This window comes from Onthophagus taurus, chromosome 7, assembly GCF_036711975.1.
Source record: "Onthophagus taurus isolate NC chromosome 7, IU_Otau_3.0, whole genome shotgun sequence".
NCBI classification, from domain to species: Eukaryota; Metazoa; Arthropoda; class Insecta; order Coleoptera; family Scarabaeidae; genus Onthophagus; species Onthophagus taurus.
This window is the reverse complement of record NC_091972.1, coordinates 23,276,749-23,515,598: the sequence shown is the minus strand read 5'-3', so window position 1 is coordinate 23,515,598 and position 238,850 is coordinate 23,276,749. Positions and strand designations below refer to the sequence as shown.

Below are 238,850 nucleotides of genomic sequence, written 5' to 3'. Positions count from 1 at the left end.
TTTTTCCGGAATATAAGAAATGGTTAGGAAAATTTTCTTTTTGATTCTGAAGCAAGAAGCGACCAAGAATATAATACCGTTGAAATGGGATTGATTAGAAACCACGAACACGCCGACATTTGCTTATGTTTGAAGAAAATCGATTTTTCCGGAATATAAGAAATGGTTAGGAAAATTTTCTTTTTAATTCTGAAGCAAGAAGCGACCGGGAAAATAATGCTGTTGAAATGGGATCGATCAGAAACCCCGAACAGGCCGACATTTACTTATGTTTGAAGAAAATCGATTTTTCCGGAATATAAGAAATGGTTAAAAAAATTTTCTTTTTGATTCTGAAGCAAGAAGCGACCAAGAATATAATGCCGTTGAAATGGGATTGATTAGAAACCACGAACAGGCCGACATTTGCTTATGTTTGAAGAAAATCGATTTTTCCGGAATATAAGAAATGGTTAGGAAAATTTTCTTTTTAATTCTGAAGCAAGAAGCGACCGGGAAAATAATGCTGTTGAAATGGGATCGATCAGAAACCCCGAACAGGCCGACATTTACTTATGTTTGAAGAAAATCGATTTTTCCGGAATGTAAGAAATGGTTAGGAAAATTTTCTTTTTGATTCTGAAGCAAGAAGCGACTGACAATATAATGCCGTTGAAGTGGGATCGATTAGAAACCACGAACAGGCCGACATTTGCTTATGTTTGAAGAAAATCGATTGTTCCGGAATATAAGAAATGGTTAGGAAAATTTTCTTTTTAATTCTGAAGCAAGAAGCGACCGGGAAAATAATGCTGTTGAAATGGGATCGATCAGAAACCCCGAACAGGCCGACATTTGCTTATGTTTGAAGAAAATCGATTTTTCCGGAATATAAGAAATGGTTAGGAAAATTTTCTTTTTAATTCTGAAGCAAGAAGCGACCGGGAAAATAATGCTGTTGAAATGGGATCGATCAGAAACCCCGAACAGGCCGACATTTGCTTATGTTTGAAGAAAATCGATTTTTCCGGAATATAAGAAATGGTTAGGAAAATTTTCTTTTTGATTCTGAAGCAAGAAGCGACCAAGAATATAATGCCGTTGAAATGGGATTGATTAGAAACCACGAACAGGCCGACATTTACTTATGTTTGAAGAAAATCGATTTTTCCGGAATATAAGAAATGGTTAGGAAAATTTTCTTTTTAATTCTGAAGCAAGAAGCGACCGGGAAAATAATGCTGTTGAAATGGGATCGATCAGAAACCCCGAACAGGCCGACATTTACTTATGTTTGAAGAAAATCGATTTTTCCGGAATATAAGAAATGGTTAAAAAAATTTTCTTTTTGATTCTGAAGCAAGAAGCGACCAAGAATATAATGCCGTTGAAATGGGATTGATTAGAAACCACGAACAGGCCGACATTTGCTTATGTTTGAAGAAAATCGATTTTTCCGGAATATAAGAAATGGTTAGGAAAATTTTCTTTTTAATTCTGAAGCAAGAAGCGACCGGGAAAATAATGCTGTTGAAATGGGATCGATCAGAAACCCCGAACAGGCCGACATTTACTTATGTTTGAAGAAAATCGATTTTTCCGGAATGTAAGAAATGGTTAGGAAAATTTTCTTTTTGATTCTGAAGCAAGAAGCGACTGACAATATAATGCCGTTGAAGTGGGATCGATTAGAAACCACGAACAGGCCGACATTTGCTTATGTTTGAAGAAAATCGATTGTTCCGGAATATAAGAAATGGTTAGGAAAATTTTCTTTTTAATTCTGAAGCAAGAAGCGACCGGGAAAATAATGCTGTTGAAATGGGATCGATCAGAAACCCCGAACAGGCCGACATTTGCTTATGTTTGAAGAAAATCGATTTTTCCGGAATATAAGAAATGGTTAGGAAAATTTTCTTTTTAATTCTGAAGCAAGAAGCGACCGGGAAAATAATGCTGTTGAAATGGGATCGATCAGAAACCCCGAACAGGCCGACATTTGCTTATGTTTGAAGAAAATCGATTTTTCCGGAATATAAGAAATGGTTAGGAAAATTTTCTTTTTGATTCTGAAGCAAGAAGCGACCAAGAATATAATGCCGTTGAAATGGGATTGATTAGAAACCACGAACAGGCCGACATTTACTTATGTTTGAAGAAAATCGATTTTTCCGGAATGTAAGAAATGGTTAGGAAAATTTTCTTTTTGATTCTGAAGCAAGAAGCGACTGACAATATAATGCCGTTGAAATGGGATCGATCAGAAACCCCGAACAGGTCGACATTTGCTTATGTTTAAAGAAAATCGATTTTTCCGGAATATAAGAAATGGTTAGGAAAATTTCGTCGCCGGGCGTGCAATACCTCCAATGTGACATACCTTCCTAAATCTAGGTTTTGACACTAAAAGACGCATTGGAGATTGCCGCATCTTCTGGCGATATCTCTAATGTTCCGCAGTCCACTAACATGGTATTCAAAACAACTTTTTCAATCGCCAATGTGACGCATGCCCAAATACTATGACAGAAATATACCCAATGTGCAATTAAGCAACATTGGTGTTATTTACCAGGCGTTCAATACTTTCGATGTGTGTTCTTTAGTACATTGGATTTATATTTTCGCAAGACTGAATGCACATCGGTTGTATTTCCTAACCTCTAAATTCAATTCTACGGCGGTTAAACAGTTTATTTACAACGTTTGTTTGCCAATTTCCTTAAAATTCGAAAGCTAAATTAGTGCTTGAAGTGAATTTAGAATCGAAGAAGCCGTTATAAAGGTATGTATCATTTTTTATAATAAATAGTTTATTTTTGTGTTATAAGACGATTTGTGAAAATATAGACCCATTAGCAGAAGTAAACAAAAAGGGGTAAATACTTTTACTCTCAAGAATTCTCGCTGGTAGAATAAGGAGTGGTTTTTCATGCAGAGTATCCTGTGTATAAATATTTTTAGCCAAATTTTATGCTTGAATGTAGTATTTTATTTCCAGGAAAAATGTCTTCAAGGACACGAAAAATAATGAACCTGCTGCAGATGAATAACAGTGCCAAAAGGAACTGTTTATGTCGACCAGATCCACCAAAAATAGTTACTGGAAATTATGTAGTTAGCTCCGATGGGACGCTTGATAGAGTGAATGATGATATGTCGCAGAAAAGTGAAGATGCAGTTCCACAACCACAATCATTGGAATACACCAATCTGATAGAAGAAAAAAAGAAGAGAATTCAACTAGAAACGTGTAATGACAGTATTTACGTAGAGGAGCCAGGTAATAATGATAGATACCTGCACACGAATGACACGGTCCTGGAAAAATCGAATGAGGTAGAAACTGCAGATAGGCATTCAACTTTTGGTCTGGGTGAAAATCCAAAGTCCACATTTTGTGCTCATTCACGTTCCAGAGGAGATGGAGAACACAGGAAGAGACACTGATTTTGGATCTGTCGAAGATCCTTGTATCATAGAAAACAACGAAGAAACAGAGGATGAAGTCCGTGTAAAGTTCGAGAACGTCAAAGAGGCAGTAGAGGGCAAAGAAGAACAAAAACAATCGGAAGATCCTTATTCTGATTCTAGAGGAGGTACAGAGATGGGTAAAAAATATAAACAAATAAAAAATGCAGAAAACGATTCTGATTTTGAACCAGAAAATAGTGATGAGGAAGGCGAAATCATTTTAAAGAAAAGGACACATTTGAAGCGAGGAGACAAGCTAGAAACAAAATTAAAAAGAGTTCGAGGTAAAGGTTATGAAGGTTACAGAAGAAATAAAGAAAAACATATAACACGTACTCCAAGGGAAGCTAGACATCTAAAGGCAAGATGCAATCACAACACAATAGAAATGGAAAAAATAACAAAAAAATCTTTTTTGTGAGCTTCACTTACCGATGAGGACAGACAAGATATTTTTCGAAGACTATAGAAGCTAGATACTTGGAATGAAAAAAAACTATTTATCCGAAATCTCGTTGTCACCAGACCAATTCGCAGACGAAGAAAAGACATAAAAAATAAGGATGGTGATTTCAAGAAAAATGAAGGTCATGACTATTTTCTTACGAAGCGAAATGGGGAAAGACTCAAAGTTTGTCACAAGATGTTTTTACATACTTTAAGTTTGGGTGAAGACTGCTTGAAGAGATGGCTAAACGAAAGCAGGTCGGTCTCTGAGTCATCTACAGATGATACTATAAGTCACTCTGAAGTTTCGATGAATAATAACAAAAAAGAAACTCGTCAAGGTATACAGCAACAGAAATTAAGCCGCACTGTTGTTGAGTGGTTTAGTTTGATACCAAAAGTACCGTCACACTATTGTAGAGCATCTTCATCTAGACATTATGTTGACAATGCTTTTGTTTCAAAACAAAATATGTATAAAATATACAAGACTCGGTGTACAGAAAATGAAAAAGAAGTAACGCACCTTAAATCATTTAAATGTATTTTGAGGGATGAAAAAATTTCTATCCACAAACCTCGCAAAGATCAATGTGATACTTGTGTTGGTTATAAATGTGGAAATGTTTCTGAAGTCGAATATAATCTTCACCGTGGAAAAGAAAAAGCTGGTAGAGAAGAAAAAGCAGCTCTGAAGGCTAGTGCAAGTGATGAAAACTTTGTTGTCACCATGGACCTTCAGAGTGTTTTGACAAGCCCAAAACTCCTAGCTTCAGTAAGCTACTATAAGCTGAAGCTACAACTACACAATTTTACCATTTATTCGTTAAACGACAAAAGGGTTGCGCTATATGTATGGCACGAAGCCAATGGCGGAGTTTCATCGAATGAATTCACGTCCTGTGTAATTGATTACTTGCTGTCCAAGCTGGAGGACCAGAACAAAATTAGATCATTTGTTCTGATTTCGGACGGATGCAACTATCAAAACCGCAATAAGGTCTTGGCAAGTGCTCTTAATGACTTTGCCGTTGAAAAAAAAGTAACAATTCACCAGCTTTTCTTAGAAAAGGGACATACCATGATGGAAGCTGATTCTGTCCATTCAGCATTAGAACATTACTTCCATCCTCGTATCAACTCGCCGACTGACTACGTGGCAAGAATGCGGCTGGCTCGACCAAATCTTCCATACGAGATAAAAGTTCTAGATCACACTTTCTTTAAAAAATATGAAATGCCTTCTAATTTTCCGTCCATTAGGCCAGGAAAGCGTGTGGGAGATCCCGTTGTAGTCGATGTTCGTCAAATAAAATATTTACCTGATGGTAAAGTTTTATACACCTTGGACTACTCTAAAAATTGGCAAGAATTACCTCATCGAAGATGTCCTCAAGAAACTGCTTCTTACACTATGCCGCTTTATAAAAGACAACTGCCAATATCTGACGACAAATACAACCACTTGCAAGACTTAAAGGGAGTTATAGAAAAAGATCATCATCCATTTTACGATGCATTGCCGCACGAACATAAAAAGAAGAAAACTAAAAACTAAAGTTTTTCTTTCAGTTGAATAATTAAGTTGATTTTCTTTTGAAGCGTTTTGATAAATTTCTATGCATAAATAAATAATATAATAATAAATAAATTTTTGAGTAGACAGGGCTTTTATTTGTTTTGCACAAATATATTATTTCTAAATCCTAAAATAGGTACAATGAAACCGTAAAGTGGTAAATACCAACAATGTGATATTTTAAAATGTAGCAATACCCCCAATGTGACTTGCATAAGCGAATTTTTGGAGAAAAAAGGTGTTCCGATTGTTTTTGTGTGATCTGTTACATTCAAAATGTATATAAATCAGCGTCAATACAATTTTTTATGATATTTTTCCGAATCTCCTTCAATTATATAGTTTTTTCGTTCTCCTGTAAAATTTGTAATTATTCACATTAGAGGTATTGCACGCCCGGCGACGATTTTCTTTTTGATTCTGAAGCAAGAAGCGACTGAGAATATAATGCCGTTGAAATGGGATCGATTAGAAACCACGAACAGGCCGACATTTGCTTATGTTTGAAAGAAAATCGATTTATCCGGAATATAAGAAATGGTTAGGAAAATTTTCTTTTCCAATTTGAAACAAGAGGCGACCATTAATACGATGACGTTGAAATTAGATCGATTAAATACCCCAATCACGCATTATTTTCAGTTTAAAATCTATGGCTATCTTCACACGCGTTTAAATCTAATATTTATAACTAATAACAATTAAAATTCAAACCAAGTAAGTTTTAATAATATTTTACTAACACATATATCACACATTTGCTAAATAAATTCTTAATTATGATACGAAAAAATTAATTACAAATTCTAATATCTACTGAATATTAATCAACAGATCTTCTTATTTTATAATTTACATATTAAAACTTTGAATATTGATATAGAGTGTGTTGAAACAACAAAGACAAATGAATAATTGCATAAACAAATAAACAAGGATATTGTATGATATATTTTACTAATCACTCCACTCTTTGCTCTGATGTACTGCTTGTTGATTCTCGTCCGAGAGAATTACAAGATGCTTCGCAAGAATTCTCGCATATCAATCTTTGGCGCTCCCTATACATGGACACCCTCATATTTTCCATTTGATGATAACGGCATAATTTGAGGAGAGCAAATACGCTTAAACCAACCCACATTGCAAAAGAGCCCCAAACACCAAACTAAAAAAAAAAATGATAACAAATATTAATTTATCAGGATTAATTTTTTTACTTGAGCAGTTCCAAGTTGTACATAAAAACCATCTGTTACTATCCCATCTTTATCATCAATTTTTTGACCCGCAGCTGCTTCACAACTAAAGATAAGAAAACAAATAAATAACAAATAACACAGTTAAACTACTTTAATTAATACGCTTCATTTTACTTACGATGGAAATCTTTCAACCATAACATCGCACCATGACATAAATCCCAATGTAATCATTATAGCTGCTATTATTGTCATTGCTGCTAACCAAATGCTAACAACAACATCAATGAAAGCTGAAAAAAAGCTGCTATCGGTGCCTTTTATTAAAAACCAAGCCATTCTAAAATAAATTAAACATGAACATATTTATTCTTGGGTTTTTAGATTAGTTACCTATAAATTTGTGTTGCTGATATCAAAAATAACATAACACCAACAAATATTGTATAGTTACAATATCCTTGCGAAGCCCAATCTACACTTAATTGACCATCTGTTTCTTGCCAACAACCAGTGGAAAAAAGCAAGCAATGACCTCTAAAAATAAAAAAAAATATTTTAGATGTCTTAAAACTTATTGTTAATAATTATTTACCTAAATTGGTCTTGATGCAAACTCATAGGAATAACAATGCATAACGATACTATTAAAGCTATAATATAGCCTGTTAGTTGGCTTAAAAGGAGTACATTGTTTAACCCCATCCTGATAAACGCTATATATCCCTTAAAATCGTCGTAAAATATTTCAAAAACATAATAAACGATTCAGCTTATAGTTTTGACAGTTCTATGTCACTATTCGAGGTTAATTGTTAGTTTCTATTTGACAAAGATGTGTTTTAGCGACATCTCGTTGGTGATATAGCAACGTGACTTAGGTTGATAAAGTAGAAACTTGTAATTTTGTTTATTGCTACATAATTTTTAAGTTTAAAAAAGAAAAGTGTTTAAGTTTAAAAAGAAAGTCTACATTTTTCTTTACGTAGGATGAAAGGTAATAGTGCTTAGATATATTATTCTGGAGCAACTAAACATTAAAGAAGAAATGTTACATTTTCTACAAACATTTTTATTCCAGTTCCTGTAATTACTGAAGTACACTCAGTTCCAAAAAAAGTGACGCACTTGATTTTTGACCTAATTTTAATATCTTATATTTTTTAAACCAGTGGGCCGATTTTTATTATTTTTAAAATAATAAAAAAAAAAAATAATAAAAATCGGCCCACTGGTTTAAAAAATATAAGATATTAAAATTAGGTCAAAAATCAAGTGCGTCACTTCTTTTGGAACTGAGTGTAATATACACTCAGGTGCAAAACATGCTCCTTGATGCGGCACTCGACGTTGCGTCCAGTTTGGCCAACATAAACCTTTCCACAACTACACTATAGTCGGTAGACTCCCGCGCCTTTTAATGGAGTTAGTTTGTCCTTGGCTATCGGGAGTGTGTTCCGAATTTTGCTGACCGTGCCGTACCGCACTACGATGTCGTTCTTCTTGAGATGCTTAGCAATTCGTTCCGTTACACCTGAAACATAGGGAAGACAGATATATCCAAGTGGTTTTGTACTTACCGTGTCCTCTTTCCGCTTTCGCTGCTTGATGGCCTGGTTGATGTCCCTTGAAGTGTATCCATTCTTCTGCAGCACGCCTCGTAGAAAGTGTTGCTCCTTCTTCAAGTTCTCTCCTTCATATAGTCTCGCTGCTCGCTGAAATAATGTACGGATCACGGACCTCTTCCGTTGGGGATGATGATGTGAACATGCCTGTAAATACCTGTTGGTATGGGTCTTCTTTCGATATACACCAAGTTCTATATCTCCATTTGTCGTCCTGGTGACCAACACATCTAGGAAAGGTAGTTTTTTGGCAGTTTCTGTTTCCATGGTGAACTTAATCATAGCATGTTGAGAGTTCAAGTGATCCAAGAACTCTTGGAGCCGTTTTTGACCATGTTGCCATAGTTTTGGTTTCCATTGGCTCTTCTTCAAAGCGTCCTCTTCGATTAATTCCATGTAGAAATTAGCTATAACTGGCGATAGTGGAGATCCCATGGCTGCCCCTTCGAACTGCTCGTAAAATTCTCCTTTCCAGCTGAAATACGTCGACGATAAGCAATATTCTACCAGATCTGGCACGTATTCTGGTAAACCCTCCGGAATGAGTTTTCGGAGAAGACCCTCTACAGCATCCTTAACTGGTACCCTAGTAAAAAGAGTTCCACATCGAAACTTACCAACATATCCCCAGCATCCAGCTTTACACCTTTTACCGATTCCACAAAATGTGTAGAATCCCTGACATACGATTCCGTGTTACCTGTAAAGGGAGACAGAATCTATGCAAGATGTTTGGCCAGCTGGTATGTTGGAGAGTTGATGGCGCTGACGATAGGGTGGAGGCGGACGTCTGGTTTGTGAATCTTCGGTAGTCCGTAGATTCTTGGTGGTACCGGCGCCTGCACAAACAAACCTTTTTGCTGTTCTGCTGGAATTCCTGTGGATTTTATCAGTTCCTTCATTTTTCTTACGATTTTGTCTGTGGGGTCCTTCTTGATCTTCCTGTAGGTGGCTGGGTCCAGTAGGTTCATCATTTTGTCGTCGTATTCTTTCCTGTCCATAACAACGGTGGCATTCCCCTTGTCTGCTGGTAACACGACGATTTCTGACTTTTCTTTAATAGATCGGAATGCCTTTTTTTCACCAACTGTCAACTTGGATTTCGGTGGTTTAGCTGACTTCAATCTATTTGAGCTAATATTTGGTAAAGTTTGAAATGTGATAACTTTTTTATTTTTCGTTCAAAATGTCGAATTTTATGTTCAATATCCAGCCTTTTGTTAAATGCTGGTCATTTAGTCGGTATACAGGGTTAATTGAAACGTCGTTCTAGGACCCTAATTTCAAAACAGCTGTGGAATAATTTAGTGTATAAATTGTTTCAAAATATAATTTTTGTTAAGAACCATTCGTTCCCTACATTTTGTATTTTGGTTCATGTCTCTAAGTGCAATCGTTCATTTTTAAGAGCGAAATGAATTTCTCACTAACAATTTACTTAAGAGCCCACTTTACCAGGTCGGTCAGTTTCTGAGGGGCGCAGACGACGGACGTTCGGAAGCAACGAGGCGGAGTTTATTTTCTACTAGGCCCGACCCTTTATAGATAAAAAAAACATCGTGTTTATTTTATTACGATTCTTTTTCTCGTCGATGTTGTTAATGAAGAAATTAAACGACTTCTTCTAAATATTATTATTTATTAACACTTTTTCTTAATTACGAATCACAATCAATCTTTTTATTGACTTTCCAATTTATTTATTATTTTAGTTATTTAGCCCACTTTTTTACTACGTTTGTTTTTTTTAAGTATTTTGGTTCACAACAATTTACATTACGCAAATATCAGTTTTTTAATGCTTTTTTTCGATATGAATAGAATATTAATTTTTTAATAGAGAAATTAGAGAAAGAAGTTGAGAACATCTAAGATTATGGGTTTATAATTCAACTGAATGTAAGGCAAAAATCAATTTCAAATGCAATAAATAATTTTGCGACGCATAAAACATTTATATCATTTTGAAACGAAAATAACATTTATAACTTCATTTTATATTAAAATAGATATATTTGCAATACAGGAATGTGAAAAGTTCGGTACAACATTTATAAATTATATCTTTGTTGTATTATTATGCGTTCGTTTGATATACAGGTGTCTCAGAGTAACCGTGTAAGTAATTTTATTTGAAAACAGGTAGTTACAAAAATTAAACAAAAAATAGCTGAATAAATGTGGTTCCTTTATGAATATTATTACTTTTCATTCGAACTTTTTTAATATTTCTGTTTAAAAAAATGGACTGCATGGTCTGCATCACCTTGTATAAGTAAATGAAATAATATGTAATACCTAATTAATAATAATATTAAATAATGATTGAAGTATACAAAATATGGCTAATAGTGTAATAAATAAAACAGCCCTGACTAGAAAAATCTTTAGGAAATTTTAATTTGCCATCGTTGAATAGATGTAAGCTCTTGAAATTCGCTGAACACTTCACCTCGACGATGGCATTTTCGTTTTTTATTGTTTCATTTGGACTTGCAACTAAGAATCCATACATCCTACGGATGAATAGAACTCAAGAGTTTGCTGGCAAGTTATATTTACTTTCAAATTTTTTTAATGCAAGTCATTCATAGTCTTGGCCATGTTTAGTGTTATTATTTCTAGCAAATTTCGAGTACAAGATTGATTTAACTTTATTTAAGCAAGACGTGTCATTTCTCATCCTACATACATCACCAAATCTCGATGCAGTTAGGCACAGATACCTTTCTTGGATCCATATCTGATTGGTACTTTAGCTTCTGGTAAGAATTTGTATTTTATTTCTGTTAATGCATCCATCTTGCAAGTTTCCAATAAATTCTTCTTTCTTTTATATTCTTCGTGTGAAATGTCACTCATAAATTATAACCGAATTGCTATCATTACCCTGATCGGCTTTCGCTACCTACCTGAATTACCCTGTATACACGAGTATTTTATTTTATTGTATACAATTATTTTATAGCAGTACCACTCCGGATGATGCATCGTAATTGATGTTGTTCGAGCGTTTAGCGTTTACAGTCTTTATTCAGTCTTTATTTACTTCTCCTGAAGCTGTAACTAAATTAATTCTTCTTTACCTGCGTTCTTCATAGACTGCTATGCCATGTCACTTACGGGTTCTTGATATTTTTGGAATGTTTTTGTTAACATAAATAGTATATCCACACATAACAATAATTCTTCAGCCTGTGTATATCCGGTACCGACAGATAACAGAAACAACAGCAGAGTTTATCTCAATAGACTTTTTGCTTTCTTCAGTGTAAAGCTTCTTTTTTATCCCGCACATAAAACATAAAAGAAATGAGCTGCTAAGCCCTTCTTTTGACTCATTAATAAATTTAATGCGAGTTTTGTTGCAGTTGAATGGATTATTCTCCACCATCAGTATTTGGTTCTGCATCATTTGTATTATTTAACTTATGGTATCGCTTCAAATAATGTATCGTTTTAATTTTTACTGTGATGGTTTATTCTTTTTAAATAAGTCCTTTTTATGTGTATCACAGTTTATACAATAAAATTAATAAAATTTAACTTACCTTTCGGAATGAATACATTTTTCAATTGAATCTCGGACTATAAAATATGAAATTTTAGATTTTATAAAAATTTATATCGTAAATTATTACCGTCTATTACTCCTTTTTCGAGAACATCTTCAAATGCTAAGGGGTAGTTTTTTAGATGAACATACTTACCCATTGTTTATAAAAACTTTACACAAACTAAATTAAACTAACACTATAGTACACAATAAAATAACAACTATTGACTATAAATTCAAAAATTTTGTTAAATTACATAATCATTAGTAGAAAATCACGGAAAATAAAGTTCAAAACGTACTTTTGGAAATGATTATTTTCTCTACCACATTAAAAAGTAATAGATAAAACAAGGAGCTTCGATGAAGAGAGTCGATGTCAGCGCCGCTCAGTCGGCAGGAGGCGGGACTAACGCGGTGGTAATACTTCGTGGGAATCTTGACGGAAAATATTCATTTTTACGCTACCTTTTTGCAATTTTAGCAAATTACAAACTATTCCTTTATAACTAAAAATTTTGAAAAAATTTATTTGAAAAATATTACTATTTTCAAGTATACTATCATGCAAGCTAAAAAAGAACGACCAAATTGTATAATATTGAGGAAAAAAACCCCTTTTTTTGGAAAACTTTAAAAATTTTCACCATGCGTTATGTAGAATTGTTAGAAGAAGCTATGTACAAAATTTCATCCAAATATTTTCATAAATAATGTATGTTTTTTGTAATTTGCCGAGCTGTATGGTAAAGTAGCCTCTTAAGGTACGTTACTTTTTAATAAGGTGGCCTTGTTCATTGTTATTCTAATGACAGTTTGATAGCATCAGTTTGTGCTACAACTAATGAAAAGAAAAAAGGTAAGATCGTAATTCAATTCTAACCTAAAACGTAACCCTATGTACCACTTTTTTACAAGATATTTATCTTAATATTTTATGTTTCGACCTCTAACTCTTATCACAGCTTCCATACGTCGATTCATGCTGTCGATAACATTACAAATGGAGTGCTGCGTAATGTTTTGCCATTCTTCTTGAAGAACTATTCGCAGTTCATGTACAGAAGCTGGAGCTACTTTGCGGTCACTCATCCGCCTACCAAGCATATCCTACACATGCTCGATGGGATTTAGATTGGGCGAACACGCTGGCCAGTTCATTTTATTAATACCCACTTCATTGAGGTATTGTGTAACACACATGGCTGTATGAGGCCGTGCATCCTGCATTAGGATTATATAAAACTCACTAAAGGATTGCACGTAATTAACCAATATTTCCTCGATATATCGGTGGGCAGTTAATGATACATCGATGATGACCAAATCAGTGCAGGCTTCCCGTTTTATTCCTGCCCACACCTAGGGTTACCAACTCTCCTCTATTTCAGAGGAGTTTCCTCTGTTTAACAGGCTATCTCCTCCCTTCTCTAATATTCTTCAATCCTCTTCTATTTCTCTATTTAAAAAAATATATATGCAACACGTAAACCAAAAAAAAAACCTATGAGCTGAAGTCTATCATTAAGCGGTGGTTACCGAAACTCTCCATCAGAGGGCGTCTGGTGCTTTGAATGGGACTATCTGGTGTTAACTTCACTCTTTACTGTTTTTAACTACTTATTGTGGTTTGAATGCATTTGTGCATATATTAAATTTAATATAAAGTATAATAAGATCAAGATGAGTGACGAAGTAAAAGAAAATCATAAAAATATATACGAGAACCAGAAGATTAAAGCTCCACCCACTAAGAAGCTGAAGTATAAATCTACTTATCGAAAAGAGTGGTCTAATACATACAGATGGTTAAAACCTTCTAAAATTAATGATGAATATGCTCAGTGTACTTTATGTACTAAAGATTTTTCTATTAAAAATCAAGGATTAACTTCCGTAAGTAACTAAGCGTATAAGAAGTAAATTAACCTATACAAATATGTGTTGTATAACACAATACATTATACATACAATAATAATTAAATATTCATATGTTTAAGTAAAACAGCATGAATTGACGAAAATACATATCATACAATCAAAACTGCCACTTTTGATTGAAATAACAATTTAATAACAACTTCCTGCACACCAAACCATACACCAGAAGAAAACAATGTGGCTACAATAATAACATAAAATCATAACATAAAACACAATTTGTCATATAATAGTTTTGACTGTGGCATAAAAGTGCTCAAGCATATTTTTAGTAATTGTAATGAGAAAAGTTTAACAAATAAGCTGTATTTAGGTCGTACCAAGTCTGAAGCAATTATAGTTAAAGTTCTTGGCCCAAATGCTAAAAAAATAGTTCTTGATGATTTACAAAATAAATGTTATTGTGTGCAAATTGATGCCCTCAATGTAAAAAACAGGAAATTTTTTGTAATAGCTGTACAATATTTTAAAGATGGCTATGGGGTCGTTAATAAGATGCTTGACTTTATAGAAAATCCTGACGAAAGTGTATTAGTTATGCATCGCATATTTAATAATTGTTTAGAATCTAATAATTTATCAATCGCCTTTGTTAGTGCTTTCAGTGCAGATAATTGTAATGCCAATTTTGGGGAACATAATTCTCTGTTTTGACACAAAAAAAAAATATATAGGTAACCCTATTGCGGGTGCTTACGGCTAATTCAGTGAAGACGGGTGTGAGTTAATAAAACAGTGATGTAAAAAAAAATATAATACGAATTAAATTTATTAAATGTTGAGCGCCAGAAATTTTTGAGAGAAATTTCAAACTCCAAAACAATGCAAAATACCTTTTAAAATCAATAACAAAAAAAAATAACTCTGGTCCGCATAAGCTTATGTTTCCCCTCACAACAACATTAAGAAAATGCATAAAAAAAATTTAAATAATATCTCGAACAAAATAAAGAAAACAAAACAAAAAAATATTTACTAACTTGAATTATTGAAATCAAAATCAATTAATACACCTAATCAAATAAATGATATACTTCGAAGAAAGAGAAAAAAAATCATTAAACTATTCAACTCAGATGTTGAACTCAATAAACAAATAAGGTAAGTATAATCACGATAATACCGAAATAAAGAATTCAAGAAGAATCTTGGAAAAATTGAAGAATAGACATGTCGCTTAAAAATCGATGATTTTTTTTTACCGACGTAAAAATGCCTAAAAAACACGTTAAAAATAAAAAGAAAGTGCGGAAAAGTGAAGAACTTACCGAAAAATGAGTTTGAAATTTCGATGTGACGTCACAATTTGTGACGTCACGAACCATGCTTACGACGTATTTTTCACAACACAATGGTTAAAATTGGGCCGATAAATAATTTGTTCCATATCCACGTGCACAACACGAATAATGTAAGTAAAAATAAATCATTTTCTCAAATTTAATGAAAGAATTAACAACTTTTTAGTCTTATAACGCATATTTTCGGGTGAAACATCTTTGGTTCTTCACGCATAACAACTAAAACGTGCTAAAACGCGTTTATTAACCATCTGCCTGCTCGTGTGTTTACCCTGCCCCTACTCCGAACCCGACCCGACATTTCGGGATTTCGCAGTTGTTTAAATGTTAATTAACCTAACTCAAAATCAAATTTCTACACAAAATTCGGAAATAAATCAGTAATTTAGGTAGATCCGAATGTAACGCTTTTTTTTTCAACAAGACCATACCAATATTTGACCCACACCCTTCTCCATATCTAATCCGACATTTGGGAAATTCTCACTAATTTAAACGTAAATTAATCTAATTCAAAATCTAATTTCTACACAAAATTCGGAAATAAATCAGTAATTTAGGTAGATCCGAATGTAACGCTTTTTTTTCAACAAGACCATACCAATATTTGACCCACACCCTTCTCCATACCTAATCCTCACGAGCAGGTATATCACTCGAAAATACTATAATACTAACAAGTTGTTAATTCTATCATTAAATTTGAGAAAATGATTTATTTTTACTTACATTATTCGTGTTGTGCACGTGGATATGGAACAAATTATTTATCGGACCAATTTTAACCATTGTGTTGTGAAAAATACGTCGTAAGGAAGGTTCGTGACGTCACAAAACGTGACGTCACATCGAAATTTCAAACTTATTTTTCGGTAGGTTTTTCACTTTTCCGCACTTTTTTTTTATTTTTAACGGCTTATTTGAGCGATTTCGCACCGGTAAAAAAAAAATTGGCGATTTTTAAGCGACATGTCTATTCTTCAATTATACCCCTTTGGTTCAACTCTTCTTTTCAGAAAAATGCACCAATCGTCCACGCACAAACTGGTTTTCCGAGTTCGACGTCACGCCACATGTTTTCAAACAAAAATAAAATACAATTTTTCAATTTTACATCAAGCAATAAAATAAACGAATATAAACCATTGCGCTTTGAAAATCATTTAAAAACCCTCAAAAAAAAAATCAAAATCAACTCCAACCGTAACAACTCCCCTCCCCTTAGAAATTACGTAGTAATTTCAAATAGCTAATCTTTGTTATAATAGGGTTTCAAATCCTTCACATGCCAACAGCCTTTTGATATGCCGTCTTCCGTTTCTAGCTCATAAACATTTAATCCCTTCCTATTTTTGACAATATAAGGTCCACTGTATTTTTCAGACAATTTAGCACTAATATATCTTTGAGCATCTGATAACGGAAATTCTCTTTTCCAAATCTTCTCTCTAACAACAAAACTCATTGGCCTTCTCCGTAAATTGTAACGTTCTCTAGTTTTCTCCATACTTTTAATTAATCTCTCCTTTACCATACATTTCAAATCAGTCAATATCTTTCTTTTCTTATTTAGTTCATCTTTTCCTCTCTCAGATTCTTCCAAAATCACATGCTTTCTTCTTCTTTCTTTGTACTCGTCCCCCTCAATTACTATATCTCTTCCAAAAACTAATAAATTTGGAGTTGTTTGAATAACTTCATGTCAAGCCAAGATGGTGTACAAACCTTAGTTGTTGGTCGGTTTCCACAGATTCTTTTCGAAAGGTTATAACTTCCGCATAAGCGAATGGTGATGATGTTTACCAAAAATACTCAAAAACACACCACACTACACTGGGATAGAATAATCGCTCAATAAATTCCCTTTTTCTAAGGTAAGTAAGAACTTTTTACTCTAAACGAACGTCTTTCCCAAAACCTTTCGTTCAACTCTTCTTTTCAGAAAAATGCACCAATCGTCCACGCACAAACTGGTTTTCCGAGTTCGACGTCACGCCACATGTTTTCAAACAAAAATAAAATACAATTTTTCAATTTTACATCGAGCAATAAAATAAACGTATATAAACCATTGCGCTTTGAAAATCATTTAAAAACCCTCAAAAAAAAAAAAAATCAAAATCAACTCCAACCGTAACAGTTTTCTCATTTAAGGCAACAAAATAGCGATATATTTAAAGCTAACTGCTATGCTCACATTCTCCATAATTGTGTGAAGCATGCTTTAGATAAACTAGATTATGATGTTGAAAATTTAGTTCTTAAGATCTACGCTCGTTTCTCAGTATCTGCTAAAAGGAGAGAAACTTGAAAGAAATGTTTGAATTTTACAACGCTTCATATCAAGAAATACTACATTATGTCATCACCAGGTGGTTAAGTTTGTACCTTGCTGTACAAAGAATTTTAACATCGTGGCACCCTTTGCTCTTCTACTTCAGAAGCATGAGACATTGTCCCAATTAAATCAAAAAATTACTTTTTATAAAGGATGATACATATGAAGATACGCCACAAAATGAAATCCCAGAAATTTACTTGCTGTTTTGTGAAAATTTTCTTAAAATATTTTATGATGCTATTGTGACGTTAGAAAGTAATAAAATATCAGCTATCGATGTATACGATATTTTTAAGACATTAGACGATAAACTTTCTAATCGATTAGATCAAAATTACTTTGGATATCTTGTTACGCAAAAATTAAAACATTTAGACAGATGTCAGGCACAAAAATTTGAAAATAACTTTAAATTGGTCCTATACATTACATCAAGAAATGGTTCGACTTTAGTACTGATAATTTACTATATTTAATGTCACATTTAAAGCTAAATAGTCCAGTTAAATTTCAAGATATTGTTAATTTATTTGAAAAGCTACAAAACCCAAATCTCATTGTAAATATTGATCAAATCTTTGATGAAGTAGACATTTTAAACAAAATTTTAAATATACTTTTTCAAGATGATAATTTTAAAAATAGTAGTAGCTCGTGTAAATGGACTACTATTTTAAGTAAAATACAGGAACTGCCGAATATTTCATAAATTCTGTTATTTATTTTAAGTGTACCTGCAACTACTGCTTATGTGGAACGTATTTTTAGTATAATGGGACACAAATAGACTGAAACCAGAAATAAGTCTTGCATTGATTTAGTAAAATCGGAATTACTAATTACATTAAATTATGATTTGACATGTCAAGAGTTTTATGATTATATAAAATATGATAAATTATTATTAAAAAAAGTTCACTCTACGGACAAATATATAAATCTAACAGAATAATAATTAAATTTGAAAAATTTAATGCCCTCTATAATTTTTGAATTTTCTATATATTTTTTAAGAATCTCCTCTATAGTTACTTTTAAAAAATGGCAACCCTACCCACACCATTACTGAACCACCTCCATAGCTTAGAAGGGGGCTGAATGTGCATTCCGCAAACCTTTCCCCATTTCTTCTTCACACTCTTTTCCGCCCATTTGGAGAATGTAAGCAGAACCTGGATTCATCGGTAAAGAGAACATTGTTCCGTTGCCTCAAATCCGTAACTGTTCGGTGGTAAATTGTAGTCTAGCCACCCTGTGGCGCGGAAGCAATGGTCATACACACTTATTAAATTTAGAGAACATTTTTGCGTCAAACGATATATGCAAGTATATGCATGAACACAAAGTAAAAGAAATATTTTGATCAATTTTATATTTTGCGTAATTTGAAGTGAAAAATACCAAATATTCAAACGAAATAATTTCGCGGCTTTTCTGTGACGTAGGAACCACACTGCCTAAAACAAGTTAAATTGTCCGTTAGATAGCGCTTGCGGTGTGACATTGTCAAAACAAAACCATGGATGTAATAGAGTGTCTCTATTACATCCATGAACAAAACTTAATAAACATAACCTACAAACACTCTATCTCTTTTCAATACAACCTAAATGACGTTCGTCTCTTTCTCGCATTTGAGCGGGAGCAGGGGACGCAAAGGTGGATACGTACGTCATCAACGCGGGAATTTTAAAAGCCCAAATAGGTATATAAATTTTCAACAATTTTTTTAACAATGATTTTGTTCGAAAATATTCAAAAAAAAAATAACGGTAACTATATTTTTATACAAACTTTCAGAAAATATAATAAAAAAAAAATCGTGTATGACCCCATTTGGGTCCAACTGCTGGTCTGCAAGCTTTCAACGCAGATTCCTTTAGTCTTAGACGAATTGTCCACGCACTCACATTTGTACCTCGGACCTGTCGAAGCTCATTTTTCTTCTGTACTGACGTTAAATGACGAAAAACTATAACACGTATAAAACAGCAGTGGTTTTTCGTTTTCTACCGCTTCCTGCCCTTCTCCTATTTCTTCCAGTTTGTGTAAAACGTTCTACCACTCTTTTAATAGTGGAGCGATGAACATGAAGGATTCTTGCAACATATTCATAATTACGCCCATTTTCAACAAATCATGGTACTAATCTTCTGTACAAAAAATCACTGTCCAATTGTCAATAGAATAACAATGAGCAAAGCCACCTTATTAAAACGACTACTCTAGATCATGTTTCTTTACAGCGATGAACCACCTCGAGGTGGTTGATATAATAAATGGTATAAAATCGAAGAGAAGCGAAGACGTTTATGGTATGAACACAGCGTTAATCAAAATTGTAGCCGCAAGTGTATCAACACCTTTGGCTGAAATCTTTAATAAGTGTCTGGACGAAGGCATATTTCCCGACAAATTGAAGGTCGTAAAAGTAACACCAATATACAGGGTGTATCTGAATGACTGCAATAAACTTCAAAGGGTGATTCTTTAGTGAATTTTAAGGGTACTTTGATATATGAACCATGGGCGACTTCGGCTCCCCTAAGGAGCTACACCCTAAGGAATATGTTTAACTCATAATAGGGCACGTTTTGACCCTATTTGTACTTTCAACCTACCCTTCTAAACTACTAAACGTAACCACCCCCGTTCAATTTATGCATAGATTTTTTCTATGAAGATGATAAATACATTAAAAAAATTTGATTTAGATAGATGAAAATATTCTAAAACTTTTTTGCCCCTCTGATGTTCTTCGAAAATTTAATAATTTCTGAGAAAAAATTAATTAAGAAAACACTAACTGTTAAACATGCCAAGTTCGAAATGACTTCGAACCAGTTTCTGAAGACGGTTGCAACATGGCATCCGAAACGTCAAACCTTTTATCAAAAGACGCACGGCAAAATCCGAAAGTTTCTAGTGTTAGTTCTAGTTTTAGTTCTAATTTTAGTTTAATTCACACCGGCCGTGAAAGCCTTCGTACTTATGTGATTAGCTTTCTCAAAAAATATATCAAAAAATCAAATCCAAAGAAGAGGGATTCAAAATCTAAAATGGGGTTATTTTATATTGTGTGGGAGAAGTAAAACTAAAATAAATAAAATAAATGTAAAACGTGAAAAAACAGCAAAAAGTGACCACTTAAGTGATGAAGTAAAAAGATAAAAACACTTTAATAAACAGATGTTAACAGATTAAAAATGAAAACTTAAACCAAACGGACATGACATGATAACAAAACGATAAGACGATGACATATGAAGTTGGTGAAGAAAATACGGAAGACGGAGGACGAAGTATGCGCGATAAAATAAAACTGACATGCAAATCAGATAGCGGGAATATATAAAATTGCGTATAGAGTTGAATGTATAAAAATGTTGAAAATCAAAAGAATTTATAAATTTTGGAGAACGTTAGAAAGGGGTGTAAACTTTAAATCTAGTTGATCATTTAACAACGTATACTTATCATTTTTTGAATTTTTAGTTATTTCATATGCCTCCAAAAGGTCCATTTTGAAACCTTTATCAACCCTATGTAGTAATTTAATATTTTTAAAATCAATTTTATGCCCGGAACTGATTGAATGCTTATAAACATTGGATGTGGGTTTATATCCATGCTCACTTATTCTGTTACCCAACTTTCGTCCCGTTTGACCTATATACAGTGTGACCCGTTTGAAAGCGGAACACCCTCGTAAAATTTGTATTTATTATCCGATTTCGATAATTTTTTTTTTTAATTGTAGAGCGTAAAAAACAGTATCTTGGGACAAAGAGTGATATTTTTCTTAAAAAAAACAAGGCCTACTATTTCACTTTTTAAGTGCTAAAAATGAAGAAATCATATTAGGAAATTTTTTACAAAAAATCTGAGTACACCACTGCATTAAGCGCCTTTTGAAATGGGCATATACCAAATCTCATCAAAAATGGTTACAAATCAACACCGTTACAGATAATTGAAAAATACAATATTTTATGAATTTATTTGATCAGATGGAGTAAACCATGACAAAAAAGGAAATAAAATACAGAGAATAATACAAAACTATTTAACAATATTTAACAGAAATTCAAAAAATTTAAGAAAAAAACAACATTAAAGGTATTAATAGAAAATAAAAACTAGTTAAATGTCTGTTGCTTCCACCAATCCACCGTTAAGTTCGATACATTTATTGTACCTTCTTCGTGCATTCATTGTTACATTCCTCAGTTGCTCTGGGGTAATGTCTGCACATGCCTGAACTATTCTAGCACGCAGTTCATCTAGCGACTGTGTCCTTGACCTGTAAACTTTCTGTTTAAGGATTCCCCAAAGAAAAAAGTCGAGTGGTGTCAAATCAGTAGATCTTGGCGGCCATTCAATAAGATGACTATTTCTTCCTATCCATCGATTTTCAAAATTTTTATTTAACCAACGCTTTACCACTACTGCGTTATGCACGGGAGACCCATCTAATTGAAATTTTATATTCGCACATACCAGAGGTGGTAAATTGTTTAGCGCATTCGAAAACGCATTTCTTAAGAAATACAAAAATTTTGTTGAATTTAAATTGCCCTCAAAGAAAAATGGACCAATAATTCTGTTGTCAAGTATTCCGCACTACACATTTATTTTATGCGAATACTGTCGCCTTGCGTTGATGATCCACTCTGGATTTTCTGTGCACCAATACCTTGAATTTTGCGATGACACCACGCCATTTGTTGTAAACGTGGCCTCATCGCTAAACAAAATTTCCCTTAAAAAGTTTCTGTTTTCCAAGTATTCACCTTGAGCCCATAAACAGAATTCTAGTCTTCTCTCTTCGTCCCTTGGTTCAAGAGTGTGTAGAAATTTTGGTTTATAGGGTTTAATTTTATTTTTTGTAAGGCACCTTCTAATACATTCTCTTGGAATATTTAAATCTATGGCAGCCGTTCTCAAACTCGAATGAGGGTTATTATGAAAATATTCCACTATTTGATTATTATTTCTAATTTCCCGGCGTGGATTTTGAACTTTTAGAATTTGTTTTGATACACTGCCTGTATCGTTGAATATCTTATTTACCCGGTGAACGGTGCTAGCACTAACCGGAGGCATATCTGGATGCCTGTTATTAAATTCTATAGCCGCTTTTCTTTTCGAAAGAATATTATCGCCAACAAGGCGTACAATTTCAACTTTGTGTCTAACACTTAGTCGTTCCATAATTACACCACTAAATTGCACACTTTTTATAAAATTTTTATAAGCACAAAACTGACAGAAGTAATGCTTTAAATCACTTTCATAGAATTCAATTCTTTTTTTTTTATTTCCATGGTTTACTAGATAACTATTTTTTTATTTCCATGGTTACAAATGTAAATAGTTTTTGTATTATTGGCTGTATTTTATTTCCTTTTTTGTCATGGTTTACTCCATCTGATCAAATAAATTCATAAAATATTGTATTTTTCAATTATCTGTAACGGTGTTAATTTGTAACCATTTTTGATGAAATTTGGTATATGCCCATTTCAAAAGGTGCTTAATGCAGTGGTGTACTCAGATTTTTTGTAAAAAATTTCCTAATATGATTTCTTCATTTTTAGCACCTAAAAAGTGAAATAGTAGGCCTTGGTTTTTTAAAGAAAAATACCACTCTTTGTCGTAAGGTACAGTTTTTTACACCCTACAATTAAAAAAAAAATTATCGAAATCGGATAATAAATACCAATTTTACGAGGATGTTCCGCTTTCAAACGGGTCACACTGTATATGGCGTTACAATTAGAGCAACTGATGAAATAAATTCCACTCTCATTCTCAATGTTGTCATCATTAAAATGGTAATTAGACAATAATTTATCAATTGAACTATTATTGGAAAAAGAAAGGGCAATATTATAAGAAGCAAAGATTTTTTTAGTAGAAAAAGCTATGGGAGTGTAAGGTATGGTTTGAATATTTTAGAATTGGATGTTTTCGAAAATAGTGTGTTATATAAATTTTTCTTATTAAATTTTTAATGATATGAATTGGGAATTTATTGTACTTTGCTAACTCAAAAATATGGTTAAATTATTTTGTTCGGTTATAATCAGATAAAGGGTATTTAAAAGTTCTATTAACATAAAATCTAAAGCTTGCCCATTTTTGTGATAGAGGATGATTGGAGTCGAATGGAATAATGGTATCAATAGAAGTTGTTTTTCTATAGATGTCAAACTCAAATTTATTATTTAAATTGTTAACTTTAAGGTTCAAGAAATTTAAGGATTTATCTTTTTCGATTTCTAGGGTGAATTGAAGATTTTTATGCAATTTATTAAGGTATTGATGAAATTTATTTATTTACCTTCCATATCACCCTCCCATATACAAAAAATATCGTCAACGTACCTGAGCCATTTAATATATACTTATCAAAAGGATTAACATTATTGATAATGAATTTTGTTTCAAAATGATTAAGAAAAATATCTGAGATAATACCAGAAAGAGGCATTCCCATGGGTAGACCATCTGTAATTTTGTGTAACAATATGCTTCAGAATTTTATTAAAACCTTCTATGTGATTTAAATTATCGAAATGTAGGTTAAAATGTTCTGAAACAAGATCAAGAGTGAAATCTATAGGCACGTTGGAATATAAATTGATGATGTCAAAGGATATTAGAATTTTATTGTGGAGGTTTATATTTTCAATTTCGTTAAAGAATTGTAATGAGTTGGATATTGAAAAACTGAATCAAAGTTTAGACTTTTAAGACTATTAAGCATAAAATTGGCTATATTAGAAGTAGAGGAGTTATTGAACGATGTGATGGGCCTGATGGGCATATTATTTTAGAGTATAAAGTTTGGGAATGCTAGGGTTCATGTGGACGAATAAAGTACTAAAGAATTAAGAAGAAACAATTTTGCTGGAATAACAGATGTGGTATATAATCGACCAGTGTCCCTTTACATTTATTAATAATTTCTCGTGTTTTTCTGATGACATTGTCCAAGGGATTTTTATCCATTTTAATGTACTGATGTTCTTTCATAAAATGATTGTTTTTTTCTATGTAAAGTTCCTTATCTAATATAACATTACCTGCGCCTTTATCGGCTTTCACAAATATAGCATTATTAATATTTAATTTATTTTTGATAGATTTAATATTTTTCCAAAGGTGTTCATGTGGAAAAACATTATTGTTATAATGTTTTTCAGATTTATTAATAATAGGAATCAAATCGTTTTTTGTATTTTTTTATATTTTTCTTTTATTTATCTTGTAACACTTTTATCCATAAATTCAGATTTTGCAATTAAAAACATATTGTGCCATTTTAAAAAATTGGTCGTGACCTTCATATAACCTTGAAAATAAGGTCAAGGTCAAAACATGTTATCGTCATATGGTTTCACCCTTCGCACATAACAACTTTTATTTGGTTCATTTTTATGTAAAATGAACCGTTTTCGAGATAATCGCTTGTCTCATGTTAAATGGACCATTCTGTATATATTTTCTATATATTCTGGATTAAGTGGAAGAACAGTTGGTTAATAACAGAACTGAACTTCGTCCAAAAAATAAGTCTATTTTCTAAGAATGTATTATTTTTTTCTTCTTTTTGCGACTTATTAATAAAGTCATTACTATTATATTCCTAGTTTTCACAATGAAATCTAATAGGGTTATTGGTTCAATTACTGAAGATTTAATATATGAAGTTGCACATAAAAACTTAGGATATGAAAAAAAAGAAACAATTATTCAGTCCATATATTTTATTTATCCATTTTCAGACATTAATAAAATAGTAATACTAATAATAAAATACTAGCAGTGCTAAATGTGTCTCCATCGAAGTAAAAACTTAATTTTAACAAAGAAATTATCACAATACTCTCTGGGTCCACTATAACGAGTTCTCATTTAGATTGCAACGTTCACATGATGTTATGATAAAAGGATTCAGATCGGTTCAAAAACGCCAATATCATGCTCACTGTCATCATTATCATTTTTTTCCTATAAATTTCTAATGCACAACACCACTGCTTGTATACATATACAATATTTTAATAAATGGTTTCACGTTATACATATACATATAATAGAATTTATTTCGTGTATACATCCTTATTATAATTTCCTTCTTTCAATCTTAATTATTACAACTACAACTACTCGATTATAAAATAAATAATTTGCATTGATATCATGACTTAGGTAGTATAAATCTGTATTACAGTTAAACTGACTATTGTCAAAGATTTTTATATTTTATTCTTTTTACGGAAGGACCAAACCGTTTCCGTTAGAACACAGACAAATACCACGTGCGCGTACCTTAAGTATTTTACACAGTAAAAAGGTGAACAAATAAGTGTAACCTCAATATGAGATCGTTCTGAAAACTAAATTCTACTCTGACACTCACATTTCTTATCAGACAATACCTGTACTTGTACTTATCGACAAGAGAACTAATGCAACGTCCAATTATAATTATTATTTTCAAATTTTCAAACGATATGCAATTTTTTATCTTTTTTTTTTAATATTGTTATTATTAAAGCAGAGACGGCATTAATTCTCTATTGGGTATCACAAAAAAACTATTAGTTATGATAATAAAACTAAAATTTACTCCCATTCTAAGATTTCGTCGCAAAAATCTTTTCTTTTACTGTTGAAGGTCTGTTGGCAAGTATACTTTTTCGGATTGCTTTATGTCCGCACGACACAATGGGCACCTGTCACATTTCGAGGCACACAATGAACATGCGACGATGTGGGCACACGGAAAAAAAGCCGTGTTTATTTGATTATCCATGCAGATCTTGCAGGTCATTGCATCCAGTATTCTTGTTAAACGTTCATGGGAGTCCTAAATTAAAAAAAAAATCCCATTAGATTATTTTGAACGCATAAAGGATTATAAAACAGTTAAGCGCAACTATGAATTATAACTGCAAATATCGATTTCGCATTAAAGTGATAGACCGTGATTCAATTTTTTTTAGGTTTCATGCAAAATCGGTTCCATTTACAGAGTCATAGATACCTACCGAACAATGTTTCCCATCTAAATTTCCAACATCCTCTTCCTGCATCTGATTAGGTACTTGACTCTCCTGATAAAGAGCCCTACGGGCATTATCGTAAACCTCGCGACATGTCCTTCGTATATCAAATACATATTTTTTCCCCAACGAAGAATCTTCGTTAAAAATCGAAACAATAGTGCCCTTTAAATCACGTATGAACTGTTCAGTAACAGCGCTTCGTACGGTTTCACAACTGTAGAACGCGTGCTTCTCGGTGATCGCCCTGTACAAGCCGTTAGCCGCGTGACTCGATTCCAGTTTCACCTCGAAATGAGCCAGCACGTTGTCCATGTTCACGTATTCTAGCTTGAAGGTCCTGCGATGTGAAGAGGCGCTTTGGATGGCCGTGAATGGGATCAGAAGCTTTTCTGAACCTCCTCTGTCGTCGTATTTCGTTACACCGTGTGGACCTACACCCAAACGGACGTTATCCTAGAAGAAAATAAAAAGAGATTTATTTATAGTGTAAATGGAATTTCGGATCAATTTTTAATTAAAACGATTTAAATGATTCAATATTGAGAAACAATAATGTTGTGTGCCATTGATTAATTCAATCTACGTTTTGCTAATTCATAAACTTTAGTTCTGCCGGGACTTAAAGGCTTTACGAACTGATTATTTATTAATCAACGACGCTTATTGATTGAACGTTGAATTTTAGAGCTTACTGCTTTTCACGTAAATCGTGAAACTATTACATTAATTTTGAATGAGTGAAGGTAATACTATCCATGTCTGGTAGTACTCTAAATAGATTTACTCTAAATAAATCCGGGAAACCGGTTAATCGGTTAATCATTTGATTTTAATCAATTTTGAATGAGTGAAGGTAATACTATCCATGTCTGGTAGTACTTTAAATAGATTTACTCTAAATAAACCCGGGAAACCGGTTAATCGGTTAACCGCTTCACCAAAAAAATTGCGTAAAGTACAAAAAAGTGTTTATAGGATGACAAAATAATTATCATATTAAAACTATACAAAGCAGATATTATGTGTACCTATTGAAAATATAAAATATACAAAAGGTATAGTTTTCTACAAAAACAAAACTAAATTTAATTTATAAACTTGATGTTTTTATAAAATAATATTTTAAGAAAACTAACGCGTCTAATAGGTCGAATTTCATTCTTGACCTTAATTTTGTACAAAAGTTACCCGCAACGGAAAAAACTCTTTAACTTTCAGTAGATGTCGGTTGTATAGTTCCCAAAGCTTTGTATAAATTTTCAATTGTTGATGTCTTAATTTTTGTGGCTTCATACATCTTTTTTAAACAAATTCTTTTTTAACCCTTGGGTAGACGCGTCTCTATACGTAACGCCAATACACGCACTGGGACTATTAGTCCCATAGCAGAAAACAGCTCAATTTTTATATTATACATACTTTGAATTATAAATTAAATTGTGTTACAGCAAGTTGGTTTATTAAAGTATTTTAAACCTGAAAATAGGTTATAAAAAGGCAACTAATATCTAGCTTGAATCAAAGTTAACATTTAATAATTTGTAAAACACATGGGTACGAACACATTAAATGTGTTGCAAGACCTTGCTGCAAGAAAGAGGTAAGTCCACTTTTATGGTTTCTGAGATAATCGAAAAAACTGTGGTGTCTTTTCATGGGTTGCCCAAAATTTCTTGACAACATCCACTAAGGCAATATATACCAATTTTCACTTTATTAGTTAATTTTTTTCAAAAATTACAGAATATTTTTAAATAAATCTAGAGGACTTACCTCCTTCTTGCTCCCAAAATTTGTAATTCTATGAACATGTTAGTAAAACTATTAAAAAAAATTATTGTATTAAAAAAAGTTTTATTTATTTTAGAACGATCTAAACCTAATAATATTTCTAACATAAACTTAGAAATGTTAAAATATCTGAAATATTTAAAGTTATTCGTCATCAAAACCGCCTGTTTCTTCTGTATCTGTTAGCTCACTTTCGTCGCCAGGTTTTTCTACAGCGCATTTTAGACTTCTGTAGTACTCTTTACAGTTTTCGGGAACATATTTTCGAACAAGGGTCATAACATTATCATATTTGAGTTTCTTTAAACAAAATCTCGAGTCATATGCTCGATCTTCAACACTTGGTAGAAGAAACGGAAGCGTCTGATTCTTCTTTCTGATATCAAAATAGGAAAATGTGATCATGCCGGTTGATATGCTGCACTTAACATCAGTCGATTGAGAATCATACTCAAAAATTCTCTGTTTGGATATGGCAAATTTTTTCTGCTTGTTGTTATCCATTACAACTTTTTTGAAAGACAGAGCTAAAGTGTGGACGTAGTTAAGAATAATATCTTGAGTAACGGCAACGACATGGACATTTTTTGAAGATTTTTTTAACTGACTTATATGTTCTTCGGGTGTGTAGATCCGTTCAACTTTTCGAATGTATTTTTCAGTTCTCCCAAATGATCGGTCACATGGCAAAAAAACTGTGACCGGGTCCTGGGAAGCGGTGCACAATCTTTTCGAATCTACCATTTTGAACCAAACAATATAGATATTGCGTACGGCTATGATTCTTATTTTGAGCGGCACAGATATCAGAAAAAAGGTATAGCACCTTTACAGTCTTATCTAACACATTTTCAATGAAGTGTGCCAAAAAGCTGATAGTCTCATTTGGGGTTTTTCTACCAGTCACTTCATCATAGACATAGTACGTAGATTTTTGCAGCTTAGCAGAATGAATACAGAAGTTGTATATCCATAGTTGGCGAAGATAGAATGCGTCACCAGATGGCACCTCAGGAAGCGGAGCATTTTGCTGGAAGTCAAAGCAAAGAGTATCGACTTTTGGATCTTCAAGAGCACTCGACGTTTTTTGCGAGAGGTCATCAAAAAATGTCTTGGCCTTATTTTGGTGCAATGTTAGCTGTGCTTCTATCTCATTCAATTCTGCGTCTGTATGAACTGACTTTTTCTTGTTCGCCAAAGTATCGCAAAGCTGGCAGGCTTGGATGCCCAAAGTGATAGTTTGCAAAATTTGCTTTGAAATACCTATAATAGAAGTCATAGGTAACGGCTGGTTTAAAATCAGGGGATCGATCTTGATTTTCCTGTATTAACTTGTACATGTTTGGTTCAAATTTTGACAGATATAACGTATAAAGTGTGCGAATATTGAGTTCAGGCGAGAGGTAGTATTTTCCATTGTTTTTAGACCGACTGTAATGTGATTTACGTTTTGGAAATTCTGTTATATGCGTGTGAATAGATTCAACGATTTCTGGTGATATGGCATTGGGTCTATTGGAATGTCTACCTCTCATATCTCCAGGTAAAGTTAGAGTAGAAGGCTTTGCCAAATTTGCTCCAATATTTTCTACTCGTTTTGCAGACACACCGTGAAGTGCACAGAAAGCCTTCTTACAAACATCAAACACTTCTTGACCAAGACGAATCTGAATAATATTGCCCAAAGTTATTATAAAAATATTAGCATAAAACCGACTTTACCTTATATTTATTAGAAGCACACTTGGCTCTTCTGCTTCCAGTACGAGGTCGCGATCTTACAGGAACCGTAGACGTTACAAGTCCTGCTAAGTACTGATTCTGCACGGAGTATTCACCCAATTCATTAAATTTTTGCAAAATTTGTTGTTGTTTTTCTTGATTCACTTTTAAAAAACACTTTTTTCTACATTTGCAGTCTTTACCGATTGTTCTTGCAGCAACCAGCTTGTTAACTGAATTTATATGCTCTTCTCCGGATGCGAGTTCTTTTTTTCGTATGTTTCTTTTCCACATTTCTGGATGGCTCTTTTTTTGTCGTTTGCATCTTTGAACCGCAGCTGTTTCCTGATTTTCGTCACTGCTCGAATTTGAACTGTTATCCGGTTCGTAATTATCAGAAGAGCCAGAGCTAAAAGGTTCTCTTTCACTGTCACTGTGCTCATATTCCATTTTATAGATATAAACTTATTTTGAGGTTAGAAATGAAAGGCTTTAATTGGCGCAAGAAAGATGCAAGTCCGGACTTACATCATTATTGCACCAAATAAGTTTGGGCGCGTAAGTCCTACATAGCAATTAGGCAACCAACTATTACTGTGTGTGAATCTTTCTTGCACCAAACAATGGGGAATAGCTAAGTTGGTGTAATGGTGGACTTTACTCCATTTTGTTCAAAATGGACTTACCTCTTTCTTGCAGCAAATTTTGTTGTATATCTTTATTTTATTTCGAATACGTTATTCGAATTCATTATCCACGTCTCTTTCACTACTACCTTCAAGACAATTTTGAAAAATTGATTTAACGTGTTTTTTCAAACATATATAGCTATTACACTTTTCGCATGTAAAGGTTGTTCTGGCGTCCTTCTTCGATTCTATGTAACAAGCTTCGCATCGTTTCCTTTTGACAGATCTTCGACTTGTTCCAAGTTGATTGTTGTCGTCTGGTATTGCTGGTTTATGCTTTGCTAGCATGGTTTTCAGTTCATTTGGCAATGACTGAATAAGCGATCTCCTCGTCAATTGTTCTGAAACTAAACTTGGAGATAATTTTTTTAGATAGTCTCGTCTTGAAATATATTCGTTGTCATTGCCCAAAAAAATAATTCTAGCATTTATCGCTTTTATCATTCAATAAATGATAAATGATGACCATCGGCCATCGCCTTGTTGCTCTAGCAACGTTGTACGTAGCGCACAATTTGTACTATTATAGTATTTGATAATTTCCGGTTTCCGTTGTCTATTAGTTGCTACTTCATTGCTTGACGTATGCAAGCTGGATAGCAATACAACAGTCTTACCCTTCTTTGGCACGTAGGAGACAAGGGTTTCGTTTCTTGTGTAACCGAAAATGCTGTCATACTGTGCTCTACGTTTTGGCAAAGCAAAACTTGGTGGTAATTCTCTCTTGTTTTTTCGGACAGTTCCAACGTATGATATTTTCTTCTTTTCCAAATTTTGCTTAATTGGCTCTGAAATTCGCATGACAATATCTTCCGCAGAATTACTTCTTTTGTAAGGTCCGTCAGGTTGTTGGCCGCAATAGATCTCCATGTTGGCAGTATAAAAAAGCTTTGCGTCAGCAAGACAAAAGATTTTTATATCATATTTTGTTGGCTTTGACGGTATATATTGCCGGAAACCACAACGACCACGAAATGCTGGAAGCATCTCATCAATAGTAACGTTTCGCCTAAATTGTAATGTAATTTGCAGTTCTCAATAAATAAAACAAATATTTCACCATTCATGGGATTCCCATCGGATACGTGCATGAATGCAACACAAAAACGGATCAATATATTAATATTCTTATTTTTATATAAAATTGATACTTATTAGAAATACACAACTAAAAAATTTACAAACACGTAAATAAAAAGGAGATATCTAAACAATAAAACTACCGAATATGTGCGTGAACTACCGGATCAACGTTCGCCGCAAAAAGGAGACGTAAATACACGCGCTGGGATTTTCAGTCCCAAATCATGTATGCGCGGCATTGTTTGAGTGTTTTACAAAGTAATAAAACTGAGCCTTCGTTTGAAACTCATGTAAAGGGTTCCTAAAACATCATTTTGAGATCTCAAAAATCCACAGTGCCGTAGCTGTAATAGTTTTTACGTAATTACAGAAATGATAAGGCATGGGGCTGCCAGTCCCATTCAAGGGTTAAAGTTATTTCCAAACTCGATCTCTCTGTCTTTTTCTGTATCCTGCAACAATTCTGAGATCGTTTCTTGCATCTCCTGAAACAAAGATGTTCCTGTAATTGCAGGTTTTATTACTTTTTCAATTGCATCAACTTCCTTCTCGATACCTTCGTTATTTGGAACTTTAAATAATCTTTCCGCCAAAGAAGATGCTAACGCATATATCGAGCTTTTCGCGGAATATGACATTTCCAAAGATTTGTCCCCTTGTGGAAATGATCCGCTATGTAAAAATTTATATAACGTAGTTAAATGTATGTGTCTCCTTTCTAAAATTCTTTCTTTTATTGAGTGATACATTTTTTTTCCAAATTTACTATCGTTTTGCTTTAATTTATTACGTAAAAATATTATAACGCCCTCTGCCTTTAATAAACTTGAGGAAGATTTACTCAGTTCTATAACTGCCAATTCCACAGGTTTCAATATATCAATTAAATTAATTAAAATATTAAAATTCATTTCAATTTACAAATCACTTCGTTCGATTTCTTCTAATGCTTGCAGTCTTTTATTTGAATGAATCTTTCTATCATTGGTATAAGTGAATTCCATCTAGTTTTACAATCTAGTAACAGGGATAGTGTTTTGCCTTCTTTTTCAAAAACATATCGTTGCAGTATATCGTTCGAAGAAACGATAACCTGTTTCTTCATCCTCACTTTCTTCGTCCGAAAATTCTTGTGCTAGGCTGGTACTATCACATTTTTTATAAAAGGTATCCATTACAGCTAAATGAATTGCATGGTTTAGGCAAAATTGATTTTTAACGCCATTCAACTGTGAATATTTTTTCATAATATTGGCCCCATCTTGAGTTGACGCCAAAATATGAGTATTTAGCGTAATATCATATTCGTTTAATTTTCTTTCAACTAATACCTGCACTTGATAGGCATCGCAAGAACCCTTTATTGAAATAAGGCCTAACTTATAACTGTCTTCCATTGTGTGCAGTGTTATATTTAAATATCTTTGTGAATTGCAATTAGTCCACTCATCGATTGTAATGGAAAATCGTATGCCAGATTTAGTGAGTTTTTCCTCGCAACCTCGCTTTGTTATGAATTCCCGAATTGCAGCAGACCGCGTTAAGGCATTAATAGAAAAGCCATCATAAGCAGCACACTTGGCTAACAATTCTGCCATGGATTCTTTTTGAATGAAATTCACCATGCTAGAAGATTCAACAGCACTCTTATTTATTTTTTCAGGAGGTTCGTCATCATCAATATTCTGTTTAATATCGATTTTGTGTCTTGTTTTTAAATGACTTGCTAAAGCTGATTTGCTTCCACCCGCACATTTTATAATTACGTAATATTTCGAACATTTTGCTTCATTTTCATTTACTTTCTGAAATATTTTGAACACATCTGATTTTTTTCTGTCCATATTTCGGCTAAAATACAAATAAATTAAACACTTTCACACTTTTAGTATAAAACCACAACCTCGAAACGAAACACCGTGTGGCGAAATGCGCGCAACACGTACCATTCCATAAAAATTGGTGATTCCCCGATTGTTTTTGTCGAACAGTTAAAAAGTTTAAAACCGGGTAACCAGCTTCAATTAACCGGTTTTCGGTTAAATTAAAATTTGTTAAAAAAACCGATTTTGCGAACCCTAGACGTAATGCATACATGAAGTCAGGAAGCTTCAGGGTGTAATATTTGATGTAATATTAAAGAAGTTTTGATGCACTCGTTTTAAATGCAGACTTGATAGTAACTTTATTTTGTATTGATTCGACTTGCTAGAAACACACCGAGAACTTCATGCAAAAATGATATTTCAGATTTAAACTTGACGTAATGAAAGCTTCATGGAGATTTGATGCAGACTTCAAAGACATGATACAGATTTAATAATGATATAGGAGATTTTATGCAATCTTAAAGAAGTCTTGATGCACCCATTTTAGATAATAACTTGTTAGAAACTTTATTTTGTACTGATTTGACTTGCTAGAAACTCGATGAGAACTCGATACGAAGATGACATAAATTTTATAGATAGTTGTGTCCATGCAAACTTTATGAAGACTTGATCCAGGAATAATAAAGATTTAAAGTTAACGTAATAGAAACTTAATGCATGTGTCAAGTTAGGAAATTTCAGGGAGGCTTGGTGCAGACTTCAAAGACATGATACAAATTTAATAATGATATAAGGAGATTTTATGCAATCTTAGAGAAGTTTTGATGCACTCATTTTAGTTGCAGACTTGCTAGAAACACATGCGCATATGAACAAGTGATTCTTTTCAAAGGTTATTCAAGTGAAGCAGTATGCACTTGAAAAACTCAATCTCTTTATGGCCATAGCAGTCTACAATACGATGGTGTAATAACAAGGATTTGCAACAAAACTAAAATAAACACAAATATGGAGAGCAGCAAATCTCAACTAATGAAAAAACTCCATGGTAAAAGTAGTCAGTCCTTGAAATGATATTGTTTTGACAAAACGCTTTGCCAATAACAGCTCCTTTAGAATTCGCAACGTGATTTTTGTGAGATATGCAGCAAATATGTGTAATTAAAAATCGCACTAGGACAAATCATGGATTCCTTTTGGTTCAAAGCAAAGAAGACTGCTTTACGATTTGAAATTCCTATGATATGGAGATACTTTGTAGCAAACTGAATAACCAGTTATCGTTTCAAAATCTTCAGACTTCACCTCTGAAGATCTAGGGCTTTCGAAAGAGGGCCTAGTAATTATTGGGCTTCACATTGAAAGAACAAGACTTATTGGCGAAAGGAACCCGTTTTTCTTGACACGGAAATGGAAAAAAGGGATTTGTTAATTACTTTGAGGAAGAGGAGAATCTGATTTGTAGATCTAATTTTCTCGAATTGATGAGCAAATCAAATCATCTACGAAAAAGATGAATGGAGGCCGTTTATAGATTCTCTAAAAGAAGTCTTAAAGCTGTTCTTCTACATCACGGAAATATGCATCTGTTCCAGTTACCCATTCGGTGCATTTAACAGAACACTATGAATACCTGTTTTATTTGTGAGTAGGATTGCCACGCTAAGACTAAAAGTTTTATCGAAAATATCTCCAGGTTTATCCGAAGCCAAGTTGAAAAAGGGAATTTTTGTTGGTGCAAATATCCACAAGATCCTGATTGTAAATCAATTGTAATGTATATGTTGGACAAATTTTAAGCGTTTTGTTTATTTCGACAGGATTGATAATTTCTGCTACTAGAGTTTGACAACTTAACATTAATAGTGAATTCCGTGGATCAATTTTTAAATAAGGAATGCGATATTCAATAGTTTTGGTATCCAAATTCAACCTATTTATTATGTGTCAGCCTTTAACTATGGTGAAAAACTTTTTAGGTTTGTAAAAAAAAGTAATTTGAGGGGGTAAATATAGCAAATATGATACTTGAGGAATCATTGCTTTGAGAAAGGCGTTTAGATTCTACATCATCTTTGCATCAATACTGCATTTACGAGGTCATCCAATCCTTCAAAAATGCATAAAATCAAATTAGCACAAGTCTGCGTCGAAACTGATTCGTATGAAAGTGTCATAATAAGTTCTCAGCATACAAAACTATCAAGTCAAATCTAGCAGAGTCATGTTTCCATCAGAACTGCATCATATATACGTATAAGTACGGTCTGCATTTAGCAGTGCAATTTTGGCATAGTTTTTATTAAATTTGGATAATTCTCATATTTCATACTTTAAATTTTTATCATGCTTTCATCACATATCGTATAGTTTCGCATTAAGTCTTCATCATATAAAGCTATCAAGTCAAATCTGTGTGAGCCAAGTCTACATCATTCTTGTATCACATCTTTATACAGTCTGCATCCAACATTGCAACAAAACTCTTTCCAAGTCTTAACAATCTTTGACATCAGTGACATATGCCTTTAATAAACTAAGCCTTTATCATCACACTTTACTTTAATTCTCTAACATGAATGCATCAAATCTTTATTAAGTCACTAATATAATCAGATTTGTCTTCACTTAACCGAACTCTTTTATTGAACTAAAAATCAGAATCCGGGAAAATGTTTGGTGAATAAGTCCTAATATCACAGGAAATTATCTTTTAAGAATCTTCTAAATAATGTATACGTTTTGTATGCATTTTAATGCAAAATCCTTTCGTGTAATTACTACAGCGTGGCATTTACGAGGTCATCTAAATCCTTGAAAATTGAATAAAATTATATCTGCATCAAGTCTGCATCGAAACTGCTTCGTATAAAGTGTCATAAGAACTCCTCGCCATACAAAATTATCAAGTCAAATCTATACAGAGTCATTTTTCCATCATAACTGCATCATATACATATATGTAGGGTCTGCATTTAGCAGTTCATCAATATTTTTGTGAAGTTTCATAAATTTTGCATAGTTTTTATTAAATTTGGATCGTCCTCATACATCATACTTTAAATTTCTATTATGCTTACATCAAATATCCATCAAGTCTGCATCGATATTTGATGCAACTTCGTATTAAAGACATCGTGTAAAGGTATCAAGTCAAATCTGTGTGAGCCAAGTCTCCATCATACCTGTATCACATCTGTATACAGTCTGCATCCAGCATTGCAACCAGTGTTGTTAAATACCCGGGTATTTATTTTCAAGGGAAAATTCCCTGGATATATACCCTGGGGTATTTACCCAAGATGGGTATTTAGAGGTATTTATAAAATTTGATTTAAATTGAGTTGATGGCAGTTTTGCAAGTACTTCAAGAATACAGAGTCCATTATCGATACACCAAACTTATTTATAACATTATAAGAATGCTACAATGAGCGTGGGGTAAGACAAGGCGATATAATGTTGAACCCAAATTGTTTATCACAGTCCTGGAGAGTGCATTTAAATAACTGGATTGGACTCAAAAAGGTATAAAAATTGATGGCAATACCTAAGTAATTTGCGCTACGCGGACGATATAGTCCTTATTTCGGATATCCTTGGAGTGATGAAACTGATGCTGAACGTATACAGGAGGCGTGTGCAAGAGTTGGGCTAAATATTAACAAAATTTAGGACAAATCTTGTTCCAAGCTGTAACATCAATATTGGTGATGATGAATATTCCATCTAGAATACTTTCGATGGTATGTTATTAATCTCTGATGCCTTTCCATATTTTGCCGCAGAGATTGCGTTTTGAACCTCACTGATTGATATAGGTTGAATGACACTATCCTTTCTTTGGTGTGACGGACTGCTGTCTGTTTCCAAATTAGTTCCTCTATGCTTAATAGGTTTTGGAAATAATTTTTTCAAATGTCATTCATTTCACTATCACATATTATTTTTCCTGTTCATCTCAGCATAGAGCTGTGTGCGATTTGTGCCTTTGTCTTAACTATCTAACAAATTTATACACATTCCTGGTGTTATTAGCTTTAAAGTGTACATATATTTCGGGAAAGTTTATATTTTCACTACCGACCATTCTCGTTTACGTAATACTCTTCGAAAATATTTAACGATTTCTTTAATGCTTGAAAAACAACCTTGAATGTCCTGAATTGAGTATAAGTCTAATATTAATGACTAAATTCAGTTTTTATGCTTCATTAATTCTTGTAGTTTCATTCTTTTCTAGTCATATTGCACTTCCATCAAATCCAAGATTCCAAGATCCATGAGATTGTTGATTTCCAATTGAAAATTAAGTAGTTCGTTTAAGATCTTATTATTCTTCTTTTTTATTCAGGTTGTAACCTGTTTACGCATCATTCATGGTGTTTCATTAGAGCTGGAAATCCAACTTCCTGGTCTCCCGGTATCTCTTTCTAGCTAATCTTTGGTCTCTTTTGTCTTAATCAGCCAGGTTTCTTCCATTCTTTGGAAGTATTCATAAATTTTTTTATTTTTCCCCTAGCAGATCTCATGACATATCCGAGTCCACAAAATTCTCTTACAATTTTGTTAATAACTCTGTCTTTTCTTGTCTCTTCCACTATTGTTCTTAAAGTACTCATCTCAGTTGGTTCGCATTGCAGCCATATATCTTGGCCATGAGGTTCGTGTAATAATCAAAGGTAGCCTACAGGAAACTTAGGGACATCTTCATGGGCTATATTCCTGTATATTTGAAAAGAAAGGCTTTCAACCAATACGTGGTTCTTCTTTTGGTTATGACATACGGTTCCGAAACTTTAACATTAACGGTGGCCATTACCAGGAGGCTCAAAGTAACGCAAAGAAAGATGGAGAGGTCGATGCTGGGTATGACTCTGAAGGACCACATACGAAATGAAGACCTACGAAGAAGAACTGGTGCAAATGATGCGGTCAACATTGTGGCAAAGCTCAAGTGGAACTGGGCGGATCATCGTCGCAAGAATGAAGAATGAGCAGTGGTTACCTGATTATAATACGTTTTCGATCGATGACAATTCCTCGTCTTCAACGCCTATTTCATGTTCCTCTACATTTTTGTCACAATCTGTTATATTTTTACTTGTATCACTTTTGTATGTACTGTTTGGGTATTTACCCTAGGCCGGGGTAAATACCCAGATAAATACCCATTTTATAAATACCTACCCGCCGGGTATTTACCCAGCGCCCATCACTGATTGCAACAAAACTCTTTCCAAGTCTTAACAATCTTTGACATCAGTGACATATGCCTTTAATAAAGTAAGCCTTTATCATCAGACGTTACTTTAATTCTCTAACATGAATGCATCAAATCTTTATTAAGTCACCAATATAATCAGATTTCCCTCCACTTAACCAAACACTTTCATTGAACTAAAAGTCAGAATCCGGGAAAATGTTTGGTGAATAACTCCTAATATCACAGGAAATTATCTTTTAAGAATCTTCTAAATAATGTATACGTTTTTATGTAAAATCCCTTCGTGTAATTACTACAGCGTAGCCATCACCTCGCGAATTCGAACCCAAGGCCTCAGAAGATTTCTGCATATTTATAAATACATACAAGTTCGAACGTTGTCAAGTGTTGCATATATGTTACTCTAATATTAATTTTTATTTTGCATAATTGCACACAAAAAATTAATCGAAATTATTACAGTATTAGAAGTGTTATAATTAAAGTTTGAAATTGAGAACGTAAAGAGAGTCATGTTGGATGCATCGGATATTGTCAACTATTAAACGTTAGAACGCCACAATTAAATTCCCGTGATTTCACGTCGAATCTCGCCAACACAGTAATTTGTTTCAATTTACCCGATAATAAATTAATTCGACCTGATAATACAACCTAACCAGCGTTTAATTTTCGATTTGTTTTTCTGTTTAATTCTCCTCTTTATGTTATGTTACTTTAATTATCCCAATATTTGATTTAGTTATTATCAGTATCATATTAATAATGTGTTAACAAAAGTCATTTTTTTTTTCGAGATTTTATAATTTCAAAATAAACCAATCAACTATTGATCAACCATCACCCATTGTTTGATGAACGTAATTTTTATTAGGATCTGGTACATATTGACATAATAAACAATACGTCATCAAACATCACATATGGTCCCTTCATTCGAAAATACGATATTCAAAACGAACATGACATCCGCGATACAACTATCCATCATGTGCCGGCAATTCCATTGTTACGCGAAATCCGAGATTAGATGATTCGTGAATTAGTTGACTTTTGAATGATGAAATACAACAAAAAAAAGTTTCTCGTTTCGCTCCGTGATAAAATTCCGGTTGTTTTTCTAAAAAAATAGTTTCTGAAACTCGTTACATTTTTACATTAACACGAAAACCTTTTCTACCATAAAGAATGTAGTTCGGTGTGTTCTTCTTTGTTTGATAAAAAGGAACGTGCTTTGGATGCTTCCGGTCGCTCACTTTCGACCCGAAAACGAAATAGAGTAGGATATTTGGTAAACAGCAGGCGAGAAGAACGTCGCCCTCCCGTTTGGAAATCTGCATTAGCATTCACGACATGCCGCTAAAACATTTCCATTACAAAATCGGCGAGCAAAAGTAATACCAGCTAGTACACTTCTTGTTTCTCTGTTACATTTGGAAAATAAAGATAAAACCGCACGGTTCTCCTTGTATCTTGCGCCTTGTTAAGATATGTTAGATTTATTTGTTTACGTAAAATTGTGTATACAAATGCAACTGTTGATATGTTAATTGGAGCAAGTTCAATCCATTTAGAAAAGATTTAAGAGAAATGGTGGAGGCGCCGGATAACGATCCTCGTTTACATTTTTAAATCTTTAAAATAGCAGTCGCAGATGTTGTGGATTATTTACTACAAAATTTATAGCGACGCTATAACTCACTTGTGAAATTACAATCTGGAAAAGTTAAAAAAAGCTACGCAATATTTAACCGGATATACGTTACTGGAGGATTTAAAGGAGGCGTAACAAAGTATTACAAAAAAAGGTGCATATCACTGCAGCAGTAGCGGGGCCCTTTGAATAGAGTGCATTACATTTTGCGTCTGTCTGCAGGACACTCATTATTCTCGGCTTGAACACAAAGGGTTCAAAGCGTTGAGGCGGAACAAAAATATTTTTTTTTTAAACGCGCAATTAAATACAGTTTTCGAAATCAAAACAATGTTTACAATTAAAAAAAGCATTCACCAGTTTGCGCTTGCATTACTGCAAATGCATTGTTATATTTTTTTGTTTGTTTATCTGTCGAATTTATGAGTAACATAAAACACAAACGCAAAACCAACAAAAAGATAACCATTACTGAACGTATGTTAGTATTTGCTTTACTACCATCGGTTGCTAAATTTTAAAAGTTAACAATTCATTGTGTTTCGTTTTAATTTAGTACGATATTGTTGCGTTTAAGAGATTGATTTATTTTTAATTAATTCGAGTGTTAAATTCAATCGTATGTCTATTTATATAGTTAAATGACAGAATCTCGATCGTTAAACAAAAAGGAAACAAGTACAAAATTAGCTAAACTTAAAGAAACAACCATCAACCACATAGAAACAAATTTTATATAAAAAATGTAACAATGAACCTAAAACATTAGCACCAACCATTTCTAGTGTTCTAGATCAGCGTTTCTTAAACTTTTTGATGAGTGGAACCCTTTTTAATGACCACATTTATCGTGGAACCCCTGGCATCATTAAATTTTTTTTAATGGAAGGTTTTAATGCAATAAATGTACTAAATAAATGTGCAAATAAATAATTCGCAACAAAAATTAGAGTTATTTTAGATAATATTTATTTGCTTCAAAAAGTACTTTCAAAATTAATACAAAAATTATTAAAATAACGTTTAATGGGAGTAGTGGTACTGCTTTTTATTACCGCAGATATACTTAATATATTATAGCCTTATTATAGGCTATACATTAATATATTAAAGATATTCATCTTTCAAACTGCACCAAAATTGTGTTAACGGCATTGATTTAAATTTTTCTTGCAACGATGAATCAGATGTCATTTCAATCAAAGTTTCATATTCTTCTGACGACGTAGTTGCAGGTCGTGTATTGATAATAAATGGGTTTTTAATCCACAGTTCTTGTTGATATTTAATCTGCCTGAAAGCAAGAATTGTTTCGTTACCAGTAAATACATTCATCTATTTGTCTTGAGTGTTAAATTAAGATTATTGATCTTCGTAAAAATGTCGCTTAAATATGTAATTTTAAGCAGCCAATTTTTATCAAATAATCGATCTTTCAATTCGAAATTATGTTCTAAAAAAAAGCATGTACTTCGTCCCTTAGTTCAAACAAACGGGTAAGTAACTTTCCTCGTGACAACCATCTGACTTCAGTATATAACAGAAACGATTATTTAGAGGCAAAGATTTTATGGATTTAATGATTTTGATCACCTCATCGAGAGCTTTCTTATAACTGGGGAATAATTTCTTTGCAGCAAATGCCTGCCTATGTAGCATACAGTGACTGCTAGAAGAGCTTGTGGCGATATTTTTAATAAGCTGTACAGCCCAAATTGTGCCACTCATGGCTTTTGCTCCATCTATCTCGTACAGATATCAATACAGTTGTCCCATGGTATTTTATTATCTTCAAGAAAAGAATTTTGGAGACTAAATATTTCCAGTCCAGTAGTTCTTGTTGGTAGAGATTTACATAACAGAAGATCCTCTGATATTGCGTTTTCATACTGGTACTTAACGATGACAATTAATATTGCGAGTCCAGCTACATCGGTAGATTCGTCCATTTGTAATGCAAATTGGCATGATTTCAGGCGAAACGTAAGTTCATTCTTTATATTGGTTGCTAAATTTCTGATGCGCTGAGCTACCGTGTCATTCGATAGTGGGATCTTACCTATTTCTTTTGTTGATTTTTCATCTAACATACACTTTACCATCTCCATAGCGCAAGGTTTTATGAGATTTTCCGGAATTGAGTAGTCTTCACCGCGTTGAGCTATTTGATAACTAACCAAGTAAGAAGCCTCTTGTGATAAGAGTAATGAAGATAAGAATATATTTATCGAAAGCTTGGTCCAATTAAAGGAGGTTTTTTGATTCCTTCCCCGTTTTGGTTGAATTCCCAATAATTTAACTTACTTTTTAACGTTGTACAACCAGTACTTCCACCTGTCTTTATACTTCTAGATGGGTTTTTTAAACGACATCAAAACCAGACTGTCTCCGACATCAAGAGACTGATGAAGGCTAACAAAAAGCTAGCCAACTTTAACAATAGGAAGTATTTCCTCCTCAAGTGCCGGAGAACAGGCATCGTTCCAAAGCATATTAAAGACAACTCGAAACACCTTTACAACACCATCGATAGATGTTCCATACGGATGTCAGGAAGGATTGATGCGTCCATCTATAGGTTAGGACTTAAGTTTCTAAATTTAGAACTATCTAGTACTTTTATAGCTTTTAAAAATTTATCACAAGAGATCAATAGTTTATATCCCCCCCATAATGTATGGTGAATTAAAAAATCACCTTTATAGGAGTCACAAAAAATGACTTTAAAAAATGAAAAAAATCTTTAATTACATTAAGAACCGTAACATAAAGAAGTTCACTGACGTAACATCTGATTTTATGTTTGATAAGTTTTGATAAGTTTGATATGTTTTGATAAGTTTGATATAAGTTTTTCTACTTAAGGAGAAAAGACCTGATCCACTTGTGGTGGTTCCTGCAGATATGAGACAGCTTACTGTGTTTTTGAACCAATCCCAATATGTCAAATAAGTCCCTCTCATTATTATCTGACGCCTCCACTTATGAGGTGCTTAAGTCAGACCCTACCTCTTCTATCCAGAGGAAACAGAATAAGCTCTGCAAGGAATTGCTCGATAAAGAATACATCTCTAAGCAAATATATAGGTCTTTGGTGTGTTATAATGGTATTGCTCCGAAATTTTATAGCCTCCCAAAAATACACAAAGAAGGATCGCTATTGAGACCGATTATTTCCCTTGTCGGGTTTCCTACTTATCGGTTGTCCAGCTGCCTGGCTACTATCTTGTCAGCAGCCCTCTCTAATAGAACCACCTACAATATCAGTGACTCCTTTGCCTTTGCTGACGAGATGAGAAATTTTACCTTGCCTCCGGATTATGTGTTGGTGTCTTTGGATGTCGTTCCCTTTTTACTAACATCCCCCTACAACTGGTGATTGATAGGTTATCGGCAGAGTAGAACTTAACACAACCTCACACGGAGATCCCTCATGATTTATTTCTCAAGATCGTCAAGTTCCTATTCGATCTACAAATAAAAGTTCTTGACACCCATGGGCAGTCCTCTCAGTCCTATCTTAGCCACTATTGTCATGGATTGGATTTTGGATGGTTGCATACCCAAGTTTCCATTCCAACTACCCTTCATTTATAAATATGTCGACGACATTATCTGACAGATTATTGGTTGTGCAAAGGGAATTTAACTCTATCAACCACCACATCCAGTTCACCATCGAGACCGAATCTGATAATAGCGTTCCATTTTTGGACCCGCGTGTCATCAGAAAGAGTGACCAACATGTTGTCTTGGTTTGATATAGAAAGCCCACCTATTCTGGTCGCTTCATCAACTTCTTCTCACGCCACCCTATCCAAATCAAAATCAATACCCTTAGGGGTATGAAGAATAGGATTCTTCGCATTTCAGACCATGAGTTTAGAGATCGTAACCTTAAACTCTTAGAGGATATATTCTGTAACAACGTTTTTCCACGTTTTTTAGTTAAAAGAGTCCTTCATTCTCCTGATAGGCCATCCCGTAACATCCCCAGTCACAATACCACTTCACAGCTTGATTGGTCGATGACACACCCCCCCTGATGACGATTTGCCCGTAGCACTTCCCACTTTTGCTAAAGTCCCCTTCATTCCCGGACTCACTGGCAATTTAGTCAACATCTTCAGTAATTACCCGTTGAAGTTTGCAAAATACACCTGCAAACCTCTCAGAAGATTGTTCTCGAGGTTGAAAGACCCTACCCCCCTTCTCCTCTAATCGAACTTGGTCTACAAGATCGATTGCAAGGGTTGGGAGATGTGCTATGTAACATACGTCGTGTGTAACACTACGTCCCAATATCTTAAATCGAGGGTGTTCCAAAACACTAGAGATTGTGTTGCAAAAAAATCTGGTGGCACTGCGCTTGCTGAACGTCATGTCTCTACGGGCTACATGTTTGACTTCGATCAGACCAGTATTCTATGCAGGGCGAACTTATACAGTAGGAGACTCTTCCTAGAGATGCTTCACATTTCCTCCTTGTTCAAACACAGTCAACTTTAGAACTGACTCCCAGGGTCCTAGCGAGATTTATTGCCACCTGATTGAAATGTCCACCAATCCGTCTGTAGATTCCTTCAGGTCTGATTCCTCACTGCCTTTTTTGTTCAAAAATTCTCTACCGGGCATGTTTCGGCCATTTGTCTTACTCTTTTAATTTTGTTTAATAATCCCCCTTCCTTGGTTGTGTTTCCTAGAACCAACATTTAACTTTTGCGTCGGCCTTCTGCCGTTTGTTAATTTCGGCCTTAGGGTCTTTTATTTGAATAAATTTTTAATCAAATTTATTATTAGGGCTTAGTGCTAATTATCCTTGACTTGTTCCTTTCCTTTTCTTCCTTGCGTCTTAGATGTTTCCAACAACAACGCTATCTGCTCCCTCTGTCGAGAGTCAACCTGGTGACTTTTGTTTCCTTCAGTTTTTCCACCAGAGACAGTTGCCGTCCCTTGTTCGATCGATTTCGCGCCTTTTATTGACGGTTGATCGGATAACCACGTTGTCGTTAATTTAATTAGTGTTTTTCGTCTGGATATCACCATCTTTATTGTCTTTTTGGGGACTTCTTATTCAACATCAATGTATTAATGTAACAGTTTTTACATTTTAACCTCTAAATGTAAGTCTCACCATCTTGTTGGAATTACGTCGTAATTGACCCTGTATTCTTTTGTAGTGTACCCTGATGAAGATAGGAATATATTTATCGAAAGCTTGGTCCAATTAAAGGAGGTCTTTTGATTCCTTCCCCGTTTTGGTTGAATTTCCAATAATTACTTCTTAACGTTGTACAACCAGTACTTCCACCTCTCTTTAATTTTGCAAGTTCGTCACACTTTCGCTTGAAAAATTCAAAATGTCGACATATCTTAGCTGGAGCCATAGAGCTATTTGGAAGAACTTACATATAACGCACTGCGGTTTACCATTACTGTTCATAAATCCTAAGGATGTATAACTTTCATCATACCTCCTACGTTTTTTAGTAACTATTTTGGATTCAATACTTGTAGAAGCATTTATAACTGGCTTATTTTCTTTTGGGGCGATTTGATTTGTATCGATGTTATTGTTTTCATCACTATGTTTTTTAAAACAGGTAGACGTTGAAGCTGAAGCTGTTGCATCTACACTTCAACGTTTTAGGCTGCCGTTTTTAAGCCACCTGTCCATACTGCAAAACATTGGTAACAATGTTAGGAGAAAAAAAGCGTTTCGGAAAAGGTTGCCGATCAAAACTGTAACGCGAACTGTAAAACGATAACTGTTTTACAAACAGTTACATCCCCGGTGAAAGTTTCTGGGAATCCTTTGCTTGGACCAAAAGGATGCGGTGCCCAACCCTTAACTATTCTCCACGAAACTCCAGGGTTCCGCGGAACACAGTTTAAGAAACGCTGTTCTAAACTATCGCTAGATTTCTACTAGTAGTGTTCTTCGTAAAGTTAATTCTAGTTTTAGTTGTTATTTAGCATCAGGTTGTTGTATATTCTTATTGAACTAAAACTAGAAATAACACTAAACATACAATTAGACACATTCGGGTTCAACCGCACGTCTCTTAAAACGGCTAAACCCAAATGTATCTATTTCTAGAGGTAGTGTTGTTTCTAGTATTAGTTATTATTCAGCATAGTTGTTAACTAATAGCTTTTAGTAATAGTTGGAGTATTAATTTCAATTGTATGTCTATATTTACATGGTTAAATGACAAAATAACATGTAGGGAGTAATATACCTATACTATTCATGTTACTTTGCCTTTGACAGTTAACCTCCTGTGTGTTGTACAGTGGTGGGTTTGTGCATTTCGAAACAAACCGCTATTTGCGCGTCATTACAGAACAATGAGCATTGAAACAAAGCTGTAACAGCTTTCAACGGACTGTAAGACCTTAATAAAATAATAAATTTACTCTGAATTAACATGGTTCAAAATGTTAAATTTAAAAACACGCTTTAAGTAACTTTTAAAATTCACTTACCACTTTTTGCCACTGAACGGTCGCGTTACTTGGCTTGAGTTGAAACATTTCCTCTCCAAACGTCTCCAAAGTAGCTACCTCCTTCAAGAACCAGTACTCCGCGGTGCAAGGTTTCATGTCCGCACAGTTTTTATGTTCCGCGACGAGTTTCCAGAGAAGATCTTGATGTGAAACGGAAGCGTCTCGAGGGATTATGGTCCTGAGGACGGCATAAATGTTTTGCGGATGGTGCTGATGGCTGTAGTTACCGAATTCCGCTTGAGCTATCAACGCTACAAGTCGTACGGCTATGTCCGAATCGGGAACGATGAGCTTCTTTTCGCACAGATCGAGACGCGCGTGGAGATAAAATTGATGCCTGAAATACAGATAGAAAAGGCGGTGATAAGAATCTCTGCGTGGAATACAAAAGAGGTGATATAGAAAAATGATGCGATGGAGATACGGAAGAAATCTGGAATAGGGATAGTTTTCGCTGGTTAACGGAGTTATTTTATGCGGAGGATTGATGTCAGAGTTAAAGGATATAAAGTTCGTGGGTATTTTTTGGGGAAAACGACGGTTGAAACGAAAGGAGAAGGAGAGAGAATAAAAGAAAATAAGTCTTAAAAATGTCGAAGGGTGGATTTATCGCGGAAGTTATAGTTGGACGTATACAAAGAAAACTTGGTTAAAACTTTTTATTTTGGGGGAAAATAAAAAAGGAGCATATTTTTCGTAGATTATATTGGATTAAAGAGCTTTCTCTGATAAATTTTCACAATCAAACTTTGTTTCTCGTCGGAGATATTCTCGTTATTTTTTTTTATTGTAAAATTACCAATATAAGAAGAACCCTCGATAAAAAAACGGTACGGTTATGAGTTTTCCCACTTGTGTGTAAAGTTATGGGCATTAAAACAATATTTCTTAGGACCGGGTGTGTCGGAAACGAACTTATATTTTAGTTACTGTAACGGACGTGTTGTTGAGGTTTGCAAGCAGACGTTTAGACCAAACTTTAAGTTGAGTTTAATTTCAAGCGAAAGAAGTATTTTTAATTATATATTGTAAATATGTTTTGTTCCATATTTCTTAGCCACATAGTATAATAATAAATTTATCAAACAATATTATTGTAGCTAGATTTATGGCTGGAATATTTTGCAAATTATTATCAATGTACTTTTAAAAGTAGTTCTAGTTTTTATTGTCATATGAAGGCGCTTTACCAATTAATATACATTTTTTCCAGGTTTTGCCAAACCTGGTTAAACGAGTGCAGATTACAAATTTCAGTTATTATGGGTGCTGACCTGGCCATCAAACCCCAATCAAATTTATATAGACGAGAATAGGAATCTGATCAACCCAACATAACTGATTATTTAGGTTCCAACTTGATGGCTCGGGGAGAAAGCTACCCAACACACCTTGCAACTTCGACTGGTAACCAATAGTGGTACGATTTTAGGGATATTTATATTTAGTATATGACATTAAAACGTAGTAGATAGATTAGACAACTGAGATAACATATATGAAGTCAGAAACCCTGACTTTAACGACGACATCACCAAAAAGAGATAGCACAAATATTTATTTTGTATTTTTTAAGTTTTGCGATACTGCTACATCCCAGGAACAAGTACACAGCTCGACGGCCCGTATTAAGTATTTTGTAAGTATTCTTTTCATGGTGGCAGAATAAATGAAGAAGTCGCTAACATTCTTGGCAATAGTGTAAAATAAAATGTTATGCCAACGATATGCAGCGACACAATATGTAAATTCAGCAACCGCGTTGTGTATTGTAGTTAACGTAGTATTAATAGCAACGTTGTTCAGAAGCGAAATTCAGACTTTCCAGACCCTAAATGCAAATTATTGATTTAGATATTAGCTTGGGTTGGCTTCATTTATTCTGCCACCTTGAAAAGAATACTTAATACGGGCCTTCGAGCTGTGCATGCCACTACTGGGCTTACAGCTTTTTATTACAAATTTCAATGTAACAATGTGGTGGTTGAGATTTTCAAAACTTTGGTATTTGTTTTTGAAACAACAAGAACGCAAGTACGCCGATACAAGTGTAGACATTTTTCGCTTATCACTGCCTATATATCCCATCCAATGCACCAAAATCGAAATTCATTAAATTCGATAGCTCTCATATCGTTGTCTCCCTTTGTTAGTAATGGTAGATTAGATATCATTCTAAATCAAACTAACGGAGATTATATTTAACATTTGTCGGTTGGAATGACTTTGTCTTAAATATTCAGTTTAAATTAAATAAAATCCAAAAATGTTTTTACTACTGTTTTTATTTTTCAAATTCTTTTAATTTAACCTGACATGTTTTGATTTAAAGATGATCATCGGAGGTATTGTCAAACAAATAATCATACGAGGACAAGTAAAAACAGTTTTGGTTTTTATTTAATCGTTGTACTGGTTAAACTATGGATCTACATATTTTACATTTCAGTTTAAAGCCGAGATCGTTAATTAAGGTTTTGTCCCATTTCTATTCATGAAAATGATAGTATTGTTCTCTAGATGAAGCCAACTTCTGCGAGGAAGTATATACACTGCTTGTTTGAACATTCTATGAAGTATATATCATCACCTGAGAATTCCTGAGAAGTCCTTTACATCTACAACACAGTAACTTGGATTTAAAAGTTAGCATATCGTTTTTCTTTCGTTGTTATGACCAAAGGTTATGTCTAATTCATGTTAGGATATTATTATTAAACTGCATTTTGATGTTTATAGAATGAACATGGTTCAATGTACGTTATCAAAATACATTAACTACAAAACTGTGTGAACCATGTCCGTAAACGGAAATGATACTAATTTTATACAAAGTTTTTCTTTACTGTTACTAGGTACTTATTACATAGTAAGTTTTTGGTTAATTTATGGCAAGTATTTCAACATTGATTTGATTTCCTCTGCCTTTTTCTTAACATACAACGCTGGCTTTTTTGAAATGCATTTTACATTTTTAATAAAACAGTCTATATTAATATTACAATTGGGTCTATTACGTTGATTTTGGTTACATCCAGTTTCATTTAGTCTAACAGTTGTCAAAATACCATTGAAGGAGATTTTATATCTAAAATACAATTATGGAGTTATTTCAATAAATTTAATTTTTGAATCTTGGACGTTGCAATGTCCAGGTTCGGAGAATTTTGGTTGTATCCATTTTATTTGTGGTTGATTTGATGAAACGCTACACTCCAAGACACATAATACTATTCCTATTCTGCGAAATACAAGAATCAGCCCAAATGACCAGTGTTTTTAATTCCGGAAAATCTGAAACAAGTTGGTCCGAAATTTTCAATAGACTGCCGCAAATCTAATTTCCTGCTCTTGCAGATAGATATCATTTCGTGCCAAACAGCGCAACCGTTTCCACTAAATACCACTAAAACAAATCATTAACTCCTACTGACAGGAGAGATCAGTAACTAATTGAAACTATTATTTTGAACCAAGTCCTATGTCACGTAGTTGAATGCTCTGTTATCATTGCCAGGGGACATGGTACAATATTATTGCATTCAGTAAGGTTGTGCTCTTAATTAATTCATTCAATTCTCTTATTTTAATTGATTCAGGTAATCACAATCCGAAGTAAATATGATACAATCATAACTCAACTAATGCCGAAAGCCCTACTACTCACCAGTATTTGGTGTAGAAGCAATGGGCTCAGCATCAATCCAAATAAAATCGAAATAGTCCCTTTCACTCGGAGAAGGAAGCTACAAATAAAAGCACCCTCCATTGAAAGCATAACTATTAACCTCAAAACAGAAGTTAAATACCTAGGAGTAATAATTCCTGGAACTCACACTTAGATAAGGTGAGGAAAAAGGCCATCATGGCAAACCAGACCTGCCGCAGGCTCCTAGGAAGGAACTGGGGTCTCAAACCACGAATGGCAAATACTTTGAAAGTGACATTATTCTTTGTCACTCATTAGAATTAAAATAGTAGACTAATACTGATTTAAGATGGCTTTTACAATCTTTTATTTTATTTTTTTTGTTTTTCGGCCATATTTTAAAAACTAAAACGACTAAATTCAAAAACTTAGTTGAAAAATGATGAGGTCTAACATACGCAACCATTTCTGCATCTCTTATGATTTCTGAGATCCCAATGGTGGGGGTCGAACTTGAATTACCCTGTATATACAAAAGGAGGCAGTTTCAAGTGCCTTATCACTGAAAATAGTTTCTCCACTCAAGTTGATGCATGGCAACCTTAGAGGACACCTCGAAATCCTCAAGGACCCTTGTCTAAATAAGCCGTATAAGGTCATATATAGAAGCAGGGATGCTTCAAAGACAGTTTGATTCGGAGTAGGTATGGACACCAGTCGACCAAACGGCCACATTAAACTGCTCCTCAGCTCGGACATAACAATTTTCCAAGAAGAAGTTCTTGCTATAAACTTGCACCACTTTGAACCTACAGAAGGGACAGAAAGATGTATCCATAAACATTTTCACAGACAATCGGGCCGCCTTAAAGGCAATTCAGGCCTACACGTGTGACTCCGCACTGATCAGAGAGTGTACCAGCAACCTTAGAGAACTCGCTAAGGGCAATGATGTTACTCTATGGTGGGTTGCAGGTCACAGCTACTTTGTGGGCAATGAGAAGGCGGCCAAGGTGGCCAAGAAAGCACCGAACACTCCCTTCATTGGCCCCAACGTGGCTGTGGGCTACAAAAAAGACACCTAAAACAAATAATCAACAATTGGGAGGTCTCAAAGGTAGCCTTACGCTGGAAAGAACCTCCAGGTCTCAGCAAAGGGGATCTAACGACGTTCTCAGGCTACCTGACCGGCCATGCGCTCCTAAAATACCACCTCTTCCACATTGGACAAGCTGAGGATCAAACTTGTTGACTTTGCAACGATGAGTCAGAAACAGCTGAATTATATGATGAGGCCGTCTAAGACACAACATTTTCGGTAAAACTCTCTTGACACCTACCGACATAAAGGTTCAAAACCTCAGGGCAATACTAAGGTTCATCAAGGACCTACATTTACCCCAAACCTTTGGAGGGCTAAAGTTACAATAGATCTTATATGTTGCGGTAACGAGAGGGTGTAATAATAAGGTGCTGGACTTGGTATAAAGTAATTCCTAGAACCTTCCTACCTTCTCTACTGGCCGGATATGATACAATATAATGCAATAAAAATGGTGGCGGTTATAACTGTTTAAAATACAAGTGGACATGGTTCAAAATAATTCTTAGGTGACGATATGGTAAATCCGGTTGATAAATAGACGTTTTCAACATGAAAACTTTAAGTTTTGCTGACGTTTCAACTCGTTCATTTTTTAGCAAAAAAAAACACACTTTTTTATTATTAAAATTTAAAATGAAATACAAAACAGTGTGTATTGTTATGTGTAAAATTCAACATACAAATGAAATGTTATATTTTGAATTATACAATAGCCGTGAAAAAATAATAAAAAATAAAATAAATTTTTTGATAAAATAAAATCATTTTGTTTAGATTCTCGCATATACAAAGTATAACAATGTCATAGGAATTCTTTGTCATCCCTTTTGAACGTATTCTTTGAGATATTCACAATAACCCAAATCCCTTAGATATTTATAATGGTATAGGAAAACGTAATAATTCTTATTTATTTTGATCGGCAATAATATCAAGTGGATTAACAAAGTTGTATTACCAAAACCGGTAAAAGACTTCATACTTATAAATTAACAATATCTATATTTGCTGTTTTTAAACATATATTATGGTATTTTACTGATAAGTAGAAATCGCAGGAAATAATTAAAGTTCCAATTACGTGATACTTTTAACAAACACTTTAATAAACACTTTTAAATAAACGATAAAAATTCATGTTGTTTTTCAGTCCACAAATAGATATTTATTGTACTGCATTGAATGATCGACATATAGTAATTTTTCACTATTCGAGTTTCTGATCAAAGCGTCTGGGCTTGCGATTCGACAGAAAAGTTCCTGAACGTACAATTTCGTCCCCGAAACGGAGGTAAAAGGTCCCAGATAGATTCCTGGAGCGAAACGGTTCGAGTTCGACAAACAATTCCTTTCGATTGTTTCGAGATTCATGAGCTTTGCACGAAGTTTACGCCCGGCGAGTTTCGGTCCGGTATTTCTCAAACAATAACGCGATTTAACGACCGTAAACGTTGTGCATATATAAACTGAACCTTCATAGACGACGTAGCCGTGGCTGTCGTCGTCGACACAGTTTCTCTAAGTCTTTTCTCCACAGAGCGTTTCCGTTTCAACTGCGACGATAGCGGTCATTAATAAATAATTCTCGCACAGACTGAAAAGCGCAAGGAGACGGGAAAACCCACGGATTCGTTGCTGTTTACAGTAGGGGATATTTGCTGTTTGCCACGTTGAGCGCATATTTCATTCAAAAGCTCGGCCCAAAGCTCCAGCTGTAACGCGACGATGTATTACGATACACCACTTAAGGAAGCATAATTGAATACCTTGAAACGAGGTATATTCACTACTTTGTCGATTACTTTTTTTTTGTTAAAAGGTTTTTAAGAGAAATGAATTGAATATGGTTAATTGCATAGAAAAATTAGTTCGTATCGATTTTAAATTTGAATACACGAGTTAAATTATGCAACAGTGCGCATTTAAATAGTTATTAGAGCGATTCGGGGTTAATTGAGTGTTAATTCGGTTTTAGCACTCAAGCAAAAAATCGATTAATATTCATATTTGTGCAGTGTGGAATTTGGGAGCGTTTAGATTACATAGTGACCATCGAAGTCGCTCCTTAATCGATATTATGGGAAACTAAGCACTTGGCAACTGTACAAACAAGGGTTAGTGGGTGCCCAGGGATTTGTTATTGAGCAGTCGAGTGTGCTTGTGGTCAAAATATATTCCAATCAGGAAACGATAGATATGCGCGTCTCGTCTATTGACTCGCTGATTGTATTGGAAATGAATCGAGAGGTGTTTATATCTGAACGTTCAGCGATTTTTAAACAGATTTAAGGTTGAGAAGAAATGTGTTATGTTTTTTTTAATTCGTAAATATGTTGGGAATATTTTCAACTATTCTTGAACGAACCACTCATCCGCAAAATTCAATTCCATTTTAAAAAGTGCTGCTTTATGTTCCAATTTTTTATTGGTTGTTGGGAGGATTTCGAAATTTTATTAAGCTCTAAAAATTTTGCTGCTTGTTTTTTAATACCGTCTCTTCAATTTTCGGAAAAAATTGAATTGGGAAGCGTTTAATTGGATGCAGTTAACCGTTGATAAGTTAGCACAAATTACTACTAATTCAACAACAATTTTTAATTAAAAACTTTAATTAGAACTTGTTTAAAATCGAAATTAAACGATTTAATAACCACTCCTATTAAATAAACGATTGGTTAATAAACAAAATAGCTTTGTAATCGGATAAAAATAAACATTAGTTATTTAAAAAAGGCGAGTGCGTGTCCGTGTATGAGTTGGATTTAAATAATCAACAGTTGGGTGTTTCGTGTTGTGAGTTGGGGTCATCTGCGAAAGTGCGTTTTGTGTTTTACAATAGTGGTATTCACGGTTGTTTGGAGTTAATGTTTGTAAAAGGATTAAGGGTACTGGCCTGCCGAATGCGATTTGTATACAGACCCATTTGTTTGTTAGTAACTGGTGAAATCGGGTTCTCTTTGAAATATTGGCACTCCATAAAACGTTTTTAAAAAAAAAATCTCTGGTTGATATGATGTCCTCGCACCCTCATCGTGTGGGTAAAATATATAGACGTATGGCGAAAAGCTTTCCGGAAAAACCTTCATTGATTTCCTAGATTTATCGGGCGCGTTATAGAATAAGATGGCAGACTTGGGTTCAGATTAAACAGTTAAAGGTGGATTTATTACACCTAGTCTTTCCTGCCGCGTTCCTAGACAGGTTAGATGGGGCGCCAGCCAAAATCTCACCGTGTTAGATGAGTGGCACATAAATTTCCGCTTCGCAGGAAGTGCGACGACGTAAATTATACCCATGCGATAAAAATGGGGTGATCATAAGATGAAATAATTAAAGAGTTTGAATTAAAACTAGAATTAATACTTAGCACTTACACCATCACTACAACTGACACTAAACCTAGAACTAGAAAGTTTCGGGTTTAGCCCTGTCTCTCTTTCGACGACTAAAATCGAATGTTTCTAGTTCTGGTTTCAGGTCTAGTGTTTGTTCTGGTTTTAATTGTTATTCAGCGCTAGATTGTTACTAGGTTGTGTACATTTTTATTGAACTAAAACAAGAACTAAAAACATTTGGGTTGTTATCCTATTTTATGATACTTATACAGTAGAGCCTTATACAGTTGATTCGAACTAATTGGGACCAAAAGATTATCAAATTGTTCGGATTATCAAATCTTGCTGCTAAATAGTTGAAAACACAAGTATGGGATGCAAAAGAATTTACAAAAGAAATTACTTTTACAAAAGAAATTTAATTTTTGCTTTTTGGGCGTTCGCATTACTGCGGTTCGGATTATCGATTATGTATTCTATGAATTTGTGATGAAACTGATGAAACTAATGAATTTATATTATTGAAACGATAAAAAATAATAAAACTTAGGCCGTTCGTCCACCGAGAAAGTCAAAGAGCGAAGCTATCAATTAAAACCGAAATATTAAAGTTTAAATTTTGAAAAAAAGTGAATTGCATTGAGAATGTTTGGAATAACCAGCTAAAAGTAAAAATATGAATCATAAAAGTAATAAAATGTCTTTAGACAGGAATATAACTTAACACATGGTACATTAAAACATTTGCGTTGTTTTTCTGGTTCGAATGTTTCCAGTTCTGGATCTAGTGCTATTGTTAGCTCTAGTTTTAATTGTAATTCTAGTTATTTTTTAAAAAAGTCACCAGATCTAGTTACTTTTTCAATACCAACCTAATTTATTTCCCCCCAAGTTTAGGTTGGCACCGCTCCATATACTTATAACATTGGAGCGTGACGTCACAGGGGGATTTGGGAGATTAACTTAACCGGCATTTCTATACTACTATCGTTAGATTGTTGTATATTATTATTGAACTAACACCATACTTAGAATAATTCTAATTCTAGCTCTAGGTCTAGTGTTGGTTCTAGTTTTAATTGTTATTGAGCGCTAGATTGTTACTAGGTTGTGTACATTTTATTAGAAACTAGATCTAACATTAAACCTACAACCTTCACCTGTAACCTTCTTAAGACGGCTAATCCCGAATGTTTCTAGTTCTAGGTGTAGTGTTAGTTTTAGTGCTAGTGTTAGCTACAGTTTTAGTTGTTATTCAGCGTTACCTTGTTGTATATTTTTATAGAATAAAAACTAAAACTAACACTAGACCTAGAACTAGAAACATTCGGGTTTAGCCGTCTTAAGAGACGCACGGCTAAACTCGAAACTTTCTATACTTCGTTCACCGAACAGATACAGCCATTTGAAATTACAGCTCCTCCCACAAATAGAACCAAGAACAGCTTTCTTTCTTATTCTTTTCGTTTACGTTAAACATTTTTCAGTTGAGGATCAACAGCATGTATTAAACATATTTAATAGTTATGTGTGGTAACGAGAACCCGCACAAAAGAGCAAACGGTCCAGTTTACTGCAACGGCAGCAGGCAATTTTCAATTACATCTTTAATGTGGAAAAATAAATTGAAAATTACCTGCTATCTATTAATATTATAAGCATTTTATTGTTTTTGAAATATTTTCAATTTTCCCTTCTACTATACATTCTACTATATACAGGGTGAGGCACGTGAATCAAGCGGTTATGGAAGGGCTGTTATTCTATCGTTATAGAAGATTTGTTGGCCTATAGCATTTCTCATTCAGTTGGTAGTATGGAGTCGTGGACGTTAGAACATCGGATGCTTGCGTACGATTGTTTTGTTAAAAATAACAAGTCGGTGATCGCAGTTCAACGTGCGTTTCGATTTGGTGATGTGTTATGGTCTCCTCGGAGCCCTGACTTGTCCACATATGATTTTTTTCTATGGGGATACCTGAAACAACATGTTTACAAGGACAAGCCCTGTACATTGGTTGAGTTGAAAGAGGCTGTGGCGAACATCTGGACGCCAGAGAACTTTCTAAACCATTCAAAAAAATCTCTCTCCGGTCATTTGGGCAGGACACCCTTTTGGTCTAGGCAAAGGGTTCCCGGAAAGCTTTCACCGAAGATGTTACTGGACGCTCTCCGTGGCGAACATCTGGACGCCAGAAAGCGTTCGAAACTATTCAGAAGAACTCTCTCCGTACATCTGGACAGTAGATCCTTTTGGTCCAGACAAGGACTCGAAGAAAACTTTCACCGGGGATGTTACTGGACTCGGGGATAAAAGGAACCAGGATCGGTCCGGAGGGGGCAGTTTGCAGTTACCATAAGTTCATCAGTTACCGTCTTACCGTCGCGTTGTAGTTTTGATCGACAACCCTTTTCGCGTCTGCACTTTTATTATTGTTGTTTTTATTGTAAATAAAATTTTGTCGTTGAAGACATTGGTTTTCCTAAAACTTAAGCTCGCTACTATCAAAGCATTAGCCCCGCAGAGGCGATCCATCAGCAAATAACCCAAATCAATAGAGGCTTGTTGGAAAGATTGGAGACCAATTTTCTTCAACATCTTCAACAATGAAAATGGTCATCATATGCCAGATTTAATTTTCCGAAAGTGAATGTGATTATATACTTATAAAGATTTTTTTACAAATAAATTTCGTTTACAGCAAAATCAAAAAATTTTACAATTATTCCAAAACCACTTGGTTCCCGTGCCTCACCCTGTATATATATACACCTCCAGATCTTCTATATCCCTTAAATTCCCTCCAGCACTCTCCCAAGGTCTTGCAATGTGGTCTTGCTTCTATCATTTCCTTATACTTCACTGCTCTTCTCGCCGCCTCCACCCTTACTACCTCCACCTTAACCTCGACCACCAAATCGTCCGCGTACGCCAAGGCGTGCACCTTTGCTCCTCCTATCACCACCCCACCCATTTGCCCCTTCGCAAGTCTCTTTTCCAAGTCCGCCGTATATATTGCAAATAGTGTGGGACTAAGCGGGCACCCCTTTGTCGTCCAGAATACTTCATTTAACTCTTCCCCACTTTAACCTTGGCTAACCTTGGATTTAACCCTATCAGTTGTTCTGTTGTTCTCTTTATCCACGTTATCGAATGCAGCCTTCAGGTCAATAAACAATCCATACAGCTTGTCCCCATTAAGAAATTTCCAGAAAGATCTACACCCATTATTACAACAAGCTGTACGCAATGTTTCTGCAGATAATTGGAGGTATGCTATTCGTTATACCAAAGGCGAGGAAGAAAAATTGTGGCAGGTTGACAATTTAATGGAGGTCAAAATGGAGTAGCTAATAATTAACATGAGGAATGATTCTTCCTCGAAAGAGGAAACTTTCTCCGAAACTGATTCCAACTAAGTCAGATCACCCCAATTTACAAAATAAACTTTGAAATTTAGCAAATTTGAAATTATACATAGCTTGTGTCAGTGATGCATGCTTATATACCCAATGTTTTTTCTTTGTATGTATGTATGTATTTTTGTGTGTAATGATGGGGGAAATAGGCGTGGCTTCGCTTAGATTTACTGCATCTGTTCGGTGAACAGAGTATAGTAGTAGTATTAGGTTAACTTTTAGTTATTCAGCGCTAGGTTATTGTATATTTTTATGGATCTAAAAGTAGAAATAGTACTTCTTCTAGATTTAGTTTAATTAACACCGACCTTGAAAACCTTCGTAATTATATACTTATATTAAAGCGTTCACTGTTTAATCGGAAATTACCTCGTCGATTCCTGTAGTAGCAGGTGTGGTGGTACCCAAAATTTAACCCGTAGAGCAAATCGCACGGAGGTGTTGTGGCCGTGTACTCCGATCTGGCGGTCAATTGGGTTTCTGAGGTTCAACCAAAGCTCCTCACCTTTACTGCTCTCGTACTTGAGTCCGAAGTAATCACATTCTTTTGAGATGTTGAGATGTTCGCAAACCTGAAAAATAAAATAAATCAAAATTGTTATAAACGAGTAATAATTTATATTTAGATGACATTGGATGTGTTTGGTATTTGAATTAGTTGGCATAGTTAATAGCGGGGGTTGTCGCCAAGTTTCTTCAACATCCCGCCCTAAACCCGTCCGATTTTAATGAAATTGTCCCGACTTTATGATCTATTAGCGCCCCAATTCCGATGGTCAAAGTTCGGAGTAGGGATTGCGCCCTCAAGCGTTCGAATAGGAGAAGGCGTCCTCGGCTAATCCTTCTCGGAAAAAGCCGGTACAATTCGCAGCGTTTAGACGAGAACTTTTAATTTCAAAAGATTAAACTTGTTTTTCTCCTCTTTCAACGAGAACAGCTCGGTCCGGATTTGAAGAGGAGCTCTTTTGGTTTTGATGGGAATTATTGCAGCAAACATTGAAACTTAAAGGCAACGGGCTAAATTATAAAACAATCTAAAGGCCGAACTAATTTGCGAACTAAGTAATAAATTCCCGGGATTATAAATTAAGTTCAAAACTTCGGTTAACTCGCTGAAATTCCTTAATCAAAACTCTTTGGAAAAAAAGAATACAAAGCAGATTATGAAGTTTTTTTCACAGTGTTAGAAAGATAGGATTTAAAAAGTATATTAAGTCTAACACGGACTATTAGATAGAACTTCATCTTTATAAATATATTAACTTTCAAAGCAAAAATTTACATTTATTTGCAACGGTACACGATTATTTTTTATAAAAAAAGAGGAAATCTTCATACGAATTAAATTCTTTAAAATTTAAAACTATTCAATGCATATACTATTCATATTATCATACGTATTAACGAGATTTATGGGAAATCATAAATCATTCATATAGCATATTAAAAGTGCACATTTGGTATTTAGATCACTCAACAAAAATAATGATTAACAAATATCAAGGATTCTTTTGGAATGCCATAACAACTTTATATTTATTTACCGTATTTACTAAAAGATATATTATAAACACATATTAACTTAATTAATTTCAAAATCATTTTCGTTAGCTTAATTTGGCAATTGTATAATTTGATTAAGGAAGCACCTGTAGTTTAGATTTTTTATAGTTTATACTTTAAACTCGATCATGATTTAATTACTGTTAAAAATTAGACTTCTTTAATATAATAAACTGTACAGATAGATGAATTAACTCTTGCTTGTTATCTCTTAATGAAATTAATAGAATTTTTCCTGCAGGATTTATTTGTACAAAAGGTGTAACCATACACTAGAAATATTCGGGTTTCGGCGGTTTGAGAGACACAGGGCTAAACCCGAATGTTTCTAGTTCTAGATTTAGTGTTAGTTCTAGTTATTAGTCTGCGCCGAACCTCCAACTAGAAACATTGGGATTTCACCATCTTTAGAGACGCACGGCTAAACCCCAAACTTTTTAGTTCTAGGCCTAATGTTAGTACTACTTTTCTACAGTTCAATATAATTCATTAATTATAATAAAGGTAGTAATAATTGTATAAATATACATATTATATATTATTGTATATGTTGTAGTTGTGCTTCGGTAATAATAGCCAGAAAAAATCCGCGCATATCTTTGCTTATGATTGCAAATGGGTTAACCCATATAATACTGTAAATCAATAGTATTCTTTTTTTTTTTGGTCACGTGATATAATCACCATCATCCTTTCTTGCCTGTTTATCCAATTGGCTAAAGTGATAAATTGCACCATCAGCGTTACAGAACGCACATACAAGTATCTATTCTCGAAAAGAGCCTCCGGACTAAAAGCGAGGCATCCCCGTGTGACCCCCGGCGTCTCGACGCCGAATGATAGACGAGCTCCTTGGGCCAATCTCCAGACTCTTGAATTAAACTGCCATTTACAGCGGAGACCCCGTCGTCGGATAATTGCGATTACTCAAATTATCCACCTTGAGGATAATTTAATTTCGCCGCGCACTGTTATTCGTATGCAAATTACAGACCGGGCACAATCAAAGTAATCATTACCATAATCCCTTTCGCCCTTTCTCTATATAGACGTCGGCACGAATTCTATTTTCTTTCCATTTAAAGGACCAGAAGAGTTTTAGAGATTAAAGTTTTAAGCAACGATTATTTTGTCAGTGTTTATTGTTCATCTTCTTATCAGGGCATTGAAATACATTGGGATATCTTAAAGTTGCGACACGTTTACATTAAGATAAGATTTGAAATGACGGTGTTTTTGTGTTTATTTATTTTTTATAACAGACTGTATGGCTGGCTGCAACCTACAAATAGTGATTCATTTTAAAAGTTAACGTACAAATAATATTAGTAAATTTTAAAACTAAAATATTTGTATTTTGTAATTTTGATGCGAAGGAGTCATTTTCATGAATGAGTTCTAGTTCTGGAAATGAAGATCTACAAAGTTTCCTAAATCTATGTTGAAGTTTACGTCAAGACGTTTCATTTTGCAATGATGTTTATTGGCTGTATTTTTTCAGATTGTTAGATCTTGGAGATGGAGTTTGTAATGATATTCTTAATTTTATTGGAATTCCCAAAAAAGTAGGACACAAAATCATATCATGTCAACTTCGTGTAAACAAAAAGCAGTAATAAGTAAATGACATCGAAAGATACAACGATAGTAATTAGAGAACAATTAGAGAGGGTTTAACTTTGTTAGCGAACTTTAAAACAAGTCTCGAAATACAAACTGGGAACGTAGAACTCTAAATAGATATTACGATACTTATAAGAGGTGTTGTAAAGATTTTGGATGAATTAGCAAGTGATATAAGCACTTACATTGATATCGAAGTGAGGTTGAATCAGTTCTACTCTTTGGTTTTTGCTGTTTCTTTCGTATCTCTATAGCAATTATACAATGATATAATTATTGTGTTATGAAGCGAAATCAAATCCTCAAATAATGTTGTTAATTTTAAGTCTATCTTTATTAAAAGAACCGATTTGTTTATTCTTTCTTTATATTTTGTAATTCATATTCAGTTTTCTTGTATTGTGTTCCCTCTCTAGACGAGTTTCTTTTTTGTGTGCAAGTTCAAGAATTTTCGGGTTTTGTTAAAAAGAAAAAGATGAACATTGTATTGTAAAACTAAGCCGTGTTAAAACTTAATTCGTAATGTTCTTCTCTAGTATTATTTCTCAAATGTTATTAATCAACTCCAAATAGTAAAATAAAGTTCAGTTTAATTCAAGTAAGTGTTTATCATTCAGTTCGAAAAGTTCTTCATTCTCAAGTAAGTTTATTTCGGTATAAAACAAATGTGGAAAATTTAAAATTTATATCGAAACAAGAGAGGTTTTGCAACTTCCAATTAATAAAGTAAATGTTAAGTATAACAGAAATACTACCAGCAGAACACCAAATATTGGTAATAAAAGACTAGAGATTGGTAATAAAAACTAGACTTATTGCAGAAGACTGCATAATGCTGACATAAGACTAAATAATACTAGCAAAAAACAAGATATTACTAATGGAAGACTAGGCACAGCTAATAAAAGACTATATACTGCCTTCTGACAACAAGGTACTGCTTGTAGAAGACTAAATATAGCTGGCAAAAGACTATATATTACTAATGGAAGACTAGAGGTTGCTAATAGAAAACTAAAGTGCTTGCAGAATATTAGTTACTACTGGCAGAAGACAAAATATTACTAGCAAAAGATTAAATATTGGAAATGAAAGACTAGACACAGCTAATAGAAGACTAAAAACTGGTTTCAGATAACCAGATATTGTTGGTAGAAGAATAGATATTGCTGACATAGGACTAGATATTACTAGTGGAAGACTGGAGATTGCTAATATAAAACTAGACTGCTTGCAGAAGGCTAAATACTACTAGCAAAACACTAGATATTAGTCTCCAGACGCACAGCTAAACCAGAATGTTTGTAATGTATGTAATGTTTGTAGTGTTTCTAATTGTAGGAGTCAGTAAATTTTCGTGTTCTTAGTGAAGTTTCGCAAAAATCGTTTAAAGAACAAATTAAGTAATCAAACTCAATATTGACATTTCAAGCAATATTTGGTGAGTAGTTGTTACAAAGGCGAATACATTTTTAATTTTTTATTATACAGTGTAATGAAAGAACAGATAACGTTACTCAAATTCCATGTAGAAAAATTAGTTTTAACTCGAAATGAAAGAATACGTCTTTTTTTGGATGCAGTTTTGTTTGTAACTTCCTTTGTAAAACTTCCTGTCAAGAAGAAGGTCCGTCAATACAGCGCAGAATATTTATCCTTTGCTTTTATAGAATTTCTGTCCTCAGAATCTGGAAAAACACGACTGCAGTGCGTTATTTGCAGCCAGTTTCTAGTAAATGATTCTATGAAACCAGCTAAGTTAAGATACTATTTCGAAACAAAGCAAAAAACACGGATTTTTGCCATACCGCCAAACCATTGCCATACCAGCATCAAACAATTCAGCCATAATGGCCTCCTTTAAGGTATGTCAACTAATAGCTCAAAAAGGTAAAACTCATACTATTGCTGAAGATTTCATATTACCAGCAGCAAAAATTATGGTGTCTGCAATAATTGGTGATAAAGCTGCCAAAAAAATTACACAAATTCCGTTGACAAACAATACAGTGCAAAGAAGAAATAAAAGTATGGCAGAAAACATAAAAGATCAATTAATATAAAGAGTTCGTGTATCACCTTGGTTTGCTATACTGGTACAGTTGGATGAAACAACGGACGTAACTAGTTTTGTTATGCTGTATGAGATACAAGCATGAAGATGCCGTCCTCGAAGACCAGTTCTTTGTAGATTTGTTAATTAACACCACCGCAAAAGAAATTTTTGAAAAATTAAATACGTTTTTTAATAAAAATAAATTCGATTTGCGAAATGTGTTGATATAAGCACAGACTACAAAAAGCGGTCTTACATGAGTGTATCAGAATAATAAATATTATTAAAAGTAGAGCGCTGAATACGCGGTTTTTTTCACAATTATACAAAGAAATAGGAAGCGATCACTATGCACTCCTAATGCATACAAATGTAAGGTGGCTTTCGAAGGGAAAAGCACTAGTTCGACTTTGGGAATTACATAAAGAAGTCAATGTATTCTTAATGGAAGAACAACGTTTCCAAACCCATCGCTCTGATAAATCTTCCCCAGAAAATTTAAATAATTTTACATTTCTTATCAAACTGGCGTACTTATCCGACATGTTTACTCATCTCACTGATTTGAATGTAAAATTACAAGGTGTAAATGTAAATTGTTTCCAGGTAGAAGATAAGATTGAAGTAACTATTTTGAAATTATGGGAGAATCGACTCGAAGCGGAAATGTGAAATTATTTCAAAACTTGTAGACATTTTTAAACATGTCTGAAGATACACTTCTAAATGAGGAAGCACAACTAATCATGTATCATTTAGCAAATCTAAGAAGCATCTTCAGAGAATATTTTCTATTTCCTGATAGAAGTAAGGCATGGATTCGCAATTCGTTTATTATCAAAGATTATATGGATATGGATGTCAAGAAAGATTTTATTGACTGAGTTACCAAAGGAGAGCTTCAAATGGCTTTCAACAAAAAAAACCTGTCTGATTTCTGGGCTTACGTTTTCAATGAATCGCCGAATTTAGGAAACAAAGCTTTGCAAATTTTAATACCCTTTCCAACCACATCTCTTTGTGAACAATACTTTTCGCCGTTACTTCAAGTAAAAAGTAATTCAAGAAACAGATTAATTAATTTGGATGCCGAATTACGCATTAAGCTGTTGAAAAATATACTTCGCTTTAAATTTATTTATTTTTGTACCTTGTGATAATAGTTAAAATATAAAACAAAATATACCCTTTATGTATAAAACGATCGGTTTATTAATTTGCCCAGGGGTTTAATTTTTTTATTTAGTAGAGGGGTCCATGGCGAACACAAACGATTTTAGGAATAGTTAAACGTAATTGGGAATCGCTGGTCTAGTGTTAGTTCTAACTTTAATTGTTATTCTACGCTAGATTGCTGTACATTTTTATTGAACTAAAACTCGAACTAACTCTAAACCTCCAACTAGAATCATTCGGGTTTAGCCTTTTGTCCTTTTGCCACTTTGTAATTTTTCTGAATGATACAAATGGGTTATAAATACAATGTAAGAAAGCTTGGGTGAAAACCACTGAAGTCTTTCTTTTGGTTTAAAGAAAAACGTACAAGAAAGATACCCAGAAATGGCAAGATATTGTTTCAGAGCGACGTTAAACACAAATATTTATCTCGAGTAAATTCTGAAATTAAAATTTCCGGGGGAAACTTGAAGCGTTGTTGTTTTCCTTTTTTTTTCTGTTAGTTGCCATCAAGGGGCCTGTTAAAAATTTTAATAAAACTTCCGTAATTCTTTTTAACGAAATTATTAGCATATCAAAGCAGGCACTTCGACGACGTCGAAGTAGAGTACAACCACCGAAAATAAAAACCTTCGGAGGCGGTGTAATAAGAAAAACAGGGCTGTTTCCGAGGGCGCCGTAAATTCGGAGCGTCGTCGTACGGAGGCGCTTTAATTTGCATTTCTGGGTAAGGGGCGTCAACGTCGAAACCGCAGCCACAGATTTCAAAACACTTCCTGGACCTAACCTATACCAAAACGACATCATCAGAAATTCGACGTTTGCGCTGAGTGCAATTTCAATGCAATTCTGTGACAGGATGGTCGAATTAAGGATATTTAATTAGTCGGTTTGGCGGCGTCATTTCCTACTTCGACCGTTCGATTCCGATAGAGAGGGGACAAATTTAATTATTGCAAATGCTCGTGGATTTGATATCTAAACGAATCTGACGTCATTAGCCGAACCGCCGCCTCGTGGAACGTCCAATTTTCAAGATCGAAAATGAAAATTCGGTCTCACATTTTTATTTGTGAACGTCGTTATTAAGTTTGGCGAACTAATTCGTTTTAAAAATGGACGGTAAATGGAAGTTAAAATTACGCAAGCGAATTGAACACAATTGGAGTTTCCACAGTTTGAAAATTATCAAAAAAAAATGGAATTTCTGTTTGAACCAAGTTGTAATATAATTCATTTTAATAAAAGATCAGCCCCATTAAACAAAGAACAAACGATCGTTGGTACTCGTAATAACCCACATTATAACTTTGAAAGTTAATGATGCACGGTCGAATCGTTTGCAGAACGAATTATGTAAAGGAAGAGGTATAAAATCGGCAGATAGAACTTAAAGACTTCATATTATCTAAGCCTCTTTAAGTTTACAGTTGTAAGCGAAATTGACGAGTTGAAACAATTTTGACAAATACTTTCGTGGTAAACGTTTTAGTTCTTATCGTTCTTGTAAAGTTTTGACGAGTTTCTACTTGTTCATCCGACCGTTGAAATTGGTACTAACTTCAGAAACGACCCGTCTCTCTCGTTAACTACACAAAAAAGTAATGTAAGTAAAGTAATTGCAAAAATCCTCCTGTCACCATTTCAAGAAAATGTTCTTATACTTTCTGAAGATTTGTTAGCAATCCCCAACATTAGGTACATTTAATCACTCCGGACGGTTTCTTAGCAAGGATAAGTTTTTCTTGGTCCTCGCATAGTCACTTTCCCATTGTAGTAGGTCCGCACTTAGCCCCAATTAAATTCCTCCGTTCCCTCTCAAGAAATTATGCCGCGACTTGACGGGAACTCCGCAAATTTCAACATTTAAACCGGCGCCTGGGAGCATGAAGGACTTCCATTAATTTTAACACTGTCTCCTCGCAACTTTCGACTTGTGTTAGCAAGGCCTCCCTAGCCTTGCCGTCACTAATAAATAATTCGCCCGGTCTAAGTGCACCCGGGCGACAGTCGGGGCGTTCCACAAAACGCAAATTTAATTTATAATTACGTCTGGACGGCGGCAATAGCTTACATTAGCCCTGTGTAATTACACTTCTGGAAATAGTGACGAAGTAGTGTTATTACTCCATTAATAAGTATCAATTAAAATTTTATTTATTATTATTAATTGGATTTAATGTTGCGTACGTGCGATGTGGGAAGCTTTATTAAATCTCAACCCGGTCTTGATAGTAAAGCCGAAGATCCATCTACAGCAATCGCATCATCAGACCATTAATTCTAATAGCGGTAGTCATAGTAAAAGGATTCAGAATGTGCTCACCCTCCATGATGACAACCGACGACTTCAACATACATGCATAGCGTAATCAGGTACTGCGTGCGTGGTGCAAACAAATTTCTGTGAAATAACTGCACTACAGTTACCAGACAGATGCAAAATACAAGATCCAAAATATATTTGTACTATCTATGTGATGATTATGTTATAATATAGTGGACATATTATGCAGTTGCAATTAATTTTGGACGATGGGCGAGTTTTGTTCTTTGTTTTTCTATTCAAAAAGCTTTGAGTTTGCAGATTATATTGTATACAGCCCACTTAATCAAAAAGACAATTGAGGTTATTAGAAAAACCAAGAAAGTAGTCCTGCTACGTCTTCAAGTCCTGCTATATCAATTCTGCCAACTATCAACTACCTCGAGATTATCTTAAGTAGAAGGTTAGGTAGAAGTCTGACAAGAAAATTCAAAGATTAAATCATAAGCAGAAAGTTATCCGAAATTTCTTTCTGACATTCTCTTTTTTTGAACCACCATATCTGCAGCTTTTTACTTGTTTTGATAAAACATTAGAAATTTGTAGAGTGGTGTGGTGTAGTATTTGCCGTACTATGTTAGCTTTCGAAAATTAGTACTAGGAATCTAGGAATGATCGGCAAGACGCTTAATAAGACGCTTTTTCTTTATAAACGTTAAGCTTTCGGATTTATTATTTTATCCATCATCAATGTCTATAAATATCAAAATCTAATGAAACAATCATAAAATATTTTCAACAAATTATTAAAAGAGATTAACCTCTAAAACTTACGAAAAAGAGCGCGATCTTAATATAAACAAGTCCAACGCCATGGAAGCTCACTGCTGGCGGTAATTGAATAAGAAACGAACAGAATTCACAATTAACGTGAACAATAAAGGACGAACCAGGTTGTAAGTCAAATCAAAACGTGAACAAAATGGTGTGACATAACCAACAATTCGTGAAAAACCGCGGGAGTTTTCCACCCAATCCAGGAGTGCCAACCTAATGTTGACAAGGCAAAGAAGGGAACTGTAAAACCTGACAGTTGAAGAGGGAGAAGGAAAGAACGTTAAGAGAGCTCGATATAACCTCAAACTACATCAGGCACAAAAAATGTAAAACAGATACGAAACCCTAAAATAGGATCTCTGAGATCTCGCCACCACGCCCTTCGTCTTTAATCGAGAGGAGATGTTTATATATGATACCGAGGTTTTGGATGTCTGTTCTTGAGTTTACAGTCATCCTTTCTTGGTTAACAGAAACCATTTCAAAAAAGATGCGTTTTTTGAAGTTATTTTCCTGAAACAGGATTAAAATTGAATCTATGACCTGTGTCCAAGTGATGGTTAACCAACGCCGATTTGTAGGAGCGGAGGTTTTTACAATCACCTTCATGTTGTTGGACTTCTTTTAACATATTGTGAAGTGGTACCTACATAACACGCTGTGCAAACACCACACAGGATTGGGTGTTTACACAGCATGGGGGTGGGATCCCTAAGATTAGAAATTTGTGTGGGATGACAACCACGTAGAAGTAAGTCCAAATTGGAAATGAATCCTTCTCACTAAATCAAATTACCTGTCATATCATATCTGTCAAAGTAAAGTTATTGGAAGAAAAGTTGTGTTAGGTACAACACAGATATTAGCGAATTACTGATTTGATGCAGATGAAATTAAGTCAAGGTAGGAACGATCATACGTACCATTCGCCTTTAAACTATCAACGTTAAAGTCACACACCCTTATTGAAGCCTACGATCACAGTACAACCTCACTCAAACTAGTGTATAACTCAAAAACTCACATACTTAAGCAAACAATTATACACCAAGAAATATAGCAAGTATGAATGAGTTGGATACTATTACCAAGTTCAATCCACAAGTACTCCCAACATCGGACTGTACGTTATCAATGTTATCAAGTCTAAAGTTTGCAGTCTGGAGGGTGTAATTCCTGCCGTTTTTTAGAATACTCAGTGTAATCCCAAAATTTTTTTGAAAATATGGACCCTTTACTTATCTACTTATACTTCTTCTTATCTAGAATCCTGTCAAGTTAATTCAAAATTTGTCTTTCAGTTTGCAGAACCATTCCAAATCATTTCTTGTTTTGTACTGTTTGGCCATGCTAAGTCCAGACTTGTTTTAAAATGTAGTGCCTGGCCAGGATATTTTCAATCTGTACTAGTTTGGAATTCAAATAGCACAACTTCGAATAGTAGTTGATAACATTTCCTGAAAGTGTGGAGTATTCTCTTGTTAGTGTAGACTTTTTCCTACGACAGAATAATGCCAATGTTTTTTTGTTATATGGTTTCATAGAGTCTACAGTCTTACTCTCGCAATTTTAGACTCTTTCTTACAATCTAGAATTCTGTTAGTATAACCTCCTAACGCATTTTTAATTTTAAGATGGTCAAAAACAATTAATTTGTAAATATTGTGGTAGGTAATTAAAAAACTAGAAAAATGAGTGCAAACTCGACATATCTAGGTATTAAAACACGCAAGATACTATTGTTTTAAAAAAATCAAGATAGCCGAAAGCAAACCTTACTAAGAAATTGCGCCATCTATAATTTAAAAGTGTTTATTATCATATAGGGTGTGATACATCAAATTAGTCTACTTTTTGCTGATTAATACGAAAATCTTTGTTCTTTTTCATTATTTTTTACATTTTCGTTTATTAGTTTAATTATGATTGTTTCGTTTACCATAAAGCGCGTGAAACGAGTCCCAAATCGATGTAATAAAATACTATAAAACGCAGTTACCTTAATTTTTATAAAATCAGAATGACCGAATCAAAACCTTTTAATTAGCGCCATCTGTATCTGTAATTATGAAAAAGTGCAATGTAATGCTCGGTTTCGGGTTCATAGTCTTAATCTGATAAAATCATATATTTTCGATTTTAATTATATCCGAGGCCGCTTGTAGCCGAGGCGCTGCAATGTGATGACCAGTATTGGGCCAATATGATATAAATTGTGGAGCCTTAGCTGCAATCGTCCTCGGCTTAATCTGATAAAATTATATATTTTCCATTTGAAGTAAATATGTGTAATATTCAATGTAATTTCTAGTTTCGGATTGATATAATATTAATTGCAAAGCCTCGGCCGCAAGTGACCTTGGCTTAATCAGAGGAAATCATACATTTCCTATTTTAGTTATACCATAGAATAACTAGAAGTGATAGTATCCTGCCAAATCTGACACCATGTTATAGCGAGTTACCAAGGTATGTTGCTATTGGTGGTAAAGATTTGGCAGAATACCGCTAATGCCACTTCTGATTATTCTGTGCCAAGGTCCGTTGAGTATTGGTTATATGGAACTTATTATATTATGGAACTAGAAACATTCGGATTTAGCCGTACGTCTCTTAAGACGGCCAAACCTAAATGATTCTAGTTCTACAATATAATCTAATATACGTACTTTTCTAATACGTATATTTAACCTTTCAACTACTTCAATAAAAATATACAACAATTTTTTTTTAATTCGAATGTTTCTAGTTCTAGGTCTAGTGTTAGTTCTAGTTTTACACTAGCACTGTTACTATGTAGAATTAACACTATACCTAGAACTAGAATCATTTGGACTTAGCCGTCTTTAGAGACGTGCGGCTAAACCCAAATGATTCTAGTTCTAGTTATAGTGTTAGTTCTAGTTTTACGCTTGCATTGTCACTAGAACTAACATTAGACCTAGAACTAGAATCATTTGGGTTTAACCACACGTCTCTAAAGACGGCTAAACCGGAATGATTCTAGTTCTTTGTGTAACGTTGCATAATAAGAGGACACACGGCTAAACACGAAACTTTCTAGTTCTAGGTCTAGTTTTAGTTCTAGTTTTACACTATATCTAGAACTAGAATCATTTGGGTTTAGCCGCACGTCTCTAAAGACGGATAGGTTCATAATAATAACGTTCATAGGGAGTTAGATAACCTTATACAGTATGTTTACTCAACGGACCTTGATTCTGTAGTTTTGGTAACTCGCAGTAAGATGGCAGATTTTAAATCGAGGTCACAAAACGAGGTGCCGTCAACATAAAACGAATCGACGTCAGAGTCATTTCTGGTTATTCTGTGGTTATACCTTGCTGCCAAGGCGCAGAAATATGATAATCAGTTTCGGGCTATTGGTTATTCTTATTTATCAATATTATCAACACATACCAACAAACTGCATATCGTGCAATTTGGAAGCTATGTACGTCCACGTTCAAGTTCATACACAAAAAAGGTTCAATTAACATTTATGGTTTAATTAATTTACGATTTAACTAATCTGATTTAAGACAATTTCAATTTTATTGTTCTCGAACAATAAAGATTAACTTCCATATTGAAAAGTTGTTCCAAAAGTATATTTAATCATTTAAGTAGATTAGGTAGGTATACAGATGTCAATAAAGTTAAAATTAATTGAAAAAGTAAAATGTATAAATTCAAGACGGTCAGCTCATAATAACTAATCGCGCCCCGTTACCGACTCGTCGACTGTGAAAATTACATTTATAAATTGAAGTTTCACTAAAACGATATAAACACGACGTTGGCGAAACTTTTAAATAAACTATCTTCGCAAACTTTCCCTCGGCGAAATCGATTTTATATGAAGTCAGAACGGCATTAAATCAACAGGTTCGGAAAAGGGGGATAACTTTTTAGCACACGGGACACGCGTTTAGCGTTAAATAAACATCGCGACGGATGCCTCCAAGTTCGCGATGGTTGATGGGAACTTTGAATATGATATGGGCCCTCTTTCTCTACGAACTTGGCGCGAACTTCGACTTTTGCACACGCCTATTTCCCGCGGGAGATGAACTTTTCGATACGTCAGTGAATATAAAATTTTTCAAGTGGTCTTTTAGCTCGGGTTAAGTTGCCCGTCCTTCTGTTGGGGAAATTGTACAGAGGAAAGTTTTCGTCGAGAACGTTCGCAAAGATTAATACGGAAGCGAACGAGACCCAGTTCTTAGAAGTTACCCGAAAGTTACGAATGACTACAAGTCAGTCGTTATAAAGTTCGATTAATTATGCATTCATGTTTTTGTACAACAAAAGTAACAGTATTATACATTTATCTTTTACTTTAATTTGTCATCATATATACGATTATATGTACAGTGTGTTAAGGAATCATCGTACACGAGATCGTCATTGCAAGTATGCAACCAATATCACATTATTGGTATTGTAATACGCGATTTGCGTATCTCTGGAATGAGTTGGAATGGGTTAATCCATCATCCTGGATACCTGCGATTCAGGTACTGAGCCACTATTTGTGCACTATGTGGAGGTACACCATCTTGTTGAAACCACGTCGATCTTTTTAATGGGTCAAAACGTTCAGCAGTCCAGAATGGTTGTTCTATAATGACTCCATATCACGGTGGCTTGTTAATTGTAGGGTTATTTGATTATTGACGGTCCAATTAAGATTGTCTTAAGACCATTATCGATTGTTTTGCTTGCATACTATTCCGTTATGATGGAAACGATTTTCGTTGCACGACAGAATGTTATCGGGAAAGTTGTCTGTTTATGCCAAAACTGAAAATTCAGCCAAGAACTGAAGTCAACGGTTATCGTCGCCTGGTTGTAAATGTTGAACAAAATTGCATTTATACGGCAAAAATTTGTTTGTTTTTTGAATTCGATGACATGTAACAGTAATTTGCGTGTTCTCTTGGATGCTGCAACGATTTATGCGAGTTGTCATTTATTATTTGCAAGAATTGCAGTTTTCATCATCTCGAACTCGTTTTTCTGTCTGTCGTTTCTGTTTTTTAAATGTTCCAAAACTTGTAAGGTTTGTGGATAAATGTATGAACGTTTTCGGTTTGGAATTAGTCTATCGAGATATCGCAGACTGTATAATACCATAAATCAAAATCATATTTAACTTATCTTCTTAATACTCTCAGTATTAATACTAAATATCTTCGAAACTACTAAGTTTTTCAAATCAACGTTGATAATGAAAGTTACACAGTTTTCGATGTTCTATCACTTGCACATAATAAAAACTTTATGTTGAAGGGAAAGTTTTTTTGGCTGCAGCGTCATCTTTTTTTTTACAATAAAAAATAACAATACTTATGAACTGAAGTCATTTACAAACTCTAGCAACAACTTCTTACAAAACTACAATATCTCAACCCATTCCAGAGATACAGTGTGTTAATTAATTATCTTACCCGACGTCAACATTGCAAGTATGCAACCAATATCACAGTATTTTTATTGCAATACGCGATTTGCGTATGATGCGTATTGCACTGTGATGTTGGTTGCATACTTACAATGATGACGTCGGGTACGATAATTAATTAACACACTGTACATGAACTGGGAATTTTAAGTGAAACACTCTGTATATATATATATATATATATATATATATATATTTTGAGATGAGATTGATATGGGGACTATTATTTAGGGGAACATTTTAAATCCTAAAATAAATAGCAGATACTAAGTTGAGTAACGGCTCGATTTTTCTATAGAGTTCGAGTTTGAAAAACAACATGTATTAGCGATGGTGGTTATCCAAGATAACGGAAAGGCATTTGCCGAAATCGATATAAGAAGCTTGGTTGTATATCTTCTGCGGGGTAACGGACGGTTCGTGTCGTTACGTTGGCCGTTATTTTTGCTGGGAATGCAGTTTTGGGGCCAGCCGGGTCCTGCAGTAGGCGGCGTCGCGGCGCACCAGCAGGGCTATGCTAGCCAAGTGACTTATTACGGCGGCCGGCGCGGAATAAAAGCTGAGTCGCGGGAATTTACGGCCGGATTTCGCGAAATGACACAAGTTCGCACAAATCGTTACGGGGGCTGACTTTTATTAAATAAAACGCTGCGGGCGGCTTTACAGGCCGGAAAGACGTCGTGTCGCGTCGTTGACGGAAGTACGCCAGAAGAGGACCACCCCAGTTTCTTTTTAGGATTCAACGTGCGTACGCTCGTTTGCGGTTCCTTTTTCATGAGGTAGAGTCGTTCAAGGGCTGTTACGTTTGTGCCGAATATTCTGTATAAAGCTGTTGAAATGTAATAATATTTATAGGAAATCTTGATCAATAGGAATTTTTTCAAAATTTCAACTTAAGAAAATTTAAATTCAAAAGATAGCTATTTTACAATTTTCTCGGTAACTACACCGTTATTCAAACCGCGTTCTTTACGAAGCGGGGTTTTCCGATCTTAATAGAACTCGTTAAACTCCTAATCAGCCGCTGATACAGTTAGCCTCGAGTCATTCAGAATAATAAACTAGAAAATCGATGGTTAGAATGCAAAGAAAGTAATTACTTTGTATTGACGCTAAAATCGAGAAGGTTTTGTGAGAACCCGAAACTATTTAATTCGTAAACATTATATGGACTCTTATGAAGCCGAGTCAAACTTTGTACTTGCTAGTTTGTACTTATCTCATGGGCTACCATCCCGCCTTATTATATAGCCTCTTATTTCATTAGTGAACATAAAGAGGATCGAATCATGACGTCAGAAAGTCCAGCACGTACTAAACTTAAACGGTATTAGTTGGTACAAGGTATTTAAGATACGATTTTGCTGTTTATTAAATATTTAAGAGCTATTTACTTATTGATTATTACTTCGCTTTGAATTTTCTTAACTCAAAACGAGAGAACTGTGTGTATCCTCTTTGAAATACTAGTGAGAAGGTTGCCATTTTAAGCACAATACTTTGCTTTGAATAATTAATAAAAGTTGAACCACATACCAAGACATAAGACACAATTCATTAAAATATCGAACAAGATTACTTTCTCTGCTACAATAAAAATTATCTCTCTTGGAACGTTTCCAATGTTATTACCCGAATCGGCAGTTTGAAGGTCAAAAGGGTAATTGAAATTAGGACAGGCCCATTCTGAGCTCGATTCGAATCTCCGATTCTTCTGTAATAATAGAAGTTGAATGAATCAACCAGAAAACTATTTTTGCTCATGGTAGAAGCCAAGTATTTTTTGCCATCAGACCCACTGACCTCACAGAAGGTTTTTAGCTGTTCTTGGAACCGTTCAATAATTATGACGATGTCATCAAGGTAACGGTAGACTCTACATTCTAAATCAAAAGCCCGCACGGAACTTAGATGATCTGAAACAACTCACGATTTGGAATGGTAAAAGCTGTATGTTTCTTTTAATCATCGTTCATTACGATCTAGTAGTTAGATAAAACTATAGTGTGTCAGAATTGATGCAAAAACACATCCTTTTTCTTTCAGATGGAGGTGAGGCAACATTTTTGGGAGGCAAGGGTTCCATTAACTCCAGAGTTAATCTTCAACATTGATGAGATAGGTCTTTATTAGTAGAAGTTATAAGACGAACTTTTATTTCTGGCGAAGAGCGATCTGCTCCAGATTCTAAAGTTACGAAAAATAGTATAACACTTTTGCTGGGAGCGAATGTTTCAGGAACTTCGAAACTTAAACCAATGTTGGTGTACAATTCACAGACACCACGTGCTTTAAAGGGTCTCAATAAAGACATTTTACAAATTTACTGGAAATGGAACAAGATTTAACTAAGAATAGATTGATATAGAAATCATTTTTGCCCTACTTCTTTTCTTGGACAATGCTCCAGGACATCGTCAAAACCTGGAGGAAATCAAAACACCATTGGCTGTCAAAGTTGTTTACATGCATACTACTTTCTTGGAAATGATGAGAGTTTTGGACACTTCAAATAAAACAGTCAAAGACTATTGGCGGTCTTTCAATGCATTAATAATGTAAAGTCGGCTTGGAATGAAGTTTCGGCAAAATGTTTAAATGGAATTCTGCCAGCATTAATGCACAATTTTGAAGAAGAACCACAACAAGAAGCTAATTGAGGAGTTTACCAGGCTTGCAAGTGATTTAGGATTGGAAGATGTTACTACTCAAGATGTTACAGAACATTTAGAAGTCCAAGATCAACCACCCTCAAATACAGACTTAGAAGAATTATACAACGAATTAGATCTTGAACAGTCAGAAGAAGAATGAAGACAACGAAGAAGAAATTCCAAAATTGATGAAAAACGGCTGATCTAAAGCGTATCATTTCAACTATGGAAAGTTTGAGTGATGAACTTTGTTCGTTAAACAACGATTGGGAACGAAGTGCTAATGTAAAAAGGGGCATTTCGTATCCATTCGGCCATATACTGAAATTCTCAATGAAAGAAACCAAAAGTCCAAGCAACACTTTTACGACGAACAAAAACGCATTTTCACTGTCTTAAAATACAATACTTATATGCATAACAACATCGTAATGTTGTAACGTCAACAGTTGTGGAATGAAGCTTGCAGGTGAAGCACTACAATCGATACCGTTAAAGGTGTCAATAAAGTATAATGTTTCATTATTTGTTATATCATTTTATTCTTTATTGTGCTGTTGTATAACTTACATCTATGTATATAACAACATTTTGGCAACGTATTTCTAACAACGATTATACTCCAAGCATCCACCCGAACAATTTAACCCACTGAATTAATACATATAAATAGTACATTAATTTTAGTATCAAATAAAGTATTGTTGACAAAATAATTGGTTCAATACACAATGAGACTAATATTTTATCTGGATACACCTAAATATAAATAACAGCCTTTGTGTTCTATTTCGTACGTGCTTAGAACGTAGAGACCTGATCTTATCTATGTTTGATCTGCATGTGCACACATGCAACTAGAAACATTTGGGTGTAACCGTGCGTCTGAAGACTAATAGAAGTATTAGCTGTGTCTAGTCTTCAATTACTAATATCTAGTCTTTTCCTAGTAGTATTTAGTCTTCTGCAAACAGTTTAGTTTTATATTAGCAATTTCCAGTCTTCCACTAGTAATATCTAGTCCTAAGTCAGCAATATCTATTCTAATCTATTTTCAATACTTAAATCTTTTGCTAGTAATATTTTGTCTTCTGCCAGTAGTAAATAATATTGTGCAAGCGGTTTAGTTTTCCATTAGCTACCTCTAGTCTTCCATTAGTAATACAGTAAAACCTCGACTTACGCTACCCCGTCTTACGCGACCCCGTACTTACGCGGTTTTTCTAACGACACCGCGCCGCGTCGTCGGGGCGCGACAAGAAGGCGCGTTAGCCATCTCGTATTTTTTTTTAATTCTTCATCGTGTTTTTCGCTGGTTCACCAACACGAAATAAAACGTTTCGATAGAATATTTTAAAACTTTTACAAATGTCCTGTAAAAGAAGCAAAAGTGATTATTCGGCGCCGAATAAAAAAAGAAAAACAGGTCAGTTCTGATCCAGCCCAAGTGGAAAAACAAATGACAATTGCAAGTTTAACTCAAGGTTTGGACTCAATTGAAAAAGGTTTGAAAATTTTGGAAAATATAGACCCTAATGAAGAACGAGTTATTACTACAACGCAAGGTATTAAAAAATTATTAGCTTGTTATGAAGAAATTCTTCGAGAAAAAAAAGCATCCCTCATTCGTCAGTCTAGTCTTTTAGATTTTATAAAGCCGTCAGAACCGACGTAATAATATACGTTTTAATATTATTTATGTAACTTATATTTTCATATTGCTTTTATTTTTTCGGGAAAATAAATTTATTAAAATTAGTAGTAGTATTATTAGTATGTACATACATTTTTTTAACAAAATTATGTTTAATTATTAATGTTTATTAATCCTTGATTATATATATATATATATATATAATCTATATATATAATCTATATATATAATCTATATATATGTAGTCTATATACATATATACAGGGTGATTCATAAGTAATGGGCCAAATTGTAAATGTACGTTCAGGAGGCCAAAATAATAATATTTTCATTAACAATAATGGGTCTTAGTCTGCTCCTTACTGAGATACAGGATGTTAAAGCGAAAAAAATAAAATAGATTTTTGTTAATAGATCAGCTACTTTTCTACATAATGACTCATAGTTGACTTATAGTTTTTGTAAGGGTAAACAATAATGTGTGAGAGGATTTGAGTTAACTCGTAGATGTCGCCACATGCGCCATATGAATTAGATGAAATCAGCTACAAATTTTTTATCGCTCATTATTTTACAACATACTTGTTTAATTTGGATAGCCCCATCATTTCTGTAGAAAAAAGCTATACTTCTTTGATCTTGAAAATATTAAAATAATAATAATTTTATAATCGACGAGTGCTTATTTCAGAATTTTGCGCAATTCTTACCAAAATTTCATCTTCTTGCTGCGGAGTGATAATCTTAGGACGTCCTGTATGATATTTTGGACGAAATGAACCTGTTTCACCCAATCGATTATAAATATTTTGAAATATCTTCCGGTTTGGCTGCCTTCTGTAAGGGTACATTTCACGATATTTTCTGGATGCTGCTTGCCCAGAAAAACGTTCTTGTGCGTAAACGCATAACATGTCTCTCATTTCTTCGTTTGAAAAGTGATTATGTCTCGGCATTTTGATTTATGTTAGGACAAGAATGAATCAGTTTACTTAACAATAAAATGTTTTAAACTATTCATTAAACGTAAAAGCTCATTGACGTTTCATAATTCATATGGCGCATGTGGCGACATCTACGAGTTAACTCAAATCCTCTCACACATTATTGTTTACCCTTACAAAAACTATAAGTCAACTATGAGTCATTATGTAGAAAAGTAGCTGATCTATTAACAAAAATCTATTTTATTTTTTTCGCTTTAACATCCTGTATCTCAGTAAGGAGCAGACTAAGACCCATTATTGTTAATGAAAATATTATTATTTTGGCCTCCTGAACGTACATTTACAATTTGGCCCATTACTTATGAATCACCCTGTATATGTATTTATCGTATTTCGACTTACGCGATTTTCGACTTACGCGGCTACTGTCAGTCCCACCTATCGCGTAACTACGGGGTATTACTGTATATAGTCTTTTGCCAGCAATATCTAGTCTTCTGTAATATATAGTCTTTTATTAGCTGTGTCTAGTCTTCCATTACCAATATCTTGGTTTTTGCTATTATTATTTGTTTTTCTGTCAGCAATATGCAGTCTTCTGCAATAAGTCTAGTTTTCTATTACCAATCTCTAGTCTTTTATTACCAATATTTGGCCTTCTGCTGGTAGTATCTCTGTTATACTTAGCATTTACTTTATTAGTTTGAAGTTGCGAACCCTTTGTTGCCTGACATGAGTAAAAATTAAAAAATCTCTGCTTTTTAAAAAATAGCTGCTTTTCTTAAGGAATTGAAAGATTATGTAGAACAAGGCAACTATTCTTCAGAGTTAATCTTCAACGTTGATGAGATAGGTCTTTATTTTTAGTAGTTATCAGGACGAACTTTTATTTCTGGCGAAGAGCGATCTGCTCCAGATTCTAAAGTTGTAAAAAATAAAATAACACTTTGGCTGGGACCGAATGTTTCAAGAACTTTGAAACTTAAACCAATGTTGGTGTACTATTAATTATACAAAGAATTGGATTATCAATTGGATTGGCTGATCTAAAGCGTATCAGTTCAACTATGGAAAGTTTGAGTGATGAACTTTGTTCGTTAAACAACGATTGGGAACGAAGTGCTAATGTAAAAAGGGGCATTTCGTATCCATTTTCAATGAAAGAAATCAAAAGTCCAAGCAACACTTTTGCGACGAACAAAAACGCATTTTCACTGTCTTAAAATACAATAACATCGTAATGTTCTAACGTCAACAATTATGGAATGAAGCTTGCAGCTGAAGCACTACAATCGATACCGTTAAAGGTAAAACGCGATAGATCTCTTTTGCAAAATGATTCAATAAAGTATAATGTTTCATTATTTGTTACATCGTTTTATTCTTCATTGTGCTGTTGTATAACTTACATCTATGTATATAACAACATTTTGGCAACGTATTTCTAACAACGATTATACTTCAAGCATCCACCCAAACAATTCAAACCACTGAATTAATACATATAAATAGTACATTAATTTTAGTATCAAATAAAGTATTGTTGACAAAATGATTGGTTCAATACACAATGAGACTAATATTTTACTGGATACACCTAAATATAAACAACAGCCTTTGTGTTCTATTTCGTACGTGCTTAGAACGTAGAGACCTGATCTTATCTATGTTTGATCTGCATGTGCACACATGCAACGATAAAGTCCGGTCGTTGTTGATTTATTCATAGAAATGTCTGTGAAGTTCGCACGTTGCGGTCGAGGTAAACGTCAGATGGAGCGACGAACTGTGATGCTGCGAATAATCTGGCAAACACAATACATATACACGCATGCACACGGTTTCGAGGACGAGATTAGATTTATCTGCGGCCCATTGGTAATTACAAAAACGTGCCCCCGTTTAAGCCGCTCTCGAATGAAGGGGAGAAGGAAGCACGATATGCTCTCGCAGGTGCACTGAAAGCCTCGGCCATCGAATTACTAATTTCGACAGTAAATCCCTAGCGCGCTGTGCTATTTCAGCGTGTCCCTGCTGTTTGAAGTTGCATTAGTTGGGATTTTAGAACGGACCAAGCTAAACGATTTTCTGTTGAAAGTTGAAAGGAGAAAGCAACGCGTGTGTATGTGTTCAGAAGGATTAAGTTTTCATATAGTATATTTCATTTAGTGCGGATAAACCAAATATGTTACTTGCGCCATAAGAAAAGTAGATACATATGTTAAAAAGATAAACTTGTTTGTTTGTTAGATGCAATCACTATATGAGAAGGATTACGTTACATAATTGAATTTAATTCATAAAACTAAATTAACCCAATCTACATCTTTGGAACAAAACCTCTCAACGTAGATACGTATAGTAATCATTTGAAACTATTAAGCTCGCCTGTAATTCCAAACGCATCCCTTTGTAGGAATTACTCGAATTGTCTTCGCGGGACAGAACGCCATTCTCCGGTTCCCAATGCAGTCACGGCGCCGCCTCTTAAATAGAAACACTTCCAACGCCGGTCACGTGGCCGATGCACGAACGAATTCTTCGTCTTAACGCAAATAGATCTGACGACGCCGTCGACGAGGGATCGTCGCGACGCCCCCAAAGGCGGGATTTGCTTCTCTCCGGGGGCCTAGAAACCGACGGACATCCTCGGTGCGCTTTCCTCTTCCGTTTGAAATTTTCACGTCCCTGGGAAATGAACGGGAACGGTTTGCGTGAAACCACCCATCCTTGATTTTCGACGTACGAAGCCCAGGTATTTTCCATTGTCGTCGGATTATTTCCGCGGAGGAAATCTCGGTCGTCTTAAGAGAAATCATGACATGTCTTGAAAAATCCAAATACGGGGGAAACGTCAAGAGTTCTTCGCTTCATCTTAATATTATTTCCGATTTCTAGTTTTCTAAATGTCAAGTTTCAAGTCAATGAAGGAAATCGTTTTTATCGTTTTGTTAATCGGTTGATTTGAATTGAAAAATTTCATCTTTACCAGATTTTAAAATACTTTAGAGATTATTTTCCGAATTTTTCACATTTCCTGGGAATGACGAGGGGCGATTTGTGTGAAACCAACCCTCCGATTCCTCGCCAGTTGTAGACATTCCATTGTGAGCGACGAATACAACCCGAAGGGTGATTATTTAACCGTGGGAACGAGTAGGATGTCGGCGCAACCGATATTATCTAGTGATTTGTTTACCCGTAGGAAATGTCCAGGTGAAAATTAGGAAAATATCTTCCACTCTATTTCGCGATGCATTTTCAAGGAAGCGAAGTAAGTTCGCTTCAATTACGGAAAGGGCCGAGATGCAATTTAATTGCAGTTAAATTAAAAGTAATTTAATTACGAGTGGGTCTTAAATTCCCACCGTTTCGTCTTTTGCCTCTTGAAGATCGAAAGAAAACCTTACAAAGGTTAATCTGAGTTTAATCTTCGTTAGAGCTGTATGCAAATAACAATTAAATTTTACTTTTATTCGTAAATACGTTTTAATTAAGGTTTTTGTATTCAATATATGCTGGTATGCGCATTTGCAGAGGAAGTGTTTCCACTTTTGTTTGATGTATTATTACTGCTTTGTCTGTGATAATCGTCAAATAAAAAATACAGTGATATTTCAAGTTCGTTTTATGTTTGTTGACGGCGACGGTATAATAACCTTTCTATTTTTGGGTGCGCGCTTTTATTTGCTTAGGCGTCGACTGGACCGCGTACCGAAAATTTACGGTGATATTTCTTGGCTCGCGTTGTGGTCTGAATGAAAACAGAAGGTTACCGGAGACCTTATATACTTTTAGTGGCTCTTGCCGAGCTGAATTTCAAAGGCGCCGCACGTTCGTCTTCGTATAATGGAGTTAACACAAGGAATTGTTTTCAATTTTCAATATGACACCTTGAAATTTACCATTTCAATTTTGAAGATGCAGCCGTACGAATGTTGGATCGTTTACGCTTATTTACGTTTTTTGCGTGAGTGGATATCCATTATAATCCTCGATCAAAAGGGAGACACGGAAATTTATCCGTTTTATCTGATCCGGGAAAAACAATCAGTTGCGGCAAGGGTCGATCCCCGTAAATGCCTCGGCTCTGTTTGCATAAGGGGCTACTGTGGAGATATCAATCTTTTTGACCCGGGTCGGGCTTTTTATATTTGGCCCCTGGCCCAAGAAATGGAAATTTCGTAGTCGGAAGAAAGAAGGGAGATTACGATATACAAAGTAACGGTTTTCTTTAGTAATGGCGTGGAGATGAAAATCGTATAACATCAAATAAAAGAGGGGGAAACGTAAATACAAAGTAATTCAATTTCAAATTAGGCCTATTCAATCGAGTTAATAAATACAGTAAAACCTCGATGCTAGATTGTTATATATTTTTATTGAACTAGACCAAGAACCAGAAACATTCGGGTGTAGTCGTGCGTCTGAAAACTAATAGAAGTATCAGCTGTGTCTTATCTTCAATTACTAATATCTAGTCTTTTGCTAGTAGTATTTAGTCTTCTGCAAACAGTCTAGTTTTATATTAGCAATCTCCAGTCTTCCACTAGTAATATCTAGTCCTATGTCAGCAATATCTATTCTTCTACCAACAATATCTGGTTATCTAAAACCAGTTTTTAGTCTTCTATTAGCTGTGTCTAGTCTTTCATTTCCAATATTTAATCTTTTGCTAGTAATATTTTGTCTTCTGCCAGTAGTAAATAATATTCTGCAAGCACTTTAGGTTTCCATTAGCAACCTCTAGTCTTCCATTAGTTGTTGTCAGAAGGCAGTATATAGTCTTTTATTAGCTGTGTCTAGTCTTCCATTATCAATATCTTGTTTTTTCCTAGTATTATTTAGTCTTCTGTCAGCAATCTCTAGTCTTTTATTACCAATCTCTAGTCTTTCATTACCAATATTTGGCCTTCTGCTGGTAGTATCTCTGTTATACTTAGCATTTACTTTATTAGTTTGAAGTTGGGAACCCTTTGTTGCCTGACATGAGTAAAAATAAAAAATTCTCTACTTCTTTAAAAAATATTTTGCTTTTAGTGTTCAAAATAGGTTGTGCATTTATTTCAATTTTTTTTCAACATTAGATAAGTACCGTTTGTCATTAAGAGTAACAATTTTGCCTTTTTTTTTTAATAAAGCATGGTTTATTTTTGTTTTTTAACATTATTATAGTAACTAATATACTATAATAGTACTAGTACTATTAGTTACTATATAGTAACTAATAATATACATGTGTACTAATATACACATGGTATTCCGCCATACATTTTTTTTCTCGTTGCAATACAAGTATACATTGCAAAGTGAACACTTTGAACGTGGATGAGACTGAATTTTTTTTATGCTGCACATTGCACAACGTCCTCTGTTTGCAGTGATTGCCCAGTTAACTCAATCTGACATCGGTTATAGTGCCTTGGTCACCCCAATCCCTAAAATTTCTAATCCCCGAGAGTTGAGTAATTTACGCCCTATTAGTATCTTACCCCTACTCTCCAAAGTGTGTGAAAGTCATAGCGGCAAGACTCCGACATCATCTCGATTTGTTTGATATCTTACCAGATTGTCAGTCTGGTTTTCGTGCGGGTTTTAGTAGTTCTACTACGCTGTTGGCGGTGACGGATGAAATTTTAAAAGCTATTGATAATAAACAAGTTACAATCTTAATTCTTTTGGATTTTTCTAAGGCATTTGACCGAATTCATCATGAAACTTTACTGGCCGTGCTGCACTACATTGGTTTATCTGAAGAATCTATCCAATTTATCCAAAGTTACTTATCTAATCGAAAACAGTCAATGGTACTTAATGGTCAAACATCTGGGGCTGTGGATATTGTTTCTGGTGTCCCACAGGGGTCTATTTTGGGACCTCTTTTATACTTACTTTCCACCATTGGTTTTGCGGATGCTATTGATTATTGTACACTATATATATATGCTGATGATACACAGCTTCTTTATTCCTTTAATCCATACAATTATGAGACAGCGGAAAGAAATATAAATCATGATTTACATAAGATTGTGCAGTTTGCCGCTGAACTCTGTCTTCATATAAACGCTTCCAAGTCATCGGCCATGGTTTTTGGAGACAAATCTTCTGTAGAGTTTGTAAAATCCAATCTTCATTTGGTAATTGGCGATAATGAGCTGGTGTTCGGGGACAATGCTAAAAGCTTGGGTATTATTATTGATGAACGTCTCCATTTCTGTGAACATGTTCAGTCTCTTCTACGGAAAGCCTATGCTACTTTAAGGTTGCTTTATAATAATAGGTACATCTTAAACCAAAAATTGAAACTACAGCTTTGCGATGTTCTTGTTTTGTCTATATTTAATTATGGTGACGTTGTTTACCATTCATGTCTTGATAGTGTACACTCGGATAAGATTCAAAAACTTCAAAACTCTTGCTTGCGATTCATTTACGGTATCCGTAGAAGAGACCGCATATCACACGCACTAGTGTGGGCTGGATGGCTAAATATGTCACGACGTAGAACTCTTCACTGCCTTTGTCTCTACCATAAAATTATCTTGCATAAAAGACCTCCTTATTTGTACAATAAAATTAAATTTCGTACGGATGTTCACCACATTAACGTTAGGCATAGGCATGCCTTGACGATACCTCTTCACCGCCTAGAAATGTTTAAACGTAGTTTCTCTTATTGTGTGCCTAACATGTACAATCGGTTACCTGATTCAATTAAGAATCTTGGTCTGCTTTCCTTTAAGGGCATGGTTAAGGAGTTTTTGGGTGGGTGAGTGAGCAATGGAAGGATTTTAAAATTTTTTTTTTTTTTTTGTATACGATTACTGTCTTACTTTGCGCATTTAAAATTCATTTAAATATTATTATGACTTGAATCATATAATTATATTGTTTTGATTATTATTCCCTTTATTTCTCAAACTTAAAATTTGGTTACATAATTTAATTTATTTTAATTTTCATTATTATTATTATTATTTGTTGTATTTTTTTTTTTTTCGATGGGTCATTGAATAACAGGACGCTCTGACATGACTCTTTTTGATTGGAGTTGTATTTTCTTCATATATTGCTATGTACTTATGTATTTCGTTTATTACCTATCAATAAATATTATTATTATTATTATAGTGGAAACGTTCCATTTTCTTTGTTTGGCAGCAGATCCAGAAGCATAATGTTCAATGCAATTAGCCCAAGTTCAAGAAGTGATACATTTTCAAACAACTGACAAGATATGATGTATGTACCACAAAAGTGATATCAATTAGGCCGCAAAATAATTTGTGCCACCATTTCTTAGACCTACGGGATAGACCATAGCTTGCTCTCAGTTAGTCAGCAAGATCTACTCCGCCCATATTAATATTATAATCTTGGGCAATTTCAGGACATGGAATTAGTCTTCTTGTACCATCTTTTTGTCTTCATTTCACAACAATGGTCTCGATTCCATCAAAATTTGTATTACTAATGTGTTCACCTCGTTTCATATTTTTACTAACATTTGAATTTTTAGGGAGACCTCTACGATTTGCACGTATGGTGCCGCACGCCAAAGTTTTCCCATCGTTTAGTTTTTCTAATAATGGCACTGATGTGAAATAATTATCAAAGTAGATACTTCTGTTTTCCTCATTCTTTCTGTATCAATTTCGAGACAACTTTTTCGCCTAAACCAAACTCCTGGAACTCTGGTACTTCAACATCTTTGACCTGATAGATTTCAAATCTGATAATATATCCTCTTTGATCTGCAATACACCATAACTTGTAACCCCCCTATGATAGTTGATAATTCATCATTTGTCAAATTTCATGTTTTCTCTCTTTGTGTAGAATAAAAGTTGCTTTGAAATACTATATATTCTATTCAAGTAATACCAGCAATACATCCGTCGAGCTTATGCACTTCGAAAATTTATCTTCAAAAGAACCTTCATCGAAGTTATAGTCTGGAATTTGTTTTTCTACATTTCTTCCATGTGAATGAATGTGATTCCATGCGCTCTGCAATTGGGATGGAATTGAATCGTGTTGGAAAAGCATTATGGCCAGGAGACTGGAAGACTATAGCACGAACCGGTGAAAACAAACCGGTACTATTCCAGAAAATTGTTTGGTTTCAGTTTAGAAACGAAATTTAATTTGAATTTAAGGCATCATTTACAAAAGAGCAGTTTAGAAGAGTAGACTGTAAAAAGAACGTCTTGCGTAGACAAAGCACATATTTGCAGCAGTGCTATCCTCATTCGCACCCAGTCACTGAAAGAAAATACAAGGACCTCCAGCTCTGAATCAAGACTATCACGACTTTTATTCTAATTTACCACACGGAAGAACAGATAATGATGATGATTAAATGGTTTTCAGATTTATTAATGTTGTGTTTGACATAGAAAAGCATCCAAGAATTTATTTTAGTTGATTTTTTGTGTGCAAGAAATAGGTATCCTTCTATTTGTTTAAATTAAAACAATGCTATTTAAGTTTTTGTTTAGTATTCCTAGTATAACCTTGTTTGAGTTGTAATAAAACATTATCAGAAAACTGTTGTATATTATTTCTGTGAAATCATGAAGGAGTTCCCAGTTCTTACATTAAGGCGACGATATATTCTACGATATGAATAGAGTCTTGGGCATAAGCGACCTGGGTTAATTAGTCAAAACCATAAATTCTGTACACTAAGTTCAGCCCACTATGCTTTATCGTGGTAAAGCAAAAAAAATTGAAATTATTATTCTGTCGATTTCGGAGTCGTAAAATCACTTTCTTTTAAAAATTTTTCCTGATAATGGAGCTGGTAGAAAAACCAGTAAAATAATAAAATGAAAACGTCGATACGTAATACTTTTAATCGGCGCTTTATCACATCAATAGAAAATGTTCTTCTCGCTTCTTTATTATGAAAATTTGGTTAGGACAAGCACTTAAATGGGAGATGGGCGTGTTGTCTTACGGACACGAAATTTCGGTTGAGCCTTCGTATCCGGGTGGATCTAAGGGCACTTACTAATCTAACCGAGGTCCCGAACTTTAATTTAATATGCAGTGTCGAGCAGCGCACCGTCTGACAAAATAAACAATGCCGAAGGGGAGCGATAGTTCGTCTCTTGGCAGAGTGCACCCGAAACTTGGCCCAGAAACTCTTGTTTACTTTACGGCGCAAGAGGAGCTTGGGCTCTTGGAGAACTTCTACCGAACACGCAATTCAAGTCAATTTTTAATGAGTTCCTACGTAACGCGGGTTCGGTTCGTATTTGGTTACGGAGCGCTCGTTAGTACAGTACAAAGCAGTAACTACTCACTGGCTTCTTGTACCTTTGGTTGTTGCGGTTCCAAGTTTTACTTTAGGACTGATGTAGCTCTAAGTTTCTTTGATAGATTAATAATTTTTTTAACCCCACTTATAAAACCACTAAAACTAAGGTACTCCTATTATATTTTTATTCCAATATTTAACCCTGTTACAGTTGTAGCCGTGTAATTATCAGCTCATCTTGAGCATTACTTGTAACAATATTTATAGGGGAAGTTACGAACGAATTTAACGCGCCGAGTGGTAAGTTACGTTTCGGGAATTTAATTTGTTGAAGTATGACTTATGATACGCCCAAGCCTGGGTATTCTCGTTCTCTCAACGAGTTTTCCAGTACTCTTTTTATAACACCGGAAACGATAGAACCATTACCGCTTCAGGCATTATATGAAAACTATTGTTTCGAGAACGGCATATATCGTAAATCGACGGCCAAGTTTCCGAACAATTCCAACGTATAATTTTGCGCCGGGCAAATTGAACGTCCACACTGCGAGAACTTTAGATTTGAACAAACACGGCAGGTTATTATTCGATATATAAAATTAGTCCATCTGAGGAAACCACCGTGTATGCCCAACGCCTTGGTTTGTTTGATTTACCTACAGGGGAGACGGTTACCACGGTTTAGTTTATATTGGTTAAAATGGAAATTGCATATAATATCAGGAGTGTTGAGCGGCACAATGTAACTTTGTTATACAAAGCTGTGGCGGATTTAGTTTGATGAATAGAAACGATCTTGTTTCAAGTAGGAATTCCTGTCAAGTCAATTTATAAAGAAAATTGATTACGATAGAAATTAAATTTAGTTAGTGTGAGTTAATATTTAAAATAGCTAGTTAAGAGAGACGGCGTTAAAATGTGTTATATGAGGCACGAAGCCATTTATTTATTTTCGCGTTGAACCAACGCCTCTTTATAGTATCTTGGGAATTCTTGAATCGGTGCCAAGTTTCATGGAAGTATAAAGTCACAATGTGAAAAGTTTAATTATTAAAGTGTAATAAAACATCTTTCCTTAAAATTATGGATATATACAGAACTTAATGTATTTATTTATTTCAGTTGTATTATTTCGTTTTATATTCTGCAGATGCAGATAAAATCTTTAATTACAGCGAAATTTTAAAACGTCTATTCTATACGTATCAAATTAATCAACGCACGCAGTTTTACATCAACTCAACAAAGGAAAATAATTTATATTCAGCATAAGATTTTATTAGGTAATGTTTGCGATATTTTTAATTAAATTAGATTAATAAATTTTAATTAACTTAGCAGACAACAAAGTACATATTTGTTTCGACAAAAAAAAACTATTTGTCTATATTGACATTTTGATAGTAATATCAAATACGTTCAAGATATTTCTCTTATCATTTTATATTTGCTTTCAATAAAGTATTGAATTTAAAAGGTTTTACGTCGTAGAGAATTTCAATTATTTTTGGGTGTCATTATAATTATGTGTATTTTACCTACAAAGGGCTCGATTGTGGTTCCTTGGTTACGATTAGCAAAAATACATCTTCCCGTTAATGAAATGACGCGAAGGTTGCTTGTGGTTGAGGTTTTAGCTACATCACCTTTTACCTTCAAAGGACTCGATTGTAGAGCCTCGATTGCGATCTTCTACATCAGCAAAAATATATTTTTTCTGTAACTGTAATAAGCCGAGGTCGCAAGGGGCCCGTTGGGGCCTAGGTGCCGCGTATAGTATTACGCACTCTCCGTAACATTCATACATACAAGCCGAGGTCTCTTGCAGCCGAGGCGCTACATCTATCGCGTTTTACATTTAAAGGTCTCAATTCAAACGCCTCTACTGCAAGCGAGCTTTTAGCATTGGCTATGATGTTTTACAACCTACGAAAATGCATTCTCTTCACTTTAATACATAGGTAATAATTATTCGTCTATAACATTGTGAGGCGTCCTCGGCTATGGTCGAACCAAAATGCACCCTCTATGCTTTAATACATAATAATTATTCGTCTAACAACATTATGAAACATTTACTTCATCGCGTTCATACATTTTCGCGTTAATCTAATCATTTAGCTACTAAAAACTGAGTACGGAACAATTGGAATTCAGATCCAGATCAGATCGGTACACAACACCATTATGTAATGGTGCTAGTTCTACAACAAATCTTTGAAAAGATTTGGGTTGGATCAGTAAGTAGTACAGTAAATAGTAATACAAAGAATCTTTTTACGAAAATTTATTCTTATTAAATACAATCATAAATCCTCATCCGTCAGACCATCATGCTATTTTGGCAGTTCTGGAGGGAGGCGATAAAGAAGATAAGACAACAATACCTCTCACACGGTGTTACAACGCTACGAACAAAATGTAATTTGCTCAGAAAATAGTGCGTACTACGAGCATACATAATTTTGTCTAATAGAGTTAGACACCAATCAATGAATACTTATTCATTGAAATGGTGTCCGCTAAAACTGCGGTTTAACGGAACGACTTTATTACCATGGTGCAATAAAAATTTAAGAACTATGAGAAAAGAACTAGATGTACTAGACATAATTGCTAAAACAACAAAAACAACAGTATCATGTGAAATATATCAAAAGCACAAAAGAAAATATAGACATGAATTGAAAAAGGCAAAGCAAAATCTATAATTCTGAAAGCGAGGAATAGGTCAAAAGCTGTTTGGCAAGTAATTAACAACAACATAAAAATAAATTCTAAACACAGCATCAAAACTAACATAGACCATGAAGACCTCAACAACTTTTTTACAAATAAACCAACAGAAATTGCTTTCAGGATAAGAACTAGCCTCTGTAGCCCGAGCGATTACATGAATTATATTAAATGTAATGTTAGTTCCTTTGTACTGTTTGCTACAAATGACACAGAGATATTCAACACTATAATCCAACCATTAAACACAGTAATCAACAAATGTTTTGAACAATTTATTTTCCCCAACGACTTAAAGATTGCTAGAGTAACTCCTATCCATTAGAAAGGTAGTGCGGATAATCGGAACAATTTTTGACCAATAGCCATCTTGCCAATTATGTCAAAGATATTTGAGTATTTGCTAAATACGCGCCTTCTATCATATTTATATAAAGAACATGGTTTAGTAAAGACTAATATGGTTATGCGAGTTATACGAGTTTGATTGTACCTGACGATTTCAATGTTTAAATCTTACTTGACAAACCGAGGGCAACTGGTACAAAACAGTAATTGCAAGTCGACTATTAAGAAGGTTGGGATTGCTGTGCCGCAGGGATCTATCTTGGGGTCAATTCTTTTCTTGCTGTATGTTAATGATCTCCCTGAATTCTTGAAAATATGCAGTACTATAATGTTTGCAGACGATATAACTCTGGTTAACGAGGCGATTTCCAATGATAAGCTAAAAGAAGATGAAGTTTTTAGTTTGATGCTCGCTCCTGACTGGTTTAAAGCTAATGGACTGCAACTGAATGAGAAAAAGGCACAAAGAATTGAGTTTCTCTTCATGCCTTCGAGCAGAATTTGTGTTCAATTTTTGTTCATTGTTTCCAATTCTCGATATAGATCACTGTTTCTGAAAAACCACGGTGCAACCACCATACTTCTGAATATATTATTTTGGAATCGTTGTATAATTGTTTTATTGCTTTGTATGCAGTATAGGGCGGAGAGGAAAATGAAAGAATTGGTAAAATCTACACGAAATTAAAAAAAGTCTCGGTACAGATGCTGGACCTAACAAAGGCGTTTGGTTGTACCCGACGATTTCAATGTTTAAATCTTACTTGTCAAACCTAGGACAGCTGGTACAAAACGGTAATTGCAAGTCGACTATTAAAAAGATTGGTGTGCTGCAGGGATCCATCTTGGGACCAATTTTTTTTTTGCTGTATGTTAATGATTTCCCTGAATCCTTGAAAATATGTAGTACTATAATGTTTGCAGACGATATAACTCTGGTTAACGAGGCGCGATTTCTAATGATAAGCTAAAAGCAAATGAAGTTTTTTAGTCGGATGGTCGCTTCTGACTAGTTTAGAAGAAATGAGTTTTACACTAAATCCACTGATGCAACAGCTGCTAAACTACTGCGAGTACTCCTAGAGAGTTCTCTGAAATGAAATGCACAGATACATGAAGTTGAAGAGAAGCTCAGTTCAGCAGTTTTCCAGCTAAGAACAGTGATGAGATTGACTAATCGATATACACCAATGCTGGTGTATTACTTGAATTTCCAAAGCATTATGTCTTACAATGTGTTGCTTTAGGGGAAGCAGTTGATGAATGCAAATCAAATGGAGAGCTGTAAACCATTGTTGACATCTACAGATATCTTATTCATCAATATGAGGAACAACTCATCTCTACAAATTCCATACCATCGACTGTGACTACCTGTCACCATTTGATGACCAGGCGTAAAATTTTATAACAAACTTATAGATACAACTACATCAATGCTCCATTACAAAAAGAGATTAAGGGAGCACTTTGGTGAAAACCCATACTACGATATCACCGAGTTCATGGATTCGCCGGAGAAACTGTAGCTATAGAAATCTTGTGATATATTCTGCATTATTATATTTTCTATAATGTTGTGAATTACATAATGAAATACAAAAGCTGTATCTGACGACCTGTAACTTATAAGTTTTTTGGAAATAGATTATTATTATTATTATATTAATTTTATAAAAAGGACTTATCAACTTTTACGTGAATCTCCATAGTTCTTCTCGTGTAATGATGTCACAGAAGGTTATTTTATTTTACAAAATGTGTAACTGTAAGATAAAAGTCCTAAGTGATACTTAAAAATTTGCAAGAAACTTAACTAGAGACTAACCGAAGTAGCAACCGTCGAGAACCCTTGATTCTTTCAAGAAAAATCCAATATCGACGGGAAAAATTTGTCCTTGACATTTAAACATGGAATAAGCTAAACATCCAAGAAAAAAACAGTTTTTTTTAAATCGTGTTCCCCATATGACGTGAAAGCGAAATGATAACCTTTCGATTTTAATGATGTTGGGCTTTTCATTCAAATTGGGATCTTATTATGTTAAATATCTTTTTTTTTTGTCGTATACTGATTTTGCAAAAGTTATTTACTAAACGTGAATAATCCAAACAAAGGACGTGCAACGTGTTCTAAAACGCCGTAGCGGCCTTTTATGTACTTTACGCCCCAGATATTAATTATTAACCATAGCAGGTTGTTTGTCGTGTTAGCAATCAGCGAAAATCGATAAAGCCAATTACGTGTTTCATCATAATTGACATTTTTTTATTGTTATCACCAAATACGCACACTGACCTTTCCTCGTTCATTTGCATTTACTGTTTCAAAACTCGTTTATGTAAGACATTGTGTATTTAGCGTTAATCGATAAGATTAAAGAGTTAAAAACTTTTAAACGAAGTAATAATCTTACATAACTAATTTAATATTAACGATTTTTATTATATCAAAAAAATTACTCGTTAAAGTTTGTCCTTGGTTAGTGATGATCTGACATAGAAAGTTAATACTGACCATGACATTTGACCGAAACTACGATAGCCTGTTGTGAGGGTATCGTAAGTTGTATGCAAATGTATCCGATGAAACATGGTTTCAACTTCGCCTTGGGAAAGGCGGAGTTATTGCGAAAATATGCACCGGTTTAAAGGTTCGCAACAGACAAGATTCGTCGCGAGTTCAACGTCATTTCCTCCTTATCGTCCGAAAACGGCATTCGGAAATATCGGATCCGGAAAATTGCCACTGTGTTTCTAATATTTACGACGCCGGAAGGTTTTTGGTGTATCTCCTTGAAATATACTGCATTAACGTTTTAAATCGGGCGAATGAAAATATTTCATTTCGAACCATTTTCGCCACCGATTTCACCGGATATCTTGAAAAAGTATTATAGCGATAGTTTTACGATTAATGATCGAGCACCAAATATTTTAACTCTATCATTTATTTATTTAAAATTTAAAATTAGGTGCAATTAGATGCATAAAAATATGTATTGCTAATTTATGAAGATCTGAAGGCAACTTACCAAGTAGATGCTATCTTCATATAAGACAAATGATAGAAAAGATAATAGAGTACGACAAACAAAAAACGAGAATATCAGGTTGCCAAAGAGATATAATATAGTGCAATGAATACTTGGGTGTAAAAAGCAAAGTACGAATATGCAACACCTGTATTCCACTTGTAACTCACCTATACAGCCGAGACTAGAGCTGAAATATCCCACATAAATGTCATAATGAGGACTATAGAAACTAGAACCTTAAGAAAACTTCAGTAGCCTCAATTTCCAAATGATACGTAAGTTTCACTTCATGTCTTCGAGCAGAATTTGTGATAATTGCATTCACTGTTTCTAATTGCAGCCACCATACTTTTTAATGCATTATTTTGGAATCGTTGTATAATTGCTTTATTGCTTTGTTTGGTACAGCCCTACACTTGTACTCAGTAAGTCCAGACTGGTCCAAGTGTTTGTTTACACAGCAAAAATTTCCTATAAGAAAATAAAGCAGGACCCAACCGAGAAGACAGTAAGGAAAATGAAAGAATTGGTAAAATTTACAGGAACTCCAGTAAATCAACTAAGAATGGATTACCTAAAATCAGTAAACCGAATGTCTCGCTACGCCCTATTGTCAGTGCTATAAATTGTCCTACATATCAGCTAGCAAAACACCTTGCCAAGATTCTTTCTCCTTTTACACGTAAAACAGTATCAGATGTCAGAGCTTCTACGTATTTTGTGGAATCAATCAGTAAGTGAAGACGTTTGAAGAGAAAGCGTTAAGGAAGAGTCCGTGGAAATCAAAGCTATGGCTCCATTACGTGGATGACACTTTCGTGATTCGAGGAAAGAGAAAACGGAAAAAAGCGACTCCAGAAATTTCTAAACCAGATAAACTACAATAGTCCATCAAATTTATCATGGAGACGGAAGCTGCAAAACAGTTACCATTCCTGGATGTATTGGTCACTAGGAAGACTGATGGGAACATGAAACTGAGAGTGTATTGGAAGAAGACACATACGATCAGGTACCTGCAAGTTTCCTTGCCATCAACACCCACAACAGTACAGGTCGGTGATCCAAGCGTTGCTTCAGCGAACAGAAAGGATATGCGACAAAGAGAACTTAAAGAAAGAAGAGACACTTCTACAGGATGTACTACAGAAGAACGATTATACGATGAACGATATCCAACGTGCCACCAAACCACGCAAATGGAGGGAAAACTCGGTAAGTACTACACCAGCCGATTTTATCTGCCTTCCTTATGTTTCAGGTGTACGTGTTACGATCAGCAAAATATAGAACGTTTTTCCGATAACTAAAGACAAACTAAGCCCATTAAAGGGAGCGGGAATCTAGTTATCATGCAGTTGCGGGAAGCATTACGTTAGCCAAAGTAGACGTAACATCGAGTGCCGCATCAAGGAACATGAGAGGGATGTCCGACTTAATAAAATTCAACAGTCTGCAGTCGCAGAGCAATGCCACAAAGGAGGACATACCATAGAATTCGACAAAACCAAAGTATTGGCAAGAACCGGACATTATTTCCAAAGAATGACAAGAGAGGCGATAGAGATTCATCAACATGGGAAGATACAGGTTAACTCAACGAAGCCTTCTCCAACCGGTTTTGACAAAACAACTTAATTGAAATACATTTTTCTGTATTTCATGTTCAACTTTTCTTTTTCATCACAGCTTTGCGTTTGAAATCATGCCCAGATACATGGCTTGATTTGAATGGAATATTTAACTTTATTTTTTATATCTTTGTCCATCTCTGTATTTGTTGAATAGCAACTTGTAATTTTCCGGTTGATTCCTCATTATTATTTCCAACTGTCTATATGACCAAATCATCTGCAAATGTGGCAAAAAATTGTATTATTTTCTAATTGAAGAATATCACTGGTGTACAGCAAGTATAGAACTGGTCCTAACACGCTTCTCTGTGGTACTCCAGCCTTCATTTCTTTAAACTCAGAACAAACTTCTTTTTGCTATGATACTTAGTAGTCCTGGATATTTGGTCGATAGTGGAACGTTTATTTTTAAATCTAAATTGATATTATCATTTTCCTCTCAATAATAGGTTGAAGTCTCTTGAGTACTAATTTTTCGAATAACTTTGGTAATTCTGGTAATAAAGAGATGGGTCTGTATGATGTAACATCTTATGAAGCCTTGTTTCTTGAGAAATTTGAGATATTGGTCCCTTTTCAATGAATGTTTTGGCAGGCACTAAACTGCCCCCACTATAGTTTTATAATTTCTTGTTCTTACAAAGTGGACATTAGTATTTCTGGTGTATTATTCTCTTGTTCTTCAAAATATAAGATATTTTCTTTGACTATTATTGCATTTCCTCCTCTGGTTGAGTTATCTGGATGAGTGGTATGATAAATTTTGTAACTTTGAACATAACGTAAGATTCCTTTATGAAATGAGTTTTGCTTGTAGGACAAATATCTATTTTTTTCTATGTCAAGAATTCTTTGTTGGTGAATTTGTGGTTAGTGAAGCCTTAAAATAAAAGACCCCTTAAAATCCAGGACTTTAATTTCGGATCTTTGTCAGTTTCAATTCGTACTTCTGACTTGGAACAAAATAGAAGTAATAGTTTAGTTGTCTTGTTCACAAAACCCCAATTCTGTCAGGAAAAACGTCGTTCGAAATCCGCATTTACTAAATCAAAGGGTCGATACAAGCTTTCCACCGAGTGTTTTCCCGATGAACGTGGAATAATGGTGGAATGGGAAAAAAAGTTAGAAAAAAAGAGGGAATAGGAAAAAAGAAAACAGTAACAAACAACGAATATCGAGGCGAAACGCTGATAGAATCCTTCCGCAGTCCGAAAATATTTATGAGTTCGATGGTGGTAGTTCCGAATGAGCGACAATATCAAAAAATCGATTCTTTTTTTTTGTTTTCGAAAGGGCTTAACACATCCGCGGAACGACAAAGTGATTTATGAACATTGGAAAGCAAAAATTTTTAAAACTGAATCTCGGAGAATGAATGGACGCGTTTTCCTCAATTTTCAAGCTCGGAATATGCATAAACGTGGTACGATTAAAAAAAATTTTGGTCAACTAGAGAGATTCGTCTGTGGATTGACTGTTTGTTAAAGGTTCAAAATTTAGTCAGGTCCGGTTCGTTTAAAAAGCTGCCTGTTTTCCGTGCCACGTAAATGTTCGGCCTTTATTTTTGATGGTGGTACTCTTTCCAAATAAAAACGGTCCGTTCAAATTTCGTAATTTTTAATTAAATTTTCATAAAATTTTATATATTCGAAAAATGTTATTTCACGAGATGGATTAATATTTAATAACGGACGTGAATTTTTCAAACAGGTAACAGGCCTTTGTCAATTTTAATCGCAAACCAAATCGATGTCTGTTACAATTTCATTGACAACCTGACAACCCCTATAATATGTACATATAAAAACTAAATTTATTTAAATGTGTCATTTCCCATCAAAGCTCACCTAAAATTCGTGGAAAGCTTCATAATTTCTATTATGAATTATTTCAATCCACCAAATAACAACTTAATTATTTAATTATTCATCAGATCATCTATTATTTGTGTTTAATTGTAATGATTTATTGTAATTAAAATTTATGGATAAATAATCCAGTTTTAATTAATGAGATAATATATTATAATTAATAATAACAAACAGTAAATAGTGTATTAAAATTAATGAGAGATAATCAATGTAATAAAACTGTAATGTAATAAAAATAACCATCATAATTTTCAAAGTCATTTGAAGCAGGACAGATCATTTTTAGTCAATTAATATTGTTTGTAAATTTCTCGAAATTATATTAAATATCATTTGAAATTGTCCAAGATTGTCTAAATCTTTTTAAAGCATATTAAAAATTTTGGTCTAGTAGTGCAGGAGTGGAAATCACCAAAAAGGTTGATTTATTAACATTATTAACAATCTAATGAGTGGCATAATCTTGTAGCTTCAATGCTTGTATCTGTATTAGACATTGCAAACTGACCATTGGATTAAACGTAATTAAGACAGCGTTACATTAGGAATGGGGGGAAGAACAATGTCACCAATGAGATGGCCAAAAAATCTGTCTTCGAGATAATACAGATGTCAATTCCAATTTTTCGAAAGGCATTAATAGTTAAATGTGACAATTAACCCATTCAGCATTGCTTCGTAGCATAAAAACCATTACCAGCCGCATAAAACCATTGTCACAAAAGCAACATTATTGCATGCGTAGAAGCAAAAATAAAACACCTTCGGTTTTGCTGCTCAGGCGAAGGATATAAAATTACAATTTGGCACAAAGAGGTTTAAGGAAAATATTAGATGATATTGGAACATCTAACTTCACTAATAGATCGATGGTTGAACTGCATGAATTTGGATCATGGCAGAAAGATGATGACCGAAAACTTCAAAAGGGTACATGTCACAATAACCAAGCAAATGCCACACGCTTCCTGGTAAATGTGAGGATATAAACAGAGGTAACTGAGTGAATGAGTTTTTAGTGGGTTCTAGTCCCGTCATTTCACTCATGAAATGTTTATATCCGAAAAGTTGTTTATCAAGGAGAACGTTATAGGTTTTCAACAAACATTCTGCCATTCTACCAGGAACTGATAAAGTTGTAAAGTGAGTTTGGTAAAGTGAAATGCCAAATAGGACCTATATCACGCAAGAACAGAAGACATTACCAGAGTACAAGCCATTGAAAGACAAACTAGCTTTACGGTTTTGCGACAATGCTAGTGGGGATTGTAAAATGAAGCCTTTACCATTCTGAAAACATGAGGGCATTTAAAAAATATAAACTCCACAAGTCTCAGCTGCCTGTTATCTGGAGATCAAATAGCAAAGCTTGGGTAACGAGACAATATTTCGCTGAACGCTTTAACGTTGTGTTTGGACGAAGTGTTAACGTTTAACGTTGTGTCTTCTACTAATGGATAATGCACCTGCTCATCCACCAAGTTTGAAGGATTGTGTTTTGTCTGAGTTCGATTTCATTACTATAAAGTTTCTCCCACCTAATACCACTCCTCTCATTCAGCCTATGCATCAGCAGGTAATCGCAAAAAACTTTATACTAAAGCCTTATTCCAGAAGTGCTTTGAAGTAACCTCCGAGACAGAATTAACCCTGACAGAGTTCTGGAAAAATTATTTTAATATTGTATAGGCTATATCGCTCAACAATGAATTCCGCTTGGAGAAATTTGTGGCCACAAGCAGTAACCGAAAGAAATGTCGATTCTAGGAGGTTTATAGTGAAGGATATTGTTTCCCTGGCCAGATCCATGGAACTGGATGTATGTGATGATGATTTAGAAGAATTACTGGAAGAACATAATCAAGAACTGGCCACTGAGGAGTTACAGGAAATAGAAAACGATGACCACCAGACTAGAATAGATGGACTCTCTTCTGACTTAGATGAAGAAGAGGTAGAAGAGGCTTCTTCATCATTAATCAAAGAAATCCTTGTAAAATGAATGGACGTGAAAAATTTTGCAGAAAAATACCACCCTAACCAAGTTGAAACAAGTCGTAACAGCATCGCTTGGTAAAACCAGACAATGTCACATTTTAGAGACATTCTAAGAAAAAGACTAGCACAAAGTTCTTTGGATAGATTTTTACAGTGTCTTAATTAGATTAATCATTTTTATAATTTAAATAAAACAATACGATGAATGATTAAACTTCTTTCTTGCTATATTTTTATTAAATTCCTCGGTACCGGTTTCAACCTAATTTATAAGGTCATCATCAGCCGAATCTACATGATAAATAAATTTAACTATAACTAGCAAAAAATAACAATTTCTCTGAAAAAAGAATTAAAAATTTAATTAATAAAATTAGAATAAATCATGATCCTTTATTTTCCAAATATAATGAACCTAAAAACTATAAACCCATTCCTTTTAACTCTATAACAGCATCCAGTAAAAGAATTTTTCAGAAATATAACATTAATCTTGCCTTTTCTAATAATACAACCTTAACAAGGGTACTATCTAATTATCACTTTAATAATTATAACATTAATAAAGAGGGTGGTGTTTATCAGATTAACTGCTCTGAATGTAATAACATGTACATAGGGCAAACTGGCCGAAAATTGGAAAATAGAATAGTGGAACATAAAAATAAAACCAATTCTAATGTTTTTAAACATAAAATTGAAATTGATTTTGAAAATGTAAAATTGTTGCATAGATGTAACAAAGGTTTTAAATTAGATCTTTTGGAAGCTCTGGAAATTAACAAATATACTAAAAACAAAAAATATGAACTTCTCAATGACCAGTTGGATATTAAATTTACACCTTTGTTTAGTTACCTAAGTAAAATATAAAATTCATTTGGGTTTTTATGGCTTCTTTTTTTTATATATTTTGTTAAAAGGTTGTTTGTGTCTGTTAAAATTCTTTTGAAACCTGTTTATTTTACAACAGAGATCTTATTATAATGCAGTTTATATCTTGTTTCGTCCAATGTATGTCCGATTTTGCAGATTTTTAATTTTACAGTGTGTGGAAATATTAATATGTTATAACTTATATTTTTTTTAAATGTTTACATGTATATTTCGTGACTACATTTTGTAAAGACTTTTATTTGACCGTAAGTTAAAAGTGTAATTGTTTAAAGAATTTTTGTAATTGTGATTTCTTGGTCATATAGCTTCGGCTGATGATGACCCTATAAATTAGGTTGAAACCGGTACCGAGGAATTTAATAAAAATATAGCAAGAAAGAAGTTTAATCATATATGGTATTGTTTTATTTAAATTATTTCAATTTAATCTTGCAACATGGATTTTACCCATTTTTAATAATTTTTACATTACTTGATATGGGAAAGGTTGGTTCGGTATACGTCTTATTCGGTATAAGTTCAAATATAAAGAAACGGATTATGGTCGTATACCGAGGTTTCACTGTATCTAAAATTTTAAATCAATTAAAAAAAAAATTTATGGCGAACGGCTTCAAAACTGTTTACAAAATCCGATGGAACATTATCAGTTCCGGAATTTGACAATTAAATCCAAATAGTCGGTAATTGGGATATGATGTCCAACGATGCTCTACAACAAGTATTTTGCTATTTGAATAATTAAAGTTAAGGGGGTTGGTGATTAAGGGTAGAAAGATTTTACGTCAAATTTATATTAATTAGCCGTTCATTTCTCTACTTTACTCTTTCTCTGACATGGCGCCGCTTATAAAAAATTCCCTGTGTAGTCACAATTTAGGTTCACTAAATGGAGATAATACGCGAATGTAGCTAAGAAAATGTAATTTCTACAATTCCCTTTATATTTCAAAGAACCCTATTGTGATTGTAACAAAATGAAGAAAAAATGATGACTGCTTAAAAAACGGGATGCCATCTCGGAGTTATAATTGTTTAAATTGACAAATTTTGAAAAATTTAAATTGAGTAAAAGAATTTATATTGTTAAATTTGTGTATGGTGAATCAATATGGAAGTTCTAAAAGAGAATAATTGTAAATAACGAATTAACATGATACCAGCTTTCAAAATAGCTTTCGGAATTTGTATATCATCCCTATCTTCAGATGTCTTAACATAATTGTTTCATTCAAATGTCTCGACATCTTTATGTCAACTATCGTCAACTTAATATTATTACAAGTCCTAATCGCTACCCTTTGTTCAATATTCCCGAATCTCTATTTAGTTCGACCTTGACACCAAATTGCCGTTGGAGATGAAGCCATTGATGAAATACTCAATTACTTCTCTTTTCTAATTTACACGATTTACATTTTCCATTATCTTATTTTAATTAATAATTGTTTTAATAATTATTACATATCACTTAACAAGTTTTAAAAAGAAAAACACAAAATTTCACTTATGGGATTTCCACTTTTGGATGAATCCCAGAAGTGGAGTTTCGCGTTAACGTACAATCAGGGGCCAAAAATTTAATAGGCGTGAGCTTCTAATAAAAAACGGCATTTTCGCCATTTGGATAAGGTTTGGGTCGAGTCCAACGGCATGAAGTTTAATCCCACAAGAGCAGGAGAAAAACACTTTCAAGGATAAACTCTAGGAGATGAGGGCTGGAATTCTGCCAGCTAAAGCATAACAAGACATGGAAAACGTTGAAGAGGAAGAACTCGTCTCGTTCATTCCTACACGTGTACAGCCTTGCGTTGGATGAGCATGCCATCCACTAAACTAAACCGAAGGTAAGTTCTTTACGTAGATAACTCTCCGAAATCTGTTTTTAACTAAGGTAATCCTACTGTATGAATTCCGGGGTAAAGGGGACGACACGTTCTCTGATACCCCAGGGGTTGAAACGTTGTAATCCTGGCATTATGTTGCTGAAATTTTGGGTTGCCTGTACTGGTGGGATTACAATAACCGGCGGCGTTAGGAAGCGGCATGCGGTCGAGTATCACCTACAACGGCATTTCATCAATTTTCAGGAACGTGAACCCGTGATATCCCGTGATATTGTCTATTTCCGGGATTATTTTTACAAAAAATTTTTGATACATTTATAACACACATATTTCGCAAACCACTAAAAAGGTGTGTTTATTTTCATCTGTCTATTTGTTATTAATTGGTGCAGTCAATAATCCAAGTTTATAGCTTTTGTTAGGTGTAAACTGGTTGACCAACATTTGCCCAATACTCGAGAGGGTCATACCAATAGGAACTGCATCGAATAATGTTGCTCCGCTGAGGTGACAGGGTTTATCCATTGGGTTTACAACTTCAGCAATATTGCTAAGCTACTAAATTCCCAACGGCATTCGGTAATATCTATGCAATTACCAGCACGTTTGAAGCTTGTTCGAAACTTAGGGATTTGAGGTGGCCGAATCAACCGTTGGGTAGCGTAGTTCGATCATAAACAAACTCTCGAGTTCTTAATATTTTGTTCGAAAGTTAGCGAAAACGCTATGCAAACTTCGCCGAACAAACAACAACTTCTATAATGGCGTTACATTCGAGTTTATCAGTTGAAAGTTTCAATTCCCTTAAAAATACATAATTTAATGTCAACTTATTTGAGAACTAAATTGATTCTAAAACGTTAAATTTTTATTACATTGTCAATAGATATATATTCTGAAAAGGGAGCTTTAGAGATTTCTAACATTTCTCTTGGCTATCATCCTTACCCACAGATTGGTATTTGCGAGAAAAGATTCAGTAGTTCTCCGTCAAAAATCGCTCCCCATTTCAAGAGTAGATCTCCGGTCTGAAATTCCGACAGCGCAACCTGAAAATGTTCCATCCGCAACTGGCAGGGTCGTCTATTTATTTTTAGGTCTCCATTTTCTTCAGCTTATCTATCTATACGGTTGACGCATTTCTAAGGACAGTCCGGCGTCCAACAATGGCAATCACACTAATGGAAGTGCGGCTCCTTCTGCGGACGTTCTGTCAATTTCAGGAGGCTGCCCGTTTCTGCTGGGTTATTTATTGCTTAGTGAACGACGCCTCTGAAAATTTTATATTCAACTCAAGCCTCCGCAGATATTACCGCCACAATATGTAGATCGAACAGGCGTCCGTTTTATTGTCCCCTCTCTTGTCTGCCTTTTCTCGGGAAAGACGCGCGTCGAATTTATGGGTCCCGTATTAGCCGCGTATTTTGCGTCTCGCCGCCAGAGCTCTGTTTATTGATAACTCCCACTCTGCATCTGAACAGGATTTACGACCCTCGCCCCAATGACAAGCCGTAAATAACTGAATTGCCGAACTGTGTTCGGTGCATATATTTGCAGTGTCTCCGATAAATTCGGCAAATTGATTTAAGCGGCACACCACTGGTACCTTTGTCTCTTGGGGGTCGTTGTTCAGTTAATTAACTCCCCATTTTATATCAGTAAAAAGAGAGGGCTGGGCAAACTATTTGAAAAAAGTTAGTGGAGTATAACTACTTTCACCAAAAAACTACTTGGTAGCTATACAGAGTGGTCCGTTTAACGTGAGACAATCGATTATCTCGAAAACAAATGTAAGTTGTTCTGTGCGAAGGGGGAAACCATATTATTATGACGATAACATTTATATTTTATTGTAAAATCTGAATCTGTGGATAAAAGTAAAGTAATTCAAAAAAAAAAATATATATAATATATAATAAATATATTATATATATATATATATTATATATATATAAATAAACAATATTTAAAACTATTTAAATGAAAAAATTGTTTAGATGTTTCGCCGTCGTACTGGCAAATTTTTTTTGATTAATTTACTTTTATCCATAGATTCAGATCTTGTAATCAAAAACATAGGGTGCCATTTAAAAAATTGGTCGTGATCTTCGTATGACCTTGAAAATAAGGTCAAGGTCAAAAATGTTATCGTCATATGGTTTCCCCCTTCGCACAGAACTTTCATTTGGTTTATTTTTATGTAAAATGAACCGTTTTCGAGATAATCGCTTGTCTCACGTCAAATGGACCACCATGTAATAGCCTGCAAAATATGGTACTAGTGTGTTGAATGTGTACATAAGTACATACTAGATATTTGGAAGTACTTAAACTGTTAAACTGTTAAAAGTTGTTAAATTACTTAAAAGGAATAAAAATAAACAAAAATAGTTAGAATACCTAAAAATAGTAATTAACAATGAGGAGTTAACTACTTTCTGCTAATATCTTTGTATATACTACTATACTTTTGTAGTTAACTACTGCCCAGCCCGTATCAATAAATATTCTTCAATGTAAATTTAATTACAAACACGTAGAAACCTAGTTCACGAAACTATCGCCATTTTCTGGTGAATTTGTGCATCTTAATCCAAACTAGTCCAATTCCTATAAAGTAACCGACGTTATCTGAACCCGTTGTTTTCCAAGATAAAGCAGTTAACCGTCGTCGTCGTTGTTCCTTGAATGTGTATAACTGTTGCTGTGAAATTTGGATCTATTTGAGCATAAATTCACACAATAGAGTCTCTAAAGACCTTCCCTCCGGGTCGAGTTTAGATAGGTGCATAATTCAGCGTCGATCTTAAGATAAATATATACTAGAAACTGCCTACATCGTCGAAATCCTATTAAGGTAGTAAGCAAGGCGTAGGGTGGTGTTAATATTTAAGCTGATAATCAATAATTTAAGGGCGTATCATCAATTGCGATACCGGGCCAACTTCTGGCAACTGTAATCCACATTAGGACCGCGGTAACACGTGAGTTAGCACATCCGGTGTTTCGTCTAAGTTAAATCGAACTCAATACCCGCGCTTAATATCTCTGGATATTAGCGAGTCGTCAAATATCGTTTAAGTTCCAAATAATCCTACCACGTTCAGGGTGCCATTTCCATCATCGCCATAAAGCGAATCATTCATGAGAATTTTGTATAAATTTTTTAGAATTCATTCATAATCGTACAACATTCAACTCACGAAACCGGAAGTTTAATTATCCCCTCGGAAACTCTAATTGCTACGCGACGACTTTTAATCCACCTTATTAATAGCTGATTACGCTTGCTACCGAGGAGGGCTGATTAAACGTAATTAACCATAAAAACGTTATTTATATCCGCTCGTGTGGATCGCGTCTTGGCAGCATCGACGGCGATTTCCACGAGGACTTTGGACCGCGGCGACCTCCTTTAGATGTCTCATTGCTTCGAAATGTCTCTCTCTCTTTCTCATAATCGAACGGCGGTCGAGGCTTTCCCCAGCAATTAATAAACGATTTGCGGTTGTCTCGTAGCCTTTGTCCAAAGGTCTATTTAAAGGCCCCTGTGTGGTTCTAAAGAGATTCCAATTGACTACGTCAGGATGCAAAGGTCGCTTGGCACTAAATATAGGAATAAACGATGTTGTTGCTGCGATGTTTTAACATTGTGCAACGAATATTTTTATTTTATTAGAAGACAATGTTTTTATTGTTATTAATATCACCGTTGAGAATGATACTACTAATAAATATACTTTTATATTTAGAAGATAGAAGTAGGTCATTTATTCGAGGACGAAGATAATTGTTATATAAACTATTTATCAATTGACCAAACAATTTTTTTGTTATTAAGTAAAATGAAGAAAATTTTCTATTGTCACGTGTAATGCATAAAGATGTGTTTTTATCGTAATGAATTATTAAATTTATGTTAATATCCACGAGGACGATTTTAACTGCCAAGGCTGTTGATTTTATAATTGCGATTGTAGCTGATTTAGAAATGATACGGAAAAAAAAATAGAATAGTAGCAAAACTCGCTTGCAGATGAGGCAATGGACTTGAGACCACATATTCTTTTACAAATATCTACAGTGTGTTAATTAATTATCGTACCCGACGTCATCATTGCAAGTATGCAACCAATATCACAGTACTGGTATTAAAATACGCGATTTGCGTATTTGGTTGCATACCTGCAAAGATGACGATAATTAATTAACGCACTGATCGAGAGAAATACTCGTTGCATCTTTTTTAGTCATTCTGATCATAAATGTGGCGGTGTTGATACTAATTAAACGTGAATTTTCCTCCATCCCTCTTTATATCATTAATAAATTATCCGTGGAAAAACATTGTGAGATAACGGGTATAGTATGTTAAAAATTTGACGTAGCGATAATTTGTGCCTATAGATTTCCTTCTGGTGATATTCAGTCATTTTGCAACATTGTAAGCTCGGCATAGGCTATATTATGCCATCATTTGCATGTTGTCCTGGCGGGTGACTTCAATGTATGGTTTGGAACACGAATAATTTCAATACTACTGATTGAATCAAATTTATCAGATCGCAGGGCGCAATGTGTAAGTATACTGACACATCATGTTAAAGAAATTAAAACCTATAATACAAAACTGCACAGGCCTATGATACTAAACGGTAGAATGAACTATTTTAACATGTAATTCGATTGGAAAATTTTAAGTGAGGTTGCTATGTTTCATAATATCATTTTTCATGCGTCTTTTCCACTATGTAAAATAAATCTCAGGTCTTGTGATGACGACCTCAATTGGTTTAACAATGATTTGAAACACATAAGGGAAATATATAACTCTTCTTGTGAGCTTTATAGAAAATTTAAAACGCATGACTTACTTCAAGCTAGAAAGAAACTTAGAATTCGATATAGAAAGGCGATTTCTGATGCAAAAAAGAAGGGTTCGAGTGAAGTTATTAAGCAGTGCAAGAATAAACCAAAAGCAATGTGGAATTTTATTAATAATACTAGGCGTAGTGGTATGAATGATGACACTTCTCATTTAAACTCTAATGAATTATATAATTTTTTTATTGGCATTACTGACGAGGTGGTTCGAGGTTTGTAGGGTTTAACTGTTTACGTTTAACTATGGACGTTTGTCATACGCTGCCTGCAAAAGACGTGTACTTTTCGTGTTCTGAAGTGACGCCGATTGAAGTTCGTGATCTGCTTTGCAGTTTAACATCTAGTAACTCTAAAGACATTTATGGCATTTCTTATGGCAAACTTTGCGAGAAGTAACACCGGTCTGTATGTGACGCCTTTTACCAGATTGGTGAACCTTTCCGTTTCATCTGGTGTATTTCCTGATTTATTAAAAATAGCTAATGTAATTCCAATATTTAAAGGCAGTGATGACAACAACAATGGTAATGTTTGTCCTATGAGTATTCTGCCCACCTTTTCCAAAATATTTAAAAGGACCCTTCAACAGAATCATCGCATACTTGGACCAAAATAATTTATTGCACCCTCATCAGTTTGGCTTTCGAAGGGGTAGGTGCACCTCTGACGTGGTAGCTAAATTATGAATCTCTTGACAGCTTTGAAAAGCTTGAATACTGTATGTCATTATTTTTGGATTTGTCTCGTGCATTCGATACAGTATCAAATTCTTATTGATAAACTTCGCAATGTTTATAATTTTGGCGACAAAAATGTTGATCTAATCCAATCTTATTTGTCCGGCAGAACGCAACAGGTGACTTGTTTTCAAATAACATCAGAAAGAGTAGCTTTGACTCGGGGTGTTCCACAGGGTTCTATCCTTGGTCCTTTTTTATTTTTAATGTTTTTCAATGACTTTCCGTACTATTTTAGGGACATTCACTGTTTATTATATGCTGATGATGCCACTTTGATTATCCGAAGCAATGAAACTGAAGAAGTCATTCAAACGATGAGTTGTGTTTGAATAATAAGTAATTCGTCGTTTGGTAAATTTTTGGGAGTTCACATAACTACTCCAGTATTGAAGTTCGATCATCATGTTGACGCTATAAGTAAGAAAATTTCAAAAAACATCATTTTGCTACGAAACCTTATTGTGAAGGTGGAACTAGAAGTAGTAAAATGCTATTTTAACGTGGGGAAACACTCCGGCTAGCAAACGGGTCTTTAACTTACAGCATAGGGCTATAAGAGTTCTCAGAGGCTGGGATTTTAGGCGTTCTAACCCTGCCATCTATTTATATACTAAATTGTATATCGTATGCTCTGAACTTTTGATGAGCTTTTAAATCATGCTGATATTCACAAAAACCGCAACTCATGATCGTTGTAATGTGTATGTTGATATGTATAGATTGAGTGTAACGCAACAGGATCTAACATACATGTGTCAAAAGCTTTATAATAAGTTGCTGTTGAATGTCACAGGTCTTCCGTTTCTTACCATAAAACGTAAACTGACACATTTCTTAGCTTCGAATGCGTTTTATTCTGTCGATGAATTTTATTATGATAAAATTTTATTACGATATAATATTATTTGTAGAACCTCGGTCGCAAGACCTCATAAAATCATACATTTTCCACCTTAATTAAAGCAGAGACAATATCAATCAGATTTAAAGTGGGACGTGTTGGTAAGTTCGAAGAATCAGGAGCCTTGAAATCTAATTTTATGTAAATCCAATTCTATGTAATTTCAAAGTAAAGAATAAATCACGGTGTAAAAATAATGTTTGGAATTCGTTTGGGAGCGAGTCCTTTCAATTAAAGACATGGATCGTGCTCTATCAATGCAAATAGTTATGCAACAATTCCAAGACAAGTTCCTACAAGATAAATAAGTTGTTTTGAATATTTGTAACTGTTAAGTAATCAAAAAATAATGATGAAATTTATTCAACCATATATGAGCTAATTATAGTTCATATAATCGTAATAAATAAGAGATAAGATATTAGTATAAATATACAAACTGAACGGAGAGCGTTCATATTTAAATTTTTAGATTCTCAAAGGTGTAGCAAATATTTTTCTTCAACGAGCGAGAAGGGAATCCGTGTGTAAATGTTTTTACGTTTCTTAGAGAAATCATGTAAATTCTCCTGTTTTCATGACTACAAATGAGTATAAGGTTTTCAAACAGAAATAACATTCACAATTTAAATAAGAAATTTTTATCGATTGAACTTTTGAAGACAATTTATATAAATCAATCTGTTTTTGTTAAGTGTATAATGTTTAGTTAAGTATTTAGTTTAAATAATAGTTTCTTTTAAGTGTTTAAAGAAAATTTGATATGTTGTTGATTTATGTTAATTTTTGAAAAGAAAGATTTGACAATTCGGCTGATGATGAGCTAATGTAAAGGTCGAAACCGGTACCGAAGAAATTTATAAAATAAAGCAGGAAAGAAGTATTTTAAAGCGTTTTCTTATTATTAATTTAAACCTGCAACATGTTTGTAATCGTATGAAATAATCCATCTTAGTATTTAAATCGTAGAGGTCGGGATACTATAAATGCCAAGCACTAGTGAGACTATTTATTTACTTGCAGGAAAGTGGTAAGATGGATTACGAAATCCTCCCCAGTCGCTGCACCAACAACCGCAAAATAAGATATATAGGAGCCCTGCAGAAACCGTTGTTGGCATCGAGTATGCAAAGGGTTTGTAATTTTTTAAACGGCTTTAACATTTTTCTTTTTTTCTAAAAATTGAGTACATGTAATCTTGTGTAGTTTCGGATAAAAGCAACAGTGAACAGAACAAATTTAAACTGTACTTTCGAACTTTCCCATTAAACGGCGGTCATTCTTTACACCAAAGTACGTACTTGGTCTGGTGATGGTCGTAAGGCTCAGTGTAGCAGGTAACGGAATAATTCCCAATGTGTTTCTCAATGCCCACGTTGGTCAATCGACGCCAACAACGAGTGCAAGAGAGAAAATGAGGAGGGTCGCGCTCGCTTTGACCGTAGGCGGACTTTTTCCATGAATTAAGCGGAACGTGGACTTTGTACCTCGGAGGTACTGAGAGCGTGTGTTCACTCGCACGCGTTGCCCGGGCTAATTGCCAGGGAAACCACTCTCAGTCGGACTTTGGACCGTAATGAAAATAACGCCAAGCGAGAGAGCGCGATATAAAAAAGGAAAAGGTACGAGTCTTGCACCTGTTAGTTAACTTTGCGGATTTGCGGGGCCATTTTTCAGGTTTCTACCCCGTTCCTGCACGAGAGACGTAATGAATATAATTCCTTTTAATCAAACGTGTGCAGAAGCACGAACATGGAAATTCAACTTTTTGACAATTTTTTACTACTAACAGAAATTATTATTTCTTAAAATAACTTTTTATCAGTTATTTACATTATTTAAATGTTTTTACATTTATATGATTTATTTATTTGTTTTGTACCACTCAGTGTTTTGTAGTATGTTTCTCAAGGTCCATTTGAGTGTATCAATATCAAATGTTATATTTATCTTGTAAGTACAGTAAAGTTGATTACACAGCTCTACAACAAAAAATTTTTTTTTACCTGGATAAAGTAAACCCAAGTAAATCCATGTATTTGTGTCTCGGTAATGCCAGGGCTAGTAGCAGACCTGTGTTAAATATACAAATGAATGGTGAAATAATCAGTTTAGTTCAGGAATCCAAATGCTTAGGGTTAAGAACATGGCTATTACATCAAAAATGCTTATTCTTATTTATTTATTCTTATTATATTTGCGTGGACTTTATCCTCATCGAGCCTATCTTACGGTGGATCTGAAAAAGCAACTGTGTGAGTCTTTTGTTCTATCCCAGTTTAATTACATGGCGCCACTCTACAACTCGTCTGTTGATGTGGTGACTTCTAACCGCATACAGAGAGTGCAAATCAGTTATCTGAAGTATATTTATGGTATCAGAAAATTTGATAGAATTACTGATAAGCTGAAACATATAAAATGGCTGTCAATGAAACAAAGAAGAGATCTTCATAGCTTATGTCTTTTCCATAAAATTATAATCTTATGTAAGCCCATATGTTACGAGATTAAACAATCCTATATATCCACCAAAACATCGGACGTCTCTATTTGAAAGAAGCTTCAGCTATCACATTTACAAATCTTATAGTAAATTGCCAAATGACAACAAAAAATGCGAACTCTGAGCTTAGGTACATTCAGGAAGAGTTTGATGCGGCTGAGGTTTCAGCAGCAAGGAGAAGAATAATATCTGATGCAGGGATATTTACTGTTGGCATGTTGGGATTTGTGAAGGCAGTATGAATTTTTTTTTGCTTTAGTTGATTAAATTGAAAGAAATTATTTGTTGGATCCATTCCTACGAATGAATATTATTTTAATTTTTAATTATTTTTCGTTTCTTGTCTTTTGCTTTTCATTTCTGATCAGACATGTGTGACATTCTTTCGGAACACCCCATGATATTATTCTAAAAATACGCCGTTGTAGAAAAATTTTACTTTTTAAGAACTTGTTTTATTTCTTTCTTGAACCATTTGGCCAAGAGTTTTTAACTTGTATTCGTCGTAGTTTTAAAGTGTTTTCTGTACAAATAGCATAAGAAGAAAATTTTTTGAAACGTTAACTTTAAGTTAATAAATAGACTGCGTAAGTAATAATAATTACAAATTTTATATTTTTCAACACTTATTTGTATAACTTTTTCAATTTTCTTTGTTGTTTAACAACATGTTTTTGATGATTATTTTTAGAATTTTTGATTTTTTTATACTAATTTGAAATTGTACGGCTTCTTGTAGAGCTTTGAAGATGATCGAATAGATCGAAACATGTCAGCTACTAATGAATAAATAGTTTTTAACCAGTAAAAGTACAAAATTTATTACTTTCAAATTATTTAGTTGATTAAGTATTTTATAATTCATTTTATATGTTTTTTTTTCTTTTATTTTCTTTCTCGTGTTTTCTTTTTTGCTTAATTTTTTGTTCTTTTTTGCAACCAATTGGGTTGGTATGAGCAGACATTGTCTGGAACCCGCCCAATGTGATCCTTCTTTAATTTAATATTATGAAATGGAAATATGTAGAATGTTATTTGTAGTTGTGGAAGGCACAATAAAGAGATATTATTATTATTACTTTTATTATTATATCTTTGCAAATTTCTATGTTTTCAATTGCCCAGATTAAGAATATATTCATGAATGTACTGAATGTGCTCTTTTTTTTAAGATTTTTACATATCTTATATTTTGAACAATTATCGGTTTGTTAGTAATAAAATTTATTTACCCAGTCATGATTAGGCTTCTGCGCAACTTTTTCGCGCAATCAAACATCACGTGATCCCCACTTATAGACCCCTTGCTCCGCAGAACAGCTGAGATCACAGTTGTTTGACAATATTGAAGTGCTTACACGTGAGTCTGGATAAGTTGTAATGTGTTAATATTTTGTTTCACTTACTGAATGTCCATTCTAATATATTTGCCTTGTCTTTTAAAATATGAGTTTAGATCATCTTCAATTTCAAGCGTTTATTAACTTTTGTTTTTTGAATTGCTCCGTATATTTTTCTTCGCGTCATTGGATAGAGATTGGTTTTTTGAATCCATTGATGTACAATACATCTATTTTGAATGTAATTTTAGCAAAGAAAAGACAGCCTGTATATACAGGTTGTCACACAAGAACGTCACAAGCTGTAACTCTGTCATTTACGTTCTGATTTTCATGAGCGAGGTATCAAATTAAATGGTTTCATGAATACTATGATTCATGATACAAATAAAATTTTTCCAACGCCATCTTCAATTTCAAGCGATTATCAACTTTTGATTTTCAAATTACTGGGTATGTTTTCCTTCACGCTATTGGATAGAGATTTGTTTTCTGAACCCATTGATGTACAATATGTACATCAACATTAATTGTTTGGTTGGATAGTAGAGCAAAGCAACTTCATTGGGAACAAGATGTTTGGCCTGTAAGAAATTCTGTAACTGTCGCTAAAGGGAGCCAATGTAATAAGGGAGCCGTTGGTGAGCAGAGACAAAATCATACTTCCACCATTACATATTAAGTTAGGAATGATGAAGCAATTTGTAAAAGCATTGGACAAAGAAGGAGATTGTTTTAATTATATTTATAGAAAATTTCCGAAGCTTAGTATGGAAAAGTTGAAAGGTGGAATATTTGATGTTCCTCAAATACGGCAATTGATAAGACAGATTTTATTAAAGTTAGAACTGTTCCGAAAAGTAAAGCTTGGAAAAGTTTTGTGTTGGTAGTCGAAAATTTCCTAGGTAACCATAAAGCACCAAATTATGGAGAAATTGTAAAAAATATGCTGACAAACTTTCAGACTCTAGGAGCAAATATGAGTATCAAGTTACCCTATCTCCGCAATCATCTGGATAAATTTCCGGATAATTAGGAAATTATAGTGAGGAACAGAGAGAGCGGTTCCACCAGGATCTAAATGTGATGGAGAAAAGGTATCAGGGTCGATGGGATTGTCACATGATGGCAGATTACTGCTGGTCCTTAAAAAGAGATTGTCCCCTGAAAAATTATAAAAGAAAAGCTCATAAAAGGTGTTTTATGGAAATATAACATATGTTTTCGACATTTTCCTCTTTATTTACTTCGATGTATCCTAATTTTTCAAAACAAAACTAACATTATAAATATATCTGTTATTTTGTTTCTTGTTTTCCGATTTTTATAATGTAAAATGAAAATAAAGATTTAAAAAAAACGAGAGCAAATCTGACAAAATCATTGATAGTTTCATGAATTGTGAGCATAAATATATCCAAAATCAATCTTATATCTAGAGCAACAAAACCACTGTAGACCAGTGTTATCCGTGAACCATTTAACAGGGGTTCGTATTAACCGTGCTTGTCATTTATATATTTTTTACTTTAACAACAAATTCTTTACGTACTCCGCTACACCCAATTTTTTTTTTCGAAAAGAAAAGATCTATATTATGTATCCGACAAAGGGCCTTCGAAACTAAAACAAATCCGGGGAAACGCAGACGGATGATAACCCTATTTTCTCTACTGTAGTAATGGCTCCTAAGCGAAAACGGGTAGTTTTAACAATTGGATAAAAAAATTTGAAATTATTAAAAGACATGAACATAGTGAAAGTGTAACGTTGCGATTTAGTGAAACAGCAGCACAAATTGGAAACATTTGTTTCTAGCAACTGGAAAATGCAATGGTGAAGTATTTTTTCAGGAAAGAACACTAAAAGAGTCGCCGTCCCGTTCGTATGTGTTAGTTAAAGCACAATACTTTGCAGAAAAGTTACAAATCGCCGAAAGACACGCTTTCAACAGATTGGTTGCGACGTTTTAAAGAAAGGCATGGAATTTGAGAATACAAGTTCAAGTAGAACGTTATTAAAAAGAAGTGCTCTATTGGCGTGCAATGTTCACTTGTACATTAGCATCTGCTAAAGAAAAAACTGCTCCTGGTTATAATATTAGTAAAGATCGGATTACAGTGTTATGTTGGTCAAATGCTACTGGAGAAGATAAGCTAAAATTAGCTGTAATAGGGAAGTCAAAGTCGCCTAAGTAGAGCATTAAAAAACATAAAGAACGCCCAGTCGAATGCTATAACAACCGTTCTGCGTGGATGATGCGAGATATTTTTGAAATGTGGTTTAAAAATAAATTTGTTCCACACGTAAAAAAATATATGGACGACAAAAGTCTCCCTTAAAATTCAGTATTACTTCTTGATAATGCGTCATCTCATCCGCCAGTTGAAGCGTTGTGAGCTGAGAACGGGAATATCACAGTTTTGTATCTTCCGCCAAATTTGACGGCCCTAATTCAACCCATGGATCAGGGCGTAATTAAATCAATGAAGAGGTTGTACAGAAAAAATTTAATTATGGAACTGGCCAAAGACAATAATGCTCCTTTACAGTTTTGGAAATCAAAAGGGGCAATTTTTTTAATACACCAAAGTTTCAAATTTTATTCCAAATGTTATTTAAATGAAAAATTGCTGTGTGCATTTCAGTTATGAATCAGTGTTTTACCCCCCAAGTAGACTTTCTGGATACGCCACTATTCAGGGTTGTGAAGAATTGGATGACGAAAATATTCTGGAGTGGCTAAATATTAACTTGAATGTTTTGGACTGTAAGCACGTAACCGACGATGATCTAGTCCAGCGTTTCTTAAACTATGTTTCGCAGAACCCTTGGGTTCCGTGGAAAACACTTAAGGATTCCATGAATCGTACGTGATACTTTTTACATAAAATAGTGTGGCGAACACCTGGATGCCAGAAAACTAACGAAACTTTTCAAAAAAACTCTCCAAACTCTCTGGGCAGCGCATCCTTTTGGTCCAAGCAAAGGATTCCCAGAAACTTTCACCGGGGATGTTACTGGACTCGGGGATAAAAGAACCAGATCTTTTTCTCCTAACATTGTTACCAATGTTTTGCAGTATGGACAGGTGGCTTAAAAACGACAGCCTAAAACGTTCAAGTGCAGATGCAACAGCTTCAGCTTCAACGTCTACCTGTTTTAAAAAACATAGTGATAGAAACAATTACATACAAATCGATACAAATCGCCCCAAAAGATACAAATCAAATCGCCCCAAAAGAAAATAAGCCAGTTATAAATGCTTCTACAAGTGTTGAATCCAAAATAGTTACTAAAAAACGTAGGAGGTATGATGAAAGTTATATATCCTTAAGATTTATGAACAGTAAGCTTTATGGCTCCAGCTAAGATGTGCCGACATTTGGAATCTGTCCATGGGGACCTTAAAGAAAAAGATGTTGAATTTTTCAAGCAAAAGTGTGACGAACGTGTAAAAATTAAAAACATTTATGGTTCAAACCATAAATGAAAAAGCGACTGAGGCTTCTTACTTGATCAGTTATCAAATAGCTTAACGCGTTGAAGCCTACTCAATTGCGGAAAATCTCATAAAACCTTGCGCTATGGAGATTGTAAAATGTATGTTAGATGAAAAATCAGCAGAAGAAATAGGTAAGATCCCACTATCGAATGACACGGTAGCTCAGCGCATCAGAAATTTAGCAACCAATATAAAGAATGAACTTACGTTTCGCCTGAAATCACGCAAATTTGCATTACAAATGGACGAATCTACCAATGTAGCTGGACTCGGAATATTAATTGTCATCGTTAGGTACCAGCATGAAAACGTAATATCGGAGGATATTACGTTTCTTCTGTTCTGTAAATCTCTACCAACACGTACTACTGGACTGGAAATATTTAGTCTCCTAAATTCTTTTCTTGAAGACAATGAAATACCATGGGACAACTGCATCGATATCTGTACAGATGAAGCAAAAGCCATGAGTGGCACAATTAATGGGGCTGTGCAGCTTATTAAAAATGTCACCAAAAACTGTTCTAGCAGTCACTATATGCTACATGGGCAGGTACTTGCTGCAAAAAAATTATCCCTCAGTTATAAGAAGGCTCTCGATGAGGTGGTCAAAATCATTAACTTCATAAAATCTCGGCCTCTAAATAATCGTTTATTCAAAATACTATGTGAGGAAATGGGAAGTGTGCAGGGTGGTTCAAATTCGATGTCCGAATAGGCTAACTCGGAAACTATAAGAGTTAGACAAAATGTAGCTTACATGTCATGACCTCGTTTTTCGAGAAACTGCTAATGCCGAAAACCTCATAGCGCTATCGTCTTTTGTTTTTCCCCTAGAGGCCAAAATTGGAAATATCGTAAAACCAGCAAGTGCAATTATCTTCGTTATTATTATAGGTGGAGTATTATAACTAAGACATTATATGGACACTTTTTTACAGAGAATTGGATGACGTAGTCAAAAAAATTTTTTCGGTTTTAGATTTTGAGATATCATCACAATTTTCGTTTTTTTAAATGGAAACAACCACTGATTATTCGCTTATTAAATTCGTTATTTTTTTCTGATTACAAAAATATAGGGTTCGACAGGTCTATTTCTTATTGTTTTAGAATAAAGCCAAAAATAAACATTTTTTATAAAATTTCCATCTAGTATCATCGGCGAAATTAAATTTACAGTTTCCTGTAAATTACGGGGCGGTAGGTAAAATCTAAAAAGTTAACAATTAAATAAGAAGATAACTTCTGGTATTTAAAAACAAATAATTATGTTTATTACACCAACTGTTAATACGGAAATATTTAATGACTTGCATTGCTTCACACTATTTTATTAGCAACTTGATAAATTATTAAGTGGCTGATTTTAGAAATTGTAGGTTTACTACATACCTACATTTCTTAATACTTTATGAATAACTTTTAAAAATATTCACATCTATAAGATTGGCATTATTTAATATATTATTTGTTTTTGTTAGATCAAATAGTATTTATAAATATTTTATTAACGCAAAAAAATAGTAATTTAACAACAAATACTAATAATTTTATTTTCCAAACATTATTAAAACAATGCTACAAAAAATGCTCAAATTGACCTCCTCTTTTTTCGATGCAAATTTCACAACGCTTTCTAACACTGTTTATTGCGTTAAATGTACTTATATTTGGAATAGAATTGAGACAATGCTCAAAATTTATCTTTAATTCTCTTATATTTCCATTATCCATTAAATATAACTGGTTTTTGATGTAGCCCCAGAGAAAAAAATCCAGTGGCGTCAAATCCGGTGATCTTGGTGGCCACCGATGGTTTCCGCTGGAACCAATCCAGTTGTCTTCAAAATTAATATTTAAAAAATCAGTTATACGCCTAGCAGTATGCGCAGGAGCGCCATCATGTTGAAAATATAGTTTTTCCGCATCACGTAAAGGTAAACCATCAACATATCTTTCAATGTGGTTTGTTAATATGTTTAAATACCGTTCCGCATTTAAATTTTCTTGGTATATTTGATATGCCAAAACTTCATTATTTAGCAATGCTACCCATACGTTAAAACCAAAGCGACCTTGAGTACGCCTTTCAATGGTATTTTGGGGATTAACGTTCGACCATATATGTTGGTTATTTCTGTTAAATATCCCCGCACTGCTAATGTGTGCTTCATCGGTCCAGATAATTGCTCTACTGAAAACTGGGTTTTCATTAACCTGATCTACGTACCATCGGCAAAATTCAAGCCTTCTTTGGGTATCACCATCTCGTAAATGATGCATGATTCGAGGAACGTATGGCTTATACTTGTGTTTATGTAAAACACGAAGACAGCGATTTCTGGAAATACCAAGATCATTCTCCATTTCGCGGCTTGATATCGACGAATTTGCTGTAACTGCCGCTAAAACATTTATTTCTTCGTCTTCATTTTCTTTATAATACGATTTTGGTCTAGGCTTTTTAAAAGAACCGAATGTTTTTAAATTTTTTTCTAAACGACTAAATATTTTCGCATTTGGCTGCCTTCTTTCCGGGTATCTATTAAAATACAACTCTGCAGCCAATTCACTACTTTTATTTTGTAATATGTAACATTCTAACATGTCAAACTTTTCAAAGTTTTCGTAATTCATCTTTAAAACAGGATTTTTAAAGTGACACTTTTTGAATACAAACAAATGTTGCTATGTTTATTTGAATTCAAAAGAAAAATATATGAGCGCCATCTATCAATAATTTATTAAGTCATTTAATAATAATATTAAATATTAATAAAAAATGTGAAATAATGCAATCTATTCCAACTTTTGTGTAAAACATATATAAATTAAATAGTTCAACAAATTTATTTGTTTCAAACATCAGAAATTTGTTTTTTTAATTTTTAGTTATAGTACCATAATTTACAGGAAACTGTAAATTTAATTTCGTCGATGACACTAGATGGAAATTTTAAAAAAAAGTTTATTTTTGGCTTTATTCTAAAACAATAAGAAATAGACCTGTCGAACCCTATATTTTTGTAATCAGAAAAAAATAACGAATTTAATAAGCGAATAATCAGTGGTTGTTTCCATTTAAAAAAACGAAAATTGTGATGATATCTCAAAATCTAAAACCGAAAAAATTTTTTTGACTACGTCATCCAATTCTCTGTAAAAAAGTGTCCATATAATGTCTTAGTTATAATACTCCACCTATAATAATAACGAAGATAATTGCACTTGCTGGTTTTACGATATTTCCAATTTTGGCCTCTAGGGGAAAAACAAAAGACGATAGCGCTATGAGGTTTTCGGCATTAGCAGTTTCTCGAAAAACGAGATCATGACATGTAAGCTATTTTTTTTCTAACTCTTATAGTTTCCGAGTTAGCCTATTCGGACATCGAATTTGAGCCACCCTGTACATACATCTCTTCTGTTGCATACTGAAGTCAGATGGTTGTCTCGAGGAAAGATACTCACCATTTTGTTTGAACTAAGGGACGAAGTACGTGCTTCTTTTTTAGAACATAATTTCGAATTGAAAGATCGATTATTTGATAAAAATTGGCTGCTTAAAATTGCGTATTTAAGCGACATTTTTGCAAAGATTAATAATCTTAATTTAACACTTCAAGGAAAACAGGTAAATTTATTTAGTGCTAACGAAAAAATTCTTGCTTTCAAGAAAAAGATAGATTGTTGAGATTGCTTCCCAACTATAAAAGACATTTTGGAAGAGGAAAAGATTGAAATAGGGCAGACATTTATTGAAGAAGTTCTTCAACACCTGAAAGGCTTGAGTGAAGCTTTTAATAAATATTTTCCGAATGACAGGCAGATTAAATATCAACAAGAACTCTGGATTAAAAACCCATTTATTATCAATACACGACCTTCAACCATGTCGTCAGAAGAATATGAAACTTTAATTGAAATGACATCTGATTCATCGTTGCAAGAAAAATTTAAATCAATGTGGTCAGTACAATTTTGGTGCAGTTTGAAAGATGAATATCCTCAATTGTCGCAAAAGGGCGTGTTGGCACTTTTACCATTTGCTACTACATATATGTGTGAAATGGGATTCTCAGCTTATGTGTGGACTAAAAATAAATATCGCAACAATATTACGCCGAACCTGACGTGAGAATTCAACTTTCATCCATAAAGCCTAATATGAAATATATCTGCGGTATTAAAAAGCTATTATTAAGCGGTATTAATTTTGAAAGTACTTTTTGAAGCAAATAAATATTATCTAAAATAACTCTAATGTTTGTTACGAATTATTTATTTGTACATTTATTGCATTAAAAATTCTCCGAACCAAGTTCACTGCAAGAATGTAGTGACGATGACGTAGAAGATGACACCTTAATCGACTTTTTTAAAAAATAATTATTATAATAAGTATAATAAGTGTTTTGTTATTTTTATTATTTTATTGTGTTATTATTATTCAGTTTTATAGTAAAGAAGGTTTTTTCACACCAGTTTATTTCTGACATTATACGATTCTCTAACCTTCTTTTAGAACAAAAATTAAACATTCGTATTTCAATAATTTTAAAAACAGTATTTACATTATTTAAATGTTTTTACATTTATGTATATGATTTATTTGTTTTGTACCACTCAGTGCTTTGTAGTTTGTTTCTCAAGGTCCACTTGAGTGTATGAGTATAAACTATGTTATATTTATCTTGTAAGTACTTGTTTATAGTGTTAATAGCTTTTTGTTTTGTTTCCGTTAACATTTTCAATACGTTATTACGTAGCGGTATAAATTATCACTTACCCGGGGTTACATTAATAATGCAGCAAAACATTGAAGTTGATTTTTACGAACACTAACCTGAAACAAAAATAATATATTTTTGTAGATTTACGTAAACATTACAAATTTTACATGAATGGTGCAAATATTTATAAATTATGACCATCGTATATTTTATTAAATTAAATGATGCAATTTAAATAAATATCAGTAATAAATCGGAATAACAGCAACGAAATTGAAATCAAAACCTATATTTATTCAAAATACACTTCGATTTTTAGCGTTTCATCATTATTGAGTTATATTGGAAATTGTATAAAGTTGTTTGAATTCATTATGGTATTTGAATAATTTAATATTAAAATGGTGTATTTATAAAAGCCATTTCAAATTATCTCAATCCATATAAAAATTTATATTTTAATATAAACATAAAATTTTTGATCTTTGATAACACTAAAACTTTTACGATTTATTTTACGATATGTCAAGTTCGATTTCGAGAAACCCATCTCAACTATTACACTTTATAGGCATAACCTATATTTTAACTTTAACTCTCATCAAATTCACAACTCCGAATTAAATTGAATGATTGCAATTTCACAAAACCAATTTCAAGTAGTTGTTGAAACGACCATTGTCCACTAACTCGACTTTTGTACCGAAATCGTTAAAAATAAAAATAACCACGTTAATCATTCGAAATTGTTATCAGTTACGTTATCGACATCGGTAAATCAGGAATGAATTTAAAGTTCCAAAGTTCATACAGAAATGAATTGTAATTAAAATCCGTTTTAAATGAATTGTTAAGTAACTTGGTGATGAATATAATTCGATTACGCCAATCGTAACGTTTACCTTATTAAACGATCACGGTTCAAATGATTATTGAAATGCTGAATCCATATTTGAATTATGCCCAACGTCAATTAAAGCACGTTATAGAGATATTAACAAATAAGTGATCGGTGACAGTTTTGATGTAACACCCCCTCAGTGGTAAATGTTGACCCAGATCAAATTATGCTAAAATACAACCTCTCTATCATTATCATGAATATAAAGGAAAGTTGAGTAAAAATAAGGACTGTAACATACAGCTAAAAGGTCGTTATTCCGATCAATTGAACTCAACTACAGTTCGGCCTTTGGGAGTTCGTTTAATCCGGGGTTTTTAAGGGCATTGTTCTGGCAAACGTTGAAAATACGGTTGGTTTGAGTTAGGTTTACGATTAATTCGGGTGTATTAGTGAAATTACCGTCATAACTGATATAAATTGAACCTAATTGCTTCGACTGACAACGTGCCATTCACTCCAGACGACGCATCGATCGTTCCTAAGAAAACCTTAGATAGCAACAGGTACCTACTTCAAAGTTTTCAAGATTTCGGTTAACATGTAGATCGCTATCTGCTCCTCTAATTGTTTAAAGGTCAAAATGTTTCTTTTTATAAATCGATTAAGCCATAACACTCAACAAATAAAGGACATTATTCTTATTATTCAATAAAAAAGTATGAATCACGAATAAATTGTTACATATAACTTTATTTTTTAATACTTTTTTTATGATTACACTTACTCGACAATATTTATATAAAACGAGAACGTTATAACACAATTCGCGTGATGTATCTAACTTGTGTTTCATCCTCCCAGTTCCCACTACACATATTACTCATTTCGTGTTTTTGACACATACACTCAACGTTCTAAATTATAGAACCCTCTTCAATTTAAAGAGATACAAACTAGTTTCTACAAAAGAAGATTAATCGAATCGAAAACATCTGTGTTTGTAACTGATATATTGATTAAAAACAACTCAAGCTTCACCATGAAAATGATGCTAACTGATTTTTCGCTTTGAATGCGTATGAGTGATTTCGTATTGGTTGGAAATCGCTTCCAAATTTGATGGATTACGAATCCAATTTTAATAACTTTAAAAAATTTTGCTGTAATGGACATAGCCGAGATATCCTACAAATATATCCCCAATTCTCATTGTGCTGATCAAGCATACGTGCGGAGTAATAATATCGTATAGCAAAGCTAAAAGATTGGAAGAAAGTGATTAAACAAAAGCAGAGAGATTTCAATATGAATGAAGGAAAATAAAAATAAGTGAAGAGATTCTAATTTCTTGAAGGAAAATTGATACCAAAAAATTAATTGCGCAAAATGGTGAGTATGACCCTGGTGAAAAGAAAGAATAAGAATAATGAAAATAGAAATGTAATCAGGATGTGTACGTGGAATGATAGAACGATGTTGGATATGAGTAAGATGATGGAGGTAAATAAGGAATTAATAAAGCACGGAATTGACATAACGGATCACTATAAAAGCTAAAACGGAGAAGAGACGAAAGAAAGATTTTCTAAAAAGGCATCATATCCGGCCTATCTGGCCATTTTTTAAAATCCGGCCGTATACCGGATAGTTGCCGAATATCCGGATAGAATAGTTTTTCTTACACAAGTGTTCATTAAGTATGGAACCGACTTAGTATCTCCAAAACTACTTGTCTGATCAACATAAAAGTTGAAATGTTAATTTGACTAAACAAAATTCTTTAATCTTAACAACATTTTTAACTGTTTAGCTGTCAAACTTTTCAAGATACAGCACCAACTTGATTTTTTTTTCAATAGCACCACTAGTCTCAAAATGGACATCATTCGAAAGTTTATTTTATTCTGCATTCGAGAGTGTAATTACTAGTGGTGGAACGGATATCCGGCAACTATCTGGCTTTGCCCGGATATTAAAAACCTAATACTTAGTACTCTATCATTCAGAGGAATTAGTATCTCTTTTAGGTATTGGACACTGTAGATAATAATCAAGTTCAACCCCAATAGGACTTTTTTCATTGAATAAAACTTTATTTATGTCAGGTTTGTCATTAGCAACCTCATTGCAACAATCCCTATACGATATATAAAATCTCTTGTTGCAGTTTCATCTAGTTTTCTTCTCTTCGTTTATAATTCATCATCACATTCATTACTAACAAAACTGCCGCTGTTATCACTTTCGATTATTAATTAAAGTATCCTCTTTTTAATGCAAAAAACCGTTTTGAAAATTCACTTTCAGTTCTTGAGAAATAAATTTTTGAAATGATTGACAATTTTTTCGAATTTTTCTATTTTCGCCGTTTAAGCTTTAAAAATTCGTATAAAATCCAGTTCTTGGAATATGAGTATGAAAATTTCTCAAAGTGTTAATAAAAGTGTCCTCTTTCCAATGAACTAACCCGTTTTGAAAAATAACTTTTAGTTTTTGAGAAAACAATATTTGAAGTTTTGATAAAATTTTCGATGTTGCAATTTTCATCGATAACTTACAAAATTTGCTATAAAATTAATTTCTTGAAGGATCCTTGTGGAAATATCACCAATTATTAATTAAAGTATCCTTTTTTAGAGTTGCTTCGTTAGTTAATTCAGCATCCAAAAAGTTCTTATCAACTTTCTTATTAATTTCATTTTTATTCAAATATCGCAATAATGTTGCAATATAGGGTATCACATCAGAAATGCACCAGAAATTATAACCATAATGGCCGGATAGATATACCGGATAACCGGATACCCAGCCGAAGGGGATGCCGAATATCCGGTATCCGGTTTTTCGCAAAATCACTATCCGTTCTATCACTAATAATTACTTTCATCAAAACATTTTTTAAAATTATCGATTTTATAATTTCCCTGTGAACAATAAATAATAGAATAAAGAATAGAAATGGAATTCAATGTTATCTTCCCAATTACTGTTTGTATTAAACTATTTTTCAAATAAAACTTGTTAAGAATTTAAAAAGGAACAACTTTTTTTGGCATCGCTTTTTAAAATTATCAATTTTTTAATTTCTCTGTGAACAGTATAGAAATGGAATTCAAGATTGTCTTCCTAATTATTGCTTGTATCAAAATATTTTTCAAATAAAACTTGTTAAGAATTAAAAAAAGAACAACTTTTCCTAATGCCATTTAGTAGGAGTAAAACTTTTTAGGTAACTAGATTCAGTAGACATTTTCATTTTTACCATTTTTCCTTATTTACCGGTAATTAGACAGTATGTTGATTAAAGTAATTACAAACTCGAATGCAAAATAAAATAATCTTTCGAATGATGTCAATTTTGACTATAGTCTGTTTTTAAACCAGGAGGAGTGAATGCGAAAGTCAGATTTACACTAGGAAATATCACCAGAAAATATCACTAGATATTTTAGCTTTAAATTGAAATTAACAATTATTATTATTTTATTACTTATTAGTGTATTTATGTTCGTTTGTTAGCGTCAACACTAAACATGCAAATTAACATTGAAGTTATGAGTGTATTTGTTTTAAAATATAATTTTACAAAAGTAAATAAAATAAAATAAAATGAAACTGTCGAATGATCAGTAACCTAACCGTCAAATTCAAAATTCTAAATTGCCTGTGTGTGAACCTTCCTCGCATTCAACCAATCAAGGTCAATCTGGTGAGAAATTTAAAATGCTCCTTCTGGTTTAAAAACAGACTGTAGTAATGTTATTTAAAAAAATCTATTTGGCGCTGCATCAAACTTTTCAAGTTTGACAGCTAAACAGTTGAAAATTCTGTTAACAAAAGATTTTGTTTAGTCAAATAATTTGACTAAACAAATGAATTTATGATCAACATGAATTATTCATGTTGATCATGTTGAAGGTCGGTTCCATGCTTAATGACACATGTATATTTATGAACTTCATTATTCACGGGAAAGTTAAAGAAAAAAGTGTGAAATTTTATTTAGAAACATTATTTATTGTAGTGAAAATAAATCACAAAACAATCAAAACAAAAACACATTCTATGTTCAACATAAAAACAATATATAAAATGTTGTTAACTAATAATTAAAATTAATCAAACGTAAATTATTATGAAGAGAAACTATCTTTTCAGCGTTTTGTGGAAGTAATTTATTTCTTCTCGCTTCAGAAACAGTTCCGGCTTCGGAAAATAACCTTTCACTATAATCAGAGCTGCCTAAATAAATTCTAGCTAATTTTGATAAACGCGGATATTTTAACCTATTAGTAGTCCACCATTTACAGGGATTAGTATCTTTTTTAGGTGTTGGACACTACAGATAATAATCAAGTTCAACCGCAGTAGGACTTTTTTCATTTAATACAAGTTTATTTATTTCAGGTTTGTCATTAGCAACCTCATGGTAACAATCCCAAAACGATATGTAAATTGAATCTCTTGTTTCAGTTTCTTCTCTTTGCTTGTAATTCATCATCACATTCATCACTAACAGAACTGGCGCTATTATCACTTCCAATTTGTGATTCAAGTTCTTCCAATAAAAGCCATCTTCTTGCTTTGTTTGTTAAACCTGCATCAAAAAAGTTCGTTTTGTATCTTGGATCCAAAAAAGTTGGTAAACAATACTGTTTATTATCTTTTAACTCTTCCAAACGAGAAATTATTTGTGATTTGAGCACATCCTTTGCCAATAATATCTTATCCGATCTATTATTAATTTCATTTTTGTTCAAATATCGCAGCAATGTGACAAAGTAGGGTATCACTTCAGAAATGTACGAGAAATTACAATTCATTATTTTGGTTAGCTCTTCGAACGGTTTTAACAAGTATACGCTTTGCTCTGCAAGCTCCCATTGGTTGTTTGTTAAATTGGTGAGTATGGCATTTCTAGCAAGCGATCTAATAAATAATAGGTTGAATTCTATTGAATGGAAACATCCTGCACAAGTTTTTGTACAGGAATTTTTAATTCTGCTTGATTTTTTCTGGATGCAGTTATCAACTCGATTATTTCGGGCTGTGTTTTTAAAAAATTATTTACTGCTAAGTGCAGCTTTGATAATGTGAGAACTGTATGATTCAATAAAGCTGAAATCGCTTGCGGCTGCAGCTCTACAATTAACATCATATCAACAAGAAGCTAATCATTACATTATTACGTCTCGGTCGTAAACGACCTCTGCTATAACTAAAATAGAAAATGTATGATTTTATCTGATTAAGCCGAGACTCTACAATTAATATCATATCAATCATACAAAACTGATCATCTTATTGCTAAACCTCGGCCACGAGCTGCCTCGGCTTTGGTAACTATAAGATATGTATGATTTTATCTGATTAAGCCGAGGTCACTTGTGGTCGAGACTCTACAATTAATATCATATCAACGTGAGATTGATCAACATATTGCTGCGCCTCGGCCACGGCTTTGATTACAGTGGGAATTGTATGATTTAACCGATTGGGGAATGGAGTGATGGAGAGATTGTAAAAATGCACATAAGGTAGCTATAATCATTTAAATATATTTTTATCTTGTAAAGTAATACATTAACTTAAAATCACACATCCTCATGAGAACCTAGTTAGAGTATATTCAAAAGGGACAAAGCTCTATTTTGTGCTCACCACACAGATTTTTATGACAGTTTGCACAGAATGATTTCATCATTCGGCGATTAGAGGAAGGACAAATTGTTGGTTTTGCCGTCATTCATTTTCTTGATAGTGCTACTTTGGTGCACATTATATTTTCCAGTTATATAAAGTAAACATAAAACCAAAAAACAACAACACAATTACATCAGATAACGAATCTCGGAAATTCCAAAGTTACGCAAAAGCTCCACACACACCAACGACTTGGCAAAGATGATCGAGGCCAACCTCGAAGGAAAACTAGTCAAATTGACGGCTTCTTTTTTGAAGAATAGTTACTTTCAGGCAAAAATGGGAGATAAAGTGGCCAGCGTAAGAAAAATGAAGGAAGGCTTACCGCAAGGATCGCCGCTCTCCCCTCTGCTGTATAATATATTGGTACACGATTTCTCGGCTACGATGACGAAAACCAAGACAGAAGTCTTTCAATTTGCAGATGATACGGGGTTAGTGGCCGATCTAAAGGCTGTGCGAGCCAGAAGTTTAGCGGCACTTTATACGATGAACAGGTACTGCAAACAATGAAGGATTGAATTGAATACGAAGAAAAAGGAAATACTAGGCTTTAACAAGAAGAGAGACATCATATATCTTGGGGTAACGATTAACGGGAAATTGAATGCCGGAAAACAAGTAGCAACAAGGCTAAGCATTGCGAGAAGAACGACAAGCAAGCTATACTTCGTGATAAGAGGGCAGTCGCCGCTTCTAGCAACAACAAAGGTAAGTATAGTAGAAGCCATAATAACGCCGCAGTTGATATATGAAGTAGAAATCTTGAGAAGCCATAAGAATGTGAAGAAATTGGAATCATTCAGAAATAGAATTCTACGTTCAGCAACAAATACTCCATATTACGTTAGAAACGCAGACATGCTGGGAGCTATAGAGAAGAAGCTATTGTGCGAATTGATAGAAAATCCAGGACATGGCAAATAGGACGAAAAATAGAAGAAGTGTGGTCCTTAACAGAGGCTGGAGATGGAGACGTATAAAAAACGCACGATATTACAAAGAAGACGATTGAAAGGGAAAGGTTTAGTCGATCGAGGTTTAGCCCCAACCCGACACTACCTTGTCTATTACGGCAGGGTGTCTGTTAGCAGATTCCTAATCCTTATAGTTAGCTCAGTGTACAAATGGAGGTACACTGCAGATAAAGAAATGGCATAGTCAAGAGACTGATAAACGTTGTAGAGGCAAAAAAGAAAACCAACGACTTGACCACGACTAGAGCTATGCGGAAAACGAGCATAAAAAAACAAGAACAAGAATACTTTCCAAGTTTTAAATATGTGTCGTTGATTCGACGAAGCATAGCCGTCTAGTGTTAAAAAACCAATATCCTTCATTGTGGTCGTTATCGTTCTTATCAAAATGTGGATTAGTGTTGTCTTAGTAAATGAAAATAGAGTTCATCAAGTACACCAAGTCCATTTAACTTCAATTGTATGAAGAAGTTGTTGACTTTCATGTTTATGCATTTGCTTTCATTCACAAGTTTAATGATATTTATTTTTAAAGTCACAGTTGAGCTGGCTTAAAGACTTGCATCCATCAAAAGAAACAGCGGAATTATCGGACCGTAGATTACAGCAATGAAGGAAACTGAAGTGAATGTGATATTATATAGAAACCATTTTAAAAATTACTTTTGTGTGATGATAGTTTCTATTTAAACGCGTAGTATTCACTAAAATGTTTATTCAACAGGAAAATTATGCACGCATGAGTTACAGAATCCATATAACATCCCGATTAAACCCTTTCTCGTGTATTGAACATAGCTGCCATTACGTAGATTCTTAGGAGTGTATCAGCAGATGGCAGCCCGCAGGAAGCTGCACATCAATGTATTAAATGCAACAAGGCGAGCAATATTCCAATAGGCTGTGCGTATGTGTGTGTTATACCTACGTGAACCTCCATAAACCCCTTGCTTATATATGGGCAGACGTGCACGTGCAATGTGTTAAATGGGCTGGCCGTGTGAAGCACTTAAACCGAAGGGGTCGTAGTCGCGACAAAGCGTATAACACACGAAGTGCATACTCGGTGTTGTCCCTTGACAAGAACATGCCATCCTCTAGTCGGGAGACGACCCAAAAGTTATTTGCTCGTGTCAAATTTGCAATGTGCATTAAACCTTGTATCCAAAACAATGGACCGTGACGAAACTGACCCGTTGTCGGGTATTGAATCATCGAGGCGAGAGAGTACGACAAAAGCAATACGGGTGCATTATACAAATTTCAATACAATGGAATAAATGTTTATATAAAGCACCGGAGAAGCATGCAATTGAGTGAATTATTTGCGAATTATAAAAAATTATTATTTAATTTCTTTCTGTTTATCAAAATACACATATAGAAATAAGACCCAGACGAACATTTCAAGTAATTGTGTTGATTAAATGAGGTGTTGCCTCATAAAATTGGTTATAAAATTAGTTATAAAATTGATTATAAAATTGCTTGTAAACCAAGTATTAAACCTTGTTTTTGTATGGGAATTAAAAACAGTTATTTTTTAGACCTTGTTGTTTATTACTCATAGCTACAAAGTTCAACTTTAATAAAAGGTAAAGTTCATAATCCTACTTAAAATTCAATCGTTAAAGCTGACTTAAAAGAAAAATAACAACAACAAAAAAGTTAAAGCTACTTTAATACTTGAAATAATAATCAACATCTTTATAATAAATAAATAATTCTTTCGTTATAATTATATTTTTATTTTAATTCACATTCATGGAAAAATGATACAAAGAATAACGTAGACGTTCAACGAAATCCTATTTATTTTTCCCCAGACTCAAGTTTATAAAAAATGTATTACGAGTTGAGGAGGGTAACTCGCTGGGAATGACAAGTAATTTTCGAAATTTTCATCAAACCGTTTCCAACAAAATTCACAAGTAAATAAATCAAATATAGTAACGAGATAAATATTTGTAACGTGTCATGTATCTATATAAGCTTGGTTGGCGAGCAAAGCAGCGCCGTTGGTTAAAAATAACTAAAAATAACATTAAAGATTCTATGGAGGTAAACAGACCGGTCTAATTAAGTAATCCGGCGAAAATTTGTTGCATGCGGTGTGTGTATTTCAACTAAAAACACAAACTTTTTTAATAGAACCAGACGAGCCATGTTAGAGCGAAGCTATTACTGTACAGAATGTAAACCGTGTCTGGTTTCTCACACCGGTTCTGCTGTTTCGTTTTGAATGACTGACAGCTCGAAGTAGTTTACTATTGTTGTTTACATTCTCAACACGCTCGCTTCGTTCGCAAAGAGTATCCACGATAAGTTAATAGTAAACAATACGACACGACGCTGATTACTCAACGACTAATTACCACTTGTATACGCAACCCTTCATAGAACGCTTCAACATTTGCTTTGATCTGTTCGTTGCCGCGACGACGTAGACACCCCTTCTGCATTCATAAACATCTCATATACCTGAGGTATTTTCACCTCGTCCAAGAAGATCGAATTGCTATTAACAACAACAATATCAATTTGTTCATCAAGTTTTGACGCGATTTTAACATATATAATCACATCATTTAATTTATTTTTAAGAGTTTTACATTTAAGTAAAGGGAGTTTATTTGAGCGCAAAAAATTTCCGGAACATTAAACAAGAAAAATGTTTTGTTATATACCTCTTGGGTTTGCGTAAAGTTTCGAGAGAGGTAGCTTTAATGTAAAATATCTAACAGCATACGGCTTCACAGCGATACCTTAAAAATGCGCATATTTTTACCTACGAGGTACTTAAGAATACACGTAGCGTAAATTTTGCATACAAAATATGGTTACAAATCAAGGTTCTGCCATAACAACGCCTCAACCTTACGTTACTACGGTGTTAAGTACAGGTCATAACAGGGTTTCGTTTTAAAATTAACTTGTGTTGCGATTGAAAACAAAATTTCATGGATTCATTTGTTTGCATATATTTTACGTAAATGTGGCATGAAAATCCTCGTATTATATATAATAATTCCGTGAAACATTTGTACGGATTGAATAACAGCTTATTTGAGTTGAGAGTATTTGAAATTTAATGAAATTTTATTTTGAAAAACAACGGATTTTATTTCATACAGCTTTTATATTCATTTTCATATTTTCATAATATGTAACGGGGTTATTCATCAACGTTAGTTTGTAGTATAGTTTGTTGTAAAGTGAAAGATTTCCAGATGTTTTGCGCTTATTTAACACTTCTGGGAACTAGTAAATTCCCCTTTTGTTCACGATACATTCCTAATGAAATTGTATCTCTCCCCAGAGATACAAAGTTGGGGATGGCTCTGCAGCAGCATCCTCCCAATACTGATATAAATTACACCGGATATACGTTTCTCGTTGGTAACTATTTCAATTATATGTCTACTAACAACGGTCGTTGGGGTAAGTTTTATATTACTGGAATATCGGTGGATATTATCTCTTCATTCAAACAAGCATTAAAAATGAACCGTTTATGATGCAGCGTTTGCGTGTCGAAAACGTCCAAGTTCCTTTCTTTAATGTACGAGAATACACTCGTCACGCAAAGCCATTTTTCAAAAAAATGCTCGTTTTTACGTCATAATTTCACACGTCACAGAAACTAGCAATTACATAATAGAATGAATTATTAACTTGCCCGCACAATCACATGGGAATTCCTCTGTACATCATTGTTTCGTGTCGAAAGCGGACGTTTTTCATTTCCACTCAATTAATTAGCAGAGGTCACCATATCTGGATGTCACGCATTCGGCCCCGCAAGGTCAACGATTACGAATAATAACATTAATAACGGTCGATTTATCGGTGCGTGTAACAAAGTAATGAGGTTTAACTTTCGATGTCAATAATTTCTAACTACTTGAAAAAAAAAAAAGAAAGATTGCGTCTGTTATGGAGTGGAGCAAGGTTGTGTCAGAGGAGATAAGAGTGGCATTCAAAAATGATTCAAGGCGAAAATGTTTTAATTTAATTGCTTAAAATCAAAACAAACTAATTAATAATTTATGGTTTAACGAGGTTGTTAAATTTTAATGAGGGCATTTTTAGTACGAAGGTGTTAGGAGGATAATATATAAACAAGTTAATTTGACCTTCGCATTTAAAAATAAATAGTGGAAAGCAAAAAAAATTATAGTTATAATCTTAATTTTCTATAAATTGTTGATGCATTTAAAGCAAAATTCATTATATAATCATGTTCTTAATTACTTCGTTAATTTATTAATTTTTTCGCAACTAAATGTTCACTGTAAGTGTACGAAAATGTAGATAAGTACAGATATGTTTACTACAGGTTTTATAGTATTGTTGTTATTGCTCCGTTTCTAAATAGCTTTGAGATTTAACATCTAACAGCAAGGATTCGTTTCCTCACAAAATTGTTTTAGCAAATATAGTGCATGTCAAATAAAAAAAAAAATAATTGCAATACACGTCGCATGTTGATAGGATTTGAACCTCCTCATGTTCTGTACTAACTCAAAATTAAAATAAAAATCATTTTAGCTCATCTTGCGCTAACCTCTTCAATTAAAATATCTGCTATATCTGCTTGTAAGTTAGGGCATAAACAGAGATGATAATACTGGTGCACATAACTAATTTTTTGCAGAAAAACAAACAATAATATTTTTTATAAAAAGAAAGGTGGCAAGTGTTATATCATTTTGGAATTTAACTAATCAGGCCATCTTATAAAATTACTTGAGAAGGGTGCTGTACTACTCCTTTTTTTAGAAATCGTGTGTCAAACTTAATAGACATAAATTTTTTTCAACCTTAACTCAATCAAACTGATTTTTTTTCGCAAAACTAACGAGTTTCGTTAGTGTTGTTGAATACCCGGGTATTTATTTTCAAGGGAAAATTCCCTGGATATATACCCTGGGGTATTTACCCAAGATGGGTATTTAGAGGTATTTATAAAATTTGATTTAAATGGAGTTGATGGCAGTTTTGCAAGTACTTCAAAAATGCAGAGTCCATTATCGATACATCAAACTTATTTATAACATTTACAAGCATGCTACAATGACGGTAAAATTGCATAAAAGGACTGACCGAATACCCATTGGGCGTGGGGTAAGACAAGGCGATATAATGTTGAACCCAAATTGTTCATCACAGTCCTGGAGAGTGCATTTAAACATTTATGGCAATACCTAAGTAATTTGCGCTACGCGGACGATATAGTCCTTATTTCGGATATCCTTGGAGAGATGAAACTGATGCTGAACGTATACAGGAGGCGTGTGCAAGAGTCGGGCTAAATATTAACAAAATTTAGGACAAATCTTGTTCCAAGCTGTAACATCAATATTGGTGATAATGAATACTTCTATCTTGAATACTTTCGATGGTATGTTATTAATCTCTGATGCCTTTCCATGTTTTGACGCAGAGATTGCGTTTTGAACCTCACTGATTGATATAGGTTCCATGACACTATCCTTTCTTTGGTGTGACGGACTGCTGTCTGTTTAGAAAAAAATTTTCTCTATGCTTAATAGGTTTTGAAAATAATTTTTTCAAATGTCATTCATTTTACTATCACATATTATTTTTCCTGTTCCATCTCAGCATAGAGCTGTGTGCGATTTGTGCCTTTGTCTTAACTGTCTAATAAATTTATATACATTCCTGGTGTTAGCTTTAAAGTGTACAGGGTGTCCCAATTTCGATGTCCGCATAGGCTATCTCCGAAACTAAAGAGATAGAAAAAAAGTAGCTTACATGTCATGATCTCGTTTTTCGAGAAAATGCTAATGCCGAAAACTCCGAACAGCTATCGTCTTTTGTTTTCGCCCTATCGGCAAAAACTGAAAATTTTGCAAAAACGATATTCGCGAATATCTCACTTATTATCAAAGATGGAGTATTATAAATAAAACATTATATGGGCAACTTTTTACGAAGAATTCAGTGGCGTAGGTAGAATTTTTTTCCCATCATTTATTTTCGAGATTTTAGACGTAACTTTATTTTTTTAAATGGAAACCATAGTTGGCTATGACTTAAAATAATTTGTTATTTTCTTCTGATAACAAATATATATAGTTTGTGGGGTATATTTCTTATGGTTATTGAATAATTAACAAAAATTCATTTTGTTCTGTCTAAAACTAATGTATGTATTTAAAAGTTAATGTTGCTATGGTGATAACCATACATACTATGATGGAACATAATGTATCAAATAATTACCAAAGTTTGTATTTAAAAATTCGATAACAACTCTGGCATTATGTGCTGGTACGATGCACCAGCATGTTAAGTGTCAAAGTATAACAAAACTGAATAAAACTTTACAATGAATTTCGAAAATTATGAAAAATGTAACATAATGGAATGCTATAAGTTATCAGATAAGAATGCGACGTTAGCCGCGGAATTTTATTTCACAAGATATCCAGAAAGAAGACAACCGCACGAAAAAACATTCAGCCGATTAGCAGAAAATTTAATAGATATTTGGTCCATCCCCAAACCACGTGCAAAAACATACCAAAATGGCCTGCAAGAGGATGAAGTCAATGTGTTGGCTTCACTTGCGATAAATCCATCAACATCTTGCAGAGAAATTGAACAAGACGTCTGACCCAAAAACCGCTGCTCCCGAATATGAAAGAAAAATATGTATAAACCATACAAAGCGGGCCTAACTCATTATTTACGTGCCGGAGATGTCAATCTAAGATTAGAATTTTGTAGATGATATTTAGAAAAATTAAATAATCTGCTGTTTGTTCAAAATGTCATCTGGACCAATGAAGTCTCTGAGTGTTCAAAGAAGGTTGAGGTTCAATGTATGGTGTGCCCTTTTAGATAATAGAATGTTGGCATATAGTATCTACCATAAAAACTTAAACTCAGGTAATACCTCAATATATCAAGGCAGCACATTGTGCCTTTGGTCAACAATTTGCCATTAAATAAGTCTCAAATGATATATTTTCAATATGACGGAGCACCAGCACATAATGCCAGAGTTGTTAGTGAATTTTTAAATACTACTACAAACTTTGGCAATAATTGGAAACAATGGGCACGTTCAGCCGGTGTCAACTGTTAAGTTGCTATATTAGCAGTCGCGGCTGAACGATATGTTAAGTCAGCGCTGTTACGCAGCAGTTTAGTAAATATCTCAGCGTAAGTAATCTGCGCTTAGTTTGTCAGCGGTTGTGAAATTCTAGGTTAGGATTAATATTTTTTATTTCTCCCCTTTAATTTTGAAAACTGGCAGAACTGTATAAAATGAAATAAGCCTTAAAATCAACATCATCATCCATTATCTCTTGTAATAACACAAAATTTTCAAAAATATTATTGTTGGCCATAGTTTTAGGTTATGCTGAACTGCTAATTCTCAATTGCTTGTTCAGCCGATTTCGTTCCGCTGTATTAAACCTCATACAACTAGCTGACTGATTTAATTCAACTGTTGACACCTGCTGAACGTACCCAATGTTTTCCATCGTGGCATTGTTATCACCATAACAACATTAAGTTTTAAATACACACAATAGTTTTAGAAAGAACAAAAAAAATTGATACATTATATTCCATCATAGTATGTATGGTTATCACCATAGCAACATTAACTTTTAAATACATACATTAGTTTTAGATAGAACAAAATGAATTTATGTTAATTATTCAATAACCATAAGAAATATACCCCACAAACTATATATATTTGTTATCAGAAGAAAATAACAAATTATTTTAGGTCATAGCCAACTATGGTTTCCATTTAAAAAAATAAAGTTATGTCTCAAATCTCGAAAACCAAAGATGGGAAAAAAATTCTACCTACGCCACTGAATTCTTCGTAAAAAGTTGCCCATATAATGTTTTCTTTATAATACTCCATCTTTGATAATAAGTGAGATATTCGCGATTGTCGTTTTCGCAAAATTTTCAGTTTATACCGATAGGGCGAAAACAAAAGACGATAGCTGTTCGGAGTTTTCGGCATTAGCATTTTCTCTAAAAACGAGATCATGACATGTAAGCTTCTTTTTTTCTATCTCTTTTAGTTTTGGAAATAGCCTATGCGGACATCGAAATTGGGACACCCTGTACATATATTTCGAGAAAGTTTATATTTTCACTACCGACCATTCTCGTTTACGTAATACTCTTCTTTCGAAAATATTTAACGATTTCTTTAATGCTTGAAAAACAACTTTGAATGTCCTGAATTGAATATAAGTCTAATATTAATGACTAAATTCAGTTTTTATGCTTTATTAATTCTTGTTGTTTGATTCTTTTCTAGTCATATTGCACGTCCATCAAATCATTTAAGATCTTATTATTCTTCTTCTTGTATTCAGGTTGTAACCTGTTTTTTACGCATCATTCATGGTGTTTCATTACAGCTGGAAATCCAACTTCCTGGTCTCCCGGGATCTCTTTCTAGCTAATCTTTGGTCTCTTTTGTCTTAACCAGCCAGGTTTCTTCCATTCTTTGGAAGTATTCATTAAATTTTTTATTTTTCCCCTAGCAAATCTCATCACATATCCAAATCCACAAAATTCTCTTACAATTTTGTTCCTAACTCTATCTTTTCTTGTCTTTTCCACTATTATTCTTAAAGTACTCATCTCAGTTGGTTCGCATCGCAGCCATATATCTTGGCCATGAGGTTCGTGTATCGAGAGATAATAATCAAACAAGCGAACTAAACAGAAGGATAATACTCGCATGGGCAGCCTACAGAAAACTTAGAGACATCTTCATGAGCGATATTCCTGTATATTTGAAAGGAAAGGCTTTCAATTAATGCGTGGTTCCTCCTTTGGTTATGACATACGGTTCGGAAACTTTAACATTAACGGTGGCCATTACCAGGAGGCTCAAAGTAACGCAAAGAAAGATGGAGAGGTCGATACTGGGTGTAACCCTGAGGGACCACATACGAAATGAAGACCTACGAAGAAGAAGTGGCGTAAATGATGTGGTCAACATTGTGGCAAAGCTCAAGTGGAACTGGGCGGATCATCGTCGCAAGAATGAAGAATGAGCGGTGGGTACCTGATTATAATACGTCTTCGATCATTGACAATTCCTCGTCTTCAACGCCCATTTCATCATGTTTCTCTACATTTTTGTCCGAATCTGTTATATTTTTACTTGTATCACTTTTGTATGTACTGTTTGGGTATTTATCCTAGGCCGGGGTAAATACCCAGATAAATACCTACCCGCCGGGTATTTACCCAGCGCCCATCACTGAACATGGTTAATAAGGATTACATTATTAAAAAAAATCACTATTTAATAGCGAATATTTTTGACGATTTTTAACATTTTCAAAAATATGTCTATTACTACTTAATTAAGAGACACCAACCCAACCCAACCCAACCCAACCCAACCCCATTGCAAGTTATCAGTATACAACAAGCTTATTGTTAAGCCTAGTTTTAAATATTTCGACGACAATTATACGCGCAGTAGGAATCTCTAAGTAGAAGTTATAACTTAAATAACAAAAGTAGTTTTTATTTTATTGTTTGAAAACAAAAAAGGAGTACCACAGGGATCAGTGTTGGGTACTTTTTGTTATATACAGTATGCCGCAAAATTATGGAATAAATGCAATAAATAGCTTATAAACATTGTTGTGCAAAACCAACGATACAAGTCTAAATTGATTTTTCAAAACACACATTTTGAGCCCATATTCATTTCCCGATAGTCATTTGTTTTCAAGTTATGACACGTTATGATGAACGAATATAAGAGGTTTTTTGTTAATGATGTCATATCTCAAAAACAAATAACTATCGGGATGTGAATATGAGTTCAAAATGTGTGCTTTGAAAAACCAAAACTTGTTTCGCCTTACGTTAAATTATTACGATTTAACCTAACTTTTCTTATTAGTCCAATTGTTAATAATAACGAAGATACAGATGGTTAAAGTTAATAGTAAATAATAGTAATACTTTATTTTCGTTTTTTTTTTAATATTTTCGCTTTTTCTTAAATTATGAACATGACAGCTCATCATTTTTGACTTCTATTGTCTTCTGTTGTACGTTTTCCTTCCATCAAAGTATTCTTGATCGTATATGCACATCATATCATGCATTTCCGTGTTACAAAAAGATTGTGCCGGAGCATTATTTCATAGTAACAAGATGACTAATCAAACACTTTTCACCGACAAAAATTAATGTTTACTGAGCATAGTTAAATCATGTAATGTGCCCTTAAATTTAAACAGTGATTATCTTGAAAACGGAGATCTTTAGAGAAGATTGGTAGGTATATCAAATTTATGTAAAAATGTCTTAGAAACTGTATCAGGTTGCGTGAGTTGTAAAAATTCTAACGATAAAAAGATATGACTACTTTAAGAGAGTTTTTTAGGTTGGGCACCGCAGCCTGAAAGATAGATCAAAACTAATACCAAATTATAATTTATCGCCTTAAAAATGATAATGTACCAATTTTCATGTTCATAATTTAAAAATAAACCAAATTATTAAAGAAAACCGAAAATAAAGAATTAACTTTAACTATCTGTATCTTTGTTATTATTAACAATTGGACTAACATAAATTGGGTTAAATGGTAATAATTTAATGTAAGGAATTGGCTCTGTGTTCGATAAGTAACGGACCAACCTGTATAAGCGGGTTATTGAATTTATTCCATAATTTTGTCGCACACTGTATATGAATTCCTTGCCTGATGTGCTGTACTAGTTGTGCAATATGCAAATGTTCTAGGAATACAACCTTGAAGAACATTAAAACAATAAAATGTCTACAACAATGGTTTCATACAAATAATCTTAAATAACAAAAAAATAAAACCGAAGTTATCGAATATGATATAACTAGTACTAGAGATAGTATGACAGGTAAGGTATGGAGGTGATAGCCTCCATACCAGCGGGTAATTGCCCATAGTGTCAAATTTCTTGGTGAGGTGATTGATGAAAACTTTCAATGGAAGCAACACATTGAATACTTAGAATTTAAGTTAGCTAAATACATATATCTTATACAGCAGATTAGAGATAGAACATCTACTAAGACTGCGTTGCTAGCCTATTATGGAACAGTCCACCCAGCACTTAGATATAGCGTTATATTTTGTGTTTCCTCATCAGCGGCAAAGAAAACTTCCTACTACAAAAGAAATGTGGTAGAAATATTTATGAATCAAAGAATGCATATGTAAAGAATATTTTAAGCAGTCAGATACTTACCTTAACAGGAATCTACATTTAGATAATGTAAAGAAATGCAACAAACACATGAGTACCATACTTGAAATAAAAGTCTAATGACAAGATTTACCCGAATTCAAAAAAATATTGTTGTCCAATCGGCCAGAATATACAATAATCCTCATCCTGATGAAATAAAATCAATGCCAACTTGTCTATTAAAGGGGAAGCTCAAGAGGTACTTGGAACAAAACTTGCTCTTGTCGCTCTAGATGACTTGCTCCCACTGCTGTGAGGTCCAGTTGAGGTGAGCCTTTGCCCACTCCACGCATACCTTCCTATTTCTTTACTGGTCGTCGCCCAACGAGTCCAGCAGCATTCAGCCTTCTCTTGATCGTCGCCACAACGCACGTCCAATGTCCATTGCGCAATGTCCTTATTACATTGGCTTTACCGACAGTTAAAGAATTTCTTATAGGCCAAACATCTTGTTCCCAATGAAGTTGCTTTGCTCTACTGTCCCACATACAAATGAAACAACGGTATTTCGTGTATCCACTTTGTTAACCAAGTAAAAAATTAACCATTTTCAAATCCGCACAGATCGGCCATTAATGCTTCGATTAATTAATTTTTTCTAAAACTAATTTTACATTTTCATATTCTTCTTTGAGTTTTGTTGAATGGGCAATTGGAATTGATGCAAATTTATTTTCATTGTGCAGTAAGACGCATTTAAAACTTCTTTTACAACTGTTAATAAAAAGGCGCCACTCAGTAGGTTTGTATTCTTTCAAACCCATGTCTGGAAGCAGCTTCACGATATCATTACAGTACACCAGTCCTTCATTTTCACTAAAAATTTGTAATAACTCACTTTCTCGCGTTCTGTATGTTGTAATTGTTACTGTTGGAGCCAATAAATTTTTTTCTTTCAATCTTGCGGCTAACAGTTCTCATTCTTGTTTTGATAAATTGAGATCACGTATTAAATCACTGAGTTCATTTTGAGAAAATAACATCGGCGTAGATGTTTCACCCTCCCATTCGCTTCCACTGGTAGACTGTCCCGATTTCTGTGAATTTGGCAACATCATTGTTTCTGAGGGCATGCGAATTACTTTTTAAACGTAAATAGGCCGAGGGAGATTTTCTCTGTGTAGAACAGGACATTTTGTAGACTGTAAGTCTGAATATCTCCACGTTTGATTTCGATTAAAACCTTTAGCATCTACTACGCAAAAGTAACAATCATCGAAATGATTCTTAGGCTCCATCCAGATCATAAGACTAATCCAGAACGTTCTCCTTTTTTCCACAACCGTAAAGACTCAATACAGGACTTACAAACTTCAAGCTTCATCTGTGCATATCTTATTCGAAAAAATTGGGATTCTCTGCAAATTTATCAAGCAGCCATCGTGACCACTCTAGTCTTGGTGGGCAATCTTGAGGTAGTAAATGTTGAACACGTTGAAAGTGATAAGGATGCAATTGTTGTTCGATTGGGATATGTTTAAATTTCTTAACATATTATTAGATACTTAACATATTACTATTTTCTATTGCTCTCAGAACCATTTCCTCGGATTCCGGAATTCTAGCATAACGCCGTCGTCCAAAATTAATTTTGATTGGTTTTAATTTACCTGTTTCTCTTAATCTTCTATCAATATTATCAAACATTCGCCGATTTGGTGTTCTTCGTGCAGGAAACCTTTTCCTGTACTGCCTAACTGCATCACGTGAAACGAAATTCGCAAAGCCTATCGAGATGCATATCTGTCATTTCTTGAAATGAATATTCGTAATTCATACTGTTATCGAAAATAGCGAAATAGCAGAAGTAATTGCAAAATAATAGTAAAAATTACAGAAAAAAGTTTAAAAGCTCGTTTATTTAACTGACTTGCACACTTATTATAGACATTAATGACAGCTTATGTTTAATTTTATTTTAAATAGTACAAGCCTACTATGAGAAACTAAAATGAATTGTTTTTTTATTGCAGATAATGTTTAATTTTAAAGAAAGTTTGACACCCATTTATATAAGACTATTCATCTTAATTTTTCATGTATTACCTGTTCTAAAAGTCTGTCAGCGGTTTTTTGAATCACCTGTATAAGACTTCATACATATACAGTGGTTATTTAGCACTAACTGAGTTTCTCATACATGTTGTATATTTCCGTAGAGGAACAGTAATAAGATAGAGTTGAGGAAATTAGAAGTAATTCAAAAGTTGGTAATCAAAATTCCATAAAGGAAATGGTACAGTTACGGCACCAACCTGATATTAACAGAGTGAAACGTTAAGATCATTAGACTTTAATACAAAATTCATTCTTATTTATAATTCATTATTAGAAAACGTAATATTAATATTGTATCAAATTTTTATGTTATTAAAGAGGGAAAAGATCATCGACCCTACACTATAAAACGTTAACGCCACTTTATCCAAGAGTCGAGCGGTTAAACCTAACAGCATACGCTAGCTTTGCCACCCACACCGTTAGCCGTCCATCGTAACGTTTTCATATAATGGTCGAGAAAATTATGAAAAGTGGTTCCTATCGGCTTACCCTCTCAACTTGCCGACCGAGTTTCCGTTAATGCGATATAAAATCGCGGCCGCGTTTATAGCTTCGGTAGCAATTGTAATTTCATGTGTGAACGAGAAATTAATTAAATTTCCGCCAACTGCAGACCGTTGTTAAAACAACCCATCCACCGAATAGAGACGAATGTCACCTCTCCGAATCGTTAATCAAATTCGAAAATTCAAAACTCATTGTTTTCAGCAACAAACGCAAAAACGACATTGTTATCTATTGATATTTTTACTATTCAAAGCATTGTTGATCTTTGATCTTTGTTTTTTTTCTTATATTGTGTTGTCTTTACGAGAAATGAGATTTGCATGTTACTAGGAAAACGGGTTTCCCCCATTATTTACTTGTCGGGTTCAAAGGAGTCGACGCTTTAGTTGCTAATTAGCATCCTTCTCTTTCGCTAATAACGATAGTATTGAGGGTACGAGTTGCCTGTTGCGTTTGACGGCAGCTGAGGCATCGTTCTGAAATGGCCGAGGGTGCCTGAGCTTTGTTCTTCGTACGTGACGATTGCCTCGTGCTCTAGGTACCAGATGCACAATGTTGACTTTCTAGCAACGAGATTCGAATTGAAAAGAATAAATCACGAACGACGTTGATTTAAACAAAATTTAGTAATAAAAAATGAAATGGTGTGGTAGAGTAGGTATATTTTTTTAAGAAACGTTTATCTTCCGCTCACATACATCTGCGTGGGTTATAAAACGAGAAAGTATGATTATTTCGTCCTCTTACATCTTTTTATTATCTGCGATTTCCATTTCCTTTTTCCGGGGGCCCTTTTTAAGTGCTTATATTATACTCGTTTGAGTTGACAAAAGATACTATTAAAAATTTTCTATTCGATATCATTTTTTGTACAAATTTGAATTATATTTTTTTTTTGTTTTCAACGTTGCTTTTGATGTAAAGAATTTCTCGTAAAGCAAGAATCTTTCAATACTAATACAAGATTACTAAAAAAAGCTTGTATTTTTAAGTTCGTTTAAAGTGTCGGAATATTAATTAAGTTCGAATGTATTTTTAAGACTAATTGGTCTCCGCCAATCCTCTCTCAAAGTACAAAAATCTACTCCGAACGAGCTCGAAATTTATGGACCGTACTGAAAACATGCACGTGAAAATATTCTCAGTGAATTGATTAACAGGGTTCCATAAAAAATTAACTTTTAATTCAATAAAAAATTAAATTTTTTTGTAAAATCCTTTTAACACAATTTAGTTTTGGTACTAGTTAATTTTTGTGCTAAGTATTTCATAATCTTTAATTACAATCTTACATTAATATTTTTTTAAGTAAATCTAAATGAAGCATGACTCTATACAAAAATTTTTGTTCTTTGTCCTAAAGTTTATTTTATGATATTCTGGTTAATTATGAACAAAAACGAAAAGAAAATACCTTTTTTTGGTATAAAGTTTGCTTTTGTAATTGTTATAGTAATAATACTCATTTTTGAATTTTTAATCAATTTTAATTATTTTTTAATTAACGTTCATACAGTGCTGATAGGTGGCGCTCCAGTGATAAACAACGATCAGGTGTTTTGTACAAGTCTAGAATAACTTAAAATGTCGTCGCGAAAGTGTAAATATGATGCTGATGCATTTTGTTATATTATATGTGGGCAACTTATTAAAGTTCGTGTTGTAAATACATCTCACGTTCTCTGTGAAGCCTACGAAGCATATTTTGACTGTCCTGTTCGGAATCAAGACAAGACATGGGCTCCACATGTTGCTTCTAGTTATTGTAAAAGATGTTTGGAAGGTAAGCAAATTTTAATTAAATGGTGAATTAAATACAATAGACATATTAATTTCTATTTCTATATTTTAGGCTGGTATCGAGGTGAGAAAAGGTCTATGAAATTTGCATTAACAAGAATCTGGCGAGAACCAAAAGACCACGTAAACGACTGCTATTTTTGCATTGAGAATCCGAGTAAAAGACGTAGAGGTAAAAATGCAAAACCTATCGAATATCCTGACCTTGAATCTTCATCTGCTCCAATCGCACACGATCTGACACGACCAGTACCTGAGCCACCGCAAAAAAGTAGCTCATTTCTTAGTTCTCATAGAAGTAATTCCGATAACGAGTTTTTACGGACACCAGAACAACCAAAACATCATTTCATCACTACAGAAGATTTTAATGATTTGATTAGAGATATAAATTTGCCAAAAAGTAAAGCAGAGCTTTTAGGCTCTCGCTTATAGCAGTGGAATTTGCTTGATGATGTTAATATCACGGATCAACGGACTAGGCATGAAACATTCTCAACATTTTTCACAAAAGAAGATGGACTTTGTTTTTGCAATAACATAAAAGGTATGTTCGAAGAAATTGGCTAGTGTTCCTAGCGAATGGCGGTTATTCATTGACAGCTCTACAAGAAGCTTAAAAGCTGTTTTATTACACAACGGAAATAAATTCCCATCTCTTCCAATCGCTCACTCGGTACATCTTAAAGAAAATTATCAAAGTGTAAAAATTTTGCTTGAACATGTAAAGTATCGCGAGTATAACTGGTTGCTGATTGGAGATTTTAAAATGGTGGGGTTTTTGATGGGACTTCAAAGCGGATATACAAAGTATCCGTGTTATTTGTGCTTATGGGATAGCAGAGCGGATGCTAAGCATTATACTCAACGGTCATAGCCTGTAATAACAGGCCATGACCATGAAATAACAGAATAATGAATAATGTAATGAATAATGTAATAACAGGCCATGAACTTTGTGTCGGAAAAGAAAACGTAAAATTTGAGCCAATTGTTGAAGCGGAAAAAGTGTTAATGCCGCCTCTGCACATTAAGTTAGGGTTGATGAAACAATTTGTTAAAAAACTGGATCAAACCTCAGAAGCTTTTGAATACTTAAGAAATTTTTTTCCAAAGTTATCAGAAGCAAAGGTTAAAGCTGGGGTTTTTGTTGGTCCCCAAATCAGACAGATTTTTGCCGATGAAAAATTTCCAACGTTGTTGAATCGTACTCAAAAAGCTAGTTGGAGCAGTTTTAAAGCAGTTGTTTCTGGATTTTTAGGAAATAACAAAGCTGAAAACTACAAAAAAACTAGTTGAAAATATGCTAAAAAATTTTGAGGCCATGGGCTGCAGGATCATTAAAAGTACATGGGCTGCATGCTCATTTAGATAAATTCAAAAACAATATGGGAGCGTATTCAGAACAGCAAGGAGAACGTTTACACCAGGACATTATGAGCTTCGAACAACGTTATCAAGGCCAATACAATGAAAACACGATGGGAGACTATATTTGGGGTTTATTGAGAGATAGTATCTATGAACATAAAAGAAAAAGTAAAAGTGTGCACTTTTAAATTATTTTCTACTTTTTTTGTAAGTCATTTTGATAGTAAAACTTAATAAAAATGATGAAAATGTTTATTTAAATGGTTTCATTTTTAATTAAAAATTAGAACCACAGATTTTGAAAAATATCGTTCAAGCGGTTTTCTAAATAAAAAAGCAAACTTTTTCATTCCATATATTTTTTTTTGTCTAACTACGAGCTAAAGAATTGAAATTTAATGCTTTCGATGTACATATTTACTTCTAATAATGTCATACTTCACTAACAATAAATAAATGGTAATGAATGATGCTCGTATTTCTAAGAAAAGAGATAACATAAACAGCTGGGACGCGGAGAGTTGGGATTATCTGTGTACGTAAGGCAACATGATATTCCTAACATCACCTGCATTGGAGCTCATTGTAAAAGGTGTAAATTTTGATGCTTTGTTGGAGTATAATCTTGATCGAGTGGGAACTTAATACTTTCTCTCAAAACTAAAAACTTTAAGTAATAAATTTAAGAACCAAATATCGTCCATCCACCTTAGTGTAACCATCGAAAACCACCTCTGAAAAGGAGTGTATAAGTAACTATAGATTATATGAATTTCTTATAACTGAAATTCGAACGTAGTCATTCCAGAATAAAGCACTCTGCGTGTATGAAGAATTACTTAAACGGTATTGATTTGCCGTCTACGTTCGATGGAGGTAGACCGCTGGGGTTGGTCGTAGTGCATGTTTGAGGACTTTAATGGGCATGCTAATAACATGATTAACAGAGATGTGTCGAAACAAATTTTACCTAAACGACAAATAACCATGTTGATTAAGACTATGAAAAAGTTGGATGAAATCCACCTATTAAATGATTTAAATGATAGATTTCATTTTTTAAAACTAAAATAACAGATTTTAATGAAGAACATAAGTCGTTAACAATATTGATAAAAAAAGCTTTATTTTGATAACCTAATTTCTTTTGAAAATATTACACAAATCATCTGCTTGTTTGATCATAGTAACATAGAGCATGTACTTGGTAAAAATTTTATACAAACTGAAAATTGATAACTTATTTTCTGAAGATGTAAATGTCATGATTGCGAAATCTTTGTAATTTAACAGCTTATCTTCGGTATCGTCATGATTTAAACATTGCATTTCGATTTAAAGCGCTTATAATTTAATGCTAGAATTATATAAAGGAGTGAAGTCGGTCTTGACCTTGAATGGTCAAGAATTCACGACAATGGGTTCATCCTCGGAGAGATCTTAAGGTCAAGGTTATATCAGGATCAATACATACAAGTAGATCTTCACTTTTATTTGATTCGTGCTTCTACTCGATTAACAAACCTCAACGTAATACGATATGACGTTGAGGTTTTAGGAAGAAATTCGTCAATCGAAAAATACTACTTACATTAATATGATATAGCATACGCGATATTCGAACTCATTAACAATCGTTATATTGAAACTTCGTTTTTGCAAATTAAGTGGGAAGGAATATACAATGTCTTAGGAATTCAGATGTCACATGTTTAGATTGAGTGCCATTTTAAGTGGTGATCCGACAATGATCGCTTTCGAAATGCCGTGATTGTATGGTTCAAATAAGGCAGTATTTGGTCGTGCCAGGAAAGTCGCCAAACTTTTAAATTCTGCTACCTGTGGAGATGCAGAGTCTACAAACTAAAAATGGTGTATTAATTCCAGTAAATCTTGATGTCACGACTTCTTTAATTCTTCTTTGCATAATATTAATCGACTATATTAAACTTTAAAAGTTTATATCATATCCTTTAGTTAGTCTTGCATCTAGTATTACAACAGTTGTGGAAATACACAAAAGTGAGCTTTTTTGTACTTTTTAACGAGTTGATAAAATTGTAAGAGTTCAAGAAATAAACGTATTGTTTTCGAACTAATTACTTTGTGGTGTATTGCAGGAATGTTTTGATATGTTTCTTCATACTATATTGAAAGAAGTGTTTTAGCGTGGAATTAATAAAAAAGTTGCAACAGATACCGACTATGATGATGAGGAAGTGAAGGATTTAGTGAAAATATGGGTAACAGTGAAAGTAGGACCCATTTCTCTTCTACTTAGAAACATGCCCTTATTAGACTACTCGCTGCTCCGAGATGCGACTTATCAGTTTTTATCCTGCCAGTTTTGCAAGAGATGGCAGAGAAGCTTTTTGCAGATGAATAAATATATTTATCATAATAGTTAAATTATATATTCTGGATTTAAAGCAGATTACAGTTGCACCACTGCAATGTTGTTTATAATGAACGACATTATCCGGGCCAGGAATAAAAACTACAATGTGGCCTTCCCAAGGCTCGCGTAGACCATGATATTTGCTCAGCAATTAAATAGTTTTAGGGGAGGTATACTAATTGGACCGCATTATACATCACTTAACTAAGCGACATTTTGTCGATTTTAGAGATTTTCATGCTGTCTGGTAGGTAAACGTGTAACTTATCTTTAAAAAAACGCAGAATACCGAAACACCTACAATACTATTTGTTTCAAAGGATGAAGCTAAGCGCAAATCACGTTATACGATTTCAAGTCCGATTTGCATCATACGTCTAAGAACCAACATGGATACACCAAGAAATTCTGCAATAGAAAAAATAGATGAACCTACAATTTCGGGCCAGTGTCGTTTTCTAGATGATAGTATAAAATTAAAAGTTTGTTTTTTATTTTATATAGAATTTATGTCTAACTAGTTTCGGCCCTTGGCCATCTTCAGAGACTCTAAAAATAGATCAACATCTCTCATCTTATCCATTTTACAAACGACAACGGTAGGTAGCGTTAGTTAGCATAAGATATCACTATGTTGTCTATTTTTATTGCGCTAAAACTATAACTAACACTACACCTAGAACAAGAAAGTTTTTCAAGAAGATATTTCTAGTTCTAGGTCTAGTGTTAGTTCTAGTTTTACACTAGTACTATCGCTAGAACTAACACAAGACCTAGAACTAGAATCATTCGGGTTTAGCCGTCTCGAGAGACGTGAGACTAAATCCGAATGTTTCTAGTTCTCGGTCTAGTGTTAATTCTAGTGGCAGTGGTAGGTAGCGCTAGTTAGCATAAGATATTACTATGTTGTATATTTTTATTGAACTAAAACTAGAACGAGAACTAGAAACATTTGGGTTTAGTTGTGAAAGAAACATTCAGTTGTCAATGTCAACTTTAATTTTATTAAAATCCTTTCAAATGAGTTCAAACTCGACATATTTAACTTATAACATATATAACATATTTGTCATCTTCATTAAAAAACCTTTAAAATGAGTCCAAAGATGACGTACTTATCTCAAAAAACAAAAAAATTAGAATAAAAAACATTAAACACTAAGTTAGCAACAATAGCAATTTAATTTTTAAATATTAATACCAACCTTAATTTTTTATTTTTTTTTTATTATATTTTTGTTTTTGTAACAAATATTAAGACATTTTATAAAAATTAAGAATATGTCAAAATGACATTGACATTTCAAACCGAAAGTTCTTATATCTCGAGTAATATTGGAATTAAACGTATCTTGTTTGGACTCCTTTTAAAGGATTTTCCACGACGATTACAAATATGTCAAAATTGACGTTGACATTCTAACCGGAAGTTGACCATAACTTCATTAATATTGAAGACAAATATGTCGTGTTTATACTCATTTTAAAGGTTTTTTAATGAAGATTACAAATTTGTCAAAATTGAGGTTGACATTTTAAACCTGAAGTTAGTTATCATATAATAGATGTTTTATAACTGAAGTTAATCTAGTGTTAGTCACTTTTCTGCCCTTTCCTTTTATTTTTAACGTGTTTTTTGGGTCATTTCACATTGATTAAAAAAAAATAGTTGATTTTTAAACCACTTGATGATTCTTGAATTTTTCCCAAGTTTCTTAATATTTCTTTTGTTAAAAAAGAGCGTTTTTTAATTTTAACCTGTAAACTTGTAACACTTCGTCCTTAATTTCATTTTATAACTTTTTAAACTTTAATTTTGTAAATTAGTAACTAATAATTTGATTTCGACTTTGATACATTATCTTTTTTAACAAAACAAAAAGTTAGTATTAAGAAACTTGTTTTTACAAGGAATTTTTACACGAATCGTCATCATTTTGTTTCTAATTTTAGTGATTAATACATAAAACGTAACGAGTGACCAAGCGGATTCTGTGCTTGTGATAACTGTCATCAGTGTTCTGTGATAAAAATGGACAGGCACTAAACAATTTTCAATAGTTTGAGCTTGTCTATTCTGAGAAGTCTTATATTTTTAGACAGATGAAAACATTTGTCGCTTAATAAGGTGATGCAAAAACCTTGAAAACCTCAACTAGTAGATAAAGAATAATTTGTACTTCCCAACATTTGCTATATCACTCAATATGAAATCATATTTAAAATAATCATAACGTAGCAGACAAAAATTAATATGAAGGAGATGAGAGGATCGTATTACCTTTCCGTTGATGGAAATTACCATATGCAAATCACTTTGAGCGTATGTACGTTACAGAATAACTTCCATTTGTAATGGCGAAAATAGAATTTGATAGTATTGCTGAGGTTAATGGCAGATATAGATGGGTAAAAACAGAGTAATCAGTGAGGTGATTGTACATCAGTGTACGAATTCGATGCCAGTGCATGTAAACAAATCCGAACTGGTTTAGTAGAGCGCGGGGATGCGAATCTAGGGATAAAGAGGTTTGGAGGCGACGAGAGCAGTTCGCGACTAAATCCTATTTGCTTAAAAATCACTAAATTCGCCCCGCATCCGAGCTTTAAGCGGAATTTACTGGTAAAGCCGAGAACAAAGACGAGCCACTTTATAATTTCAGAAAAATCAAGTGGGTCGAAAGGTGAATAGACTGAAAAAAACACCATTCTTGTCGCAATAAAAAAATTTAAACATTTCTGTACCCGAAGAATAAACATGTGTAGGTGAAATATTTTCCAATAGAACGGTTCCGCCACGTATTCACGAGGATCGCCATCGGCAGATATATTTGGAAGGAAAATAAACTTGGTAAAGAGGAATGTGTACACATCTACGCTTTTAATAGATAAAAATATTTGTTTAGAGCACATCGTAGTTCTCAATTCTCTTTTCTCATTTACCTTTTCAGGTATACGAACCTGATATTCAACTACACATATTTATGGGACTTGTTATAACCCAGTTTCCGTAGGAAAAGTCTAGGAAACCCGTTAAAATAGATACCGCTGCCATCTCAGTGATGAAGCGTACGTTGCGGGTGGTGTCATGGATGTCCACGTTTTCCGCAGTTTCTCCGGTTTAATTAAAACTTTTACTACTAAAACTTCTCTTCGTCACAGTCATTTTTTTTATTATCTGTGATTTTAAACTAACAAAATTAAAATTGACGTCATAGTTGTTTTCGGATATAATTGAAGTGTCTATCAAATATTTATCGAGTTTAAAATGCTTCAAGAATTGAGTATCGTTTATAAACATATAGATTTTATCTATAATAAACAAATATGATTTATTGATTTCTAGTACCAACATTTTTTTTGGATCAAAATCAATATTAGAATATCCTTTGTGATGAACTGCTTTACAATTTACTCATTGAAAATTCACGTTATTGTTAATTTTTTGGAAATAATTTCGAGTGGAAAAAAAATAAATTTCAATTAAATTTTGGCGATAACAATAAATAATAATAAATTTTTATATCTATACAGTTATAGTTTTTAGTATTTATCTCAAATAATCTATTGTAGAGAAATGAGTATTTTTAATTACTAACATTTATCTCGAAATAACTAAAAAAGTACTAAATGGTTATTAATAGTTGTCACGGTGGTTTTAATATCCGTTAAAGAAGAAAAACTCATTGTGTTGGTGTTGAAATTACAGTTTGTTTAGTGTTCCAATTGATCGAACTTCGGTTTGTACTTTTTGGTCTCGACCGTAGCATAATTCTCCAGCCGGGAATATGTAGATAAACTAATGGCGAAAAGGGAGCCCTTTCCCAACCCCGAAAACCCGAATGGGTTCGATCTCGATTCCTTTGATAATGGTCCTAAATTAAAAGCGGCGAACGCTACTGCAAACAAAGCGCCCGTTTGTGCCTGGCCATTATTTGTTTGTCAGGAAGTCCCGCTTTGCGAATTGGGACTTCGCTTCCTGTCCTCTCCTAATCCCCTTCGCATTTTTAACACGGCGTTTCCCAGAGGAGCGACGTATCCATCAAGTGTAATATCTTCGAGATGACGGTTATTGATGTACAAAAACGGTTTTCCGTGTGCTCCAGCATCTGTCATATCGATTTTTCAAGTATCGGGGTTTATGCGGTCTGCTTTTAAATTTCGCTATTGTGGCCTAGAAAATGACGCCGCGGCTAACCCGGTCCAATGTAAAAAAAATGGTTTCATTACTTTTAATGGACCATCGGCCTGCGGCGTAACGAGAAGGAAGTTACTCCAATGACTTCCTTTATGACCCAAATACACCCGTTAATATTCAGTCGAAAAAGGATGACCGACGAAAAATTTGACAAAAAACTAGGTCGTTATGGCAAAAAGTTTTCAATATGTTCATTAATAATCTAATGAAATCGCGTTTAATTTAAAAATTTTTAATTAAAAAAACTTTTTTCATAATAGTAAAAAATTGTCATATTTATTCAACTTCATTATGAGAGAGATTAGTAATTATTCTCTCCAATAACAAGTAAAACTACTACTAATTTACAGCAACCTGGCGCTGAATAACAACTAAATAGAATTTAGCACGGCTAAATCGAATTGTTTCTAGTTTTAGGTCTAGTGTTAGTTCTCATTATAGCACTAGTGTTAGTTCTAATTTTATTTATTATTCATCACCAGGTTGCTGTACATTCTTATTGAACTAAAAGTAGAACTAACCGAAACTTTCTAATTCTAGGTCTAGTTAGTTCTACTTTTAGCTCAATAAGAATGTACAGCAACCTGGTGATGAATAACAACTAAAATTAGAACTTACACTAGTACTATCACGAGAACTAACACTAGACCTAGAAAGTTTCGGGTTTAGTCGTGCATCTTTAGAGTCATCTTGAGAGACGTGCATCTTTAGAGTCATCTTGAGAGACGAACGGTTAAACCAGAAACTTTCTAGTTCTAAGTATAATGTTAGTAATACTTTTATCTCAATAAAAATATAAACAACCTGACGCTGAATAACAACTGAAACAAGAACTAATTTTACCACTAGAACTAACACTAGACTGACAAAAAACTTTTACAAAAAACTAGGTCGTTAAAACCGATTTAATTTTAAAATATTTTATTACAAAAATTTTTTCATAAAAACAACAATAAAAAATTGTTATATTTACTCAACTTCATTATAAGAGAGAGTAGTTATTATTCTTTTCTATATTCACACAGCGTAAAGCTAATATTTATGCGCTAAAAATAGCAGAGTCTGTTGACAACATAATAACTCACTCAAAGAGGATTTTGTACCCAAGAAAAATATTTAAAAATAACAGAAAACAGGAACTTTTGTGACTACAAAGGTTTAAACGACTTTTTAAATTATAATTAATGAAAGAACAAACGTTTAGTTGCTATTTATGTAACTTGAAACGTCAACATTAATGAATCGCCCCTTTAAAGTTTTTAAACAAGGTAAGTGGTTATCTTCAATAAAGCCGGTTTTAAGGATAACTCCTGATGGTAGATATTAGGGATGACAATAGAATTGTGTTAGAAAAGGTTATAATAGTTTACAAATTGTTTATTCAAACCGGAGGTACTTGAATAGAGTACAAGTTAGAATAGCATACAAATAACTCTCTCACAACTTAATTATAGCGTTTCAATTCATATTGTATGTTTAGAAAACCAAACACAAAAGGTATAAAATTCTTGTATCCGATTAATTGCTTTAATATGGAAAGAGATGTATTTCGCACTCAATCTGGCTTGAGCACAAAATCCGTCTTTCTTTGAAACTTCTCTATGTTTGGAATAAAACCGGCTTTTACGGGAATATGCATTCTCTGTTAATATCAGGTCTATCTTAGTTTTTGATGACAAATAAATTTTTTTTATCAAATAATTCACAGAATAATCTCAGATTTTACTGATAACTCACAGCGTTATACATACATCACTTGACTAAGCGACATTTTATCGTTTTTAGAGATTTTCATGCAGTCTGGTAAAGGTGTAACTTATCTTAGAAAAATATTTTTATATTTTATTGCATATTTTTATTGCACTAAAACTAGAACTAACACAAGACTTAGAACTAGAATCATTCGGGTTTAGCCGTCTTGAAAGACGTGGGACTAAATCCGAATGTTTCTACTTCTCGGTCTAATGTTAGTTCTAGTGGCAGTGGTAGGTAGCGCTGGTTAGCATAAGATATTACTATGTTGTATATTTTTATTAAACTAAAACTAGAACGAGAACTAGAAACATTCGGGTTTAGTCGTGACAAAAACTGTCAACTTTAATTTTATTATTATATTCGTAATGTTCATAAAATAACCTTTTAAGTGAGTCCAAACTTGACACATTTATCTCAAAAAACAAAAAAGTTAGAACTTTTAATTTTGACATATTTGCCAACCTCATAAAAAATCCTTTAAAATGAGTCCAAACTCGACTTATTTAACTTTAATATTAATAGAAATATAATCACTTTCGGTTTGAAACGTCAACGTCAATTTTGACATATTTGTCACCTTCATTAAAAAACCTTTAAAATGAGTCCAAAGATGACGCACTTATCTCAAAAAACAAAAAAGTTAGATTAAAAAACATTAAACGCTAAGTTAGCAACAATGAAGATAGAAATTTAATTTTTAAATATTAATACCAACCTTAATTTTTTATTCTTTTTTATTATATTTTTGTTTTTGTGACAAATATTAAGACTTATTATAAAAATTAAGAATATGTCAAAATGACATTGACATTTCAAACCGGAAGTTGCTTATATCTCGAGTAATATTGGAATTAAACGACTATTACAAATATGTCAAAATTGACGTTGACATTCTTGACCGGAAGTTGATCATAACTTCATTAATATTGAAGATAAATATGTCGTGTTTATACCCATTTTAAAGGATTTTTAATGAAGATTACAAATATGTCAAAATTGAGGTTGATATTTTAAACCTGAAGTTAGTTATCATATAATAGATGTTTTGTAACTGAAGTTAATCTAGTGTTAGTCACTTATCCGCACTTTCTTTTTATCTTTAACGTGTTTTTTGGGTCATTTCCCATTGATTAAAAAAATCGTCGATTTTTAAGCCACATTATTATTCTTGAATTTTTCCCAAGTTTCTTAATATTTATTATTATAAAAAGCGCGTTCTTAAATTTTAACCTGTAAACATGTAACACTTCGTCCTTAATTTCATTTTACAACTTTTTAAACTTTAATTTTGTAAATTAGTAACTAATAATCTAATTTCAATTTTGATATGTGATCTTTTTTAACAAAACAAAAAGAAATATTAAGAAAGTTGTTTGTCAAATGGATGAGATGGGAGATGTTAATCTATTTGTAGAGTCTCTGAAGATGGCCAAGGGCCGAAACCGGTTAGACTTAAATTTTATATAAAATAAAAACTAGTTTAAAAGTACACAATCAAACTCTAGATTATTTTCTTAAAAAATTTTTATACGAATGGTCATCATTTTGTCTCTAGTATTAGTGATTAAATTTATGTCACGACTTACAGAAACAACAGCCTGTATAATCGTAAAACGTAAAGAGTAACCAAGCGGCTTCTTCAGCCTGCCTACTCTGAGAAGTCTTATATTTTTAGAGAGATGAAAACGAAAATCCCGTTTTTCTCAACATTATTCATTTGTTGCTTAGTCAATCTAATATTATTATCCATTTTCATGACCAAACTTTTTTAACTGTCTTTACTTCTAGTTAGTGATGTAAACAGAAAAAAAACAAAGTCAATTTGTTTTTTTTTTTTTTTTTTTCAGAAACATTGTTTTGTCTTAATAGAGACTAGGATTTTTTAATCAGAATCACAATGAACGTCAAATTCTTCTGGTCCTTCCAATGTGTCAGTGTCGTGTACAGATAATTTTTCAAAAGTACATCACAAATAATTGTCAGAATTATAACATAGATGATCTAAATCACATCCATGTTAACTATAGCTGTAATATCTACGTTAGAAAGTATTGATGAGCCACTTGTAATTGACATTTCCAAGTCGGTATTGGTGATTTGAATGGGAGCTGTACTTATAGCATCAACAATAGTTTCGGATGTTAGTTTCAGGTTATGGGCAATATCAATTACGTTAGCTGCTCTTTGGTTTAATAATTTATTTTGCCTAGACGTATGCAATCCCCCATAAATGCTAAAGTTTCTTTTGCAAGACGCTGATGTTGCTGGTAGTTTTACAAAAACCTGTCTACTATGCAGTGGGTAAGATCTCCAACGAACTTTCCCAGAAAATTCGCAATATCAGTTAACACAAGCTTTTCCTCCACATCAGCTGTAACTGTATGCTTTGTCGTGCGTTTTAGTTCTAATTTCCTTTTAATTTTATATTTTTTTTAAATACTGTAGATGACGATACTTGTCCTTTTCGTAAATTGTTTTCTTTTTTTTCTTTTTACAAAAAAAAACAAAACATTTTTTGAATTATAATGAAAGTTTTTTATAATTTGCAAAAAAAACATGTAATTTCAGAACGTTTTTTTTTTAATTTGAAAAAGAAAACGTTTTTTTTTACATCACTAGTTCTCGTGCTACAGTTACTTCTAGTTAGAATAGAATACAAATAATTTTCTCACTACTTAATTATATAGAGTTTCAATTCATATTGTACGCTTAGAAAACCAAATACAAAAGGTATAAAATTCTTGTATACGATTAATTGCTTTAATATGGCAAGAGATGTGTTTCGTACTCAATCTGGCTTGAGCACAAAATCCTTCTTTCTTTGAAACTTCTCCACGTTTAGAATAAAACCAGCTTTTAAGGGAATATGTATTCTCTGTTAATATCAGGATTATGTCTATCTTTGTTTTTGATAACAAAAAAATTTTTTTATCAAATAATTCAATCATAATTTTTTATTTATTTTATTGATATCTCATGCTATTAATAAATTATTGATAATTACAAACTATTGATTATTATTATCCATTTTCATCACCAAACCTTTTTAGCCGTCTTAAGAGACACTCGGCAAACCCGAATGTTTCTAATTCTAGTGATACTGTTAGTATCACTAGTTAGTATTAGTTCTAGTTAGTGATGTAAACAGAAAAAAAACAAAGTGAATTTGTTTTTTTTTTCAGAAAGCTGAAAAATATAGTATTTTTTAATCACTAGCCCAGAACTAGAAACATTCGGGTTTAGCCATTCGTCTCTCAAGACGGCTAAACCCTAATGTTTCTAATTCTAGGTCTAGTGTTAATGTTAAGTTTATTCTAATTGTTATTCGTGCCAAGTTGTATATTTTCACCACATCGAACTTGTTTCTGAAGAAGGTTATAGTGCTAGTGTTAGTTAAGAAAACGAGATATTTTCAGTTAATTGCGATATCCCAAAATAGTTTTTGCTGAACAAAGAGTCCCCTTTATCTCTTACATCCCCTTTATCACAGAAAACATCTTTCCGTCATTCTCCCCTAGTTTAATTAACTTTCAAAGATAATATACAATCTCATATGTACGAAGCGATTTCTTTACAAAGAACTATTTTTTTACTAACAATAAAACAAAATAAACGACAAAGTCTTTGGCCATTAGTGACTATTCGTAAGTACACAGTGAGATTAATTTTATTGAAGTTTGAAGTATCGCACCGTAGATGTCCCTACACACAAAGGGATTGTTCCTTTGCATGTATCAAAGCTCTTTGATAATAACTTAATTAACTTATAAAAAATAATTGTGTTATTTAATTATAATAAATGAAATAATTATTAGTTTAATTAATAATTTTTATAAAGTCGAATAACTTTCTGTAGTTCGTGAAAGTATGATTAAAACGGAAAGTAAATATTTAATGTAATATTTAGTTGCAAAGGTAAATAATTAATATTTCTCGACTTTCCATCTTTTTACTGTTTACTTGTTAAGTAACAAAAACAGAAAAGTACCAACAAAGATAATGGTTTTTCAGATGCCGTATTTCCTTTTAAAGGATTTTCAGCAAAGCTCCATTAAAAAGTTATAATTTATTCAATATTCATTCTTTGTCTTTAACTTTCAATTTATAATTTCTGATTTTTCGAGTAATTTTTTTATGGGAATCAATAAAATAAACCGATATAATATTAAAGTTATATTAAAAGAAGTAATTGAAATCGTCTTTTGAAAATACTGAAAAGCCTTTTAAGTATTATGTACTAGATTGGAAATAAATCACGTGGGAGTAAGTAACAAGCTTTCAGAGTATTTTAGCGTCAAGTATCCATTCGTGTCAAAGAGCTTGGTAAAATTCGCAATTACTTCATTCATTATGAGAACGTGTCAAGGAAGATAAAAAATGAAATTAAATCTTTTCGTTTAATCCTTACCTTTTCTAAACATTCCTGTCCAATGGCTTTCGGATCCACTCTAACCTCGATAACAACAGAATTGGGTTGGCTAATAAGACACCACATTTTTATTTTATAAACGATTTTCACTCGATTACCGTAAAACCGAAATATAGAGAATTTTTATCGAATTTATAGCGATTTTTTATAAATATTTTATATCCTTTCGTTCCGGATTTTGGGTTATTAATTAGTAAAACCCACTAATCATTTGACAAACTCGCAAAGTTCTATAAGGTTGACAGAGAAACGTTTGTTGTATATAAAACCACTTGCGCATTGTACGACTACGTCCATACTATTGCACAGCTTGGACTATATTGAATGGATACTGTGCGCGGAGCGTGCTTTTTATACGTTGTATGAACCGTGCTACGACAACCGGATTAGGTTGTTCTTCCTCTCGGTATTGATTCGCAAGGTACGACTTGGACTTTGGACCTTGAAGCGTAGTTCGTTACTAAAACGATACTCGGAGAGAACGCGCTCCGTAGTGGAATAAAGATAACGAAAAACAGCTGGCTATGGAAATACATATACATGCTGTATAACACAACGTGGGTTAAAAGGAAATATAGTCCAATTATGTGGAGGTGGACTATATTTTTTTTGTTAATATATGTTAGTTTATTCTTGTAGGTTGGATTTTTTCTTCTCGTTGTTGCAAACCGCAAGTATGAAGAGTAAAATGGATGTTAATATATGTGGAAATACGGGTCATTATAACAAAGGAAGGTCTCTTACCTTTGCGAATATTTTCTTTTTGTTTTTTTTTTTAATGAAATAATATGAAAAAAACAAAGTAATTTAAAGGATTAGTGCGTAATATTAAAAAATAATGAGCCAGTTTTTGTTGATAACGAAATTATAAAATATAAGACATTTAAATCTTCAAAGTTAATTAATTTACTTTAGAAAAAATAAAAATAAGTGTTCTACAGTTGTTTTTCTCACATTTTTATTGAAATATAAAAACTGAGAAACGTCCACGTTATTATTTTTACTTATCAGTAAAAACAAAAGCTAATTCATTGTAGATAATATCACCCGTAAAACTAGGGATGTAATTAATAAATGTAAAGTGACGCTTGTCGAGTATACACCATTCTTAAATAATTCTAACACAAAGTTTTTAACAGTTCACTCTTCATTGATATGAATCCCACAATCCTAAACCTATGCGAAGTTAGCCCCCAATTTTTCCCCTGATTTTACATGTATAGTATTTTAATTGTAACAAGAGAATCAGTCAACCGATTTCGATAAACAATGTCTCATTCGAAAGCTTAATCTTTGACCAATACGAAAGTGGAAATGCCCGATTCGAAATCTCTTTCGAATTCCGCTAAAACGCCAAAATAATGCGAAGGTACACGAAAATAACACAAAAATGACCTTTTTTCATGTAGTGATAACTCGTAAACGATGTACCCGGTGATCAAGATCTATACGTCATTCGATTCGTCATAGTTTCTTCTATCGAAATCACAAACTGCCCGATTTCAATTCTCTCCCGTTAACCTTGTACAGCCCTCGGAATGACACCGTGTTCCGTGTGGCTCGTTGTTTATGCACGTGTGAACGCCCGAAAGTCTAGCTTCCAATATAAAAAAATTAATTTAAACTATATCGCCTATAATTAGAGAACAGTTTGGCGGATTTTAATGTTTTATATCTCAATCGAAAGTTTATGCCTGGTTAAATGCCCGATTCGAAATATTTAAGGATTTTGATTAAAACACAAAAAACGAATTAATCAAACACATCAGTTATCTCCTTAAGTAATTGACCAATTTTAGTCATCAACATCTCGATCGAAAGTATGATCTACAATGAACGCGAAGGTGGAAATGCCCGATTTCAAAATTTACTAATTATTTGCGTACGGCTATTGAAATGACCCCGCGAATCTGCCGACTGGAAGTCTAGCCCTCAATAAGAAAAAATTAATTTTGATTACATTCACTATAACTAAAGAACGATTTAACGGATTTTAATGTTTTATATCTCAAACGAAAGCTTGCGTCTAGCTGAATAACTATGTCGAAATGCCCGATTCGAAATATATAAGGATTTTGAGTAAAACACAAAAAATTAATTAATCAAATAAGTCTATTATCTCCTCTGTTAATTACCAATTTTAGTCATCAACATCTCGATCGAAAGTATGATCTACAATGAACGCGAAGGTGTAAATGCCCGATTTCAAAATTTACTAATTATTTGCGTACGGCTATTGAAATGACCCCGCGAATCTACCGACTGGAAGTTTAGCCCCCAATACGAAAAAATTAATTTTGATTAAATTCGCTTTAATTAAAGAATGGTTTGACCGATTTTAATGTTATATATCTCAAATGAAAAGCTTGCGTCTGGCTGAATGTAGAAGATATAAACATTAAATTAAAAAGGCGTATACACGCATAACATTGTATTACATGAAACTGTAAGTGCATTTTTCTCGAAACATCCTTTTTACATCTGGTTAACACGATTCCTAAAAAACTACTCATTCGATTGACTTGAAATTTGAACTGCACTTTCAAATAGCATCTTTCTATCGCGATTATTACACATGATTTTTTTTTGAGATAAACTTATCGATTTGAAGAATAAAATCGATTATCTTAATTTGACTAGGCGCCATTTTGCCAATAATATTTTTTTTGCTTAGTTCTAGTTCAAACGATAATCACAAGTACATATATAGAAAAGATCATCATTTGATTTTTGAGTTTCAGATTATTTCAGGAATAGATATTGTATCAACCAGCAACTTAGACAATCCACGCACCAACTTGGTTTAGGGACAATGTAAAGATTATTTTCTATAAACAATTCTTTTTAAATAAGTAAATATATCATGAAAACATATGCAAAAGATTAAATTGAAATACCACATAATTTGGTAGCAAAAAATTTCCAATGAAATCATTTTATTTGATACACAAAAAAGAGACTCCCCCATTAAAAAGTTTGAATTAGACTATACTAGTATTATTTGGAGTGGTTTTCACTCAATTTCAAATTATTTCATGTTTTGACAATGTTGATAATTAAAGCTTTATAATTTTTCAAGCACCGAATTTTTGAATAGTACCGTTTTTCAAGCACAAATCCAGTGAGTAGCGTTCAAACGGTTTTTATCTGGAAAAATTACACCGTTCAAATCGCGAATTTTCCCGATATGTTTTGGTCAATTAATAAAATTGAAAACGACTCACCGAATAGATGCTGTTTCCCTTGGATTTTACTTCGAAGCTCAGCTGGAAAGAAAAGATAAATTAATTTATTGTGACAAAAAAAAGAATTAGTACGATACCTCCTTCACATCCTTCGACATCCATAAAATAGCAATCCCATGATGTCCTATATCACATCACTAATATCACCTAACACTTAGCATAAATATAGCACGCATTTATGACTTAATTTATGTAATAAGTTTTATTTTTCTAAACTACTTTATCACCCCTAAATGCCCGCATATCAACTAAAATGCGTTATTAGCGAATCAACTTCCAAACATCCCCTCCTTAATTTATTGTGGGAAGAAGGAATACTGGAGGTGAATAAACAAAAAATGTAAAGACGACGGGCCGAAGCGGTTTTAAATCGTTTTTTGGTTTTAAAACTCAACCTTTCAATAAAAAAATTACTCGTTTTCTCGAAACATTTCAAATAAAACTTACGTCATTTTACTAAAATAAAACGCGCTAATCGAACTTCAATGTTTTACACTTCCTGTAAAAGAAAGTCTATCCCCCAATATAAAAAAGATAATTTAAACTAAATCGACTATAATTAGAGAACGGTTTGACGGATTTTAATGTTTTATATCTCAATCGAAAGTTTGGGGGCTAGACTTCCAGTCGGTCATTTCAATAGCCGTACGCAGGTAATTAGTAAATTTTGAAATCGAGCATTTCCACCTTCGCATTCATTGTAGATCATACTTTCAATTGAGATGTTGATGACTAAAATTGGTCAATTAGTTAAGGAGATAATTGATGTGTTTGATTAATCGTTTTTTGTGTTTTAATCAAAATCCTTAAATATTTCGAATCGGGCATTTGGACAACCGCATTCAGCCAGACACATACTTTTAATTGAGATATAAAACATTAAAATCCGTCAAACCGTTCTCTATAGTCGATTTAGTTGAAATTAATTTTTTCATATTTGGGGCTACACTTCTAAGTAGTCGTCAGATTCGCATGGTCATTGCAATAGCCGTACGCAGGTAATTAGTAAATTTTGAAATCGGGCATTTCCACCTTCGCATTCATTGAAGATCATACTTTTGGTCGAGATGTTGATGACTAAAATTGGTCAATTAGTTAAGGAGATAATTGATGTGTTTGATTAATTCGTTTTTTTTTGTGTTTTAATCAAAATCCCTAAATATTTAGAATCGGGCATTTCGACAACCGCATTCAGCCAGTCACAAACTTTTAATTGAGATATAAAACATTAAAATCCGTCGAACCGTTCTCTAATTATAGTCGATTTAGTTTAAATTAATTTTTTTATATTGGGGGCTAGACTTTCGGGGGTTCACACGTGCAGCCGAACACGGTGTCATTCCGAGAGCTGTACAAGGTTAACGGGAGAGAACTGAAATCGAGCATTTTGTGATTTCGATAGAAGACACTATGACGAATCGAATGACGTATAGATCTTGATCATCGGGTACATCGTTTACGAGTTATCAGCACTTAAAAACGGTCATTTTTGTGTTATTTTCGTCTACCTTCGCATTATGTTGGCATTTTAGCGAAATTCGAAAGAGATTTCGAATGGGGCATTTCCACTTTCGTATTGGTCAAAGAATACGCTTTCGAATGAGACATTGTTTATCGAAATCGGTTGACTGGTTCTCTTGTTATACTCAAAATACTATACATGTAAAATCTTATCTAATTGGGGACTAACTTCGCATAGGTCAATCCTAAGGCTATATTCCCTTCCCAAACTGCACAAAGAAAACATGCCCATTCGTTCCATAACCTCCTTTATAAAATCCCCTACTTACATTACATAGAATACATATCGGGTAGGCGGACCAACTAACCTTGCACGGATCTGTTGTACCCCGATAGATATCGTTATCAAATTTCACCGCGCAGTCCAATGCTCTTAACGAACATTAATACCTTGCTCGGTGAAACGTCCTTCAGATCTTTTGAGGAGATAAACTGCGACCCAAAAATCGAGAATCTGATACGGGTAACTGCAGGGCAGTGGCATAAAACATGTTCAACCGTCTCTGTTTCCTCCGCACATAGTCGGCATTCAACATCGTCGGCTAAACCCAAGAAGTTGAGGTGTGCTTTTAATCGGTAAAAACACCCATTAGAACTTTTATGCTACTACGGGCAAGTCCTAAAATATTCCCGGGTTTGACAGTGGCGATGTTAATAAACACCTTAGCAAGTCTCATTCCAGGAGAACTGGTCCACAGTAGGCGAAGTCTCTCTTCAGCCCACAGTCCAATCCTATATTTGGCCATCGCAAATGATACACCAACTGCTGGTTCCGGCCCCACAAACGCTTCGGCGCTGCCATCTCGTGCTAGCTTATCTGCCGCTTCATTGTCAGCAACCCCAGAATGACCCGGGACCCAGATCAGAGAAACTCTGAAAACCATGGTAAAATCGGAAAGTTATTATTTTATTTGTTTAGTTCTTCTTTTATTGTTTTTTGTTAGGAAGGAGTATAATGGGGTGTAAAAAGTGTCAACCTGATCATTGAGAAGATTTATTTTTTTATTTCTCCTATGATTATCGATTTTAAATGTTTCCAAAAGATCCAGTTTAAACCCTTTCTCGCAATTATGTAAAAGTTTCCTGTTATCGAAGTCGATAATATGACCAGTTAATTGACTGTGTTTGAATATGTTAGAATTCGTCTTTGTTTTATGTTCCTGTAATCTTAAATCAAGTCTACGACCTGTCTGCTCAATATACACACTATTCCATTCTTTGCAGTTGACTTTATAAACTCCAGAATCTTGGAGATTATTTTTATAATTTTTTAAATGATGCTTTGATAACAAGTTAAGAATTGTTTTTCTATTACTATAAGCCAATTTTATATCATATTTAGCAAAGATCTTATGAGCTTGTTGAGAAGTATCATTAAAAGTAATAGGTTTGTAAATGTTGTTCTTTAAAGCTTTAGTATATAAAACATCCTTAGTTATTGTAATCTTATTTAAAAGATTGTTGATTATATTGTTTGAAAAACCATTTTGTTTAGCTAAGCAATAGGTACAATGGGTAATCTAAAGCTCTATTAATTAAATATCTGAAACTTGCTATTTTTTGGGAAAAAGGATGTGCAGAATCGTTAGGAATAAATATACGTAGGAACCGCTTTGTTTTCTGAATATATCATATTTCAATTTATCATCTGCATTAGTCAACTAGGTCTAAAAAGTTTAGTTCCTTATTGATTTCTTTTTAAAACGTGAACTTTAAATTTTTATGAATATTATTAAGGTACTCACAAAAAAGATCTAAGTCTGCATTGTTAATTTCCCATATTATAAAGATGTCATCTACATATCTTATCCATTTTATAATATTATTTTTGTAAGGATTATTATTAGATATTATATAATTATTTTCGATATAATCAAGATAGATTTCTGCTAAAATTCCAGATAAGGGTATCCCCATTAGTAAACCTTCATTAATCTTATAAAAGTTATCGTTCAAAGTGCAATAGTTTTGTGTGACTATATGTTTTAAAATATTATTAAGTTGTGAGGTTTTATTATTATCTTTGAAATGACTATCGAACAGGTTACTTGCTAGTTTTAGAGTTATATCTATAGGTACATTGGCGTAGAAGTTTGTAACATCAAAGGATAAAAACATTTTATTTGCTAAATTAAGATTTTTAGTATTTTGGAATTTTTAGTGTTCTGGAATTTGATATGGAAAATTTAGGTTTAAAGTTTATCATTTGAAAAATGTTGAGCATAAACTTGGCCAGTTTAGATGTTGGTGAATTATTGAAAACGGTAATAGGACGAATAGGAATGTCTATTTTGTGCAATTTAGGTAAAGAATAAAGTTTTGGGATTTTTGGGTTCATATTTATGAAGTATGAACTGAAAAAGTTATTTATACGATCAGGTTTTATATTTAGGTTAGGAGAAAATTTTATAATTGTTTCTTTGTTTTTGTTTATAATTTCTTTCGTTTTTCTAATGATCGGATCTAACGGATTTTTATTTAATTTAACATAGTTATTACCTTTCATGAATTGTTCTGTTTTGTGTATATATTTTTATCAATAATTACAATACCTGCATCTTTATCTGCTTTTAGGAAAACTGCATTATGTTCAATTTTATTTTTAATAGATTTGATTGTTTCATAATGTTGGAATGACTGTCCAAATTGTAATTTATCATGAGGATGTTTATTTTTATTTTTTTCTTGTTTTTTTAAAAAAGTTATTAGATCATTTCTAATGTTAGCATATTCAGGAATTTTTGATTATAATATCAAATTCTATGGATTGTAAAGGAAGATTAATTTTTGGTTTTAATGCAAACTTATGACCTTTGTTTAAAAGTGTTTCTTCTTTTTTTGTAAATGAAATTTTTGTGAAATTCGTAAAGTGTGATGGACCATAGGTTTCAGATGGAGAAATTCTGTTTTTCTCTTCTTCTTCTTTTCTTATTTTGTTTCTTCTCAAGTTGTTAATCTTTTTGATTTTCTTATTGTGATCCTCTTTTTTCTCTAAATATGATTGTGTCTTAGATTGTTGAATTAATAGATCTAATTCGAGATGGTGTAGGTGTTCTCTAAGAAATTTCATATTTGTGAATGTGGGGTAAAGATTTTCTTTCAGACAAACATTTATAAAATTGATGTGATTTGTGATAATCTCCAACCTAACATAGATTTTCTTAAAACCATGGATTGAAGTAAAAGTGTTTACTTGAAATTGCTTGTATGAATCCATGTTGCAAGTTTATATTATACAGGCTGATTCTCAACGTATACGCATAAACTTGGGGATTTACTCCTCACGACGAGTAATGGCTGGATTTCTTCGCCTATTATAATAGGCGAATCTATTGGTGAGTACACTTGCGAAACTAGTTTAGACGGCGCGGTGGACCGGCCGGGGATGAGACCGATTGCCTGAGTGTGATATACATTTCGAAACAATTTTATTAGAAAGATCGCTTCAGAATAATGTATCCTACAACCGTATAATGTTCTGATGCGGAAGATACGGGACACGTTGTATACATACAGGGTGCCCATTATGTATGGAATATAGTATATATCTTGGTAGGTTATAAAAAAACATTTTATACAAAAGTTATTTAATATTTTATTCTCCATAATAAAACAGCATTCAATTGTTTTTATTTCAGAAAGCAAATGAGCAACGAATAACACTTGAAGTTTTTTAAATGGCAATGTATCTTTTCGTTAGGTTTATTTGATGGGTTTTTTTTTTTCTCTTTACGATGATATAAAATTTTAGTACCCTTACACATAGCCATTTAAAAAAAATCAATTGTTATTCATTACTCATTTGTTTTGTGAATTAAAAACAATTGAATGCAGTCTTATTATGGCAAATAAAATATTAAACAACTTTTGTATAAAATGTTTTTTTATAAAGTCAACATTTACCGAGATATATACTATATTCCATACATAATGAGCAGCCTGTATAAAAATATAAAAAAACTTCTTACTTGCTTATATTTCAAATATTTGTTGGAACTGGTTTCGACACATAAAGGTCATCATCAGTCAAAATCTTTGCAAGCCGAAAATAAAAAAGAAAATCACATCAAAATCTAATTTCGTTATAAAAATTATATAACTTTTATTTTATAAAAAAACACATTTGAATATTAAATTTAAGTAAATAAACTATGGCAAAATGTTAAAATTAAATAAATATGTTACAAATTAAAATGAAAACGTACAAGACGAACACAACACACAATAATGGAAATTTTACAATGAAGTAAGTACACCACCCGAATAAACCGATTACATATTCAAATCGGATGAATAAAACGATGGTAAAATCGGAAAATTATTATTTTATTTGTTTAGTTTTTCTTTTATTGCTTTTTGATATCAAGGAGTATAATCGGATGTAAAAAGTGTCAACTTGATCGTTGAGGAGATTAATTTTTTTATTTCTCCTATGATTATCGATTTGAAATGTTTCCAAAAGAGATCCAGTTTAAACCCTTTCTCGCAATTATGTAAAAGTTTCGTGTTATCGAAGTCGATAATATGACCAGTTGCATTGACCCCCATTGACCCAAGGCAATGGGGATGCCCTTATCTGGAATTTTAGCAGAAATCTACCTTGATTATATCGAAAATAATTATATATTATCTAATAATAATCCTTACAAAAATAATATCATCAAATGGATAAGATATGTAGTTGACATCTTTACAATATGGGAAATTAACAATGCAGACTTAGGTCTTTTTCATGAGTACCTTAATAATATTCATAAAAATTTAAAGTTCATGTTGGAAAAAGAAATCAATAAGGAACTAAACTTTTTAGACCTAAAGTTGACTAATGAAAATGATAAATTGAAATATGATATATTTAGAAAACAAACAACAGTTCCTACAATTATTCCTGACGAGTTTCCGTTATTTAATTAATAGAGCTTTGGATTACCCATTGTCAAAAGAAAATCGTGTTAAAGAACTCAATTATATCTACAGTGTGTTAATTAATTATAGTACCCGACGTCATAATTGCAAGTATGCAACCAATATCACATTATCGGTATTGCAATACGCGATTGGCGATATTGGTTGCATATTTGCAATGACGACGTCGGTTACGATAATTAATTAACGCAGTGTATGTATTGCGTAGCTAAACAAAATGGGTTTTCAAACAATATAATCAACAATCTTTTAAATAAGATTACAATAACTAAGGATGTTTTATATACCAAACCCTTAAATAACAACATTTACAAACCCATTACTTTTAATGATACTTCTCAATAAGCCCATAAGATCTTTGCTAAATATGATATAACATTGACTTATAGTAATAGAGAAACAATTCTTAACTTGTTATCTAACCATCATTTAAAAAATAATAAAAATAATTTCCAAGATTCTGGAGTTTATAAAGTCAACTGCAAAGAATGCAATAGTGTATATATTGGACAAACAGGTCGTAGACTTGATTTAAGATTACAGGAACATAAAACAAAGACGAATTCTAATATATTCAAACACAGTCAATTAACTGGTCATATTATCGACTTCGATAACACGAAACTTTTACATAATTGCAAGAAAACCCTTTCTTGCTGTATCTTTTGGAAACATTTGAAATCGATAATCATAGGCAAAAAAAATCTTCTTAACGATCAAGTTGACACTTTTTACACCCCATTATACTCCTTCCTATTAAAAAGCAATAAAAGAAAAACTAAACAAATAAAATAATAATTCTCCGATTTTACCATCGCTTTATTCATCCGATTTGAATATGTAATCGGTTTATTCGGGTGGTGTACTTACATCATTGTAAAATTTCCATTATTGTGTGCTGTGTTCGTCTTGTCGTACGTTTTCATTTTAATTTGTAACGTATTTATTTAATTTCAACATTTTACCATAGTTTATTTATTTAAATTTAATATTCAAATGTGTTGTTTTTATAAAATTCAACGTTAACATTTTCATCATTTATGACGTAAGTTGTATAATTTTTATAACGAAATTAGATTATGATGTGACTTTCTTTTTTATTTTCCGCTTGCAAAGATTTTGGCTGATGATGACCTTTATGTGTCGAAACCGGTTCCAATAAATATTTAAAATATAAGCAAGTAAGAAGTTTTTTTATATTTTTATATGTATATATACATATACATTTTCCCATATAAGATGGGTAAAAATTATTAATTTCATAAAATCATAAAAATTTAGGGTGAGTTCATTAATTATTATCTCAAGAACTAATAGTGATTTTTAAGAACAGTTTTGTTCATAAAAAGGTACACACTTTCTTTTATACATATATGACGAGTATTCCATCAAGATATCTTAAGAATTTGATTTATAACGACATTTTAAAAGTTATGGGAAAACATGGTTAAATATTTAAAATTGTAAAAACCCAACTTGAGTTCAGTAAATATTATTTCAAAAGTGAATTGAGTATTTTAAGTGTTGCTTTGTTCATGAAAAAGTACATATCTCCATCTATAAACCATGAACATTTCATCAAAATATTTTATGAATTCGATTTTTTATGATTTCTTAAATAAGATGGGAAAAATTTGTTAATTTCGTGAAATCATAAAAATTTAGGGTCAGTTTATTAATTATTATCTCAAGAACTAATAGTGATTTTTAAGAACAGTTTTGTTCATAAACAAGTACATACTTTCTTCTATAAATGACGAGTATTCCATCAAGATATCTTAAAAGTTTAATTTATAGAAAGATTCTTCGCTATGTTGTTGCAAGGAGGATTCCGTCATACCAATTTGGATTCCAACAAGGTAGATCTACATCTCATCCCTTGGCAGTGTTTGTCTTAAACTTCCAAGTCGCACGTTACCAAAAACAACAATCCGCCGCAGTGTTCCTGGATGTTCGGAAGGCATTCGACTCCGTATGGCACAGAGGTCTACTGTACAAGCTAGCTATGTTGAAAATCCCATCTTATCTCCTTAACCTGCTAAAAAAATTTCTTTCAGACCGCTCCTCATTGGTTAAAGTGAAAAACTACTACTCTCACAGTTTCACCGCTCAACAAGGTCTCCCTCAAGGCTCTCCCATCTCGCCAGCACTGTACAACGTCTACTGCCATGACATCTACAACGACAACCCAGACGTCTTCGATCCGAGGTCTTACGCCCTACTTTATGCCGATGATACTACTCTCATTGCACATGATGTAGACATTCCATCATCAATCCTAAGGCTGCAGACGCTCATCCAAAACATAGAGGAATGGTACCGAAAATGGCGTATCCTGATAAATCCTTCCAAAACCCAATTCTTCATCCCCTTCCACCCTATTCGCGTTGCTCCTCCCACAATAATAATTCAATCTTCTCCTATCACAGCTTCACCAACTTGCAACTACCTCGGCATTACCTTGGATAGAACCCTTAAAGTCTCTGCCCACGCCATCAAAGTAAAAATGAAAGTCAAAAACCGCGCCAAACACTTCCGCTCACTGTCACATAGTGGCCGAGGAATATCCACCAAATGCGCTACTCACATATACACTTCAATATGCCGACCTATTATCGAATATGCCTCATTAATCATGACTGAAGCGCCGAGAGGATCACAGTACCATCTGGAAGTAGCAGAGAGAGAGCAGCCCTGAGAATTATCACTCGCATTAGACACCCTCACAACCTACTTTTCAACCCTTATAACGAACTCCTTTACGACCTTACAAAGATTCCTCCTATAAACTCCCGTCTACAATCCTTATCCCTTAAAGCAATTATGAACTTCCCCAAAAACGCCCTAAAAAATTTCATTATCACTCCCCTCTCCCTTGCCTACTGTCCCATAACACGGCTCACACTGCTTAAAAAAATAAGGCCCAACTGAGAAGTCCTAAGTACAATCAAACCGAATTCAAAGTCACGGGCAAGAAGACTAAGGTCTATAGCCCTTTTTGACTCTTTTTTATATTATTTGTTTTATATATGTATTTCTTTTTTGTATTTGTTATTATTTTTATATAAGTCCAAATAAATATTGTTTTCTTCTTTCTTCTTCTGGTTACATTTTTAAAATTCAAGTTGAGTTCATTAAATATTATCTCAAAAATGAATTGAGAATTTTAAGTGTTACTTTATTCATGAAATAGTACATATGTTCCTCTATAAACCATAAACATTTCATGAAGATATCTCATGAATTCGATTTTTCATTATTCTTAAATAATATAGAAACAAAATGTTAATTTCATAAAATCATAACAATTTTGGGTGAGTTCATCAATTATTATCTCAAGAACTAATAGTGATTTTTAAGAACAGTTCTGTTCAGCAAAATTTCTTAAGAATTTGATTTAAAACGACTTTTTAAAAATTATGGGGAAAAATGGTTAAGTTTTAAAATTGAAAAATTCAAGCTCAAAAATGAATTGAGAATTTTAAGTGTTGCTGTGCTCAAAGTACATATGTTCCTCTATAAACCATAAACATTTCATTAAGATATCTTCAGAATTCGATTTTTCATGATTTTTTAAAGAAGATGGGAAAAAATTGTTAATTTCATAAAATCATAAAAATTTTGGGTGAGTTCATTGATTATTATCTCAAGAACGAATAGTAATATTTAAGAACAGTTTTGTTCATAAAAAAGTACATACTTTCTTCTATAAATGACGAATATTCCACCAAGATATCTTAAGAATTTGATTTATAACGATTTTTTAAAAATTATGTGAATAAATAGTTAAATTTTTAAAATTGTAAAAATTTAAGTTGAGTTCTTTAGATATTATCTCAAAAGCGAATTGAGAATTTTAAGTGTACAAAGTATTGTTCATGAAAAGTACATATCTTCCTGTACAAACCATAAACATCGCAAACCACGCATATTTCACCAATATATATCTTTAAAACTCAATTTATCTCAATTTAAAAAAAATAAATAAATAAAATTGTTAATTCTATAAAGACATAAAAATTCAAGTTTGGTTCATAGGTTGTGATCTCAAAAATATAGATATTCAAGTGCGGTGGACTCATGAACACATATCATCATGATTCTTATGATTTTCCTTGATTTTTTAAAAAATGTTTTAGAATTAAAGTTATTAAAATTCTGATTATGTTAAAAAATATCTCAAGAAGTTTTGACATATTCAAACATTTATGTTAATATTAGTTAAAAATAAAGTGATCATTAATAGAATATGATCTTAGAGGTATGTGGCATATTCTTTTTCTTGTTTCTAATAGGATATCCATATTCGTAGGCTACTGCCTGTTCATTGCAAACACGTCCTCCCTGAAATCTTAATTGTAATCTTTTTCCTACTGGTTTATTAATGTTTTGTTATGTAAAATTCTTTTTATATGTTTACCCCAGAATCTTTATATCTGTCTCAACCATATTCTACATTGTTGTCTGATATCTTTGTTCCGTATTCTATCTTGTAGAGTTAGTTTTTTCATCTCGACTGTGTATCTGATCTTATCTCTGATACGTATGCTATGATGGGTCTTATAGCCATCTTATATATCTTGATTTTGCTTTCAGTATGAAGGTATTTGTTCTTCTAAACAATCTCTCACAGGCATCCCAAAATTCAAGTCGCTTTCATTATTTGGTATCTCACTTCGTTAGAAAGATTTCTGTAACTCTTTATTTCTGCCCCAAATATTTGAAGCGAAAGTTTTCGAGTCGATCTCCAGCTTATATTTCATCAGTTCCTTGGATATTTTTAAGCATTTCCTCTTCTCGGCGTTGATGAGAATATTTAATTCTTTTGCTTGAATGTTAAAATAATGTAATAACCTTTGGAGGTTGTTCTCACAATCTGTGATAAGGACAGTATCGTCAGCGCATGGAAGAATGTGTTTGCCATTTTTAATTCAGCTGTTCAGGGAAGATTTTCTATTATTTTATCTAGTATCAAATTAAATATGAAGGGACTGGGTCAGTTGCGCTGCCTAATCCTTGTGTTTTCATATATATCTTTTGTTATCATATATCCTACTCTAATTTTTAATGAAGCACAATGTGCTTTATCGATACTACATATGTATACTTGAAATAAAAAAAAATAGATACGAAATAAGTAAGTTGAATAGTACAATTATTCAAAGTGTTTAAATTGTCGCTTATTTAAAACTTTAAAAATGTATTCATTTCTGATATTCTTTACCATACAACAAATAGATATTAATATATATTAACCTTGTAACTATGAGTTTTTCTTTTACGTAATTCTAACTGTTAATAAACAGGATGATTTGAAGATAATGAAATTGAAGTCATTTAAAAAGGAATTGGAATGTTAGCCTTTTATAATTTGATGAAAGCTTGCTAGTAAATCATCACAAACTTGGATGGGTTAAAATTTCACCACTCTCTTAAAACATAAATGCAGACGTTACGTTACCCATACCTGAGTGTTGTAAATTTAGCCATGTGTGCAGCTGAGTGGGCAAACTTACAAAGTTAGCTGTGATGCATGCTCCGTCATGGGTAGGCCAATTTATAGTTTCTTGATGTCAAGAACAACTCAAACTTGTATTTCCGTAGATAATATATTTTGTGAAATTATTATTTAATCGTTTACCTTAACTGACTTATTTACAAAAGCTAATTGGTTTTCGATATAACTCAATCTAATTTCATTAAAACTAATTATATTAATGGATTTTCCATTTTATTTTGCACATAATTTAATTAAATGTTGCAGATTCTCTTTGATGTGCACGTTAATGATTGATATTGATATAACTGATAGATTGAATATGAGATTTGCATATTAATCAATTAATTATCACGTTACTATTATTATTGCATTACTGTATTCTGGATATCTGTAATTTGGCTGGATTGTGTGGAATTTAAATTTAATTTGTGCTGAGAAATTAATTAAATTGCAATTACAATTTCGATGTGGTAAGAATAAACTGAACGTTTTGTTCGGATCGAATGCAGAAAGACAATTAGATTGTGCATTTCCTAAAAGAACCTAAAAGATTAATTCAATGCAACCTTTCATTTCCTTTTGTCTACCGCGTGAAATCACTTTTCACTCGGTTATTGGGAAAATGTTTGAGAACGTAATTAAAAATCGATTGACAACAGCTGGTGAAACTCATCTGAAACCAATTCCGTTCCAGTTAAGACGTTTCTATTACCCGTGATGTGTACCTACATCAAATTGGCAAATAGCGGAATTTAAAAACTTGTTAGATGCGTTTCGTTTATTGCTAAAATTTTATCCATGTTCGAAATTCGTTGTCTTCTGTTGATTTAGAAACACAATTGAAGTTTATTATTATTTGGGCAACTATAATAAGTGAACATATTACATGCAAAGATATTACAATCTTCATTAATATTCAATCAGGTTCAAGTTCACTAAGAATTCACTATTGCCTAAATCTATCCAACTGATCATAAGGAAAAATGATGCAATCTCATTCATTTTCTTCAACCATCTCAATGTTTAGTTTCGATTCGTTTTTCATACGTACTTTAAAATGTATGTGATGATGGTAAATAATTAAATGATAGTAATGATTCCATTTCTCCTTCTGAAACAAGACAGGTCAACGCTTACAGTTATCATCAATAGTGGAACAATCCAAACCTCGAATATAAAATGCATGTTTAGGGAGATAATTGGCCATTACTTTAAGTGTCATCTAGAACTCAGAAACCAGATTCAGAAACAGAATAATAAAAAAAGCAAAATTCTTCACTATTATCGGGCTCTTATTATTAAAGCCCGGATTTATATGCGACAAAAATAAGCAATATAAGGTTTTTAGATGTGTTTAAAATTGGTCAAAATATGCAGTAATATTCCGGAAATATGGACAATATTATGCGGCCAAAACAAAAAAAATGCATATGTGTTACATAAATACTACTTTTAATGTTGCATTGTAACAAATAGTATATAAATATAATAAAATATAATATATAAACATCACAAAACAGCATAAAAAGATATTATTTACAACAATAGCTATAAATTTGAAACAGTTAAGTTTATGGATTTTCCAATTTTCTAATTTGTTCCATAGTATATTTGATTGGGCCATGGCGTTGCATAAATCAGAAATAAAACTTTGGTTTAATTTGCTACCTGATCTTTTTTCCGATTCTTGGTGGAGAGTTGTTGATAAATGCTGATCAATTTGATATTTTTGATTACACGCCACCTTAAAAATCAACGAGTTCTAGAAAAAAAGCCTTCAAACTTTAATTTATACGTACTTGTTTGGAACAGGCGTTGCAAAAAACAACTTTTCCGTCAGTCACTAGCTGGTTAGATATTTTTATCCACATTTCAAGCAATTCGGCCTTAGAAGAGCCCACTTTCGTATAAATCACTTGAACACTTGTGTGGTTTGAAATGATTTAGAGGTTATGTTACGAAAATCGGATGGGAACCACACAATCAAAGTTATGTTGTAAAGCAGACCACTGCCACACTTTTAACTCTCTTTCTATTACTAGATACCGCCAGTATCAAATTAACTATTGTTATATTGAAATATGGACAAAACATGTGCTCACATGAAATTACATGCGATTATATCCAACTATATGGATAACTAAATTTATATGCGATAAAAATGTAAAATATGAAGTTATATGCAATACATGCAAAAGCATATAAATCCGGTCTCTACTTATTATTCTGCCTATTTTCCGAATATTGGATATTATTTGCAAATGGTTAGATACTACTGTCAGAAGATAATATACTGCTTTCAGAAGACTAAATACAGATGGCAGACCACTTTACTTACTTGCAGATGTTACTTGTTACATACTACTTGCAGAAGATGTATACTGATGGCAGGAGATTATATACTACTTGCGGAAAACTTGATACTGATGGCAGGAAATTATATACTACTTACGGAAAAGGTTGGAAAAGGTAAGATATTACTTACAAAATGTTAGATACTATTAGCAGAGAATTAGATATTGAGACTAGATACAGATGGCAGACGGCTAGATATTAGTTGTAGGTGATTACATACTACTTGAATATGTACTGATGGCAAGGTATTTACTGTGGTTGCAGAAGAGTAGATATTGTATACGGAAGGTTAAATACTATTGGCAGAGGACTAAACATTGATGACAAAAGATTAGATACTTATGGCAGAAGGCTAGATATTAGTGGTAGGTGATTACCAAAGACGGACAATTTAGGAAAGTCACACAAAAATGCCTTGCACTTCAGTCCCACGTAGCTGTCAGATACGTAGTACCTTATGTCACAACATTTTTAGTATTCCCTTTTCTACATATTTAATTAATAAATTTTAAATCATCAACATCCTTTTTAATAAAATCAACTCTAAAGGCAACATTATTTTATTATTAAAATATCATTAATAGCAAAATCCATCACAAGTAAGGAGATATCCTACAACCCATTGGGGTTCCTTCGATTTGTTGATAAATAATGTCATTAAAGGTCAATGCCGATAAATCAAAAATTAATTTTTAACCTAGTAAAAAGGTATTTTTATCCTAATTACAATGTTGTTCAATTAAGTCCCATTTTTCTTATATTCTCTTGTTAACCAAATTCAAAGGAATAACAGTAAAAAGGCTAATTACATCCAGTGAGATGAAAATATACTCCTGTGGCAGTTTGTAACCTTTGAAGTCAATGACAAAATCAAAAGTGTTTCTTATGTTGTAAGTAGTTTCAAAAGCTGCACTTAAATATTAGCCATATGTCCTGATAAGTCATACGAAGCGATGCCAGTGGAAGAAATATTTAAATATTTTGTATTTTATAAACGCATTTATAATAGAGTTAACACTTTCTTTAGTTGCGGAAGGTAAGATGTTGCATACGGAAGGCTAAATTTTAAGAGGACTAGATATTAATTATAGAAGACTAGACTGAAGGCAGAATGCTATTTATTAATTATATGTGATTACATACTAATTGGAGAAGATAGATACTGATGGTAGGAGATTATATACTGCTTTCAGAAGACTAGATACTGATTCTTTTTAGTTGCAGAAGGTTAGATATTACTTACGGAAGGTTAGATACTATTGGAAGAGAACTAGATATTGATCAGTTGTGGGTGATTAAATACTAGTTGGAGAAGATACGTATTGATGGCAGGAGATTATATACTGCTTGCAGAAGACTAGACATTGATGACAGAGCACTCCCTTTAGTTACAGAAGGTTACATATTACTTACAGAAGATTAGATACTATTGGAAGAGGACTGAATATTTATGACAGAAAACTCAATGCAGGCGGCAGAAGGCTTGATATTAGTTGTAGATGATTACAACTACTTGGAGAAGATACAAACTGATGGCAGAACATGATATACTGCATGTAGAAAACTAGACATTAATGGTAGAGCACTCCGTTTAGTTACAGAAGTTTAGACATTACTTACAGAAGATTAGATACTATTGGAGAAGGACTGGATATTTATGACAGAAGAGCTTGACATTAGTTGTAGATGATTACATACTACTTGGAAAAGAGAGATACTATTGGCAGAGAACTACATATTGATGACAAAAGATTAGATACTAATGACAGAGTGACTAGTTATTACTTGTTGGTGATTACATACTATAGCCTTTGAGATATGGCTTTAAAAATTTAGTTTTTGAAATTAAAAATTATTTTCATAGATTGAAATTGCGTGTTAATAGGTAGACAATATTATGTATTTTTATAGGTATATTACATAGTAACGTAAATCATAGTAACAAATTTTTAAGCCCTTTTGATAAAAATTACAATCATTTTTGTATCAAGTGAGGGGATCTGTGAGGTTACGCTACACATACTATTTGGAGAAGATGGCAAAACTGATGGCAGAAGATTATATAATGCTTGCAGAAGATAAATACTGATGACATCTACTTGCAGATGGTTAGATATTACTTGCAAACGGTATCACCACTTGACACCACTTTCAGAAGATAGATACTGATAGTATAAAGCTAGATGATTAGAATGGAAGTAATAAAATTCAAGCTTAACGATGAAGCTTTATATTTTATTATTAAAAATTTATGTCGGTGCCATGTTTCAGAATAACTTATTCCTTCATCAGGCACGACTTCAAATCAAAGGAGTTGAAATTCATAAACCACATTCGTAACTGTATTGAAAATTGGAGATTAACCAAAGCCAAAAAGTGAGACAATTCAAGTAGTTTCTTTAAGTTAAATTTAAATGTTCAAATCTATCATTAGAAATCCAAAATCAAAAGATCCAAATTTGGAAACTTTAAAATGTTTTTACAAAATCTAAAATTTAAAATCCTGGAGGGCATGTTATAAAATTTATAATAAAATTGTGTTTCATCGTTAAAAACAAATGTAAATTATTATTAAAAAATTTAAATTAAAATAGATGATTAGATACTACTTCACTTACTTCCAGAAGATTAGATATCACTTGCAGAAGGTTAGATACTACGGGCAGAAGATTAGATATTGCTGACAGAAGGCTAGATATTACTTGTAGGTGATTACTGATTACATACTACTTGGAGAAGATAGATCTTCACGGCAGACGATTTTATACTGTTTGCAGAAGACTAATGGCAGAGCACTCTCTCATGGTCGTAGAAAGAGAAGAAGACTAAGGACCAGCTGGAAAGAGGGAATGATAAAGAGATTAGACAGAGAGGTGGAGGAAGATCTCTGGAAGGACAGAGAGCAGTGGAGACTAGGAATCGGAAGACGTTCTAAGCCACATTGCATTTTCGTTTCACATGATCAGCCTTCAAGAACCCCACCACAAGTTTCAATAGTGGATGATAATTATCCAGCAATATCATTCACCTTAATCACCGATTTAAATTAATAATCTTTTGAAAAAAGTAAATTGATTTTCTAATTTCTTTACGTGATACTATAGAGATGAAGGCAAATATTGATAAATCATTCACCTTAGTTACAGTATTTTCATTATTGTACATATAATGAAGCATAATGAGACTGACCAAAATGAAAAACACTATAGTAAACATAACCTGGATATACAGGGGATATACATTTTTTGATCTTGACCTTATTTTCAAGGTTATATGAAGGTCACGACCAATTTTTTGAATGGCACCCTAGGTATATATTTTATTGTAAAATTTTAATCTGTGGATAAAAGTAAAGTAATTCAAAAAAAATATAAAAGGATTTTACTGTGTGGCTTTGCCAGTACAACGGCAAAACATCTTTTGGAAAAAATTGAAACTTCTTCAGAAACAATTAACTAACGTTTATAATCATAATAAGAATAAATAAGATTTATGAATTTTTAAACATTTTCCTACCCGCCTCGATACATTGTCTTTAGTTCTCAATTCTTAGAATACTATTTAAGAATGCTCAACAAAAAAATCCAGAAGAGGTACATCGGGTGACCTGGCTCGTTGGAAATACCTTTAGAAAGAGGTCTAAAAGGTTCCGACATATCTCCGCCTTCGTCAATTTGATAATAGAATAACGCATAAAAAACAAGAGTTCGTGGAAATGCTTATGTCGGCATTTTCAGAATAACGCTTTCAGAGACTTAATTGGTTGAATTGTTTTAAAATCGTTTTACATCGTTTTACATTAAGGCAAAGTGTTTAAACTATGTCATTGAATCATGGATACTCTAAGTATAGCAGAAAAAGAAATCGAAATGATGGAGAAAGTAGCAGAAAAGTTGCTGATAGTATAGCTTTGTATCGAGAACGTTTTCCTGATCGAAATACGCCTTCGAGAAGTATCTTTTACAGAGTTGTGAATGATTTCACTAACACAGGAAATGTGAAATCAAGAAAAAGAACTCGGCGAGCAACTGTAACTACGGAAGAAAAGGAAACTGTGGTATTAGCTAGCGTTGAGGTAAATCCTCAAGTTAGCACTCGACGACTTGCAATTGACGCCGGAATATCGAAGACCAGCATTTTAAGAATATTAAAGCGCAACAAGTATCACTAATATCACATTTCATTGCATCATCAGCTTTATGGAGGTGATTTTGAAAATCGAATAATATTTTGTCAATGGGCACAAGAACGAATGCGCTTGGATGTCAATTTCTTTGGTAACGTGCTATTCTCAGATGAGTCTACTTTTACAAACAAAGGACAAGTCAATAGACATAACATGCACTATTGGAGCGTTGAAAATCCGAGATGGTTGCGTGATGTAGAACATTAACGACCTTGGTCGATTAATGTTGGGTGTGGTATAATTGGTGATAAATTGATGGGCCCATACTTTATTGATGGTATGCTGAATGGGGAGAAGTACCGAAATTTTTTAGATGACATCTTACCAACGTTACTTGTAGATTTGAGCAGGGAAGAATGCTCAAATGCTGATGATGGGTGTCCAGCACATTTTTCACATATTGCACGTGAAGCTTTAGATCTGGATTATGCTGGGCGATGGATTGGAAGGGGAGGTCCAATTTCCTAGCCTGCCAGATCACCTGATTTAACACCTCTTGAACAGTAGTGCGCTTAAATTCGCCACTGAATTGGAAGAAGAAACTAAAATTAATTTCTTAGATAATACTATTTCCAAAGAAGTTTCAAGATCATCACTCAGTTTCAGCATATTTCGTAAAGACACAGCCACTGATACTATTATCCCGAAATCCTCCTTCTCCAGTTCACGTCATAAATTTGCTTCATTTCGTTTCCTCTTCAATAAAGTCATCAATTTTCCCTTACAACATTCTGACTTTATTATCGTGCTAAAAAAGATAATCAAGATCGGATTAAATAATGGTTACTCTCTTCAAGAAATTCAAAACATCTATAACAAAACCCAAAATAATTTTACCAACAGGATGATCTTCCCAAGATTTAATAAAAAACTTAAATTTATTTCTATTCCTTTTCATCCAAACTTACAAAATTCTTTCTCCCGTATTTTTAAATTTCATAACATTACTCCTGTATTTTCTGATAGTAATAAATTGGGTCAACTTGTCAACAATAAACATAAATTCGATCAAAACGAATCCTCGACCTGTACGAGGAATATTTTATTAGATCACACAACAAATCTAATCCAGACCTTTTAATTAACGATTATATAGATTTTTTCCAAAATAGATTATTTTCCGTATTCCTTTAATAAATATATTTTGAGTCAAATTTTCCGTTCCTTGCAGGTTTTGTCACCTCTCTCAGATCAATTTTACTTTTCGCCCTCACTAACTCCTTAATCCTTAACGTTAACATCAGACCGTTTCGAAACACGATAGCATGCACACGGCTTTCATATGTTAAGGTATTTTTAACCTTTTATTATATTAATTAATTTTATACATCACCCTGTTTTTTGCAAATAATTTACTTTTATTGGTTTTTTAAATTTGAATTTTTTAAAGTGTTTTCCAGTTTTTCAATTTGTTCTTCTTTGAACTGTAATTCAAGTCTCTCGACGCCTTCATCATGTTTATTTCTCTTAATACATTGCAACTCTGACGTAACTGACGGTAATTATTAAATTTTTTAAACTTTTGACTATAATTTTAACACCCAATTTAATTACCTTAGTTGTACCTGATGAAGCTTATATAAGATAAGCGAAACACGTGTTGTGCAGATTGAAATAAAATAAATATCATTGTGGAAGAAAATATTGGATTTATTCATTTCTTAACTTTTAAGACTTAAGATGTAAAGAAAGTTTTAGTAGAAGGGTTAATAAATGTATTGGAGTGGGTGGGGAAATATTTGAACATTTATTATAAATTTTATAGTTGTTGTTGATTAATAGTATAGTTTAATCATTTATCATTTTTTTATAAATAAACAATATTTAAAACTAATTGAATAAAAAAATCTACAAAAGTCTACAAAAGATGTTTCGGCCTCGTACTGGCAAAACCACACAGTAATTTTTTTTAATTGTTTTACTTTTATCCATAGCTTTAGATCGCAATCAAAAACATAGGGTGCCATTTAAAAAATTGGTCGTGACCTTCATATGACCTTGAAAATAAGGTCAATGTCAAAAAATGTTATCGTCATATGGTTTTCCCCTTCGCACAGAACAACTTTTATTTAGTTCACTTTTATGTAAAATGAACCGTTTTCGAGATAATCGCTTGTCTCACGTTAAATGGATCAACCTGTATTTATGGTCAAGGTACTTGTGGTCTTCCGTTGTACACGTCATTTCCGGACACTTGTATACAGCGTGGCCCATTTAAAAACGGAATATCCTCGTAAAATTTGTGTTTAGTGTCAGATCTTGATAACGCAGCTATGCAACTCAAATGGGCTGCAAAATCATCCTTCATATCATTTCTACGTTTTTGGGCGTTTCGATAAATAAATCTTAACCACATTTTTTTAAACGATTTAAAACGTCATTTATCAATATATAGCAATCGTGGCTTATCTTTTTTAATTTCTAAGTCAATGTAACTATAATCAATGTTTTAGGGAATATTCACTACTTTGGGCCACTTTCGCTTTTCGCATTGTAGTTTTTTTTTTTTATTTCTAAAGTGTTACTCGCCTTTACACAAGGTGTTATCTTTGTAGATAAAAACAGGAAACAAGTACTCGTTTGTAATCACTCTCGGCAAATTTGTTACAGAAATACTTTCCTGCGTATAACTTGTTAAACCATATTCGTGGGGATTATTTATATTTTCACGTTGTTACATTAACATTAAAGAGTACGCCAATTTGATTTTGATCAATTATCATATGATATATTGAAATTAATAAATACTGATAGATAACAAATCGCCAATCTAGGACATCCTTTATTTGTTGTTTATTTGAACGATATTTTGGATTCTTTATCTCTTTATTAGATGCAATTGTACGTTGTGAATTGTATTCCACTGAAGAGGGTGTCGACATCAAATGATCTGGGTGTAGCATCTGGGGTTAGCTTCTCTTGCGCCTCATGGGGCGATAAAAACAGTATTTATGGCAGTAGTGATATCTCATATGCAATATTATTTGATATGTTACCCAATTTATAATTCACATCAATTACTGATTGAAAAGGTAGAACTTGAAATATTTTTCGTACATTATTGATGGCTAATATTCCCTTGGGTGGTGAGCTATATCGATTTGCTGTAGCCGTCACCAGGAAATTTCTTTTAAAATATGTCTTAAAAATAATTAAATATTTGATTTAAGTACACAAAAACATTTTCGTTAAATCTGAAATGAATAACAAAAACACAATGATTAACGAAAATGAGTACATATAATAAACTCTCTATTGTGAAACACAAAATTATGTATAGAAAATAACCCATTGTATTTCTCTTTATCACGCTGCATGTTATCAAAAAGATTATTATTATCATCCCGTCATCAACCTATTTTAAAACTGATGTTATTAATCTAAACTGCAGTTTAGAGATGATAAACAGACTTAATCAGATTCATCTTAAAAATTAAGTTAATTAATCTTTGAATTATATCTCGGGGTCATTTCTTATCCTAGGTCATCCTTATCTCTATCTTAAACCATTTCTACGAATTTTAGATCCAAATTGTTATTATTTCTAACCTTTATTATATTGCGTAAGTTGTTCTTTACGTAATTTTGCGTAATATTCAAATAAAAAAACCCAAGATAAAATTCCGGACGAAATTAAGTCGATTAAAAATTGAGAACTTCCGAACAGTAAAAGCGAAACCTTTTCATTTCGCAAATTGGGATGTCTCGTTGACGATGGAAAGAAGACTCCCTTAAAACAGGCCTTTAACTTTAAGTAAGAATTGTGCTGCGGCCATTTGTTAAATTGGCAGGATTTCAAGAGGAGTCCAAAAACCGGATAGAGAAGATAAAATGAAATGAAATAATGGCCTAACCACCTCCTGTATCTTCCGCTGTTAGCCCTCATTAAATGGACTACTACTGAATAGACCAGAGATATATCTTTTTATTGTTCTTTCGTGGCCGTTTTATATTTTTGGTTACTTTATAACATTGTAAATCTGCGGTATTGTTTAAAATGTCCATTAAAAGCTTTTCTTTTTAAAACGCCAGCGTATATAAATTATATTATACTGTTAAAATAAATTGTACTATATTAAACCAACCCATAAACGTTTATTGTGTTTTATGGATATTTTCAAATAACACACCACTTAAAAGTAAAAAAACAAAGTTATTTTTTTAATTCGGTTACAAAATATATTTTTTAAGTTGATAATAAATTGTGTTCAATAAATCTTTTCTGGTCGATCTTTGCTTCAACATTTTAATTATAATAAATACCACGCGACGTAAACAACATCTGGAAGCAAAAAGTGAAAATACAGATTTATTATTATGTATTAATTTTGTTATCGGAATCTAATGAACTGATACCAGCGGAAATTTTTTGATTGTAGACACCTTGAGACAAAGGTCAACCATGTTTATTTTGGCTAATATTATTTTTGTATTTGTTTGTACAAAACAGATTTGAGAATATTTAATCGTCTAAATGGAGTTTTTTTAATGGTAATAATTATATAGGTTGACGTCAATAATTAGAATGAATCTACCTATCAAATATTGGTTTAAATGTGTTTACGCTTCTAGTAAATGTTTATTTTGTTTATTCTTGAATGATGTTTGAGTTACAAACTAACAACAACTTGATTGTTGTTAGTTAATAATTACTTTACCAACAGTAATTATTTCAAACATGCTATTTTTCTGGATTGGATGACTGTTGATCAATGACTTTTTGTTATCCAACTTTTTTCTCGTCATTTTTGAAATAAATAAATTTATTGCTAAATATAGATAAATTCTTATTAACCATTTTGTTGATCTCCTTTTTTTGTATCACGCTTTGGTTGTACTATTTTCTAGTTTTGGTCCTTTGAACGAAAAGGAGGACTAACAATAGACTTAGAACTAGAAATATTCGGGTTTAGCAGTATATCTCTTAAGACAGCTAAACCCGAATGTTTCTAGACCTAGACTAGTATTAGTTCTAGTTTTAGTTTAAAAGTGAAATTAACACTAGACCTAGAACTAGAAACATTCAGGTTTAGCCGTACATCTCTTACGACAAATGGCCTCAGTACAATTTTTACTTAAAGTTAAAGGCCTGTTGTAGGGGAGTCTTCTTTTCATCGTTAACGAGACATCCCAATTTGCGAAATGAAAAGGTTTCGCTTTTATTGTTCGGGAGTTTTCAATTTTTAATCGACTTAATTTCACTGGAATCTTATCTTGGGTTTTTTTATTTGATTGTTACGCATAATTACGTAAAGAACAACTTACGCAATATAAAAAAAGGTTACAAATAATAACATTTGTTATCCAAAATTCATAGAAATGGTTTAACATGAAGATAAGGATGACCTAGGATAAGAAATGATCCCGAGATGCAAAGATTAATTAACTTAATTTTTAAGATGAATCTGATTAAGTCTGTTTATCATCTCTAAACAACAATTTAATAATAATTTCGTTAGCCGTACATCTTTTAAGACGGCTAAACCAGAATGTTTCTAGTTCTATTCCGATTATGAAGTCCGTTTTACTATAGCCGGTAGAGGGCACTCTGTAACGTATTCTTTACGGATTAAAATAACAATAACTTTTCTGACAGTATTCTTCTTGGCTTTTTGAATAAAAATTCTTATACTCGGTACTTTTTTAAGCAAAAACGGTACTCTTATCAAAATGCGCTAAAGTTGATCGTTTTCAAGATAATCCACTTTCTATTATTCGATATACAATAGACCAATTTTTTTAGAGGATTGTTAAAGATAGGTATAATAATGATTGCCATTGAAACAAAGTAGGTAAGTTCACTAATGTTTAGGCATCAGTTTAGTAGGTAGTTTATTGCATCAAGTGTCAAATCACCAGTAGTTGTTGATCAGTGTTAAATTCATTATTGAATTAAATGAAAAATGAAAAACAATTTAGTTTTTTTTTTCATTTTTTGTTTGCTGCATCAAACTTTATAAAATGCCGTTTATTTTCCTAACCAAGAGTTAACGGATATTCATTTTGTTTATGGATTTGCAAACGGAAATTCAGCAGAAGTAGCCCTAGAGTATAGGAGAAGATATCCAAATAGAAGACATCCGCATCCTTCTGTGTTTGTGATGGTGCATAGACAAATAGTTGAACAAAGGATAAATAATGACGGGTAGATCGTAATAATGACAATGTTGGACTGCAAAGAAACTTTAGACGAAGAATTTTGCGTGAGTTCGACAGAGACAGAGACCACTTCGTAGTGGTCTGTGTTAGAAGAGTTTCGAATGCCTTACGAATTTCTAGGGCGCGTGTTTATTGCCTTTTAAAACATGATCATAGACATGCTTATCATTTACAACCCTTGCAAAGACTGTAACCAGGCGATGAAGAACGTCGTGTAACGTTTTGTCGGTGGATTGCTAAAGCATCAGCCAACAATCGAGATTTTTTAAATAATGTAAGGTGGAACGATGAATCGTGTTTCACAAGACCTGGGATTGTAAACTTTCACAATTTACATGTTATGTACCCTACGCAACTCGGCCACGAAACTTCCAACATGAATTTAGTGTCAACGTCTGGGTAGGTGTTTATAATAATCATCTTTTCGGGCCATACTTTTTGCCACCACAACTAACTGCTTCGGCGTTCTTGTAATTTTTGGTAGCTGAACATGCCAATATGTGGGATGACATTGATTTAGCTTTAAGAAGAAAGGCCTGGTTTCAACTTGATGGGTGTGCAACTTATCATAGTAGGGTGGTAAGAAATTGTCTAGACAACCATTTCCTGCAAGATGGATTAGTCGTGAAGGACCAGTCGCATGGCCACACGATTTGCAGATCTTAATGCTTTATACTTTCTTGTGTGGAGATATTTGAAAGGAAAATTGTATGAGACAGCTGTCATACAATTTTCGTTTTTAAATACCATTACTCGATAAGAAATTTGTCGGTCAGAATTATGCAAGCAAAATTTTTTACATTTTCAACAATTTCTTTAATTTTTTTCTTTTATTATTTAGATTAAAAAACATTAATAAACATTCATTAAGTAATGTTTTAGTTAATTTACCTACCTTGTTTCCATGGCACATATTATTTTAACTATCTTTCTTATTTCTTTATTCTAACTATTATCTAAAAACATTGGTCTGTCATTATTATACCTATCTTTAACAATCCTCTAAAAAAATTGGTCTATCGTATATCGAATAATAAAAAGTGGATTATCTTGAAAACGATCAACTTTATTGCATTTTGATAAGAGTACCGTTTTTGCTTAAAAAAGTACCGAGTATAAGAATTTTTATTCAAAAAGCCAAGAAGTATACTGTCAGAAAAGTTATTGTTATTTTAATCCATAAAGAATACGTTACAGAGCGCCCTTTACCGGCTATAGTAAAACGGACTCCATAATCGTTTTTCTCACGCCAAGAAACCTCCGTGTACCAAATTTGAAAAGAATCGGTTAAAATACACGTGTAATATCAAATAAAAATCAATTTAAAAATTTAATTTGAACACCCTGTATCTCCAAAACAAAGCGTTTGTGGACCTATGTTTATATGAAGTTTTGTATTAATTTTAGAAGATCTATCGACTGTTAAAGTCCTGCTACAAAAACCTGAAACACCCTGTATATGCTGAACCTTAAGTTTCAAACTAACAACATTACAAAACACGAATAGAATAAATTAAGCATTTACTAATTCAAAGTGTGAAATGGTAGTTGCTTACCAATGCGTGACGTCACAAACGGGTCTTCGAGCTGTGCACCTGTTCCCGGGATGTTGCAGTCCGCTTAGATTCTACCGTTCTTTTGTATAAATATAAAGCCAGGTAGACTGAACGTAACGGTGTGAATAGCTGCCCGCATTTGTGTCCATTAAAATTATTCATTCAAACAGTTACAAAGTTATTCATATAATGGCTATAACGGACACTCCCTTCCCCGTGTTTGTCCGTTATATCGAGGTTCTACTGTATTGATTTTCATAATACTTACATAAGGGGTCTGAAGGTTGGTAATGGGTCTCATAGGCGGGGTAGGTTGTCGATGTCTACTCAACATCAAAACTCTGAAAAATACCCACTGAAACTGAATTGGTCCGTGATGCGTGACCCCAAAGTGTATGCCGTGTAATAGTTGGAAGATATGTAGCATACGAGACGAGGGGGAAGAGTGAGTTTGCGGCGCTCTTAAATAATATAATCGGCACAGATTGGTTAAAGAATGGTAACCCTCACAGAAGAGTCTCTGGTCCTCTAGGATGGAGGTAGGGTTGACAGTCCTACCCCGGAAAAAAAATCCACGTTGAGTGAAAACTCAGAAAACTACCCAGAATATGTAAACGATCCAACATACGAACAAGAAGGAAGGAAAGTTGTTTGGATTGTTTACTGACCTGAAGGCTCATTCGATAATGTGGATAAAGAGAAGTTGTGGGAGGAAATGAGGAGGAGAGGTATCACAGAACAACTGATAGAGAGGGTGATGGAGATGTACATGAAGACGATGGCTAAGGTTAAAGTGGGGGAAGAGTTAAGCGAGTTAAGCTATTCTGGATGACAAAGGAATTGAGTCAGGGGTGTCCGTTTAGTCCCACACTATTTGCAATATATACGGCGGACTTGGAAAAGAGACTCGTGAAGGGGCAAAGGGGCGGGGTGGTGATAGGAGGAACAAAGGTGCACGCCCTGGCGTATGCGGGCGATTTGTTATTTGGTGGTCGTGGCTAGAGAGGTGGTGGAGATGAAGGAGATGATGAGGTCCCTGGAAAAATATTTTAAGGCAAAGGGGTTGGAGGTAAACGCCAAAAAAACAAAGATAATGAAGTTTTGTAAAGGGAGGAGAAGAAAGAAGGAGGAATGGAGGTGGCAGGGAAGAGAGATATAGCAAGTGAAAGAGTACACGTATCTGGGATATGGGTTCGCGGAAAGTAATAAGCTCGGGGCGCACGTGAGGGCGATGACAAAAAGTGCGAACAGGGTGATGGGACAGGTTTGGGAATGGGGGGAAAGAACTTTTTTGAGAAACGTGGAAAAAAGAAAGGTTATGTTTGATGGCTTGGTAAGGAGCACAATGATGTACGGCGCAGAAGTATGGGGATGGAGAGAACAAGGATTGCTGGAGGATTTACAAACACGGTATTGGAGATGGGTACTAGGATTGGCACAGGAGACTTCAGGGTATGTAGAGAGGGAGGAGGTTAAGGTGGATGCAGTAAGGGTGGAGGCTGGGAGAAGAGCAGTGGAGTATGAGGAAATGATAGAAGCAAGATCGTATTGCAGGAGGCTGATCTATGGGCAAAGATATTCACTAACTGGGAAAGAAGGTCACAGATACGAGAAGGCAGATATAATGAAAGGTATGAGGAGATAGTTACAGAAAAACTGCCAAAGTATTTGATGGAGGGGGGTGATGCAGGGAAGAGAATGGTAGCCAGATTCGAAATGGTGGCAATGAAGAGAGGGGGAATAGGTACTGGGCGGACGATGTGGAGAGGTGGTGTAGGCTGTCAGCTTTACCTGTCAGTTGAGATTTTATTCTTATTGTTCATGAAATTATCAATATAACTTCTTTCAAAGACTTATTAATGTAATCTTTCACTTAATCAATAATAATCTATCCCATAATATCACTGGAAAGTAATAAAATTTCCATATCGACTCCAGAATCTTATTTTCAAAATTCACCGATAATGATAGAGACTTATTTAAAACCATATTGTTCCTGAAATTCAAGAAATTAACCAACAAATTAAAAAAAAATGGAACATGAATAAAACTCGTTTTGGAACATGGTATGTGCGCACTCTGCTGCAAGCATGAACAGTGTTACTGAAGACATCAAAGGATATGTTATAGAAATCTTGGCTCTATAGTAGATAAGATGGAAAGAATCAGGAACTATCAAAAAAATCTACATCACTGTACTGGTCTGGAAGTAAACATCGCCAGGGCTTCCCTATCTCTGATAGAATACACCCTGATAAAAGCAAAACTCCACAACATTAGTCAGAATGCTCTAACTATAACACAATAATGTTACTTAACGTAATAAGTACGAAGCCTTTCATGGCCGGTGTTAATTAAAGTAAAACTAGAACTAACACTAGCACTATCACTAGAACTAACACTAGATCTAGAACTAGAAACGTTTTTTGAAAACATGTTTGACGTTTCGGATGCCATGTTGCAACCTAATTCACTTCCACTAGTTTTAGTTTAATTACTTAACGTCACTTATAAAATTCTATCAGGCATAATAAACAATAGGCTAACTAATTACGTAGAAAGAAATGTCGATGAATATTAATGTTTAGTTAATGTTTAGTAGGGTTTCGCCCAAATCGTTCGACAACAGTCAATTCTATTCACTATTAGGCAAATGCAGGAATAAGCGTATGAATATAATAATCACTCTATATAATTTATATACAGGGTGTCCTGTATCTTCCGCATCAGAGTATTATGCAGTTGTAGGATACATTATTCTGAAGCGATCTTTCTAATAAAATTTTTTCGAAATGTTTATAATAACCGCACGGGAACTGTTCGGATGGAGGGCCCATCCGAGCACTGGTGTCAAACAAGACGATGCGCTATCTGCTCATACTTTCCTTGAATCAGTAGATGATAGTTCAGCTTTCAGTCTTACATCATCTAAAGACTGTCTGTGTTTCATCTTCTTCGTCTTACTTTAAGAAATCTTGTTTCTTAATTATTCATAGCCTATGCTTTAAAGTTGTGCTCCAGCTTTCAAACCAGATTTTGCGGAAGGTCTGTTTGCTTTTTGGGAGTCCATCTCTATCTATCCTTGGTAGTCTTGAGGCTTCCATACGTTCATGGTCTCTACATTCCCGCCTTCTTTCGTGGTCCAATCTCACAATATCTTGGATACTACATGTCACTCGAGCTCTCTCTAGCTCATAAGCTGTCAATATCGCTCTTGATATTTAGCGACACGATTCCCTCCAACATGGTCGTCCCCATCACCAACAAATTACTTGAATATCGCCGATAACATCAAAATCGTTCCTGATCTCGACTTAATTCCTAACATTTTTCATAACTGTTAGCTAAATAACTATCTAACTAAGGACTGCAGCACCCTGTGCCTAGTCTAGATTATTCCATTAAGTCCTCTGGTATCCTTCTAGCCCACCCGAACCCCCAGATATGTCGTAGGGGCCGAGGGGTAAATTTTTTAATATTCCTCGTTTCAATATCCTCGTTTTAATATTAAAATTGAACAAAGATTGCAAGTAAATATGAAGGTAACGCTTGTTCAAAAGACATATTGGAAAAATTTTTAAAATGATACCACCGTTGACATTGATTGCAACAAATATATTGAGATTCGTTATAAAGACCACACCTAGGACAGTACCTACTTTTTAATATTTTCTGAATTTCCAACAAGTACGTTTGTAGCCCAAAGCGGTATTCCTCTGTATCCAGTTGTTTATTTATATAAAAAAGATCATTAATAATGCCCCGTTCTCTTATAACGTTCATAAAATATATAACAAATAGTCCACAATTTATGTTATCCGTTTGTTTAGGATATTTGTGGTCTTTAGCCCTTTTCCAACCTTTAATATTTATTCGTCCATTACGACTTTTTGTTTTATTACATCTTTGGAAAAACTTTTTAATTATGTTAAATATATTATTGTCCATATTTGTTTGACCGGGATCGAGTAAATAAATTAATTTTTCTGTCATACTTAGGACTATTAATATCCAGCGACTAGATTTTATGTTATGTAATAAATATGTACTTATAATTATTTAAATTCTCTACAAATATTTTTAAATTTAAGCAATCGTTTCCGGAAAATATAAATTGCACTGAAACAGTATTTATGTAATAAATATAATGAGTCATATGTTTTAAATATACTTATCTGTTAATGTTTTGGAATTAACTTTAGTAGAGTGTGACCTATTATTTGAATAAGGTGTTATAATTATTTAAATAAGATGTTATAATATCTTTGTCTGGTCCCCTGAATCCATATCGTTCAAGTTTCATTAAAAAGAGAACTAAAAAAAATATAATATCAAACTAAATATTGAATACCTTTTAAATATAATAATCTAGACCAGACCCAGGGTGGTGCAGACTCTAGTTATTGAGAAAATAGTGTTTAAATTTGCTATTGAAAACGAGGAATATTAAAAAATTTACTCTTTGGCCCCTACGGCAAATCTAGGGGTGCTGGTGGGCTAGAAGGATACCAAAGGACCTAATGCAATAATCTAGACTAGTCCGAGGGTGCTGCAGTCCTTAGTTGATGAGAAAATAATTTTTAACTTTGCTATTAAAATCGATGAGTATTCAAATATTCACCATTCTGCCTCTACATAAATCTGGGGGTGAGGGTAGACAGGGAACATACTAGAAGGTCTGTTCGAATTATCCAGGGTAGTCACAGATTGCTACAACTTCTGTAATTTCAGAAAACGATTTTTCAATTGATATGTTCAAGACTTGTCTGGTCAACTGTAATTTTATGAATCTGAATCTGGTACAGATTCGAATATGAATCTAACTTCAGCCACATATCTTTGTATTAGTGGATAAAATTGCATGAGTTTTTCAAGAAGTATATTTTTTACGTGGTCAATCGATCAGCGCAGAGTGAATATCGCTCTTGCTCATGCACTTGATCTTCCGTTTTAAACCTAATATTAACGAGGTTAATTATTAAATTTCAAAAACTTTTCGTAATAGAAGATTAAAGGCAACCAGTGATAAATTTTAATTTTTATCGCCGTACTTTAGTACTGATTGATAAAAAAAACCTTACATAAAGCTCTCTAAATTTTATAATCACATTTTATCGCGGTGAATTTACCTCGTTCTAAACTGCATAGAAGCTTTAAAAGGGTAACGACAGGTTGGGGTTGGGCATTTTAGTTAACCGACTTTCACCCCATACCTGCCTCTCTTCGCGTTTTTACGCGTCCATTATAATTACGGCGTAATTAAAACTTCGTTTGCCCTGCTGGTCTTTTAAGGCCATTTATCACTGTTATCACTTTGTCAGTTAACGCGGAGGCAACCGAGAAAGCAAAAACGTCGGATTAACACCAACCACTACCACCATCATCATCATCGGTGTATCTATGTACTACACAGAGAAAGAGCGTTTTAATATGACTTCGTTGACGGAGAAAAAATCCTCTTTTTACTTAGTAACGTTAAAGGTGATTTTTAATTTCGATTTTTTATATTTTAGTATGTTTAAACGGAAAATAACATGTTTACAAGCCGCCGTTGTTATCACGGATGCAAATAACGATAACAATCTGGTAATGTGACTGTGTTTATGTGGTCAGCGTCTAGGTTATAGAAAGTCATAAAAGTTTATAAATAATTTCATTTCGACCTGTGGGTATAGTTCGAATTTAAATTGTCCAATTAATTTTTAATTACTTCTAATTAGCGAATCCATTAAAATCGCTAATACATCACTCTCTGAAACGCAAAATTGAAATAAATACGAATTGTCCACGATTTCTCTGGCCGTCCGTCCCGTTTGCTCATTTTTCATCCTTCCTGTCCAGATATTGCATCCTGCTACTCCCGCATGACTCGTTTTCTTTACTGATAACAACATGATATAACTGTACATCTGCGTTTGCCGCAGTTCCTTGCCCAAAGCAATCTGTAAATGCAGTACATGTAAGCTTCTCGTACGTGAAATAGTTACTCGTGTAAAATTTAAACGCGAATATGACAAATGATACAGGACAGAAACAAACCTGTACACAATGGTAGATATGCAAATATGTTCCATTCTTTGCGTGATGTGGCCGTTGTTGTACTGTTACGTAACGGGTTTGTGCAAAAGTAATCGTTTTACGATGGTCTAGAGCGTTTGATTCATGTTCAGTACGGTGGCGGAGGTTTCAAATAAATGAAGTAAAAAAAAAATTAAACCGACATGGGGTATAAATTCTTTCCACCCTTTTATCTATAGGATGTGTACGGCCGTTCTGCACGCCAATTATCGATTTTTCAATTAAACCTACCTAGCTTACGTCAGTTAACAATGATTTATACGGGCACTCACGCTTGGGGTAAGTAATTTGTGTTAGGTAAGTTTCAGGCAATTCCGTTAACGTCTGCGGCCAAACACTATTTATCTCCGATAGCTAAGGTCCATTAGTCAATGCAAAAACCAGTATACTAAATGATGCCCGATCATTTATAACGGGTTAAAGGGCCGATAGCGTCATCTGGCCGCTATAATTAGAACGCTGGACATCCTCCTTCTCCGACTAAACAAAGGGGAAACTAACCCCTTTTAAGATCGATAACAAACATGAAATTATCTCTATTGTTAAGAAATTCTTAATTGATCTGCCCAAAAATTCACGCACACTCAAGGTCTTACTAGAAACTTACTAGAGATAATCCTAGATTAGTAACTATTTTATAGTTGAGGTTTAAAGTTGAAATATGTGTTACACTTTAATGTGTATCGCACAGTCTGAGACTCTGTATATCTAATATATACTTCCCAACATCAATATTTCGTTAATCAGACCATAGATCTTAGAAATTTTTTTTTACAGTTAATATCCTGTGTAATAATAATAAGCATTTTATTGTTTTTGATATTTACAATTTTTATAATTATATTATTTTCACCCTCTACCCTCTTCCTCCATTTCCATACCCTCGGCTCCTCGGCCCAATCATCCCCTCATCCTTCCCTTTGTCTGCTTACCTCCACAACCATTCTCATCCATCGTTTCCCCTCTTCCCCCTCTCCTAAGATCTGCCCTCGGTCCAACTCCTCCTCCCTCAACTCACTGCACCCATTCAACATATGTTCCAACGTTTCCCATTCCTCCCTGCATAGCCTACACCACCTCTCCTCATCGGCCATCCAGTATCTGTTAGCTCTCTCCTCGTTTCCACAACGGAACCTAGCCACCAACTTCTTCCCTTCCTCATCTCCTTCCAATAACAAGTATCTAGGCAGCCCCTCCGTAATTATGTCCCTGTACCTTTCGTTATACCTCCCTTCTTTTATTTATGTCCTTCTTTCCTGTCTCTGCACATCTCGGTCCCTATCGCTCAACTCCCTCCACATCTCCCTACCCACCCTTCGTCTACTATTTATCTCAGTTATCGAGTAGCCCGCTCGTCTATAATAGTTGTCTCTGTCTCCTTTCCTATATCTGATCTTTCCCTCTCTAATTTCCCTCCAACACTCCCCCAAGATCCCGCAGTTTGGCCTCCCTTCTATTCTTTCTTCATATTTCACTGCTCTCCTGCCCGCCTCCACTCTGACCTTATCCACCTTTACCTCTTCCCTCACTATATACCCCGGTGTTTCTCTCGCCACCCCAAGCACCAATCTCCAGTATCTAGCTTGCACGTCCTCCAGCATTGCCTGCTTTCTCCATCCCCATACCTCTGCTCCATACATCATCACACTGCTAACCAGGCCTTCAAACATAATCTTCCTCGCTGCCACATTCCTTCCAAAAACTCTCTTCGCCCAACCCCATACTTGTCCCATCACCTTATTCGCCTTTTTTACCATAGCTATCACATGCGACCCCTCTCTGTTGTCCTCCCTGAACACATACCCCAAGTAAGTATACTCCCTAACCTCCTCGATCTCTTTTCCCTCCCATCTCCAGTTTTCTGTTCTTTTTCTCCCACCCTTACAAAACTTCGTCATCGAACGATGCTTTCCCAACAAGCCTTCTATTACTTCTTTAATTGTATTCCAAGCATTCAATTCAGCATTAATCAAAATATTGTTGAATACATCACTTTTAAGAAGCTTTCGTATATCTGGACCATTTAGTACGCCTAATGGAAAAAATGAATTTATTGCGATAGAAAATCATGAGAAATGTGTTTGAAAAAGTTGGAATTTTCCACGAAATTGAACAAATGAATGTTATTATAACTACCTTCTTTAATTTTACTTTCGCTGAGTCTCGGTAAATTAATTTCAAACACAAGAAAACTGTATCTCGTTTGGCGACAGTTTTGATGAAATTCTTAACAATTCCAAGTTTAATGTGCAATGGAGGCAGCAATATCTTCTCGTTCGGCACCAGAGGCTCACGAATAATATTGGCCATTTCTAACCTGTTGTGGTCTCTATGATTCCATTCGTGGCATGCATATTGGTCTCCGGTAAACCTTGTGTCTCAATCGCACAAAAAGCACATATATTTTATATAGTCGCTTCGAAAGCCGCAAAGCAATGCTACAACTTTTAAATCGTATCATATGCGCCACATATGTTTAGCGTAGTTAACCATTTTTAAAATATATTCTAGTGCATCATATGTTTCTTTCGTTTCTGTACTATACGCGATTGCAACTGAAGGTTTTTCATTGGTCTTATGCAGCAAAACCGCTTTCAAGCTGAGTTTTGAACTGTCAATAAATAATCTCCAGTCATCTGCTTCATATTTTATTTCCATTGCGTCCATCAATTTTCCTACATCCGAGCAATATGCAGAAGTTTTTTCATCATTCACAACAAATAAACTTTGAACTGTTGCCTGACGACTTCGATAAGCTATGATTTTCGTACCGAGTGCCAAAAGATTGTTTGATTTCAAAAACGAAGCCAGCTGTTCTGATTTATGCTGTGTCAATTCCAATTTAGCAACAATGGAATCAAGCTGATGTTGATTTATTAAAATAGGCTGATTGGATACAGATGGTTCGGTATCATATGGTGGATCATCACTTGAATCATATGTTGGTGCAAAAGTCGAATCAGTCACAGAGAATAGAACATCTGGGCTGAAACATTTTGGCACAGGAATGTAGGCCGAATGAAATAATGGTCTTTGGCCACTTCCAACACCAACGTAATTATACGATTTTCTTACAGTTTTTCTTAATGCGTCTTTGCTGAAGAAGGAAATGAGAAATCATCAATGATTCTTGAGTTATAACTGAAAACCTAAGCAAACAAACATCAAGATAAGGAAAGAGATATAAAAGGTCATAAAAAAAAGTTTGGGCTGAGAACGCCAAACCCTTTGGAGGTTTTACTATACTGGCCAAGTACTTTCATCCTGACTTGGAATTTCTCACCCCCCAGACAATGACCCCGAAAATGTTCCAGTGTTTCTAGTAACGATGAAATCAAAAAACAAAATCGGCGTGAATAGGCCTGTTCATTCAGAGTATTGTGGATTGTTGATTGATTAATAAACATTTAACACCGCTGAATAAAGTTTGAAGTATTGTAAAGGAAAAAAACGCTTTATGCTCATTCAAGATATAGGGGGAAGTCCCATAACGCCGGCCGGCATATAGTATCGGACACTCGTAATATTTCGGCAAGTCGTAACGTGTTCATTCAAAAACGGGTAAAGGGGTGCAGTGGAAAGAAGTGATACATGATCGTGAGACGCGGTTTGTCAGTGACGTTTAAGACCACAGTGGGAGTAGTCGATTGCTGTTTTTAGAGGAAGTGCACTGCGTCACATAAGATCTAAGTGAGTTTACTGCTATGATTTTTTGTTTAAGTGTTTATAGTTATTTTTAATAAAGGTAGTGAACGCGGATACATCATGCGGCGGAAAATGATTTTAATATAGATTTCCGGCTTCCCCCGGCTCTAAAAATGTATCAATACAATCCTTGTACCCTCTCTGTATTATTAGCTGTTAAAATTTACAGTGTGTAATTTTGAAAAATAATGTTAAGTAAAGTAATTATTACCGAGTGCGCAGAGATCATGCGGCGGAAAATGATTCTAATATATATATCTCCAACTTCCTTCGGCCCCAAAAATGTGTCAATACAATCCTTGTTGTACTTACACTTCATTGCACTATGACGTCATATGAGTGCCATGTTGTGCAGAGTAGTGCAGTCCCAACGAACAAAGTTTATGATTCTGTTGTGTTCTGTCAATAAAAGTCAGGATTTTCACTACTACTTTATTGAACAAAACTAGAATTATTTTATTTTTACAGTGCTCGTAATAACGTGTCTTGACTTGTCGTCTTCGTCGTACTTGTTGTACTTCATATTGGTTGGTATTGCCAACCTAATATGCAACAGATTCTTTTAAGCATCCATAATCTTTCATAAATTTTAATAAGAAAATCTTTTCAAGAGGGCTATGAAAGAGTAAAAAAAAACAAAGCAAACCAAGGTAACCTTAAAATTTGCTAACCATTTCAGTGTTAAATGTCAAAATGACGACAATTTCAATTTCTTATTCGGAGTTGTGTCAGAATTTTTTGGATTGTGAACGTGATGTTGATAGCCTAAGTGAGAAGATCAAAGATAAATATTACAATTTAACTGATGCGTAAATGACAGTCATTAAGAAGAAATTAGAAAAGGGATTTTTGTCTAAATTTAAAGTAAAGTGGCAGAAAGCCACGCGAATAAAAGAAACATTTTTTAAACAGAATGAAAAATTTGTTGGAAGGTACTTTCAATGTTGAACTAGAGGAGGAAGAATCAAAATCACCGTTAATGCCTAGAGGACATACAAGGTGAAAGAAATGTGTGAAACAGAATGAAGAAAAAATTATACATGCTGCTGAGAAACTAATGCATAAAATACAATCTGACAGTGTTATAGACACCCAACAAGCCCTTGTATTACTGGTAGATATGCTGCTAACTAAAAGTCAATATGAAGGAATACGAATTTTATTAAAGGAAACTGGGCATAATGTGCTTCCTTCATACAATAAAGTGTTAGCCGAAAAAAAGCCTCTTATTCAAGTGAAATGGAAATAACAGAAAGTGGTGCAAGTATACAATTGCAGTCACTCTTAAATCACACTGCACAGCGACTTCTATACAGCAAATCTGATGAGATCGATCAATTCACTGAAAACAGTTTTACATTGATTAGTAAGTGGGGTTGTGATGGTGCATCTGGACAGAGTGAATATAAGCAATGTTTTACAACAAATCCAGAAATAACAGATGCGAATTTATTTATGTTATCTATGGTACCGTTACAACTAAAGTCTGCACTAGACCAAACCCGTATAATTTGGAATAATCCCCGCCCCGCTTCTACGCGATATTGCTGACCCATAAAATTTGAATACGCCAAAGAGGCTGCAACAAACAGAAGTGGCAACTATTGAAAGTCAAAGGCGAGAACTTTATCCAACAGAAGTGATTATTTGTGGGCGTCAATTTACAATTACGCATGAGTTACATTTTACAATACACGATGCTAAAGTAGCTCAAGTAGTAACAGGTACTTCTTCGTCATCGAGATGTTATATCTGCAAAGCTATACCGAAAGAAATGAACAATTTCATGCATTGAAAAAAAATTGCTATAGACACGTCCTTAAAACTTGGCCTGTCAACGCTCCACGGCAGAATAAAATTTATGGAATGCATTTTACATATAGCGTATAGAATCCTTTTAAAAAATGATCGGCTATCACAGATGAGGAAAAGGAAATGAAAGAAAATAGAAAAAGGAAAATACAGGAAGAATTTAAGAAAAAAATTGGCCTCAAAGTTGATTTTGTTAAGCAGAGAAGTGGGACAACTAACGATGGGAATACTGCTAGAAGATTTTTTCAAAATCCACAATTAGCTGCGGATATAACAGATGTCGATGTCAAATTAATTCCGCATAATTTTGCAAGTGATAACCAGCAGTGTAGCAATTGACCCTTATAAATTCGAAAAATACGCACGTGATACAGCTGAATTGTTTGTAAATAAATATAGTTGGTATCATATGCCCGTCACCGTCCGTAAGGTTTTAATGCATGACAGAAGCATAATTGAAAACGCTGCTCTACCAATAGGGTTGTTGTCACATGTAGACGCACAAGAACTGCTTCAAGAATAAAAAGTATTAATTCCTTACTTTTTATTCTTGAAGTAAGTGAACGATTTTACGTGATATTGGTTGATACTGTACCAAATTTCACCGCTTTTCTATAGATAGTGTTTAAGATATTTAGAAAAATGTGTTAAAATTTCGTAACTTTGGTGGCCTGTATCTTTGCAATTTGAGGATTGTTACCAATTGTTTTTTACATGAATCGTCATCATTTTCGCTGTAGTATATATGGTTAAATTTGTTCCCCGAGTCACCGAAACACAGTATACTTTTTGGTAGCATGAAAGCCCCTTAAGTACCCGATTTTGGTAATATTGACTCGTAGTTTTTCATATAAAGGAGTTTAAATAGCGATAATGCCTAATATTTCGTAAAAACCTTTAAAAATGAACAACTAAAACTTCACTAATCACTGTATCTTTCAAAATCTCTTCTTCTTCTCCTGATCCTTATGCCTGATGGCATCGGATAAATCATTTTCCTATTTCTCCATCGACCTCTAGAGTCTTCTCTCTCTTCTTCCCAACTTCTGCTATTCTTTCCTCCCACTTCTTCCTAGGTCTTCCCCTCTTCTTCTTATCCTTTTTCTTTGTTTCAAATACCTTTTTTACTATTGTGTTATGTTCCATTCTAATTATGTGGGCGTACCAGTTTACTTGCTTTCACTCTATTTTGCTGATCGGTCTTATTTACTCATTCCCTATCCTATCCCACTTCGTTTTCCATTCCTGTGATCTTTCCTTCTTGTTTATCTTGGAGTGTCCATGATTCACTGGTATATGTTGATATTGGGACTGCCACCATATTGTACACTTTCAATTTTATCTTTTTATCTATCTCTTTCTTCTTCTTAAAAATTGTTCTGTTTAGACTTTAGAGTATGACATACGTTGTTTGTTTTCCTTATTCTTGCATTTATGTCTAAATCTGTCCTTCCATTTTGTGATATTATACTGCTCAAGTACTCATATGATGATACTTCTTCGATCGTTTGTTCTTTAATAAATTCTTCTTTCGAATTATTTCTTATTTCCTTTTTATTTATTAACGCATCAGCCACTATTATTGACAACATATTTACTAACGTGGTAGTACCTAACAGCTCCAAGGTGGTTCACACGAGTTTCTCCGATCACCTTGCTCAAATTACTTCTATTCCTATTCCAGTGTGTGCCAAAAGTATACACCCACATTTTGCATTGACACGTCGGTTTAATAAGGTTAACCTGAGTAGTTTTATAACAACCCTGAGCACTTTTAAATACTTAAATTCCCATTTCAGTTTTCAAGCATCTTTTTCGTCATTTTACAGTCACTTCTGTAATGGCTTCCAATCCATCTACCCCTTGAGGAAATCTGCTATCAAATCCACCGACAAGGGGTGGATTACGTAGGATATTAGGAGACAGTCTAGCGACCTGAGGAGCCTCCATCACTTATGTAAACTAGTAAGGAATCCGGTTTTAGATGCGGAATATAAGGATCGGTTGAGATGTCATTTGGACTGCCAAAAAGATGTACTATAGTAAGCTATGTTCAACAGCAAGCAATAAGTCGAAAATAGCATGGGACCTGGCCCGACAGGAGCATTCTTTAGATAAAATTATTACAGCGACTAATACCTTTATAGGTGATAACGGCGCCGAGGTCTCAGCTCCCATTGATATTGCTGAACTTTTTAATGAATTTTTTATCAATTCTGTTGGAAAATTGGTGAGCTGCTCGACTGTAATGTTTCTGAGGCACTAATAAGCATAAAAAATAATGACTGCTCACTTTTTCTAACTCCAATTACAGCTTCAGAAGTTGCTAACATAATTAAGTCCGTGGCTGTCAAGCACTCGAGCGGTTGTGATGAGATACCTTGTTCCTTGTTGGGCAAGGTATCTCACATTGTAACTGATACATTGACAGCTCTTATTAATGAGTCGTTTGTATGCGGGGAATTTCCGCTCAAGATAGCCTCCATAACCCCCATTTTCAAAAAGGGAGATCCTTCAGTGATGTCCAATTATAGACCTGTAGCTGTTCTTCCGGCAATTTCAAAGATTTTTGAAAGAGCATTTTTTACGCGTCTAAATGAATTCGTTAACAAGTGTAATATAATTAATAATCATCAGTTTGGCTTTAGGACTGATAAGTCAACTCAGGATGCTGTTTTGGATTTTTATGCATCTGTGGTGGAGGGTCTGGATGCTCGGTCTGTATGTGGTGGCCTATTCTTTGACTTGTCTAGAGCGTTTGATACTCTACATCACCAACTACTCTTAGAAAAATTGAGTCGATATGGTATTCGAGGCCCAGCCTTAGCGTGGATTCAAAGTTACCTGTCTAGTAGGCAGCAGCTGGTAAAGTGGTCAAAGAATAATAGTACTGTCTACTCGTCTCTCCTCCCAGTGCAATATGGAGTCCTTCAGGGGAGCATATTGGGGCCGTTGCTTTTCATTTTGTACATAAACTATGTCCCTTTATCTTGTGCAGATTGTACACAGGTTTTATTTGCCGGCGATCGTTCCGTCGCAATAAAGGCTAAGTCAGTTCCGTAGTTGTCAATGAGGATCACTGATGTTGCTCGCGGAATGCTACACTGGTGTAACACCAATGGTTTGATATTGAACTGTGGTAAAACGCAACTAACGCAGTTCACCTCAAAATACAATAAACCTGATTTCAGCGTGCTGGGTAAAGTCGACGGAACATCGGTTAAATCTGCAGAAAATGTGAAATTTCTTGGTATCCAGTTTGATGCACACTTTTCCTGGGATGAGCAGACACGAGTTCTTTCAAAGAAGCTGTCCTCACTCTCGTTTTTGTTTTTGAAACTTCGGAAGGTACTTGATACCGAAATTGTCAAAACTATTTATTACGGTTTGGTTTATTCCCATCTAAATTATGGCATTGTGTTGGGGCAATTCTTCGACTTCACAACGGGTGTTTGTGGCCCAGAAGAAAGTCATTAGGTCGATGTTTAATTTGTCTTATAATGAATCATGTAAGGAATCATTTCGAAAGAATCGTTTATTAACCATGCCTTGTGTTTATATTCTGCAATCACTCTTATATGTAAAGAAACACCTTACGGAGTTTGCTAGGAGTGATGATATAAATACTCAATACCCCACTAGGCAGGCTGGAAATCTGTACATACCCAAATGCCGACTGTCTCTCACCCAAAATAGCCCTCAATATATGATGATTCGCTTATACAATCATTTGCCGATAACATTTAAGGGGCTTGATTTCAACCGTTTCAAGTATAAATTGAAAATCTTCCTTACATCCAAATGCTTTTACTCAGTGGGGGAATATTTACTAAACACGGAATGGGACCACGACGATGGCAGAGAATTGTATTTTCGCTGTGCATGTTCGCTGTGAGATGACAAAAGTACGTATTGTACTGACTATCTTTTGTAATTATTAGCGTAAGGACAATTTCTGATGCTGTACAGCCTATGGAAATAAAGATATTATTATTATTATTATTTATTATCACGATTTTACATTTATTTACGTTCAATTCTAGCCCCATCTCTTCAATTTCTTCTGTCCATAGTTCAACCAACTTCCTTGCCTTTTTATGGTTCTCTACTATCAGCACAATGTCGTCAGCATAATAGTAAATTATCTATTTTTACTGGTTTCAAACTTATATAACCTATTACTGTTTGATATTTATTTGTTCTTGTTTTTGTATTTTTTATCACTCTGTCCATTAATATTATAAATAATAAGGGGCTTAGGTTAAGGTGATAGCCTAAGCCCCTTGTTTTATTCCTTTGCTCATTTCAAAAGTTTTTGATGTTTCTCTCTTCATTTATACTATGCCATTGACTTTCTCATATAGGTTTTCAATTATTTTTATTGGTTTTTTGGTACCATTAGTTGTTTAAGATAATTATAATTAATTTTTGTTTAATTAAATTTCTTGTTTCTCATTGTGTACTCTTTTATAAATACGTTTTCAGTCGTGTCTGATGATGTGAAGAATTGTTTTATAAAACTAGTTGCACCTAAATTACAATAAAATATTTTTCTTCGTTCATAAGGTCTTTAATTTTATTGATTTCTACGATGAACCTTGAGTCTAGATTTGCAATGTTTCTAGATCTAGGTCTAGTGTTAGTTTTAGTTGTTATTCAATGCTAGATTGTTATATATTCCTATTAAACTAAAAGTAGAACTAACACTACACCTAGCACTAGAAAAATTCGGATTTAGCCGTACATCTTTTAACACGGCTAAACCCGAATGTTAGCGCTTACATTTATATTTAAATATATTGATGTATTAAATAGATAATATTAATAGCATGACTTAAAAATAATTTGTCCGTTATATCCAAAGTCCGTTCTAACGAGGTCCCTTATTATTTACTATAGTTAATAAATAATTTAGTTGTTCCTTAACTTGTTTATAGAAGTCTGATAGTTTGAATAAGTGAAAAATTAATATAGTATTCTTTATAACAGTAAGTTATAAACCATATAAAACATTAAAATAACCACCCCAATTACGTAAACTGCGAAACGTGGGTGGTTATACGAGTAGTTATTTACCGAACGGTTTCTTGTAACATTTTACCATAGTTCAGGTGCTCCTAATTGCGCTTTCGTATTACGGTGTGCATTTAAACTGTTGCGCTATTTCGACCAAACCCGTAACTCGGTTTCAATTGCACATCTGCTAACATTTACCGTCTGTGCGTTGTTTCTTAATTATAATAATTTACATTCAGGTTTTGTGCACGTTTTAGCAAGACCATCAAGTTTTAAAGGAAAATCAACATAAAAGTTTTTGTATTTATTTAAATTGACTTCAAACAATATAATTATAAATTATAAAGACTTTTATGACTAGACGGTTCATATAAATTCTGTATTGGTACGTAGTTAATTAAACGGACGTTTTAATTCGATTTGTGTAGAGAATAACCCCAAAAGGCACATACCACTAGTTGCAAAGTCGTTAAATTTCACTTTGTGCGCAACCAACCCGATTGCCAATCACCCGTTAAGTTATTACATCCTTCGGTTATGACCCCATTCATATGCATAAATCGATGCAAATTCAGAAATTGGGGGTTCAAACGTGTATATAATATGAGCTTAACGTCAAGCGGTCGTAGTTGGTGATATATTTATGATAAAAGACCCTTTTGTAATGCACAATTAGTTGTTTAATTAATACGTTTGGTTATGCATAACCACACCCAGTCAAAGATTTAAAATCCATCAGAAATAAATGAGAAGAAGGGAATTCATTTAATACAGCTAATATAATAAAATACAGTGTGTTAATTAATTATCGTCATCATTGCAAGTATGCAACCAATATCACAGTATTGGTATTGCAACACGCAAATCGCGTATTATAAAATAATTACTGTGATATTGGTTGCATACTTATAATGATGACGTCGGGTACGATAATTAATTAACACACTGTATATGTATGTAGTGTAAAACCAGGAAAATCGGTAAATCCTAGGACACACATGCTATTAATGAAACCCACTGTTTTTTGTAGGTGAAGGTTACAACAGTTCAGGTATAATTGAGTGCACATCAGATATAAATGACCATGACACACTAAATATGTGATCGTAGTAGTAGCTTATCTACCACTAGACGAATGAAATATAATAGAAAAGAATATCGTCGAGCTTTAGAACAAGTAAAAAGTTTCCATCGTACTTCAGCACTAACTCAAAAGCAATAGATATTGTCATTTTATTAGCAAGACATTTTTTAGGTCATACATCTGCATCAATAATATTATCTTTATCGGTGAGTTCGTCTCCTTCCGCAGGAACATTGACGACATCAATGGGGAGTCTGTATCGATATAACAAATTGTATGGTAAACTATCCAAATCTCGGCTTGCGCCCGCAAAGTTGCCGTTTCTATTTCAATAGAATCAAGAAAAACTACCAAAATAGATGGTCTTTATCATTCTCGTTTGTGCTAACTAATTCATGAAGTCTTTTAGAGCCGCCTCCAATTCATTCCTATTCATATAAGTATCCATTTTGATTCACAACACCACTGGTAGCGTATCAAAAGTCAACAATACACTGCAAGGCAATAAAAGAGTAATAATAATAATATAATTTTTAGATAAAATACATATGTGGCCAATGGCCAACATTAACCCTAGGATGCATAAACCGGGCCTCTCAGGCCCGGCGAGATTTTAGTTACTCATAATTTTCTTAAAATAATTTCAATCGGCTTGAGCATTTAGATATGCTCTAAACACGTCTTTATTCAATACACACTTGATTCAAAAACATTCAAGTGCAATTAGCAATCGAAAAAAAAATCGTTTCCATTAGCACCCCGTATTTGCATAAACCCAGCCTCCGAAGCCCGTGTACTACTAGTTACTATAGAAAAAGTTTCAACTTGTTCATTACAGGTTGAGGGTTATTATAATTTGTGAAACACTGCTGCGCAGAATTGTGCGTGTCTGTGCAAGTTAAAACATGCATTACTGTTGGATGTATAAAAGTAGGTGCAGCTGTTTTTCATTCAGTTGGAATAGAAGTTAGATTGAGTGAACTTGTGAGATACATATGATATGGTGACCCCGGTTATGAAGAAATATTGGTGCAGTGGGCAGCTGAATGTGATGATCTGCCTTCTGAAGAAAGTGATGTGTGAGAAGCAGAAAATGATAACACAGAAGATAGAAATTTCGAATTGGTTCGTGACGAGTATTCTGGATCCAGTTCTGATCATGGTGACGATAATTCAGTTGTCAATATCAGTTGATGATGTTGGTAAGCCTTCAACGAGCGGTTACCGTGGAAAGATGTAACTGTTGATGAATTTCTTGCATTCTGTGGTTTACTTATTCATGCGGGAGTTGACAGAAGCTGGGATTTTCCTGCGAGAGAATTATTTTGTGATAAATTTGCCAATCCTGTATACCGAGCCACAATGTCCATATTTCGCTTTGAAGAAATACGAAGATTCGTCAGATTTGGCGACAAGAGAACACGGAATGCGCGTTTGGAAACCGATAAGTTAGCAATGGTGCCCTACATTTGGGATTTATTCATCCAGCAATGCAAAACCTGCGTCATACCTGATACTAATGTAACTATTGATGAACAACTCGCCAAGTAAACCGGCAAAATATGGACTTAAAATATTTTGGATGTGTGAATCTACGTCTGGTTATGCTTTGGATGGTTTAGTTTATGTTGGTCGCCAGCCCGGAGAACCTCCACATAAAAACCTGGGGCTTGAAGTAGTACAAACTCTTGTGCGTGGCATTCATAATTCTGGTCACAATCTCACGATAGACAATTTCTTCACTAGTGTTCCGCTAGCAACTTATGTGTTGGATAAAAATATTACTGTTGTGGGTACACTACGTCAGAATAAGCGTGACATTCCGAAAGAAATAAAAGCCTCAACAGATCGTGTACTCTAAACTCTTCATTGTTTTGTTTTCAAAATAACGTATCCATGGTAAGTTACGCACGTAAAAAGAACAAATGCGTAATTTTACTAAGCACCATGCACCACGACGCATCTATCAATGACGACGCTAAGAGGAAGCCTGAAATCATCTCTCATTATAATAAAACAAAGGGCGGTGTTGACATCATAGATCAAATGGTGTCGACATACACGTGCAAGAGGCAAAGTAAACCATGACATGGCCCATGACATTTTTCTTCAACATCATTGATGTTACAGCACTCAATGTATATATAGTCTTTACGAAGAAACATCCAAACTAGGAGTGACTCACAAACACAGAATGTTTTTGAAAGATTTAGCGAAGGAACTAGGGATACCACATATGCAGAGAAGATCTACTAACCCTAACCTACGGCGTACAGTACGCCGCGGCGTACTGTCCGGGAGTGTATGAGCAGATTTCTTTATATATGTGGTCCTGCAGCCGCTCACACAAGTGCAACAATTAAGAGAAAAAGATGCTCAGTATGTCCCGCAAGTATTGATCGTAAAAGCACAATGATATGTATTACTTGTAGAAATAATATCTGTAATGAGCATAGTATTAGAATGTGCACTAAATGCTTCTCTAATCCCTAAAAACAATAAACAATAATGTTCACTTTCATATTTAACCTCACGTTTGTAATGTACATATGTATAAATAAATAAAGTTTTACTTAAATAACTTTGTTTCTGTTCTGACTACACGTGATTTTATATAATGGGTCTCAGAAGCCCGGATTATGTAAATGACGATATTTTATTGGTGTATCTTAGGGTTAAAATCGAGGTATGCGATGTTATTTATATATTCACTTAGGTACTCAATTTCAAACGATATTGATATTTCGAACCATTATCTAGTTTTAAATTAAAAAAAAAAGAAAAAATTAAAATAAAATTAAATATATAACTGAAAATAATATAATAACGTGTATTTGTAAACTGCCAGCATCCCCGTAGCTTTTGAAATGTACATCGAAATTAAATTCAGAATAAAAAACGTGTCATTCCTTCATTGTTTTGTGCTGGAACGCCGGTACTTTACGGATACCCGGAATAATGATAATAATGATCCATACCCATTTTTGCATAATTCGGAAGCAAATTTTCAACAATGGTCTCGTAATTCTGGCTTTTATTGTTTCCAAGAAAATCAGAAACAATTAACTGAAACGAATTCCAGGCTGTAGCTTCAACGGGTGATAAATAGGTTTGAAATTTGTCATCTTTTAAAAGTTTTTTTATTTGTGGACCGTTGAAAAATCAAGGAAGGTGTTCCTTGATTTTTGCGAATGAAAGATTTTCAAATAAGGTTCTTAAATAAGCAAACGCTTTGCGTTCTATATCCAGCGCTTTCACAAAATTCTTGAGGAGTCCAAGTTTAATATGTAATGGTGGTAGAAGGATAGAAGGATTTTCTTTTTTAATAAGAGGCAAGTATTTAATGTTGCCCTCGCCCAGGGTGTGGCTTTTTCTTTCAGTCCATTGCTTCCTCTTATAATGGTGTGCCCTTGCGCGGCTGTGCCAAAGACAAAGGAAACAACAATATTTCGTGTAGCCGCTTTGTAAACCACACAACATGCCTGTGACTTTTAAATCGGCACACACTTTCCATTCATGGTCTTCGTAATTAAGAGATTTTAACAGTTTAACCATTGTTTCGTACGATTCTTTGGTATTTAAAGCATGCGCGATCGGAATTGATGGTTTCTCATTTTCATTATGCAGGAGAACTGCTTTCAAACTACTTTTATTGCTATCAATAAATAATCGCCACTCGTGTGCATTATAAGGCTGACCAAGCTCCTCGAACAAACCGGGAATGTCTTTGCAAAAGCATATGTTATCAGTTGACGTATAATACTTTGTGTAAGGCCTGTCACGGTCTCTGTAATATGTTACTTTAACACTCGTATCCAAAAAGTGATATTGCTTCATAGGAGATTCATGTAATTCTGCTTTCTCCTTTGAAAGCTCAAAGTCTCTCACCCAATCATTCAGTTCTTCCTGCGTTAGAAGATGCTGTTCATGCTGTCCTTGATAATCAGTTAAACCACTTTGGAAATCTGACGTATCAGTACTTGAGAACTGAGATATAATGGAACTTTGGGACTGAGATAAATCAGGGCAGTTGGGGATGGGAAGTGTATCTGAATGCGGAACTGGAAATGTGACAGATGGTACATTTGCATAAACCCATCGCAAATTTTTCCAATTCCGGTTTGTTTACTTAGGCAAAAGTAGCAGTCGGTTGTATGATAAAGTGGTTCTTTCCAAATAAAGTTATAAACTATAAAGTATTTTTAACATGAAATACATACCCTGGCGTACCGGAAGCGTATCCACTACGATTTATATGGCAATTAAGACATAAAAAACTCTCAGCTGCTATTCCAAAATATTGGAGGTAATTTTCCTGTACCGAATTAGTAAATTTACGCATGTTTTTCTTGACGATATATTCACCACACACATAATAGAAATTAAGGAGGTCGTTTTCACACTCAAAAATTCGTTGTCTTTTACTCATTTTATAATCAACTATACAATTAAACTATATTACACGATACAATTTGTGAACAATTGTTTAACGCTGAATATGGAACTCGAATGAATAATTTTAACAATCTTACTCTCCACGTAACGGTACAGTGGGGGTTTTTAGGATGCTCACTTCTTTCTTCATTCCGGGAAAAAACCTTTTCATTTGTCCACGAGAAATGTGTTTATTTTAATATTGTTCAAGTAGGTAAAAAAAGATGGGACAAACCAGTATGCAAAGATCCTTTGTTCTAAAACCGATAGTTTTCCAAGAATAATAAAATGCACTGGTACCTCAAATATCCTTGTTCAGGTAAACTTAATTCACTGAGTAAAACGACAATCTATGTTAGGAATACCGAAAGATATAGAAACAGGAAAAACCTGGGCCATCTTCCTATTGTAAAAGTACAAACCCTATGTCAAAAATAAGACGGAATTTTTGCGGCTCTCCTGTATTGTGATTTTTGATTAGCCCTAGGATACTTAACCAATAAAATATCGTCATTTACATAATCCGGGCTTCTGAGACCTGTTATATGAAATCACGTGTGGTCAGAACAGAAACAAAGTTATTGAAGTAAAACTTTATTTATTTACACATACGTACGTTACAAACGTGAGGTTAAATATGAAAGTGAACATTATTGTTAAAAAAACATTATTGTTTATTGTTTTTAGGGATTAGAGAAGCATTTAGTGCACATACTAATACTATGCTCATTACAGATATTATTTTTACAAGTAATACATATCATTGTGCTTTTACGATCAATACTTGCGGGACATACTGATATCTTTTTCTCTTAATTGTTGCACTAGTGAGCGGCTGGCGGACCACATATATCAATAAATCTGCTCATACACTCCCGGACAGTACGCCGTAGGTTAGGGTTAGTAGATCTTCTCTGCGTATGTGGTATCACTAGTTCCTTCGCAAAATCTTTCAAAAACATTCTGCGTTTGTGAGTCACTCCTATGTTGTAGTTTGGATGTTCCTTCGTAAAGACTATACAGGGTGAGTCAGAAAGAATGGGAAATCCGAATACCGGAGATACTAGCCACCAAAATAATATATGATGATTTAATATAACATCTCTTATACAAATGTCAGTGGTTTTCGAGACATAGGGTGTTGAAAGTTAAATTCTTTCATCTAAAGAAATACGAATTTGAAACTTGTTTTGTTATTACTCGTAGAGGGCGCTAGATACACGCTGGTCGTTTGATAAATCAAATCATAAGTTTTTTGGCTCGACAGCTACGACCAATAAGAGCTGCAAATCACAAAGAGCATTCAATTTTACATAAAAAAGGTTCTCTTATTGAAATTGTCTAAGTTTATCGGTTTTAAAATGTTTAAATGTATTTTATCTTCTAAAATATTTATTTTTTAACATAAGCAAAGTTGGGTTATTTTTCCGCTTATGTTACGACAGTTGCCTGTTAAGTGTCAACATTGATCTAATTTCCGTGTGCAATAATCATTTTTACCAACAATAAAGTTATTACCAATTTGAAAATGCCACGACATAATGAGTTTTTTAATAGTGAGAAATTCAGATTTAAGTCCACTGGATTTTTGAAAATGGTCACAATATTCTATTGTTATTAATTAATTGTTATTGTTATCAATTATTATCGTTACTAATTGCTATAGTTACTGTGTTATTGATTTTAAATGTTAACCTTAAAATTACTTTGAAACAATTAAAAGCAGATAACTTGGAAACCAGTAGAGTTAGACAATGTAAGCAAGAGTACCTTTTTTGTGCAGAATTGAAAACTCCTTCAGATTTCTGGTTCTAATTCACCATACCTCAACTGAAAAAATAGTCATGACTTGATATCTCAAACGTACAATGTGTACGTTCCGCGTACAGTGCGCCCTCTACAAGTAATCACAAAACAAATATCAAATTCGTATTTCTCATGTTCGAAAACATCTAACTACCAAATTTTATGTTAACAGTACAAAAACCTTCAAAATTATCAAAAAATTTCGAAATAAAAATTGTACTTTCAACACCCTGTGTATTAAAAACCACCAGGAAAGAAGTATCTACGACCGATACAAGTGAGCAACAAGTAAATGCGACTATTCGGGGTGTACGGTCCAGGTTTTAATTAAAGAAACAACTTTTTAAAAAGCTAATATTTCGGTTATTTATTGTAACCTTCCTCAGAGTTTTTTTTATTGCTACAAGAGATTAACAAAGTTAGAGTTATAAATTGTAAATTTAATAAACACTTACTTGTTTTTTGAAACTAACAATTGTAGAATAACCGAAAAACATCATCATAATTAACGGATCATAAAGGATCAAGCGAACTATTAACACAACTGGATGAATTAACGTGCGTACAAGATGTCTGACAGGTAAAACCTCTTTTATATAAAAATAACAAGTGCGTTTTAGAATTGAAGAAAAAACTCTTTTAAGCATTGATACCAACCAAAATTTTTGCGATCAGGAATGTACTGCGCAAGCGTCAAAACTTTTGCGGTGAAGCCGCCTAAATTTAAAATTGAGGATATAAAATTATAAAAAATTTAATCAATCAATAAAAAATAAAAAATTAAGACAAGGACAGACCGACAAACAGCTTAAAATCCTAAATCAGTGGCTAAAACATATGTGATCGGGTGACAATAGGATTAAATTTAATTTATTTTTTCTTTTTTACGAACCTTGTCGTTAGCGAACAATAGAGCGTATATATTACTAAGGTTCTGAGTATCAGTTTTAAAGTTAATAGAATCCTCCGTGTAATTAATATGTACCATTTCTAAAAAAAGTCTATTGAAATAATTAGGTTCAGTATCAAGTATTTTAACATTATCAAAATCAAACCGGTGACCCGTGTCTGTAGCATGTTGGGATAAAGCACAAGTAGACTTTCTAAGATTGCAATCACTTTTATGTTTGGAGACCCTACGTTTCAGCCACTGATCCGTTTGACCAACATATTTGCCATTACATGCACCACAAGGAATGTAGTAAATAACACCAGATTTTAATTGGTGTTCTGTCTTGTCCTTAACATTCGTGAAAAACCTTTGTAACTTGTTATCGTAACAGTCAACAATCTGCATATCCTCCAGGGAATTTAGTACCCGTTTTATTTTTTCACTTAAATTAGTGACAAAAGGAACTTTTTTATATTTAACTATAGTGTTTTGTTCATTCATCCTGCTGTTGTTAAGGTGATTATGTATATTAGATGAAAACAGAAGTTTGTTAAGCAGATTGGACGGATAACCATTGTTAATAAAAGTGTCTCTCAAAAAAGTTAGATTATCTTTAAGGAATATAAGATCACAAATCTGTGTCACTCTGTGCTTCATCGCCAAAACAGTTGAAACCTTATGTCCAAAATTATGATCTGATTGAAAATGCAAATACCTTCCCGAATAAGTTGGTTTAACATACCAATTGAATAGAATGACATTATCTTCATTACGTATTAATCTCGTATCAAGAAAAGGAATACTATTATCTTTCTCAACCTCTATGGTAAATTGAATGCTCGGATGAAAGTTGTTACATGATTCTAAAACTATGTCGATATCATCCCTGTGTACACCCAAAATTAAGTCGTCAACATATTTCTTAATGAAATCAATTCTAAAAGTGGTGTTGTTTAATTTTAAAACTTCATCAATTACAAAATCCATAACTAGTAAGGCTAAGACCGGAGAAATTTTTGAGCCCATCGTACCTTCAACCTGGTGGTATACTACGTTATTATAGGTGAAAATGGAGGTATCAAAAATCAACTTTAAACCCGACAAAAAAGTGTTCTCATTCCAACTGCAATGTTGCGCAATCAACTCCCATTTATCCACGACAATCTTATTGACTAAATCCAACGGAATAACCGTAAAAAGGCTCACGACGATTTCACTTGATGTCGTGAGCCTTTTTACGGTTATTATACATCCAACAGTAATGTACGTATTAACTTGTACAGACACGCACAATTCCGCGCAGCAGTGTTTAACAAATTATAATAACCCTCAACCTGTAATGAACAAGTTGAAACTTGTTCTATAGTAACTAGTAGTACACGGGCTTCGGAGGCCCGGTTTATGCAAATACGGGGTGCTAATGGAAACGATTTTTTTTTCGATTGCTAATTACACTTCAATGTTTTTGAATCAAGTGTGTATTGAATAAAGACATAACATTATACCATTAACGTCATTACGAAACATGAAACCTCAAAATTTCTAACGGTCTAGTTGCGCGGAATTTCATGTACAAGAAAAAGCTGTGCTCTCACATATAGAAGATCATAATTTTTGGTCTACCGATTCTCATCCTGCGTACCTTGTTGTCTTCTAAAAAGAGCAAACTTTACGTAGAAGGTAAAAAAGAATTTTTCTGCGACTCTCCACGGATATTGAATGAATTTTTGATTCACATTTTGTCTAAAAAAAATCCCGTTTTCACATATTATGGACCATTGTTTTAAAACTACCGAACCGATTGGAATAAGTAATAAGACCATTTATTGGCTATACAATACTCTTTAATTTGATGAATAGCACGACCAGATCGGTCATCTCTAACTCGAGATATGCTGGAAATGGTCAAATTACCCTAAACAAAAAACGTATCCATAGAAAAAAATTGAAATGTGATTTTTGGGATTAGGGGAACAAACTACATAAGAAAAATACGGCGGCGTCAAATGTACATTTTATGAATGTTTTTTGTAGACTACTTAGTGTTATCTACTCCAGTGCAGTAGAATTTAATCTTCTGAAAGTCTTCTATTAGCAAATAATATTTTTATCAATAATGTTTATTTCAATTTTAGTTTATTTGCGATTCATAGGAATATTCAATTTTTACGTAACTTTATAATCGTTAGTAAATTCTCTGCAACGCTGAATATAAAACTTTAATCATTCAAACACAAAATCCCAATAGAAGAATTTATCGTATCATTTTAATCTAATTTTTTGTTCTACTGGGAATTTAAATTGTACCATCAATTTTATGAATCATTTTGTGTATGAATTAAATTTTTTTCTCTTTATTATTTACAAATCGGTAATAAACGTAATTAGTACAATTAAAAAATTAACAAAATCAACAAATTCCATTTGGAAATTTGTACGCATTCCCGGATTCCGCGTCACTTTGTAATTGGGAAGCGTGAAACAGATGGAGTTAATGGTTTGCGGGCAATTTTTTATACCAGCTAATTACGTGAAAGTTCGGGAATTAATGGATTTGGGATTTTATTTGCGAAGGAATCATATTGCGCCTATACATCACTGTTAAACATGAAAAATTGGGACATGTTTCATTGGGAGTTAGCAATTTTTTCTCAACCTAACGACAGGATAATATTTCCCCTATGAATTTATAAGGTTCATTTAACAAAGCGATTTTAAAAATATTTTGCGGATTTTTTAATCTTTATTTTCATAAACACGTTAACCCATATGCTAAACTATTTTACTACGTAGTAAAATCGAAATTCTGTCGGGACTTTTGATAAAATTGAAATGTTACAAAATTATCGGATTTGCGACTATTGAAACCTAGGCTATCTATATGATGATTGATGCAGCATATTAATCATAAACTGGTGCGCTGATATGAATAAGCATAGGTTGCGGCCGAGTTATCGAATTGTAACATGGATTAGTGTGGTTTAATATACTTCCGCAGAAATCCAATTTATGAAATATTCTACGTTTATGTAACTATTATATTGGAAATTTTGTCACATCATTACATTCAAATAATCATATAATCAATACAAAATATTTTTTGGTTGAAGTCAAAATTTGTGTTAAAATCACATTTGGTAATGATTGAATTGAAATTGGCAAACACACTTGTGGTTAAAAGAACTCTCGTACGGCGCGCTTGCTACATCAAAAATTCAATGGCACTTGTGCGGTGGCGTGTATTTACGGTTTAATAATTTACCGCACGGTCTCCGTGGAAACGAAACGTCGGCGTAGGTCGGTGCGCCACAAAGTCGTTTAGATTTGCTAATTGGACTTATCGATTTTCCATTTCTACGATTTCGATACTACCACTATCCATTAGAAACATAGACAGATTGTTCAATTGGACAATTTCTATCTGTCGACGATGCGTTGAAGTAACACAAAATAAAAGAGAACTAAATAACTCACAAACCGAAGCGGATGATGTAATCGTAGGGATGGTCTATGAATTTGCAACGTTCGAAACCGTGTGTTACTGACACAAGTCAATTTACCCCAATCATTGCTCGAATGCAGATATTGTCTAAATCGATATTCCCACGTGAAATGAGTATCGAAATCGGTTTCAAAAGGCAACTATTTTGGGTAGGTTTTGTGTGGTCATGCTTGGTATTTCTTTTTCGACAGCGGTAACAAGTTAAGCTGTACAGGGTGTCCAAATTTTTATGGGTGTGCAGGGTATATCAATTATTATGAAAGCTAGAAAGTTGCGGTTTTCGCGAACCTGAGCTACTTTTTTTGTGAAACTTACTATAGCGCAAACCAAACTTTCATAGCCTTCTTTGTTTTTGATATACAGGGAGTGCATCTCGGCTATCCAGAAGCTTAGTAAAAAAGTAATAGTTTTATTCACGTAGAACTTTTCTAGTAATCACGGTTTTTGAGTTATAAACACGACTTAGGTTTTTTTAAATGGAACCACCTATATTTTATTTTTTTAACTAGAATTTTTTCAAGCTTTACAAAGATATACAGGATGGTCCGTTACTAATGGGACACAGAGCAACAGTGAATTCCTTACGTTAAATTATTACGATTTAACCCAATTTATTTTAAAAATTGAAAAATGTTAAATTGTTATGATGAAAAATATTTATTGATAGATTTCAGTGCTACAATATTGTTTCGACTCGAAAGAATGAGTCGTCTTCAGGCACGACTGTAAATTAAAATTATAAAATAAAAAATCTTAATTAAAGAAAAATTATAATAAAAATATTTACCGTCGTAAATTTAGTGGCAAAACTAGCGTAAGATGTACGTACATTGGAATGTTAACGAAAAACTTCATTAAAAAAAAAGGAAAATGTTGTAGAGAGAAAAAGAAGGGAAAATTCAAAAAATATAAGTGTTTCTAACAAAAATGAAAAAATTTTTTACAAGTTGAATATTAAAGGTTTAAATGTTAAAATGAATTAGAATGAAATGATATTGAAAATTTAAACGATATAATAAAAAATTTGAGAAGTTTTCGAAAAAGATATAAAAACAAAATGTAGCAAATTGAAAAATTTACAAAAAATTAAAATTAAATCAGAATGATAATTAACAAGAAAAGTTTAACTTTAAATGAAAAAGAAGAAGAAGAACAAAAAAAAAAGAACAAAGCAAGTTTAACTTTAAAAGTTTAATTTTAATTTTTAGTTCAGTTGTTTTGTTCTTTTTCATTTAAAATTAAACTTTTCTTGTTAATTATCACTCTGATTTAATTTTAATTTTTTGTAAATTTTTCAATTTGCTACATTTTGTTTTTATATCTTTTTCGAAAACTTCTCAAATTTTTGATTATATCGTTTAAATTTTCAATACCATTTCATTCTAATTCATTTTAACATTTAACCCTTTAATATTCAACTTGTAAAAATTTTTTTCATTTTTGTAAGAAACACATATTTTTTGAATTTTCCCTTCTTTTTCTCTCTACAACATTTTGCTTTTTTAATGAAGCTTTTCGTTAACATTCCAATGTACGTACATCTTACGCTAGTTTTGCCACTAAATTTACGACGGTAAATATTTTTATTATAATTTTTCTTTAATTAAGATTTTTTATTTTATAATTTTAATTTACAGTCGTGCCTGAAGACGACTCATTCGTTCGAGTCGAAACAATATTGTAGCACTGAAATCTATCAATAAATATTTTTCATCATAACAATTTAACATTTTTAAATTTTTAATATAATGATGAACCTGGAGAAATCATTGGCTATTTTTCAATTTATTTTAGTACAATTGTTAATAATAACGAAGATACAGATGGTTGCAGTTAATATTTTATTTTTCTTTAATAATTCCGCTTGCTCTTACATTAGGAACATGAAAATTGTTACATTATCATTTTTAAGATGATAAATACAGAATAATTCGGCCTGCCCTAAAAAAACTCCCTTAAAGTAGTTATATCTTTTTCATCGTAAAAATTTTTACAACTCACACAACTTAAAACAGTTTCTCAGATATTTTTACATAAATTTGGTATACCTACCAATCTTCTCTAAAGTTCTCCGTTTCCAAGATCATTGTTTAAGCGCACATTGCAAAACTTAACTATACTCAAAAAACATTAGTTGGCATTGAAAATGATTTTGATCTGTATTTTCTTTATTATTAACAATTGTGCTAAGATAAATTGAGTTAAATCGTAATAATTTAACGTAAGGAATTTACTGTTGCTATGTGCCCCATTAGTAACGGACCAGCCTGTATAATACCCTATAATTACCATTGAGGTCTTATACAGTGTGTCCGTAATGTAACGGATATAGGCGATAAAATCATTATGAACGGTTTATGGAAAAAACCCTGAGAGGGGTCTAAAGATTTAAATTTTTTGCAACTTTTTGGTGTAGGTTACAAATTTTTGCGCCATTTTTAACCGAGTTATGACGTTATCGATATTTTTTTCAAATGGCAATCAAGTAAGCCGCATTGTCACTAAATTTAAAAATCATGGGCATGTACGGGATCTCTCGAAGTCTGGCCGACCAAATGTTTCAGACGAGGCTCAATATAACGTTGTTATGGCTGTGCAAGAAAACCCTCATATTACGGTAAGGGATATTGGGTCGAATCTGGAAATTAGTAAAACAACGGTTCACAAAATATTAAAAAACCGCAAAATATCATCCCCTATAAGGTAAACTTCATTCATGAGCTCAATGAAGATGATTTTGATCGCAATTTTGTGAGCAGTTGCAACAATTGTGCAACGACGACGAAGATTTCGTAAAAACATAATTTTTTCCGATGAGGCAACATTTACATTGAGTTAACAGGCAAAATTGTCGGTATTGGGCTACCCAAAATCCACATTGGGCAAGAGAATCGCAACCCAATATTCGCAAAAGATTAATGTGTGGTGCGGAATAGTACGGGATACTATCCTGAGCCCTTACTTTTTTGAGGGAACCTTAACATTCCTTCCATAACGGCCAGATTTCCCGATGATGTTGACCCCGATGATGACCCCGATGTTGACCCGATGATGTTAATCGTTTGGGTTGCCAAGTCGATTGGCAACCCAAACGATTGCCCAAACGACCCAAACGATTGCCTTTTTTGCATTTCTACACGCCTTCAGCTTTTTCTTGTTGAGTGGGACGATGGAATGATGATTCAGTTTTTGAATCGTTCGAGTTTCCAATCATTTTTATTAATTTTTGTTACTTTTCGTTTCTCAATCTTTTTCCACATGATACACAACTATTACGACCCTTTGATCATTTCTCGTTGATTGACGGCAAGAGATAATTATTCCTTAATTTTTAGAACACCTGCTAATTTTATTATCACTTTAGTTGTGAAGACGCTCTAATAAAGCGAAACAATTGTTGTACATAATCTCTAATAAATATACATCATTGTGGAATTTTTTGTTATCTACATAAGATATCATTCCTTGTATACACTCCATGACTGATAAATACTTTCACTAAAACGTTACGTTAATGTATACATTGACTGGCTAATGTGTACATTAACTGAAATGTATGCGTATGAGTGCGTATGTGGTGGTCCACTGTAAAAAATTGATCTAAAATTCCATTATACCACATTAAAATACAATTTTGATTTAGGAAATAATACATAAATAATAATGTAAATTTTAAAAATCACCTAATATTAAGTAAAATTACATAAAATCAGTGAGATTCCATAATATTCCAATATTTCACCACAAAATAAACCGTATATTAAACCGTATGTGTTCGCGCCACCCTTAAACTATATATTTGTCACTGCGCGAATTGTATGCGCCGTAATGATAAATCTCAGCGAAGAGATTTTTATCGCTCTCTTTCGATCGAACGGTGGTTGCGAGCACATCTCTTACCTCCACTACAATAATTATTTCACGTAAGCTCTATATTATTTATTTTATACATCATTCTTTCGTCAATTAGATTACAATTATTATTTATATAAATTCTTTTTCTTTATTAAATACTTCACTCAGCACCTATTTAAATTTTTGTACCCGGTTTTTTTTACCGCGCGTTAACAGTATGTGTAATGTAAATTATTGGAGAAACATGTAAAAAAATTTAAAGTCAAGTAAAATCTTGTAAATATATTTAATAAATTGGAAAATCACGTAATATTGTTTAAAATTAATATTTCAAACATGTGAAATCCCCACACGCTTCTTTGCCGACCAAACACGTGATCACGCGGAGCAATACACTGCGCATAACGTGTGCTGATGTGAATCATTTGTGTATGATGATCCAGAAATTCGGCATCTTCGACAAAAGTTTGGTTAAAACTTGTTAAGGTCGGTTAGTAGGGGAAAGTGGGGCAAAGTGGTCACCTTAAGATAAATTAGGACATAAGTGACAGATTTTACTGATTTATTGAAATTGTTCTGACCTTCAAAGATAGTGTATAAGGTAGTTTACATATGATATAGACCAAACACTTATATTATTAACCATTTTTCCGGCACGAAAAATTTAGCAAACTCATGCAAAAATTTCACTGTGCCCCATATCAGGGATAAAGTGGATATTGTGGTGGGGTAAAGTGGATTAAAATATTTTGATATGGCTGGAGTATAATAAACACGTAAGGCATGTGGTATCGAACGTTTAATTGAAACCATAGACAATAAGAAAAATAATAAGTGTTTCGACACACAAAAAAAAAATTAAACAAATAATTATTTCATTTGAAATTGGACTTGTCCGTGTCTAAGGATTTCAGCGTTTAACAGACGACTGCAGATTTTGTTGGGAAAAATTTCACTCACATCTGGTATTTCTAGATAAAATACGTGTCGAAATTTTGTCTATATTGGCGCATGAATGAAACTGATAATTCCACTTTCAGTATTCAGAATTTTAGCTACAAACATTTTTGGGCTTTTGCTCTTTAAATTCATTAGCTTCACTTGCAAAAAGTCCCCGTTGTTTTGAATTTGATTTGAATTGATTCTACAACAAGGCTGCGGCGCAAAGGCTTTGACACCTCTTCAATATCACCTTCATTTAAACTGGATGAGTCATTGCATATATCCTCGCATATGCTAGAGTCCGAGCTAGATTTTTCAACCGTCTTCAATTTGCGTTTCTGTTTTCTATTTGGGAGAGAAAAAACCTTACTTTTAACTGGATTATTCGACTAAGGTACCCTGGAGCGTTCCTTAAGTTCAGCGTGTTCCTTAAGTTCTTCGACGTTGGGCGTTGCAGTCAAAACCATTGTTCCGCCTCGTTTATAGTTTTTTCTCGGTCTTTCATCAGCTTTAGGGATTGGCATAATATCCTGTGGTGAAAAGTATTGACGCTGCGATGACTGTTCTTCATGATGTTCTTCTTGAGAACATGGAACGAAACTCGTTTTTTGTGTTGGACATAAATCTCCAACACTTTTAGGTGAAGGACTACATTTTTTATGATGACTAGGTGTAGTGTCGTCCTCTTCCGGATCATGCACTACACCGTCTTCATTGATGTTAACATTTCTGTTGATTGTTTCGGTCGGTTCGAATAAAGCGTCGAGAAATACTCTTGGATTGTACGGATGAATTCCTGTATTCTTGAAACCACTCAATGCATTTTGCATCGTTGCAGCCCGTTGGTATGCCCTGCCAAATAATTCTCCACTTTCAATCGTAATTACTTTTCCAGGATTGTTACGCAACCAACGTTTACACTATTGTCCATAATATGAGCTAAGTGGAAACATAAATGATACATCTAAAGGCTGCAGCCTATATGAGGTGTGTGGTGGTATAACAACAATATGCACATTGTTTTCCTTTGCCATTTGAACCAACTTTCAGTTCTTTGTGTACGTGGTGTGGCCATCTAAAATCAGCAGTACGGTCTCTAAAGTGGATGAACCAAGTAGGGGCAAAAATACTTGATTGCATCCACCCCGATGGATGACACTCTACAATAGACTCCGGAGGCAATCCTTTTTTAAGAAGGGGGTTTCTACGCACCCTAGGAAATATTAATAGTGGTGGAATGTAAAAGCCAGCAGCATTATAGCATATTTCGGCAGTAACAAGACTACCCCTTTCTGCGGAAGATAATATTCCCACCTGTTTCTTCCCCTTCAAGGATATAATCTTACCAAGCTTGTTTTGGCACGGTAGATATTCCCGTTTCGTCACAATTATAGATTTGACTGGCCGAATATCTGTATCTGTCCAACAAATCTACCAGAAGTTCAAAAATTTTTGCTACATTAGGTTTATTGAAGGCAGATGCTCGGGCAGCTGAAGTTTTTTCTGGTAGACGCATGGACGGCCTAGGATGTCTTTTGAAAAATCCATCAACCCAGTCACGTCCAGCTAGACAAGTTTAAAACTTATGAGGAATCCCTGCAATATTTCATATACGATTTAAGCCGGGAAAAAATTGAAATCAAATTAATAGGTTTACTTACCATTCTTTGTGGCGAATTGATATGCAAGAGAACGCAAGTCCATTTGGCTTAAACTAAACAATCGCTTTTCCATTAGTAAAATATACTCTACTAACTCATTTTCTTGCTGTATATTAAATGTTGTTCTGAATCGTCCCAATCCCTTTTGAGCAGCTTTTGACGCATCTTCCTCATTGCTCTTCTTCGTCCTTCTATACGGCGTCGTTTTTGGCACATTGTATCGAATAGCTGCGGCTTTAACAGTTAAACGTTCTTCTCTTACTGCCTCTATAGCTAATTTCATACTATTTTCATCCCAAGACTGTTGAGCAGTTATGTATTTATTTTTACCATTACTGATGTGTAATTTTTTACGTGAACATCCAAGGCAAAATATTACCAATACCTGTACATGTAATTATTTTTTACAGTGTGGTGGGAGTAATCAGAAAGTCAGACATGTTGGATGTACCAACCTGAACTTAGTTATAGTTTCAAGTCTCTATTGTACCTACAATAGGGCCGTTAAGTATTTTTTTTATTGGCTTATTCGAAAGTTTCTTAAAATTGATTGACCCTATATTTTTAAATTTTTGATTCTGAGGCTTAGTTTTCCAAAAAAAAATAATAAAGTTTGAAACAACAGGGCGCGAACTCCAAAGTACGTCACTCAGATTTGAGCGTAGAACTACGAATCTTATGCGCTAGAAGAAACCAGAAGAAAACGGGAGCGAGCGTAACGTCTGTGATTTTACTTGAAACGTCATCTGGAGTCGGGGGTGGGGAATTTTAAACTTTTATATTAATTATTGCAAAAATTAAACAATTTTCGAACGTTTTAGGATTAGTAACCACATACAATTACATTAAGTTAACCCATGTTCTTTTAATATCACATTTTCATTTTTTATTTTAATTGTAGACGCTCCTGAATGATGGCTGCGGCCGAAACCGGTAAAGCATAAATAAAATAAAATGTAGTAAATTTAGTTCATTACTCTCAAACGTAATTTTGAATTTTGTGTTAACAATAGGTCGAGTGTTACTTAATTTCTGGTAGTGCTTTAAAACATCAGTAAGTTGTATTGTTATTAATTACTTTTTTCTTGATATCGAGCGCTATGAAAATTATGAAAAATATGACATGTTAGCATGTTACATTCATACGAATGAAAATTTAAACCAAGGTGCTGAATTTTACATAAATAGGTAGAATGCAAAATTTGATTGAAGATTGTTTCACTTCAGATATCCAGAAAGAGCGCCATCAAATCCAAAAAGCTCAATTTAATTAATTATGGAAGTTTTTTGAAGCCCAGGCCAAAAAAATGTAATAAACAAAATTGGAATATCAATGAAATTGCCGTGTTAGGATGTGTGGAAGCCGCGCCTAAAACATCATGTAGGGAAATTGAATGTCAAGTTGGAATTAAAAAATCGGCAGTCTCTGCGATTCTAAAAAAGTATAAATAATATAAACCCTACAAAGAACAAATAGTTCACCACTTACACCCGGGAGATGCCGAACGACGTTTGGAATTCTGTAACTGGTATTTGAATTATGCAAAAAATAATATTGAATTTAGTTCCTCTATTATATGGTCTGATGAAGCATATTTTACCAGCACAGGAATCTATAATCGTCACAATAATACGCATTGGCATCAAGAAAACCAACATATTGTTATTGAGTGGGAGCGTCAAGGAAAATTTGGTTTTAGCGTGGCATGTTTTATTATTAGGCCACCAATTGTTTACAAAATATATGAAGGAAACCTTTGCGCTAATCGCTATTTAGCCATCTTGCAATCGGCTTTGCCAAATATTTTGAATGATATTCCTCTTATTCGGCTAAATAATATTTACTTTCAACAGGGCGGAGCTCCCGCTCATAATGCGCAGAATTTCCTGGTAGGTGGATAGGCACGCATGGTCCAACGCGATAGCCAGCAAAAGATCACCTGATTTATCTATTTTGGACTTCTTTTTATGGGGATATATCAAGAATCGCGTATATAGTACCCAGAATCGAACAAAATTGGAATTGAAAATTGCTGTAAATGATGCTTTTTTTCACATTTACAGCAAGATCCCATAACTATTCTAAATGCAATTAAACGCATTAGTAAACTTTGTGAACAATGTGTGCATCAAAATGGTAATAACTTTGAACAATTCTTGTAACTTGAAGCCATATTTGCATCATCTTTAGTTTTTAATAATTTTTCGTTTTTTGCAAACAAAAATTAATAGATAAATTTTTTTAATAAGTCAATAATTAAATAAAAGTAATATAGTAGCAAAAACATTATAGTATTTTCAAAACTCTTTGTTTATTCCGTTATCCTAGCAACGCGATCACTTAATTTATCATAGCCTACTTATAAAATAATGTATTTTTTTAAATTTCGAGGTTAATTATAGAAGTAAGTATAGAGTATTATACATACATATATCTTTGAAAAGCTTGAAACAATTCTAGTTCAATAAAACAATAAATCTCGCTGATTTTTGTATTAGGATTGCATAAAAGAAATAGTGTATTAAAAACCGATTGGAAATCTTGCCGCACTGCGTCACAATATTTATACAACTAGTAGTACTAATAGTACAACTAGTAAAAAGATCTTTTCTGCGACGATGCAGAACTTGTATTAGTGCCAACGACAAACAATTTGAGCATTTGCTTTAGTTTTAACAAAATAATGCAATAATATTAATAATAAATAAATTAATAATTCCTTTTATTTACTTTTGTCTTTAGATTAACCTTATTCGAAATAGTCCTTTTGCAAGAACAATCTTGTTGAAACCACATTATGTAGTTCGTAGATATTGACTAGAGCACACCTTCTAACAAAGTTAAGAGGAAATAAAAAGTAAATACAAATAGCATACGAAAGTATGAATTTTTTAAATAACGTGTTTTCTGCAGAAAAACAGGCAATAATATTTTTTATGAAAAGAAAAATTGTAAGTGTTGTACCATTTTGGAAACTTGACCAAACAGGCCATCTTTTAAAATTACTTGCCAAGGGTGCTGTCCTACTCTTTTTTTTTATCGAGTGTAAAACTTGATAGACATAAATTCTTTAACCTTAATTCGATCAAACTAATATTTTTTTTCGGAAAACTAACGACTTTTATTGTTTAGTTTGTAACTTCCATGGTTAATAAGGATTCTATTATTAAAAAAATCACTGCTCGCGAACTTTTCTGACTCTAGTACCTAAAGATATGATGTACGGGAGCGATTTTTAACATTTTCTTGGCCTCTCGCCCAGTACCCGCTTGACGTTGAGTTTCGGGTTACCTGTATAACAATTGTTTAACTAGCACTGAATAACAACTAAAACGAAACCCGAAACTTTTTAGTTCTATAATAAAATTAAAGACCTTATGAACGTTGAAAAATATTTTATTGTAATTTCGGTGCAACTAGTTTCTTGAAACAATCCTTTACATCATCAGGTACGACTAAAAACGTATTTATAAAAGAGTACACAATGAGAAACAAGACATTTCATAAACAAAAATCCATTAAAATTATGTTGATTTTGAACGATATAAAGGTGACGTTAAGTTTAAAATATGATTACTTTATATGATTACTTATTAGCTCTAGTTTTAGTTATTATTCAGCACTAGATTGTTGTATATTTTTGTTGAACTAATAAAAGTAGAACTAACTAATAAAAAAAATTATTCGTTAAAACAGTTAAAAGTGCAAATTAAAACATTTTCATATAACGGATTTTTGGCACTAAGGGACACTCCCATTCCCGTTTTAATCTGTTATATCGAGGTTTTACTGTATTAGATATCCCCCAATAGCGAATAAAGTAAAATTAATACCGATAAAACACAGCGTGTAATTCAAGGAAACTAGTCTTGTACACTAATCATTAATTTTTATCTCAACTCTTTAAACTATATCGTTTTTGACTAGAGTCTATTATTACAAGATCACATGGTTTTCTTCTCTGTCTAGTAGTTGAAGACCCTCTGCATTATCGTGTAAATGGAGTTTAGCTTCATGCTTTTCAGGACCTTTTCATTTCTTCCTTAACAGTTGGATGCATTAACTATATTTCATAGCACTTAATTGTACACAATATTTTGAGTACACTTGATGTTCGAGTCACTGTCACAACTCTAGAACTGGAAACCGTAGTGCCATATTGGTTTCAGGATCTAATTGTAAATCCTCCCAATCAGCTAACAAAGATTTCTGTATTTTACTCTTCCCACATAAGTTTGGATTATCCACAGAGAACCCACTAGATTTATATACCGATTGGTAACTTTAATTTTAGGAAATACACCCAACACGGACGTATGTATAAGTATACGTGTGTGTGTATATTCGGTATCGTTAAGTGGGGGATAAACAAGCGTAGGGGTAATGCACAAATTGAATCGTTCATAGATTGTTGAGAGGCGAAGTTGGTCGCATCGCTTTGCAGTTAACCCTAGCAAAAAAAAACTAAGATGTTGTTTACTGTAGCGGAAAAGGTACAGATTATAAAATGGTTTTATGGTGGCAATTCTGTAGCCCAAATAATTAATTTGTTTCCTGTGGCCTATGAAAACAGATCAATTCCTAGTCGCGGAACAATTTCAAATATTATTAAAAACTTTGAGCGACATGGATGTGTGTCTCCACAGAAACACAAATTACGAAGGGGTAAAAGAGATGAGTTACGTGATACGATGATATGTGCTGATGTTGAACGCAATAAAAATCAGTCAAGCAGACAAGTTGCGGAGACGTTTGCTATCAGCTATGTTGCCGTCCTAAAAACATTAAAGAAACACGGGTACAGGTCGTACAAGGTACAAAAAAGTCAGGAACTCTGCGAGAACGATAATATTACAAGGGCGGAATTTTGCTTTACTATGATGGAAATGGCCAACGGAAATGTTGATTTTATAAAAATTTTATAAATTTTTCAAAATGACGTAATCCCATTGCTTCAACAATTAGACAATGTTCAATTTGGAAGTATCTGGTTCCAACAAGATGGTTGCCCGGCTCACAACAGCCGGCAAGTTAGAGTATCTTAACGCACAATTTCCAAATCGTGTAATATCTATTTGCGGAACGTTAACTTGGCCGCCTAGATCACCAGATTTAGCCCCCAATGATTTTTTTCTATGGGGATATTTAAAATCGAAAATTTATGGTTTTGATGAAGAAAGGACAATCTGGATGACTTACAAACAAAAATTCGCAATTGTATACGGGATATTAGTCCCGATATACTAGCGAATGTAAGGCGAACTTTTTACGATAGATTGGGCTATTGTTTAGCACAGAATGGTGGTTTATTTGAACACCTAATATAAAAAATATTTTATTTTTATAGTTTTTTGTTTTATTTGTTGTTTTACAAAGTTTATTTCAGTTACTTACGAATTGTTTTTATTTTTAGAATTAAGAATTTGCTTTGTCTTATTTGAATTTCATTTATTATATTAGTTATTATTTTTATAATATTTCTTATCATTGAACGATGTCAAACGACTGACTGCTCTCCGATCCACTACTCTTGCGATTCCCCTCCCACAAACATACTCCGCGCGCATATGCACACACACAAGTATACTTATACGTACGTCCGTGTTGGGTGTATCTCCTAAAATTAAAGTTACCAATCGGTATAGAGACGGTAGGTTATTTTGTAGTTTATTTGTAAATTTGATATGAATGGATTTCAGCTCATTAACTCTGTTCTCTATTTTTGCATTGCTGACTGTTTGTAGTTTCCCAGTGCACAACTCTTGACCTTTCTCCATTGTAAGTAGTGCTGTGTCATCTACAAACTTACAATACTGACACAAAATAAGAACCAGTACACTGCCTTGAAACACTCTCTCTTTTATTCAGATCATTGCGGGAAATAAATAACACCAAAAAAAACAGGTATCTGACATGATTCAGGAAAGCATTTGCATAAAATATAGTTTCCTTGCCTGCGGGAATAAAAAGCTACATTCACTTAAAATACATCTAAGCTACATCCAGTCATTCTAGTATTTGAATGCAGGACACGGTCATTCTGCAGGAATATTTGGTGACAATGGGATCGGTACAACAATAACGTCTGATTTGAGACTTGTTCGTGGTCCTCAATTGGACCCTCAAGTTTTGTCTCCAAGCTTTTCTATCAATGGTCGCCTTCGTGCAGTTCTTGGACACAAGCAAATCTCTGGCGTCCCCTTGTCTTCTCATCTCTTTACCTTACCTAGAACTCACTCCTTGCATTCTCCTGTTAAACAGTTGATTCAGTGTCCTTCCCCCGTTCATCCTGACCGCTTGCCCTGGTGATTACAATTTTTGGATCTTGATTTACTCTGAAAACATTGGCTTCTTGTACTAGCTGTATAGGTCCATGTCAAGGTTGAGTTGCATTGCAGCTCTACGCTAACTTTAGTAATTCTTAACAAAAGTCTTACTTAGGTAATTAATTCAAGCAGTTTTTAAGCCAAGCCTTGTGGATGCACAAGGATGACCATCGAACTCTGCTCAACCGCAAACCCAACTGAAACAACTACCAGGTTGTGGTCCGCAAGACCGTTAACCAGCACTTAATAATGTGGATAGTCGAAATCATCTACCACTCCTTTGTTTTTGTTTCTTTGTCCTTTACCAAACTGCAGGATTGAGTAGCTATGAGTCTGAAACCGAATCAAATCGAATACTAAACCCACAAAACGTGAGAATGTTGGAGAGACCCTCGTTAGTAAAAACCAGTATAACTAGGTGAGGTTGACTTAAGTATGATGACCTAAGTAATGTGGCTATAGATTTTATATCCCTCATACAATGTGCCCATTGCTAGATCGTTACAACGTCAGAGTTCTATTTTACTCGCGCTTTCTTGAAGTTCTTCGTTATAACATTGAGATTACTGACCAGAAACCGACATCTTTAGCATATGGAAGTCGAAAAACAACGGATTTTGGGTTTCTTAAATAATTTAAGCAACTATCGCAGGCGAAACTAACAAGTTATAAACTCATCTTAGCATCATCCACAACAGACGACGAGAGATTTGTTGCTGTCATGTTGTATGTAATTGTATCTGTATTTATGAAGAAGGCTGAAAGATAACATCTGAAGCCTTAAACAATACATTGAAAGTTTCTAATTTTATTTCTGCAGTGGGATAAATTATACCTTCAATATTAAAAATAGAACGAATTGATATAGGAAATTAATAATAACTATTGAATTTTATCAACAATAATATTTGTTTTGATTCCATTAAACATGGAAAACCATCGTAAGTACATTTCATCACAGTTAGATAACCTTCTATTAAGGTCAAGTTAGCTCAATTAAGTCTGTTTAATTATTCAAACGTCTAACCCTGTTTCGGAGCTTTTAGGATCGATGTAAATGAGTGGTTTGTCTCCTCAACCATCACAATTACCCTAACTGAAGCTACACTGCATTCATAAACTGATCATAAATATTCTACAGTATTTAACTTAAAAGTAGAATACAGTTCATAAATTATGTAATATTTATATTTATAGCCCAGTTATTGTGGACATAAACTTAAAAAATATGTCTGGATATCATCTTTGGCCAAGTGAAAATTTAAAATATATGACGATAAAAACATCTTAACATTTTAAGGTTATCTCCTTGACTTGATTGAGTTAAATTGACATTAAATTGAAATGCTAAGTTAGCTCCTGTTAGCCCCCAATTATATAGGATTTTACATATATAGTAATGTTCTGATTATAACAAAACGTCAATTATCGCCTTTATTAATTAACCAATTGTAGTCATCAATATCTCGATCGTGAGTATCATCCACAATGAATGTGAAGGTGGAAATAATCGAAGCTAGAGTCTAACTGAATGCGGATATCGAAATGCCCATTTCGAAATAGTTCAGGATTTTGATGGAAATACAAAAAACTAATTAATCAAAAACGTCAATTATCTCCTTTATTAATTGACCAATTTTAGTCATCAACATCTCGATCGAAAGTATGATCCACGGTGAAAGCAGAGATGGACATACCCTAGAGATCGGGTATTTAATAATTTGCTAATGAAATGGGTATATACATTAGTGAGAAAAAGTTAACGTACGAAGTAATTTTGTGTAAATGGATTGTTACTACAGAACAAATTGTTGTCAAAATGTTCGATTGAAATGAAATAAAGTTTTTTTCCTCTTTCGTTTTAGTATTTCTACCATTACTATAATTTGTTGATGTTCTGACTACTTTTCTGATCTTCTTTTTTCTGAATCGATCGATTAAACATTTAGCAAAGACAAAAGATATAATATAAAAAATTATATTATATAAAATAATATTATATAATAATATTACTAATAATAAATAATTTAATTAATATAATAATATATAAAATTATTATAGTTATAACATTTTATAATATTTTTTAAATTAGATTTTGCGTCGAAATAGCTATCCAGGGTTCTTTAAGTTGCAGTTCTTTTCCTTGAAGATTTCCGTATAACAAGTAATAATAATAATAATAATGCCTTTTTTTTCCCACCTGTAATAATATACAACAACATAATATATCACAATTTCACGAGACGAACTAATACTAAACAAGTGGGAAATCGCAAGGTGCAGTTCAACCATTTTATTTAAATTAATCCAAAATTAAATCAACAAAGCAAAAAAAACAGAACAAAAATGTCCTCGTCCTACTCTTGCATTGACTGCGGGTTCACATGTGCATGGATCGATTGAATAAAAAACAGATTAGTACGTAAACCACAAAAAAAACAAAGGGAGTAATATTAGTCTTGCGACAGAAACGTTGTAGAGAAAACATGCTTTCTGAATGCCGGGATGGACAGTGATCTCGCCCAAGGCGGAATGCGGTTATAGACTTTCGATATATTGTAACTAAGTCTGTCTAAGCATTCGATAGGTTTGTATTAACTTTTGAACTTCTTTCAAAGTTACTATCATGTTTTTCAAAAAGGGCCATTGCTATGGCAAGGTGCTCAAACGTTTGGAGCAGCATTTTCGTTGTCAAACCTTCAAATGGTTCAATATTATTATCTTCACTGTTGTTCACTTCTTGTTGTGTTTCAAGATTTAACAGATCTTCGTTGATCAGAATATCTATCATGCCAAGCAAAGAGTTCATTTACATCTTTTGATTCAACTTCTAGATATAGCTCTTTTCCATTTCTGCACTGTTGCCTATTATTATGGTTGTAGGGTCACACACGTTTTCATTGTCGTTAAAATTACTAACTATCCCTGGGCACCACTGTTCCAAGCTTTCTGTATTGTTGTTCCTTAATATCTTTCCAAGCATCTCGCACTATTTTAATACAATCTAAAATATAGAAACTCTTCCAAATTGATTCCATTGAATTCCACTATTCTTGATGTGTTCAATGCATATAATGCGCGTCTTCAATTCACTGTTGAGACTGAGTCTAAAACTGTTCAGTTCCCTTTTTGGATTGTCGGTTGTTCAGGCAACTTGACGGTGCCCTCCTTATCGACTGGTACCGTAAAGAACAGCATACTGGAAGGTTTATTAATTATTTCTCTGGCCATCCTCTACACCAGAAGATCAATACTGTGACTGTCATGAGAGACAGAATCACCAAGTTCTCCCACTCATCCCTTCGATAGAAGAATCTAAGGATTCTTAGCCAAATGTTTTATAACAATGGTTTCCCCAGGTTACTTGTTAACAAGCTCCTGTTTAATATTACTAAAAATATTAATGTTTCTCTTACCAGACCGGTACCGTCTCGCTGTGAATTGAGATTCTCGCTCCTGCCTTTTATTCCCCAATTGACTCAAAAAATAGTTTCCATTCTACATTCTGACAATGTAAAGATTGCCAAATATAACTATAGACCTATGCGACAGCTTTTCACCAACCTCAAGGACCCTACTCCAACCACTTTGAAGTCCAATGTCGTTTATAAAATTCCCTGTGGTGTGTGTAATGCTGTATATGTGGGTACGACTTCACAGTATCTAAAGAAACGCCTCAGTCAACATGAAGTGGATTGCCGTAACCATAGGGATAATAAGTCTGCCCTGGTTAACCACTACCTTTCCACGGGTCACAAGTTCGACTTCGATGCGGGCTCGATACTCTGTCAAGAGCCCAACTATAAGAAAAGGCTTTTCCTTGAAATGGTTTATATTAATCAAGAACAGTCCTCGATCAACTCAAGGACTGACACCCAAAACTTGAGCATCATCTATAAATATCTTTTGTCCAAGAATGGCCACCCCCCAACCCTGAAGTTTCGGAGATTTTCTTGTAAGCTTGGTTTTTTTGACTCCTTTGAAATTTCCCGCTAATTTGTCGATATATGTCGACCCCGTTATGCGCTTGCGCGTCGTTCGGCAATATGGCGTACGTCTTTTTAAACGTGTCGGCAATATGGTGTACGTTTCTGAAGCTCTTAGAGTTTTTGGTTTTCTCCTCTCTTGTGTTTTGGTTTTCACCTGCCTTGTGACGTTCGTTGGTTTTTTGACGCCCCCGTCGCCTGGTTTTCCAATTCTTTTGCTGGTTGTTCAGCGGTCTTCAACCGTTGACATGCACTTAACCTCACTTTTTTGGCGCTCTGTCCGTAAGTTGATTGCGTTTGATTTTATTGTTATCATTGTTCATTTTTTGATTTATTGTACTTTTTGTGATTTAACGTTCTGATGAAGGCCTAAATAAAGACCGAAAGCTAAACGTTATAAAAGGATAGTTTTCTTTTAATCCAGCGCTTTGGCCGCTATACCCGATATTAATTTCGTTACAATTGGCTAACAAGTACAGCCGGTACTTCTACTCTACCTTATCTTCCAAAAAGTTCCTAAGATCTCGCCTCTATTTTCTTCATTATCTATTGCAGCTGTACGTTGATTAAAAGTTCGTTTTAAATAATTTAATTTAAAGGTGGATCAGTGTATAATAATCCATATGTTGAAGTATAGAAGTGGTATTTGCTGGTAAAAATTCGACGCGAGTGTCAGGGTGCAGTTCATTTAATGGTTGAGGGTGACCAGGGGCGTTGTCTATCAATAGTAAAATCTTAAGCGGAATCTTATTCTTCTTGCAATGCGCAGTAATCTAAGGTAGAAAACAGTTTTTAAACCAGTCTTGAAAAATAACTGCAGTTACCCATGCTTTCTTGTAAGATCTTCAGTGAACAGGAAGGCTGGACTTATCATAGTTTTTCAAGGGTCTAGTGTTTTCGATTTGCTAAATTAACGTTGGTTTCAGTTTCAGGCGTTGCTGTACAATAAATGTGTTATTCTGTCTATTGCTGCTTAGTAACCGGGCATAGACTTTTCTGGCATTTTCTTCCAAAACAAAGTCTTCCCCTCTCATAATTAGGTCTTCAATGATTTAGCTGAACGTTCAGTGTCTGCAGCTGCTGCTTCCTTCCTACGCAACAAATGTGATCTTTCCCCTTTCTTGGCCTTTAAATCATTAAATAAGCGTTAGAGCTTTATCTTGTATAATTTTCTGACTTAGTGGAATATAAAGAATTATAAATGAAGTAAGTGAAATATGCCGACTTGTCTTATTTTCAATCCACATTAATAATCTTTCAATATCTGAAATAATCTCATCTCTTTTTCTAATTACTGTTGTATTGATTGTTGTACCACTCTTTATTTCATCAACAGTTTTTCCTTATTTTTCAAAATGCTATTAATTGTTGTTTTTTGAATAAACCAATCTTCGGGCTACTTCGGCTTGAAGGAATAATTTTCAACTTTATTAAAACCGTTATAAAAACAATAGTAAATGCTACAATGTATACATATACCATTTTTAACATCATAACGTTAAGGGGACCTTCCCGAATTCATTTACTAGTTAGTACAACTATAGTGTCATCTATTGGAAATCTTTCGTACTAAGTGGTACAAAGAAACAGGGTTGTTATTAGTGATGTAAAGTTTAGTTACTTTTTAGTAGTTGTAACTATCCGTTACTTTCAGAAAAAGTATTCGTTACTTTGTACTCGTTACTCGTTACAAGTAATCGTTTGCGCTTAAGGTTCCAGTACTAGTTTGCGCTCGAGGTTCGATTACTCGTTTTAGTTGGACTACATACTTATATGAATTTATTTAATATTACACTTATTTTTGAAAACAAATACTGTACGTATATTATATTGTGTTTGTTACGCTATTATGCACTGTGCACTAATATCAAAAAATAGAGTGTAGGTTATGGGATTTACTTTTTCACTGCATATTATAACGAAGAATTTTTCTTAATTATTATTATTTAATTATTAATAACTTACGTTTCACTTATTATATAACAAAAATATTTGAAAGTAGTAACACATTAACAATGGAAAACAAAACTTCTTCTATAAACAAGCAATAATAAAATAAAATAAAAATATTAAAAGAACAATAAAAGATATTACAGCTTATTATTGCAATGCAAAAATAAAGTTTGTTGCGCATTTCAACTTTTAAGTCGATTTCGCCTATCCAACAATACTTGGCCTTTGGAAAAATTAACTGTTAGATCCAAAGTAACTGGTACCGATGTGATACGGTAACAGTTACTTCGGATCTCGCGGAGTAACGAGTACTCGTATAACGAATTGTTACTTTTTTTACATAACAACTTGTTATGTTTTAAACAATGTGTTTAAAATGAATGATGTTTAAAACTGTAGGATATGTTTTAAACCAAATTTGTTTTAAACAGTTCAAAACCTATTTTAAAGCATGGGATCTTGTTTAAAGGAATGTGGTTTAAAAGTTATTTCACCAATATATTTTCACCATGTTTTCAGCGTTGCATTTATACGCATCCTGACATTTTTTAATCGAATTCTTTAATAATTTCAGCAAATATTCTGCAGTAAGACTGTTTCCAGATTCTAAGTGAGTGCTAAACAAATGTTCTTGGTAAACAAATTTTCTTATATTTTTGCCTAAATGGAACTATAAACGTCATCCATTAGTTGATAAGAGACATCATATCCATTTGCTTGTGTATAACCAGGTCGTAGCATATTTATTAAAGTTTTGAATTCCTGATGTTCTACTGTTCGAAATGAAGCATTTGTGGCGTATATACACTTGGCTAATTAAATGTCAAGTTTTCTTTTTTGAGTTAAGTTAGTCTGCACCAGAAAAAATCCATTTGCAAACAATATTTTATAAATAAATAAACTAATTGACGAAACGAGAACTATTTAAAATATATTTATCATTCTTGAATATTTTAAAAGTATAAATTATAACGTTTACCTTCATCCATTTTAGGTGTTTTAGATTTAGGCACATTAACATCTTTTTCCGATTCATCATTGGATCTGGATGTTTCTTCTGCATCACACAAACTTTCCACTTCCACCGAAACACATTTATAAATAATAAAGACCGGATTTATAGAAAATATGCCTATGCTTAAAAATTAAGGCATGGAAAATCTGATTAGAAATCTATACTAATCAGATAAAAAGGAATATAATAACACCAAGCTTTTTACGCCTTTTTTGCTTTTTTTGGATTTTTATGCCTATTATTGTTTTTCATGCCTATTTAAAGCTTTTCTTTTAATTTTTCGGATTTTTCCAAAATTTATTTAGTTGCGAAAAAAAATTTTGTGACGCCACTGCATATTTGTTCCCTTATCGAATTCGTGCTATGTAATTCTCCGTGTATGCTGTCTGATGTGGGATTCCCCGTATTCTTGATGGAGTCTTTAATTCTTTTAGTTCGCTTCTGTTCTCTTCGTTGTCATAAGTTGTTCCCGTGACAGTGTAATAGTATATTAAAAAACAAGTTTCGTAAGACACGCTTGAAATGCACGAATTCAAGTTGAAAAACGAGTGGCGAAGCCACGAGTTTTTTAATGAATGAGTGCTTTAAGTCTTATGAAACGTGTTTTTATGCTATTTTTTGTAATTCGCGTTTTTATCCCTTTTTTTTAACAAAATTAAAATAAATTTTGACAATGTAGGGAAAGAGGTATGCAGCAGTTGGTAACACCGTAACACTTGAAAATAGAAATTTGAATTGACAAATAGAAACTGTCAAAACACAAAACGTATTCACCTGATAAATATGTTTCATGTACACCTCCAAAAATAAGAGAAATTGCTCAGAGTTCAATGTCCTTATCATTGTGGACCTTGTATTCGAAGTTAAGAACGTGTTTAAACATCCATAGACAAACATTGTCACATTGACAACTAGAAAAATTAATGACCCAATGTCACCACATTGAACTGATTCCATAAAATGTTACTAAAATCTCATTACAGCATCGGATGCTGTAAAGAGTGTCATTACAGCACCCGTTTGAATACTGTAATAGCTTTCATTACCGTCGCGAATTACAAAAAGTGCATTTACGGTACAATGCCGAAACAAAAGCCCACCGTAGAAGAATGGATTAAAAATTACAAAGAATTGAAATATAAATGCAACCGCTTGTTTTGCCAAGCGTGTTCAAAAATCGTAAGTTATTTACACTTAAAATTATAATATGTATTGACACTGCATTTTCTTGAAAGATTAAATGTGACAAGAAATACTACATAATTCAACTTGTTAAAACTTCATTGCATCAGAACAAACTAAAACTAATTGAAAGTCAAATCAAGAAACAACAAACAATCAGTTCAGCTATGCAATCTGTGCCATCAACTTCCGATTATATTGAATAATCAAAATTCAATTTTGATCTTTGCAAAACTCTGATTAAAGCAAATATTCCTATTTACAAATTAAAAAATGAACATTTCAAAACGTTCCTGATGATCCATGGAGATGAAGCCATCTCCGCAAAAATTATATTAATTCGGTGTACAAAGAGGTTAGCTAGGAAATAAAAAATATTATCGGAAATAATTATATATGGATATGTGTATACGAAACAACAGATGTATGTGGACGATGCGTGGCAAATTTAATACTTGGAGTATTAATACTCCAATAGTCGCATGGCATCTAAGAGATGACCTAGACAATCTGCCTGAACTAACCTGTTAATACTTTTGCATCATAGAAATATATATATATATATATATATGCAAAATATATATATATATTTTGCATGCATTGAAAAGTCATCTAAGAGATGACATGCGCCCACTCTTGTAGTAACCGGAGGCGCGACTACTGGAGTATTAAATGACGAACATTCCTCAAAACATTTTCTAATAAGTACGAAAGAATTAACTAAAACAAATAATAATACAATAACAAGATTTATTCATGACGAATTGACACATTTTTTCTTACCGCAGCCGGTACCTAATGATAAAATTTTACTCATGTTGTGAGATGCAGCTGCATATATGGTGAAAGCTGCATCTAATATGAAGATGTTTATCCGAATTTAATTCATTAATGCACTTGCTTAGCACACGGACTTAATAGAGTAGCTGGAACCATAAGATCACAATTCCCGTTAGTAAATAAATTAATAAGATATGGTAAACAAATATTTGTTAAGGCTCCTTTAAGGGTAGAATTGTTTAGAGACAGGTTACCAAATACCCCATTATCTCCACAACCAGTTCTAACGAGTTGGGGATCGTGATTAGATGCTGCTGTATACTACACAAATACCTTTGATAGTTTTAGAATATTAATAAATGAATCTCCAGCTACAGCCAAGGGCGTCGCCAGAGAGGGGCAGAGGGGGGCCACTGCCCCCCCTAGAGGTAGGTTCGAAAAAAAAATTAAAACACAATAAATATACATCTCGAGTACTGAACAATTATCGAATGGGATGCCATATTTTGATCTGGAAACCAAGGAAGTTCAAGAAGTATTCCTCGGATTCGTCAAACTTGATGCTTTGGGTGCGAAATGTATTGCAAAAGCAATAGATGAGTTTTCGGTAGAAGAAGATCTTGATCCGGGCAAATGTGTTGGTTTAGGATTTGACGGTTGTTCGACGATGTCCGGGAAAGAAGGTGGTGTGCAAGCAATCCTACGCAGAAAATATAAAAAAGCTTTGTGCTTTCATCAAAGGAAGGTAGCATCAAAGATATTATTACATTTTTTCAAGAATCAGTTTTGAGACGCAAATTGATACCAAATATTTCCAAGCTTTGCGAAACAAGGTGGAGCGAGAAACACAAAAATATTAGTGTTTTTAATCAGAATTTTCCTATTATAATGGAGGCCTTTGAAACCTCGTCACGGGAAGAAAATAAGAATAAATAATGCGACTAGAAAAAATACTTATCAGCTGCATGCAGCAGCTTCTAGAGTTTCGTTTATTCTCAGCTTTATTTTGATAGCCA

At 33.6% G+C, this 238,850-nt stretch overlaps 2 protein-coding genes and 2 long non-coding RNA genes across 4 annotated transcripts; 1 reads left to right on the top strand and 3 right to left on the bottom strand.

The window, feature by feature from the left end:
* Window positions 1-6,197: 6,197 nt before the first annotated feature.
* On the bottom strand, window positions 6,198-7,504 carry LOC111425123 (transmembrane protein 179). The gene is made up of 5 exons (XM_023058904.2): window positions 7,277-7,504; window positions 7,075-7,218; window positions 6,860-7,021; window positions 6,700-6,784; window positions 6,198-6,647 (listed from the first exon to the last, which is right to left on the bottom strand). Exons 1-5 carry the CDS (start codon window positions 7,384-7,386, stop codon window positions 6,441-6,443), a joined length of 708 nt encoding a protein of 235 aa, XP_022914672.1. The 5' UTR covers window positions 7,387-7,504; the 3' UTR covers window positions 6,198-6,440.
* A 3,478-nt stretch (window positions 7,505-10,982) lies between these two features.
* On the top strand, window positions 10,983-11,870 carry LOC139430411 (uncharacterized). The gene is made up of 2 exons (XR_011640902.1): window positions 10,983-11,071; window positions 11,678-11,870. It is a non-coding gene; the product is annotated as an uncharacterized lncRNA (long non-coding RNA).
* A 2,674-nt stretch (window positions 11,871-14,544) lies between these two features.
* LOC139430410 (uncharacterized) lies at window positions 14,545-16,888 on the bottom strand. The gene is made up of 2 exons (XR_011640901.1): window positions 16,830-16,888; window positions 14,545-16,772 (listed from the first exon to the last, which is right to left on the bottom strand). It is a non-coding gene; the product is annotated as an uncharacterized lncRNA (long non-coding RNA).
* An 8,314-nt stretch (window positions 16,889-25,202) lies between these two features.
* On the bottom strand, window positions 25,203-158,674 carry LOC111425101 (defense repressor 1). The gene is made up of 5 exons (XM_023058877.2): window positions 158,336-158,674; window positions 58,912-59,114; window positions 47,013-47,370; window positions 26,508-26,978; window positions 25,203-26,326 (listed from the first exon to the last, which is right to left on the bottom strand). The coding sequence occupies exons 1-5, from the start codon at window positions 158,420-158,422 to the stop codon at window positions 26,123-26,125; spliced, it is 1,323 nt and encodes a 440-aa protein (XP_022914645.1). The 5' UTR covers window positions 158,423-158,674; the 3' UTR covers window positions 25,203-26,122.
* Between the last annotated feature and the right edge of the window lie 80,176 nt (window positions 158,675-238,850).

Excerpts from the sequence above, each read along its gene's own strand:
- LOC111425101 (XM_023058877.2), bottom strand. The coding sequence starts at position 158,422 with ATGTGGTGTCTTATTAGCCAACCCAATTCTGTTGTTATCGAGGTTAGA. Across the intron at positions 26,979-47,012 it reads CCGTTCAGTGGCAAAAAGTG|GATAACGTCCGTTTGGGTGT; the intron begins GTAAGTGAATTT and ends ATTTTCTTCTAG. Across the intron at positions 26,327-26,507 it reads TAGATGGGAAACATTGTTCG|GACTCCCATGAACGTTTAAC; the intron begins GTAGGTATCTAT and ends TTTTTAATTTAG.
- LOC111425123 (XM_023058904.2), bottom strand. The coding sequence starts at position 7,386 with ATGGGGTTAAACAATGTACTCCTTTTAAGCCAACTAACAGGCTATATT. Across the intron at positions 7,219-7,276 it reads TTGCATCAAGACCAATTTAG|AGGTCATTGCTTGCTTTTTT; the intron begins GTAAATAATTAT and ends TTTTATTTTTAG. Across the intron at positions 6,648-6,699 it reads TACAACTTGGAACTGCTCAA|TTTGGTGTTTGGGGCTCTTT; the intron begins GTAAAAAAATTA and ends TTTTTTTTTTAG.